The sequence below is a fragment of the Jaculus jaculus genome, chromosome 17 (assembly GCF_020740685.1).
Source record: "Jaculus jaculus isolate mJacJac1 chromosome 17, mJacJac1.mat.Y.cur, whole genome shotgun sequence".
In the NCBI taxonomy this organism is placed as follows: domain Eukaryota; kingdom Metazoa; phylum Chordata; class Mammalia; order Rodentia; family Dipodidae; genus Jaculus; species Jaculus jaculus.
This window is the reverse complement of record NC_059118.1, coordinates 26819871-27069741: the sequence shown is the minus strand read 5'-3', so window position 1 is coordinate 27069741 and position 249871 is coordinate 26819871. Positions and strand designations below refer to the sequence as shown.

Genomic DNA, 249871 nt, shown 5'->3' with positions numbered 1-249871 from the left:
ACACACACACACACCACATTTTATTATTCTCTTATCAAATGATGGACATCTAGGCTGGTTCTACTTCCCAGCTATTGTGACTAGAGCAGCAGTAAATATGGATGGGCAGGATATCAAGTCCTCTGGATATATACCCAAGAGTGGTATAGCTGGATCATACATTTGATCAATTTTTAGTTTTTTTGAGACACTCCCACACTTTTTTAAAAAATTTTGTTTTGTTTTTTTGAGGTAGGGTTTCACTCTTTCACTCTAGCTCAGGCTGACCTGGAATTTACTACCTAGTCTCAGGGTGGCCTCAAACTCATGGCAATCCTCCTACCTCTGCCTCCCAAGTGCCTGGATTCAAGGCGTGTGTCACCATGCCCGGCTTCCACCCTGATTTCTATAGTGTCTGCACTAGTTTACACTCTCAGCAGAAGTGAATAAGGGTTCCCTTTTCCTCACATCCCTGCCAATATCTGTTGTGAATTTGATGATTGCCATTCTGACTGGGGTAAAATAGAATCTCAAAGTAGTTTTAATTTCCATTTCCCCAATGGCTTAAGATGTTGAACACTTTGCAAAACATTTATTAACCACTTGCATTTCTTCTTTGAGATCTCTCTATTCAGTTCCATAGCTTTTGACTGAGCTGTTCATTTTATTTCCTTTAGTTTAAAAATATTTTTTTCTGCCGGGCATGGTGGCGCATGCCTTTAATCCCGGCACTCGGGAGGCAGATGTAGGAGGATCGTTGTGAGTGCAAGGCCACCCTCAGACTATTCCAGGTCAGCCTGGACTACAGTGAAACCCTACCTTGAAAAACAAAAACCAAAACAGTTTTTTTTCTTTGTGAGGAGAGAGAGAATGAATATGAATGGGTACACTATGGCCTCATGCCACTACAAATGTACTCTAGACACATGCACCAGTTTGTGCATCTGTTTACTTGGGTACTGGGGAATTAAACTCTGCTGGAAGGTTTTACAAGCAAGTGCCCTTAAATGCTGAGCCGTCTCCCTAGCTCATTTTTTTTAAAGCTTTTAAAGTTCTTTGTTCTAAATATTAATCTTCTAACAGATGCATATCTGAGAAAGGCTTTCTCCTATTCTGTAGGCTGACTCTTGACTTGGTTCACAATTTCCTTTGCTGTACAAGAGCTTTTTAGTTTCACGAGGTCCCATTTGTTGATTGCCTGATTTTCTAGGCAACAAGGGTACTATTCAGAAAGTCCTTTCCTGTGCCTACATCTTGATGTTCCTGTTCTTAACAGAATGCTTTTTCTATATTTAGTTTTTCTATATTTAGCATGATGAGGTATAGGTTTGTCATACAGAACCCTTATTGACATAGGAGGACCCAGCTCCTCATGCTTATGTGGCACGCACTTTACCCGCAGAGCAACAGTCCCCTGTCCTCTTAACAATTATTATTTTTTTTTAAATATTTTATTTATTTATTTGAGAGCAACAGAGACAGAGAGAAAGACAGATAGAGGGGGAGAGAGAGAGAGAATGGGCGCGCCAGGGCTTCCAGCCTCTGCAAACAAACTCCAGACGCGTGCGCCCCCTTGTGCATCTGGCTAACGTGGGACCTGGGGAACCGAGCCTCGAACCGGGGTCCTTAGGCTTCACAGGCGAGCGCTTAACCGCTAAGCCATCTCTCCAGCCCTTAACAATTATTTTTAATTTAATTAATTAATTTATTTTCTTTTTGGTTTCTCGAGGTAGGTTCTCACTCTAGCCCAGGCTGACCTGGAATTCACTATGGAGTCTCAGGGTGGTCTCGAACTCACAGCAATCCTCCTACCTCTGCCTCCTAAGTGCTGGGATTAAAGGAATGCACCACCATGCCCGGCTTAATAATTTTGATGTAACTATGTCTACATGTTGCATGGGATATTCCTATGCTAAAATATAATTGTTAGAGATGAATTTACTAGGATGTTGAGAAAATACTAAGGCAACTTCATGACAACTGAATTGACATGGTATCACAGAACAGGAAAAGGACCTTAGAAGAAGTAATCTGAATATGAAAGTATTATGTTTGAATCCAAAGTGTCTCCTCCAGGCTTACATTCTAAACACATGCTCCCCATCTGTGGGGCTATTTTGGGAAGCTACAGAACCTTTAGAAGGTGGGATCTAGCTGGTAGAAGTAGGGCACTAAGAATGGGCTTTCGAGGGTTATACCCTGGCCCCAGTTCCTAGGTATCTTTGCTTCCTGGTCTGCTGTGATGTGAACAGCCTCTGCCAGATGCTCTGGTGGCCATGAAGAGAGCTGCTCTGCCAAGCCTCCCCTGCTCTGATGAACTGAAATCCTCTGAGTCGGTGAGCCAAAATAAATCTTTTCTTCCTTGTTCCTTTCAGATATTGTGACCACAGTCATGTGAAAGTAACAAATACAAAAATATAGATTTTAGTTCATGATAACATATGATGTTATTAATAATGGGGAGTGGGCTGGAGAAATAGTTTAGTGGTTAAGATGTTTGCCTACAAAACCAAAGGACCCATGTTTGATTCCCCAGGACCCACGTAAACCAGATGCACAAAGGGGGCACAAGCATCTCCAGTTCATTTGCAATGGCTGAAGGCCCTGGTGTGCCCATTCTCTCTCTCCTTCCTGCCTATTTTTCTCTCAAATAAAGAAAAATTAAAAACTGGGCATGGTGGCACATGCCTTTAATCCCAGTACTTGGGAGGCAGAGGTAGAAAATCATCAGGAGTTCAAAGAAAAAAAAAAAAATATATATATATATATGAAGCTTAACATAAAAAAAGAAAAATAAAAAAATGGGGGAAATTGGTTATAGGGTATACAACCATCTGTGAAATAATTCTGTAAATCCAAAGCTCTTCTAAAATAAAAAAAGCTTACTAAAAGAATCAACACTGATTTACATCCAAGCAGCATACATTAGCAGTCATTCTAGGCAAGTGATTACTTGCAGGACATTAACCTGATGATTTTCCCTTAATCAGATTAAAAAAAAATCTGGCATCCTGTATTTTTGGTGGGTCTGGCAACACTTAGTTATTTCCAAACAATAATCAAGCATAAAATATGAAAAATTATCTCATTAGTTTTGATACATTTGAGTTATGTATTTTTCCTAAATATTTGACCTAAGCATTTTATTTCTATAAACAATTTGTTAGATTCCTTTTCAGACAAGGCTCAAATAAGTCAATAATTAATTAGAAGGCAATATGCTTCATGATAATTTGCCCTTAAGTACCATAATCTATTACCAGTTGAAACCAATTTCAGAAACTTAACAAAAAAGGACTGGTTTAACTCTCTCTCTCATACACACTCACATTAACCATAAATAGAATTAATCTTAATTTGGGGTGTGCACATCTCAAGAGACTTGAAAATCTAGTTAAGGAAAAGTCAGCAGGTTAATGCCCTGCAAGTAATCACTTGCCTAGAGTGACTGCTAATTTATGCTGCCTGGCTGTAAAACGGTACTGATTATTTTACCACCCATGTTTCTCCTTTGGGGGAGAATTTGTGTGTTGTGGGAGAAGACCACAGAAACTGCAATAAAAATAGAACTATATAACAGTTTTATTTGAAGGTGAGCTTAGAAAAAAGCTCTTATTAAAAAAAAAAAAAAAGGCAGATGGAGCTTTTAAAAATGAGTTAAAGCCGGGTGTGGTGGCGCACGTCTTTAATCCCATCACTTGGGAGGCAGAGGTAGGAGGGTCACTGTGTAGTCCCTAAGACTACAGAGTGAATTCCAGGTCAGCCTGAGCTGAGACCCTACCTCGAAAAACAAAACAAAACAAAACAAAACAAAAAAACAAAGAGTGAATTTTTAAAAAATATTTGAGAATAAGAGAGAGAGAGAGTGAGGAGGCAGATCGAGAGAATGGGCATGCCAGGGCCTGTAGCCACTGCAAATCAATTCCAGATGCATGCGGCACTTTATGCATCTGGCTTACATGGGCACTGGGGAATGGAACCTGGGTCCTTAGGCTCCGCAGGCAAACACATTATCTGCTAAGCCTTCCAGCCCTAATTTTTTGAATACTTAACCGTTTTCCATGTGACTATGAATTCTGTTTCTCACAAACTCACTCTGTTTTGCTGCTATATAATATTAAGAATTTAAGATTCTTACTAATTAATACCTATGGGCTGGGACTATACTAGTCTGTTAAGACAAGAAACAAGCCCTGTGTTCAAATAGTCAGCCAATTTACATTATTAGAGATTGTTTAGGTTCCTTTGATATCTTATTGGACAGCCTTGTAAAAGTAACAGGCACTGCATTTACAGTGTATACACACATACATTTTATATACACATCGTGCCACAAGACTTACACACATCATAAATTCCACTCTGCCAACGTGTACAGTATATATCATGTGCAAACATTTATGCTGAAGAGCCCTGGTGTGTCCAGACACAAGAAAGGATTCCTAGGGTCGGTTTCTATTTATGCTACCCAAAAAAGGATTTGTATTTTTAGAGGGGAGAATCGTGTTAAACGTTTATTTATATCTGTCTTTGGTGTTTTGAAAAAAAAGGCAAAAAAAATTTTTTTTTATACCACTACAACGTATTGGAGGTTTTTTTTTTTTTTTTTTACGTTTTCCGAGGTAGGGTCTCACTATAGCCCAGGCTGACGTGGAATTCACTCTGTAGCCTTAGGGTGGCCTCGAACTCACGGCGGTCCTCCTACCACTGCCTCCTGAGTGCTTAGATTAAAGGCGTGCACCACCACGCCCGGCTTTCCTAAAATATTGTTTAAAAAAGAAATATTCCACCAATTTGTAACTGCACTAGCTAGGCTGGGATTAAAGGCCCAGTTTTGGAGGATTCTTTCTAGAGCAAGAACACACATCCAAGAGCTGTGCACACAGAAGGGGGCTCCCCCAAAGGAGCGAAGGGAGTTTCTAAAACTCGGTTGGAAGACCCTCATAATAGGAGGAAAAGACGATGACATCAAAATGAGAGAGACTAATTGAGAGGGGGAGGGAATTATGGCTATTATCTATAATTATGGAAGTTGTCAATTAAAAAAAAAAAAAAAACTGGGTTAGGCCCAGGAAGCCGGAGGCCCGAGGGTTGCTCGGGGCAGGGGTAGCCGGGGCCTCCACGCCGCCCTCCCCGCCTGCCAGGCGGGGCGCAGCCACGTTGACCGCGTCCGCCGACGGCGCCCGAGCCAGCGCCCGGCCGTGCTAGGGGCGCGCGGTTCCGGGGGAAAGGCGCGGGGCGGGGCCTGGGGCCGCTTCCTCACTCCGCGGTCAGTCCCAGGCGAGGACAGGGCTGGCCGGTCGGCCGGCGGGAAGCCTGCGGGCCCCGCGGGGGGTGGCGGGGTGGGGGGGGGGGAGGGAAGGACGTGCCCAGCCCGCTAACCACTATATTTCAGCACGCGCCCACGAGACGGGATTGGCGAGCACGTGGGGGAGGGGCGGAGGAGGGAGAGCCGGCGGCTCGCAGAGAGCATGCTCCGTTCGCGAGAGCCGTAAGTGGAGGAGCCGGGCATGCGCAGTGAACACAGGAGTGGGTCAGTGAGCGGCGCTCATGTGTTTATCCGGTGCTCTGGGTGGGCGGCCAGAGCGCACGCGCACAGGGCGAGAGGCGGGTGGGGAGTGGCGCATGCGCCTCGCGAGCTGGTAGCTCCGGGAGGGCGTGGAGGGAGGGGGGCAGGCTTTTAGAGGAGAAGCAGGGGAAAAGGGAAGCGAAGGGAAAAGGAAAGGGCGGTGGGGGCAGGGCGGGGGGGCGAGAGCGCGCTGCGCGCATGCGTGTGGGAGCCAGCGACGACGGCGGCGGCGGGGGAAGTCTCGGGGATGACAGTGTCTTTGCCCGTTGGGGTAACGGTCGTCGTTACCCGCCGGCCTTGAGGCGCCGCAGGATCCATCAGGGTCGAGAGAGGCCCCCCCTCCCCCCGGTCCGTACCGAGCTAGTGCGGCGCGTGGAGTCGGGGGTGAGGGCGGCCCGGCGCGGGGGAGGGGCCCGCGGCCGGCCTTGTCGAGTGCGCTGGGCGGCGGCGGCCTGGCGGGGTGAGTGCCGGCGTCGGCTCCCCCCCTCCCCCGCCCAGGGCGGCTCGAGTTGTGAGCGTGCGGTGTGGAAAAGATGGCCGGGCAGTGAGAAGGGGGCGGCGCTTGCGCTGGTGACCCCGGAGTTGTGCGACTGAGGAGCGAGGGGCGCCGCCGCGGCCCTCGGGGCCTGCACCCCGCCCCCTCCCGCCGCCGCCGCCGCCGCCGCCGCCGCCGCCGCGGCCCGCGCGCACTTCCGCCCGGCCCTCCAGGAACAAGCGGACTGGACTGTGCGAGCCGCGCGGCCGGCGGACAGGGGCGCAGGGTGGGCCGCGCGTCGGCTATGGCGAGCACGGCGGTGGCGCCCGCCTGCCGAAGCTGCAGTCTCCTCCTCCCTCTTCTCCGCGGCAGCTTCGTGCACTAGATCCGGGAACCCGACGCCTGCGCCGTAGCCTCCCGCTTTCGCCGATGCCTCCGCGCGCCGGCGCTGCGATGGAGTAAGGGCTCTCCTCCCCCTCCACCCACCCCGCAGCCGGAGAGAAGCGTGCTGCCGTCGCCGCCGCCGCCGCTGCCGCTCCAGCTGCACCACCTCGGAGCCTTGCCGGGCCTGCTCCCGTGCACGCCAGCCTCCACCCCGAGGTGCCTCCGCCGCCCGACATGCTGCTGGAGCGCAGGCCGCCCGCCGAGCCGCGGGGCTAGACTGAGCGCCCACTCCCGCCCCGCCGTCGCCCCGGACGAACTCGAACGCTAGTTTCTAGCTCTTCTATTTTATTTTATTTTAACCCCTTCCCCCCCCCCCCGCCCGCCTGCCTGTGGTCTGCAAGTCTCGTCTCGGGGACGGAGGAGGGGCGCCGAAGGCCCCATGTGTGGGAGGATTGCTTCAGCTTCACAAACTTACACGGATTTCGGTTGCCTCTTTGGCCAGCGGTTCTGCCCGGGTTTCTTCCGAATTGTTGCAAATTCTCCATTGTTCCCCGGCTGCTTACAAAGTTGGATCTGGAATTTCTTTTCGACCGGGAGCCCTTGGTGTCGAAGTGTCTGCAATGAACCCCGTGAATGCTACTGCTCTCTACATTTCCGCGAGCCGCCTAGTGCTCAACTACGACCCCGGAGACCCCAAGGCGTTTACAGAGATTAACAGGCTCTTGCCTTACTTCCGACAGTCCCTCTCGTGCTGTGTCTGCGGTGAGACGCTTTTTATTGTTCCCTTTTCTATGCTTGCTTTCAGAAAGCCTCTGGCAGTGTCTAGCGCGGATGGCTTGACGGCGTGGTAGTTCGTATTCAGCTTTGTTATTGTGCAGTAGTAGATGGCCATTAGTTTTGAAACTCGTCGAGGGACTTTTGCCCGGCGCTTCGGGAAGGCCGAGAACCCTTTCAGACCGCTTTGTAGGGCGGCCTTCACGTCCAAAACCGTTTATCTCGCCTCGGTTCCTCTGGCGGTGGTGTTTTAAGTGGGTTTGAGATACAGCACAATGCTGCTTTTCTTTAATCTGCTGCAGGGGCCGATTTGAATTGCCTGTGTTAAACATTAAGAGCGGTACATGTGGCGTGGTTGTCTCCGCTAAACTGGGGTTCTGCGGAAGGAAGGTAGATGGGCCGGGAGCTGTATAATATGCACCCCCAGCCAGAGATAGACGAGAGACTCTCCCTGTCCCCAGATTGTTACAACGGTTAGTAGTGAGCCAGGAAAGACAGATAGAACTTCAAGTGCTTTATAGATGGTGAGATTTTTACAGATTACGTTTCTGACTTAATTTGTACTTTTAATGTACGGTGACCTGGTAGTCTTCTAACTTGAAATCCTCCTGTCTCAGTTTCCTGAATGCTAGGGTTTCAGGCATGCGCCTCCACATCCGGTCTTAGAGGGTTATTTTAGATGCTTTTGTTCAAAATAGTGTTGACTCTTGTCTAGGATATTTGTAAATTATTTGCGAGAGATGAGAGTAAAACAAAATCGTTCCTTGGAATGCTTTAAAAAGTATGCAATTTGTGTTGTGCACCTACAGTAACTAGTTACATGATACTTGATTTTTCAGGAAACCTAGAATGAAAAGTTAAATACAAAAGAAAGGGCAATGAGCAAGACACTAAGTAGATAAACTCCACCTAATGTGACTATTCTATCCCAAATTGGAGGTTTTGTTCATCCACTTTTCGTAACTTAATAATAAATAGAGACATTTTAAAATTAGAGAAGAGTAATTTTTGGTTTCTTTGCTATTCATCCAGCATTCTTTGATTAGCTTTGAGGCAAGACACTGAAGGGTGCAGCAGAAGTAAAGATTATTTCCTTTCTTTAAATATTTATTTGGGGGGTAGAGAATGAATGGGCACACCAGGACATCTAGCCATTGTAGATGAACTCCAGACAAGTGCCAACTTCTGTATCATCTGGCTTACGTAGGTACTGGGGAATCAAATCTGGGTCCTTAGGCTTCACAGGCAAAGTGTCTTGACCGCTAAGCCATCTATCCAGCCCTCTTTTTTTTTTTTTTTTTCCTTTCTTTTCCTGTTTCTTTCCTGGTCAGGTATTTAATCCCAAACATTTAACTTAATTTATCTGAGAGAGAGTTGGAGAGAGGGAGGCAGGCAGGCAGACAGCAGGCCGGCCAGCCCGCCAGGATCTCTACTGTAAATGAACTCCAGATGCATGTGCCACCTTGGTTTACATGGGTCATGGAGAATGGAACCTGGGTCCTTTGGCTTCACAGGCAAGCGCCTTAACTGCTAAACCATCTCCTTAGCCCTAAATCCCAAACGTTTAAGCAACAGTATAAGTGATTAAGTGCTGCTATGACTGATAGCAGACTTAATGCTTTTATGGGTAGCAGTTGCCCTGGACAAATCACTTATCTGTGCTTGGCCTCACTTTTTAAAAAAAGTATCTATTTATTGGCAAGCAGAGACACAGTTATATATATGGAATATGAATGAGTGTGCCAGGGCCTCTCCTGCAAACAAACTCCAGATGCAGGCTCCACTTTGTGCATCTAGCTTTACATGGGTACTTGAGAATCGAACTCAAATCGTTAGATTTTGCAGGCAAGCTCCTTAACTGATGATCCATCTCTCCCTCCAGCCCGTGCCTCAGTTTCTTAATGTGTAAAATGAGAGCTTTGGCCTAGACTGAGAATTTACTTTCAGTTTAAAATTTGTGAACGGAAGTGAACTGTGGAGAACTTGCTTGATTTCATGGCACCCCATTCTCGTTTTCTAGGTAGTACTCGTCCAACCCACGACCTACAGAAGAACTCTGCCCCTGAGCTACTTCTCTAGTCCCCCTCCCCCACTCTCACTTTTATGGGTTGCTTTGTATGTACATAGCTTTTGATGGTTTGGAGATTGATAAGATAGAGCTGCCCTGACTTCTTTGATACTGATCTCTTTCCCCATCCCCACTGTGTTTTTGAGTTGGGTCGATAGATGTGCTTTTGAGGTAATAAAGTAGGGGACCCAGAGGGCCGTAAGGCTTGCTGACTGACTATCCTGTTGAAATAGCTACTCTGAGTGATGCCATTAATTGGTAGCATTTGGTAGGCCCCCTTTTCCCTAGATGGTGGGACTTAGCTCTCCAGTAGGAAAGCAGTTTTGAATAGTGTGTAGGTACTTGGAATTTTAAAGATTTTTATGTTATTTTTGCGGTGCCAGGTATAGAACTCAGGGACTTGCACATGTTAAACAAGTATTCTGCTACTGAGCTACGTCTCCAGCTATTTCTGTGTTTGCCACCTTTTTTTTTGAATCTGTAAGTCAGTTTTAATTAATTTTTTTTGGTTGATTTTTATTTATTTGAGAGTGACATACAGAGAAAGAGGCAGAGAGAGAGAGAGAGAGAGAATGGGTGTGCCAGGGCTTCCAGACACTGCAGATGAATTCCATATGCGGGAGCCCCCTTGTGCATCTGGCTAACATGGGTCCTGGGGAACCGAGCCTTGAACTGGGGTCCTTAGGCTTCACAGGCAAGTGCTTAGCTGCTAAGCCATCTCTCCAGCTCTAACTTTATTTATTTATTTATTTATTTATTTATTTTTTTCGAGGTAGGGTCTCATTCTAGCCCAGGCTGACCTGGAATTCACTGTGGAGTCTCAAGGTGGCCTCAAACTCACGGCAATCCTCCTACCTCTGCCTCCTGAGTGCTGGGATTAAAGGTGTGCGCCACCACGCCCGGCTCAACTTTAATTTTTTTAAGAAAATACTTCATTTATTTGAGAGAGAATGGTTGCTCCAGGGCATCCAGCCACTGCAAACGAACTCCAGATGCATGTGTCCCACTTGGGCATCTGGCTTACATGGGCTCTGGAGAATCTAACCAGGGTCTTGGCTTTGTAGGCAAACAGTTTAACCATCAAGCCATCTTTCCAGCTCCAATTTTAATTTTTTTATTTGCAAGCTGGGGACGGTGTGTGTAGGGGGAGAATAGGTGTGCTAGAACACACTGCAGTCAAACTCCAGATGCATGTGCTACTTTGTGTATCTGGCTTTACATGAGTACTGTGGAATTGAACCTCTGGTCTTTAGGCCTTGCAGGCAAGTGAGCTAACTGCTAAGCCATCTCTGTATCCCTTTTTTTTTTTGGCTTTTCCAGGTAGGGTCTCACTCTGGTCCAGGCTGACCTGGAATTAACTCTGTAGTTTCAGGGTGGCCTCGAACTCATAATCCTTGTACCTCTGCCTCCCAAGTGCTGGGATTAAAGGCGTGCGCCAGGACGCCCGGCTACCATGGGATATTTTTTATAATCAAGGAAGTTGTTAATAAAACCTTCCAAAAAAAAATGTAAAATTAGGGATACAAAGCCGGGCATGGTGGCACACGCCTTTAATCCCAACACTCGGGAGGCAGAGGTAGGAGGATCGCCATGAGTTCGAGGCCACTCTGAGAATACAGTTAATTCCAGGTCAGCCAGAGCTAGAGTGAGACCCTAACTTGAAAAATGAAAAATAAAATAAAATAAATCCCATAAATAAATAAATGCCCTTCCTCCTCCCACCTTCCCTTTTGAAATTCCATTCTACATCATATCTCCTCTCAATCTCAATCAGTCCACTTTTTTATTTATTTACTTGAGAGCAACAGAGAAAGAGGAAGAGAGGGAGGGAGGGAGGGGTGCTCCAGGGCCTCCAGCCACCATACATGAGCTCCAGATGCGTAAGCCCCCTTGTGCATCTGGCTAATGTGGGTCCTGGGGAATTGAGCCTTAAACCGGGGTCCTTAGGCTTACACACAGGCAAGCGCTTAACCGCTAAGCCATCTCTCCAGCCCTGTTTTTTTTTTTTTTTTATTTATTTGAGAGCGACAGACACAGAAAGACAGATAGAGGGAGAGAGAGAGAATGGGCGCGCCAGGGCTTCCAGCCACTGCAAACGAACTCCAGCGTGCGCCCCTTTGTGCATCTGGCTAACGTGGGACCTGGGGAACCAAGCCTCGAACCGGGGTCCTTAGGCTTCACAGGCAAGCGCTTAACCGCTAAGCCATCTCTCCAGCCCAATCCAGCCCTGTTTTTATGCTTAAAAAAAACACATTTTTACTTATTTATTTGACAGAGAGAAGGAGGGAGGGAAAGAGAGAGAGAGAATGGGCACACCAAGGCCTCCAGCCACTGCAAATGGACTCCAGACACATGTGCCACCTTGTGCATCTGGATAACGTGGATCCTGGGGAATTGAACCTGGGTCCTTGGCTTTCCAGGCAAACGCCTTAGCCACTAATCCATTCCTTCAGCCCCTATTTTTACATTGTTTTGAGACAGGATCTCAAATTTGTACGTCAGCTTCTTAAGTACTAGGACTACTGGTAGGCTCCATTATGCCAGATGGGATTTTAAGTTCTTTACAGTAGTTTCTTATAATGGTGCTCTTATGGGCACATTTTCCAAAATTCGAACTTGGATTTGAGAAAATGGTATTACCCAGCTCAGCACTTGGGAGGCAGAGGTAAGAGGATAGCCATAAATTTAAGGCCTGCCTGGGTTAGAGCAAGACCCTACCTCGAAAAAACCAAAAAAAGAAGAAAAGACATTAAATATAAGGTTGCAGCTGGCCAGTTAGCTCAGTTGGTTAGAGCATGGTGCTGATGAAATCATATTTTAGGGAAAAAAAGGTCTTAATTGTAGGCATTTAAAAAAAAATCAAGTTTTGTAGGCTGGAGAGATGAGTTAACCATTAAAGACACTTTCAACTTCTAGAATTTGAGAGAACCAGAGATTGATTTTATCACATTCACATAACTTTAAATTTTTTTTTTTTCCCCCTGAGGAGGGTTTCACACTAGCTCAGGCCAACCTGGAATTCACTATGTAGTCTCAGAGTGACCTCGAACTCAAGGCGATCCTTCTACCTCTCCTACCTCTGCCTCCTGAGTGCTGTGATTAAAGGCATACACCACCATGCCAGGCCAGTTTTTTTATTTATATGAGAGAGTGGGGGAGAGGTAGGGAGGGAAAGAAAGAAAGAAGGTTGGGGGGGGATGGCCTATAGACAAGGCAAACGAACTCCAGACTCATGTGCCACCTTGCGCATCTGACTTACATGTGTCTTGGAGAATCGAACCCGGGTTTTCTGGCTTTGTAGGCAAATGCCTTAACTACTAGGCCCTTTCTCCATCCCACTTTTTGGTTTTTCAGGGTAGAGTCTCACTCTAGCCCAGGCTGACCTGGAATTCACTATGTAGTCTCAGGCTGGCCTTGAACTCATGGCGATCCTCCTACTTGTGCCTCCCTATTGCTGAGATTGAAACGTGTACCACCACACCTGGCTACATTTACATAACTTTTTAATATGTGTATTTTACATATGTGTATATGTATATATACATTCATGTATTTTATTTATTCTAGCCCACAGAAACATGCATAAGATGATGCTTGATCTAATGCATTTGGGAAGTACCTTATGTTTTCTGACAGTTACAATAAAGCATTGGAGGTCCAGTGTACAACCTAAAAAAGGCTTTTGATCTGGGAAATCTGTGTGTGGCCCCCTTGAAAGTGAAATGTGTGCCTCATGTGCTGAAATTTGGAATTCTGCCCACATATAATATGGGAATTTAAGGTTAGAAGAGGCCATTGAGTTTCTAGTGACTATCATAAGGTGTGAGTGCAGCACTGCCAGTGACTGTGTGAAGCCTCAAGAATTTCTTCATGGTGTCATTGCTCCTCCCAGCTCAGTTTTTACATAGGTTCTCAAGGAGGTATTATTAGATTGTTCTTCATACTGAGAATTTAGTCTTCTGAACAACTAACTCAGAAAGCCTTTGATAAAATGTTCAACCAAAAAAATGTTCAACTGTTGGAGGATGGCTTTTATATCTTCTTTTTTTAAGATTCATATTTATTTATTAAAGGCAGAGAGAGAGAGATAGAGACAGAGACAGGGAAAAAGAATGGGCATGCCAGGTCCTCTAGCCACTGCAGACAAACTCCAGATACATGTGCCTATGCATCTGGCTTAAATGGGACCTGGAGGATCAAACCTAGATCCTTAGGCTTCGCAGGCAAGCACCTTTAACCACTAAGCCATCTCTCCAGTCGTGTGTCTTATTTCTAATTGAACCCAGTTGTTAGGCTTTGCAGGCAAGCATCTTCACTGCTGAGCCATCTCTCCAACCCTGTTAATTACTATTAACAACATCCGTAAATACAGGCAACATACATGAGCATAATCCCCTCTCCATATCCCCCTTTTCTCCTAAATTCCCCCTCCACTGATTTTCTTCTTAGATATGCTGATCGAAATAGTTCTTAGATGATAAAACATCACAAAAAAAATCTGCAGGAGTTTTTGTTACTGTGAAAGATGACTTCAAGGTGAAAAACAAAACAAAAGGCTACAATGTTTTTTGTGGTTCCTAAACCTGTTTGTGCATCAGAGAAGCTTTGTAAAAAGATACATTCCTGTGTAGCATCCCCGCCCCCCAATACCGATGTGGACTCATTTCAGTACCTAGGAGATAGGATAGTAGTGTTGTCTTAGAATACTGATTGTGTGAGGTGGTATGTCAGTAAATTTAAGCAGTGGTGTGTTAAGCAAATTTCTTGACAGGCATAATCAGTTTTAAAGATGCTAATGAATTTTGTGATGACTTTCCAAGACAGTAGTACAGTAAATTTCCTGGTTTCATGGAAACTGGTTTGGGAAATTTGGTTCTAGATTTGTATTGATTTGTTAATTGATTGTTCAGCTATGGATCAGTTGTGCACAGTTAAACAGTCTGTATTGTCTTATTGGTAATAATTACGTGAACAATTATTAACTCTGCTAAAATGCAAAACTAATGAAATAAATGCACACAAAAGTGCTCTGTAACTTGGAAACACTATAAAAGTCATACTTAATTATAATGATAATGATGTCTGGCATTCTCTAATTCTTAACTATAATATGAAATGAGGCATGGCTGGTTTATGAATATGTTGAGGGCCTTACTAGTGATGCATCCTCACGTAATCATCTGTGGTGTGGGGAGTGTTTGGGTTTTGAGGTGTTTTTTTTTGTTTTTCAAGGTAGGGTCTCATTCTAGCTCAGGCTGACCTGGAATTCACTATGTAGTATCAAGGTGGCCTCAAACTGGTGACAATCCTGCTGGGAGTGCTGGGATTAAAGGCGTGTGCCACCACTCCTGGCTCGTGGGTTTTTAATTTTTAATATTAATTGCCTGAAGCTTACTTTCTATGTACTACTGATTTATCACCTTGAATACCAGAGGTTTCAATTTCAGATGTTAACAATTTGGTTTGAGTAGCATTCATACTTTTAAAATTTCAGTGTTCAGCTATTTTTCTCCATCCTCAATCCTTGTAAGATTGACACACATACAGTTTTTACTAATAGAATAGAGTAGCACTTATTTACTTAAAGTAACAGGTAGTGAGCTTTAAAATAATTACCTGGAGTTGGGTGTGTTGGCACCTGGGAGGCTGCAGCAGCAGGATTGCTGTAAGTTTGAGGCCAGCCTGTTCTACAAAAAATGTTCTGTGCTAGTCAGGGCTCGGTAGCAAGAACCATCTCAAAAAACAAAGCAAAACAGAAAACAAACAAAAAAACCCAACCAACAAACCAAACAAAGTTATTTGGAGCATTTTGAGGCAGTGTGGTGCTCACTTGTGGTCCCATCATTTTGGATGAGAAGGCTGGATGGATGGGGAGGTTGGAGGATCAAAAATTCAAAGCCAAGATTCCTCCCACTCCTCTTCCACCCTCCACTCAGTATTTTTGTTTTTAAGTGACTAATGCATGTCTGCCATTCTTTTTTTCTTGTTTTAAATTAAAATGTGTTCTTGCACACTACTATTAAGATACTTTAAAGAAAATAATTTGTAGGATTGTTAAAAGGTCTAATGTTATTCTGGGCATCACTGCTTGAATATTTGATTAGAGATCTAATAATTTCATTAAAACCTTAGAATTTTTTCCCCCCTTTAGGTAAGATCTCACTGTAGCCCAGGCTGACCTGGAATTCACCCTAGTCCAGGATGGCCTTGAACTCAGAGTGATTCTCCTACCTTTGCCTCCTGAGAGTGCTGGGATTAAAGTCGTGTACCACCATGCCCAGCCATCTCCTGGGTTTTTCGAAGTATGTGTTTGCCATTTGGTTTACTACTAGGATAAAATGGGTGGGTGTAAGTAGCAGATTTCAAGAACTGTTCAATCAACAATTAAAAGGAAAATAGTCTTGAGCCACCAGTAAAAGTATGATGCTGTCTTAGGATTCTCTGGTCTTGATTTCTCTTGACCTTAGTTTATTCTTTTTTTTGGGAGTGAAGGGGTGTGTGTGTGTGTGTGTGTGTGTTGTATGTATCTGTGTGTGTGCAGAAGTGCTTTCTGCTAGAGGAGAATGTTGGTGTCCTGTTGGTTCACCTTCTCTAGTGGTCATTTGATTTACCTTCTCTTGTGGTCATCTGCATACTTCCTTGAGACAGTCTTCCTCAGCCTGGACCTGCTCAACAAGACCCAGTGATTCTCCAGCCTCTCCCTTCTTCTCCCATGAACTGGAATTACAGATCTGTGTTGGCATGCTGAGCTTTTTACAGTGGATTCTTGGGTTCTCTGGCCTAAAAGGTCTCCTGCTTAAGAGGCAGGTGCTCTTAGCTACTGAGCCATCTCCCTAGCCTCTAAGTTCATTCTTTTGTTCATTTTTTCAAGGCAGGGTCTCACTTTAGCCAAGGCTGACATGGAACTCACTCTATAGTCCCAGGCTGGCTTCGAACTCAGAGGTCCTCCTACCTCTGCCTCCCGAGTGCTGGGATTAAAGGCATGTGCCACCATGCCCATCTGAGTTTATTTTTAATATTTATTTATTAATTTGAAGAGAGAAAGAGACAGATAGAGAATGAGTGCCAGGGCCTCTAGGAACTACAAACAAACTCCTGATGGATGCACCACCTTGTGCATCTGGCTTTGCCTGGGTACTGGCTCTTTAGGCTTTGCAGGCAAGTGCCTTAACTGCTGAGCCATTTCTCTAGCCCCTGAGTTTGTTTTTTTATAGTGGCTCCATAGTCATAAATTTTGCCTAATAAAAGATTTATTTTTAGAGGCTTAAATTTCAACGTATGCTTGTAAAAAGCCATATCAGATAATTTTGCTAGAATGAAAACATACTTAAAGATAGCCTACTTTAATTGTCCAGAATTGTTAATTCATTTGTTCCCATTTGCTACATGGTACACATGATCAATTTTATGGGGTAATCAGTTTTGTTCTTAGTTTGAATCCAAGCATGTATATGTTAAGGTGTCCTACCTATTAGTTGGAGAACATTCTGTGTCTTTAATTTTGGGGTGTTAAAAGTTGTTGTGCTACATAATACAGAGATATCCAAGCTTTTTAATTTTTTTTTTTTTTCCTTTTAAGGGTAGGGTCTCAGTCTAGCATAGGCTGACTTGGAAATTCACTCTGTAGTCCCGGGCTGGCCTTAAACTTTGTGATCCTCCTACCTTTGCTGGGATTAAAGATGTGTGCCACCACACCCAGTGTTTCCTTTCTTTCTTTCCTTCCTTCCTTCTTTCTTTCTTTCTTTCTTTCTTTCTTTCTTTCTTTCCTTCTTTCTTTCTTTCCTTCCTTCCTTCCTTCCTTCCTTCCTTCCTTCCTTCCTTCCTTCTTTCTTTCTTTCCTTCTTTCTTTCTTTCTTTCTTTCTTTCTTTCTTTCCTTCTTTCTTTCCTTCTTTCTTTCTTTCCTTCTTTCTTTCCTTCTTTCTTTCCTTCTTTCTTTCTTTCTTTCTTTCTTTCCTTCTTTCTTTCCTTCTTTCTTTCTTTCTTTCCTTCTTTCTTTCCTTCTTTCTTTCCTTCTTTCTTTCCTTCCTTCCTTCCTTCCTTCCTTCCTTCCTTCCTTCCTTCCTTCCTTTCTTTCTTTCTTTCTTTCTTTCTTTCTTTCCTTCCTTCCTTCCTTCCTTCCTTCCTTCCTTCCCTTCCTTCCTTCCTTCCTTCCTTCCTTCCTTCCTTCCTTCCTTCCTTCCTTCCTTCCTTCCTTCCTTCTTTCTTTCTTTCTTTCTTTCTTTCTTCTTTTCTTTAGACCCCTGCACCCAGCGGTTGTTTTTTTTTTTTTTTTTTTTTGATCTTTTGAGACCCATGCCTCTGCAGGCTGACCACACACATAGATAGCTATCCTCCTGTCTCACCTCCTAAGTGCTGTGATTTATAATCATGAACTGCTATACTCAGCTTAGCTTCTTTTCATTAAAAAAATTTATGCATTGCAAGCAGAGTGGAGGGAAAAAAGAGAAAACGTGAGAACTCACCAGGACCTCTTGCCACGGCTAATGAACTCCAGATGCTTGTACCACTTTGTACATGTGGCTTCATGTGGGTAGTAGGTATTGAACCCAGGCCCCAATCAGTTTTGTAGGCAAGCACCCTTCACCACTGTGCTATCTCCCCAGCCCTTCCTTCATTTAAAAAATATTTATTTATTAGAGAGAGAGAATATGGGCATGCTAGGGCCTCTAGCCCACTGCAAACAAACTCCGGCTGCATGCACCACTTTGTGCATCTGCCTTATATGGGTACTGGGGAATTGAACCTGGGTCCTTAGGCTTGGCAGGCAAGCACTTTAGCTGCTGGACCATCTCCTAACCCCCTTTTCCAATTTTTAAAAATATTTTTAGTTTTATTTATTTACTTTTATAAATAAATGTATTTTGTATTTATTTGCAATCTTAGAGTGAGAGAGACATAGAGAGAATGGGCACACCAGGGCCTCTAAGCCACTGCAAATGAACTCCAGATGCAGGTACTACCTTGTGCATTTGGCTTATGTGGGTCCTGGGGAATTGAACCTCTAGGGCCTTTGGCTTTGCAGACAAGCACCTAAGCCATCTCCCTAGCCCTTCTTTCACTTTTTAAATACATGACTTTATGGCACTAGAATCTGAATCTAGGTTGAATGAGTTAATTCAGATTCCGCATGTTGTTCTAACATAGAGGCATAGAATGTAGTAAGGAGTTTAAATTCTTCAACATTGATTCATTGCTCTAATAGCATTCTATAAATGAGTACATTTTATAATTCAGAATTATATATGAACAAGCAATGTTATTTGAAATGTGATTACTTCTGGTAACTAATTCAGTCTAGTCGTGAGTTTGATAATGCATTTTGTATACATGTCATACAATACACACATACACATACACACAGATCTAGCTAAGATTTTTTTTTCTTGAGGCAAGCCTAACAGACTGGCCTGCGTGCACATGCAAGAGAGAGGGTGTGGGAGGGAGAGAGAAGGGGTGGGGAGAGAATTGGTGTGCCAGGGCCTCCAGCATCTTTAATCAAAATACTGATGGGTGTGCCACCTTGTGTGCAACTTCGAGTCACCTCGTGCATCTGGCTTAGGGGAGACTTGGAGAGTTGAACATGGGTTCTTAGGCTTCATAGGCAAGTGCCGTAACTGCTAAGCCATCTCTCCAGCCCTTCTTTTATTTATTTGTTACTTTTAAATAGTGTATAATATTTTAATGGGGCTGTGACCCAGTAAAACTTCTTAAGGAATACTGGAATGGAGTAAGGACAGCAGATTGTATTTACAGATACATAGAAAATAATCAAATGAAGGGACACAGGAGAATGTAAAGGAGATAGAGGAGATGGTAGTGTTAGGGGAGAAGTGCAGACGAACTCCACACACATGTTTGTGCATCTAGCTAATGTGGGTTCTGGGGAATTGAGTCTCAAACCGGGGTCCTTAAGCTTCACAGGCAAATGCTTAAATTTAAGCTAAGCCATCTCTCCAGCCCTATGTTTAAAAATCTTTATTTTTATTTTTTGAGATAGGCTAACAGATTGGCCTTTACTCATTATTTATTTATTTATTTTTGTTTTGGTTTTTCGAGGTAGGGTCTCACTAGCTCAGGCTGACCTGGAATTCACTACGTAGTCTCAGGGTAGCCTCGAACTCACAGCGATCCTCCTACCTCTGCCTCCTGAGTGCTGGGATTAAAGGCATGCACCACCATGCCTAGCACTTATTATTTATTTGGGAAGAGAAAGAATTGGCACGCCAGGGCCTCTAGCCATTTGTAAATGAACTTGAGAAGCATGCACCACCTAGTGTGGTATGTGACCTTGTGCGCTCACCTTGAACGTCTGGCTTAGAGTTGAACATAAGTCCTTAGGCTTTATTACTTTATTAACCCCTAAGCCGTCTCTCTGCAGAATTTTTTTTTTTTTTTTCCTGAGGTAGAGTCTCAGTCTAGGCCAGGCTGACCTGGAATTCACTGTGAAGTCTCATGCTGTCCTCGAACTCATGGTGATCTGGGATTAAAGGTGTGCACCACCATGCCCAGTTCGGCCGCATGTTTTTAAAATAAAAATATTGCATATGTAGATTTTCCGCAGCAATTCTGCCCAGGATCTTTGGTGGTGTTATTGGTATTCATTGTGAGGAACAAAAGGACTCAAGTCAATCTCTGCAAGGATGGGGGAAATACGGTGTCTCAGGCTATTCCCACCACCCTGAGGCTCTTACAGTCTTTCTGCCCTCTCTTCTACAATAGTCCCTGATTTAGTGTTGCTTTCTTGTAGATTCTAGATCTTTTTTGTTTGTTTTGTTTTTGGGTGTTTTTTTCTTTCCGAGGTAGGGTCTCACTCTAGCTCAGGCTGACCTGAAATTCACTATGGAGTCTCATGGTGGCCTTGAACTCATGGCAATTCTCCTACCTCTGCCTCCGAAATGCTGGAATTAAAGGCATGCACCACCACACCTGGTTTTGGATCTTTTAAAATATTTTTATTTGAGAGATACAGACAGATAGGGAGAGAGAATTGGGAGGAGAATTGGGAGTGCTAGGGCTTCTAGCTGATGTTAACAAACCACCTTGTGCATTTGGTTTATGTGGGTTGTGGGGAATCGAACCAGGGTCCTTTGGCTTTGTAGACAAGCACCTTAACCCCTAAGCCATCTCTCCAGCCCTGGATATCTATATCTATCTATCTCCCTCTCCCCCCCCCCCCTCTCTTTTCTTGATTTTTCAAGGTAAGGTCTTATTCTAGCCCAGGCTGACCTGGAATTCACTCTGTTGTCTCAAGCTGGTCTCTCGAACTCATGGCAATCCTCTGCCTCCCAAGTGCTGGGATTAAAGGTATGCACCACCATGTCTGGCTTTGGATCTCTGTTTTAATGAGGTTTGAGTGACTAGTGTCTGTTGCCATTTCCCTGGAATAGGTTTTCAGGCTAGTTGTGAGAGTAGTCTTCATTTACTTCTTCCCTTATAATGACTTCTGGGTCTGGGCAGATGAGGTGGAGGTGGCCCATCTCCTGATAGACAGTCTGCTCTCTTCTTGATGTATTTATGTGTTCTTTTTAAAAATTAAATTAATTAATTTATTTTTATTTATTAGAGAGAGAGAGAGAGAGAGTGTGTGTGTGCGCACAAGCGAGCTAGCGAGAGCACATCAGGGCCTCCAGCCACTGCAAACAAACACCAGACACATGCGCCCTCTTGTGCATCTGGCTTACATGGATCCTGGAGAATTGAACTGGGATCCTTTGGTTTTGCAGGCAAGTGTCTTAACTGCTAAGTCATCTCTCCAGCCTGTATTTATAAGTATTCTTGTTTTCATCCTATTCTCCATTCTGCACACGAGCAGGGTCCCTACTGCCCTACCCCATAGCAATTTTTATCTTCCATAGGGGACTGATTCTGAGAGATTCCTGTATGTGGGGAGGAGGAATTGCTGTTAAGGAAAAAAGGCAGAAGTGAGAAAAGTTACGTGGACAGTTAAAGAAAGGAGTTGGGAGCTCAGTGCTTTCAGGGGAAAGAGGCATTATCTTGGAGGAAAATGAGGTATTGTTTGTATTGGAGTGATTAGTGGGATGGGATATCAGGAGTAGGAGAAATTTTGTATCATGTAAAGGTGCTGGTGAATTTAGATGCATGAAAAAAATTGAGATTAGTGGAATATTTCATGACTAAAGAAAAATTCAAATTATTTGCATGTGTTTGTGCCAGGGCTCTCTTGCTGCTGCAAATGAGCACTAGACAGTTGTGCCACTTTCTGTGTCCCCCTTACATGGATGTCTTGGGAATTGAACCCAGTCTGGCAGGCTTTGCTGGCAAGTGCCTTTGCTGGTAAGTGCCTTTAATTGCTGATCCATCTTCCCAGCCCCTACATTTCAAGGTTTAAATTTTTTTTTGTTTATTTTTATTTATTTATTTGAGAGTGATCAAGAGAGAATGAGGATGGGCGTATCAGGGCCTCCAGCCACTGCAAATGAACTCCAGATGCATGTGCCACCTTGTGCATCTGGCCTACGTGGGTCATTTAAAGATTCATTGGACCTTTGTAAAAAGTATGGAAAGTTTCAACATACAAAATAAGATGCAACTCATATGTATGACCTTAACAAGATATACATGTATAAGAATTTTGAAACATCCTTCTTAGAAGTATTTTATTTGAGAGAGAGAGGGAGGGAGAGGAAGAGGCAGATAAAATGGTTGTGCCAGAGCCTCCTGCCTCTGCAAAGAACTCCAGAGCATGTGCCAACTTGTGCACCTGGCTTCCTTGGGAATCCACTAAGCCATCTCTTCAGCCCTGATAACATCCTTTTATAGATCTTGTTGTAGAGTTTGGAATCATTACATTTTAGGGCTGTTAAGCATTTATATATGGGGCTGGAGAGATGACTTAGTGGTTAAGACGTTTGCCTGCAAAGCCAAAGGATCCCTGTTAGATTCTCCAGGACCCAGCTAAGCCACATGCACAAGGAGATGCATGCATCTGGCTGGAGGCCCTGGTGTACCCATTCTCTCTTTCTCAAATAAATAATAAAATTAAATTAAAAAAGTAAACAAAAACTATATATGTGTTTACTTTATAGCTGTAAGGAATAGATGGCTAACAGCCTGGGCTATATAGTAGTGAATTCTAAGTTATTCTGGACCTATGAGACTATCTCAAAAGCATACAAACCAGAGCCAATGCACTTCAAAAATACCATCATTAGCCTGGTGTGGTAGTACACACCTTTAATTCCAGCATGTGGGAGGCTGAGGTAGGAGGATCACTGTGAGTTCCAGGCCAACCTGAGACTACATAATAAATTCCAAGTCAGGGCTGGAGAAATGGCTCAGCAGTTAAGAAAATGAGTAACATCTTTGGGTCGTAAAGTAGGAGGAGTCTAAGTAGTGCATAATGACATCCACTACACTCAGGATCCTGTTAAGAGTTCAAGTATCATTTTGTTGTTGCTTTTTTGAGATAGGGTCTCACTCTAGCTAAGGCTGACCTAGACTTCACTATGTTGTTCCAGGCTGGCCTTGAACTCCCTATGATCCTCCTACCTCTGCCTCCAGAGTGCTGGGATTAAAGGTGTGAGCCACCACACCCAACAAATTTGATAAATTTTGAGTAAAATAATTTTTTTCAGATAAGATCTTGCTCTAGCCCAGGATGACCTAGAATTTTTTTAAGTGGCGCACACCTTTAATCCCAGCACTCAGGAGACAGAGTGAGGAGGATCACTGTTAGTTCAGGGCCATTTGAGATTACATAGTGAATTCCAGATCAGCCTAGCTAGACTAGAATGAAACCCTACCTTGGGGGTGGGGGACCAAGAATTGACAGGTGTGGTGGTGCCGCCACTTTTTTTCCCAAATTTTTATTAACAACTTCCATGATTTTTAAAAATATCCCATGTTAATACTCCCCCTAGAATTTTTTTTTAAATTGAGCTACTTTTTTTTTTTTTTTTTTTCAAGGTAAGGTTTCACTCTGGTCCAGGCTGACCTGGAATTAACTATGTAGTCTCAGGGTGGCCTCAAACTCAAGGCAATCTCCTCCTACCTCTCCCTCCTGAGTGCTGGGATTAAAGGTGTGCACTGCCACGCCCGGCTACTTTGTTTTTCTTTTTAATATTTTTTTAATATTTATTTATTTATTTTTATTTATTAGAGACAGACGGATGGGAGGAAGAGAGAGCTAGTGATAGGGTTAGGGTTAGAATGGGCATGCCAGGGCCTAGTCACTGCAAACAAACTCCAGATGCATGCATCACCATGTACATCTGGCTTACATGGGTTCTGGGGAATTGAACCTGGGTTCTAAGGTTTCACAGGCAAAAGCCTTAACTACTAACTCATCCCTCCAGCCCAGGATTGCATTCATGATAATTTTTCATAATTTGAGATATTTTAAAATATGGACAAGGTTTTCTTCTTTTGATCACACTACAGAAATTTGTAAGATATGAAATATGTTTGACCCTTTATAAGAAAACCTTGCTCTCATGGTCTGGGAAAAAAGATTTTCTTGGCTGAATCCAAGACTACATTCCTGGACAAAATATTTGAAAAATTTCTGTCTGTAGCATTTGAAAATGCTTTTCCAGGATTAAATGAGCCACTTATGCAGTCAACTATTTTGTCATGGCTTACGTTTGTGGTGTTTTAGGATCCAAGAACTTCATAGCATTGTGATCTGGCTGATAAGAAAATTTACTTGTTAAAGCTGTTATTTTTCCTCATATATTTTCTTTCTGTGTATATGACTCTAGATGTAATTGAGATAGATGGTCAGGAAAGTTACCTGGGACATTCGGGAAGGCATAGCTGATGAAAAGGATGAGCTACCTTATTCAGTAGCTGAAGAAATTAGCTTTAGAATCACTAACAGAAGTGAATCCAGAAAAATTCCTGTCTAGTCTCTTTTTTCTAGTAAGATCGCTAGCCCACACTGACCTGGAAGTCACTGTATAGTCTCAGGGTGGCTTCAAACTGTGATCCTCCTACCTTTGCCTCCTGCGTGCTGGGATTAAAGGCGTGCGCCACTACTTGCAGCTTTTTTGAATATTTTCAGAAACGTTAGTTTTCTTTTTTAAAACTTACTAAATTTAGGAGCATGGTAGCCTACCTAGCATGTGTAAATCCTGGGTTAAATCTCTGTTATCACATATAAATATTACTTTGATTTGATTTGAAGAAAATCTTGGGCTGGAGAGATGGCTAAAGGAGAGACTGTTATAAAGGTGCTTGCTTAGAAAGCCTGAAGGCCCTGGAGCAATTCCCCAGTGCTCATACAAAGCCAGATGGACAAAGTGGCAAGTGCATCTAGAGTTTGCAGCTCAGGTGGCCTTGATGTGCCCATTCTCTCATTCACTCTCCACCCCTAAATACAAATATAATATGTATGTATATATATATTCATGCATATATATGTATATATTTATATTATATATATTTATATATGTTTGTTTTGTTTTTTAAGGTAGAGTCTTGCTCTGCAGCCCAGGCTGTCCTGGAATTTACTATGTAGCGTCACAGTGGTCGTGAACTCACAGTGGTACACCTACCTCTGCCCCCCAAGTGCTGGGATTAAAGGTGTGTGCCACAATGCCCAGCTAATATTATTTTTGTAAATATTTAAAGTTGCAAAAAAATTTTTGTTTGTGATAGGGGGTTGAACTGATGTGCCAGGGCTTCTTGCCACTGCAAACAAACTCTATAAAGGTACACCATTTTGTGCATCTGGTTTTGTGTGGGTAGTAGGGAATCGAACCTAGGCCATCAGGCATTACAAGTAAGCACCTTTTTTTTTTGACAGCGTATTATAGAAGCTCATATTTTATTTTAATGAATTTCCAGGGAAAAATTCCAGGTGGGTACTTTTACCAGCAGCTGACTCCAAAAACATTTATTCTACAAAACATTGATAGTCTACTGTGTTCTACACACCTTAAGTGCTGAAAATACACTTTAAATAAATGGAATATAATTATAATCATCCCTCCATACTCAAAATTTCCAAAGATTCAACCCACCATGAATCCAAAATATTTGAAAAACATGTGTCTGTAGTTAATAAATACAGATATTTTTTCTTGTCATTAGTCCTTAAGCAATATTACATGGCTATATACATAGTATTCACATTGTTTCAGGTATTAGAAATAAGTTAACATGTACATGAAGATATATATATATATAAATTACATGCAAATACATCACAATTTTATGATGTGGAGTTGAACATCAAGGTTGTAGGTATCTGCAAGGATCTAGGGACTAATCCTCTGTGGATACCAAGGGAAGACTGTAATTGACAAAGTTTATTAAGCCATCACCAGTGCTTAGACTATTACCTGTTTTGAGCATTCTCTATGGCTTAATTTGGTAATCTGATGGACTGGGCACTGTTATTATCTTCACTTTGGAAGTGAAGAAAAAGGCACTGAGATCTTGCAAAGATCTCGAACAACATTGGTAGTGATGGGCTGGAGAGATGGCTTAGCGGTTAAGGCACCTGCCTATGAAGTCTAAGGACCTACATTCAACTCTCCAGATCCCATGTAAGCCAGATGCACAAAGGTGAGGCAAGTGCAAGGTTTCACATACACACTAGGTGGCACATGCATCTGGAGTTTAATTTCAGTTGCTGAAGCCCTGGCATGCCAATTCTCTCCTTTCTCTCTTATCATTTTTGGTAAGCACCTTTTTAAAATCACTCTTCCAACACCTATAAAAGAAAATTATGCACCATTCTGTCTTACCAAGCAGTGTTTTTGTCCTTTTTTTCCCCTCCAATCCTTTTGCCTTGGATTTAATCTTGTAGTTTAAAGGTTTTTTTTTTTTTCTCCTTGAGTCAGGGTCTTGCTCTAGACAAGCCTAACTTGGAATTCATTCTGTATGTACTCAGAGTGGCCTTGAACTCAAGTGCTGGGATTAAAGGTTTGTGCCACCACAGCCGACAAGGTTTTTCTTTCTTTTTTATTATTATTACTCTCTTCGTTGGGAAGCAATCTTAGGACATAATGAATAGCATATTTTATTGAGTTATATAGAAAGTCTTGTGATATCTTTTTTTCTCAATTTTTATTAACATTTTCCATGATTATAAAAAATATCCCATGGTAATACCCTCCCTCCCTCCACTTTCCCCTTTGAAACTCCATTCTCCATCATATCCCCTCCCCATCTTAATCAGTCTCTCTTTTATTTTGATGTCATGATCTTTTCCTCCTCTTATGATGGTCTTGTGTAGGTAGTGTCAGGCACTATGAGGTCATGGATATCCAGGCCATTTTATGTCTGGAGGGAGCACGTTGTAAGCAGTCCTACCCTTCTTTGGCTCTTAAATTCTTTCCACCGCCTCTTCCGCATTATACCCTTAGCCCTGGAAGGTGTGATCAGGATGCTACTCAGTACACCAGTCACTTCTTTGCAGCACTATGATACCTTCTGAGTCTTCCCAAGGTCACTGCCATCTAAAAAGAGAAGATCCTCTACCCAAAGTGAAAGTAGCCTTAATTAATATAAGAGTATAAATATTAAGAGAAGTGCTTACTGGGCAGTTTGATAAGCATAGTATATACATTTATCCAGATATCAGCAGATGTTACACCCCTAGGGCTCATGACTACTCCTGTTGTAGGTTTTCAGTATTAGGGATGTATTCCCTCCTATGGAGCGGGCCTCCAGTCCAATTGGAGGGCAGTTGATGTTCTTAATGGTTTTCCACATAAGTATTATAAAATTAGAGGCTTTGGATTTCTTGGCCAATTGAAAGTTCTAATACCCAAGAATGCTGTTTGAAGAAATGAAAAAAAAAAAAAAGAGGAAAAGAATGTTTTTAATCATTCATTACCTTCACCTAACTTTGTGAACTTTTGGCCTGCTTTTAGTGGCATTTCAGCTTGTTCTTTGAATATCAGTGAATTTTCACTGATCTGTATGTGACATAACAACAGTATATTAAAATACTTGTATTATTGGAGCATATTGATAAGGTGCTCCTTGCTTTAAGAGAAGCATGACCACAAGAAATATATAGAGTTGGCTGTGGTAGACACAGGATTATAATTCTGTAAAATCTTTTTATACTCATGAAGTAAATTCTCGGATACATTTTTTATGGGTAAGACTGAAGTTAAGCTATTGAAATCATTCATTAGTGAAATTTTGCCTCAGAACATTTAAACTTTTTTTTTTTTTTTTTGATTTTTTGAGGTAGGGTCTTACTCTAGCCCAGCTGACCTGGAATTCACTATGGAGTCTCAGGGTGGCTTTGAACTCATGGCAATCCTCCTATCTACCTCTGCCTCCTGAGTGCTGGGATTAAAGGTGTGTGCCACCATACCTGGCTTAAACAGTTTTTAAAAATCTTTTTTTTGTTTGTTTGTTTGTTTGCTTGCTTGTTTGTGTTTGCTTTTTTTTCTCAATTTTTATTAACATTTTCCATGATTATAAAAAATATCCCATGGTAATACCCCCCCCCCAAATCATTTTTTTAATGTGATTTTTTTCCTCTTTTTTTCTTTTTGGGGTTTTTTGAGGTAGGGTGTCTGGTCCAGGTTGACCTGGAGTTCACTATGTAGTCTCAAGGTGGCTTCAAACCCGACAGCAATCCTCCTACCTCTGCCTTCCTAGTACTCTGGGATTAAAGGCATCACCTCGCCCAGCTGTGATTATTTCTTTTTTGTTAAAATACTCTATAAATATTTCACTGATAGAATGGATAATAAAAAAGTTCTTGGGCCATGGAGGTGGCACGAAGACCTGTGAGACAGACTCTGAAACCCATGTAAAAAAGCCAGGAGTAGCCGGGTATGGTGGTAGGAGGATCACCATGCATTCGAGGCTACCCTCTACATAGTGAGACTACGTAGACTACATAGTGAATTCCCGATCAGCCTGGGCTAGAGTGAAGCCCTACCTCAAAAAACCAAAACAACAACAAAAAGCCAGGAGTATTGGCATGCTTAGAATCCCGTCACTGGGGAGGTGGAGATGAGTATGATTCCTTGGGGTTTTCTGGTTTACCTATCTACCCTACTTGGCAAGTTGGTTGGAAGCCAGTGAGAAACCCTGTCTCAAAAGGTGGATGAGGGCTGGTGAAATGGCTTAGCAGTTAAAAGCATTTGCCTGTGAAGCCTAAGGACCCTGGTTTGATTCCCCAGGACCCAAGTAAGCCAGATGCACAAGGGGGCATATGTGTCTGGAAATTTGTTTGCAGTGGCTAGAGGCCCTGGTGCACTCATTCTCCTTTTTCTGTCTGCCTCTTTCTCTCAAATAAGTATGTAAATAAATAAATAAAATATTTTTTAAGAAAAGGTGGATGACACCTGATGTCCTTTAGCCACCATATGATCATAAACTCATACAAACACACAAAAAGTTTGCTTTAGTAATCTCAGCACTTCTGTGCGTCTGGGGGGAGCACGTTGTAAGGAGTCCTACCCTTCTTTTGGCTCTTACATTCTTTCTGCTGGTGCTCATTTTTTTTTTTTTTTTTTTTTTTGAGGTAGGGTCTCTCTCTAGCTCAGGCTGACCTGGAATTCCCTGCGGAGTCTCAGGGTGGCCTCGAACTCACGGCAATCCTCCAACCTCTGCCTCCTTGGGATTAAAGGTGTGCACTACCACGCCCAGCTAGTGCACACATTTTTAAGTAAGGGGAATACCATGATGTCGCCTTAGCTCGGTTCCTGTAGACTCCACCGTGGGTGTTGTGGTTGGTAACTGTTAAGAGTTGGTAGTCCTGCACTGTAACAGTCTGTTGGTACGTTTGGGGATAACCATGATTTATCTTCTTTTAAAACAGATTCCTGTAAAACCAGGGAAGTCCTCAGTAACTCTTTGAGAACTCTATAAATGCATACTCTTTGGGATGGCCACTAAATTTATCAGAGTATGGTAATATAGTTGACTGAACCATGGCTGTGAACATGAGTTTCAAACTATTCTGGTATTGTACTGTAATCCACATTGCCAACATAGATAGAACTAGCATCACCTTCCATCTTGTCATCAATAGATGTCATCACTGGGCTAGCATTGCCTGGATGAGGACTCATATTCATCTCCTCCTCTACCTTGATTTGCAGCTCCTAGAGGTTTTTTTTAAATTTTTTTTAATTTATTTGAGAGCGACAGAGAGAGAGAGAGAGAAAGAGAGAGAGAGAGGATGGGCGCGCCAGGGACTCCAGCCACTGCAAACGAACTCCAGATGCGTGCACCCCCTTGTGCATCTGGCTAACGTGGGTCCTGGGGAATCAAGCCTCGAACCATAGTCCTTAGGCTTCACAGGCAAGCGCTTAACCGCTAAGCCATCTGTCCAGCCCACTCGTAGAGGTTTTTGTTTTCTTTCTCCATCTCCCTGACTCAAGCTTTAATGGCTTCCTTCACTGTGCCATTGTGCTGCTGCCTTTTTCCTCCTAGCTGCTGGGCATGTCAGGCCCACAGACAAGGAGTGGGAGACAAGGAGTGGGAGGGAGTCCAGAGCCGCTTCTCTTTGGGCTTTGGCCTCTGGCAGCAGATCCCCCAGGCTCCAGTTCCTCAGACTTCAGCCTGTTCCTATGGTTTCCTGCCCCCATCCCCTTCTCGGTTTCCCTTCCTGGCCTGTCCACCAGGGCCTGGGGACAAGATGACATCAGTGCCTTCGACCAGTGACCCAACTGCTCACAGACCTCCCCCTTTGCCCTTTTAGAAAAAATATTTTATTTATTGGTGTGAGTGAGTATGTGTATGTACACCACTGCAAAAGAACTCCTGACATATGCATCACTTTGTACATCTGGCTTTATGTATGTATTGGGCCATCAGGCATTGCAAGCAAGTGCCTTTGACTGCTGAGCCATCTTTCCAGCTCCATAGAATTGAATTTTCTTTAAGCTTGAATGCATGTATATATATATATTTTTGCTGTTGTTTTATTTTTATTTATTTATTTGAAAGTTACAGACAGTGAGAGAAAGAGGCAGATAGAGAGAGAGAATGGGCACGCCAGGGCCTCCAGCCACTGCAAACGAACTTCAGACGCGTGCACCCCTTTGGAATGCATGTATTTTTTGTGCAGGCCTTTTTTTTTTTTAAAGCTGTGGATCATGATTATATCAAATCTTCCCTCAGATACGCTCCCCGTTTTTTTTTTTTTTTTTTTTTAAGAGACTCTACCAATAAGTAACTTTTTCTTTTCTTTTCTTTTACATTTTTGAGGTAGGGCCTCAGTTTAGCTCAGGCTGACCTGGAATTCACTGTGTAGTCTCAGGGTGCCCTCGAATTCATGGTGATCCTCCTAACACTGCCTCCTGAGTGTTGGGATTAAAGGCATGCACCACCATGCCTGGTTTAACATTTAATTTCTATAATTTTTTTTTTTTTTTTTTTGGAGGGTCTCACTGTAGCTTAGGCTGACCCAGAATTCACTTTGTAGTCTGAGGGTGGCCTCAAACTCAACAATGATCCTCCTACCTTTGCCTCCCAGGTGCTGGGACTAAAGGTGTGTGCCAACACAGCAGGCTGTTGTTTTTTTTTTTCTTTTTTTATTTTTTACTTATTTATTTGAGAGAGGGAGAGAGAAAGAGGCAGATAGAATGAGAGAGAACAGCCTTGTCAGGGCCTTACACCTCTGCAAGCAAACTCCAGATGCATGCACCAACTTGTGTATCTGGCTTACGTGGGTCCTTGGGAAATTGAACCTGAGTCCTTTTGCTTTGCAGGTAGGCACCTTAACCACTAAGCCATCCCTCCAGCCCTATAACGGGTGTTCTTTTTAATGAATGAATGAATAACATTTTTACTTTGGTTTTTTGAGATAGGGTCTCTCTGTAGCCCAGGCTGATCTGAAATTCACCATGTAGTCTCAGAGAGGCCTCGAACTCACAGCAGTCTTCCTACCTCTGCTGGGATTAAAGGTGTGTGCCACCATACCCAGCGTTTTTTTCCCCCTTTCTTTTAAATAAGAGAGATATGGCACACCAGGACCTCCAGCCACAGCAAATGAACTTGAACCTGGCTGGTTCTGTTTAATTTTTCTTTTCTTTTTTATTTTGGAGAGTGACAAAGGGTGGGCATAAAGGAGGGATAGGGAAATGGCACACTAGGTTCTCAGCCACTGCAGCTGAACTCCAGAGGTTTGCGCCACCTACTGTGCATGTGCTACTTTGCCCTTCACATTTTGTGTGTCTGGCTTACATGGGATCTGGAGGGAGATCAAATGTAAGTCCTTAGGCTTTGCAGGCAAGCACCGTAACCACTAAGCCACCTCTCCAGCCTAGTTCTGTTTTCTTAATGAATTTTACTTGAATATTTTTATTTATTTATTTGAGAGTGGCAGAGAGAGAATGGGTATGCCAGGGCCTTCAGCCACTGCAAATGAACTCTAGATCCACGCACCACCTTGTGCATCTGGCTTATTGGGTCCTGGGGAGTCGAGCCTCGAACTGGGGTCCTTAGGCTTCACAGGCAAGTGTTTAACTGCTAAGCCATCTCTCCAGCCCCTACTTGAGTATTTCAGATGGCTTACTTCACTGCATTTATACATCCCCAGTATTTTTAAGCTTTGCTCTTCAGGTCTGAGTCTAATCCTTACAGTTTTCTTGTTTATAATAATAGTAAAATGATCAAGACTCTGGAGTAGTTTATGTCATAGACCTAAAACTAGCCATTTGTCTAAGAAATCTTTAAATTGCAGAAATGGAAGTTTATTTAAAAATAAAAGTATACTTTTAGACAGGACTACACAAGGAGGCAGCAAATCCCTTGGGGTAGGGATTTTTTTTGTTGTTGTTGTTCATTTTTATTTATTTATTTGAGAGTGACAGAAAGAGAAATAGGCAGATCGAGAGTGAGATTGAGAATGGGCAGTCCAGGGCTTCCAACCACTGCAAATGAACTCCAGACGTGTGCACCCCCTTGTGCATCTGGCTAACGTGGGTCCTGGAGAATCGAGCCTCGAACCAGGGTCCTTAGTCTTCACAGGCAAGCACTTAAACCGCTAAGCCATCTCTCCAGCCCCCGGGTAGGGATTTTTGTACCATCTTAAGTCCCCCACACCATTCTCCCACCAAGGTCTCCACAACCCTCCATTCCCAGGGTGGTTTTGAAGTTCGATTAACCTGTTGTTCACCATGCACGTGGTTGCCTAGAAGTTATTCAAAAGGGGCTCAAACAACAATGATAATGATATGGGGCTGGGGTCTATATGGTTGAATCCAATTTTTAACTGGGCTTACATGTAGATTTCTAAAATCACTTTGTGTTTCAGTTTTATACTTGCAAGGAGCTTGAGTAAGACCTGCGTTTTAATAGTTGCAGTCACCAGGCAGCTCCTCTGCAGACAGTTAACCGCCCTTATCCACAGTTGTAGAATGTTGTGCTCTCAGGGTCCAGGGTCAAGAATTTTAACCCCTTCTTGTAACACTGTTTATGTGTATATCTGGCTGACTACCCTCACTGTCACATCTAGTCAGTCTTTTATGCAGCTTTCTGAAGAAATAAGTATTTGATTATAGCCATCCTCACAGACTCCACCCCCAGGAGTGTTCCATCATCTTCATCATCTACAACATGGTTAACATTCTAATGTCTGAAGAATTCTAAAATACATCTGATCTCCAGGGTTTTGGAGGACTATGAACTTGTATTAACAGGTTTTGTAGTGATACACACGTTTTATGCTATTGGTAGAAACACAATTATCTAGCTGAGTGGACTCTGGGTGCAGGACAGGCCTGGCCCCCTAAAACATGAATGCCCAGGTGTAGGTCTTTGGGGTCTCCCTTAACCTTGTATACATCTACTCAAGATTCTCAACCTTTTCTTCCCTGGGTAGAAGGGATAGAGAATTAGTTAAGAATCAGACACGAGCTATCAGTGGGTCTGCTTACTGTCTATGGAGATACATAATGACTGCAAAGCACTGGGTTTGGGAGATGGCCCTCCATTTGAAGGTGCTTGCTTCCAAAACCTTGCTGGTAAGGGTTTGCTTTCCAGTACCCACATTAAGCCAGATGCACAAAGTGGTGCATGTGTCTGGAATTTGTTTGCAGTGGCAAGTAGCCTTGGCATGCCCATATTCTTATCTCTCATAAAGAAAAATACTCAAAAGACCTCAGAGTAGCTAAATAACTTTTGGGCTCACATCCCAGCTTTGTTACCTGATTGAGTGACTTTGAGCCCATCACCTAACCTATTTGTGCCTCAATTTCTACATTTATCATGTTGAGTATTGATAACTTTATAAAATTATGTGAGAGTAACATGCTTTTGATACCCAAAAGATATCTAAAGGGGCTGGAGAGATGGCTTAGCGGTTAAGCGCTTGCCTGTGAAGCCTAAGGACCCCGGTTCGAGGCTCGGTTCCCCAGGTCCCACGTTAGCCAGATGCACAAGGGGGCGCACGCGTCTGGAGTTTGTTTGCAGAGGCTGGAAGCCCTGGCGTGCCCATTCTCTCTCTCCCTCTCTCTGTCTTTCTCTCTGTGTCTGTCGCTCTCAAATAAATAAATTAAATAATTAAAAAAAAAAGCTATCTAAAGTTTTTTTTTTAATTTTTGAGTGTGTGTTCATGTGTGTGAATGTGGTCAAATACATGCCATAGCACACTTGGAAATCAAAACAACCTCAGCTGTCAGTTCTTACCTTCTACTTTGATTTAGTGAAAATCTTTTGTTGGCTAGTGTGTACACCAAGGTATGTGGCCTAGAACTGCAGGACTTTTTACTTAACCTTTTCTATTATCTTACAGCTGCTGCTTTTTTTAAAATTAGGTGAAAGAGCGAGGGGGAGGTGGAGAGGAGAGAGAGCTGTAGTCTGAGTGGCCTTGAACTCAATCTTCCTACCTCTGCCTCCCAAGTGCTGGGATTAAAGGTGTGCACCACCACACCCAGCTCTTATCAGAGCACTTTTTAAAAGAATATTTTTATTTGTTTGAGAGATGGGGAGGGGGAAGAGGGAGGGAGGAAGAGAAGAGGAGAGAATGAGCATGCCAGGACCTTCAGCTACTGGAAATGAACTCCAGACAGATGTGCCACTTTGTACATCTGGCTTCTAAGGGTCCCAGGTAATTGAGCCTAGGTCCTTTGGCTTTGCAGGCAAGTGCCTTAACTGCTAAGCGATCTTTCCAGTCCATATCCCAGCACTTTTATGATTATCATTAACATTATCACTACCATTGTAATGACTAAAAACCAAAAACCACAGGGACTCTAAAGGATTGAGTTACTTTTTTGTATTATAATGTTGCTTGATACAAATGATTACACCATCAAATTAGATATAAAATTACCTTTTACTGGGACCTTAAAGTGATTTAAAACTTAATTTTCTAACATTTTGTGTATGTGTGTGTTTATATGGATTATGTGCTCATGTGTGTGAATGCAGTTGTCTGCCTGCCATAGCGTGTGTGAGGAAGTTAGAGGGGAGCTTTGGGGTTGGTCTTCCTCACTCTACCTCACTTGAGACATGGTTTCTGTGGATCTCGCTCTGCTGCTTCCTTGTTGGTGTGCATGCTGAGATCTGGAAAATTTTCTTGTTTCTACTACCTCTCATTTCTCCATCAGCATGCTAGAATTACAACAGCTTCTGGCTTTTTACTTGGGGTCTGAGGCTCAAGCAAGCATGTACCTTTAACAAAGCGCTGAGCCATCTCTCCAGCCTCAGGGTCTGAGGATCAAACTCAGGTATTCAGGCTTGTGTGGCAAGTGTTTTATCCTGAGCAATCTCCCCAGTCTCTTTAAGGCAGTTTTTAAAGTATTTTATTTATCTGTTTGTTTGAGGCGGAGGGTGGGGGGTTGCAGAATATGGACACACTAGGTAGGGTCTTCAGCCACTGCAAACGAACTCCAGACACATGCTCCACCTTGTGTACCCAGCTTTACATGGATACTGGGTAATTGAACCTGGATCCTTAGGCTTTAGGGGCAAGCACCTTAACCAGTAAGACATCTCTCCAAGCCTCCCTTTAAGTGTTGTTTACCTATCACCACCACAATTAGATTTAGAATTTGCAATATTTTCATTCCTCCAATAGTTCCATTTGTTATTTATAGGTTAATCTTCACTCTCATTCTTAGCCTCAATCAAGCATTGTTTCTACTTTGTCATTTTAAATCATTTTTATATAAAAGGGATCGTGGAACAGTGTCGTCTTCTTGAACTCTTTGATTTCTTTCACTTAGCATATTTTTTCAGGGTTTGGTGATCTGTTAGGGTTTTAGTATAGCTTAGTCTGGCCTTAAACTTACAGAGATCCTACCTCAGCCTCTGGAGTGCTAGGATTTAAAGAACTAGTGTATTATTTTTGAAGTGTCTCTCTTTTTGTGCTATGACTAATAGCTTTTTTGTTGTTGTTGTTGTTTTTTGGTTTTGGTTTTTCATGTAGGGTTTCACTCTAGCCCAGGCTGACCTGGAATTCACTATGGAGTCTCAGGATGGCCTTGAACTCATGGCGATCCTCTTACCTCTGCCTACTGAGTGCTGGGATTAAAGGTGTGTACCACCATGCAGGCTAATTTTTTTTAAAGATTGCTGAAGTGTTCCATTGCTTGTCCAACCATCACTTGTTCCCAAATCCAAATGTTCATTAATTTACGGCTAATGTCTAGATTTGTGCTGCTGCGAGTAATGTTGCTATGGTACACTTGTTTGTGTAGATTAATTTGACTTCTTTTGTTGTTGTGTACCCATGTGGGGCACCATGCGCTTGCCTGCAGTGAGGTGCACTGACCTGTGTTGCTAGAGCTGAACCTCAGGTGTCTACTTTGTTGCTGCTCCGACCATTTTTACTGAGCTTGCCAGTTTTTCTCATGCTCCAGTGATTGCTGGGTCTGTGCTCCCCTGTGGTACTTGAGTTACAGGCGAGTGTGACCACATCCTACTGTCCATGTGGGTTCTGTAGATTCAAACTGTTCATCTCAGGCCCTCTCAGATCATGCTTGCACAGGATGTGCTCTTAATTGGCAGTTTCAAGTCCTTGTTTAACCTTTTTTCTTTTTAATTATCTGTTTGCAAGTAGAGGGGTTGATTCTACTGCACTGGCAGTGTTGGATCTAAAGAGACTGTTACACTTGCTGGTCTTGAGGTCCTGGGCTCAAGAAATCCTCCTGCTTCTGCTCTTTTGGGCCAGAAACCAGTTTGGGGCTGCAGAGTAAGTTCCAGTTAAGCCTTGGCCACTTCCCGCAAACCAATCAATCAGTAAGCTTGCCTTTAAGGGATGCCTTGGCTCTGTCAAGTTTGATATGTTGTCCTTTTCACTAAGTAAATGCTTTTTGGTTTATTTTCTGATGTCTTTGACTTTTATTGCTTAGGTATACACTTCCCAAATATTTGATAGTTTTCCTGTTTCATTTCCATTGATACAGCTTTGGGTAGACTGAATATGAATTGGGAGTAAGGAATTGAATTGTTCTTTTCCCTTGTTCATACTTACAGGTCATTTATAATTTGGGAGTTGTTCCAAGTTGGGAGACCACTTTTACTTTTAACACTATGTTGCTGCACTTAGGATGGATACTTGTGGTTTATGATACATAGTTATTTTAAATCCCAGCACCTTTCAGAGAGATTCCCCTCCCCCCATTTTTTAACCTTTTTTAGAATTTAGGTTGAATAGAACTTCCTTTTATTTAAATGAGGTTTTTTTTTTTTTGTTGTTGTTTTTTGGTTTTTCGAGACAGGGTCTCACTCTAGCCCAGGCTAATCTGGAATTCACTATGTAGTCTCAGGGTGGCTTCAAACTCACAGGGAGTCTCCTACCTCTGCCTTCCAAGTGCTGGGATTAAAGGCATGTGCCACCACGCCCGGTCTTTTAATGTTTTTTTTTTTTTTTTTTTTTTGTTTTTGGTTTTTCGCGGTAAGGTCTCACTCTAGCCCAGGCTGACCTGGAATTCACTATGGAGTCTCAGGGTGGCCTCAAACTCTCAAACTCATGGCTATCCTCCTACCTCTGCCTCCCAAGTGCTGGGATTAAAGGTGTGTGCCACCACGCCTGGCTTTTTAAAAAAAATGTGGTTTAATGAGTATTTTTTCCATTTGTAGCTACAGTTTAATTAAAGATTTATGATGTGTGTGTGTGTGTTAACTGGTTGAAATACCATTTGCTTCTGTGATAAGGCCTTTGTACTGTTTTTCTTCAATATGTTCTATCTTTGTGGTGTTGCATTAGGTTGAGATTTCAAGGGTTTTAAGCCTAGTTTATGCTTTCGCTAACTGTGTTTCATCTCTTACAGCCTTGGGAGGGGAAAGGATAAGAAGGTGGGAGGTAACCTTTTTTGGAAAAGACAGAATCAAAGAAGATTCTGGCTTCAGATAAAGGAATAAAGAATATGAAATGAACTAATAAGTATTTTTCTAATTGTTATCTAGTCTGCTGAGGTTAACTAATGTCAGTTTTGATAGATTAATGTTAATCATATCATTGTAACAGCATTATATGAGACTAACTTAATTTTTACTTCAGTTTTTTTTAGATTTTTTTTTATTTATTTGAGACAGAGAAAGAGAGAGAGATTGAGATTGGGCGCACCAGGGCCTATGCAAAGGAACTTAAGACACATGTACCATCATGTGCATCTGGCTTACATGGGACATGGAGAATCAAACCTGGCCCTTAGGCTTTGTAGACATGTGCCTTAGCTGCTAAGCAATCTCTGCAGCCCTAATTTAAAATTTTAAATATTTAATTTTAACATTTTTAGGAAAAGATAATCACAGAAGATTGTGGTTTGGGTTAAAGGATACAAAATGAATTATTTATTGTTACTGTTATCTGGTCTGCTGAGGTTAACCAATGTCAATTTTGATAGGTTATTGTTATCATAACAGCATTATGGGAGACTAACTTAATTTTATTAAAAATCTGTGTTTTCCTCCTTCCTTAGGACATTTGCTACAAGATCCTATTGCACCCACCAACTCCACCTGCCAACACTATGTCTGCAAAACTTGTAAAGGCAAGAAAATGATGATGAAACCTTCCTGTAGCTGGTGCAAAGACTATGAGCAGTTTGAAGAAAACAAGCAGTTAAGCATCCTAGTGAACTGCTACAAAAAACTGTGTGAATATATAACACAGACAACACTGGCACGGGATATCATAGAAGCAGTTGACTGTTCTTCTGATATTTTGGCTTTGCTTAATGATGGATCATTGTTCTGTGAGGAGACAGAAAAACCCTCAGATTCATCCTTTACTTTGTGTTTAACACATTCCCCTTTACCTTCAACCTCAGAACCCACAGCTGATCCTCAAGCTAGTTTATCTCCAATGTCTGAAAGCACCCTCAGCATTGCTATTGGCAGTTCTGTTATCAATGGTTTGCCTACTTATAATGGACTTTCAATAGATAGGTTTGGTTTAAATATTCCTTCACCTGAACATCCAAATACGATTGATGTGTGTAATACTGTTGATATAAAAACTGAGGATCTGTCGGACAGCTTGCCACCTGTCTGTGACACAGTAGCCACTGATTTATGTTCCACAGGCATTGATATCTGCAGTTTCAGTGAAGATATAAAACCTGGTGATTCTCTGTTACTGAGTGTTGAGGAAGTACTCCGCAGCTTAGAAACTGTTTCAAACACAGAGGTTTGTTGTCCCAGTTTGCAGCCGAACTTGGAAGCCACTGTATCTAATGGACCTTTTTTGCAGCTTTCTTCCCAGTCTCTCAGCCATAATGTTTTTATGTCTACCAGTCCTGCACTTCATGGATTATCATGTACAGCAGCAACTCCGAAGGTAGCAAAATTGAATAGAAAACGATCCAGGTCAGAAAGTGACAGTGAGAAAGTTCAGCCACTTCCAATTTCTACCATTATCCGAGGCCCCACGCTGGGGGCATCTGCTCCTGTGACAGTGAAGCGGGAGAGCAAAATTTCTCTTCAACCTATAGCAACTGTTCCGAATGGAGGCACGACACCCAAACTCAGCAAAACTGTACTTTTATCTGCTAAAAGCATGAAAAAGAGTCATGAACATGGATCTAAGAAGTCTCACTCTAAAACCAAGCCAGGTATTCTTAAAAAGGACAAAGCGGTAAAGGAAAAGATTCCTAGTCACCATTTTATGCCAGGAAGTCCTACCAAGACTGTGTACAAAAAACCCCAGGAAAAGAAAGGGTGTAAATGCGGGCGTGCTACTCAAAATCCAAGTGTTCTTACATGCCGCGGCCAACGCTGCCCTTGCTACTCTAACCGAAAAGCCTGCTTAGATTGTATATGTCGTGGCTGCCAAAACTCCTATATGGCCAATGGGGAGAAGAAGCTGGAGGCATTTGCCGTGCCAGAAAAGGCCTTGGAGCAGACCAGGCTCACTTTGGGCATTAATGTGACTAGCATTGCTGTGCGTAACGCAAGTACCAGCACCAGTGTAATTAATGTCACAGGGTCCCCAGTAACAACGTTTTTAGCTGCCAGTACACATGACGACAAAAGTTTGGATGAAGCTATAGACATGAGATTCGACTGTTAAATCAGTGGGTCTTTAAACCTACCTCTGGTAGGTAAATAGCTACAGTTCTACGGCAGCTATGGTTCTGTGGGTTTAACTTGCCGGAGCTCCTGCATATAGATCACTTGTATCAAGTGTTTTCATTGCTAAGTTATATGTGTTAGTGTCGGGGAAATAGTTTGCAGATAATGGAGGAGTAACCCTACAACTATATGTTCTTAGTTCTTACAGAACCTCATAGATGGAGAACAAATGCTGATGCAACTGATTTATACAGAATGAACTTTGGCAAGGAAAATAACATTAACCTCATTGTCTAAGGTCATGCTTTGTGCATAATCAAAGTTTATGATTTAAGTGTAAGGAAGTGGTATCTAGTCAGTCCATAAAGATTGTGCAATTTTTTTGTGGAATAAAGTAGCCATTAGTTTATTCAGGAGACAGTGCTGCTTTTAGATGCTGCATTGTTGTTTCTCCTGTAGAGAAGCTGATGTGTCCAGCTCAATCTTTGTGCTGACAATACCATTTCTGATCATGAAAATTGGCTACTGGTGTATGTAGCAGTTCTTAAATCAGCAGTATTATGAAAGAAAATTCCCCCATTAGAATGTTTTAAGAAATCTGTCTTTTTAAAAGGTAAACAAACTGAAATTCTGTCAGATTACAAGTGTTTAGCTGTTTATGCTTTAAATTTATGAATTCAGCCCCTTTTAGTTGTCTGACTCATTTTAAGGGGGAAAATCCTAAATTCTTCCTTCCCTGAGCAGTGTCTTAATTGGATTACTAAAGTGAAGAACAGCTTTATTCTGAATGTAATTGAGTTTAGATTATATAGCATATGACAGAACTTTTAAAAAATTATAAAAAGATTTTACTTAGAAATTGAGATTAATAATTTCTGGAATAATGCTCCCGAACTTACCTAGATTTATGCATTATATTTACTGTTATTGGTCACTTTGATTTTTATTTCCTCTATTTGACACAGACTTTTTCTTGAATATGCTCCTATTATTTTTAGGGTGCTATTCATTATGAAGGCTTCTTTATTGAAGTCTAATGAAGACGTCTTTTTATGAAGCCTGTGCGTTTAGGTAGGTTTACAGCTTGGAGGGTTTGCTTTAGAATGCTCTTTTGCATGTAAAGCACAAACTGTGTTTCAGTTTTAATGTACTTCTTCCTGTTAATTTTTATGGGGAAGACAAACATTCTGTTGAAGGGAAATCTAGTTGGTTGAAAGAGCACAGCCCAAGTCAAACAAGGACTGACTAGATGGAAAGAGATAATTTAAAAGAGTTGCTGCTTTGACAGTGCTTATTTTAAGGAAAATACTGCTGGAAAAGTTAAAATTTCTACTATGTTCACCATCTCTAGTGAGATCTGATATGTTGAAGTTATGTTTTGATTTGGCACACAGCATGTTCAATGATGGTTACTCGCCTCGTACAAGATGTGGAGAAGAATCCTTTGGACACAGAGCAGATGACACCTCCTGTTTTGTAGTGTATCCTGGTGTCATTTTCTGTGAATGTGGTCAGGTAGAGTTGTTTTTGTTGTTGTCATTGGGCTTTTAAAAAAAAATTTTTTTTTTTGGTCTCTTTTGGTGGGGTGGGGGTGGGCTAAAGCCATAGGAAGAAAAATGTGATGTGTGTGTCCAGTATGTACTATTTTGTTTTTGTTTTGCAAGAAGAGTTGAACTATTTTTGATAACAAGAGTAAATGGTGGAAAATGCTTCTTAGTTGTCTTGTCTTTATTTGCTTACCAAGTTTTGAAATCTTATTTAAATTCCTTTAAGTGTTAGCTGTGTCTTATGAAACATGTATTTACCTAAAGTTTGTAACAGTTTGTGTTGAACCCAGATGCCCTGCTATACAAACTTGTAAATCTGTTTTTTTATTCACTAATGATCACTGAAAAAATGACTAGAGATAAGATTGTACACAATGATTAGGATATATTTTGCAAATATCCCAAACTTTCCTAATATTATGACCTTAAGACTCATAGATTACTTCATTGCTTCCCAAATTTGATAATCTTACCTTTGTGTTTTTTGATGCATGGGAGGTTGGCAATACAGACAAAAGTGGAAATCAGTATGTGAGGACCTTGATTGTTATGTAATATTGCCAATGATGAATTCAGGTTGTTTTTAGCACAAGTTTCTCTTTTTTATGCTGGTATTCTCACTGCCACATTTTTGGAAACCTGTATTACACCTAAAATCTATCAATAAATGATAGTTTTCTAATTCTATGTTGTAGAATACTGAGGAGTTCGGGATAGCATGCTCTGAATGGTTTATTAATTTGGGGAAGAGTAATTACAGTGCCTTGGATTTTGTATTATTTTTCTTTATACAGTGAGTTATTTAGGAATGCTGATCAGTTACTACTTAGAGGATTACTGAACTGAATTTACTTCATTAGGATATGAAACTACCAAACAAGACAGCATTTAGTGGAGCACATCTTCAGTCTTCTGATTCCTTATTAAATAATCAAGTGGTTTTTTTTCTACTTTAGGTAATAGTTTTAGAGTTGACAGTTTTCCCTTTTTGCTTAGCTTCATGAAGTGTACATTTTTATCAATAGATCCTAAGGTTTAGAATTATTTATTTGCAAGGCAAGGTAGAATGGCTGTGCCAAGACCTCCTGCAACTACAAATGAACTCCAGATTCATGTGCCTCATGTGGATACTGGGGAATTGAATCCAGGCCGTCAGGCTTTGCAGGCAAGTGCCTTAGCTGCTGAGCCATCTCTCCAGTCCCTAGAATTATGTTTAATTTATTGCTTTCTTAAAGAATATTCTATGAGAATTTTATAACAGGAAATAAAAAAAATGACTTCCCACTTCATAGGTAATATAGAATGCTTTTAAGAAATACTAAATTCCAGTGTCTGGATCTAACAGATGGTAATTTATATTATTTTTTCATGCCCTTAAAATTATATCTTAGGTACCTTACAACATATAGTTACACATTCTTTAACATACTGCCACAACATGTTAGATGGAGCTAAAGTGAATCCCTCATCCCAGATGTTGGTCCTTTTCTTTATACCTGGAGTAAAACATTTCTTAGGTTGCCAGGTTATACTTGCAAAGATTTCTTTTTATAGTTTTCCCAGAGGTTCAGAGTTATTGCAAGTTGTACTTAACCTTGTTTACAGTGCTAATCTTTTAGACATCGAAACCAATTGTGACCAATGTATAGCGATCATCTTAGTGAACATCATTCATATGTGTTTGACAACTTTATTTTGGTTTGTCAAAAAGGGGAAAACAAGTCATGCAGTCATCTCCACTCAAATATACTTATTTCAACATTTTCAAAGTTGAGTAAATGACTTACTTCATTTTATCAACCAAAAGTTTTTTTTTTTTTTAACACTTTGAACAATACATTGACAGATAAGATACAGGGAAAATATGCAGAATTTTATTTATTTGATTGCCTTGGCAATTAATGTTTTGCTTTAAATCCTTGTTTTCATTAAATAGTGTTGAGATCATAACTTTATAAAGGGTCCAGGGATGCAATTTCCAGTTAGGTGGCAATGGTTATATTTAGTATGATCTTTTACCAAAAAATCAAATATACACTAACTAATTTTTCAGAATTTACATTCCTGCATTCAGCTCTAAAAAGAAATACATGCTTTTAATTCTTAAAAATGGATGATTTGGGTAACTCAAAATATTGATAGCTACACTTTTTTTATAATCTAGATGTTTAAAACCAAGTAATGACCAAAGTGAAAACAACAGAACTTCAGTAAGGAGAAACAGGGTAGAGAAGTAAAGTCAAATACTTTAAGGGGGGAAAAAGGCTAAAAGCTGTAGCTTGGTGGTTAGAGTGCTTTCCTAGCATGTGTAAGGCTCTGGGTTTGATCCCCAGCACCACAAGTAAGTATAACTTGGCATGTAATTTCAGTGTGTGGCTAGTGAGGCCCAACTAGCCCAGCTCATTTACCCCTCCCCCCAAAAATATAAATTGTAGATTCACTTTTTGTTGAGTCCCAAATACACCATTATAACTAAAAAATCTTTTAAGCTGTATTTGGTTTCTAAACGTATTACCTTTTGTATTTTATGTGAAATTAAAAATAGTTGCTTTCCTTCCCTGGTAGTCTAACGGATTGGTAGTGAATATGTATCACATAATCTTTTTGTTTTGACACAGTCTCACTATGTAGCCCAGGCTGGCCTTAAACTCTGAATCCTCCTCACTAAAACCTCCTAAATTGGGATTGTAGGTGTGTGCCACTCTGGCAACATCTGTTATTACTGTATATAGTAAATTACTCTGCCGTGCCTCCCCCCACCCCCGATTGTTTCACACCTTGTGTAACCACCACACTTGGCTGCATATCATATTTTCTAAAAATGTGGGCACTATTAGCCTTTTAATTCTCTCTGGGTTAACTATTATTTGTAATCATTATGTGGAGTATCAGTTCTCATCATGAAGGTAAAATAACGTGGGCTCTGGGAGGATAGGCAGGATCACTACTAGTTGGTAGGCATTTCTTACATTCTTAACACATTTTGTCTACCATATTCCATGGTTTGATTATTTCAGTGCTTGGCTTTGTACATATCATCAAAGGAACCAAAATGGAGTAGAAAGGCAGGCTATCCTGACACTTTAAAAAAGACTAAAACCCAAGGGAAGGCTGAATAAAAAGTGGGTTGGAGAGTACTCTTCGGGTTTTTACCTCAGGGATATTGTAGGATTTGGCTGCATAGTGGCATGCTGAACAAAGACAGGATTCAGAAAGCAATACATTTACCACTGTAGTAAAAACTTTCTATTATGGGCGACACCACTTGTCTATCAATTATGTTATAAATACTGAGGTGCATGAAACATCTAGTTTCATCCCATCATGAAGTAAGGAGTACTGGTTAGATTGAGCATTTTACTTGTGGCTCACATTCAGTGGAGGAGGGACCATGTCTTGGAAGGTCTTCACACACGGTATCATTCATTGATGTCTTCAAAAGTAGGACTTAGAAGGTGAGAGGAAGGCAGCTAATTTGGAGATTAATCAATAATTGTCTGCACATGTTAGGTAAACTATGACATCCCCCCACCCCACATTTTCAAGTATGAGTTGAATTCTGTATGTTCATTTTAAGAATTTTTTTTTCTTGAGAGTTTATGTAAGAGCCACAGTCAGGATGGGGAGGATGTCAGAGCTTGCCAGCAAAGTTGGAAGGACCAGTGGTTACAATACCTGAGGATGTAAAGTGACTAGCAGTTTGGCAGGTTGTGAAATTACATTAAACCAGGTACGCTCAAGATCTCTGAACTCCAGTACATATAGCTAAAAGTCTCTGAGATGTTTGGCAGTGCTTTTATTACTGGGACTACAAGTTAGTTCTGGAGGCCTTCACTATCAAGTTCCAGGTTTTCTGACTCAAGATCTTTCCAAGTGAAGGTTTCTTCCAGGCTCCATAGGAGCCCTGAGGGGCCTCAGGGAGGCTGGCCAATGCTGAGGCAACTTCTGCTTCTGTGCAGAGAATGGTATTTGGCATTGATTCCAACAGAGCCTTGGAACATTCGGGGTTGTAGAGTGCTGATTCACAGTCTTCGGAGGGTATGGCATGTTGTCATATTCACAGAGGAAAACCTCTGCAAGATGCCTGAGGCCAACTGGAAGTCGTCTTTTTACATTGTGTGTACATAGACCCATTACTTAAAACACTTCAAAGTTCTTAGTGGATACACACACTTGAGAGAAATCAAAGCCTTTAGGAAACAGTATGCAGACTAGAGTATCTCTTCACACAAGTATTTGAGATACACATTATTTTCCTTTCGTGTAGACGATGGCAGTTACTCTTCATCTACTGACTGAAGCTTTCCACATTTCTCTGGAAGGCTTGACGTTACTGTTTTGTTGCCCTTGTTTCCAAATTCAGAGGGGGAAGCAGGTTCGTCTGCTTCGTAGTCTTCAAAGGAGCTGAGAACCAAGCAAAAATAAGTTGATTTTGAAAAAAATAGTTTAACATTTGGATACAGGTCAGTTCATTAAGTCTGAGACTGAACCCAGCCTGCAGAATTATCCTGTTGCTAAGTGATAGCTTATAACCACAAGTTAGTGTTGGGTGTCCTCAGTTGCTCTCACTTGAGAGAGGATTTCTCACTTGAACCCAGGGATTCTGTCAGCTTCTCAATTGCTGAGATAACAAATTGGTTATCACACCCGTTTGGGATTTATGTGGGTACTGGGCTCCAGAACTCAGGCCTTATCAACTGAGCCTTCACCCCTCTGAATATTTTTGGGTGTGTCTGTGTAGTAGTGTGTAGGCATGTCTGTGCACATGCATGTACCCTGTGTGTACCAGTGCGGAAGCCAAAGGAAAACGTCTCTTACCCACTCTTAATTGCTTGAGACAAAGTCTCTGAACCTGAATTTTTCTTTTTCAGTAATATTGGCTGACCTGTGAGTCTGACGAGGCATGTGTCTGCCTCATTGCCCTGGAGTTAAAAACATGCACTTTTTTTTTTGAGAATTTACTTAAAATTTTTTTTTTTATTTGAGAGAATGGGTGCACCAGGGCCTCCAGCCACTGCAAACAAACTCCACACATGTGCCACCTTGTGCATCTGGCTTACATGGGTCCTGGGGAATTGAACCTAGATCCTTTGGCTTTACAGGTAGACACTTTAACCTCTAAGCCATCTCTCCAGCCCCACATCCAGCTTTTTAATATGGGTGCAGAACTCTGCTCATGCTTGTGCAGCAAATCCAAATCTCGCCCACTGAGCTATCTTTCTAGCCCCTGAAAAGAAACTAAAATGCTTGTCCAGTATTTGGAAAATTGTTCTCCAGTGAATTCCAACTTATAATACCTCCACAGGTTTTAACCAGTACTTAACAAAAATCTTTGATTCTATTCTTGTTTCCATACTCCTTATTCCCTTGAGGCATTAGTGGGTTGGACATGCTGGATAAGAAGTCAAGGAGAGCCTTAAAAAAAAAATAGAGGATGGGCGTGCCAGACCAACTCCAGACTCATGCGCTACCTCCTGCATTTGGCTTTCATGGATACTGGGGAATTGAACCTGGGTCCTTAAGCTTTGCAGTCGAGTGCCCTCCAATTAGCCATTCTCTCTCTCTCTTTTTTTTTTTTTTTTTTTTTTTTTGCTTTTTCTCCCCAAGGTAGGGTTTCACTCTAGCCCAGGCTGACCTGGAATGCACTAGGTAGCCTCAAGGGTGGCCTCGAACTCACAGCAATCCTCTCTCTGCCTCCCTAGTGCTGGAATCAAAGGCTTCCATTGCTGAGCATGGTGGCTCATGCCTTTAATCCCAATACTTGGGAGACAGAGAGAAAAAAAAAACCCCAAACAAACAAAAAAACCCCAAATAAACAAAAGTCAACAGGAAGTGGGTATGGTGGTTCATGCCTTTTATCCCAGCACTTAGGAGGCTGAGGTAGCAGGGTCACTGAGTTTGAGACCAGCCTGGGCTAGAGTGAGACCCTGCCTCCAAAAACATAAGGCAACTGGAGGGCAACTCTTATTTTTGGAGGTAGGGTCTCACTGTAGCCCAAGATAACCTGGAACTCTATCTGTAGTCTCAGGCTGGCCTCCAACTCACAGCGATCCTCCTACTTCTGCCTTCCAAATGCTGGGATCAAAGGTGTGCACCACTATGTTGGTTGGAAGGGTAACTTTATTAGGAATGAAGTAGAATATTCATTTTTGGGAGAACAATTGTTAAAAGATAATTCCAGCCTGGGGAGATCACTCAGTGGCTGAAGGCACTTACTTGTGAAGTCTCATGATCTGGGTTTGATTCTTCAGTACTCAGGCAAAGTCACATTCACAATGTGGCCCTGGCATGCTCATACTTTATCTCTGTTTTATTTGTGAACAGAATGAAAATGGGCACGCCAGAGCCTGCTACCACTGCAAACAAACTCCAGATGCATGTGCTACTTTGTGAATCTGGCTTTATGTAGGTACTAGGGTATAGAACTTGAACTGTTAGACTTTGCAGGTAAAGACATGAACTGTTGAACTACATCTCCAGCCCCTAAAACAATTTTAAAAAGCTAATTCCAGGGCTGGAGTGATGGCTTAGTGGTTTAGGTGCTTGCCTGTGAAGCCTAAGGACCCAGTTTCAATTGCCTAATACCCACATATGGCAGATGCACAGGGTGGCACATCCTCTGGAGTTTGTTTGCAGTGCTTAGAGGCCCTGGTGCACCCATTCTATCTCAAATAAATATTAAAAATATTCCAGCAGTAATGTATCAGACTCCTGTCAAAATGAAAGTCATTTTTCTTTCCCTTAGTGTTCTAATTTGATGTTTGTGAGCTGCCAGTGTCTTAAAAATACTTCACAGCAGGTCTAAAGATAAGGCATATTTTTGAAGAGTTCAGTCTGAAGGAGACTAATTCAGTAAGTGCTTGGGCTCTTGTTACTAAGCATGAGCCTGATGCTAGGAATACAAGGGTGAAACAGAACCAGCCCCTCCCTCTCATCTTCCCTCACCTAGTGGAGGCCCTCTGGAACAGTGGCTAAGTGATTTAGAGTATGAGATAGAGTCAAGACTTAGGTTCCAACCGCAACCAGGCTGATCAGTTAGTGTGACTGGACATTACTATACTCCTCTATATTGGTTTCCTCAACTAATGCCGTCCTTAACCCTTTCCCCCACCCCATGAAAGTAATTAGGACCATAAAACTCTTTGTGGGTATTTTTTTTGGTCTTTTGAGGTAGGGTCTTGCTGTAGCTCAGGTTGATGTGGAATTCACTATGTAGCTCCGGCTGGCCTTGAATTCACTGCAAACCTCTGCCTGGGAATCAAGATTTGTGTCACGTCCAGTGTGGTATTGTTTTTTTGTGAAATAAAAAATTACTGGGCTGGGGAAATGGCTTAGTGGTTAAGGCACTTGTCTGCAAAGCCAAATGGCCGGGGTTCAATTCCCAGGGACCCATGTAAGCCAGATGCAATGGTGGTGCACACATCTGGAGTTTGTTTGCAGTGGCCGAAGGCCCTGGTGCACCCATTCTCTTCTGTCTGCCTCTTTCTGAAGTAAATAATTAAAATTAAAAAAAAATTACAAAGGAGACTGGGAAAATGGCTCAACCTTTAAAGGTGCATGCTTGTAAAACTACAAGGGTAAGCTGGATGTCAAAGATGGAGCAAGTGTCTGACATTGTCTAGCAGCAGCAAGAGGCCCTGGCATATTTATTGCCCCTCACCCCTGAACAAATGTAAAAGAAACAAGGGAGTTTATTTAATAACTCATTTTGTTAGTGCTCTGGAGACACCTGCTGTGGGTACATTTGGCAATGTCAGGACAGATTGGGCACAGTAGTAGGTACAATCCAGAGATAATGCGAAACATGCTACAGTGTGCCAGGGAACACCTCACCATGAATTACACAGCTAAAACTCCAGTGTGAGGGCCAGGTTTGGGAGTTGACTCCTCATTTTGTACTTTGCTGGAACCTAGTCTTTGTGTTTGACCCACTACTAGTTCACCTGTGGCTTCAAAGCCAGAATCCTCGTTATCCCCAAGTTCTTTTCCCCTCACCTCTAAATTCAACCTACTTAAAACACTACACAGGCCCAACAGCCCTGTTTCTTCCCATTGCTGCTGGCTTCGTTCAGGACACCATGCTTTCTTGTTTAGATAATCGTAGTTTGTTTTTTTTTTTTAACAATAGTTGGAATTCTTGTTTTCATTCATACCACATACTCCTCCTGACATTGATGAGGCTGGAATGAGTTATACTCTTGGGGCTTAATCCCACAGTTTCAAGTGCCTGAAGTACCTTCCTCCCCTCTGGCGAATTGTGCTCATCCTTTCATCTGAAATGTCACTTAAGTTTCCAATGCACTCCTCAGGATGTTCATAGTGACTTCCTTATTGTATCTTCTGTGACTTTTGCACTTTTACTATCTAGCAGAATCTTCAAAAGCTCTCAGTGGGTGTTGGGTACCTTTCACTTTCTGGGACAAAGCCCCTGACCAAAAGCTGCTGATGGGAGGGGAGTTTTATTTTGGCCTACAGTCTCAAGGGGACACTTCATGATGGCAGGTAAGTATGACATGATCAGAAATTGGACATCACCTCTGCTACAGTAGTAGCAAGAGGGTGACCCTGTCTGGCAAGGGGGAGCGGACTGACACTCATAGCACACTGCCGACACGCCTCCTGCAGGGCTTCACCTCCCAAATTGCCACCAGCAGGTGAACAAGCATTCAGAACCCATGGCTTTATGGCGGACAACTGATTCAAGCCACCACAGTGGGATCATATCATTTTCTTGCTTAACCAATCTCTGCAGACCCATTATGTTTTATTGTTCACTACAGTTTAGATACATTAACTTTTTGTTTTAAATTTATTTTTATTTGGGGGGGGGTGGCACACCAGGCCTCTAGCCACTGCAAACAAACTCCAGATGCATGTATCACCTTGTGCATGTGGCTTATGTGGGCCCTAGAAAACGGAATCAGGGTCTTGGGCTTTGCAGGCAAACACCTTAACTGCTGAGCTGTCTCTTCAGCCCCTATATTAGCTTTTTGAAATTGCCTCAGCATGCTGTTTATTGCTTCATAGCTACTGCACACATTTTCGCCTCTAAATTTTTGCTCTTCGATGTTTGTACAGCTCTTCTCAACCTGTTTCATTATCACCTTATGAAATCCACCCACCCTTGCTCCATAATTGCTTCATTATTGGTTCAGCCTTCATATTATAGAGTCACTGGCTCTCAAGTGTCCGTTCTGTAACCACTAGTTCCTTGGGCTGTAGCACAGCGACTGGCACATGCCCCCGGCTCTTGTGGAGCCCTGCGGAGTTGGGGAAAGTGTGTCTTATGAATGGCGGAAGGTGAAGAAGTCCCTGAAGTTAGCAGTGCTGCACCCGGGAGTCTTAATCTTTACGCTGCTCTCCAGAAACTTGAGACCATGGAGGGAAGAGCAGATCACCCAGCTCTTAAATGACCACTTCTTGGCAGGTGTAGATCACAGACATTCTGCTGGGATCAAATGAAGATTGCTTTCATTTTTTCTTTTTGTTTTTTCGAGGTAGGAGGGCTGGAGAGATGGATCAATGGTTAAGGCATTTGCCTGCAAAGCCTAAAGACCCAGGTTTGACTCCCCAGTACCTATGTGAAGCCAGATGCACAAGGTGGCACATGCATGTGGAGTATGTTTGCAGTGACTAGTGGCCCTAGAGCTATTCTCTCTCAAATAAAAAAGAAATCATAACAAATTTTTAAAAAGTAAGTGGAAAAGCAAGAGGTCACCTGATGCCAACATTTGGCCTTCACACCCATACATACATGTATGCATGCACCACACACATATGCAAAATAAAAGTTCTTTGCCGTTATGATCTAGTGTTAATATATGCCAGACATGCTAGATACATTATGTTTACACTACAGATAGTTACTGTGTGTCATGTACTGTGCCCTGGTAATGAGAACACAGCTGACTCAACTCTGGAGTAGTTAGTGAGGCCATGGGCCCAGAAGTTGTAGAAATAAAGAGCCATGTTTTATTATTATACAGAACTATGCCTAAGGACCTTATGTTCTGTAGTACCTTGTTTAAAATTTCATGCTGTTAACCACTAAAGTTATAGGCTGCATCTCATAAAGGGCAGTGGCAGCCACTGTTACCAGCAGCTATGTGCCAGGTATTTATATATATTGATTCTCTCAAAGACTGAAGGTAGTTGCTGTTATCACCTGAAACTGAGCCACAGGAGTCAGGTAACCTGCTCTGCTGGTACTTGGGCCAGATATGTCTGTCTCCTAAGTCTCTGCTCTTTATATTTTCTTCTTCCCTTTTCTGAGTGTAGCAATTTCTGCATGATATCTGTTCACCCAGATTTGTACCTCCTCTCGAGAGGAAGCCCTAGGTAGTACAGACTTGGGATTCTGGGCCTAGCCTTGCTTTTGAATCAGCCAGTCAGATGTTACTCCCGTAACAGGCCTTTCCTTTTCTGCCTTTCTCGCATTTGCTGCACAGGCTGTGGCTGTTGCCCATATGTGTGCTTTGTAAGCCTTATCTCAGAGGGCATCCAGCAAAAGCTGCTCATCTACACTGGTTGAATTTCACCGCAGCTGGTAACTGCATCCTCGCTCTTGACCCCTCACCGGTACTGTCTGTGTCCCCGGTCCTCTCCCTTCCGTGCACACGAACACTTTCTCTTAATGTTACAACTTGAAAAAAAAGAAAAAAAGAAGCACCTTTTGTTTGAGCCAGTTATATTTTCTCCTTAGCTGATATTAGTTTTCTTGTTTTTATTCAAACATACTTCTAAGTGTTTATACCTATCTATTTTCTCTTTTAAAGCACTTTTTATATTTTGTAATGAAGGTATGAAACATTATTTGCATAGAAATGTCTTAAAGGATGTAATAAGGATGCAAAACAGGTTATTTGTATAGGAGTGTCCAGAGATACATTCAAAAGTGGTAATACAAAGTGTGTTCCTGAATGGGAGATTTTTAGGTGAAAAGTTTTGTTTATATACTAACTTCTGCAATGAACATACCCTACCTACACACACTGGTAAAATAAAAAAAGATTTCGTGTTCTAGAAAATTTACAGTGGCTCTTACAGTTACAGTGATCCATTTTGTGTTGTTTTTCTATCACATAGGCTATGAAAATTTTATTTTATTTATTTGGCAGAGAAAGAGGGGGGGAGGAGAGAGAGAGAGAATGGGTGCAGCCACTGCATACGAACTCTAGACGCATGTGCCACCTTATGCATCTGGCTTATGTGGGTCCTGGGGAATGGAACCTGGGTCCTTTGGCTTTGCAGGCAAGTGCCTCAACCATTAAACCATTCCTCCAGTCCAAGGCTATGAAATTTTATTTTACCCACGCAAATCCAATGTTTTCATTATTTCAGCATTTAAATTTCTTTAAAAGTTTTTTTTTGGTTGTTTGTTTGTTTAGAGCGAGGAAGAGAGAAAGAATGAGTATGGCATGCCAGTGTCCCTTGCCACTGCAAACACACTCCAGACTCCAGAACCTGGACTGGCAGGCCTTGCAAGCAAGGGCCTTTCTGAGCCACCTCCCCATCTACAGCACTGTTTTATAATACATTTTTAAAACTTATTTATTTGAGAGAGGGGGAGAATGAGGCAGAGAGAATGGACATACCAGGGCCTTTAGCCACTGCAAATGAAGTCCAGATATATGCACCCCCTTGTTTATCTGGCTGTATGTGGGTACTGGGGAATTGAACCTTGGTCCTTTGGCTTTGCTGGCAAGCACCTTAACCGCTAAGCCGTCTCTCCAGCCCAACATTATTATTCTGAAAAGCATCTTTTCCCTTTGATTGAAAATTAGTATGCCATATTTTTACTGGGGGGATATTTTTTTGAAGAAGGGTTTCTCTAGCACAGGCTGACCTGTAACTCACTTTGTAGCCCATGCTGACCTTGAACTAGTTCATGGTGATCCTCCTACTTCAGCTTCTTCAGCACTGTAATTAAAGGTGTTTACCACCATGCCCAGCCCATAGTAAGTTTTTTTTTTTTTTTTTTTTTCCCGAGGTAGGGTCTCACTTTAGCCCAGGCTGACCTGGAATTCACTACATAGTCTCAGGGTGGCCTTGAACTCACGGCAATTGTGCTGGGATTAAAGGCATGTGCCACCATGCCCTGCTTCATAGTAAGTTTTCAATAAAAATTTTTAAGCTTTAAAAAAGGTTTTATGAGAGGGAGAGAGAACTGGCGCACCAGGGCCTCCAGCCACTGAAATTGAACTCCAGATGCATACGCCATTTTGTTCGCATTTGTGACCTTGTGTGCTTGCATCCATCTTGTGTATCTGCCTTATGTGGGATCTGGAGAGTCAAACATGAGTCCTTAGGCTTCCCAGGAAAATACCTTAACTGTTAAGCCATCTTCCGCCCTATAGTAAGTTTGTTTTTTTAAGGAATATTTTATTTATTTATTTGAAAAGAGAGAGAAAGAAAACAAGAACACAGGTACCTAAGGCCTGTAGCCACTGGAAATGAGCTCCAGATACATGTACTACTTTGTGCATCTGGCTTTACGTGTACACTGGGGAACTGAATCTGAGTCATTGGGCTTTGCAGGCAAGTGCCTTAACTGCCATCTCTCCAGCCCCCATAGTAAGTGTTGACAATCAGGTAGCCCAAGTGTTTTATTAACTTTGTTCTTTTAAACTATTTTCATTATTTTTAGGTACTTATTTTTGTTGATGTTTGAGACAGGGTCTCACCATGTAGCCCAGACTAGCCTGGAATTCTTTAAATAATCCTAGGCTGAGTGCAGAACCTTGTGCATGTGTAGGCAAGCACTACACCACTGAGCTAACTTCCCGTCCGAGCCTTGAACTCTATCCTCTTGCTCCCGAATGTTAGGACTGTAGCTATAACCCACGACATCTGGATGTCCTAGATGCTTTTCATTTTTATTTCTACTTCAGAGTTAGTTTGTTAATTTCTACAATAAAAATCTCTGACTTTTGTTTTTCAGGCAAAGCCTCACTCTAGCCCAGCTTGGCCACAGCTTACTCTGTACCCCACTGGCCTTGAACGCATGGTGACTGATCCTCCTCCCTCACAGGCTTGAGCCACTATGTCTTGTTTTCTACTGAGATTTAAAAAAGCTTTATCCTTTTATAAAAATATGGAATGCTTCATGAATTTGTGTGTCATCCTTGTGCAAGGGGTATGCTAATCTCTGTATTGTTCTAATTTTAGTCTATGTGCTGCCAAAGTGAGTACATTCTACTAAGATTTTGATACAAATTGAGTTCTCTCTCTCTGTAGCTGCTGGCACTTTAAAAAAGTTAAGTATCCTACCCCATCTACAGTCTCCCTTCCAGATCACATAAATATTTCTCTAAGTTCAAAGCATCCTCAAATAACTTGTGAGATTAAGTGTAACTCTATGCCTCACACCTCCAATGTTCACTGTGGCTTCTGGGGCATCCATATGGATGGCGTGTGGTGTGACAGCCGCACTATCCACATCACTGTGATTCTCAGTGTGTTTGCACTCTTACTGTCATCTCACTCATTCTTTCATTCCTCTACGAAACCACGCCTCTGCATCTCTGGAAGTCTACCTAGGGAGCCAGAAACTCCTTCTGGTCCAACAAGCTTTCCTAAACATTCCCTTTTATAAAAAAAAAAAAATTAATTTATTTATTTGAGAGAGAAACAGGTCAATAGAGAGCAAGGGAGAGAGAGGATGGGCACGCCAGGGCCTCTAGTGATGCAAACAAATGCATCTGGTCTGTGTGGGTCTGCAGAATTGAACCTGGGTCCTTGGGCTTTTTAGACAAGTGCCTTAACTGCTAAGCCATCTCTCTAGCCCCAAACATTCCTTTTACTAAAAAGTAGATCATAGATGAAGAGCCTTCTATTCTACTAGTTCAAGCTATTTAAAATCTAATTTAATATTCTATAAAATAATGATAGGTGATATTGTGTACCTCTTATGACACAATGCTGTATACAGATTTATTTCATGAATAAGTTTCATGAATTCATCATCATAGCAATCCCATGAAATAATTATATCCATATTTCACAACTGCAAACTGTGACAGTGAGCAATAAAATTAATTTCTCAAGGCCACTGAAGTACTGAGAGAGAAGGCCAGCAAGGGCATCCAGGCAAGCAGAACCCAGAGATAGAGCCTTAGGTGACAGCTTCATCTTAGGTAGCTCATGGGCTAGAAGCTGGGCCCAAGTCCCTGTTGCTACTTTATTCCACAAAAGATATTCCAGTTTCTGTCCTTTTTTTTTTTTTTTTTTTTTTTTTGGTTTTTCGAGGTAGGGTCTTACTCTAGCCCAGGCTGACCTGGAATTCACTATGGAGTCTCAGGGTGGCCTCAAAGTCATGGCAATCCTCCTACCTCTGCCTCCTGAGTGCTGGGATTAAAGGCATGCGCCACCACGCCCAGCTCCAGTTTCTGTCCTTTCTTTTCCCCTTCTTTCTTTTTTCTTTCTCTCTCTTTCTTTCTGAGGCAGGGTCTCACTCTAGCCCAACCTGACCTTGCCTCAAACTCATAGTGATCCCTTTACCTCAGTTCACCAAATGCTGGTATTAACAGTGTGAGCCATCACACTCAGTTTCTTCCTGCTGCTACTGTTTTAAAATTTTTTGTTTATTTATTTGCAGGCAAAGAGATAGAGAGGAGAAAGACAGAGAAAGACTGGGTGCGTCAGGGGCCACTAACCACTGCAAACAAACTCCAGATGCATTGCGCCCCTTGTACATCTGGCTTATGTGGGTACTAAGCCATCCAGCCCCTGCTTCTTCTTCTTCTTCTTCTTCTTTTTCTTTTTCTTTTTTTTTTTTACTCTAGCCCAGGCTGACCAGGAACTCACTATGTAGTCTCGGGGTGGCCACGAACTCCTACCTCTGCCTCCCCAGTGCTTGGATTATGAAAGGCATGCTCCACCATGTCAGACTTTTTATTTATTTATTTGAGAAAGGGAGAGAGAAAGGCAGAAAGAAAAAGAGAATGGGCACTCCAGGGTCTCTAGCTGCTGTACCTCTTGTGCATCTGGCTTACATGGGATCTGGAGAATTGAATCTGGGTTCTTAGGCTTCACAGGCATACACCTTAACCACCAAGCCATCGCTCTAGCCCTGATTTGCTTACTTTTGAAGCAGGGTTTTGCTATGTAGCCCAAACTACCCTGAAACTAGCTATCTATGTATCTGGTCCTGGGATTACAAGTGCTCACTGCTGTGTTCAGCAGTCTCTTCATCAATCCTTGTCATCATTGCAGGAAAGTACATGCTGCCATATGGACAATGTGTCCATTATTAGTAATATACTCTGTAATGACAATCTCTGTAACAATCTCTAAACATCTCCCAAAGATTGTTTTCCTCTTTAAATTATAGACTACTCTTAGAAGTTCTTCTGGGTCAGGTGGTGGCATACTAGCCACACCAAAGCAGCCCAGGGAGGGAAATAAACAGAAACACAGCAAAATACACTCTTCTACTGAAAAGCGAAGGTGTATACGTTATTGTCAACCATAGCACAGAAACAGGAGAGACCAAGACCTTCCAGAAAGGAGGAAACCAGCCAGAATCCTACATAACCGCCATCAGCCATGATTTGCGAGCCCGCCTGGCCAGGGGCACAGGGCTGCAGGAGCAGAAACACAGTGAGGGGATTTTCCACTCACATCAACCTCCTCGCAAAGGCGAGAAACCTGAAAGGGAAGACAGTGGAGACCAGCTGAGCAGCTACCGAAGGAGAATACAAACAGGAACATCTGAGCAGCTCCAGTACAACTCCAGGCAACCTGCAAAGTCTCCCATACCCCGACTGTTAGTGCCATGAACGTCTGAAGAACTCATTCACCCCTGGCCACCAGGCACTGAGAGGGATCAAGGTGGGCACCAGCATTGGTGAGACTGGAAGCCATCCCCCAAAGGTAACAGGACCTACTTATACGAAGCCAGATCCAGAGGCTTGAACTGGAACTGGTTATCTTCCTTTCCATGTCAGGAAAGTTTATGTATTACACTTGAATGATATATTTGTGGTTGCACTTGTCAAATAAGCTGTATTTTAGTGTTGCCTATTGTTGCTTTAACATTTCCTGACTTTTAGGGCCTCTGTCTTTTTCTTCTGTCATTATTGGGGGCAGGGACTGACTGGCCCAAGGCTGACTTGGAACCTGTTTCAAACTAGAAATCTCAGCCTCCTAGTTGACAGGATTAAGGGTGTGGGGCAAACACATCCTTAGGGACTATGACTTTGTAAGAGAATTTGGTTGTCATAATATCTACTCTTGCATAAATACTCTGTGCTGTTTTTCATTGAATGTGTATATTGTTAAGTTAAAATTTAGAACTGCCCTGTATGTTGTTCCACTCAGCCTACTTGAATACTCTCATAGCAGGCACACCCAATACCTAGGGTCACTTTTGGAGTTTTGAGTCTTAAGAGCCACACCTAGCACCTTAAGCTCCTACCCTGAAGATAGATAACATCAGATTGATTGATACATCTAATGATACTGCAGATAATTAGAGTATCCAAGCATTAAATCGCTACATTATAATACAAGAAACACAAAAAATCAAGACAATATAAATCCACCAAAAAGTATTAATGCATCAGAAATGATCTCCAGTGACACTGATTTAGAAGAAATGCCTGAGAAAGATTTAAAAAGAATGATTATAAATATGTTCAAGGAAATCAAAGGAATCAAAGAAGACACAGGACACCACTTTAATGAAATGTGGAGGTAAATACAAGACATAAGTAAGGAAATAGGAATAATAAAGAAAAACCAGTCAGAAATACTAGCAATGAAGAACACAGTCAAGTGAAATAAAAACTGCAGAAAATTTCACCAGAGAATGGATGAAGGAGAGGACAAAATATCTAAACTAGAAGACCAGGTGGCAGATCTAATACAGTCCAACAAAGAGAAAGACAAACTCATAGGAAAGTATGAATGGGAATTTCAAGATATTTGGGAAACTATGAAAAGATCAAACAAGAATTCAGGGTATAGTAGGAGAAGAAGAATTTCACTCCAAAGGCATAGTAGGTATTTTCAACAAAATCATAGAAGAAAACATCCCCCAAATTGGGAAAGAGATGCCAGTGCAGATACAGGAATCCTTTAGAACACCAAACAGACAAAACCTGGAAAGAACCTGTCCTTGCCACATTCTAATTAAACTACCAAACATATAAACCAAAGAAAATATAGTGAAAGCAGTTAGAGAAAAAAATCAAGTCACATACAAAGGCAGGCCCATCAGGATCACAGCAGATGACTCAACACAAATTTTCAAAGCCAGAAGAACCTGGAGTGATGTATTCCAAGTTGTGAAAGATAACGGTCAACCAAGGTTACTTCATCCTGCAAAGCTATCCATTCAAATAGATGGAGAAATAAGGGCATTCCATAACAAAAGCAGGGTAAGGGAATACTTAAAGAAAAAAACAGCTCTAGAGAAAATACTTGACAGGATCCATGCCGAAGAGAAAGAAAAGCACACATATAAGAAACCTGGAAAAAATAAACCATATTCACATACTAGTTAATACAAGAGAGCAAAGGTAAAACCAAAAGAAATACAAAACAAGAATAGTGGTAAAAATAAATACAAACCTTTCAATAGTACTTTTTATTTTATTTTTTTTTGTGTGTGTGGTTTTTCGAGGTAGAGTCTTACTCTGGCTCAGGCTGACCTGGAATTCACTATGTAGTCTCAGGGTGGCCTCGAACTCAAGGTGATCCTCCTACCTTTGCCTCCCAAGTGCTGGGATTAAAGGCGTGCGCCACCACGCCCGGCCTTCAATAGTACTTTTTAAAAAAAATATTTGACAGAGAAAGAAAGAGGGGGAGAGAGAGAATGGGCACACCAGGGCCTCCAGCCACTGATTCTGGCTAATGTAGGTCCTGGGGAATCGAACCTGGGTCCTTTGGCTTTGCAGGCAAACTCATTAATCACTAAGCCATCCTTCCAGTCCTCAATAATAAGTCAGTATCAGCAGTCTCAATGCCACAACCAAAAGACATAAGTTTGCAGACTGGGTTAAAAAGCAGGATCCTTCAATTTGCTGCCTTTCTAGAAAGGCTGGACACTCTTAGGGCAAAATGTTGGAAAACAGTGTTTCAAGCAAATGGGTCTAGAAAACAAGCAGGGGTTACAATCCTAATATCTGACAAGATAGACTCCAGTCCAACATTAGTTAGGAAAGAAGGAACGTCACTTATATTGATTAAAGGCCCCTAACAGGAGGTCATTGCAATCTTTTTTTCTTTTGATTATATTACTGTTTTATTTTTATTTTTTCCCATTTGAAGAAGAAAATTAATGTTTTTTACATTAATAAGCCTTTCTTCATGCAAATACAAACAAGTTTAGTTGAAACAGAACTTTGAGATTACAGGACATAAGTCTCCCAAGAAGAAACAGTGTGATCCTGCTAGATAATATATGGCATTCTTTGCTTTGCTCTTTATTTCTCCATTTTAATGGGAAACAAGCTTCACCTTATTGATAAATTATTTGTTTCAGCTATAGAATTCATATGGTTAATTTAGGGTTCCATGCTTGCTAGAAATACAGGTGCATGGGGGTAATGTACTGATCTTTTTTTTTAATTTTTATTAGCATTTTCCATGATTATAAAAAAATATCCCATGGAAATTCCCTCCCTCCCCCCACTTTCCCCTTTGAAATTCCATTCTCCATCATATTACCTCCCTATCTGCAATCTTAAACATTTATGCACCTAACTAACATGAGGGTTCCCAACTTCATCAAACAAATGCTATTGGAACTAAGGTCACAGATAACACCAAACACAGTTATAGTGGGTGTTTTTAACACTCCACTCTCATCAATTGATAGGTTATCCTGGCTAAAAATAAACAGAGATGCACCTGGAGTAAATGAGGTCATAGAACAAATGGATGTAACAGATATCTAAAGGACATTTCATCCAAATGCTACAGAATACACATTCTTTTCAGCAGCATATGGAACATTCTCTAAGATAGACCATATATTAGGACACAAAGCAAATTTTAACAAATACAGGAAACCTGAAATAATTCCTTGCACTCTGTCTGATCACAATGGGATTAACCTACAAATCAATAGCAAGAAAAGCTCTAGAGCACACACAAAATCATGGAAACTAAACAATACACTACTAAATGATGAATGGGTCACTGATGAAATCATGAAGGAAATTTTAAAAAATCATAGAATCAAATGATAATGAGAACACAACATACCAAAACATCTGGAACACAATGAAGGCATTCCTAAGAGGGAAATTTATAGGCTTAAGTGCCTATATTAAAAAATTACAAAGGTCACAAGTAAACAACTTAATGCTTCACCTTAAGGCCTTGGAAAAAGTAAACAAGCCAATCCAAAAATCAGTAGATGGGAAGAAATAGTAAAGATTAGGGCAGAAATTAATGAATAGAAACAAACAAAAAAATCCAATGAATCAATGAAACAAAAAGTTGGTTCTTTGAAAGGATAAACAAGATTGATAAGCATTTAACATATCTGACTAAAAGAAAGAGACACAAATTAATAAAATTAGAGATGAAAAAGGTACCATCGCAACAGACACCAGAGAAATTTAAAAATCAGCTGGGCTTGGTGGTGCATACCTTTAATCTCAGCACTGGGAGGCAGAGGTAGGGGGATTGCCATGAGTTTGAGGCTGGCCACCCTGAGATTACATAGTGAATTCCAGCTCAGCTTGAGCTAGAGTGGGACCCTACCTTGGAAAACCAAAAGAAAAAAAAAAAAAATCATAGGGACATACTTTAAGAATATATATTCCACTATGTTTGAAAATTTGAAAGAAATGGGTTATTTCCTTGATTTATATAACCTACCTAAATTAAATCAAGATGAGATTAACCAGTTAAATAGACCTATAACAACTATGGAGGTCCAAGCAGTTATATATATAAAAAAATCTCACTGGGCGTAGTGGCACATACCTTTAATCCTAGCACTCGGGAGGCAGAGGTAGCAGGATCACCGTGAGTTCAGGCCACCCTGACAGTACAGAGTTAATTCCAGGTCAGCCTGGGCTAGAGTGAAACCCTACCTTGAAAAACCAAGGGGGGGGGGGGGAGAAAGGAAAATCTCCCAACCAAAAAAAGTCCAGGTTCAGATGGATTTACTGGTAAATTTTACCAGACTCATGGAAGAACCAAAGGGGAAAGTGTGGGTGGGGGGAGGGAGGGAATTACCATGGTTTTTTTAATAATCATGGAAATTGTTAATAAAAATTAAAAAATAAATAAAAATTTAAAAAATAAAAAAAATAAATTAAAAAAATAAAAGGAAGGAATTTTATCAAACTCCTTCTATGAAGCCGACATTAGCCTTATACCAAAACCAGACAAAGATCAAACAAAAAAAGTATAGACCAATCTCCCTCATGAACATAGATGCAAAAATTCTCAAAAAACATTGGCAAACAGAATACAAGAATATATCAGAATTATCATTCACCCTGACCAAGTAGGCTTTACCCAGAGATGCAGGAATGGTTCAAAATATGCAAATCAATTAATGTAATACATTATATAAATGTACTGAAGGACAAAAATCACATGATCATCTCATTAGATGCCAAAAAAGCATTTGACCAAATCCAACATGCCTTCATGATAAAAGTTGTACAGAAGGGCTGGAGAGATGGTTTAGCGGTTAAGGCATTTGCCTGCAAAGCTAAAGGACCTAGGTTCGATTCTCCAGAACCAATGTAAGCCAGATGCACAAGATGACACACACATCTGGAGTTTGTTTGAAGTTGCTAGATGCCCTTGTGCACCCATTCTCTCTCTCCTTCTGTTTGACTCTATCTCTCTCCAATCAATCAAACAAAATATTAAAACTACAATAATTACAACATTGTGCTGAAAGTGTAAGGGTAGCCAAGTCAAAAAAAAAAAAAGTTATACAGAAACTATGAATAGAAGGAACATATCTCAACATAATAAAAGCTGTTCATGACAAACCTACAGCCAACTTAATACTAAATGGGGAAAAACTTGAAGCTTTTCCACTTAAACTCAGGAACAGGACAAGGGTATCCACTGCCCCACTTATATTTAATATAGTACTGGAAGTCTTAGCCATAGCAATAAGGCAAGAGACACACATAAAAGGAATACAAATTGGAAAGGGAGAGATCAAGTTATATTATTCGCATATGACATGATTCCATACATAAAGGAGCCTAAATATTCTACCAGCAAACTGTTAGAGCTGATAAACCAATAAACACTTATAGCAATGTAGCAGGATGAAAAATAAACACACAGAAATTAGTAGCCTTCCTATATGCTAACAACAAACACACAGAAGCTGAAATTCGAGATTCACTCCTATTTGCAATTGCATCAAAATAAATAAATAAATAAAGTGCCTTGGAATAAACCTAACCAAGGAAGTGAAGGATCTCTGCCTTGAAAACTTTAAAACACTCAAGTGAGAAACTGCAGAAGACACCAGAAAATGGAAGGACAACCCTTGTTCTTAGATTGGAAGAATCAATATTGTGAAAATGGCAAGCTTAACGAAAAGCAATCTACACATTTAATGCAATCCCCATCAACCTTCCAGGGGCATTCTTCATGGAAATAGAAAGAAAAAATTCCAAAATTCATTTGGAAGCACAAAAAAAACTTCAAACATCTAAAATAATTTTGAGCAACAAAAATAAGGCTGGTGGGTAACACCATATCTGATGTTAACCTCTATTACATATTATATTATTGATTTAACCTGTATTATATTAACCTATATCACAGTAACAAAAACAGCATGGTACTGGCACAAAAACAGACACGTAAGTCAATGGAACAGAATAGAGGACCCAGATATAAGTCTGGGTAGCTATAGCCACTGATCTTCGACAAAAATGCCAAAAATACTCATTGGAGCAAAGACAGTCTCTTCAGCAAATGTTGCTGGGAAAACTGGATATGTATTTTTAGAAGGATGAAAATAGATCCTTATCTCTTTCCATGCACAAGAATTAAGTCCAAATGGATCAAAGACCTGAAACACTGAAAGTGCTAGAGGAAAAAGTAGGGGAAACCCTTCAACATATTGTTCTTGGCAAAGACTTTCTGAATATAACCCCAACTGCTCAGGAAATAAAATCATGGATCAATTTCTGGGATCTCATGAAATTACAACCCTTTTTCTTTCAAGGTAGGGTCTCACTCTAGCTCAGGCTGACGTGCAATATTCACTGTGTAGTTTCAAGGTGGCCTTGAACTCACAGTGATCCTCCTACCTCTGCTTCCCAAGTGCTAGGATTAAAGGCGTGTGCCAACATGCCTAGCTGAAATTACAAAGCTATTGTACAGTAAAGGACACTGTGAAAAAAAGCAAAGAGGCAACATTCAGTTTGACTGGGATGACAGTTTGAAAAGACTTCATACCCTTTAAAATGACCATATCCACTGGGGGGATTAGCCTGAGGCAATGTTCCCCACCCTACAGAGACTGAAGAAGGCCTTCCTTTGCTTCTGGTAATTTACAATGAATTCCTATAACCCTGCTGAGGAGGCCCTCAGTAGAATCAGGGTGGGGGAGAAGGGATATAAGAGTACAACCATGTTATAAAAAATAAATAGGGGGCTGGGCGTGGTGGCACACGTCTTTAATCCCAGCACTCGGGAGGCAGAGGTAGGAGGATTGTCATGAGTTCGAGGCCACCCTGATACTACATAGTGAATTCTAGGTCAGCCTGAGCTACAGTGAAACCTACCTTGAAAAAATAATAAGTAAATAGGAGGCTGGAGAGGTGGCTTAGTTGTTAAGGCACTTGCCTGCAAAGCCAAAGGATCTAGGCTCAACTCCCCAGGACCCACATAAACCAGATGCACAAGGTGGCACATGCATCTGGAGCCCCTGGCATGCTCAAATTATCTCTCTCAAATAAATATATATTAAAAAAATAAACAAAATTTAAGAAGATTATAAAAATTAAGACTGATTACTATTCCCCATATTCATCCATTTACAAAGTTTATCAGGTTTCCTAATATATTTCAAAAAATATTTTCATCTTTATTAAGACAACTTTATGAAAATAATTTTTTTCTTTTGGTTTTTCAAGGTAGGGATCTCACTCTGGCCCAGGCAGACCTGGAATTCACTGTGTAGTCTCAGGGTGGCCTCAAATTCACTGTGACTCCCCTACCTCTGCCTCCCAACTGCTGGGATTAAAGGCGTGTGCCACCACGCCCAATATGAAAATAATTTAATACAACCAGATTTCTTCATGAACTTTCCTCTTAAGACATTTTTCAATTGGAAGAATCAATATTGTGAAAATGGCAATCTTACCTAAAGCAATCTACACATTTAATGCAATCCCTATCAAAATTCCAAAGGCTTTCTTCATGGAAATAGAAAAAACAATCCAAAAATTCATTTGGAATCACAAAAAACCTCGAATATCTAAAATAATACTGAGCAACAAAAATGAGGCTGGTGGTATCACCATACCTGATTTTAACCTATACTACAGAGCCATAGAAACAAAAACAGCATGGTACTGGCACAAAAACAGACATGTAGATCAGTGGAACAGAATAGAGGACCCAGATGTAAGCCCAAGTAGCTATAGCCACCTGATATTCGATAAAAATGCCAAAAATACTCATTGGAGATGAGACAGCCTCTTCAGCAAATGGTGTTTTGAAAACTGGATATATATCTGCAGAAGGATGAAAATAGATTCTTCTCTCTCGCCATGCACAAGAATTAAGTCCAAATGGATTAAAGACCTTAACATCAGACCTGAAACTCTGAAACTGCTAGAGGAAAAAGTAGGGGAAACCCTCCAACATATTGGTCTTGGCAAAGACTTTCTGAATACAACCCCAATTGCTCAGGCAATAAAACCACAGATTAATCACTGGGACCTCATGAAATTACAAAGATTTTACACTGCCAAGGACACAGTGAAAAAAGCAAAGAGGCAACCTACAGAATGGGAAAAAATCTTCGCCAGCTATATACCTGATAGAGGATTAATATCTAGGATATACAAAGAACTCAAAAAGTTAAATAATAAGGAATCAAACAAGCCAATCAAAAAATGGGCTATAGGGCTGGAGAGATGGCTTAGCGGTTAAGCGCTTGCCTGTGAAGCCTAAGGACCCCGGTTCGAGGGTCGGTTCCCCAGGTCCCACGTTACCAGATGCACAAGGGGGCGCACACGTCTGGAGTTCGTTTGCAGAGGCCGGAAACCCTGGCGCGCCCATTCTCTCTCTCTCCCTCTATCTGTCTTTCTCTCTGTGTCTGTCGCGCTCAAATAAAAAAAAAAAAAAATTAAAAAAAAATGGGCTATGGAGCTAAATACAGCATTCTCAAAGGAAGAAATACGAATGGCATATAAGCATCTAAAAAGATGTTCTACGTCACTAGTCATCAGGGAAATGCAGATTAAAACTACATTGAGATTCCATCTCACTCTTGTCAGATTGGCCACCATCATGAAAACAAATGATCATAAATGTTGGCAGGGATGTGGAAAAAAAGGAACCCTTCTACACTGCTGGTGGGAATGAAATCTGGTCTAGCCATTGTGGAAAACAGTGTGGAGGTTCCTAAAACAGCTAAAGATTGATCTACCATATGACCCAGCTATAGCACTCCTAGGCATATATCCAAAGGACTCATCTCATTTCCTTAGAAGTACATGCTCAACCATGTTTATTGTTGCTCAATTTATAATAGCTGGGAAATGGAACCAGCCTAGATGGCCCTCAACTGATGAGTGGAAAATGAAAATGTGGCACATTTATACAATGAAGTTCTACTCAGCGGTAAAGAAAAATGAAGTTATGAAATTTGCAGAAAAATGGACGGACCTGGAAAGGATTATACTAAGTGAGGTAACCCAGGCCCAGAAAGCCAAGCGCCACATGTTCTCTCTCATATGTGGATCCTAGCTACAGATGACTGGGCTTCTGCGTGAGAATGAAAATACTTAGTAGCAGAGGCCAGTAAGTTAAAAAGGAGACATAAAGGGAAGAGAAAGGAAGGGAGGAGGATACTTAATAGGTTGATATTGTATATATGTAATTACAATGATTGTAATGGGGAGGTAATATGATGGAGAATGGAATTTCAAATGGGAAAGTGTGGGGGTGGGGAGGGAGGGAATTACCATGGGATATATTTTATAATCATGGAAAATGTTAATAAAAATTAAAAAAAATAAATAAAAGGCATTTTTCATATAAGAAACCCAAATTACTTATAAAAAGCCACTTCAATGCTAGAGTGGTTAACAGTGTTTGCTGCTAGCCAGGTGTGGTGGCACAAGACTTCAGTCCCAGCATTTGGGAGGCTGAGGTAGGAAGACTGCTGTGAATTCCAGGCTAGCCTGGGGCTATAGAGTGAGTTTCAGGTCAGCCCAGGCTAGAGTTAGACTCTACCTCAGAAAATAAAAAATAAAAAGCTGGGTTTGGCCACACAATCTATAACTGGGTCAGAAGGGATAGAGCAGGAAGTGGACTTACTGACAGAATGGCAGCATCGGGCTGAGGGAGAAACCCATCTCAAGAAAGTTTCTAGCTGCCAAATGCAGGTCAAGGCATATGTATCTCATACCCCACACATTAACACCCCACTGCATATACTCTATACATCCCTCAGCCCCCAAACTGCAAGCTGCTTTGACAACAGAAAACAGTAAGGAAGACATGTGGGAGCCTGTTTTCTTTTCAAAGGTTGCTCCTCCTCATCTCTGGTTCCATGTGCTATTCATCATCTTTAGAACTAAGTTTTGCTTAAAGGCTTCCAACCCCAATCATCAACCCAAGGCCAGCATTGAGGAAGTTCCCCTTTGTGACTTGCCAAATTATGGAATTTTTAGTTTTTTTTTGATCATTTTTTTCTTTTTTTCTTTTTTTTTTAAATTTTTTAAAATTATTTATTTATTTGAGAGCAACAGACACAGAGAGAAAGACAGAGGGAGAGAGAGAGAATGGGCGCGCCAGGGCTTCCAGCCTCTGCAAACGAACTCCAGATGCGTGCGCCCCCTTGTGCATCTGGCTAACGTGGGACCTGGGGAACCGAGCCTCGAACCGGGGTCCTTAGGCTTCACAGGCAAGCACTTAACCGCTAAGCCATCTCTCCAGCCCCGATCATTTTTTTCTTATTTGACTAAGCTATATTAGGAGTTTCATAGCGGTTTCAAAATTAACTTCTGCTGCCGCTGCTGCCTATAATTTAGCTAATATGCTCTCAGGATTTTTGTTTTCTTTTTCAAAGAAGGGTCTCACTGTAGATCATGCTGACCTGGAACTTGCTCTGTAGTCTCAGGCTGACACTGAATTTATGGCAATCCTCCTTACTCTGCCTTCCGGCCTCTTCTCTTTATTTATTTATTTATTTTTGAGGTAGGGATTTACTATAGCCCAGGCTGACCTAGATTTCACTATGTAGTTTCAGGCTGGCCTCGAACTCGTAACTCATGACGATCCTCTTACCTCTGCCTCCTGAGTACTGGGATTAAAGTCATGAGCCACTGCACATGGCTTTTTAATATACTCTTCGTCATAGCTGATAATATGTTAAAAATGAGTTTATGAATATAATTAGAGGTATTTGGAGTGATTTCTTTTATTTATTTATTTTTAATTTTTATTAACATTTTCCATTATTATAAAAAAATATCCCATGGTAATTCTCTCCCTCCCCCCCACACTTTCCCCTTTGAATGGAGTGATTTCTATCTAGAAAATCTCTATGAAGACATCTGGGAAATGCCATTTCCACCTGTCCTGCATTCAAATGAAACTGGACTCAAAGCAACTTTCGCCTTCATCAATACAGCCTAGTGCTTCTAGTTCCACTTTGAGAACTGTTCATCGAAAGGTGCATCCAGCCTTGGGTGACATCTCACCTCCTCCTGGTCTGTGTTGGCATTCAGTGCCCCAGGTGCTTTTCTACCATGCAGCTCTTAGATAATGAAGGGAGGGGGAACTGGCCTAGAAGCTGGGCATCCCCTTTCTATGCCTCTGCTGTGGGGTGGGGGTCACTTTTGTTGCAATTATAGATACCAGTTCAAATGTGCCCTGGCTCTTGGCAGTAAAATAAGGTTCCCAGTATGTCTCTCCTCCCATACTATGTAAATTTTTTTTTTTTTTTTTTTTTGAGGTAGGGTTTCACTCCAGTCCAGGCTGATCTGGAACTCACTATATAGTCTCAGGATGGCCTCAAACCCATGGCAATCCTCCTACTTCTGCCTCCCAAGTGCTGGGATTAAAGGTGTGGTCTTCTGTATGTTGGGATTACAGGTATGTGCCATAAAGCCCATCTCTTTCATGTTATGATCAGTATCAGTAACTAGTATTTTTCTAGCCCTAAGAAAACACAAAACGAAACAAAGCTGGAGAGATGGCTCAATGGTTAAGACACTTGTCTGCAAAGCCTAAGGGCCCATGTTCAACTCTCCAGATCCCACGTAAGCTAGATGCACAAAGGTGAGGCAAGCACAAGTTTGCAAATGCCCACTAGGTTTGCGACTGTAGTTCAATTGCAGTGGCTGAGGCCCCGGTGCACCAATTCACTCTCTATCTCCCTCTCTCTCTCTTAAAAAAATGTTAGAGGAGGGCTAGAGAAATGGCTTAGTGGTTAAGGCCCAAAGGACCCAGGTTCGATTCCTCAGAACCTACATAAGCCAGTTGTACAAGAGGCACATGCATCATTTGCAAGTGGCTGGAGGCCCTGGCACACCCATTCTCCCCACACCCACCTATTTCTCTCTCTTTCTCTCTCTCTCAAATAAATAAATAAAATATTTTTTTAAAGTTAGAGGAGAAACTTTTTTGTTGTTTATTTTTACTTTTCTTTATTTGAGAGCAACAGACAGAGAAAGAGGCAGAGAGAGAGAGGGAGGACAGGCAGGCATGGGCTCCAGCCACTGCAAACAAACTCCAGATGCATGCACCCCCTTGTGCATCTAGGTAACATGGGTCCTGGGGAACCAAGCCTCAAACCGAGGTCCTTAGGCTTCACGGACAAGCGCTTAACTGCTAAGCCATCTTTCCAGCCCCTAGAGGAGAAACTTTTAAGAAAAAAAGATGATAATGATGATGCCTCAAAAACACTGTTCTAAGACGTGTGTGGAGGCACACACCTTTAATCCTAGCACTTGAAAGCAGAGGTGAGGCTTGCTGTGAGATTGAGGCCAGGCTGGGACTCCATAGTGAATTCCAGGTCAGCCAGGTTTTAAATACTTTATATCTTGTGCATCTCTCCTGTGATCATTCGGCAGATGCAGATAAAATGTAAGCACATACATATTACTGCATTCCAGTAAAACTTTAAAAATACACACTGATAAACTAATGCTGTAACTTTTTCACATCAAAAATATTCTTGTGATATTTTTCAAATTTAAAAAGGTATTCTTAGCTCATGGATTATGAATATGCAGAGACAGATTTGGCTCCCAGAGTTATAGTCTATCAAACACTGCACAAGAGTGAAAATTCAGACCACACACACAAAAAGAAAGAAAGAAAGAAAGAACTAGGCTGGAGAGATGGCTTAATGGTTAAGGCACTTAACCTGTGAAGCCTAAGGACCCAGGTTCAATTTCCCACTACCCACGTAAGCCAGATACATGCATTTGGAGTTCATTTGCAGTGGCTAAAGGCCCTGGTGTTCCCATTCTCTTTCTCTCAAATAAATAAATGTACCAGAGAGAAAAATAGAAACTAAATTATCCAAAATGTGAACTCAAAAAAAATTGAGGGTCTTAGCTGTTAGCGTGTTTGCCTGCAAAGCCAAAGGACATAGGTTTAGTTCACCAGGACCCACATAAACCAGATGCACAAGGTGGTGCATGTGTCTGGAGTTTGTTTACAGCAGCTGGAGGCCCTGGCATGCCCAAAAAAAACAAAATAGGGCTGAAGAGATGGCTTAGCCATTAAGCGCTTGCCTGTGAAGCCTGAGGATCCCGGAACGAGGCTCGATTCCTCAGGACCCAAGTTAGGCAGACACACAAGGGGGCGCACACATCTGGAGTTCATTTGCAGTGGCTGGAGGCCCTGGCACACCCATTCTCTCTCTTTGCCTCTTTATCTGTTGCTCTCAAATAAATAAATTAAAATTAAAATAAAAAACAAAATAATATTTTTTGAATTTTTTTTTACTATTTCAAGTGTTTATTTTAGTTAACATATTATTCCCTCAATGCAGCATCTCACTGTAGCCCAGGATGACTTGGAACTCACTGCAATCCAAGCTGGCCTGGAATTCATGGTGATCCTCTTACGTCAGCCTCCTAAGTGCTGGGATTAAAGACATGTGCCACCACACTGGGCTTTGATTAAAATTCTAACCCCTCACTTTGATTTGGCAGCTTTTAAAAAATATTTTATTTATTTGAGACAGAGAATGAGGCAGGGAGAGAGAGTGGGTGTGCCAGGGCCTCCAGCCACTACAGTCGAACTCCGGACACAGGTGCCACCTTGTGCATCTGGCTTACATGGGTACTGGGAAATCAAACCTGGGTCCTTAGTCTTCGCTGGCAAGTGCATTAACTGCTAAGCCATCTCTCCATCCCTGATTTGGCAGCTCTGATGGTGTTCTGTATCTGGTGAAACTGGCTAATGAAACTCACACATGCATTGTCCCCACTTCACTTCCTTCTTTCAACTGTTATTTTCTAAAATAATATATACCTATTCCTCCTTTATCCTCATTTTCTCTATACGTTTCCCCCAGCATATTCTTTTATATTCTGTATTATTTATTTATTTTCAAGCAAAGAGAGAGAGAGAGAGAAACCAGACAGAATGGGTGTGCCAGGCCTTCAGCCACTGCAAACCAAATCCAGATGCATGTACAACTTTGTGCATCTGGCTTTATCTGGGCACTGGAGAACTGAACCCAGGTTGTTAAGACTTTGCAGGCAAGTTACCCAACTGCTGAGCCATCTCTCCAGCCGTAGTCTGTATTTTTTTTTATAGTCTATTTTTGATGCCTTTAGTTGGTTAGCCGTATTTTTACATTTAAATAGATTGAATGCTCACATTTTTTTTTTTAATACAGTGTCTCCATTTCTGAGTATTTTTAAATGTGTCTCTTGCTTTTGTGACGATGTTCTTTTTAAGAGCTCAAGGGCTCTAGGTAACCCTACATGAAAATATACATTTGTGTCTTCATGCTTGAATCTCATCTTGAATTAACATAAAATTCCTGGGTGTAGGATTCCTTTCTCATTGTTTCAAGGTCTTTCAGCATTCAGTTTTACTGTGGAGCTATCAAAGGCAATGCTGATATCTCCCTCTGGTATTGTGAATTGCAGTTATAAACATGGTGGGGAAAAAGGACCCCACAAAGAAAACAAAGTAAACTTTTGATCCCTGTTTCTTTTTAGTAAAGTCACAATATATATGTGGGGTCAATCATTATGGGTGTTTTCTGGACATACTATTACTTTTGACCTTTCATATTGATGTATTATTTTTTTCAAAAAGTTACAAGATGGGCATAGCAGCGCACACCTTTAATCCAAGCACTGGGGAGGCAGAGGTAGGCCACCCTGAGACTACGTAGTGAATCCCAGGTCAGCCTGGGCTAGAGGGAGACCCGACTTCCAAAAGTTTTTTTTTTTAATTTAAACTAATTAATTTATTTGAGAGAGACAGACAGAGAGAATGGGAGTGCCACGGCCTCCAGCCACTGCAAAGGACACCAGACACATGTGCCTCCATGTGCATCTGGCTAACATGGGTACTGGGTAATTGAACCTAGGTCCTTTGGCTTTGCAGGCAAGTGCCTAAACCATTCAGTCATCCAGCCCAAAATGTTTTTATTTTTTTATTTTTATGTTTTCTTGTTTTTGAGGTAGGATTTCACTCTAGCCCAGGCTGACCTGGAATTCACTATGTATTCTCAGGGTGGCCTTAAACTCAGTGATCCTCCTACCTCTGCCTCCAGAGTGCTGGGATTCAAGGCATGTGCCACCATGCCTAGCTAAAGTTTTTATTTTTGAAAATGTATTTTTATCTGTTATTTCTATAGGGTTAAATGCACAAAAATCATTCCTGATAAAATTTTGTTTGAAACATTCTCATCTTTATTATTTAAAGGAACTTAAGTTCCTCTAGCCTCCTCCTATTCTACAGGGTTTGCCATTATCATTAAATAGTGGTGCACAGTGATCCTGGGTTCATAATTCTGGGAAAGGTATGGCTTACTTGATGGAAATAGGACATGAGAAGACCATCAGGAACCCAGTGAGGAAGAGAAGAGAGGATTGCAAGAAGTGTATCCATTTATGTTGGTAATATTTTTATGCTATTTAAAAATGAAAAAAAAAAAGGGCCGTGGAGATGGCTCAGTGGTTAAAGGCACTTGCCTACAAAGCTTGCAACCTGGGTTTGATTCCTCAGCATCCACATAAAGTCAGACTAAAAAGTGAAGCAGGCATCTGTTGTTTGCTTGCATTTGGTATTCCTTTGCAGTAGCGAGAGATGCTGTAACCGGTGCCCCTCCCAAACATAAATAAATAAAAACATTAAAAAAATACACGAAGATTTTTGAAAGTAGTTTTAGTATTCATGACATGGGCACCTTTGCTACACAGTTCTGAGAGCCAAGGAGACTTACTCACCCTGCCTGGAGCTGGGCTTGGGCAGACTCCTCTGTGACGAGAGTCTCGTACTCCTCGGCAGCAAATCTGTCCCAGTCAGAGGGCTCAGGGCCATCATTCTCAACATCCTGATTGAGAAAGAGGAAGGGAAAACAAAGATGGGTAAGTCGTCACAAATGTATATTGCTGATAAAGTCTATCTGGAAAGTGTTTCAAAACGTAAAAGGTGATGCTAAGGCAACATTCTTACAGTGATCTTGTACACTTTGAATAATAAAAGTACATGTGTTTAGCAGCTAGATTTTCTTCAGAAAAGCTTCTCTGGTCCCTCTTCAGCACTTTGTATAAGAACTATGTGGAGCAAGTGGTTTACGGTTTGTATAAGCTCACCTCTTGTGCAATACCCACCGCCACCTAAAGACAGAGTCTCCTCGAACTTGCTAGACTAGGCTGGAATCAAACGTGCACTTTTCCTGTCTCAGCCCTCTGAGGCTTGGAACTAGAGGTGTGCGCTTCCATCTAGCTTTCCTCTGCAGTCATCATCACTGTTACTACTACTTAAAGTTCAGATACCATGTCACCTGTGATGTCTTCTTGAAAACAGCCCCTCTCCCTTCTCTGTATAGACTTGGGGCGCCACCTTTTCCACTTCTTTGTCATCTCCCTATACTCCGGGTCTCCTTAACATAGTGCCTGAAATTTACTGAGCATTTTCTAATTGATAATGCTCTTTGAAGGTCTAAACTAATACAGACAATTACTATCTCTCATAAAGACAGGTAAAATTTAAATCAGGAATGCTGTCACATGCCTATAAGCCCAGCACTATGGAGGCTGAGGCAGAAGGATCATGGTTTGAGATGCAAGACCATGTCTAAAATAACCAAACATAAGCACTAAATATCAAAGATAAAAATAACAAAACTAAAGAAAGTGAATAAAAATTATACATTTTCTTTCCTTTCTATGGGCAGTAGCTTGGATTATATATTTCAAGTATATATATGTGTGCGTGTGTGTGTGTATAAAATTTTGGTGTGGCATTGGGAACACTTTAAAAAATGTATTTTTTTTTTTGCTTATTTAATTTTTTATTAGTAACTTCCACGATTGTAAACAATATCCCCTGGTAATGCCCTCCCTCCCCCCCCTTTCCCCCTTGAAACACCACTCTCCATCATATCCCCTGCCCCTCTCAATCAGTCTTTCTTTTATTTTGATGTCATGATCTTGTCCTCCTATTATGATGGCCTTGTGTAGGTAGTGTCAAGCACGGTGAAGTCGTGGATATCCAGGCCATTTTGTGTCTGGAGGAGCAGGTTGTAAGGAGTTCTATCCTTCCTTTGGCTTCAAGTAAGATATATTTTCATGCTGAAAGTAATTACTGCCCTAGAACTTAAGGTGAGTTATGCCTATAAAAGTATAAGCATCTAAGTACTGATCATACAATGTGTTGCTACATTTATTTTGAAATCCCCCACTTTTTTTTTTGTTTTTTTTTTGTTTTCTGAGGTAGGGTCTCACTCTGGTCCAGGCTGACCTGGAATTCACTATGTAGTCTCAAGGTGGCCCCGAACTCATGGCGATCCTCCTACCTCTGCCTCCTGAGTGCTGGGATTATAGGTGTGCACCACCACGCCCGGCTTGAAATTCCCCCTTTATATATATATTATTTATGTGGTGGTTTGATTCAGGTGTCCCCCAAAATCTTGTATGTGCTGATTGCTTGATCTGCAGCTGAAAGCAATTTGGGAATTGGAGCCTCCTAGAGTATTGCTGGGGTGGACTTAAGGGTGTTATAGCAGCTTCCTTTGCCAGTGTTTGGACTACTCTTCTGCTGTTGTCCATCTGATGCTGGCCAGGAGCTGATGTCCACCCTCTGCTCATGCCACATTTCCCCCTGACATCATGGAGCTTCCCCTCAAGTCTGTAAGCTGAAATAAGCCTTTTCCTCCCACAAGCTGCTTTTGGTTGGGTGCTTTGTACTTGCAATAAGAAGGTAGTTGCATCAACTTATTTTTTGCTTTTGTGTGTGTATGGTAAGTGTTGTATGTATGTGGTGTATGTCTGTGTATGTATATATGTGGCATATACATGTGTGTATATGTGGTGCATGCACGTGTATGTATGTGTATGTACTGTATACGCACGTGTGTGTGTGTGTGTGTGTGTGTGTGTGCACGCATGCAGATGTGCATGCCCCATAGGCATGTGTATGTGTTGTGCAGGTCAGAGGAGAACATTGGGTATCTTTCTCTTACTGCTCATTTACATATCTCCTTCCTTGAGACAAAGACCCTCAACACTTGTTTTGTTTTGTTTAGCAAGGTAGAATTTTGTTCTAGCTCAGCCTAATTTGGAATTCACTACGTAGTCTCAGAGTGGTCTTGAACTCATGGCGATTCTCCTCCTTCTGCCTCCCAAGTGCTGGGATTAAAGGTGTGCACCACTATACCCAGCTCCCCTAACACTTAAAAAAAAAATTTTTATTTATTTGAGAGAGAGAGGAAGGGAGGGAGAAAAAGAAAGAAGGAAAGAGAAAGAGGCAGAGAGAATGGGTATTCCAGGTCCTAAAGATGCATGTGCCACCTTGTACATCTGGCTTATGTGAGTACTGGGGAAATGAACCTGGGTCCTTAGGCTTTGCAGGCAAGCACCTTAGCTGCCATCTCTCCAGTCCTCCAACAATTTTTTTTTCTTTTTTTAGTTCCCCCAATACTTACTGCCATGCTTTAGACTGAACATGGTGTTTTTTTTTTTTTTAATTTAGAAGGATATAAAATAGCCAAACTTACTAAGTTCAATGCAGTATAATATTGATCCTAGCCAATGATAATGCACCTTGATGTGTCCAAGGCAGCTGTTGAGTGTTCTTGGACAGCATCTTCATATTCTTACTATTATTTAAGCCAAAGAGGTATGTTCTATGTAGAAGAAAAAAAGACTACAAAAGCTTCCTGTAGCTGCGTGGTCACTCACCTGAAATAGTTCTTTCTCTATGACATAATTCTTAATTTTTTTATTTTACAGAAAGCGAGAGAGACGGGGGGGGGAGGGGAGGGAGGAAGGGAGAGAATATTGGTGCGTCAGGGCCTAAACCACTGCAATTGCACTCCAGACACTTGCACCACCTAGTGGACATGTGTGACCTTGTGCTTGCCTCACCTTTGTGCATCTGGCTAATGTGGGATCTGGAGAGTAGAACATGGGCCCTTAGGCTTTGCAGGCAAGCGCCTTAACCACTAAGCCATATCTCTAGCCCAATTCTTACTTCTTAAATAGAAAGAATGGTGGGAGCAAGTGGTGCTACTTTGTTTTGGACAAAATTGTATGTCCAAGCTTTACTGAAGGCCCAACAGACTTTTGTGGATGGGGAAAGGTGTTTGTTTCTATTCATATACAGAACATTTAAAATTAATAGATATGCACAGGAATCATTAATACTTAAAAAGTGTTACATTATCTGAAGGTGTCATGGAGAGCTTCTAGGTTTCACTTGGATGGGGAAAGGTACTTATTATGGAATCTTAGAAATGCATGTTGCAATTAAATCACGGTTAATGTAACTGCTAGTACATATGCGCTTTAGCTCAAGCTGAGCTGGAATTCACTATGGAGTCTTGGGTGGCTTGAACTCATGGCGATCCTCCTACCTCTGCCTCCTGGGTGCTGGGATTAAAGGCATGTGCCATCATGCCTGGCTTCAAAACTTTTGAAACGAATTTCCAATGTGTATGTAACTACAAACATGGTGATATGGAGTACTCAATATAAAGCACTTAGATGGAGATTCCTTAATATTTGACGATTGGCTGTGGGGAGAGATGTGCTCTCAGTCCTTTATATTCACTCATAGTCCCTGCTTCCCTTCTTCCTTCCCTCCCTGCGCCCCACTTTATTGTCTCTCCAGAATTTGATGAAATGCTTTAAATGTTATTTCTTCAAATATGGATACTCCTACATACAGAAACCATTTTAATAATCCAGCTCCTAACACTACAGCTCTCAAAGTTAACCTTGTACTGTTACCTTCTGGACTGCAAAGGGATCTCTCTGTTCATGGTCCAAGTATTTCTCCAGGTTAAAGAAAGTGTCATAGAAGATGTGAGCCATTCTACACCTCTTCAGATCTCGTAGAGTGATTCTGCCTATGTAAAAATAAACACACACTGTAAATTCCATTCTATTCTGGCCAGAGAAAAAAGAAAACTTCCATTGATGTTAAAAGTGTATTTACTGTATATCATGAAAACTCAGGGTAAAAATCTGTCATAAAAATTTGCCAGGCTAGAGAGATGGCTTAGTGGTTAAGGTGTTTGCCTGTAAAGCCAAAGGACCTTGGTTCGATTCCCCAGGACCCACGTAAGCCAGATGCACAAGGTGGCACATGTGTCTGGAGTTCTTTTCCAGTGGCTGGAGGCCCTGGTGTGTATATTCTCTCTCTCTCTCAAATAAATAAAAATTTTAAAAAATTGCCATTTTAACCTGTCCATTTCAGTGACTTTTAACTCCACTCACAATGTTGTACTACCATCAACACTATCTAGTTCCACAACATTATTACCCCAAAGAAAACTCTATTCATCAAGCAGTCTTCATCTCACTCCATTCCCCCAGCCCTGGCAACCACTAATCTATTTTCTTTTTGTATGGGAAAGCCTTATTTCTTAAATAGTGGATTTTGCATTACTCCTTGTTCTAATAGTCAAGAGAAATCTGAAACACTTCTGAACTTGGGAGGCCTGTAAAGCTGTCTTTGGAAAGCAAAGTCTTTTACACAGTATAAAGATTGTGTGCTCCATACTGTTAAGAAGGTGAACAGTGCAGACTGTTGTTCACTCAGTCTCACCATCTCTGGCTGGCTTCACCAAGTCAAGCATCTGGCATAACAAATCATGGAATGGCAAGGGCTCAATGCCCATGGCTTCCATTCGTTCACACTGCTCTTCATAGAAGTACTCCAGCTCATACATGGAAAGTATACCATCTCCATCCAAATCCATGCAGCGAAACCAATACTCAATGCTAGGAGATAAGGATGCTTGTTAGTGTAGACTTGGAAAAGGTCCTTTATTCATTGAAATTTATTATTTTCTATGTTTCAAACAAATTTACATATATGCTATACATTAAACTTAGTTTAAGTTTGTCCAAAAAAATGGAAGACCTCTTCTCCCCTTTAGTTTTTGCATCCAGAATCAACATTAACATTTTACATCTTTATATTTTCAGAATAACATCCTATTTTTCTTGTCTTTGTTTCTGTTTAAAGAACTGTGTGTTGATTTTATACTACAAAATATAAGTTTTATCACTTCCATGCACTTTACCTATAAGATCTTCTCTTTCATCCTCTGACTATAGTAAAACTGTTCAATATTCTGAGTTTATATACTTTTTATTGAATTTTATCTGGTTAGCTTTCTGTGTACTTGTTATTAAGTCAACCCACATCTCTGTTGTCTAAATCCATATTCAACCCCGCTGCGTATTGCAGTGATTGCATGCTTTATGTGCATGTATGTGTGGAGGTCAGAGGACAAATGCTGGGTGTTGGTCCTCATGTTCCACCTTCTTTCTGAGGCAGGGAGTTGATTACTGCTCTCTTTATCATGCTAGCTGGTCCTGGAACTTCTGGAAAACTTTTGTTTCCATCTCCCATATCACTGTTGGCATGGAATTATAGAAGTCCATCATAGCTTTTAGCCCCCCCCCCCCCCCGCCCCAGAGATAGAGTCTCACTCTAGCCCAGGCTGACTTGGAATTCAGTATGGTGTCTCAGTGTGGACTTGAACTCCTGGCAATACTCCTACCTCTGCCTCCCGAGTGCTGGGATTAAAGGCGTGTGCTAACATGTCCAGCCCTCTGTTTTTTAGCCAGATGCACAAGGGGGCACATGCGTCTGGAGTTCGTTTAGTGGCTGGAGGCCCTGGTGTGCCCATTATCTATCTGCCTCTCTCTTTCTCTCAAATAAACAAAGTTTGTTTTAAAATTATACACGTGGTTTGCATATTTTGATTTCCCATAATGTTTGACTCTTGTCTTTGCTTCCCAAGTGCTTAGGGACACAAGTGCAAACCACAACACATAGCATGTTATGTTGGTACTGGGAACCAAACTCAGGCCTTCATGCTCACAGAAGCCCTTCACGAAGTCCTTTACTTCCCTGCCTTTTAGTGCTCTCTCCAGTGCTGGGACCACAGCATGTACCACGCCCAGCCAGCACTTTAACGTTCTTTTTAATTCTGCAATTACAGCTCTGATTTCCAGAATTCTTTTATTGGCTCTATGTTCCTTTCATAAAAGAACCTTTCTGAATGTAATTTTTCCAGTAATCTCCATGAGGATAATAATCAGTGTCTTTGATTATGCTTATGTTTTCTTTTCTGTAAAAGCCTTTTTCATCCATGTTAACTCACCATTCCCCAATTTGTTTGGCCTCCATATTTTTTTTTTAATTTATTTTCTTTCTTTTATTTGAGAAAGAGAGAGAGGGGTGTGGTGGGGGAGGGAGAGAATGGGCATGCCAGGGCCTCCTGACACTGAAAATGAACTCCAGACACATGCACCACCTTGTGCACCTGGCTTATGTGGGTCCTGGGGAATTGAACCAAGGTCCTTTGGCTTTGCAGGAAGATGCCTACTGCTAAGCCATCTCTCTAGCTCCTCCATCTTTAAAAAAAATATTTGAAAGAGAAACATAGAATAGGCACACTAGGGCCTCAAACCACTGCAAATAAACTCCAGATGTATGCACTGCCTTGTGCATCTGGCTTACGTGGGTACTGGGGGAAGTCAAACCTGGGTCCTCAGGCTTTGCAAGCAAGTGCCTTAAGTGCTAAACCATTTCTCCAGCCTCGGCCTCTGTCTTTTATGTAATAGGTTCTACTAATGTATTCTAATGAGCCTTTGTTCTCTTTAGTAGGTACTAAAAAGATAATTCAAAATCTATATCAGGACCAGGCGTGGTGGTGCATGCCTTTAATCTCAGCACTCAGGAGGCAGAGATAGGAGGATTGCTGTGAGTTTGAGGCTAGCCTGAGTCTACAAATTCCAGGTCAGCCTGGGCTAGAGTGAGACCCTACCTCTAAAAGAACAGCAAAAATGTATATCAATGTTTTGTTTTTTTTTTTAACAAGACACCATCTATATTTTTAATAGTTGAATCACATAGATAATAATATAGATATAATTCTATATTCAGCTATTCCCAGCATTATACCATAAACATTTACCCTAGTTGCCATACAGACTTCATAATTACCATTTTAATAGATATGTGAAGCTTGGCACATGGTGGTTAGTGACTTTAATCCTTAGGCCACCCTGAGATTACATAGTGAATTCCAGGTCAGCCTGGGCTAGAGTGAGACACTACTTTGAAAAACCAAAATAAATAAATAGGGCTGGAGAGATGGTTTAGCAGTTAAATTGTGAACATACTGAAAACTGATTTTATTTCCAATGGGTTCTCCTCTTTTCTCCCCTATCTCCTGCCTCCATTTAACTAATCGTCCTTTTCAGTGGGGTAGTGGTAATCTCTTTGGGGTCATGAATGTACCAGCCAGTTCCTGTGGGGAAGACAATGCCTCACAGTATACTTTCCCAACCTGTGGCTCTTAGATTCTTTCCACCCTCTCTTCTGCAATGTCCCCAATGTTTCTGGGTCTTGGAGGGTGTGTCTGAAGTCTCTTTTAGTGTTGACCTGTTAGCAGCCTCTTATCTTGGCTTTGAATCTCCTCAGTGTCTACCACGATCTCCATGGAGAAGGGTCCCTGGCTAGCAGTGAGAACAGCACTCACATTTAATCCTCTACTTCCTCTGTAATGTTTCCTGAACCCTGGTGGGTGGGTGCAATAGAGATGACTTATCCAGTATTGGGCACTCAGCTTTCTCTTTTTGTCATTTTGGTCTTGGTTCTCTCTGGTATTCATTGCCATCTGAGACCTGAGCTGAGTGCCCCAGTCTTCCTTGCTCTGGGCCTGGCTGTCTATGCTTCAATAGTTTTTTTTTTTTTTTTTTTTTTAATGGGAGGAAAGGGTTTATTTCAGGCTTACAGATTCCAGGGGAAGTTTCATCATGGCAGAAGAAGCTGGCTCAGGGCTGAAGAGATGGCTTAGCAGTTAAGCACTTCCCTGTGAAGCCTAAGGACCCTGGTTCAAGGCTCGATTCCTCAGGACCCATGTTAGCCAGATGCACAAAGGGGCACATGCATCTAGAGTTTGTTTGCAGTGGCTTGAGCCCCTGGCATGCCCATTCTCTCTTCCCCCCTCTCTCTCTCCCTCCTTTCCTTCCTCCCTCCACTTGTTGCTCTCAAATAAATAAACAAAGCAGCAGCTGGCTCACTTCACCATACATCCACAGCAGAGGGACAGCCGCCAGCACCAGCAAGCCCTCAACAGGTTTTTGATTCAGGCACACTGTAAAATGGTCAGGCTGGGTTCTTTCCTTAGGACAACCCAGTGTTAAACCTTTAGATGTTTATTCTTGGTGAGAGAGAGGGATGTAGTCTCTTTCTTCTATGTGTGGATATCCAGTTTTCCTAGCATTATTATTATTATTATTTTTGAAAAGGTTATCTGTTCCTGTGGGGTTTTGGCATCTTTGTTTTAAAAACCAAAGAAAAAGGAAGGGAAGGTGGCTATAGCTACGTGGGCTTTTAGCTAGGTCTTCTATTTTGTGCTATTGAACATGTCTGGTTTTTGTGCCAGTGTCATGCTGTTTTGCTCCTGCCTGGTTAGTACAGCTTGGAATCATGTATGGTGATAACTCTAGAACTATAATATAGCTTAGAATTATGCATGGTGTTAATTCCAAAATTATTCTTTTGCTCAGGATTGCCTTGGCTTTTTGGGGTCTTTTGTGCTTCCTTATGAATTTTTTTTTTTTCTATCTGGTGAAGAATAGTGCTTGAATTTTTACCAGGACCACACTGAATCTATAGGCTGCTTTTGGTAGGATATCCATTGTTATAATATTAATTAATCCAATCTATGAACATAGAAGAACTCCCCCTCCCTTTTTTTTTTTTTTTTTTTTGAGGTAGGGCTTCACTCTAGTCCAGGCTGACTTGGAATTCACTATGTGATCTCAGGGTGGCCTCAAATTCATGGTGATCCTCCTACCTCTGCCTCCTGAGTGCTGGGATTAAAGGTGTGCACCACCACACCTGGCTTTTTTTCAGGTAGGGTCTTGGTGTCACCCAAGCTGACCTGGACCTCACTATGTAGTCTCAGGCTGGCCTTGGACTCATAGCAATCCTACCCTCAGAGTTCTGGGATCAAAGGTGTGTACCACCATGCCCCACCCAGGTACTTTATGCTACTGTAGATGTGATTATTTCCTTGATTTGTTATTGGTTTATAGAAAGACCACTGGTATTTGTATGCTAATTTTATGTCACTTTTGCTTTGAGTGCTCTAGGGCTGGAGAGATGGTTCAGTAGGTAAAGTGGTTGCTGTACAACTCTTGAGTACTTGAGTTCAGAACCCCAGGCCTTATATAAAAAAGCTACAAACTATGGTCAGCTTTTGGAAGCCCAGTGTGCCTATTCAGTGAGAAGGAATGTAGAAACATATTTCCTGGGAGCTACTGTGAGGTAGCCTGCCTCAAAATGAGGTGGAAGGCAAATACTGACCTGAAAGTTGTCCTATGACCTCCACATGCATGCTGTGACACATGTACCCCCACACTAAATAAAAACACTTTAAGGGGCTGGAGAGATGACTTGGCGGTTAAGCGCTTGCCTGTGAAGCCTAAGGACCCTGGTTTGAGGTTCGGTTCCCCAGGTCCCACGTTAGCCAGATGCACAAGGGGGCGCACAAATCTGGAGTTTGTTTGCAGTGGCTGGAAGCCCTGGCACGCCCATTCTCTCTCTCCCTCTATCTGTCTTTCTCTCTATGTCTGTCGCTCTCAAATAACTAAATAAAAAAATGAAAAAAAAAAAAAAAAAAAAGAAGATTTCCTCTCTGTCCAGGAGGGTTCTTTAAAGAAAAAAAAAAAAACACTTTAGGGTTACTTATGTGTAGAATCATACCTTCAAATAAAGATAATTTTTTTTTCAAGGTAGGGTTTCCCTGTAACCCAGACTGACCTGGAATTTACTATGTAGGCTCAGGGTAGCTTTGAACTCATGGTGATCCTCCTACCTCTGCCTCCCAATTGTTGGGATTAAGGGTGTACGCCAACATGCCCAGCTCAAATAAAGATACTTTTCTTTCCTTCTCTTTACAAAAAATTATTTGCACTGGTACATGTGTGTGGATAGGGTCCACCCAACTTTATGAGAGTGACTGGGGAATTAATCCCAAGATGGCAGACTTTGCAAGCAAGCACCTTTAACTGCTGAGCCTTCTCCCTTGCACAGTCCCTCTGTGTCTTATTGCTAAGACTTCAAGCACCATATTGAATAGAGTGGAGAAAGTGGACACCTCTGTCTTATTCTTCAACTTTTAAGTTCAGCCCAAAGGGTTTCTTCCAGTACCATCTATAGATAGAGATGGCTCAGTGGTAATGAACTCCTTTAGCTGGTTTTTATCATGTAAAGTTAATTATGGCAGACAGTTTTGCTAGGCACAGTAGTTTGGGTTGGCAATTGTCTTTCTGAACATTCCAAGTTCTCCTGGCTTTTAAAGTTTGTATTGAGACATCTGCTGTTAATCTGACAGGCCTTTATATGTGACTTGGTATTTCAATATACTTTCATTGTTTTGTATATATTTTATTTATTAATAATACCTTATTTTTATTTATTTATTAGAGACAGAGAGAGGGGGAGAGAAAGAGAATGAGTGCGCCATGGCCTCTAGCCACTACAAATGAACTCCAGATGCATGTGCTACCATGTGCATCTGGCTTACGTGGAACCTGGAGAATTGAACTGGGGTCCTTAGGCTTCATAGGCATGTGTCTTAACTGCTAAGCCATCTCTCCAGCCCTTGTTCTGTATATTCAGTGGTTTATCTATAATATGATGTGGGGAGCTTCTCTTCTGTTTTTTTTTTTTTATTTGATGCTTCAAGTGCCTCATGTATCTAGATGGGCATCTCTTTCCCTAGATTTGGGAAATTTCCTGCTATGATATTATTGAAAATATTTTATATGCTTTTGGCATAAAATTCTTTTTGTATGCCCGTGACTCAGATTTCATAGTGTCTCACAGATAATGTATGTATGTTCCTATAGCAGTTACCTTCTCACTGCTGAGACAAAAACCTTATAGAAATCAGCTTAAGGGAGGGTTTATTTAGCTTACAACTTCATGTTTCAGTCCATCATGATAGAGAAGGAGCATCACTGCAGGAGCTGGTCACATTCAGTCCAACCAGTGAAGAAGCAGAGGACAGTGATGTGTGATGAATGCTTAGCTCTCTCTCTCTCTCTCTCTTTCTTTAGTTTTTTTTGAGGTAGGGTCTCACTAGCTCAGGCTGACCTGGAATTCACTGTGTAGTCTCAGGGTGGCCTCAAACTCATGATGACTCACCTACCTCTGCCTTCCAAGTGCTGGAATTAACAGGGTGTTCCACCATATCCGGCTCTCTCTTTTTGGTACAGGATCCTAGCCCACAGAATGGTGCTACCCATAGCTAAGGTAAGTCTTTCACCTCAATTAATTCAATGAAGATTTACTCACAGGCATCCTCAGAAGCTAACCTAAGCAAGATAATCCCTCACAGGTGATTCTAGGTCCTGTCAAGTTGACAATCAACATAAACCTTCATAGTTCCATTCATACTTTAAAAAAATTATCATTCATTGACTGATCATTCCAACTCCTCTTCACACTCAGCTGTTTTCTTCCCTATGATCTATTCTACTAGTGAGGCTTTCCATGGAGCTTGTTTTTTTCCTCTCTCTCTCTCTCTCTTTTCTTTCTTTTTTTTTTTTTCCCCCGAAGTAGGGTCTCACTCTAGCCCAGGCTAACCTGGACTTCAACATGTAGTCTCAGGGTGTCCTTGAATTCACAGTGATCCTCCTACCTCGGCTTCCCAAGTGCTGGGACCAAAGGCATGTGCTATCATGCCCAGCTCCATGGAGCATTTATTTAAATTAACTTACCATTTCATTTGTTTGTCTTCAATATTCCTATCTCTTTCTAAGTTTTTTAACTTGTAACAGTTTTATTCATAACAGAAACAAAATTTATTTACATTCATATATTTTGTTTGGCACATAAAAATAGAGAAATAGGGCTGGAGAGATAGCTTAGCGGTTAAGTGCTTGCCTGTGAAGCCTAAGGACCCCGGTTCGAGGCTCGGTTCCCCAGGTCCCACGTTAGCCAGATGCACAAGGGGGTGCACGCGTCTGGAGTTCGTTTGCAGAGGCTGGAAGCCCTGGCGCGCCCATTCTCTCTCTCTCCCTCTACCTGTCTTTCTCTCTGTGTCTGCTGCTCTCAAATAAATAAATAATTTTTTTTTTTAAATAGAGAAATACTTACAGGTATAAAAATATTAAAACAGACTTCAGAAAATAAGGAAGATAGCAAGATCTTACAAAGGATAGTTGAAAAAAAAGGTTCAAGTAAGGTGATGGAAAAGACAAAATAATTATATTAACAGACTTAAGTTGATAGCAGATAAAATTTGTTAAAGGCTGTATCAAATGCTAAGATGATACATGGCACTTGTAAAATTACATGGTCTTCCTTCCCATAAAATTCAATTAATTTTATTTTACTGGCTTTTTTCTTATTGTCTCCCTAAGTAGTTAAGTATCTAGGTTTCCTTTACTCTTAAAGTATTTAAATTTTTGAATTTACACTGAGAAGTTTGAAGTTTTAAATATTAAAATGGAAATAATTTAAAGAGGTTATACTTTCTGGTTCACTTGGGGGGAAGAACTCCCAGATGCTATGTAAAATTGATAACCTCAGTAAAATTATTTTTAAGTTAAAACTCAACATTTCCTTACTAGCTTTCATGATCCTTCAAGAGTAATTTAATAAATGGTCACAATCTTTGTAAATTCTTTTTGCTTTTTCTAGTTTTAGGCAAAGGGCCCACTTTACAACTGATTTCAAGAGCTTGCCATTTGAACAGTCTTTGGTATTGTGATAAGCACAGAGACACTTTGTACAGTAATCAAACCCACAGTTTTCCCATTTTCATGTTGCACGATGTAAACAGCAATCATATTTTGCAGGTGAATTACAGTGAATATAGCATTTGAGGTTCTTATTTTAAAAAAATATTATTTATTTGAGAGAAGGGGCGGGGGGGAGAGAGAGGGAGGGCACATCAGTCCTCCAGCCACTGCAGACAAACTCCAGATGCATGCACCCCCCCCTGTACATCTGGTTTAAGTGGGTCCTAGGGAATCGAATGTGGGTCCTTAGGCTTCACAGGCAAATGCCTTAACTGCTAAGTCATTCCCCCAGCCCTCTCATTGTTTTTCAATGTCTTGGCAACCTCAAAGAATTCATTGTGCTGACTGTAAGTAGAACTTTTCTGCTTCCTCTGATTGGATGACTTGGTTGTAGTAGCATCTAATCTGGAAGAGGCCCAGGCTGTTGACTTCTGAACAAAAGCTATTGCACTTATGATCATAACACAGTTTCTAGTTGGCATGCAGTGAAATATTACTGCTTTCAAAGATTCTTTATTGCTTTATTGTACAGCTGGAATGTGCTCTTATCATCTTCTAGAATCTTCTTCCAAACTCTGCTCACTTTAGAGAAAATGCACCTTCTGAACTTGCCAGGGAATGGGAACCTTGCCTTCCACTGTCCTCAGATTTGGCCACTTTCAGTTCAGTACAAATAAGATCACAGTTAAAATCACACTTCATTTTACAGAAAGAATAGAACATTCGTCCCGGAGGCAAGGGTGCTTGGAGGCTGTCAGCGGGCTGGAGCCGCAGGAGCAGGATGGTGGCTGGGAGACGCAGCTGCAGGTGGGTCAGCTAATGCCCGGGGGAATAAGGTCCACTACAGCAAGGGCAGGTATGGTTTCAGAGGCCAAGGCTGACGACAGAAATTACTGCCACTCCTCACAGACCCTCCTTAATTTTTTTAAAAAATTTTAATTTTAGAGAGACAATTGGCATGCCAGGGCCTCAGCCACTGCAGTCGAACTTCAGATGTTTGCGCCACCTATTGGGCATGTGTGCTTGCCTCACCTTTGTGAATCTGGCTTATGTGGGGTCTGGAGAGTAGAACATGGGTCCTTAGGCTTCGCAGGCAAGCACCTTAATGGCTAAGCCATCTCTCCAGCCCTCTATCTCTTTATTGAATTTCATTTTCATGTTAAGTATTGATGCCGTTGTTTTTATCCAGCTGTTGTGTTCTCTTAGAATTCAGGAGCTTATTTCTGTCTTCTTTGATTTTTTTTTTTTTAACTATAAGGCTTTATTGTAATGAGGGAGAGGGGAAGCTTAAAAAGGGACATAGAGGAATAGGAGAAAGGTTGCATTCACAGAGAACAAAGAGTAAAGAGAGAAAAAAAGAGCTGGGAGGGAGGAAGAAGAAGACAAGAATTCTTTGAACATATTTATAATCATTCTTTTGAATTCTTTTGGGACTTCATCTAATTCATTCTCATTGGGGAAGATAACTGTAATATTAGTCATTTTTGGAGTAGTGATGTTGCCTTGGTTTTTCATGTTTCTTGTGTTTCTATGTTGGGACTTGAACATCTGGGTTTATGTTGTTGGTTGAATGCTTTTAAGTCACCTCCATTCTTTTAGTGGAAGTGTTTGCAATGTTCAAGAGTAGGTTGTAGTAGGATTGAGGTACTATCTTTCCCTGCTATAGTGGTGTTCAGGGCTTCAGGATAGATCCCCAGTATTCTCCTGAGAGTAGATTGTCTGCAACAATAATTACTATCAAAGGTACACTTACTATGAAAATAAAATACTGTAATTGTCAAATAAAAAACACTACTTCAGGGCTGGAGAGATGGCTCAGCAGTTAAGGTGCTTGCCTGCAAGGCCTAATGACCCGAGTTCAATTCCCCAGTACTCATGTAAAGCCAGATGCACAAAGTGATAGATACATCTGGAGTCCATCTGCAGCATCTGGAGGTCCTGGTGCACCCATTTTCTCTGTCTGTCTCTCTTCTATATCTCTCTGCTTACAAATAAGTAAGTAAAATACTTAAAAAAAAACACTAGGTGCCAATCATTTTAGGAAGTAAAGGAACAATGTTAGCATTCTAGTTTTAGTATATGAGCTGCCAAAGCAAGCGTAATGTTAATATTCTATTCATTAATATATTAGTTACTGAAGGTATAAATGAGAGAAAAAAAAGCAAACTAGGACTAGTGATTAATATTGGGTTGATATAAAAAAGAGGAGAACATAAATAGAAGGGGGAAAGTAGGGACAAGAGGGAGATGAAGCAGTTTTGGTTAACAGTAGACTGAAAAGAGATAAAGATTACAATCAGAAGTATACAAAAGTTCCAGTTCCCAGCACATTGACCTATAAAGCAAGCCATCCATTATTCTTTGGGAGAGGAAAATGAAAAAGGAAATAAGAGGGAGACAAAAAGAGAAGGAGATATAGGACAAGAACAGAACAGGATAGAGTTGGCATGCCAAGCTGACATTGTGTAATCAGTAAATGAATGAGTCTAAAAGGGAGAGATGGATATACAGCATATGAATGCTGTCTGGCTTGTTTGCCAGATTTAATCTCGAGTCTCTGGATCTTTCTTTGGGGGACTGGGTTACAGATACTGGCCCCTTCCCATGGGTTGAAGCGTCCCATGTGGACTCTCAGTTGCTGGTCTCTCCTGTGGGCAATCCTTCAGGAGTCTAGTTGTAAATGTTGGTCCTGCCCGTGATCTTTCCTGATGTACAGCATGCTGTTTGGAGTCCATGCCTAAATTTCTCTGCAGACTCTAGCTCCAATCAGGTTTCCTGCTTGCTGAACATTGCACATTTCTGATTCAATAATTCTTTGTTGCAGTCCTGCAGTATTCTGATGGTTTGGGCCTCAGGCTGCAGAGGTGCCAGTGTGGCAGAAGTCTTGAAATGTCTATTTTGTGGCTGTTCTAGTAGAGTACTAAGGGTTGGAAAGAATAGGTTTTCTAGCATTTCCTGCCAGTGCTATGGTCACACTGGGTCCTCTTCTTTTTTCTGCTCTTTAAAATGGCCATTTCTTTTTAATTTTAAATATTTTATTTATTTATTTGATAAAGGGAGATATGTTGGGGGGAGGGAGAAGAGAATGGGCACACCAGGGCCTCCAGCCACTGCAAACAAATTTCAGACGCATGTGTCCTTTCATGTATCTGGCTTTATGTGGGCATGAGGAACCAAATACAGGTTCCTTGAATGCCCATTTCTTAAAGTACAGTGCCTTTTGTCTTAAGCTATGACTCCCACAGTCTGTTGTTGGTATTCCCTCCCACTGGGAGTGGGGAGCTCTTCAAACCAAGTCAATCCCCCTGGTTCAGACCTTGGATTTTCTTGCTTTGTAAAGTTCCCTATCTTATTTTTCTGTTAAAGCTAAAAATATTCAGGCACCACCTACCTCTTCGGGCCACTATTACACAGCATTCCCCAGTTTATACTCTGGCAGACTGTGCTTGGGTGTTGTCTATTGTCTTCATTCATATGTATGTATGTATACATATATATTTAAAGCCACGAATTCATAGCACAGTGAAACCCAAGAAAAGGTTCTAGGACATACTGGGCTAAGTTCACATCTGTAAGTTTTAAAATACTAAGAACTACCATACATTTTATTTTTTTGTATGTCCATATGTGTATGCACATGTATGGGCTGAAGAGGTGCCTGTACACTCACCTGCAGAAACCCATGGGGATTGCCTGTGGTGGCTGGAGGAAAATGTTGGGTGTTTGCTTCTATCACTCACCCACCCTGTTTTTCCTTGAAGCAGTGTCTCTTACTGATTCCAAAGCTTGCTGTTTGTGAGTCCCAGCGATTCTCCAGTCTCCACAGGTCTGTGTGTTGCAGACGTGTGTCCATACCCAGCTATATATATGGGTTCTGCAGATTTGAATTTGAGCAGTCTCAGGTCCTCTTAGATATTAGTGCTTATGCAGGAAGTACACTTAATTGTAGAGACATTTTTTCTAGCCTCTAATATATTTAAAATTTAAAAAATTTCTTTTGGGGAAAGAAAATAAGCTGTGACTTAACTATAAGTCAAACTATGGTCTGTGCATACCAATTCAAAGAAAGATAATGCTTATGTTACTGTAACAAGTCGAACATGTTACAAGTTATGAAGTTCTTTTGAGAAAAGCATTCTAAAAATTGTTCCAGTTTTCTGTTTAATGTCATCATTAAGGAACAGAGGAGGCATTCATTGGATCTAATGAACATGAGGTAATAGCTGGGCCATGCATGGTGAGGTCCAGACTTATCATATCTATTCTCAGAGTTCTCACTTTGAAACAGTTTCTGACTGGGAAAAATACTGATAACATAGATCTCATAAGCAGGAGGTTGAAATAACTGGGTTAGTATCTAGCTGTTATATAATGGCATCTTTTTTTTTTTTGCTATTATTGTTCAGTTGAAGGTCTTTTTATTTTTATTTATTTATTTGAGGGAAAGAGGGAAGGAGAGAGGGAGGGGAGAGAGAGAGAGAGAGGGAGAGAATGGGCACACCAGGGCTTCCAGCCACTGCAAACAAACAACAGATGCATGTGCCATCTTGTTCATCTGGCTTACAAGGGTCCTGGGGAATCAAACCAAGGTCCTTTGGCTTTGCAGGTAGCACCTTAAACACTAAGCCATCTCTCCAGCCCATCTGAAGTTCTACTGTTTGGTTAAGAATCTCCTGGTGTCTTAAAATTCTTCATCACTTAGAAAACCCTTAAGGAGGAAAGCAAATATTGATTTTGCCAAATACTTAACAGAACTGTAGTGAGAGGCAACTTGTTTTACTAAACAGTACATTTGAAGCACTCTGTCAAGATGCATTGTCACTTAAGAACTAACAAAAGCCGTACTGTAAGTGAAGCCAAAGCACACCCTTTCATCCTAGGCAGTAGGTCACAAGGGAGAAAGAAAGCCAGAGCACAAAGTATTCTGCCTGAACATTTGTCAAAGAAAGCAGCTCGGGCTGCAGAGATGGCTTAGTGGTTAAGGTGCTTGCCTGCAAAGCATAAGGACCCAGGTTTGACTCTCCAGGTCCCACATAAGCCAGATGTACAAGGTGACGCAAGTGCACAAAGTTTCATATGTACACAAGGTGTCGCATGCATTTGGAGTTCTACTGCAGAGGCTTAAGGCCCTGGCATGCCAATTCTCTCTCTCTCACTCTCATTTTAAAAAAAGAAGTAGAAGAAGGAAACTCTAGAATATCTATAGGACATGGAAGGTGAATCACATGTAATTCTGTGAGAATTATCATTTAGATAAATGTATAAATAAAAAAAAATTTTTGAGGTAGGGTCTCACTCTAGGCCAGGCTGACCTGGAATTCACTACATAGTTAGTCTCAGGGTGGCTTTGAGCTCCTGGTGATCTTCTACCTATGCCTCCCGAGTGCTGGAATTAAAGGTGTGTGCCACTATGCCCAGCAGGAAAAAAATATTTTTAAATGTAGACCTAAAAAAATGAAACAGGATGCTTTGATGAATAGTTACTTATCTCTGAAAGTTTAGCAGCAGGTGTTGGCTAGATTGTTAAACACATGTAGGATGTATTTAGAGAGAGTTTTCTTATTATAAGTACTGAATATCTTCAAAAGATTCTTCTAATGAAGATTTTTTAATTTGATTAACATATTCTGGCCTGGAGAGATGGCTTAGCAGTTAAGGCACTTGCTTGCAAAGCCAAAGGACTCAGGTTCAATTCCCTAGGACCAACATATGACAATGTACAAAGGGGCACATGTGTCTGGAGTTCATTTGTAGCAGCTGAAGGCCCTGGTGCACCCATCTCTCTCTCTCCAAAACAAAATTAAAAAATAAAAAGAACACAGAACTACCCAGAGAATCAGTGTTCAACTTTTGCTCTATTTATCAACTTTTGGATGGTTAGTATATTGATGGTTAACTCTTATTTGTACAATTGAAGACATAAACGAGTTTACCTGTTGCCCTTAGGTGAGATGAAATTAAGTCTGGGTTGTGGTCGTTTACCTTTTGTATGAACTCTTTTTTAAAAAGAAAAATATTTATTTGTTCTTTGTGCACACACACGGGGGGCTGGGGTGGGAGAGAACCAGGGATTCTTGACACTGCAAACGAACTTCAGATGCATGTGTCACTCTGTGCATCTGGCTTTGTGCGGGGAATTGAACTTGGGCTGTCAGGCTTTGCATGTAAGCACCTTTAACCACTGGGATCTTTCTAGCCCCTATACTGATTTTTAGATGTTGAGCCTATCTTGGGTTTCTGTGATAAATCTTTTTATCATGGTGGATAATTTTTTTGTTTATGGTGCTAGATTCAGTTTCCTAATTTTCTTTCTTTTTTTTTTTTCAAGGTAGGGTCTCACTCTAGACAAGGCTGACCTGGAACTCTATGGTCCTAGGCTGGCCTTAAATTCACAGTGATCCTTCCACCTACAACATTATTTACAACTTCTATGTTCTTTCTGATCTTCACAGGATACTGAGGGCTCCAATAATCATTGTTGAATTATCATTGGAGTTCTGTTAGTTTTCCTTTCATAAATGGGCTGTGTTGTTAAGTACATATATATCTTTACAACTATAATGCCTTTCTGTTAGATTGACCTTCTTGTCATATAAATCACCACATCAACTTTTTACTGATTTTGTTTGCATGATCTATCTTTCCCCAGCCTTTTACTTTTTTCTTTTTGTATGTTTATGCCAAACATGTATCTTTGGTAGATTATAGCTTGTTTTTATAATTTTATCTAGTCTAGTAACTCTCAGTATCTCTCTCTCTCTCTCTCTCTCTCTGCTGTGTCTCATTCCAGCCAAGGCTGACTTGGAACTTACTCTGTAGTTCAGGCTGGCCTCAAACTCATGGTGATCCTTCTACCTCAGCCTCCTGAGTGCTGGGATTATAGACATGACCCACCATTCCTAGCTTCAAATCTTTGCTTTTTCATGGGTTAATTACCTTTAATGTTATTGATAAAATTGGATTTATGTGTGCCATTTATTTATTTGAGCGAGATAAAGAGGCAAGTAGAGAGAGGAGGTGAGAAGGGAGAGAATAGGCACACCAGGGTCTCTAGTCACTGAAAAGAACTCCAGATGCATGTGCCACCTGTGCTTCTGGCTTTACGTGGGTACTGGGAAAAAGAACCTGGGTCCTTAGGCTTTGCAGGCAAGCACCTTAACTGCTGAGCCATCTGTCTATCCCCATATGTACCATTTTACCTTCTGTATTTTTCTTTTTTTTAATTTAAAAATTTTATTTATTTGAGAGAGGAGAATCAGAGAGAGAGAGAGAGACAGACAGACAGACAGACAGACAGACAGACAGACAGAGAGAGAGTATATGAGCACATCAGGGCCTCTAGTCACTGCAAATAAACTCCATAATTGCACCACGTTGTACATCTAGCTTACACGGGTCTTAGGGAATCAAAACTGAGTCCTTTGGCTTTGCAGGCAAGTGCCTTAGCCAATAAACCATCCCTCTAGTACACCTTCTATATTTACTATGTCTCAAAGTTTCCCTTGTTCTTTTATTCCTTTCTTTTACCCCAATTTTCTAACATTTTATTTTATTTTATTTTATTTTATTTTATTTTATTTTATTTTATTTTATTTTATTTTTCCCCAAAGTAAGGTCCCACTCTAGCCCAAGCTAACCTGGATTTCACTGTGTAGTCTCAGGGTAGCCTTAAACTCACAGCAATCCTCCTACCTTAGCCTCCAGACTGCTGGGATTAAAGGAATGCGCCACCATGGCCAGCTAATTTTTTTTTTCTTTTTTTTTCATTTCTCTAATTTTTTTTTTTAAATGGAGTAGAAACCTTGTATGGACACACGTGTTGGTACCATCATTTCCTCTTCCCTGTCCCCATTCCACTGATATTCACCATGGGGTTGTGGGTTTTGAGTTATGAGAGCTGCAGTCAGTTATTTTTTTTGGGGGGGGGCAATGCCTCTGGATATTCTTTCCCACCCTGTGGCTCTTACATTCTTTCTGCCCCCTCTTTCACAAAATTCTCTGAGCTGTGTTTTTTTTTTTTTTTTTTTTTGAGGTAGGGTCTCACTAGTTCAGGCTGACCTGGAATTCACTATGTAGTCTCAGGGTGGCCTTGAACTCACTGAGATCCTCCTACCTTTGCCTCTTGAGTGCTGAGATTAAAGGCGTGTGCCATCACACCTGGATTTTTTTTTTTTTTTTTTTTTTTAACATCTACTTTAGTGTTGAGCTCTCAACAACTTCTGGATTTCTGCTTTGGTACATTTTGAGTATCCTCGATGTCTGCCTCTATCACCCTGGCACACACTGTCAGGCTTGCCATGGAACACTCTTGCTTGTCTCACTAATTCCCCTGTGGTCTCAGCTGGGCTCTATCTGATGTGCAAAGGGGTGGTTCATCTCCTGCCAGGGAGTCTTTATTCTGGTCTTGATAGATAGATTTTGGTTGTCTTTAGTTCTTTCTGTGGAACTCTAGCATGGTTATAAGACCGCTGTCTTGACCAGAAGTCCCATTTTACTGTTTTAATGATTTCTTTTTCCAGTATATATTTTCTAGTTAACCTCTATATTAGTCTGTCTGTTTGTCCATCCATACACCCATCATTTCAAGCCTCCTCCTCCTAAGATTTGATACTTATCTTTTAAAAAAATATTTTTATGGGCTGGAGAGATGGCCTAGCGGTTAAGCTCTTGCCTGTGAAGCCTAAGGACTCTGGTTCGAGGCTTGATTCCCCACGACCCATGTTAGCCAGATGCACAAGGGGGCACATGCATCTGGAGTTCATTTGCAGTGGCTGGAGGCCCTGGCACGCCCATTCTCAATCTCTCTCTCTCTGTCACTTTCAAATAAATAAATAGATAAAAATAAACCAAAAAAAATTAAAATTTTTTTTTTTTTTTTTTTTTTTTTTTTTTTTTTTTGGTTTTTCGAGGTAGGGTCTCACTCTGGTCCAGGCTGACCTGGAATTAACTCTGTAGTCTCAGGGTGGCCTTGAACTCACGGTGATCCTCCTACCTCTGCCTCCCGAGTGCTGGGATTAAAGGCGTGCGCCACCACGCCCGGCTCAAAAAAATATTTTTATTTATTTGACAGAGAAAGAGGGAGGGAGAGAGAGAGAGAAGGAGAGAGAGAGAGGGAGGGAGGGAGAGAATGGGTGCTCCAGGCCCTCCAGTCATTGCAAACAAACTCCAGATGCATGTGCCCCCTTGTGCATCTGGCTAACGTGTGTCCTGGGGAATCAAACCTATGTCCTTTGGCTCTGCAGGCAAATACCTTAACTGCTAAGCCATCCCTCCAGCCCCTGATCTATTTTTTTTTTTTTTTTTTTGGAGGTAGGGTCTCACTCTAGCCCAGGCTGACCTGGAGCTCACTCTGTAATCTCAGGCTGGCCTTGAACTCAATGATTCTTCTACCTCTGCCTCTTGAATACTGGGATTAAAGGTGTACAACCACCATGCCTGGCCAATACTGAGTTAAAAAAAAAATTTTATTTGTTTACTATTTGAGAAAGAGAGAGAGAAAGAAACGAGGGAGGGGGGAGGGAGGGAGAATAGGTGTATCAGGGCCTCCAGCCAATGCAAAAAAAACTCCATGTGCATGTGCCACTTGTGCTTCTGATTTACATTGGTCCTGGGGTATTGAACCTGGGTCCTTAGATTTCTCAGGCAACTGCCTTAATTGCAAAGCCATCTCTCCAGTCTATGATACTGATTTTTAAAAAAGTACGTTAATTTATTTATTTGATGAGAGATAGAGAGAATGGGCATGCCAGGGCCTTCAGACACTGTAAATGAACTCCAGACGCATGCACCACTTTGTGTATCTGGCTTATGTGGGTCCTGGGGAATTGAACCTGGGTCTTTTGGCTTTGCAGGCAAGTGACTTAACTACTAAGCCCTCTCTCCAGCTCTTGATACTCAATTTTTAAGTGATCAGACTGGAAAATAGTTTTCATAAAAAGTTTCCCAGTTTTAGTGAGGATTCAAGAAAATATGCTCAATACTTTGTTAATGAAGGTATAAACTGGTACCATTATAAAAAGGTACATCCTGAGCCAGGTGTGGTGGCACATGCCTTTAATCCCAGCACTTGGGAGGCAGATAGGAGGATTGTTGTGAGTTCAAGGATACCCTGAGACTACATAGTGTATTCCAGGTCAGCCTGGGCTAGAGTGAGACTCTACCTTTGAACTGCCCCCTCCCAAAAGGTACACCCTATTACCCTAGCAATTCTAAGTGAGGTCCCTTAGAAAAACAGTGAATGTCTCAACTAGTCAGCTATAGAGGGTATTTAGGTAAATATCCGTAAAAAGGAGTATATGGCATTAAGATGTAGCCCAGTTTTGTCACAGTGATGTATATCTGGTAGGGCCAGTTACTTTGAACCCAAGCATTCTAGGCCATCCTGGGTAGATAGCACAATCATGTTTCAGAAGAAAAAAAGATTTAGTTTAATGAAAATAGTCTCAAAGTACAAAATTTTTTTTATTTATTTGAGAGAGAAAGAAACACAGAGAGAAAGTCTGGGTGTGCCAGGGTCTCCTGTCACTGCAAACAAACTCCAGACCTAAGTGCCACTTTGTGCATCTGGCTTTACATGGGTCCTGGAGACTCGAACCTGGGCCATTAGACTTTCCAAGAAAGTGCCTTTAACCGCTGAACCGTCTCTCTAGTCCCTCAAGTGTTTTCTTTTATTAGAATTACTAATATAAAAATTTACTTTATTCTGTTTATCCATGTTTTCTAAGTTATCTGTAATAGATAAAAAATTATTGTACTTAAAATGGCAAAGTTATTAAAAATATACCTATCTAATCTAAAATGGTTTTTCTTTTTGGTTTTTCAAAGTAGGTCTCCCTCTAGCCAGGCTGACCTGAAATTCGCTATGTAGTCTCAGAGTAGCCTTGAACTCACAGTAATCCTCCTACTTTTGCCTCCTGAGTGCTGGGATTAAAGGCATGCACCACCACGCCCAGCTGGTTTATTTTTATTTCAATGGTTTATAAACAATCTATCAATCAAATACTTAGATAGTTTTTTTAAAAATTTGTTTGTTTTGTTTTTTGAGGCAGGGTTTCACTCTAGCTGTGGCTGACCTGGAATTCATTATGTAGTCTCAGGGTGTTATTGAACTCTCGGCAATCCTCCTACTTCTACCTCCCGAGTGTTGGGATTAAAGGTGTGGGCCACCATGCCCAGCTTAGCTATAGCATATATATAATTTATTTATTTGAGATAGAGAGAAAGAAGCAGAGAGGGAGAGAGAGAATGGGCACACTAAGGCATCCAGCCACTGAAAAAGAACTCCAGACGGATGTGCCTCCTTGTGTATCTGGCTTACGTGGGTCCTGGAGAATTTGACTGAGATCCTTTGGCTTTGCAGGCAAATGCCTTAACCACTAAGCGATCTCTCCATCCCCTTAGATAACTTTTGGAACCAATATGAAGACTGCTGAGTCTGCATGAAAGAGTACCTCCCCTGCCTTCCTTGGCACTGAGCACTACCTGTATGTAGGACATTGTGTTACATAAGCAAGGGATTTAAAAAAAAGAGAAAGGAACCTAGATGTGTGGCTTAACCAGGAGACAGTACTGGGGAGAAAGAAATAGGTAAATTCACACTACAGGTCAAGGCATGTTTGAGAGTGCTAAGGACAGGGAGGATTATAGCATGAGGATATGATCTTTACACTAATTAACCACAATTCACTTTTCTTTAATTTACCACTGAAGATCATAAAAGAACTAGACTTTATAGTATCTCTTCCACCTTCTGTAAATGCTTACCTATCCAGGCAAGCTTATGTGTAACTCTACCTTTGCTTCTGTGTGAGACAGCACTTCTTGTGAACATGGGCTCTTTGAGTTTACTTTCCTGAACTGACAAGTCTAAGAGGCAGACAGAGACTAAATCTAACCCCTATTAGGACCCCTAGGTGAGTTAGCTTCACTAAGCATGCATGGCGACTTTTTAAAGCTTTGTACATTTGTTTAGCATCTTGGCAATTAAAATTCAAAAATCCTACCTGGTGGGGTTCCTTTTGTCTTCCTCAGAAATCAAAAACCAGACAAAATCAGCATAACTCATTCTTCCCTCTTTCTGTACTGTTTGACCTCTGGAGAAAACACAGGGTTATAAAATTTCCTGAGTAATTATTACTAGCTTTTTTTTTTTGTTTTTCTTTATGAAATAGTGTTTCACTAAATTGCTTGACTGACTTTGGACTTACTCTGTAGCCTAGGCAGGACCTGAATTTATGACTCTATCAACCTAAGTAGCTGGTATTGTAGGTCTGGTTCTAGATTTTAATTTGATAATCAATGGGATCATATACTGTTATCTGTTATGTTTCTGTCTAAACATAAAACTACTACTTATATTTTTAATTACCATCTTGTATTAAGCCAAGGTCATACTTTATAGAATATAATCTGACTCAGTAGTACTGACAAGTTATATAGGAAAATGCTAAAATGAGATTGTTGCAACAGTATAGTTAATTTTGAAATTCCAATTTTATTTCATTTTTCTACTTTTTTAGCTATCTCACAATATAAAACTAAAAATTTAAACTTTTCTTACCTTGTTACTGCCCCAGAGAATATCCTTTCAATAATTCTATTTGATGAAGCTAAATGTAAAGAGAAATTACAAAGTTATTAACACTGTAAAACATGGGTTCTGAGGATTGAACTCTTGTCCTCAGGCTTGCAGATACTTTACTGACTGCACTATCTTCCTAGCTTCAGGAGCAATCTCATGAGAAAAATGAACCAATGTATCTTGGTGCTTAATTTAAAACATTACATATTAGTAGGCAATACAATAAAAAGTGCAGCAAAGTGATATAAAATTTTTTTGGGGGGGGGATTTTCAAGGCAGCATTTCACTCTAGCTCAGGTTGACCTGGAATTCACTATGTACTCTCAGGGTGGCCTTGAACTCCTGGTGATCCTCCTACCTTTGCCTCCTGAGTGCTGGGATTGATTAAAGGCATGCGCCACCATGCCTGACTTCAAAGTAAGTTTTTTCTTTTAAATTTTTGTTCATTTATTTATTTATTTTATTTCAGAGTGACAGAGAGGAGGAGGGGAGAGAGAGAGAGAGAGAGAGAGAGAGAGAGAGAATGGGCATGCCAGGGTTTCCAGCCACTTCAAACGAACTCCAGATGCGTATGCCGCCTTGTGCATCTGGCTAATGTGGGTCCTGGGGAATCGAGCCTCGAACCAGGGTCCTTAGGCTTCACAGGCAAGTGCTTAACTGCTAAGCCATATCTTCAGCCCTCAAAGTAAGTTTTTATAAGTACTTGAAAATAAAACCTAGCAAGATAGAAATACTTCCATTCTTTCCCCTGCCTCCCAAGGTAGGGTCTCACTCTAGCCCAGGCTGACCTGGAATTCTCTATGTAGTCTCAGGGTGGCCTTGAACTCAAGTGATCCTCCTACCTTTGTCTCCCAAGTGCTGGGATTAAAGGCGTGTGCCACCATGCTCAGCTTGTTTTACTTTTTTAATAGAAAATACTGTCCCATAACCTCACAGTGCCTGATACTACCTACACAAGACCATCATAAAAGGAGGAAAAGATCATGACATCAAAATAAAAGACAGGCTGATTGAGAGGGAGAGGGGATATGATGGAGAATGTTTCAAAGAGGAAAGTGGAGGAAGGGAGGGAATTACCATGGGATATTGTTTACAGTTACAGAAGTTGTCAATAAAAAAAAAAAACCTTAAAAAAGAGAAAATGCTGTCAAGTGAAACAGTTTAAAAAACGTGCAAGCACATTTTTTTCCAAATAGATCTTCACATGTGAATCTTACCATCATAAAAGCACACTGTGTACTACAAAGGCTTATTGCTTCTAATACTGTGGTTGCTTATTTACCTCTAAACTCATTCTCTGGTCTCTAAAAAAAAAAATGTCTTTATTCATTCCCACTTCAAATTACTGGCACTATAAAGAGACTTAATGAGATACTGAATTTAAAAAAAATGGGAATTTCTTATAACGAGTGGATATAATCTGCATCATTGTTTAAAATGTTTACAAAGTATCCCCCGAAATACTCACCCTGGTCATTGTATTGAGACAGATCAGTCTGGCTGATGTATAGGTCATGATCACTATCTAGTTCCCAGAATTTACAATAAATAACATAGAAATGTTCATAGGAGAAGTAATCTGTGATTTGGTTTATATCTTCCTCTTCTTCCAAAAGAGCTAGAGTCTGAAATAGTATGAATAAAAGATTAATCTTATATGAAAAAAACAGTGATGGTTATTTTACAGTATAAAAATTTGTATTCATTCATTAAAATTTTTGCTTTTGGTACCAACCAGGAACTTTAAAAATATTTTTAAAATTTTATTTATTTATTTGGAGCTACAGACACAGAGAGAAAGACAGATAGAGGGAGAGAGAGAGAATGGGCGCGCCAGGGCTTCCAGCCTCTGCAAACGAACTCCAGACGCGTGCGCCCCCTTGTGCATCTGGCTAACGTGGGACCTGGGGAACCGAGCCTTGAACCGGGGTCCTTAGGCTTCATAGGCAAGTGCTTAACTGCTAAGCCATCTCTCCAGCCCAACCAGGAACTTTTAAATAAGCATCCTTCTACTACTTTCAATTAACTGATTCATCTGTAGCATTTACTGAGCTCTATGTTTAGAAAAAGAGATATATGTTATAATATATCTATAATATGCTCAGCTGTAAAAACAGAAAGGCCCAAGCTGGGCATGGTGGTGCACGCCTTTAATCCCAGCACTTGGGAAACAGAGGCAGGATCATTGCTGTGAGTTCAAGGCTACCCTGAGACTACAGAGTGAATGACAATTCAGCCTGTGCTAGAGCGATACTCTACCTTGAAAAACAAAAACACAAACAACAATAACAACAACAAAACAAAAAACAGAAAAGCCCATCATCAAGGTGACTGCAGCCTGCAGAGATCCTTAGCCAGACTAATAAGTGCAAAGCCATTAGAGGACAGCTTAAATTCATGGTCATAAACAATACTATCCTTAAGTTTTCAAAGAGTGGGCATCCACATATAGTATGTGGTTTTGTAATGAAATCAAGTTTACCATAAGCATTATTTATATATACAATTGTGAGAACATATGGCAGCCTGGCACAGAAGATGTAGTGGGTGGAATTACAGGGTCTTGAGCTGAATATAAATCTGGGTCTCTCTTGACTCAGTTTATACTATTATACAGACATCAGAAATAATAACTGGTTTTTGAAAAATATTTATTTGTTTGTAAGCAGAGAGAGGCAGAGAGAATGGGTATGCCAGGGCCTCCAGTCACTGCAAATAAACTCAGACACAAGCACCACTTTGTGCATCTGGCTTTATGTAGGTACTGGGGAATTGAACTGTGGTCATTAGGCTTTGCAGGCAAGTGCCTTAACTGCTAAGCCATCTCCCCAGCCCAGAAACAATTTTTTTAAAACTTATTTGAGAGCAACAGACAGAGATAGAAAGAGGGAGATAGAGAGAATGGGCGCACCAGGGCTTCCAGCCACTGCAAACAAACTCCAGATGCGTGTGGCCCCTGTACATTTGGTTAACGTAGGTCCTGGGGAATTGAACCTTGAACTGGGGTCCTTGGGCTTCACAGGCAAGCGCTTAACTGCTAAGCCATCTCTTTAGCCCCAGAAACAATAATTTTTGAGTTCACAATTCTATAGTCAGTGAAATTATCATGTAAGTGGGTAGATAAATGTAGACATTTTCTGAACTGAAAGAATCAAAAAGTAAAAAAAAAACCTTAAGGCAACTTAATAGAAAAAAACAAGATGTCAGAAATTAGATCATATATATTTATATATAAATCAAACAGATCTGGGTATATGCTGTTTATAAAATATATGTTTAAAATAAAAGGGTTAAAAATAGTTTTCTTTTAAAAATGGGTTAGAGAGATGGCTCAGTGGTTCAGGCATTTGCCCACAAAACCTAATGACCCAGGATTGATTCCCCAGTACCCATGTAAAATCAAATGCACAAAGTGGCACATGCACCTGAAGTTTGTCTGCAGTGGCCCTGTTGCACCCATTTTCTTTTTCTCCCTCTGCTTGCAAATAAATAAATGAAAAATATAAAAAAAGTTTTAAAAAGATAAACATGTACTAGTCAAGTCTTAACAAAAGGAAAATGTATCTGGGCATGGTGGCGCATGCCTTTAATCCCAGTACTCGGGAGACAGAGATAGGAGGGTCACCATGAGTTCGAGGCCACCCTGAGACTACATAGTGAATTCCAGGTCAGCCTGGGCCAGAGTGAGACCCTACCTCAAAAACAAAACAAAACAAAACCCAAAAAAGGAAAATGTACATCAATATTAGTTAGCAATAAAGTGCTAAATAATCAAAGTGCAACTCAAGGTGGAAACATAAAGGGCAAGGAGGACTGTGTCATGGCATCAATGCATTACTCTGATAAACATACCTTTAAATGTGTATGTTGAAGCCGGGAATAGTGGTGCATGCCTTTAATCTCAGCATTCAGAAGGCAGAGGTGGGAGGACTGCTGTGAGTTTGAGGACAGCCTGATAGTACATCGTGAATTCCAGGTCAGGTCTGGGATAAAATGGAACCCTACCTCGAAAACTGACTCCCCAAAAATGTGTGTGTTGGGAAATCAAAATACTTTGGCAAATTAAAAACAACACAAATGATTAAATTATGGTAAATCTGCTCAGTGGAAGAATATAAAGTGAGCAAAAATTAGTCTTCATAGAAACAAAGGAAAATCATGATGTAGTAAGGACAAAATATAGGATGCAAGAAAGTACCCACAAGAGCTACATAAAAATCCCTAAATCCATATGTGCACATGAATGGGACTAGAAGCACACATACAAAAATGACAGGGCTGGAGAGATGGCTTAGCTTTTAAGCGCTTGCCTGTGAAGCCTAAGGACCCCTGTTTGAAGCTCGATTCCCCAGGGGCTGGAGGCCCTGGTGTGCCCATTCTCTCTCTCGCTATCTGCCTCTTTTTCTCTCTCTCTGTTGCTCTCAACAAATTAAATAAAAGTAATTAAAAAAAGAAAAAAATGTGTATTTAAAAAATGATAGTAGTTGCACTAGGGTGGTAACATACTGATTCTTTTGTTTTCCAAATTTGCTTTTAAGTAATTTTCAATAAAATTCCCTTTAATGTATATGAAGCTGAATATACTTTCAATAAAACAAATCACTGGGACCTATCTGTTTGAACTACAGATTGTTCTATTGTTGGTGAGTATATAAGTATGAATCAGACTTTTTGTTTTGTTTTTTTTTTTTCTGTTTTGTTTTGGTTTTTTGAGGTAGGGTCTCACTCTGGGCCAGGCTGACCTGGAATTAACTATGTAGTCTCAGGGTGGCCTTGAACTCACAGGCAATCCTCCTACCTCTGCCTCCCAAGTGCTGGGATTAAAGGCGTGCACTACCATGCCCGGCTTCTAGGGAAATTTTTATCCAAGTAAACATAACAAGAAGATGAAAGGATGTTCACTACATCATTGTAATAAAAGAAAATATGAAAATGACTTAAGCATCCATAGAGGAATATGCAATTAATTACAGTATAGCCATGCAATCAATTATGTTAAATACAGATTTATACGTAAGAACTTCCTAAGATGATGTTAAGAGGAAAAAAAAAACCAAAATGACAGAATAGTAGGTATGACCTCATGTATTTTTATGACCCCATATATTAAAAGCATCCTTTACATAGCACTCATATAAAACAAAACTGTATGTTAGTTATGTATATTGATTCATAAGAATGAAAGTACAGATAATACAGGTTCCCTCTCTGAAAAAGGGAGTGAAATGGCAAAGTGAAGAAATAAACAGTGACTTGTGCTTATTTATTACTCTACCTATGCTCATAGTACTGGAATGGTTTATGAGTATATATTCATGTACTCAGAGGAAGACTAAGGAGGTGGGTAAGAACAAAAGGGAGGGGAGCCGGGCGTGGCGGCGCATGCCTTTAATTCCAGCTCTGGGGAGACAGAGGCAGGAGGATCACCTGTGAGTTCAAGGCCACCCTGAGAATACAGAATGAATTCCAGGTCAGCCAGAGTGAGACCCTGGGTGGGGGGAGGGAAAATAGATAATGCTGTAGGAAGAGAACACCTGAGTTCTACTTTCAGTTCAGTCATCTATTTGCTGTATGTTTTCATACAAATTATTCAAGTATATTTAGGCCTCAAGTTTTATCATCACTAAGAATTTGATTAAAATAAGAGTATTTTAAAGAAGGTGGTTTATTTTTAAAAGGTTTTTATTTATTTGTAAACAAAGACGGGGGGGGGAGGAAGGGAGGGAAAGGGACTGTATATAGGTGTATCAGGTTTCATGTAGGTGCTGGGGAATCAATCCCAGGTTGGGAGGCTTTGCAAGCAAGTGCCTTTAACCACTGAACCATCTCCCCAGCTTCCTAAATCATCATCATTCTTGAGTGGTATGGAGTTGCTGCCATATTAACCCAGCCTATAATACCTACTGAGAGCCCAGACAGGCATCAGCCATTCAATAAATATCAACAATGACTGTGATGATAACTGTCCAGTTTAGAATAACAGACTATTTATATATCCATTATGGTCTGTTAATTGACAAGTCTTCATTACTTTGTCTGTCTCAGATGAAAATAGGATAAATAAAGAGTAATAAGGTTCTATTATTAGTGTAAGCTTCATTTAGTGTGATTTATTTAACATACTTACTTAAAAAAATTTATTATTATTTATTTATTTGAGAGAGAGAATGAATGAATATGGGCACATGCTAGGGCCTCCAGCCACTGCAAATGAACGCCAGATGCGTGTGCTACCTTGTGCATCTGGCAAACGTGGGTCCTGGGGAGTCAAGCCTTGAACCGGTGTCCTTAGGCTTCACAGGCAAGTGCTTAACCTCTAAGCCATCTCTCCAACCCTTTTTCTGTTTTTTTGAGGTAGGGTCTCACTCTGGCCCATGCTGACCTGTAATTTATTACGTAGTCTCAGGGTGGCCTTGAACTCACAGTGATCCTCTTACCTCTGCCTCCCAAGTGCTGGGGTTAAGGGTATGAGCCACCATGCCTGGCTATTTAAAATACTTTTAAGTGTGTTCTGTTCCATTTTATGTTTCTAGAAGCTTAAACAATCAGACATGAAGATTTTCTCAGTAAAAGGCTCCCACTAGTGGCCAATACTTTCTCGTTTGCTAAATAAAATAAATGAATGAAATGTCTTCTTTCCTAAAAGGAATTTTAAGTAACTTATCCAACAGTAGCTGAGTAAAGGGTCGTTATGGAAAGAATTGAGCCTGTATTCTTCCATTTCTTTTACAAGGTGCTTCCCAACAGGGTCCCAGTCCATTCTCCAAAATACTCACTTTCTAAAGAAACCTGGGCCACCTCACATTGTATGGCAGTGTCCTCCCCCCAAAAAGACCCCCCATGTCTTTAGATGGGAAGCGGTAAGGGGCTGAAGACATCCACGGAGTCCCATGTACTTTGGTGTGGATCTCCTCGTTCCCCTCGTCGCAGTTTTTGAACATGACACTTCATGTTTCTGGCTTTTGCTTACACTGCTTTCTTTCTGGAATCCCTTCTCTACCATTTTTTAAAATCTTGGTAAGATTCAATTGTCCCCAAGGTCAAGATCATAGGCCGTCCTTCTCTGAGGCCTCCTCTGAACCTTTATGCCATATGTGGGACTAAGTGCCGTGCGGGTGGCCCTGCACTCTTCTTCCGCAGGGTCTGCCTCCAGGCAGAGATCCCTCGTTATTCCATTTTCTTTCACATTACTCCTATGGGTAACCAATAAATGCTTACTGTATAGAGTAAGTAAATATTTGCTAAAATCATGTAAAATTATTAAATTCCTTATAAATCTTAGGAAGGCAGCTACTTCATCACTAAACCACCACTATTCTTTTTATCTTTATATAAAGCATACTTGCAAAAAGTTGCTTTTTCTTATCTCAGTCGAAGTAATTTTTCCACTCCAAGATCTGTTGACCGTGTAGAATATCCTCTGAATAACCTGGCTCCAAAAGGAAACAAAAACCAATTAAAAACTGTGCAGACCTCCCTTACTTTCCCAAAGGTCATGACTATATTTGAAACTAAGTATCACCAGTTAATTGTAATTCCTAGTTAAAAAATCCCTCATATTTTAATTCTATACCTATAGGAAAACAATTTATTTTTTTGAGGCAGGCTCTCACTGCTATAGCCCAGGCTGACCTCAAGCTCATGGCAATCCTCCTACCTTGGCCTCCTGAATACTGGGATAAGGCATGCACCACCATGCCCCACTAGGAAAACAAATTCATGTCCTCAAGTTTTTACTTCTCAGCTGTTTAAATACCATTTACTTTGCTTACCCTCCATCTACACATGGATGCCTACTTGAAGTAGTGTTTACTGGGCTGGATAGGTTTTTGCGAAAGGTAAATGAGGTGGAAAGCATCTACTGGGTTGGCTTAACGAACAATCTGAAGGATGACTGTCAGTGTGGCATGGTAACAAGAGGGCATTATTTTAGCTGGTCTCCCCCATCCTCCGAGGTAGGGTCTCACTCTAGCCCAGGCTGACCTGGAATTCACTATGTAGTCTCAGGGTGACCTCGGACTCATGGCGGTCCTCCTCCCTCTGTCTCCTGAGTGGTTGGATTAAAGACGTGTGCCACCATGCCTGGCCTTTTAATGATGTTTAGTGATTTGCTGCCTTTCAAATTCTTATGAATTTAAAACTTATGCAACCTGTGATAATTTATATCCTGACCTTTATTTTGGCAAGAACATTTCTGTTATTATCAACCGTTTTAGTGAACTTAGCAAAAAGTGAAACTGGAAAAGAGCAGAAATGATAGGATGTAAATGTGTACAGACTAAAGATGTGTGTGCTGTGGTGAAGGTGGGGAGTGGAAAAGGAAGGCAGAGTATAATCCTGGAGGTAAAAGGCCACATGCATTCGTAACAATTTTACACCTGTGTCATTCCTATGTGTTTGGTTTTCCTTTGCAACTAGATTTTTTTCTCCACAAGGAAGCAGGGATGAGGAGCAATTTATGTAGCTTTTGTGGTAGCATGGCTTTAAAAATATTACTTTGGGTATGAATATTGCTCAGTTGAATTTTAGAATTTGCCAGTAAATTGCTCCACCCAGTCAAACTAGAATACTTGAGTAGCAGGCAAACTCAACACCGAGGGTCGCTTCTGATGTTTTCTTGGAGTTTAAGAGCTACACTTAGCACCATAAACTCCTACCCTGAAGATATATAAAATTGGATTTACATGGCTAAGAACACTGCAGATAATTAGAACACCCAAGCATCAAATTAACCCAAGATGCAAAAATCTCTACATTATAATATAAGAAACACAAAAAAACAAGACAATATAATCTCACCAAAAAATTATAAATCCATCAGAAATGACCGCCCAGTGAGACTGTTTCTGGTGAAGTGCTTGACAGAGATTTCAAAAAAATGATTACATCTATACTCAAAGAAATCAAAGGAATCAAAGGAGAAAACAAACTCCTGAAGAAGAACACAGGAAACCAACTTAATGAAATAAGGAGGTCAATATAAGACATGAGTAAGGAAATAGAAATAATGAAAAAAATACTAATCAGAAATATCAGAAGTGAAAAACAGAGTTAAGTCAAATAGAAAACTCTGTAGAAAGTCTTACCAGTAGATCAAACATAAGAATTCAGGGTATAGGAGAAGGAGAAGAATTTCACACCAAATGCATAGTAGGCATTTTCAACAAAATCATAGGAGAAAACTTCCTCCAAATTGGGAAAAAGATGCCATTGCAGATACAGGAAGCCTTCAGAATGCCAAAAGGCAAAATCAGGAAAGAATCTTTCACCATCATATTATAATTAAACTTCAAAACACACAAACCAAAGAAACTATGCTGAAAGCAGCTACAGAGAAAAATCAAGTCACATACAAAGGCAAGCCCATCAGGATTACAGATTACTCAACACAAATTTTAAAAGCCAGAAGGGAATGGAATAATGTATTCCAAGTTCTGAAAGAAAAAAAACTATGAACCAACATTACTTTATCCTGTAAAGCCATCCATCCAAATAGACAGAGAAATAAGGACATTCAATAACTTTCAATAACAGGCTAAAGGAAGGTATGAACACTAAACTAACTCTACAGAAAATACTTGAAAAGATCCTCCACATGGAAAAGAAAGAAAAGCATACACATAAGGAAATAGGAAAATATATACCATATTCAAATAGTAGTTCATACAAGAGAGTAAAAGAACAACAGGAAGAACTACAAAACAGGAAGAATAGCAAGAATAAATACAAACCTTTCAATAATAACTCTTAATATCAATGGCCTCAATGCCCCAACCAAAAGATACACATTTGTACAGTGGGTTAAAAATCAGAATCCATCTATTTGTTGCCTCCAAGACATACACCTTTCATAAAAAGACAGGTACTATCTTAGGGTGAAAGGTTAGAAAATGGTATTTCAAGCAAATGGGCCTAAAAAACAAGCAGGGGTCACTATCCTAATATCTGACAGGGTAGACTTCAAATCTAGTTAGGAAAGATAAAGAAGGTCACTTTCTATTGATTAAAGGCACACTCCAACAAGAGGACATTACCTTTCTAAATACATATGCATCTAACATGGAGGGCTCCCAATTTCATCAAACACACACTACTAGAATTAAGGTCACAGATAACCTCAAACACAGTTATAGTGGGTGACTTCAATACCCCATTCTCATCAATTGACAGGTCATCCTGGCAAAAGATAAATAGAGGCATCTGGATTAAATGAAGTCCTAGAACAAATGGACCTAACATATACCTACAGGACATTTCACCCAGATGTGTAGAATACATATCATTTTTAGCAGCACATGGAACATTTTCTAAGATAGACCATATATATTAGACATAAAGTAAACCTTAACCAATATAGGAAAACTGAAATAATTCCTTGCACTCTATCTGATCACAATGGGATTAAACCACAGATAAACAGCAAGAAAAGCTAAAGAGCATACACAAAATCATGGAAACTAAACAATAACTACTAAATGATGAATGAGTCAATGAAGAAATCAAGAAGGAAATCAAAAAATTCACAGAATCAAATGATAATGAGAATGCAACATACCAAAACCTTTGGGACACAATGAAGGCAGTCCTAAGAGAGAAATTTATAGCTTTCAGTGCCTATATTAAAAAATTAGAGGGCTGGAAAGATGGCTTAGAGGTTAAGGTGCTTGCCTGCAAAGCCAAAGGACCCAGATTTGACTCCCCAGGACCTATGTAAGCTAGATGCACAAGGGGGTACATGCATTTGGAGTTCATTTGAAGTGGCTGGAGGCCCTGCCACACCCATTCTCTCTATTTGCCTATTTCTGTATCTCTCTCTCTCAAAAATTACACACACACACATAAAGAAACTAGAAAGGTTGCAAGTAAACAACTTAATGGCTCATCTTAAGGGCTTGGGAAAAAAAAGAACAAGGTAAGAAAAAAATAAGTAGACAGGAAAAAGTAATAAAGATCAGAGCAGAATAAAATAGAAAAAAAATTAAAAAGAATTAATGAGAAAAAAGAGAGTTGGTTTTTTGAAAGGACAAGCAAGATTGATCAGCCCTTACTAAATCTGACCAAAAGAAAGAGACACAAAGTAATAAAATTAGAGATGAAAAGGCACCATAACAACAGAAATCATAGAAATTCAGAAACTCATAAGAACATACTATAAGAACATATACTCACCAAGTTTGAAAAATCTGAAAGAAATGGATAATTTCCTTGATATCTATGATGTACCAAAATTAAATCAAGATGATTAGCCACTTAAATAGATCTATAGCAAGTACAGAGGTCAAAGCAGTTATATATAAAAAAATCTCCCAACTAAAATGTCCAGGTCCATATGGATTCACTGTTGAATTTTACCAGATCTTCATGGAAGAACTAACACTAATGCTTCTCAAACTTTTCCATAAAATAGAAAAAGAAGGAATTCTACCAAACTCCTTCTACGAAGCCAGCATCACCCTGATACCAAAACCAGACAAAGACGGAACAAAAAAAAAAAAAAAAGAAAGAAAGAAAGAAAGAAAGAAAGAAAACAATAGACCAATCTCCCTCATGAACATAGATGCAAAAATTCTCAATAAGATATTGGCCAACAGAATATAAGAATTTATCAAAAAGATCATTCACCTCAACCAAGAAGGCTTTATCCCACAGATTCAGGGATGGTTCAACATATGCAAATTGGTAAATGTAATACACTATAGAAATAGACTGAAGGACAAAAATTACATGATCAAAATCCAACATGCCTTCATGATAAAAGTCTAACTAGAAACTGGGAATGTAAGGAACATATCTCAACATAATAAAGGCTATTTATGACAAACCTACAGCTAACATAATACTAAATGGGGAAAAACTTGAAACTTTTCCACTAAAATCAGGAACAAGATAAAGGTGTCCATTGTCCCCACTTCTATTTAATATAGTACTGGAAGTCTTAGCTATAGCAATAAGGCAAGAGATGCACATAACAGGGATACAAATTGGAAAGGAAGAGATCAAACTATCACAATTTGCAGATGATATCATTCTACACATAAAGGAAGCTAGAGACTCTACCAGCAAACTGTTAGGGCTGAAAAACACTTTCAGCAATGTAGCAGGACACAGAAATCAGCAGCTTTTCTACATATAAACAACAAACATGTGGAGGGTAAAATCCAGGAATCACTCCCATTTACAATTACCTTTAAAAAAAAGTGCCTTGGAATAAACCTAATTAAGGAAGTGAAGGATCTCTACAATGAAAACTTTAAAACTCTCAAGCGAGAAGTTGCAGAAGACACTAGGAAATGGAAAGACATTCCTTGTTCTTGGATTGGAAGAATCAATATTGTGAAAATGGCAATCTTACCAAAAGCAAGCTACACATCTACTGCAATCCCTAGCAAAATCCCAATGGCATTCTTCATAGAATAGAAAAAGCAATACAAAAATTCATTTGGAAGTACAAATATCCTCAAATAGCTAAAACAATTCTGAGCAACAAAAATAAGGATGGTGGTATCACCATATCTGATTTTAACCTATATTACAGAGCTATAGTAACACAAATAGCATGGTACTGACACAATAACAGACATGTATATCAATGGAACAGAATAGAGGACCCAGATATCTGGGCAGCTACAGCACCTGATCTTTGACAAAAATGTCAAAATCTCTTTAGAAAAAAAGACAGCCTTTTCAACAAACGGTGCTTGGAAAACTGGATATCTCTATGTAGAAGGATGAAAATAGATCCTTATTTTTCTCTGTGCACAAGAATTAAGTCCAAATGGATCAAAGACCTTAGTATCAGACCTGAAACTTTGAAACTGCTATAGGAAAAAGTAGGGAAACCCTTTCAACATATTGGCATAGGCAACTACTTTATGAATATAACCCTAGTTGCTCAGGAAATAAAACCACTAATCTACCACTGGGACCTCATAAAATTACAAAGCTTTTGCACAGCCAAGGACACCATGAATAGAGTAAAAGAAGCAATCCACAGAATGGGAGAAAATCTTTGCCAGCTATACACCTGACAAAGGATTAATATCCAGGATATACAAAGAACTAAATAATAAGAAATCAAACAACCCAATAAAAATGGGCTAAGGAACTAAACAGAGTTTTCAAAAGAAGAAATACAGATGGCATATAAATATCTAAAGAATGTTGTACATCCTTAACCACCAGGGAAATGCAAATTAAAACTACTTTGAGATTCCATCTCACTCCTGTCAGAAGAGCTATTATCAAGAAATCAAATGATAATCAATGCTGTCAATATGGGGAAAAATATCAGTGTGGAGGTTCCTGAGACACCTAAAAATAAATTTACCATATGACCCAGATATACCATTCTTAGGCATATATCCTAAGGACTCATCGCGCTACCTTAGAGATACTTGCACATCCATGTTTACTGCTGCTCTATCCACAATAGCTAGGAAGTGGAACCAGCCTAGATGTCCCTCAATTGATGAACAGATAATGAAGATGTGGTTCATTTATACAATGGAATTCTATTCAGTGGTAAAGAAAAATGAAATTATGAAATTTTCAGGGAAATGGATAGACCTGGAAAGGATTATACTTAGTGAGGTAACCCAGGCCCAGAAAGCCAAGCACCGCATGTTCTCTCTCATATGTGGATCCTAACTACTACAAATGTTTGGACTTGTATGTAAGTTGGAATAAAACTTGGTAGCAGAGTCAGTATGACAGAAAGGAGTTATGAGGGAGGGAGGAGAGGGAGGACTTAAGGGGATGGTATTATATATATGTAAGTAAAGAACAGATTAATGGGAGTGGAAAGGCCTAAGTGAGATCAGTGGAAGAGACTGAGTAAAGGAAGGGTTGGGGAGGGTTAATCAAAATTGAAGAGGACATGAATAAGTCATATGGAAACCTACTTTTTTGGACAATGGTGCACCCAGAAGTCACAGATTGTTATTAGAAAACTTTCTGTGCCCAGGATGGGATACATTCCAGTGAGTTGTTGGCCAGGGAGGTCTATGATGTCCCAAAACATTGCAGACAATTGTGAGGCTCTTGGTTTCCCACCAAGAGTAGCTGCTAAGACCCTATTGCTGAAGATGCCACATGCTTGGGCTGCAAAGTCACTGAGAAATCCTGCTGGAGCTGAGCTGAAAACCTTCTCCATGTGGACCAGCTGACAGAAAGCTGGCAAAAGCTAAGCTGCAGGCACCTCCATGGGGGAGAGAGAAGTCATCAGTGGAGATAAACAACTGTGGACACTGCAAGCCTTAGGTTGGGCCAGCCAGTTCAAATGAGCTAACAAGTGCAATATGGCATGTCTGTTATGGGGGAAACCAACCACTCTCTAATTGGACTAGAGCCTATAAAGCTATCACGAGGGGAGAGGGGAGTCATGAGCCCTAGGGGTGTAACACCTGCTGGTGTCTGGCTAAAAGCATGTATTATACTCACTAAACTGCCTGGTAAGCATTTTTTTAAATGTTCATACCCATGTATTAACGCTACTCTCACTTTTGGTTAGAGAAACTTCTCTTTTTAGATGGTAGTGACCTCTGGGATGACTCAAAAGGCACCACAATGCTGAGAAGAAGTGACGGAGGACTGCTCAGCACTGAAACATCTCTATCACATCTTGCAAGGCTCAGGGTCCATTCTGGAAGAGGTGGCAGAAAGAATGTAAGAGTCAAAGGAAGAGTAGGACTCCTTACAATGCACAAAATGGCCTGGATATCCATGACCTCACAGTGCCTGGCACTACCTATACAAGACGGTTACAACAAGAGGAAAAGATGACGACATCCAAATAAAAGACTGAGAGCGGGAGGGGATATGATGAAGAGTAGATGTGAAGGGGAAAGTGGGGGGGGGATGAGAATTATGGTTTATTGATTATAATTATGGAAGTTGTCAATAATAAAAAATTAAAATTAAAAAATTATTATTTTGGGCTTGAGAGATGGCTTAGCAGTTAAGGCACTTGCCTCTGAAGCCTACAAACCCATGACTGACTCTCCAGAACCTATGTAAGCCAGACACACGAGGTGATGCATGTGCACAAGATTAAAGATGCTCACAAGGTCACATGTGCACAAGGTGGTGCACACACCTGGAGTCTGATTACAGTTGTTAGAGACCCTGGTGTACCAATTCTCTGTCATAAAAAGTTTAAAAATACTGTTTTATTTATTTGTGATACAGGCTGCCCTCTAACTTAGGATCCTTCAGAGTATTGGGATTACAAAGTTGTGTTACCCAGCTCACTGACTTAACAGTTCCTGGATTCCTGGTGATTCTATCACGGAAGTAGATCTCCTTTTTAAAGCTACTTTGGAACAAGAGTAACAACGAAAAGAAGATATTTTAGATACAGATAACTTTCCAAAGAGCAGGCTCAATGAGAGACTAAATCACCATTCTGCTTCTGGATTATTCCTCAGAGTAAATTATTAACAAAACAGGGAAGCTAACATCAGGATGAAGGTCTGATTTCTGCTGCCCAGCACTCCATTCACAACCTGCTCTCTCGGCTAACTCCTGAGCTTCTCCAAAGGAGCTCAAGCATCACTACTTCATGGGAAGTTTCTGAACACACATGGGGGTAGAGCTCTTTGTCTTCTGTCCCCTCCTGCTGCCGAGCCTATTGCAGGAATCACCATGGTTGCACCTCACCGTGGTGTACCTGATTATCAACAGCTCCAGACTCTGAGAGACCCATCTTTCTTCCTTCACTCCAGTGTGTGATCAGCTTCTCCCTATATAACATTAGTGAATAACTTCTTGACACAATAATGAGGTTTGAAAGCTGTACAGCATGGAATTTTGTGTTATCTTTGTGAGAGAGAAATATGGGTTCTTCCATAGCTACCTGAACAACTCAGTTCATAAGTTCTGAACAGCACATAGATGTCAACCCAAGAAAGGCCTCTAGCAAGTATTTCATGTAAACCACCATGTTTTGTCTGTGACTTACAGAAAACATGTACAGAAAACAGAAAACAGGGCTGGGGGCTGGGTAGATGGCTCAGTAATCAAAGATGCTCATTTGCAAAGCCTACTGGCCTGAGTTTGATTCCTTTACCCATGTAAAGCCAGACACAAAGTGGTGCATTGCCTGGTGTTGTTTGCAGTGGCTACAGGCCCTGGTGCTCCCATTCTCTATGCCTATTTCTCTCTGCTTGCAAACAAATAAATATTAAAAAAGCAGCAATGAGTAGCTATATTCAAAACAATCAGGTAAGATGCTACTAATGTAATAATGTTTAATCCTGAGGAAAACACAAGACTGGAGTGAAGATAGGACTATGATCTGAATGGCTGACTACTGGGAGGTTCAGTAGCTGACATCTGATTTACAACAGAGGACAGAATTAGAACTACTGGACAGAAGTGCCCTTAAACTCATCAAATACATCAATATAAGAAATAGTTTCCGGGCTGGAGAGATGGCTTAGCGGTTAAGCTCTTGCCTGTGAAGCCTAAGGACCCCAGTTCAAGGCTCGGTTCCCCAGATCCCATGTTAGCCAGATGCACAAGGGGGCGCACGCGTCTGGAGTTCGTTTGCAGAACGAAGCCCTGGCGCGCCCATTCTCTCTCTCTCCCTCTGTGTCTGTCGCTCTCAAATAAATAAATAAATAAATAAAATATTAAAAAAAAGAAATAGTTTCCTAAAATAAACCCAAAATTAATGCGTTGGTATGAAGTCATGAGGTTACTTTTTATCACAAGTTCTTAGGCTAATGTTGACAAGACTTACGTATTAGGAAGCCAGAAGTAGCTGGTGCTTATTTTTTCTACTGGCCCCATGACTCGGGCTTAGAAGATTTTACAGACAGAGGAGGTATCTTATTCAATGTGGCATTTTCAAGCAACAGCTTGACCACCTCCCCCATATTTTAATGGGGACTTGGGGCTGGGAATATAACAGTTGGTAGAATGCTTGCCCAGCATTCAGGAAGCACTGGGTTTGGTCCCCAGCACCACATAAATTGGGGTTGGTGGCACATACCTGTAATCCTAGCACTAGGGAAGTGAAGGCAGGAAGACAAGGAATTAAAAGACATCTTTGCTAGGCGTGGTTGTGCACACCTTTAATCCCAGCACTCGGGAGGCAGAAGTAGGACAAATGCCGTGAGCTCAAGACCACCCTGAGACTACATAGTGAATTCCAGGTCAGCCTGAGATAGAGTGAGACCCTACCTTGAACCCGCCCCCCCTCAAACACTGTTTAAAAATTAAAGAGGTAGAAAGTCCCTAAGGAACAACACCCAAGGCTGTCCTTGAAGTGGTCCTCTGGTCTCCACATGCATGTGTACACATGTATAATTCTTCATATGCATGTACACACACACACACGAATATTACTTAGCCAATCATGGTGACACACACCTGTAATCGCAGCAGGAGGATCAAGAGTTATAGTTTGTTTAGCCGGGCGTGGTGGCGCACACCTTTAATCCCAGCACTTGGGAGGCAGAGGTAGGAGGATCGCCATGAGTTCAAGGCCACCCTGAGACTACAGAGTGAATTCCAGGTCAGTCTGGACCAGAGTGAGACCCTACCTCAAAAAAACCAAAAAAAAAAAAAAAAAAAAAAAAGTTTGTTTGAGCTACACAGTAAGTTTAAGGCCAGCATTACATAGCGAGACTTTGTCTCAAATTAAACATAACAAAACAAAAAATCTCATTTATCAAAATTCCACAATGTTTCTCAATTTTAATACTTAAATCAAAAATTTTCATGTTGAGCATCAATGAAGTTTTGTGTATATTTATTCTTTAATTTTGAATATAAATTCAACTTAAGTTTTTTTTTTTTTTCGAGGTAGGGTCCTCTAGCTCAGGCTGACCTGGAATTCACTATGTAGTCTCAGGGTGGCCTTGAACTCACGGTAATCCTCCTACCTCTACCTCCCAAGTACTGGGATTAAAGACATGCAACACCACGTTCAGCAAAATGTGTTTTCTATATAAATTTAGTCTTATACTAAAATGTTTTATATTATTTGTGAAAGTAAATTTTAGGTGTGTTATACTTACAATTACAGAACTTTAATCTGTATTCATTCTTTTATTTTTCCCTCTTTAAAAAATTTTGTAAGAAGTTTATTAGTTGTTTTCTATTTAGCCTCTGCTAAGCTATTCACCTAATATTACAAAACAATGTATTTATCCGATTTTTCCATGGCCTAAATCATCTTATTCTGTGGTGTACTTCATCTCATTTTCTGGTTGGAACATTACTGATTCAGCAGTTTGTATCACTGAGGTGATGTCACCATCTAGTGGTGAAAGTACACAGCTGCTGCTTCTCCATTAGTTACAGCTTCTCAACTTTTCTAACTTTTGGTCTATTATTTTCAGATGAATATAAATTAATCATAATTTAGTAAATATAAAAATAATTAATAATTACCATAGTCATTTACTACCAGTGAAAGAAACTTCAAAATCTTTTACCAAGAGATTTCTAACCAACCAGATAGACCAGCTGAATCATGTTAATTTCCTTTCTTTATATAGCCACTGAAATGAAAACTTACAAATGTAGATCACCATGAAAGGAAGTATTTGGTGGCTCTATAATCTACAGTTTTTGAAGTAGATTAAATTCAGACATATTAACTGAAGGCTTAAAAAAACCATTTTATTTTATGTATTTACTTATTCCAGAGGGAGGGAGAGAATGGACATGGCAGGGCTTCCAGCTGCTGCAAAGAAACTCCAGATACACGTGCATGTGTATCTGGCTTATCTGGGGAATCGAACCTGGGTCCTTTGTCTTTGTAGGCAAGGGCCTTAACTGCTAAGCCATCTCTCCAGCCCTAACTGAATATTTTCTTAGTACAGGTGATGAATGCAGGTGAGCACACTCAAATGACAAGTCTTTCTTTTACTTGACAAACAATGGTGATTAGACTGCTAATCCATTTTTGGGGTAATATAGCTCTGAAATCTAATCTCCTGTGTAATTTGAAAAGTTAAATGCACATACAAAGTTATTTCTTGCCAGGCATGGTGGTCCATGCCTTTAATCCCAGCACTCTGAAGGCAGAGGTAAGAGGACTACCGTGAGTACAAGGCCACCCTGACACTATATAGTGAATTCCAGGTCAGCCTGGGCTAAAGTGAGACACTAGTTCAAAAAAACAAAACAAAACAAAATTATTTCTTTCTCTGTCAAAAGGAAAGGGGAATGGGTTAAAAAGCTCTCAGTGAGGGGGCTCAAGAGATGGCTTAGTAGTTAAGGTGCTTGCCTATAAAACCTAATGAGTTTGATTCCCCAGTACCCACTTAAAAAGCCAGATGCGGGCTGGAGAGATGGCTTAGCAGTTAAGCGCTTGCCTGTGAAGCCTAAGGACCCCGGTTCGAGGCTTGGTTCCCCAAGTCCCACGTTAGCCAGATGCACAAGGGGGCACACGCATCTGGAGTTCGTCTGCAGAGGCTGGAAGCCCTGGCGCGCCCATTCTCTCTCTCCCTCTGTCTTTCTCTCTGTGTCTGTCACTCTCAAAAAAAAAAAAAAAGAAAAAAAAAAAAAGAAAAAGCCAGATGCACAAAGTAGCCCATGGATCTGGAGTTCATAGGCAATGGCTAAGGGCCCTGGCATATACATTTTCTCTCTCTCCTCTCTCTCTCTCTCTGCGTGCAAATAAATAAAAATTAAAAAATAAAAATAGGGCTGGAGAGATGGCTTAGCGGTTAAGCGCTTGCCTGTGAAGCCTAAGGACCCCGGTTCGAGGCTCGGTTCCCCAGGTCCCACGTTAGCCAGATGCACAAGGGGGCGCACGCGTCTGGAGTTCGTTTGCAGAGGCTGGAAGCCCTGGCGTGCCCATTCTCTCTCTCCCTCTATCTGTCTTTCTATCTGTGTCTGTCACTCTCAAATAAATAAATAAATAAAATTTAAAAAAAAAGTTATAAAAAAAAATAAAAATAAAGAAAGCTCTTAGTGAGTGGTGAGCACTGTTCACCAAACAGCTTGATCACTTTAGGAAATATCAGTGTCTTGTCTTTGACAATCAGTCCTGGTATTTCAGTCTGAGATGATGGATTCAGGCCAAGGAAGATACTGAATCTATCACTAAGATGCCATCTGCACAAGCCACAAAAATATCTTACTCCTTACTCCTAGCATCAGTGTCATAAAGAAATATTGAAAATCTCCCTGCTTATTTTAAAAACGTATGTGAGCCACCTCCTCTCTCACAACTTGGCATGTGTCAATATGGATAAAAAGAATATTTATCCTCACTAACAACTGTTGGTCCACCATGTAAAACTGCCATTCAAGAACTACAGTTTGGGGCTGGATAGGTTGCTCAGTGGTTAAAGGTACTTGCTTGCAAAGCCTGAAGACCCAGGTTGAATTTCTCAGTATCCATGTAAATCCAGATGCACAAAGTGGCACACGTATCTGAAGTTCATTTTTTAAAGTTTTTTTAAATGTATTTAAGAGAGAGAGGAAGAGAGAGAGAGAGACAGAGAGAGAATGGGCACACTAGGGCCTCCAGCCACTGCAAAAGAACTCTAGACACATGCACCACCTTGTGCATCTGGCTTACGTGGTTCCTGGGGAATTGAACCTGGGTCCTTTGGCTTTGCAGGCAAACACCTTTAACCACTAAGCTATCCCTCCAGCCCTGAAGTTCATTTTTAATGGCAAGATGCCCTGGTGTGCCTATTCTCATTTTCTCTCTCTCTCTGCTTGCAAATAAATAAAAATATTTTAAAAAGACTATAGTTTGTTAATATTTTAAACTTTCATTTTATGCAATATCAAATAAGCTTATTTTAAATTGCTAACACTTCCAGAAAATAAAGGAGAATATGGACTTATTATTTTTGTTTTTTTGAGGTAGGGTCTTGCTATATATAGCTCAGGTTGACCCGGGATTACAGGTGTGCTCGGGAGGCAGAGGTAGAGGATCACTGTGAGTTTGAGGCCAACCTGAGACTACATAGTGGACTGATTCTTGATGCAATTTCTTATTTAGCTAGTGTTCTGTCTTTCTAGTCTAAAGCAAGTGACAAAATGATTACAAAAAAAAGTCTCTTCCTGTAGCATAGACTTTTATGACTTATGTAATGATTTTTATGAACTTATCTGTTTTTATTATGGCAGAATTTCACTAGTTTGGTCACTTTTATATCTTAGATCAATTAATCAATTTCATACAAGATGATGTTAATTTCATTTGTTTTAGAAAAATCCATTGTATTCTGGAATAATGCAAATGTTTCAATGGATTTATGTTATTTGACCACATTTTATAATAGAAAAGGCACTGGGAAGAACATATAACCAATGGGGGGAAATGCTGTTTTCAGATATTCCCTGTTACATTTTTTTTGACTTGTTCTGTACTGCTACTCCAAGTACTCCACTAAGCTACATCCTCAGTTATACTTTTTATTTCACTCTTCTCTTGAGAGTGGTAGTATGAAATTATCACAAGAGCAGTCATTCTCTTATCTCAGTACATGCAGATACACATTCCCAGCTGCATCTTGTTTATGCTACGATGTTGTTTGTGTGTGTGCATGTTTGTGCATGCACGTGCATGTGTGGAGACCAGAAGACACCTTCAGATGTTGTTTCTTAGGTACTGAACTACCCCACCCTAGCTCTTTTGTTTCTTTTTGACAAGGTGTCTCTCACTGGCCTGTAACTTGCTAAATTGGCTAGACTGGATTGCCAATGCACTTCAGGGATCTGCAGATCTCTGCTTTTTCAGCACTGGAATTATAAATGCATGCTATGATGTCAGGATTTTTTTTTGTTTTGTTTTTCTGAGGTAGGATCTCACTGTAGCTCAGGCTGACCTGGAATTCACTATGTAGTCTCAGGGTGGCCTTGAACTCATGGTGATCCTCCTACCTCTGCCTCCCGAGTGCTGGGATTAAAGGCGTGCACCATCACGCCTGGCTCAGGATTATTTTTAAAAACAACAACAACAAAAAACCAAACATGGCTCTGGGAATGGAATTCAGGTCCCTGTACTTGCAAGGTGAGCACTTTACCACCTGAGCTATTGTCTCCCCAGCCTTATCATGCTGTTTGGAGTTGTTATGTCATTATTTCTTCACAAATCTTCTGAGCAAATTTTCTTTTTTCTTTTGTAAACTGGAGATAAAACAGCATAATACTATCAGCAAAGTGTAAATTTACCAAGTATAAACAATAATATTAAAATATGATAGGTGAGATAATTATATAATTCTATTCATTGATTAGTATAGTTCTTTTTGTTCAATTAGGAATTTTTTTTAAAATGTGAATTATATTGGGACAAAATGTTTTCATGCCTTTTCTCTTTAAAATCATAAACTTCCTGAGGGCCACTTGCTGAATGACTATAGAGTATTATAGGGTCAGGTATTTCAGGTAATTCTAGTAATTCAAGAAATACCAAACTAGAAAGAATGAGGAAAATTTATCCAATTTCTTTATCTGTTCATTAACATCTTTTCTGATAATTCAAAAAGAAGTCCCCCCTTTTTCTGAAGAGAACATTTTGTGAATTGGTAGAAGACTGCACTTTATTATTTCTATTGTCTTTCCCAACTCTTTTATTTCTGAGACAGGGTATTCTATATAGCTTAGGATAGTCCCAAACTTAAGATCATTCTGCCTCAGCCTCTGGAATGCCTGTGACAGGCCACTGTGCCCAGCTTTCCCAACTCTTACAGCTCTAAATTATGCTGTGTATGAGCCCTGAGTTTACAGAAGAGCTAATAACTAGAATCCAATAATCTTGGATTGCAGGCAAAATTAGTGCAGAATTCTTAAGCAAGAATAATTGCATGAAGCCGGAGATGTAACTCAGAGGTAGAATAATTATCTAGTATACCAAGTCCTGGGTGTGATCCCCAGGGTACAGCAAAAGAAATTTTTTCTATGTAAAATTTATATTATTTACTTTTTTTAATTAAAAATATTTCATTTATTTTTAAATTTTTATTAGCATTTTCCATGATTATAAAAAAATATCCCATGTTAATTCCCTCCCCCTCACACTTTCCCCTTTGAAATTCCATTCTCCATCATATTATCTCTCCATCACAATCATTGTACTTACATATATACAATATCAACCTATTAAGTACCCTCCTCCCTTCCTTTCTCTTCCCTTTATGTCTCTTTTTTTAACGTACTGGCCTCTGCTACTAAGTATTTTCATTCTCACGCAGAAGCCCAGTCATCTGTAGCTAGGATCCACATATGAGAGAGAACATGTGACGCTTGGCTTTCTGGGCCTGGGTTACCTCACTTAGTATAATCCTTTCCAGGTCCGTCCATTCTTCTGCAAATTTCATAACTTCATTTTTCTTTACCACTGAGTAGAACTCCATTGTATAAATGTGCCACATCTTCATTATCCACTCATCAGTTGAGGGACATCTAGGTATTATTTACTTTTTGACAGCGTTTATTCTTTTAAAATGGATATATTATTTTTAAACATTAAAATAAAAACATTACAATACTTATTTTATTTTTATGTGTGTATTTGTAGATATGTGTGCCCTAAGTGCAAGCCTATGGAGGCCAGAGGAGAATGTCAGGTATATCCCTCTATTTCTCTTCTGTGGCATTCCTTGAATAAAGTCTCACTGAATTTGGAGCTTCTGTTTTTTTTTGGGGGGGGTAGGATCTGCATCTAGCCCAGGGTGACCTAAATTCACTACATAGTCTCAGGCTGGTTTCGAACTCACAACAATCCTCCTACTTATGTTTCCCGAGTGTTGGGATTAAAGGCATGTGCCGCCACACCCAGGTTTTGCTATTTTCAGTCAGACTGGCTGACCAGTAAGACCCAAAGAGAGCTACTTGTCTCTACTCTCCACAGGTGAGCATGGCCACACCTGGCCTAACGGCGCTGGTATCAAACTCAAGTCCTCACGGTTTCTCAGCAAGTGCTCTCACCCACAGCCATGTCCTCAGCCTCAAGAAAAAAAAAAAAAAAAAAAAAAAAAATTAAAGGAATAATTTCAGTATCCAATCAATAAATATTTAATGTGTTTCTATTATTTGTCAGGAACTATTTTAGGAACTAGGGAAAAACAGTGAAAACTACAGGCAAAGCTCTTGCCCTCATGCAGTTTATATTATAGAATAGGAAATGAACAATAATTTAAATATTAGGTGATAGTTAAGGAAAGAAAGTAAGGCATATGCTAAGTGTGGTGACACACGCTTGTCATCCTAGCACCGAGAAAGCTGAAGCAGGGGGATCAGGCATTCAAGCCAGCCTGGCTACATGGTGAGTCCCTGTCTCAACACCCCACTAGGAAAAAGTGAAACGAAGGGTAGTGGGGAGGGTCTGGACAGAGTCAAGAAGGCTGAAAGAGACCAGGTATCTGGCTGAAGCAACGAGCATTCATGTGGATGGCAATCTGTGTACAAGACCACTCTCGGCCAAGACAGAATGGGGCTGTGACTTTTATTCTGAGAAAGAAAACTACTAGAGGACTGAGCAGAAGAGTGAATGACCTGACTTACATTTTTAAAGAATAACCCCTCTGCTTTGAGGAGACTAGACTACAGGACAAAGAGGGAGGAAGCAGTGCAACCAATTAGAAGAGATATAAAAGAGAAATGAGGGACCAGTCTAGGATGACTGTGATAGAGCTGATAACTATAGTACAGAGTAGCTAATAAGCAAAAATTAACATCTGAAGTAGTCTTAGATGACAGTGACACCTTCTGGCTTAGATAAAACCTGGAAAAAATTTAAAATTGCAAAAAAGTGCCAAGAAAAGTAAAGAATGAAGTCCCTACAGGAGGCAAAACCTAAAACAAAATGCAGCAGTGTTATGTTTTATGGTAGAGCTGTATTCTCAGAACAACAGGTTTCCCTTCAAGTAAGACTGCCCTGTTTAGCTGAGGCTCTAAGCTGGAAAAAATTCTAAGACAGCAAAGGTATATTTATAAGACCAGACAGAATATTACTTTAATTCTGTACATCAGAGACCTTCTTAAGTATTGGGAACATATATGAAGGGAAATAAATACAGATTGAAAATTAAGTCAGCTTTACTGTACAATTTCTTTCCATTTAAAATAATCCTTGGGGACTGCAGAAGATGAATTAGCAGTGTTTGCCCACAAAGCCAAAGGACCCTGGTTTGATTCCCCAAAACCCACATAAGCCAGATGCATAAGGAGGCACATGCATCTGGAGTTCGTTTGCAATGGCTGGAGGCCCTGGTGCACCATCTCTTTCCCCCCACCCTCTCTCAAGTAAATAAATAAAAAAATATTTTAAAAAATAAATAAAATAATCCTTGGGCTGGAGAGATGGCTTTGTGATTAGGGCACTTGCCTGCAAAGCCTAAAGACCCATGTTTGACTTTCCAGATCCCACATTAGCCAGATGCACAAAGGTGAGGCAAGTGCAAGGTCTCATATGCCCACATGCCCACTAGGTGGCACAAGCATCTGGAGTTTGATTGCAGTGGCTGAGGCCCTGGTGCACCAATTCTCTGTCTCTCTTTCTCTAAAATAATTTAAAAAAAACAACAAAAAACTGAAATGATCCTTATAGCCCATATTGTTTTTTTTTTTTTTTTGGTTTAGAGGTAGGGTCTCACTCTATTCCCTCTAGCCCAAGGTGACCTGGAATTCACTATGGAGTCTCAGGGTGGCCTCGAACTCATAGTGATCCTTCTACCTATGCCTCTCAAGTGCTGGGATTAAAGGTATGTGCCACCACGGCTGGCCCATATGGCTTTTGTACAACAATCTGAAAATCTGGATACTGGGTAGTGAGAAGAAGATGACTTACAGAGCTCCATTAAGGTGGAATAGGACTCAACTTACCGTGGTGATGTAACGAGAGTGGAATTCTGGAGCATCTTTCAGGAAAGTAAGGCCAGGGTGTGTATCTACCACATCCTTAAAAAGAGTAAAATCAAAAGTGAAGTAGCAAACATTAAAAAAAAGCCTATAATATTTTTTCCTTCCTGGAGAATAACCTGCCAGGCGAATGAATCTGCTATTTTAGAATACTGAATAATGCCCTTAAAATTCAACTGATGCTTTATTATAAGCATACTCACAATACATATGATCTTATTTATTTGTTGACCTGAAATTCACTATGTGGGCTAAGGATGGCCTCAAACTCACAGAAATTCTTCTAGCTCTGCCTCCCAAGTGCTGGGATTAAATGTGTACTCTACTATGCCCAGTTACATATGATTTTTTCTAAGCACAGTATACTTCCATATAAAATTTTAATTTAGATGAAATCACCAATACATTTAGCAAATAGTCAGAGGAGTCAAACCTCTTAGAGTTATGTACTACAATCCTAACACATCAAGGCATTTTAGAGAAATTCATCTCACAGATAGTGTAGGATTGCTAGAGATGTTTACACAAAAAGGATGACGCACATAAGGCAATAAGAATGACTCTTTTTCTTAATCTACAGACAAAAGAATGTAAAATAAATATTCATGGGATCCAACTAACTCCCATTAGTTTTATTAAAACAGTTGTGGGCTGGAGAGATGGCTTAGTGGTTAAGGCACGTGCCTGCAAAGCCTAAGGATTCCTCAGAACCCACGTAAGCCAGATGAACAAGGTGACACATTCACACAAGGTGGTGCATGCATGTGGAGTGCATTTGCAATGGTTAGAGGTCCTTGCGCGCCAATTCTCTGTCTGTCTGTCTGTCTCTCTCTCTCTCTCATACAAACACAAACACACACACAGTTGTGTACATGCACACCTGTGGGAAAGAGATAAGACAGGAGGATTGTGAATTTGAGGCCAGCCCAAGCATTAATAGTGAGACCCGTTTTTATTTTTAAAATATTTTTATTTATTTATTTATTTATTTTTAAATTATTTATTTATTTATTTGAGAGCGACAGACACAGAGAGAAAGACAGATAGAGGGAGAGAGAGAGAATGGGCGTGCCAGGGCTTCCAGCCTCTGCAAACGAACTCCAGACGCGTGCGCCCCTTTGTGCATCTGGCTAACGTGGGACCTGGAGAACCGAGCCTCGAACCGGGGTCCTTAGGCTTCACAGGCAAGCACTTAACCGCTAAGCCATCTCTCCAGCCCTTTTTATTTATTTATTTATCAACCTATTTGACAGAGCGAGAAAGAGGTACAGAGAGATAACGAGAGAGAATGGCGTGCCAGGGCCTCTAGCACTGCAAACCAACTCCAAATACATGTGCTACCTTGTGCATCTGGCTTATGTGGGTACTGGTTAATTGAACCTGGGTCCTTTGGCTTTGCAGGCAAACATCTCAACTGTTAAGCCATATGGTGGCTTGTTTTTTTTTTTTCAAGAAAATATTTTGTAAAAATTGTAGATGGCTTAGTGGTTGAGATGTTTGCTTACGAAGCTTAAGGACCCAGGTTCAATTCCCCAGAACCCACATTAGCCAGATGTACATGGTGGCATATGTGTCTGGTGTTTGTTTGCAGTGGCTGGAGGCCCTGGCATGCCTATTCTCTCTCTTTGTAATAAATAAATAAAAATTAACAAAAAAGATTTTATGGATAAATTTGTCTTCAATTTAGGATTTTATTTGAAATCTATTATCTTGTTCTTAATGATGAATATTAGATTCAAATCTTGACTACTGTTTATACTTTCTCATTAGAATTTTAAAGCACAGAAACTCTATTAGAGATAATTACTATTAATTTAATAATGAGAGGCAACTGCAGTGCCAAAATAGAGAGTCTATTAATTAGCTAGCCATCAAAGAACAGATACCAGGTGTATTTGTTTCTTCAGGAGTTAGCTATGTATTCTCACTAATATAGTCTAAAGCCTGCAGACTTTACTATTTATGTGATTTATTTATTTATTATTACTTTATTTATTTTGGTCTTTCAAGGTAGGGTCTGACTCTGGTCCAGGCTGACCAGGAGTTAACTATGTAGTCTCAGGGTGCCCTCAAACTAATGGCGATCCTCCTACCTCTGTCTCCTGAGTGCTGGGATTAAAGGCGTGTACCACTATGCCTGGCTTTTATGATTTTTTTTTTTGTTTGTTTTTCGATTTTACTTTTTTATTGTTAGATTTTTGAAGTAGGGCCTCACTGTAGCCCAGGCTAACCTGGAACTCACTCTGTAGTCCCAAGCTGGCCTTGAATTCACAGTGATTCTCCTGCTTGTGCCTCCTCAGTCCTGGGATAAAAGGCATGTACCACCACACCCACCTTTGTTTAAAAATTTAAAAAGTATTTTATTTATGTATTTGAGAGACAGAGTGAGTATGGGCATGCCAGGTAAACAACTCTAGATGTATGCACTACTTTGTACACCTAGCTTTATGTGGTTACTGGGGAATCTAACCCAGGCTTTCTGGCTTTATAAAAAAGTTACTTTTTTTTAAAGGTTTTTTTTTTTAATTTGTTTTTATTTATTTATTAGAGACACAGAGAGCAAGAGAGACAGACAGAGAGGGAGAGAGAGAGAGAGAGAGAGACAGAGAGTGAGAATGGGCACACCAGGGCCTCTAGCCACAGCAAACGACTCCAGATGCATGCACCACTTATGTGCATCTGGCTTATGTGGGATCTGGAGAATTGAACCTGGGTCCTTAGGCTTCGCAGGCATGCACCTTAACTGCTGAGCTATCTCTCCAGTCCAAGAAAGTGCCTTTAAATACTGAGCAATCTTTCTGGCCCTGACTGTTTTAAATTTGGATATAGCCTGGCGTGGTGCCACACGCCTTTAATCCCAGCACTCGGGAGGCAGAGGTAAGAGGATCACCATGAGTTTGAGGCCACCCTGAGACTACTTAGTGAATTCCAGGTCAGCCTGGGCTAGAGTGAGACCCTACCTCAAAAAACCAAACAACAGGGCTGGAGAGATGGCTTAGCGGTTAAGTGCTTGCCTGTGAAGCCTAAGGACCCCGGTTCGAGGCTCGGTTCCCCAGGTCCCACGTTAGCCAGATGCACAAGGGGGCACACACGTCTGGAGTTCGTTTGCAGTGGCTGAAAGCCCTGGCGCGCCCATTCTCTCTCTCTCCCTCTATCTGTCTTTCTCCCTGTGTCTGTCACTCTCAAAAAAAAAAAAAAAAAAAAAAAAAAGACTGACAAAAAAACCCAAACAACAAAACAAAACAAAAAATTTGGATACAGGTTTAGATTTACAGATGGGTTGCAAAAATTACTACAGAGAAACTTCCTATGTCTTTAACTCCAGCTCTCTACCTCTCAAATTGTAGGGATAACAGGCACACACTGCCAGGCCAGACATTTTTACATGGGAACTGGGTATCAAACTCCAGTCCTCATATTTGCAAGACAAGTACTGAGCTATCCTGTACTTCATGAGTATATTTTTTGAGGGGAACAAGTCATGTGGCAGCTAAGTCTGAGGTTATTTAGGGCCACCATGTAAATTAAGATAACCTCAAAGGCTCTGGACATAAATTCAGAACAAAGTTTGGCCCCCCCCCCCACCTTTTTTTTGAGACAGGTCTCATTCTAGCCCAGGAAGACCAGGAACTCACTCTGTTGCCCAGTCTAGCTTTAAACTCATGTCAATCCTCCTACCTCAGCCTCCCAAATGCTAGAATCAAAGGCATGTGCCACCATATCTGGCTAAAGTTCACCTTAAAAAAATTATTTAGTTATTGGCAGGGTGGAGAACAGGTCCATCAGCCACTGCAAATGAACTTCAGATGCATGCGCCACCTTGTGCATCTGGCTTATATGGATCCTGGGGAATAAAATGGGGATCCTTTGGCTTTTCAGGCAAATGCCTTAACCACTAAGCCATCTCTCCAGCCCTAAAGCTTATCTTTTAAACAATGGGAAGCTGTTATTATAAGTACAAATACATGTCATATGCTATTAGAAATCTGGCTAATGATTCTCCTTGGATTACAATGACTAATTTGGAGCATAAAGGTTTTTGTTGATACACATAATTGTTTTTTTATTTGTGTAGTAGTTACACAGATCTCTCCACATTGTGAAAATTTACTGACTGGTTTACTTATGATCTAGGTGTTTTGTGAGAGCATATTTCAGTAACAGCATCCAAGAGAAATTAAAGGCAGATCTTGACTTAAAAACTTGAATGAAATGTCTCCCACAGCTCATGTGTTCTGAGTATTTGGTCTACAGATAATGGCATTTCTGGACAGTTGTGGAGCCTCTAAAACATGGAACTTTGTTGGGGGAGGTGTGTCACTGGGGATGCACCTTCAAGTCCAGTAATTAGACTACTTCCTGCTTGCTGCTATGGAGATGTGATGTCTGCCTGGCTGTTTACTCTTGTCATGCTTTCCCTGCCAATTTGAAATTCCCCCTCAAAATAAACCCTTTCCTTCCATTAGCTGCTTCTGGTTGGGCGTTTAGTCCCAGCAACAAAAAGGTACTTGCTACATGATTTACTAAGGAAGACCAAATATTTAGGTATGGAATGAACAATATTAGTAAGTAATATCTTAGGACACAAGGAATGCTATGGCAGAAACAGATCTAATACTGATATGGAACTGATTATCGTGAGAAGACCTAGACAAAAATACTTCTCTGGCGGATTCTTTCTGTTGGAGATTTCTTCTTCCCTCCTCCTCCCCTCTCCTTCTTCACTTCTCTTCTCCTTTCTCTCTTTATTCATGTGTGGGTGTGTGCATGTGCATGGATATGTGGGTGCACTTGCACACCTGTGCATGCATGCGGAGGTCAAAGGACAACCACCTTGGGTATCATTCTTTAGGTCCCATCCACTTTTTTTTTTTTTTCCCCGAGGTTGGGTCTCACTCTAGTCCAGGCTGACCTGTAATTCACTCTGTAGTCTCAGGGTGGTCTCGAACTCATGGCAATCCTCCTACCTCTGCCTACTGAGTGCTGGAATTAAAGGCGTGCACTACCATGCCTGGCTTGCATCCCCTTTTTAAGTGCTGGGATGAAAGGCATGAGCCACCATGCTTGGCTTTGGAGATTTCCCCGCCCCCCCTTTTATCCTTAACAGAGACTAAGGTTTATAGACCCTACATTTAAACTGATAATGAGCATAATACTACAAAAACCATCAAGGTTTCTAAACCACTTTTGTTTTCTGTCCTGCAATAGTTACTCACCACTACTGAGAAGGGAGTCAGTTAACACAGGAAGGAATACTTGAGGGCAGAGACTGGGAAATATAAAGGAATATGATGGGAGAAGGATTTCTTCAGATTAGAATAACTTTCTGTGTTGAAAATAAAAAAAGAGAAAAACAGGGCTTTGGATGCCAGGGCAAAGAGACTCTGTTGAAGCTAAAACCTCAACAGAAAACAGCTGAGTGGTACAAACAGAAAGATGAGTCCTAAATGATGTATGGCATGTGAAGCAATCTTCACAGGGATGAGTGATGTAACCTCAACACTAAAGCCTTGTACCATGGATAACCTAAGAAATGAGGCACAACTTCATGCTGAGAGAATCTCAGATATGTTAACAATATCTTCCAAACTGGTATATGAGGATTGACATCAGAAATTAAAAGGAGTGACAAAATAAATATTTATACTTTCTATAGATTTGAGATTTATTCTTTTTTTGTGGGAATCATCACTGATCAAGATTTATTCTTACTGAGGCTTACCCTTTCTTATCTCTTGCCCAGTTCCAAAGATCTGTTTTTTGTTTGTCTGTTTTTCGAGGTAGGGTTTCACTTTAGCTCAGGCTGACATTCACTATGTAGTCTCAGGGTGGCCTTGAACTCATGGCGATCCTCCTACCTACCTCTGCCTCCCAAGTGCTGAAATTAAATGCATGCACCACCATGCCTGGCTCGAGGCTTATCCTTTCTACATGTATAAAAAATATATCATTAAACAACACAGAGCTAAAGTTTCATAAATATAAGAAGAAAATAAGAAATATACTCTTATTTTACTTTTTTGGTTTCATCAGCAAAAAATGCTCATGTAAGTGAGTTTCCTGAATTATTCAATACAATCTAGGCCAATTATATAAATTACTAATCTCACTGAAATCTGATTAAAGGACTAGAAACTCCTGTCCTTCTCCTAAGTTTCTCCCAGGCTGAAGTGTTTTGAAAGGTTTTGTTGGTTTTATTTTTCTTATGTAGTTTTTCTTACTCTGTTCCAGACTTTTGTAGTCTGGTGGAGCTGGCCTTGCAGATCTCATTATGCATAATTATAGTTTCCTCTCTAATTCCTGCCTTCTCTTTTCTTTTCTTTCTTTTTTTCTCTCTTTTTTTTTCAAGTCAAGCCTTAATATATAGCTCAAGTTGGCTTTGAACTCATGGCTATCTTCCTCCTTCAGTCTCCTAAGTGCTAGGATTACATGCATGTGCTAACATGCCTGACCTTTCTTCTTATTACGATTTTCTGTTTCAAATAAATCTTGATGGGGGAAAAAATTAGAAAACCATTGTATACCTGTGCTTACATAAAGAGTCAAGATACCCCAAGTGAAGACTCCATGGTTCATGAGAGTTGCTCTGATTATCCCATAGTCCTATCAGGTTGTTAACTGTTTTCCAAATTGCCTTCTTGAATTTTAGAGTTTTAGGAGGTGCTTCAAACATTACTGTGGATAGGCAAGGGGTAGGATGAATGACACTTCTCTACTGCTATGGGAGCTGCCCTATTTTATACTATGGATTCTGTCCTAGATTTCATTTAACAAAAGGATTTTACTGCTATAAATTTTAATGAAAACCATTCATCAATTTGATCTTTCAATAAGTTTTTATAATTTATTTATTTTGGTTTTTCGAGGTAGGGTTTCACTTTAGCTCAAACTGACCTGGAATTCACTATGTAGCTGAGGGTGGCCTCGAACTCATGGCAATCCTCCTTCCTTTGCCTCCCAACTGCTGGGATTAAAGGCATGTGCCACCACACCCAGCTTAGTATGTTTTTTTGTTTGTTTTTGAGGTATGTTTTCACTCTAACCCAGGCTGACCTGGAATTCACTATGGAGTCTCAGGGTGACCTCGAACTCATGGTGCTCCTCCTACCTCTGCCTCCCGAGTGTTGGGATTAAAGGTGTGCGCCACCACGCCCGGCTTCAATATGTTTTTTAAAGTAAGTTTTATTTATTTATTTTCAAGCAGAAAGAGAGAGAGAGAGAGAGAGAGAGAGAGAGAGAGAGAGAGAGAAAAGGAGAGGAGAGGAGAGGAGAAAGTGGGGGGGGGGGGAGAGAACAGGCATGACAGGGCCTCTAGCCACTGCAAATGAACTCCAGATGCATGTGCCCCTTGTGCATCTGGCTTACATGGGTCCTGGGGAATTGAATCTGGGTCCTTTGGCTTCACAGGCAAGCACCTTAACCACTAAGCCATCTCTCCAGCCCTGATCTCTCAATATGTGTAGCTCAATGACAGAGATTATAATTGCATTAAAAAAACCCAACAAACTTCCTTCCCACCAGGCATGCTGGTACATGCCTGTAACCCCAGCATTCAGGAGACAAGAGGATCAAGAATTTGAGTCCATCCTGGGCTACCTAGTGAGACTATCTCAAAAATAAAAACAAAACAAAACTACAACAAATAAACAAAAAGCCCCACCTACAACCAACCAACCAAAACCCAACCCCCCAAACTCCCAAATCAGAACTTGTTTTCAAAAGGAAATAAACTTACCTGAAGTAGAGGGATGAAATCCTCCTGTTCTAGAGAGGTGCAGCTGGGCTTTGCTAGAAGCCAGATGAACTTAGAGGCATCATCATGATGGTTATTCAGCAACCTACAAAATAAACACTGGTTGCAAAGATCTGCTTCTCAGAATGTAGTGACCATAATATTGATAAACTGGCAAATTCAGTCTGACTTGAGGGCTATATATATTTTTAACTTTTTAAAATTGGCAATGTCCATAACTATAGACAATAAACCATAATTTTTTCTCCTCCTCCACTTTCTCCTTCACAAATCCATCCTCCATTGTGTCCCCTCCCCTTATCAGTCTTTCTTTTATTTTGATGTCATCATCTTTTCCTCCCATTATGAAGGTCTAGTGTAGGTCGTACTAGGCACTGCAAGATCATGGATATCCAGGCCATTTTGTGTCTGGAAGACTGCATTGTAAACAGTCCTACCCTTCCTTTGGCTCTTACATTCTTTCTACCATCTATTCCACAATGGACCCTGAGCCTTGGAGGCTGTGATAAGAGATGTCTCACTACTGAACACTCCTCTGGCCCTTTGCATTATGGTGCCTTTTGAGTAATCCCAGTGGTCATCATTGAAGGCTATTAAGAATCATGGGATGAGGTGATGGATCAGTTGTTAAAGGCACTTGCTTGCAATGCCTGCAGCCTGGGTTTGATTCCCTAGTACCCATGTAAAGCCAGAAACTCAGAGTAACACATGCGTCTGGAGTTTGTCTGCAGTGGCAAGAGGCTACTGCCAATTTTCTCTCTCACTCAAGTAAATAAATATTAAAAAAAGAATCAAGTACTCTCTGTTTGCTTTGTTCAATGCTGGAGATTAAAGGCAGTACTCTGAGCATGCTAGGCAAGTGCTCTAACATCCTTTTAAAATAAAAAAAAAATATTTTTGCAAGTGTGTGTGCATGGTAGGGCCTCTTGCTATTGCAAACACACCAGACACTTGTGCCACTGTATCTGCATACATGGATGGCTTGGGAATTGAACATGGGCTGGCAGGCTTTGCAATAAGGGCCTTCAACCATTAAGCCATACTCCCAGCTTCTCTGCCATGCTTTTGATTTTATCGAAGGGATATGTATTAGTAACCTTACTTGTTGCTGTGATCAAATGCCTGATAAGCAGCAGCTTAAGGAACAAAAGAGTTTAATTCAGATTACAGTTACAGAGGTACAGCCCATCACGGTAGGGAAGGCATGGTGGCAGGAACAGGAGGCCGACTGGTCCCACTGGAGCCAAAGTCAGGAAGCAGAGAGCAAACAGGAAGTGAGGCCAGGCTATAAAACACCAAGGCTCACCCCTAATCACTCACTTCCTCCAGCAAGGCTCTACCTCTTAAAAGGCTTCACAAACTTCCCAAACAATCCCACCAACTGGGCACCAAGTATTCAAACATGTGAGCCTATGGGGGACATTTCACATTCAAACTACAATATTCTGTCCCTGACTCCTATAGGCTCATGATGTAAAATGAATTTAGTCTACCTTCAAAAGTCCCTATAGTTGTTGGCAGCCCCAACACTGTTCAAAAGTGTCTTCTGAGACTCCAGCACACTCTGAATTCCTATGAAAATGAGTTATATACTTCCAACATGCATTGGCAGAGTAAGCACAACCATTCCAAAAAGAAAGAATTGGAGCATTTTAAGGAAAGATCAGACCAAAGCAAGACCAAATTCCAGCAGAGCAGTTGAATCTTGCAGATCCATGTTGGCATCTGGGACTTATGAGTAAATTATCTGGGGTCCAAAGGGCTTGGGTGGCCCCACTTTCCATTTCTGCTCCCTGTAATAATTATAGCCTCTCCTGGGGCAGCTTCACTCTGAACAAGCAGTTTTCCACAGCTGACATCCTATGGTTTGGGCATCTCCAAAATCTCCACTGTAACTTAGACTTACCTTTGTAGTTTCATGTAGTGGCCTCTCAGGGCCTCCTTGCAGGGACTCCGACCCTGCCATACATTGCCTGGCTTCAGTGACTCTCTGGAACTATATAACAAGACTCCATGACCCCTCAATTTTGCATATTTTAGGCCTCCAAAAGCATCACCACATAGCTGATTTTGCCAAGTTGTAGTGCCAGCTAGGAAGCAGCCTAGCCTCCTAGGACCACAGCTATAGAAGCCTCTGTTATGCCTTCCAGGCTGACATGAAACACTTGCCTAGGTGGGGGTGGCTGTGTTACAGCAGGGTACTCTTTCAATTCAGGCTTTCTTCTTTCAAATGAATTTGCTTTTTTTTTTTTTTTTTTTTTACAAAATAGTGCCTCCAATAGATGGGGTTTTTCACTCAGATCACCTTCCCTAACATCTCAGCGGAGCACAGCGCAGGAGTTTCCTCTTCAATAATGCTGATCTCTTTAATAATTATGGCTGCTTTCTCAGCACCAGCCTGAAGGTTATCTTGTATTGAGATTTCTTCCACCAAATTAGCCCATTACATTTGAGTTTGGTGTCAGTACCTGGGCAGAGCACAGTCAGTTTCTTTAATAGTATTTAACATGAACTGCCTCCAGCCCCATTTCTGATAGTCCTTTTCCCCTCTGAAACCTCACAAGCTGGGCCTCCATTGTCTACATTTTTCTTAGCATTCTTGCCTTCCAAGCTCCCACTAAAATTTTCCCATCAAACTCTACTTACAGTATTTAAGGGCTTTTTTTTTTTTTTTTTTTTTTTTACAGTTACAGAGGTACAGCCCAACATTTCAAACTCTTCTACAGTCCTCTCACAAAGCAGTTCCAAAGGCCTGTGAACCACACAGTCAGTTTATCACAATACCTCCATGTCTCAGTATATCATTTTTAAAAAATTAGTTTCTTATTCATTGTTGTAACCAATCCTGACAACAGCAGCTTAAGTAAGGAGAGAGCCTATTTTAGCTTATAGTTACAGAGGTACAGTTCATCATGGTGGGGAAGGCATGGTGGCAGGAACAGCTGGTCACACTGCAGCCACAGTCAGGAAAACAGGGTGAACAGGAAGTGGAGTCTGGCTATAAAACCTCAAGGCCTGCGCCCAAGTTACCTACTTCCTCCAGCAAGACTCTATTTCCTAAAGGTTCCAAAACCTTCACAAACAGCATCAACAGTTAGGGACCAAGTGTTCAAACATGTGAGCAGATGGGGGACATTTCATATTCCAATTATAACAGAAGTCTATTCTTATGTTTCTGAGGCTGAGACTAGAGTCAACTGAACTTATGTATGTAAAATATGTGTTACTAAAATAAACTTGGTAAACAGAATGTCCATTCAGTTTATACAAGACATCAAAAGCAAGAATTTCAGAGCTAGCCACAGCCAGGTGAAACATCTGAGAGGATTACTGCTCCCACAGGGATAACCTGGTGGGGACTTCTGAAATCTGACTTTGAAGGAATAGGTTTTAGAAAATGCATGCTCTATTAAGTCTAAATTTCCTGGACTTTTGTTTTTGTTTTTCACAGTAGGGTCTCACTCTAGCTCAGGGTAACCTTGAACTCATGGTGAACCTCCTACCTCTGCCTCCCAAGTACTGGGATTAAAGGTGTGTGCCACCAAGCCAGGCTCAGAATTTTTTTTTTTTTTTTGAGGTAGTTTCATTCTATCTCAGGCTGACCTGGAATTCACTATGTAGTCTCAGGGTGGCCTTGAACTCATGGCAACCCTCCTACCTCTGCCTCTGAGTACTGGGGATTAAAGGTGTGTGCCACCATGCTTGGCTTAGGCTCAGAATTTTTTACTTTCAACTATTGCTGGATATTTTCATTTGGGGATTGCACTCTGATAGCAAAATTGAAACATTGAAGGAAAACTTTAAAATCTTCCTCTCAAAGTTGGCCTTTTCTTGGAAGTCAAATTTTATGAAAATAATGGTAACATTCTTAGACTTTGGGTTGTAAGTTTGAAGTCACTTAAAATTCATTTATCTTCCTTATTCTCTACATCCAATTAGTCTCCAAATTTACTTAATTTCTTCATTAATCATTTATTACATGGCAACTATATTTCAGATATTGCAGCTGGCCTTGAAGCTATTTGGGGTAAAAGAAAATAAGATAGGGCTGGAGAGATGGCTTAGTGGTTAAGCGCTTGCCTGAAAAGCCTAAGGACCCCAGTTCTAGGCTCGATTCCCCAGGACCCATGTAAGCCAGATGCACAAGGGGGTGCTCGCATCTGGAGTTCATTTGCAGTGACTGGAGGCCATGGTGTGCCCCTTCTTTCTCTCTCTCTGCCTCTTTCTCTGTCCTTCTCAAATAAATAAAAATAAGCAAAAAATTAAAAAAATAATACATAGTATCCTGTAAGGAGTTTATATATATAGGGTTTATAGTCTAATGTTTAAAAGTAAAATTATTCTAATGTGGAGCAGCCATTTAATAGAAGTAATGAAGACAGGGTATCATGAAAGGTCACAGGAGCTCAGTGAGATTCCCTGCAAAGTAAAGTCGGAAAGAAGGGTGCTGTGGTAAGGAGAACAGTATGTACAAATGCCTGGTGTGAGAAGCATGGAACATTTGGGCAACAGTAAGTGCAGAGTTAGGAAGAGAAGGGGACATGTGCAAACAGTATCAAAAGAAGGCCCTCTTTGTGTCAAGTTAAGAAGCCTAAAGAATTTAACCCAATTGGTGACATGATCAGATATATTTCTCAGAAATATTAAGCAAGAGATGATAACAGCACTGGCAGTGGAGGTAGACATAAAGGGCACATTTTTTAGGTGCAGGCATGAGAGGAAAGGGAATTTCATGACAACTGCTCAGATTCTAGATGGGACCAGTAGGTATGTCGAATAAAATGAGAACACTGGAGTGCTGAGGTGTTTTTCCTTAAAGCATTCTCAACAACTACTTCTTTCTGTTCCACTGTATTCTCAAGTTCCAGGCCTTTTACACAGAGACTGAGGCATTTGAAAGAGGGTCCCAGCAATATAATTCTAGTGCAGTTTCTGCTCATTAAAAAAATGTACAATAGCTCTCTATCACTTGCATATGCAAATCCAAATGCCTTATACTGGGCACTGGGCTCTTTAGTATGCTGGTGCCTGCCAACCTGCCTTACCATATTGCTAAATGAAACTTCCATTCTAGGCAGCTGCTCTGAGGCACAGAAAGTTTGGCCTCTACCATTTTCATGCTGTTCTATTGCTCTAGGAAGCCTTACCCTGACTTTGTTTTTTTTTTTAAATATTTATTTATTTGAGAGCGACAGACACAGAGAAAGACAGATGGAGGGAGAGAGAGAGAATGGGCGCGCCAGGGCTTCCAGCCTCTGCAAACGAACTCCAGATGCGTGCGCCCCCTTGTGCATCTGCCTAACGTGGGACCTGGGGAACCGAGCCTCGAACCGGGGTCCTTAGGCTTCACAGGCAAGTGCTTAACCGCTAAGCCATCTCTCCAGCCCCTGACTTTGTTGTTTTAATGCTGCTTCTTTTTAAAATAATATTTTTATGTATTCGAGAGAGGGACAGAGTGAGTGAATTTGGGCATGCCATATGCTCCTACCACTGCGAATAAACTGCAGACACATGTGCCCACCACTTGGTATATCTGGGTTTACCTGGATACTGGGGAACTGAACCCAGGCCATTAAACTTTCCAAGCAAGCGCCTTTAACTGCTGAGCCATGACTCAAGTCCTGCTTATTCTTTAAGGCCTAGCTAAATAACCCACCTCTTGCAAAAGCCTTTTCTGAAAAGTAAATAACGTGTGTGTGTGTGTGTGTGTGTGTGTGTGTGTGTGTGTATGTGCATGAGATACTGTATTGCCTTTCTTTTATGCTTTTGGCAAGTAAAGGGAAGGTAAAGCTACAGCTCTTTTTTGTTTTTGTTTTTGTTTTTGTTTTTCGAGGTCTCACTCTAGCCCAGGCTGACCTGGAATTCACTATGGAGTCTCAGGGTGGCCTCGAACTCACGGTGATCCTCCTACCTCTGCCTCCCGAGTGCTGGGATTAAAGGCATGTGCCACCACACCTGGCTAAGTTACAGCTCTTTTAAAAATATTTTATTTTTTTTATGAGAGAGAGAGAGAATGGGCACACCAGGACCTCTAGCTACTGTAAACAAACTGTAGACACAAGTGCCACCTGGATTATGTGGGTACTGGAGAATCAAACCTTAGGCTTCGCAGGCAAGTGCCTTAAGCCATCTTTCCAGCTGAAGTCATAGATCTTTCTTATTTTTTTTTTTTTTTACATATTTTTGGTTCATTTTTATGGTTCATTTTTATTTATTTATTTGAGAGTGACAGACAAAGAGGCAGATAGAAAAAGAATGGGCGCGCCAGGGCTTCCAGCCACTGCAAACAAACTCCAGATGCATGTGCCTCCTTGTGCAATCGAGCCTTGACCTGGTACTGAAAACCTAATCAAAAGCCTATGGCAGGGGAGGTCATGTGTTTTAAGGGTATAAAGCCTGCTCTTGTCTGGACAAATGCATATATTACTCTTACCAAATTGCCCTGAATGCACTACACTTTTTCATATGTTAATGCTAATCTCACTTCTGGTTAGAGAAGCTTCTCTTTTCAGATGGCTATGACCACTGGGATGACTCAAAAGGCAACAAAATGCTGAGAAGAAGGGACAGAGGAGTGTCCAGCATTGAAACATCTCTATCACACCCTCCAAGGCTCACGGTCCATTACAGAAGAGGTGGTGTAAAGAATGTAAGAGCCAAAGGAAGGGCAACACTCCTTATATCCAACTGTCCAGACAGAAATTGGCCTCGATATCCAAGACATCACAGTGCCTAGAAATACCTACACAAGACCCTCATAATAGGAGAAAAAGATGAGGACATCAAATTAAAAGAGAGACTAATGGAAAGAGGGAGGGGATATGACGGAGATAGAGTTATAAAGGGGAAAGCGGGGGAGGGGAGGGAAAACCATGGTTTTTGTAAGTATAGAAGTTGTCAATAAACAAATATGTATGTATGTATATGTGTATATGTAGAAATATAAATAAATAAATAAATATATCATTTTAAGAGTTTAGAGAGGAGCTCCCACTAGAGGGCATCCAAACCACTTTGGTAACTGACCACAGTGCTATTAATGTAGATGCGTGCACATACAGTGTACAGAATGTTTTTTTTTAAATTTTTTTGTTCATTTTTATTTATTTATTTGAGAGTGAGACAGAGAAAGAAAGAGGCAGAGAGAGAGAGAGAGAGAGAGAGAGAGAGAGAGAGAGAGGGAATATGAATGGGTGCACCAGGGCCTCCAGCCACTGCAAACGAACTCCAGGGCATGCGCCCCCTTGTGCATCTGGCTAATGTGGGTCCTGGGGAAAGAGCCTTGAACTGGGGTCCTTAGGCTTCACAGGCAAGCACTTAACTGCTAAGCCATCTCTCCAGCTCCAGGATGTTTTTAATGAAGAAGAGGGATCGGGAGAATTGCTCATGCAATAACTTTTTAAGCAGTTTCCTGAAAACTTGTGCATTATGTATTTTTGCTTTTCTCTAAAGAGAAAGTGATTAATTTCAACAAGGAAATACAAATATTGTGGCTGCTACTGCTGTGTGGCTCCTATCCACTATGATGGTTAATCTCAACTGTCGACTTGATTGGATCTAGAGTCATCCAGGAGTCAAACCTCTGAGTATGTCTGAGGGGAGGTTTCTAGATTATGTAAATTGAGGTGGGAAGACCCACAATAACTATGGATGAGCTGGGGCCCCAGACACTCTGAATAAAAAGGAGAAAGCTGGGCTGGAGAGATGGCTTTGTTAAGGTGCCTGCCTGCAAAGCCTAACGACCCAGGTGGATTTCCCCAGTACCCATGTAAAGGCAGATACACAATGTGGTGCAAGAATCTGGTGTTCATTTGCAGTTGCGGGAGGCCCTGGTGTACCCATTCTCATTCTCTCTCTCTGCTTGCAAATAAATAAAAGTTTTCAAAAAGGAGAAAGCTAGCTGAGTGCCTGTATTCATCACTCACTGCTTCCTTACTATGGATGCAATATGACCAGCAGCTTCATGATGTTGCCACTATGACTTTCCTGCCATGATAGACTATCTGCTCAAACCGTGAGTCAAAATAAACCCTTTCCTCCTATGTTTTTATCAGCTACTGTCGCAGCAGTAAGAAGAGTAACCAATACAGTCCCCGGGTATAAAGGTTTGCCTTATCTCAGTGGCACTCAGCCTTAACTAAGAACTGCTGTAACTCCTTACATTAAGCATTCAGCTGCAGATAAATTAAACTGAATACCAAATTTTCTTTGCTACAGTCAGCCTCAGATATTCATACTGTCCTAGAATTATAAACAGAATGTAAGTAGCTGTATTTCTTGTGTCTGGCTGTAATGTGTCTTATAGTAGACCATTTTCTATTTATTTTCATCTCCCAGCTTGTTCACAGCTTTGTCTTAAACAAGCATCACTCATATCTTGCTGTTTTCCTAGATTTCTAGATGCTTCTGACAAGAGCAATCTTATCTACTTATTCTTTTTACTCCAAATGAAGCCTTTTCAGAACCTAACATCTACCTGGGTAAAAGAATATAGCTGAATACAAGCTTAAGCATCTATAAACTTTAAATTCTTACCACTGTTATATGCCAATTAAAAACATTATAACACTCAGCTGAGATCTTAGCTTTGTTGGTAGGGAAAGGAGAGGCCATGCTAACTTCACTATTATTTAGGCTGCAGGCTCTATTTTTTTTTTTTTTCCTCTCACATTCTAGGATGCTAGAAATACCAATGAAAAATACTCCCAAGGGTAAATGCTAATTCTTCTGTTATTTTACCTTTAATTACTAGTGCTTCTCCCCCCTATTTCTAGCTCCCAAGGAATTAATTATTTACCATTACCACTGCTTACCCACACATTTTCTTTTTCTTTTTTTGTTTTTTTGAGGTAGGTTCTTACTCTAGCTCAGGCTGACCTGGAATTCACTCTGTAGTGTCAGGGTAGCCTCGAACTCATGGTGATCTTTCTACCTCTGCTTCCTGAGTGCTGAGATTAAAGGTGTGCGCCACCATGCCCGGCTTCCCGCACATTTTCTTAAGGGACATTTCTTATATTTTTATCAGAGTGCTATAGAAAAGGCGGGTCAGTAACTTTTGACTGTCATCCAGGTGGTACCTGGGAAATGATTCTTCTGGTTTCCTTTTATTCCATGCATTTAGATAGGCCAGAATTACTACCCCAGGAACAAAAAGACTCAGCTCCACCTGGGTAAAACATGAGCTATTTATGATTTTTAGCATGGGTGTAGTTTGAAAAAGTACAATAGGTAGTAGCGTCTTATACACCCTGACCACTTTAGTCATAAGGTAATGAAGAATTTGATGAATTTGACTTGCTGCTACATTTTAAAAACCAGGAATGCATTTATGAATCACCTACCTTGTTTTCAAGCCTTATATAACTAAAGGTCTTTAAGGCAGTATTAAAAGATTAGGATTTCTACTTGAAAGTTGAAATTTGCTATTATATATTGTTTTAAATAATATGTGAAAACCACTTCCAAACAGTTTACTAAGAGAAAAGATACGCAGGTTAGAAACAGTGCCAAAAACATGTATAAAGAATGCTCCCAAGCTGGATGCAGAGGCACGCCTTGAACCCCAGCACTCGGGGGCAGAGGTGGGAGGATCACCGTGAGTTTGAGGCTACCCTGAGACTAGAGTAAATTCCAGGTTAGCCTGGGCTACAGTGAGACCCTATCTTGAAAAACCAAAACAACAACAGCAACAAAATGGAATGCTTCCATTCTCTACCTGCCTCTTTCTGAAATAAATATAAAAAAAACTTAAAAAGGGCTGGAGAGATGGCTTAGTGGTTAAGGCACTTGCCTGCAAAGCCAAAGGACCCAAGTTCAACTACCCAGGGCCCATGTAAGCCAGATGCACAAGGTGGCGCATGTGCCTGGAGTTTGTTTGCAGTGGCTGGATGCCCTGGTATGCCCATTCTCTCTCTTTATCTGCCCCTCTCTCTGGGCTAAGGGAGAAGGCTCAGCGGGTAAGAGCACCTGCTGCACAAGCATATGGAGCGAGTCTGATCCCCAGCATCCAAGTGAAAAGCCACGCAAGCCTGACGAGGAGTGGGGCAGAGACAAGAGACTCGACTCACTAGAGTTTGCTCTTTAGCCAATCTGACCAAAAAAGAGCAGCTCCAGATTCAGGGAGACTCTTGTTCCCAGGAAATGAACGGGAAGAGTGATAGAAGAGGACACTCGATACCCTCCTCTGTCTCTTCTACGTGTGTATATGAGGTGCGGACATCTGCACATGCACGTATGGTCAACACACACATCCCCGAAAGACAGCTGATCATTTAGAAGAGAAGATAAGCTTGATATTCTCCTAAAACATGTAAGTGTATGAAGAAACAACATCTAAAGAAGGGGTTAAAAAAAGCAAAGTTTGGGTTTGAATTTTAGAAAACTTATCAGGCTATTAAAATTTAAGAATATCTTGGCTAGCTGGGCGTGGTGGCGTACACCTTTAATCCCAGCATTTGGGAGGCAGAGGTAGGAGGATCACCATGAGTTCGAGGCCACCCTGAGACTCCATAGTGAATTCCAGGTCAGCCTGGGCTAGAGTAAGACCCTACCTCAAAAAACCAAAAAAAAAAAAAAAAAAAAAAAAAAAAAAAGAATATCTTGGCTAAATATACAAATTAGTCCTTTGTTCCTTAACTGGAGCTCTCAAAAGTAATGACCAAAATCTATTAGAATTAAGTGGCTACCTAGGTATGCTGGTGTACACCCTTAATTCCAGCACTCAGAGGCTGAATTAGAAAGATTCCTATGAATTTGAGTGCAGCCTGGGGCTACAGAATGAATTTCAGGTCAGCCTGGGCTAGAGTGAGACCCTACCTCAAAAATAACAGGAAGAAAAGAATTCAGCAGCTGATTTATTTATTTACATGGCATATGTGCATGTGTGTATACATGTATGGGTGTGAAGGTTAAAGGTTGATATTATTTTCCTTGATTGCACTCCACTTTTTTTCTTTCTTGCTTTCTTGAACTCTCGATGATCCTCCTACCTCTACCTCCCAAGTGCTGGGATTAAAGGCGGCGCCACCACGCCTGGCTTGCTTTCTTTTTTAACTAAGTCAGGGTGTCTCACTTAAAACCAGAGATCACTGATTCAGCTAGTCTAGCTAGCCAGTTTGCACTGGGAATCTCCTGTGTCTGCCTCTTAGACTCTGAGATTACAGGCAGGCTGCCACACCAGCCTGGCATGTACGTGGTACTGGGTATCTACACTCTGGTCCTCATACTTGGACGGCAAGTGCTTTGTCCACTGAGCCAATTCCCCAGTCCTCTAGAACTCAGTGATTTTGCCACATCAACTAGATACTCTGTTGAATCATATGAGAGTAGAATTGTGTCTTTCATGTGACACACATGGTTTGTGTCCCTTAATGAGTAATTTTTATTTACCTTTTTCACTATTAGATCAAATCCCAAGTCACCAGTTTAACAAGTAAAATTAAAAAATGATCAAAGCTGGGCATGGTGGCGCATGTCTTTATTCCCAGCACTCGGGAGGCAGAAGTAGGAGGACTGCTATGAGTTTGAGGCCAGCCTGAGACTAATTCCAGGTCAGCCTGGGCTAGCAAGACCATACCCTGAAAAACCAAACCAAGGGGGGAATAAAAACAGAAATCATCAAATAGAGACTTAAAAGGCATTTCTGCTTTACTGTTTAAAGACATAAAAGACAAAGGCTGTGGCAAAAACCTTGTGGGTATAAATGGTTGAGTTATTGAAATCTCATTATTGAACTGAATGATAAAAGAAAAATAATAAAGTAAATGACATCTTTACAGCCCACAACTCACTGGTAGTCCCACAGTGACTGCTCACATACTTACTTTCTCCACATGGGAATGAATGCCTGTGCTGTCACGAATCCAGTCTTCTCTCCCCCTGCAGCCCTGAACATGGGGGCTTTCCAATAGAGAGGACAGCCACAGACCTGTAAATAGAAATAACAGAGTAAACCAAGAAATAGTGAAGAGGTGACATGGTCAAAGTCTTTGGGGCTGTTACCCTTTTGGGTTCTTTGTTTTTTGGTGTTTCGAGGTAGGGTCTCACTCAAGCTAGGCTGACCTGAAATTCACTATGTAGTCTCAGGATGGCCTCAAACTCATGGCGATCCTCCTACCTCTGCCTCCCGAGTGCTGACTTGGGCTTTTGCCCTTAATGTCACAGTGTGTAAGAAGGCTACTGATGGAACACCACTGGGGCACAGGCAAATATATCACCTGGAATAGAGCCAGAGGGCAGAGGGCAATAAAACAGAGGACTATGTGCTTGGGAAAAAAAAAGTGGAAAGTCACTTATCTGTTTTTTTCCAAATTCATTTGTAGTGAATTTGTTCACTCTTTACAGTAACCAACCAGCCTCCTGTCCTATTGTTCTTACATCATATGTTTTCTACATTCTGGAAAGAAATTATTAAATAGCTTGGTTATATATATATCCTTCATTTCTTTCTTTTTAAAATTTGATTTATTATTATTTGTAAGCAGAGAGGAGAGAGATGAGACAAAGAGAAAGAGAAAGAGGGGAGGGAATATAAGAGTATGGGCACACCAGGGCTTCTTGCCACTGAAAATGAACTATAGATGCATGCCCCACCTTGAGTATCTGGCTTTATGTATATACTGGGGATTTGAACTTGGGCCATGAAGCTTTTAAGCAAGTGCCTTAACCACTAAGCCATCTCTCTAGCCTCTGTCTTTCATTTCTTTAATAGAAAGTGCAGCCATAGTAGCAGAGGCCAGTAAGCTAGAAAGGAGATATAAAGGGAATAGAAAGGGAGCGAGGGGGGACTTAATAGGATGGTATTTTTTATATGTAAGTAGAAAACAGATTAATGGGGGTGTAAAGCCCTAAGTGAGGTCAGGAGAAGAGACTGAGTAAAGAAAAGGTAGAGGGAGGACAAATCAAAATCTAAGAGGACATAAATAAGTCATATGGAAATCTACTTTTTTCGACAATGGTGTACCCAGTAGCTATAGACTGTTACTAGAAAATTTTCAGTGCCGGGGATGGGGTACCTTCCAGTGAGTTGTCAGCCAGAGAGGTCATTGATGCCCCCCAAAACATTACAGGTCATTGCCAAGGCTCTTAGTTTCCCACCAGGAATAGGTGTTAAGACCCTTTTGCTGAAGACTCCATATACGTGGGCTGCGAGGTCACTGAGAAATCCTGATGGAGCCGAGCTGAAAACCTCTTCCATGTAGACCAGCTGACAGAAAGCTTGAAAGAGCTATGTTGCATGCAATTCAATGGGAGAGAGAGAAAAATCAACAGTGGGCACTGCAAGCCTTAAACTTGGTCAGCCAGGCCAAATTAGCCATAAGGTGCAATAGTGGCATGTCTGTTATGGGGGAAACCAACTGCTCTCTAATTGGAGTGGAGGCCTGCTCCATAGGAGGGAATACATCCCTGATACTGAAAACCTGTAACAGGGGTATTCATGAACCCTAGAGGTATATAACATCTACTGGCGTCTGGCTAAATGTATGTACTATGCTCACCAAACTGCCTGGTAAGTACTTCTCTTAATGTTCATACCCATATATTAATGCTACTCTCATTGTTTAGTTAGAGAAGCTTCTCTTTGCAGATGGTGGTAACCTTGGGATGACTCAGAAGGCACCATGGTGCTGAAAAGTGACAGAGGAGTGCTCAGCATTGAAACATAACTATCACACCTTCCAAGGTTCAGGGTCCATTGTGGAAGAGGTTTTGGAAAGAATTTAAGAGCCAAAGGAAGGGTAGGGCTCCTTACAACGCACTCCTCCAGACAGAAATGGCCTGGATAGCCATTTCCTTGCAGTGCCTGATACTACCTACACAAGACCATCATAATAAGAGGAAAAGATGATGACATCAAAATAAAAGAGAGACTAATTGAGAGGGGTAAGGGGTATGATGCAGAGTGGAGTTGCAAAGGGGAAAGTGGGGTGGGGGGAGGAAGGGAATTATCGTGAGTTATTGTCTATAATTATGGAAGTTGTCATTAAAGCCATGTGTGGTGACACACGCCTTTAACCCAGCACTTGGGATGCAGAGGTAGGAGGATTGAGTTTGAGGCCACCCTGAGACTCCATAGTGAATTCTAGGTTAGCTTGGGATACAGTGAGATCCTACCTCAAAAAAACCAAAGAAAAAAAAATTTCAAAAATGAAACATGAAAAAATAAAATAGAAATGCTATAGGCAAACCAATACATAGTTACTTGGAAATATTTCCAAGGTAATGAATTGTAAAATAAAGATGAGAGACCAAGGGATTAAAAAAAAATGCATCCACCTCTATGACTGGGTCACTTGGTGGTAAAACACTCTACATCTCTCTCCTTTGCCTATTATGTTATTAAATCCTAGGTTCAAAAAAAAAAAAATAAAACTCTAGGCTGTTCAAGTAAACAGCTGATGAGTCTATTTAAGCGGCTATAACTCAAGTAAAGGATGAAAGGTAAGAATGAAAATGTTATAATTTATTTATTACAAGCTACCATAAGTTACTACATAGTTTGAAAATCTTATGAAAAATGATAATGCATAGAACTTCAATACCCTAAAAAGGTAGTTTTCTCTTCCTTAGTAAAAGATTATTCTTTTTTAAAAAATTATTCCTTCACTCTTTTAAATTAATTTTTATTTTTTGAGGTAGATTCTCACTCTAGTTCAGGCTGAACTGGAACTCACTGTGTAGTCCCAAGCTGGTCTCAAACTCACAGCAATCCTCCTCCTTTTGCCTCCTGAGTACTGGGATTAAAGGTGTATGCCACCATACCTTGCTTATCCTTTCACTTTTACAAGAAAGAGTATTTACTAAATGTTCTGCTTGTCCCCTATAAGGAATATTATTTGCTTTTTTTTTATAGTATTTAAATAGTAGAGAAAGACTTCAAGTTGTCCTAATATACAATGAAAACATATTCCTTCACCTAGAACTCTTCACAAAAAGAATCCCATCTTGTTAGGAGATAAAGATACTTTCCTTGTTCATATTAAATATGACCTGGTGAGCCACCATTGTTCTACAGAGGGAGGATTCTCCTTTAGAGAGAGAGGGCACGTGTATCTACCTTAGCCACCCTGGTGTGATGACTGCACAGAGGATTTTCACTGGAGACTGAAAAGTACCTAGTCTGACATCAGATATCCTGGGAGACTCCTGGGCTGCTCCTAGTTCATGCCAGAGATGAAGACATGGAAAGAAAGATTCAAGCTGCAGGAGACTACTGCTGCTGGGGCCACTGAAGCTTGTTCAAGAAGACTAGTTCTAGTAGGCACACGCGTGGCTAACTTGAACGGTCTCTCCTCACTGACTGAGCATGCAACTTCAGGAGGCATGTACGTGGAACAGTGATGAAGAATGAGGACGCATGCCCAGCCAGCCAATTCTGACTCAACCCTGACAATAAATGGGGTGACAGATTCTTCTAACCCAGAATTTAGTATTGCTTAATTCTAGCAACTGAATGCTTCTACTACGATCAAGAGTGAGAAAAAAGTATTGTCTGTCAACCATGTGATTAAGCTTATTGCCTGAATTGTGATTGCCAAGGTACAAAGCTTACAATTAAGATACTCTGGGAATGTAAACTGCCAAATCCACCTTCCTCAATCCCAATTCCTTTTTTCATGAACAATGGGTTACTAAGGAAATGCTCCTTGTAGCCTTGGTGGTAAACTAATGACTAGGAAAGATGAAAGAATCTTACATTATTATGAAGATGGAGGAGCCACAAATACAAAGTATAGAGAGATTGGTACTGGTTTGCCAAAAGGCTTAAAACTCTCACTAACTAGAGTCACGCATAAATTTTTCAGAATTAGAAGGGTCAGGAATTTTCTAGCTCCTTAGGAATATCACCAGCCAAGTCACCAGTCTCAGTTAAAAAAGGTTTCTAGTATCTGTATGCTTATGTCCTTTTGTAGGTAAACTTGTACTATAAAATAACTTTAATTCCCGTTAAGATCCCTTATCCGGATATTCTATAAAAGCACCTATTAAGTTGGCTCCTACATAGCATGTTACCAAGACATTAACACATTAGTATATTACAAATAAAGGTCAAACGCTAAGAGATAAAATAACCACAAAAAATGACTTGAAGTATACTAGAAAAGGTTAGCTTCTTCTTACAGTGGGGGCCCCCCAAGTGCCTAAGTATTAGGCAGAATGAGGTTATCAGACTCTTGGAGGGCTGGAGAGATGGCTTAGCACTTAAGGCACTTGCCTGCAAAACCAAAGGATCCAGATTCAATTCCCCAAGACCCATGTAAGCCAGAAGCACAAGGTAGCTCATGCATGTGGAGTTCTTTTGTAGCAGCTAGAGGCCCTGGTGAACCCATTCTCTCTCTGTCCTTCTCTCTCTCAAATAAATAAATAAAAATAAAATATTTTAAAAAAGACTCTTGGAGATAATGCCAAAGGTGGGGGGGGGGAGAAAGGCAATGGTGGTAAGGGTTGAATATATTATACTTTGTTTTAAAGAAACACTGGCTTGCTGAATCTACTTAAAAATCAAAGAATTCAGGAGATTAATAAGAACCTAGACAGTAAATGATATAAAACTGATGATAACAGAACAGAGCTTTTATTGTTTGGATTTTTTTTTTCAAGGTAGAGTCTCACTCTAGCTCAGGCCAACCTGGAATTCACTATGCAGTCTCAAGGTGGCCTGAAACTCACTGTGATCCTCCTACCTCTGTCTCCGGAGTGCTGGTATTAAAGGTGTGTGCCACCATGCCTGGCAGTGTGAGTTATTTTAATAAAATTTTTGTGTGAAAATTTGGTGAACCAATGTACTTACTGGGGCTATTTACAAGAGTATGGCTGACTCAAGGGCAAAAGCCCAAAACAACATTGGTAATGAGTCCCAAAAGCTACATTCCTGGAGCTCCCTGCCCAACTTGAAGGCAGCTCCGTCTGCTACAGAGTCTTCTTTTCTCAACAACTGTTCACTCAAGAGCTTTCATTAACACAGGCAAAAGCATATCACTTAATGACTTAAACACATACCACCACCAACAAAATAAAACAAAAAAGAAAATTTGACTGACACGTATAATTTCATCTAAGAATTCCCTAGCAACATAAAGAATTGAAAACAAGGTTGTCCTGATATACCTAAGCATGGGATTACCCAATATTTATAATATTCTTTTAATATTTTTTTTCTTTTTTGGTTTTGTAAGGTAGGATCTCATTCTAGCCCAGGCTAACTTGGAGTTCACTACGTAGTCTAAGGGTAGCATTGAACCCAGGGTGGTCCTTCTACCTTTGCTTCCCAAGTGCTGGGATTAGTGTACCACCATACCCAGCTTATATTCTTTTAAAGTACTTCACTTGGTTCTCATATGATCCCTGTGCGATGAGAGTGGGTATTTTTATTTTCATCCCATTTTGCAGAAGAATAAATTCAAGTATACAGAGTCTGCTATGCTGGCCACAAGGCACAATGAGTCAGGACAGTGCTCCGCCGGAAGAGGCCTTCACAAAGTTCAGTTAATGAGCTTTATTCCTTTGTTTTGGCTTTTCATACATGCCCACTCTGATGAGCGCTTTTCTTTCTGCTGCTCAGTTTCTGTTCTTACACTGTCTTCATCCTGCTGGGTTCATTTTCTACTTGTTTTTTCTCCATCATCATTTAAAGTTGTAGAAAAACTATAAACTGCACATTAAGAATTGAACCAGACATGGACATTAAGTTCTCCAGGGCTGCGTGAGGTCTAAGTAGAATGAGCTAAACTGTCCCAACAGATGCCGATTTCATAAACACAGCTTCTCTGTACTTAACAAACAGACCACAATCTTTAGAGCTATACTTAAGCACCACTAAGAGTAGGCCACAAACTGATGATGGCCTACCCAATAGCTTTATAAGCTTCAAGAGTCCTCAAATCCACTGCTCTGATGATTTCTTCCTTGCTTGTTCCTTAAAAGATGACCCTCTTTCCCTTTCCCATTCCAATCTGTTGTACGATGATGGGTAGTTAAGTGCTGTAGGCAGTTCAGTCCTCATGGCAAAAAGGATACATAGTAAAGAATGGTTGCGAATAAGCCCAACTTTCTAAATGCTAACAGACCATGATAGCCAAGTAAAAGCTGGGCTAAATGAAAATTGGGTAGTTGGAAGACAAAAATCAATTAAAAAATTTTTTATTCATTTTTATTTATTTATTTGAGAGAGAGAAAGAGGCATATAGAGAGAGATCAGGAATGGGCGCACCAGGGCTTCCAACCACTGCAAACGAACTCCAGAAGTGTGCAACCCCTAGTGCATCTGGCTAACGTGGGTCCTGGGGAATCAAGCCTCGAACCAGGGTCCTTAGGCTTCACAGGCAAGCGCTTAACCACTAAGCCACCTCTCCAGGCCCCAAAATCAATTTTTAAAATAAGTGATTTATATTAATAAAGAAACAAAATTATAATAAGCTGTACTAGCAGTCAAAAGCAAAACAACACAAGACCCGGCCCGGTCTCAAAAACAAAAAACAAGACAGACAAATGAACAAAAACCCTAAAAAAATACAAACCAACATAATACTAGATCCCCCATATTTTTTTTTGAGGTGGGGTCTCACTCTAACCCAGGCTCATCTATTCACTATGCAGTCTCAGCGTGTCCTTGAACTCACGGCGATCCTCCTACCTCTGCCTCCCAAGTGCTGGGATTAAAGGCATGCGCCACCACTATGCTTGGCTTAATACCAGCTTTTGAGACAGGGTCTTACTATGTAGTTTAGACTGGATTTGAATTAAGACCCTTCTGCCTCAATGTCTTGAATGGTATGATGACAGGTATGTACCATGTCTGGCTCAAGGTTACTTTTGAGGTCCTAATACACACATCCTCATTTTTTTTTTTTTTTTTTTTTTTTTGGTTTTTCGAGGTAGGGTCTCACTCTGGTCCAGGCTGACCTGGAATTAACTCTGTCATCTCAGGGTGGCCTTGAACTCATGGCAATCCTCCTACCTCTGCCTCCCAAGTGCTGGGATTAAAGGCGTGCGCCACCACGCCCGGCACACATCCTCATTTTTATCAGTGATGTTAGTTCACCTTTCTTTCTTTCTTTCTTTTTTTTTTTTGAGGCAGGGTCTCAGCCCAGACTGACCTGGAATTTACTCTGTAGCCTCACACTGGCCCCAAACTCACAGTGATTCTTCTACCCCAGCCTCCCAATGCTGGGTTAAAGGTGTGTGCTACCATGCCTGGGTCTGATTTTAATTTTTTTTTAATTTAAAAAAAGGTTTTTAAAGTTCATTTTATTTTGAGAGAGAGAGAGACAGAGAAAGAGGGAGGGAGGGAAAGAGGCAGGTAGACAGAAAGAGAGAGAATGGGCACACCAGGGCCTTCAGCTGCTATGGACAAACTTCAGATTCATGTGCCACTGTTGTGCATCTGGTGTACATGGCTCCTGGGGAACCTTTGGCTTCAAAGGCAAACACCTTAGATGCTAAGCCATCTCTCCAGCCCCTATTTTAATTTTTTTTTTTAATGGTATAAACAGTTTATTTTACTATCTAAGCTGACAATTAAGGTCTAAAAGCAATGACTATAAAGGTTAGGCCTTCAATAATGGAATTTACGGTTATCATTAAGTACAATTCAGACAAGTTAAGCAGTCATACATATGCAATATGGCAACTATGTCACATGATTATTGGGCAGAGCCAGTAATTGTTAACTAAATACCTGTTACTTGGCAAAAGAAAATTGTTTTCCATTTTGTTTTTAACTTCTCCAAGTTGTCAGTTTCAACAGAGGCTATTTTCCCTGAAGGCGCATATGCATGGATCCTCACTGTGCAGAACTGTGAAGTCTATCCTTGGTCTCCCTCCACCCGGCAATGCCTCTCTGCCCTAATGACACTCTTTCCTACACCTCCCTTGGATATCATGGAATCATTAGGTTGACTTTTCTCACTAAATCTATGGAGCACTGGCAAACCACTGAGCCTTGGAACAGGGCAGGGTACTAAATAGGTTAGGGTTGGGGTTGGGGAAAACCAGTAGAATGTGGAGGCCTAGGGTGAACAGGCTCCTTTGTCAGGGGGTAGGTACATGTACAGGAAGAAGGTCACTACAGCGGCTCTTTATCTAAGACAGGACAGGCTGCAGGACCACGAGAGTGAGGCACTCAGCACCTGATAGGCTATCTAGACACAGGAATCTCAGCTCCACACTACGGAACTGCTGTGCCTTACTATGAACATTCCTCCTTATCTGCCTCAAGTATTTGGTGAAACCCATTTCTTTCACAAATTGTTTCCAAGCCATTGGGCATATACGCAGCTAATACCTGATAGATCAAAAATTCCAAGATAGCCGGGCCTTTAATCCCAGCACTTGGGCTCATGCAGCAAACAGTGCTAGGCAGGTTTGGAAACGATCTCTGGGGACTGACTTGAGGCCCTGAAATGCTAAGAAAAGAAGTTTGGATTTTATTTTTAGGTAGGGTTTCAATTTAGTCCAGGCTGACCTAGAAGTCACTATGTAGTCTTAGGGTGGCCTCGAACTCACGGTAACCCTCCTACCGCTTCCTCCCAAGTGTTGGGATTTTATTTTGAATAATTTTCAAACTTAAAAAAAAAATTGTTCCTGGGATGAAGTGGCACTTCCTGTGCAAGCATGAGGGCCTGAAGGGGCTTAGACTGACCAAGTTGAAATTTCTAGATCCCAAATAAAATGGTTAGGTGTGGTCATGCAGTCCTATAACCCCAGTCCTGCAGGGAGCAGAGACCCAAGAATCATTAGGGAGTGTGGGCTCTGGAATCAATAAAGAGAGACCCTGGCTCAAAATAAGACAAGGCTGAAAAGCAATGGAGTGGAATTCCAGACATTGCAGTCCAGCTATCTCATGAGAATGACCCCTGTATGGCAAGCATATGGGGTGCCACAAGGGTACATCCATATGGATACACCACTCATACAACCCACCACCCCTCACACACAAATATACACACATACACACACAGCAAAAAAAAAAAAAAAAAAAAAAAAAATTCCTAAAAGCAGGGGAACTCTCCCAAGGGGAAGTATACATGGGGTATCGGCACTCCCCGTTGACCTCCTACTTGCTTCATGTGGCCCACAGTTCACTAAACCCCTCTGCCACTTGAAGCACGGCCTGAAATCTGTGCCATATATAGTCTGAGGTATGACATGACTTTTAAACAAACATGTAGGATAAACAAAAACCCAAACAAAACAAATTCTTGCTACAGAGGTAAGAATCCCTTAATACTGCTGCACCTAGGAGTGGCAGGGCTGGCAAGAATCTGATGTGAGTGTAGAATCTAGTTACAGCAATCCTGATATTAAGGAGACAAATCTTAAATTAAAAGCACTTGATATACTATAAAGTACCAAAGACTTACTTCATTTTGTCACATTTACTTATTTCTGGGTAAAACTACAATGTTGAGATTGTCTAATGGCTCTTTCTTTGTCTGGCTTCAAGGTAAATCATGATCAGTTGGTGAGAAAAAAAAAAAAAAAAGAGATTCCTATATTCAACTGAAGAACACATTTCTTACAAATAAGTTATTTAACATGGGATAGGATATATGGCAAGTTAGGGAGTTTTTAGTCACTGAAAGTATTCAAGAACAGAATGTAATAATAAGTTGGTGATCTCTTAGAAAGGATACTTATAATAAATGGGAAGTTGGACTAGAATGCTACAGAGGTAGTTTATGAATTAGGACCACTGTTGAGTTGCACAAGGATAAAGCAATGTTTTTCAACATGGATAAAAACTCCACTCTAACTGGGTGTGGTGGTGCGCACCTTTAATCTCAGCACTTGAGAGGCAGAGGTAGGAGGATCACCATGAGTTCAAGGCCACCCTGAGATTCCATAGTGAGTTCCTGGTCAGCCTGGGCTATAGTGAAACCCCACCTTGAAAAAAAAAACCACAACACCCCCCCCAAAAAAAAACCCAACCAACCTACCAAACAAACAAAAAATCCCATTCTATGCTTAAAGAACAGAACCAAAAAGCAATAAAGAGAAGGAATGTTGGGAATGCTAGGGAAAGAGGATCATTCATTCAGTAATTAATTATATTACCTTTGTAATCTTCCCCATTTCATAAATATCTGCCTTCTGATCTTCGAGATCCATGAAAGCAGTTTCAATCCTGCTTAGGGTCTGTTCGTGGTTACTGCAGGTATCTGGCAGTCCTTGGGGAAAGTAGAACCGTGGAATGTTTACAGATAATGGTACATTCACCACATTATTGACATGAGGAACAGGAGAGTCAGGTTGTGGACTACTTGGGAGGGTGGCTGGTGGTGGAAGTGGTGTTGCAGGCTTCTTTTCTGGTTTGTTTTGAATCTGGAAGAAAAATGTGATTTTAAGACACAGAACTTCTAAACAGTATATATTTCTCAAGAATCCTCAACAGTAATTAGAAGTTGCATATAAATATAGGAAACCTCAATTAAAAACAGGAGAGATTAAGGGTTCCACTTTAGAGGGTAAGTAAGCATGTTCTAGGAAACGCTTTCCAGATCACATAAATCAACACATTGTTTTCCTATTAGTACTTGTTTATATAGGTTTATGTTACAAAACTCCTGCAGTACCATTTTCTATCTATCAGTGGGCAGGCATTTCAGGGTAATCAAAGAGCAGCTGCAGCTGATACACTGCAGATCTTGAAGGTGTGTTCTTAGCCCAGCCTGTTAGTAAAACTAGACTATTAAATTCTGCTTGAAAACTATCTTTGGTCACTGTGTCAAGTGTTGCCTCTCATTCACTTGGCAAACATAGCAAGTTATTTTGAAATATATGCCCTAAAAATGTAGTTGTGGCAAGAGCTACTTTTAATATCTTTTCTAGTTTAATTTTGCCAAGATACAATCTCTAATTATCCCTCTGTGCCAAGAAAAGCTTTGTTATAAAAATTGAAACAGCTGGGCTGGAGAGATGGCTTAGTGGTTAAGCGCTTGCCTGTGAAGCCTAAGGACCCCGGTTCAAGGCTCGGTTCCCCAGGTCCCACGTTAGCCAGATGCACAAGGGGGCGCACACATCTGGAGTTCGTTTGCAGAGGCTGGAAGCCCTGGCGCGCCCATTCTCTCTCTCTTCCTCTATCTGTCTTTCTCTCTGTGTCTGTCGCTCTCAAATAAATAAATAAAAAAATTAAAAAAAAATTGAAACAGCTGGGCGTGGTGGCGCACGCTTTAATCCCAGCATTGAGGGGGCAGAGGTAGGAGGACTGCTGTGAGTTCAAGGCCACCCTGAGACTGCATAGTGAATTCCAGGTCAGCCTGGGCTAGAGTGAGACTCTACTTCAAAAAACCAAATCAAACCAAACCAAACCATGAAACATTTTAGAAATATTCTGGCTGGTTCACTTAGGGCAGGCCATTTTTTCCAAGACACATTTGGCTCACTTTTGGTATACTCTACTAGGCAAGGATCATGGTCATTAATTTCATCATATCAAAGCAATCTTTGTAGTTAATAAATAATTTATACTTTATGGGCTGGAGAGATGGCTTAGCGGTTAAGCGCTTGCCTGTGAAGCCTAAGGACCCCGGTTCGAGGCTCGGTTCCCCAGGTCCCACGTTAGCCAGATGCACAAGGGGGCGCATGCGTCTGGAGTTCGTTTGCAGAGGCTGGAAGCCCTGGCGCGCCCATTCTCTCTCTCTCCCTCTATCTGTCTTTCTCTCTGTCTGTCGCTCTCAAATAAATAAATAAAAAATTTAAAAAAAAATCTGGTCTATGACCAATTTTTAAATAATTTATACTTTATATCTTTCCTTATTTTAGACAGTGTAAAAGATTATAATTATTCATGCCCGAGATAATATGAAAAAGGTACACTATCACTCAGGGAGGAATTTTAAAAAAATATATATTTTATTGGGCTGGACGGATGTCTTAGTGGTTACAGCATTTGCCTGCAAAGCCAAAGGACTCAGGTTCAAGTCCCCAGGATCCACATTAGCCAGATGCACAAGGGGGCACACATGTCTGGAGTTTGCAGTGGCTGGAGGCTCTGGCATGCCCACTCCCTCTCCCTCTTACTCTGTCAAATAAATAAATAAATAAAAATTAAAAATAAAAAAATATTTTGTTTATTTATTTGAGAAAGAGAAAAAATGGCACACCAGTGCCTTTAGCCACTATAAATGATCTCCAGATACAAGCACCCCTTGTACATCTGCCTTATGTGGGTCCTGGAGAACTGAACCAGGATCCTTTGGCTTTGTAGGCAGACGCCTTAACCGCTAAGCCACCTCTCCAGCCCCAGGGAGGAATTTTTTAAAACATGCAGACAGACACACATGAGGCCCAGATTTGCCACAAATTCACTATGTAGCTGAGGGTGACCTTGAACTTGTGATCTTTCTGCCTCCACTTCCTAAGTGCTGGGATTACAGGAGTATATATTACTGTTCCCAGCATTTTTAGGAATTTGTTTGTTTATTTCACCACTGAAGACTAAACTTAGTTCTGAAGTAAAAAGGATTCCATGAAGATTTCTGGAGTTCTAAATTATCAGGAGTCATGAGCATGGTAGTGTACTAGATGCTACCTAAAAAATGGCTATTGACTAGCTAGCTTTGTCTATTTTTTGTCTGTCTTTTTTTGTAGTGCTAAAGATAGAACCCAGGGCTTATTCATGCTACACAGTTGTTCTATCACTAAGCTGTATTCCAGCCCTGTTGATTTTAAATTTTCTGACAGCACAAAGTATTATTAATGTTCTTCCCTCTTTAAGTTATCTTGCTATTCCTAAAGTTTCAACAATGATTTCATATAAAGCAACTGTCAATGAAGTAATAGCACAGAAGGAAATTAGGCCAATGAAACATGAAAAACCTAACAGTAAACAGTAATGACTTACTGGTCTGTGAACTCATGAAGTTACAAATCATTTTAAAATTTAAATAATCAATAGAAATCATAACCTTATTCTCTGAAAGTATAGAATGCAACACAGATAAAACGTTCCCAATGGTGGTGACCACAGATCTACCTTCCTGAAAGACAGTGAGTGAATAATAAAGCCACATGGTGGCGGTTTTCAGAAGACTTAAACTACATATAATTTGGCATAGTGACTATGCCACAGTTCTTTAGATTCAATAATAAACAATCACTTCAGTTTGTAAAGCAATTTAAAGTTTATAAGCCTCTCTTGACTTAGCATAGTGATATCAAGTCTAAGTAAACATTTCTCTTTGCCTTACTGCAAAGTCTACAAATATTACATCGTCCTATGAGTCAACACATCTTTCCCTATAAGCTTTACTTAGTTTAGTGTCATTTCTATTCCATTCATTTATGCAGAAAGAGGTTTGTGAAACTATAAGCATAGAACCATTAAAATCTTTGTTTTATCAAAATGTTTTCCATAATATGAATGCAGGACAGTTAAGGATAATTTCCGAGCAGTTATGGCCATGGAATTAAGATGAGTGGTGCCAGTGGGGGTGAGCACAACTGGTGAAGAGGGTTTGGACAAGACCTTCCATGGTAACTACGCTGTGGCCTTGACAGCAGTACATGTAGATGCCACTCAGACAAAAACTGGCTATTTGTCAAAGCTTTCATATGAATGGGCAAATGTTTGATTACATACAATTCTCTGCTTTTGTGTGTTTGTGTGTACTTAACACATAGCAATGTGCTAATAGGCAGGTATTAATTTGTTGGTTAATTCTATATTTAATTAAAAGGTAAAATTTTAAAGGAAAATAATGCAGAAAGAATGCATTAAAAAACTTTCAGCTCTATTAATTGACTTTCAATTGTGCTTAACAGGAGACACATATTTAAATATTAAAACAGTATAATAAAGTTGTGGACAAACATGACAGAAGAAAAATATAATTCTGCCTGATTTGCTGGCAAGTTTGACACCTGTTTTCTTTGACTAAATCTCTCTCAGCCCAATAGAGGAGCAGCATTAAAAAAAAAAGTTGGAAAAAGTATATGAATACCCTAATTCAGTTTCTCCCCAGAAATATACCATTATTTGGTCATTTCAAAAAGTATTCCTTTATTGTCATTGTAGCATTTCCAGTATTTGACTTTTCTGCCATGCAAAAAGAAAAACAACTACATGGATCTTCCAAATCACTTGAAGTAATGCTGGGTTAGATTAACTATGAAACTATGGTTTCTTGCTGAGATGTGGATGCACAGCACTTGCAGAGTCCTTCATTTGTACTGCACTCCATGGAAGGCAACTTGTATGGCTAAGACACACATTGGCCTAGTTATAAGCAAGGAAACAAGACTGCAATATATCATTGCAGGCAGAAATCATTCGGCCTCACAGCTTCTTGAGGAAAGATACTTGTTCATAATTTAGGAGAAACCGTTATCCTTTAATTGTATCTTTATGTTATATTACAGATGTATACAATTGTCTACATATAAAAAAATTGCTTTTAGCTGGGAGTGGTGGCATACGCCTTTAATCTCTGCACTCGAAAGGCAGAGATAGGAGAATCACCGTGAGTTCAAGGCCATCCCGAGACTACATAGTGAATTCCAGGTCAGCCTGAGCTGAGAGTAAGACTCTACCTCAAAAACCTCCTCCAAAAATTGCTTTAAAAATATTACTGTGATCCATATTCTTTAACAAACATTCATTACAGATGTATATTAAGAAAGTGTATTGATTCAAAGTGCAAATAAGGATTTTTACCACAGGAATTCTAGTTTCTCTAGTATTTTTATGTTTAAATTGTTAAAATATTTTAAAAGTTGTATTTATTGTCTATAAAACAAGATTCTTTCTCTACAGAAAAATGTGAGTACTGTACTCCAGGTCCACAGCTCTATTTTTAAACCTGTTGGAATCCCGCTACAAATAGCTTTCTGCAAATAGCTGAATAGAGGACACAGATTAATTCCTTAATCTAATACCAAGAGACAAGTGAGCTACAAAATTATTTGAGTGTTAGTTAACTGGGAAGTTTTATTAGTAATAAAAATATTTGAAAAAAACACCCATTTCAAACCTGTGTCTGCTGAAATGACTTTAGCCGCTTCTTAAACCGTGAAGGGAGAACAAAATCACAGCCCCTTGCTAGGAACGCTAATTCTCCCCTTAAATCCGGGTCCCTTCGTAAAGATGTTTCTTTGATCATCATCTTTGAAAAGTGAATGTTTACTTCACAACTGTTCAGCACACTTCCGAAGATAGTCAGATTTACAAGCCGTCAATCTTGTCAGGTAGAAAGGTAACTTTTTTTCTTCTTATTTCCCAAGAAAATGAAATTTAAGCATTATGTTCTCTCAGCCTTCAGGGACTATAATCCATGCTTGTTCTGACATGCAGCTGGTTCCCAAATTCAGCTTGTGACTCCCAATACCTGCTCATAATTTTCAAGTTGGAAACAGCCAGCAAAGGCTCTATTGCTCCTTGTAGGTAGTGCTATGTGAAACTGACCTGTACATGTTAAGAATGCAGAGCCTTCTGGGAAAGGAAGCACCCACTACTCCTAGTACCAAAGTTAGAAACATTACAGCTGGATCTAAAAATAGCTACCTCTCAGATAATGCAAACTTCTGAAACTCAGTATGTGAGATGTTGATTCCATAAAACTGTTTGTCCTCAAACTAGGAAAAAATACAACAATTTATAGTATGTTTCTATCTTTTGCTGCTTATTATTTTCTGGGGGGAAAAAGAATAAGATGACCTTCAAATGTGAAAGTACTGTTTCAAAAATAAGTTTTTATTTCTTATTTGAAGGGCAGCAAATATCCTAAACTTTCTTGATCTCCTTAGCCAAAATATGGAGAAAATAAAAAACTTTCATTCCCAAATGGTTAATATACAAAGATGTTTGTTGTTCTAAGATTTTAAAAAATAACTTGTTTACTTATTTTTTTTTAATTTTTTTGTCTATTTTTTATTTATTTATTTGAGAGCGACAGACACAGAGAGAAAGACAGATAGAGGGAGAGAGAGAGAATGGGCGCGCCAGGGCTTCCAGCCACTGCAAACGAACTCCAGACATGTGTGCCCCCTTGTGCATTTGGCTAACATGGGACCTGGGGAACTGAGCCTTGAACCGGGGTCCTTAGGCTTCACAGGCAAGCGCTTAACCACTAAGCCATCTCTCCAGCCCTGTTTACTTATTTTGACAGAGAAAGGCAGATAGAAAGAATGAGCATGCCAGAGCCTCCACCCACTGCAAACAAACTCCAGACAAATGTGCTACCTTGTGCATCTGGCTTCACCTGGGTACTGGGGAATTGAACCTGGGTCCTTGGGCTTTGCAGGCAAGCATCTTAACTGCTAAACCATCTCTCCAGCCCCAATGTTTTTTAAAGGCTGGCCTCCAACTTACTAAGTATTTGAGGATAGTCTTGAACTCCTGGCCCACCTGCCTCTATCTTCGAAGTGCTGGGATTACAGGGTGCACTGTTATGGTATAAAAATCTTTTAAAAGCAGATTATCTTAGTCACTAAGCATACTTTTTTGGAAGTGACAATCAATATACTTTGAGAATTAATTGTCCAAAGTGTTAAGAGAGGACAAGCTAGATGTGGTGGCGCATACCTTTAATTCCAGCACTCGGGAGGCAGAGGTAGGACTGCCGTGAATTTGAGGCCACCCTGAGACTAACTGCAGGTCAGCCTTAGCGAGAGAAAAACCAAAACCAAACCAAACAAAAAACCCCAAAAGAAAGAAAGGACAACAATGAATACTGTAAGAAAGAAATAGTAGATGTATACGCATAAATGAAGTTTGTTTAAAATAAACACAACAGATGATCAAATAATAATCAAGATGCCCTAAATGTATGAGACTTTTTCATTTGAGGGCTTTAAATAAATCAGCTCAGATTTGAAAAATATTCTATCATTTTATTGTGAATATTGGTTGAATTTTTTATTTGCAAGTGAATTTTCAAATTTATTTTTATTTTATTTTATTTTTTGGTTTTTCGAGGTAGGGTCTCACTCTGGCCCAGACTGACCTGGAATTCACTATGGACTCTCAGGGTGGCCTTCAACTCACGGCGATCCTCCTACCTCTGCCTCCCGAGTGCTGGGATTAAAGGCGTGCGCCACCACACCCGGCCGAATTTTCACATTGAATACTTAGTTTTAATATTTATTTTAAAAAATATTTTTACTTATTTTAATCAGAGAGAGAATGGGCACACCATGGCCTCCAGCCACTGCAAATGAACTCCAGATGTATGTGCCACTTTGTGTATCTGGCTTTATGTAGGTACTGGGTAATCAAAACTGAGTTGTTAGGCTTTGCCAACAAGTACCTTAACTGCTAAGCCATCTCTCCTACCCATCAATATTTATTGATTTATTTATTTTTGTTTTTTTAAGGTAGGGTCTCACTCTAGCCCAGGGTGACCTGGAATTCACTCTGTAGTCTCAGGGTGGCCTCGAACTCACGGCAATCCTCCTACCTCTGCCTCCTGAGTGCTGGGATTAAAGGCATGTGCCACCATGCCTGGCTAATATTTATTTTTAATAAACCTCACAATTCAAGATCTATTTTTCTCTTTCTACAAAATATAAAACATCATAAAGGACAAAACCAAAAATTAACTTACACTTTTCTTTTATTGTCTAACTTAACAGGCATTAAATTCTTTGGCTTTCTGTTTTTCCTTCTACAACTTAGCTTTTTTTTTTTTTTTTTCTCACTGACTTAAAGACACTTTGTAATTCTTTAGACTGTGTACATGGGATTTTTATGTCTATACCTGTGGTTAATTCTTTTTTAGGCCTTAGACTTTTTAGTTCATAAAAAAATCATACCAGAAAATGGTTAATATGTACTGTAGTTTAAAGAACATTACAACTGAGCCAAGCATGGTGGCATATGCTTTTAATCACAGCACTCAGGAGGCTGAGGCCTAGGAGGACCACTGTGAGTTCAAGGCCAGTCTGGGTTCGAGTAAGATCCTGCTTCAAAACAAAAACAAGAATAGGACATCATAACTGAAGACCACCAATTTTCTCTTTCATTGGCTTGTATGTTAACTTTGTAAGCTGCACAGCCTTCCTATACTCTTTCCTAGAACAGTCTTTTCTCATTAATCTCAAAACACAAAATTTGTTATGAGTGCAATTAGTTCTTTAGATTTATGATTTAATTGTTATTTAAGTCATATCTTAAGTTGAATTTCCTCTTCTTTCCAACACCATCCTGTTGGATTTAGTGGGTGTATTTTTATCCCCTTTTTGAGAATGTTCCCTTTCCTCATGTTATACACATTCTTATTATAGCTTTCAAAATCCATCTTAATGAATGAATGTTTTCCCTGATTATTTAGCTTTCCTTCTTCTAACTCTTAAATTTATATATGCACCATAAATGAAACACTGTATAATGCCCCATTTTAAAAATGTCCCAATCATTCTTTGGATTAGCTAAGGCATTCCTTTCCTCTGTATAACAGCAACTGACGGCTACAATACTCTGATGCATGACCAATAGTTCACCTGCTACTGTGTTCTCATATTTCTAATTTCAGTAGTTAAGTTGCATGCCTGCTAAGTGTCAGTTGTGCCTGCCCCCAGTTTGTTTATGCTGGTTGCCAGTAATAACTTATATAAATGAATTAAATAAATGCAGAAAAGAAACTATATTTTTAACCTATGTTTTATAAATATTAGTGGAAAGCAACAACTAAATTTTTTTGTTGTAAAATTTGGCATGGCTAGGATATAAGAGAAAAATAATTAAAATCTAGATAGTGTCTGCATTCAAACTGCTTTACTATTGATTTCAGCTTTTTTCTGAAGAAACTAAAACTGGAAATTAGTCACTATATGTATTGTGAGCATGATTTATTAAAGATATTGTAGAACTTCAATTATAAAACTTATTCTCAAATAAAATATTTTAGTTCTATATCAACCTACATCTGAATAAATTCATGCTTTAAGTTAAACACTTAAGACCCACATTTCCTATGCATAATGGGAGTTTATGATTTTTTTAATCAGATTTAATCATCTTCAGAAAAAAGAACTAATGTTTGCAAACTTTTATAAACTGCTATTTTTCAGTAGTGTCTAACCTTTTTTTTTTTTTTCCCCTTTTTCTTTGAGGCAGGGTCTTACTCTAGCTCAGGCTGACCTGGAATTCATTATGTAGTTTCAGGGTGGCTTTGAATTCACGGCCATCCTCCTACCTCTGCCTCCTGAGTGCCGGGATTAAAGGCGTGCACCACCACGCCTGACATGTTTAACCTTTTGAAGGTAAGTTCATTTTAAGTCACTCACTCACTGACATTCTCATAATTACTTATGTGCCAGACACCATACTGAGTGTGTGGATGGAGATGATGCAGGAGTGGTCTCTTTCTTTCCCAAATGCACTTTCCAAGTAAAGGACTCACTTTCTGCAGGTCTCTGAAGTTTCAATGTCAGAACCATGAAGAGCCCCACACAGTGGTTAAAGCCCCTCAAAGGAAAGAGTCAGCTCTGCTGTTAACACTTCTTAAGACATTTCTGCATGTCTTTTGATGAGGAAATAAACTGTAGGTTTTGATTTAGGAAAATGTTTTCCAAGAAAATTCAGTGTACAAGTCAAGACTTCTTAAGGACTTACGATCTGGTCTGTGCTACAAGATGCTGACAGCCTGAGGTTAGCTTATTTGCTGTTTACTTCCTTACTTGTGTTTGCATGGAATTGCAGAATCCGAGTTTTTAGGAGTACACAACTACTGAACATATCATCTAGTGAAATGGCTTTTATAGGGATCTCTTCTTTACTGGAAAAGATCAGTTATAAGTTAGTTGTACTTTAAGTGAAAATATATTCTATGATGGGTTTATTCTCATTCATAAACGTATCATGTCTGAAGATACAGGTGGTCCCATGTGGATTGTTTCTCACTCTGGGTCTCTAGGACAACAATCCTAAGCAAGTTTCATATATCTTTGTAGTTTCAAGTTTTTCTTTATAATCAGCATCATCCTTTTAGAAGAAATAAAAATAATAGAAGTACTTTTCCAAAGAGACCCAAAAAAGTACTACTAATACAGCCAGGCTTGAACCCTTGAAAGTAGGGTTTTCCTATTATGATCTTCAGAATTGTATAAAATTAGAAAATTGTATAAATTTATAAGCTGATCACAAGCTTAATTATACTATAACTTGCAGTCACCATACTTTATAAAAACAGAGAGTCAGATACAGACCTTTGAATCATCTTGCCATCTTACCAACAAAAATAATGGTTCTTGACTAGACCTGGGGTGTATCTCCTCCTCATACACGTACTTTGGGAGATCACAGCTGAGGTGCTGATCTCGGGAGGAGCTTTGTCATATTCAGGCATAAACTATCAGCTCTTGTATTCACAACATAATGCCCATTATTACTAGTATGTTCTTGCCCATCAATCCCAGCCTTCTGTTTCAACATCTGTGAATTTAACTCTCATAGTTACAAAGAATCATATTTTCTCTTCTGCCTTCCCCCACCCCCACATATATTTAACATGTCAAGAAAATGGAAATCCTCCATGCCCTTTGACTTTACATATGTATAGACCAGAATTTAAGGGTGGGGAAGGAGGCCAGACAGTGCGGGCTATCTATAGTCAGCTACCCTATCCCCTAGCTTTGCTTCTCCTGGATGACCCCCCCCCCCACCCCAAGAAAAATGAAGTCATGCATGTTACAGAGATCTAGTAAACTTTTTTTTTTTTTTTTTTTTTTTTTGGTGGTGGTGGGTCGAGGTAGGGGCTTGCTCTAGCCCATGTTGACCTGCCTGGAATTCACTATATACCTCCAACCTTTGGCCTCCCAAGTGCTGGGATTAAAGGCATACACCACTATGCCCAGCCCAACTGCCTCTAAATGACAGGCTTTTCTTTTCTTCTTTATTTTTTAAAATTATTTAGAGAAAGAGAGAAGAGAGGTGGTGGGGGGAAGGAGGGAGGAAGGGAAGGAATGGGTACACCAGGGTCTCCAGCCATTGCAAATAAACTCCAGATGCCTGCTCTACCATGTGCTTACGTGGGTTCTGTGGAATTGAATCTGAGTCCTTAGGCTTTGAAGGCAAGCACCTTAATTGCTAAGCCATCTCTCCAGTTCCAATAGGAGATTCTTCTTGAAGAGTAATACAGCATTAACAACATAGAGTGGAAAATGGAATGTAAAGGGACATAACAGACCCAGTTAAACATCCTCCTGGGCAGCCCTTGCCTTTAGGCACACATAATGGAGGCCGCCACCCAAGATGATCTTCCTGACAGATAAAGGAGAAGTTCCAGAAATCACCACTGGCCTTATTGTAAAATGCAGGTGTTTTCTGTTATCTAAGGAATAGGATGACCCTTTTTGCAATGTATCATGACCTTCCTGTTCCTGTTTCTAAATTCCTTTGTGACTACCTAGCATAGAATGTTTCTTGCATCAGCTCTGCCTACCTGACTATGTAATGAACACCTTGTGACTTTTTTGTAATGACCCTCTTGTTTAACAGCAACTTATGTAACTTTGTGGTTAACTTCCATTTTGTTTTTGCAATGAACATCTTGTGGTTTTCTCCAATAAAAGCTGACACTCCCGGCAGTTCTGGGCTGCAACCTGAGACTCTGACCTCTGGGGTGTAGCCCTGGTGCACCGGTTTCTTTCTTTTTTCTTTTCTTTCTTTCTTACCCAATAAAACTTTACCTCACATTCTGTGAGTTGATGTTCTTACTTAGGTAACACCAGACTCCATAATATCTTGGTGGCTCATCCTAGATCCCCATTTCAAGACCTACCTCCCCAACTCTGGGTCAACCAAACCAGGGAAGGACCCCTAATCTTGCCAGAGAACCAGATCTCCATCCGTCTGCATGTTCCTGGTTTTGGAGTTGGTAGCAAGCCACTGATGGGAAACTCTTGCCTAGGATTGCCGGCCCCCTACTTTATTGGGTAAGAAGCCTCCAGGCGTGCTTTTTCCACTCTTCTGTTTGTGTCTCCCCGCCCCTCCCCCCCCCCCCCCCCGGGTTTCTGCCCTTTTCTGGGTTCAAGAGGGAAGCTGGATGCATCATTAATTCCCCTAGACAGGGGATCGAGGGGCTGCCCTCAACCCTCTCTGGCTCCATTTGGAAAGTTTGAATGGAGGTCTGTTTCTGGTTGTTTCAGTTTGGCAGCCAAGGGCAGTGTCAGGAGAGCTGTCATTGCTAGCATGTTTGTGTTTGGTGTTGTGTTCATCTGTCTTGTCCTCATCTTTGAAGATATGGGTCAAAAAATTCTGTTGAAAAATCTCCTTTAAAACTGGTTAAAATGCACTTTAAGGGCTGGAGAGATGGCTTAGCAGTTAAGCACTTGCCTGTGAAGCCTAAGGACCCCGGTTCGAGGCTCTATTCCCCAGGACCCACATTAGCCATATGCACAAGGGGGAACATGCATCTGGAGTTAGTTTGCAGTGGCTGGAGGCCCTGGTGCACCCATTCTCTCTCTCTCCCTCCTTCTCTCTGTCTGTTGCTCTCAAATAACTAAATAAAAATAAAAAATTTTTTTTAAATGCACTTTAAAGATCTTTAAAAAAGACAAACAATAAAATAAATGAGGCCTATTATCCTAGGTACTTGGGAAGCTGAGATAGGAGGCTCTTCAATTCAAGGTTCCAATGTGATAGCCTGACTCCACATTTTAAAACCATGTGACTTTTAAAATTTCTTGATAAAAATAAGTACATAATTTTAATTTGAACTGTGCCTGATATTTCCTCTTTTGTTTGGGCTTTAAACAATTAAGGCATTGTTTAGAGACACCTTTTGATTTCTTTATTAATCCAAAGAGTCCAACAGCTCTGTCCTAAAGTTTTTGTTGGCATTTGATTTATTTCAATGTTTTTTGGTTTTTGTCTTTAAACATCAGATTTAACTAAAGCCTATGGCGAGCTAAAATTTTATGCAAAGCCATATTTTGTTACATGACATCATAAATATAATTACTGAGTTTATGTTCTAGGTCAACTTACATAGAGGATTAATAAAAACAATAAAATTCTCCCTAAGGTGGAGACTCATAATTTGCCAGGTATTTTAAAATATTGCAATGTCCTGTTACTTAAAAGGATGAGGCAACTGGCCTGAGTTTTAGGGCAGCCTGCCCCAAGATAGAAACAAAAACTTGCCTTAGTTACTCCTAATAAAAGCATTTCCAAATTTGTTAGAGGTATTGATACAGAGTATCCCCCAAATGGTTGTCATGTTTTGCCTGTATTCATAGGAAGTGTATTTCATGGAGTTTATTAGTAGGAGCTATCTCAAATCAATGGGTTATGTAAAATCTGAAGGCATTATACTAGTATTATAAAGCCTAGTTTTGTTGTCAGGCAGAGATTTTTTGGTGACCTAAATACTAAGGAAGGCTTTTTTTCCTACAAATTTCTAACAGTAAAATGGTTAACTCTTTGAAGCCAGACTACTTGCTTCTTTGTCAGTGGGTAATATGATTAATTAATTTGGTGTAGTTTCTCTTAATAGTCTTAAAAGAAAGATGGTTAATTATGGGTTGAGATGAGATGACTGAAGGAACTGCATTTTTCAATGTTGGACATAGAATGCTTGTTAAAAATGCCTTTTGGGTGGAACTTAGATCAGAATGTTAAAGTATGTGGACGGAGATGTGCATACATAGAGAGGATATAAGAGATCTAAAAATACTAAATTTTTCCTAAAATTAATTTCCTTTTAAAGGATCAGAAAGCTAATTTTCAGGCTAAACCTAAACACCATGCCTAAAGTTAAGTATTTTTCAACTGTTTACAAACTTTTAAGAATGCTCTAAAAGTTTTCTATAGGGACATAGATTTAATGTAAATTCAGCTTACATTAGACTCTGGTGATGTCCTATGCTAGGTGGGTCCCAAAGTCATAAGCACAGATATAATTCATATTCTTTGGATGTCTAACCAGACAAGACCCCGTATCACCTTATGTATTAAAAATGGGTAAAATAAATTTCTTAGGTAAAAACAAATGACCTCACAGTAAGAACTTTCCTTTGGTGTCTTCTTCGCAAAATCCTTTGATGTCACTCTACTACCTGGGCCTGCTTCTAAACCCTCAACACAGGTCTTCACACAGCTGAGCCGATTTCCCAGGCTCGCTGCGTTGTGTGCTTCAGTCACTGAGTTTCAGTTTTGTTGCCTGGATTATCCATCTGGCCTTTCTAACTAGAAGGTCATGTTTGATGCTATCATCTCAAGTCTCCATAACCACATTCAGGTGAAGCTGGTTAGTGACTTTACATGGTGTTGTGTAGAATAACAGGCTAAAAAAAGACTTATTTTGGCAGAACACATTACATATGCAATACCAAGTGTCTAGCACTAATACATAAATCAAAAGAAATGATTTAGAGCCAGATGTGGTAGCACAGCCTTTAATCCCAGCACTTGGAAGGCAGAAGTAGGAGGATCACCATGAGTTCAAGGCCACCCTGAGGCTACATAGTAAATTCCAGGTCTGTGTGGGCTAGAGTGAGATCTTACCTTGACCCCCCCAAAAAAAAAGATTTAGTTTTTTTTTTTAGGCAAATATTCAATAGTCGTCCTCCTGTATGACCAACCCACTTTTTTTAAAAAACTCATTTTTCTTAAACATTCCATAGAACTGACTCTTTGCAGAGAGAACTAATATACATCACCATTGTCTTCATATCCAAAAGGGAAAAGTCAAAGAAATATAAGAATATTGGGAACTTACTTTCTTTGTCTTAACTGGACTGGAGAGATGGCTCAGTAGCTTATGTATTTGCCTGCAAAGCCTAAGGACCTGGGTTAGATTTCTCAGTGGCTCATGCATCTGGAGTTCATTTGCAGTAGCTAGAGGCTCTGGTGCACCCATTCTCTCTCCCTCTGTGTGTGTGTGTGTGTGTGTGTGTGTGTGCGCGCGCGTGTGTCTTTCTCTCTGTCAAATAAATTATATATATAATCTTATCCTGTTTCACATTAAACCTTACAAGATAAGATTCTATTCTATTTCAAGGGAATGTGTTGGGTCTCCCACACAGTTTTATTCCCTCTATCTCCTTCCTAGTCTCACTTTCCTTCAGAATATAAGCTTGTTCTAAACTTACCACTCATTAAGTTCCACAGGTCCTTTAAAGATATATAGTAAGGAAGTCTTCTCTCTTGCTTGAGACTGTATAAAGAAATGCTTCATTTTTAGGGTCATAGAAGAAAGGCCATCTCTCTCATATGACCCTGACAGGGAACCTATCTTCCATATATCATCCTCCAGAAATAAGCATTCTTGGGCAAGGGAGATAATTTTTCTCAGTATACTATCATCTCCTTTGATACACATAAATTTCACTGTCACCTTATTCATAGTAGCCATAAAAAACCCAGGTAATGATGAACAAATTAAAGGATGAATAAAGTGGGGCTTTCCAAACAATGGAATATTTAAACCATGAAAAGGACCAAAGTATTGATACGTGTGATAGCATAGTAAATCTTGAAATACATATAAAGTGAAAGATTCTCTCTCTTGTCCAAGTATGCTTGTTCTGGAGGAAGATATATGGAAGGGAGCCTAGTCCTGACAGCTGGATCTCAAGGAAACAACTGATAAACCCTAGTTGCTCCCACAACAGAAAGTATCTCGGGTATCTTTTGACCACTCACTCACTAAGTGTCAGCTAGTGGTCGAGGTCTGGAGATATAGTAGACAGCTAACTAAACAAAATTAGATGATCTTTATCCATTACTTAAATGGGCCTACTGAAGTCTTTACTTGGCAATATGTTGAAAAAAGTTTCATTTAAAAATATTTATTTGCAAGCAGAGGAAGACAGAGAGGAGGGAAAGGAGAGAGCGACCATGCATGCAGGTGTACCAGGTCCTCTAACTGTTGCAAACAAACTCCAGATGCACATGACACGTTGTCCATCTGGCTTTACATGGGTACTGGGCAATCAAACCTGGGTCATTAGGCTTTGTAGGCCAGCACCTAAGCCACCGCGCCATCTCTCCAGTCCAAAAGTTTCACTTTTTAATTTTAAAATTATGAAACTATTCTTTAAGACTTTTAATTAGTACTTCTCCCCTTTAGTGCTAGTGATGGAACCCAGGGCCTCACACATGCTGGGAAAGCTCTGCACCACTGAGTACCGCCCCAGTCCAATCTATACCTTTGTAGTTTGGGCATGCTTCTTCTTCAATTAGTTACAAGAACTCAGGTTTCACTAGACTTAAAGACGTTTTTATTTGTTGTTGTTTTTTAGAGGTAGGCTCTTGCTCTAGCCCAGGCTGACTTAGAATTCACTGTGTAGTCTCAGGGTGGCTTCAAACTTACAGTGATCCTCCCAAATGCTGGGATTAAAGGTGTGTACTAAACCTTTTTTTTTTTAACATTTGCTTTTATTTAAAGTTTTTAAAATGTTTTATTTATTTATTAGAGAGAGGGAGAGAGAATGGACATGCCAGAGCCTCTAAACATTGCAAACAAACTCCAGGTGCATGTGCATCTGGCTTACATGGGTCCTGGAGAATCAAACCTGGGTCCTTAGGTTTCTCAGGCAAGTGCCTTAACTGCTAAGCCATCTCTCCAGCCAAATATTTGCTGTCAATTTTTATTTATTTGAAAGCAGAGAGAGAGAGAGGAGAGACAGAGAATGGGTTCGCTAAGGCTTCCTATTGCTGCGAACGAACTCCAGACACATGCACCATTCTGTGCATCTGGCTTTATGTGGGTGCTGGCAGATTGGACTCAGATGGTTAGGCTCTGCAGGCAAGTTCCTTAATTGCTGATCCATCTCTCCAGCCCAAGATTTTTTAATTAAGGATTTTTTATATTTTATTTATTTGACAGAGGGAAAGAGGCAGAGCAAGAGGCAGAGAGAGAGAGAGAGAGAGAGAGAGAGAGAGAGAGAGAGAGAGAGAGAGAGAGAGAGAGAGAATGGCACGCCAGGTTTCCATCCAATACAAACGAACTCCAGATGCATATGCCACCTTCTGGATCTGGCTTACATGGGTCCTGGGGAATCATACCGAGGTCCTTTAGATTTGCAGGCAAGCACCTTAATTGCTAAGCCATCTCTCCAGCCCCAGCCCAAGACTTTTTAAAAATAAAAAGCAATTTTCGGGCTGGAGAGGTGGCTTAGTGGTTAAGCACTTGCCTGTGAAGCCATGGGACCCCAGGACCCATGTTAGCCAGATGCACAAGGGGGTGCATGCATCTGGAGTTCATTTGCAGTGGCTGGAGGCCCTGGTGCACCCGCTTTCTCTCTTTGTCTCTTTCTCTCTGTCTGTTGCTCTCAAATAAGTAAAAATAAACAAAAGATTAAAAAAAATAAAAAGCAATTTTCTTTTTTACTTCCTCCTTCATTAATGACTCCCTCCAACTTCTGTTACATCAACTGTAGAAGTGGTAATATTTTTACTTGATTATGCACCAAAATTAAATAAGTGTTTTTTGAAAATTTATTATTTTGAGGCAAGGTCTCACTCTAGCCCAGACTAACCTTGAACACATGGTGATCCTCCTACTTCAGTCTCCTGGGTGTTAGGGTTAAAAGCATGTATTATCATGTCTGGCTTGAATAAATCATTGGTTGTTTTTTTTTTTTTTTTTTTGAGGTAGGGTTTTCCTCTAGCGCAGGCTAATCTGGAATTCACTATGTAATCTCAGGCTGGCCTTGAACTCACAGAGATCCTCCCTCAGCCTCCCAAGTGCTGGGATTAAGGGAGTGGGTAACCATGCTCCTCTAAACAAGTAATTTTTAAATAGGTTAGGTTTTGTTTTTTTGTTTTTTCAAGGTAGGGTCTCACTCTAGCCCAGGCTGACCTGGAATTCATTATGTAGTCTCAGGGTGGCCTTGAACTCACGGTGATCCTCCTACCTCTGCCTCCTAAATGGTAGGATTAAAAGCATGTGCCACCACGCCCGGCTAAGTTTACCTTTTTTAACTTGACCAACCAATAACATACTATTGCTCCACAAGACTAAAGAACCAATATGACTATATTGCCATCTGCTGGTGGTAAGGAAACAGTGTTAAGATATCCTATATTATGTGAATGACCCAAGTGAATATAATTTATTGGTGCTTTGGCTTTATAAAATTATTCCATTATCCTTCCTATTGAAATAAGGCCACAGTAACTCACCCATTTGTAATTGCGAAACCTGCTGGGACCTCACCTGTGTCACCAACTCCCTCCTCTACAGGCTGTTGCCCTAGTCCTGTTCAACTCATTTACTGGCCCATCTGCATAGTTCGGCTATTATAGAACCTACAGGGCTACCTCCTGTTATGCAGGAGCTTGGTGAAAAAGTCCTATTTTTAAAAATATTTTTTATTTTTATTTATTTGAGAGCAACAGAGAGAGAAAGAGGGGGAGAGAGAGAAAAAGAGAAAGAGAGAGGGAGAATGGGCGTGCCAAGGGCCTCCAGCCACTGCAAACGAACTCCAGATGTGTGTGCCCCCTTGTGCATCTGGCTAACGTGGGTCCTGGGGAATCGAGCCTTGAACCGGGGTCCTTAGGCTTCACAGGCAAGTGCTTAACAGCTAAGCCATCTCTCCAGCCCCAAAAGTCCTATCTTGAAGACTCATTTATTAGCCAATGACTGTGAGAAATTAATGACACAGCTAGAAGGTTCTCCAACAAAGAAAGAAAAAAAAAAAAAGGAGGGCCTGGAGGGATAGCTTAGTGGTTAAGATACTTGCCTAGAAAGTCTAAGGACCCAGGCTCGATTCACCAGGACCCACATAAGCCAAATGTACAAGGTGGTATATGTGCCTGGAGTTCATTTGCAGGGGTTGGAGGCCCTGCGTGCCCATTCTCTCTCTCTCAAATAAAAATTTTTAAAAAATTAAAAAAGAATTTGAACACATGGAATAAAAAAGAACCTAGTTTAGTGTAAGTAGAAAAGTCAGGCATAAATTGTGATGAAATAGGACTGAGGAAAACAGCTATGGCCAGAATCCTTCATGAAGGCTTTACTCTGGGTGGATATGGATGGAGATATAGACACTTTTTTTTTTTTTTGTTTTTAAGAAGTAGGGTCTCACTCTAGACCAGGCTTGGATTAAAGGCCTCTGTCACCATATCTGGTAAGCATATATTTTTTAAAAAATGATTTTTCTGGGCTGGAAGGATGGCTTAGCAGTTAAGGCACTTGCCTACAAAGCCTATGAACACATGTTCAAACCTCCAGGTCCTGTGTAAGCCAGACACACAGTGATGCAAGTGTGCATTGGTGCACATGTGCACAAGGGGGCACATACATTTGGAGTTCATTTGCAGTGGCTGAAAGCCCTCACATGCCTATTTTCTCTCTCTCAAATAAAAAAAAAATCTAAACAAAAAAAGATTTTCTTGCTTCAGCCACCAGAGTTGCTAAAACTCCATACAAGTGTACACTATCTTACCCAGCTTTACTTTTTTTTATTTTTTGGTTTTTCGAGGTAGGGTCTCACTCTAGCCCAGGCTGACCTGGAGTTCACTATGTAGTCTCAGGGTGGCCTTGAACTCACGGCGCTACTACTACCTCTGCCTCCTGAGTGCTGGGATTAAAGACCACCATACCCAGAAAATTAAAAAAAAAATTAACCTTTATTTTTATTTTTTTATTTGAGACAGAGAGAGGGAGAGCGAGAGGGAGAGTAAGAATGAGAACAGGTGAACCAGGGCCTCCAGCCACTGCAAATGAAATCCAGATGCATGTGCCCCCTTGTGCAGCCAGCTTATGTGGGTCCTGGGGAATTGAACCTGGGTCCTTTGGCTTTGTAGGCAAACACTTTAACCATTAAGCCATCTCTCCAGCTCCTCCCCCCCCCCCCCATTTTTTAAATCACAGGCCAAGTGTGAGGGCAAAAACCTATAATCCTAGCACTCAGGAGACTAAGACAGGAAAATGGTGAGTTTCAGGCAGCCTGAGGTATACTATGTAGCAAGACCCTGTCTCAAGAAAGTAAGGGTTAAGGATGTAGTTTATAGAGTGTTTGCCTAGCATGTGGAAGAAAAACACCAAACCAAAAACCACACCATGAGGAACAGGAGATAAACATCAATTCAGAACAGTAGCTACCTCTACAAGGAGAGACTAGGGGAGCTGTGTTCTAGAGCCCGATGATTTCTTAAAAACTATGGTGATGCTAATGAAAACACTAAAGCAGCTGGGCCTGATGGCAACTACTTCAGACACTGAAGCAAGAGGACTGCAAATTAAAGGCCTGCTTGTGCAACAGAATGAATTTAAGGCCAGATCCTGTCTCAGTTAAAAAAAAAAAAAAGAAAGCAAAAGCTCTGAAGCAAATACAGCAAAATACTGAGTTAAGATGTGACAAAGCTAAGTGGTAGGTGATAAGAGTACTTTTTATATACTTCACCATATTTATCTCTTTGCTTAAAACAAGAGCTGACAAATTACAGTCCATAGCTAACGCTAGTCCACTTCCTTTTTGATAAGTCTTGAGCTTAAGACTAGTGCAGTAGTTTGATTGTAAAATGTCCTCCCTAGCTCATGTGTCTGTGATTAAGTTTCATACTTAACCCCCAGCTGGTGGAGCCTCGCTGGAGGAGATGTGCTGCTGGGAAGAAGCCTTCTTGAAGGTATCATAGCTTAGTCCTGCTTGCTGCACTCAGCTGTTTCTCCTTTCTTCCTGCAGATGTTGGAGAAGTGACGTTAGCTGTCTGATCATGCCATGCTTTCCCCTTCATGATATAAACTTTCCCTTGAAACTATAAGGCAAAATAAACCCTTGTATTCCATAGGCTGCCTCTGGTTGGGTATTTTGTCCCAGCAATGAGAAGGTTAACTGCTACAGAAAATTGGTGACAAGAAGTGGGGCTATTGCTGTAATAAATTTTACTACAGAGTTCTTACATGCAGCTTTGGAACTGGTTTGTAGGAGGAATATGGAAGGATTTGGAACTTCACACTAGAGAAAGTTTACAATGTTAAGAGTTGAGTATAAGAGGCATTATAGTGAGAGTTGGAAAAACTAACATGTGGAGAGAAATGTGGAATGTGGAGGACTGGTTTATGAGGTTTCAGAGAGGAAAAAGAAACTTTACTGGGAACTGGGCAAGAGGAAATTTGTGTGATATTCTGGCAAACAGCCTTTCTGAGTTCTGCCTGTGTCCTGAAAACTTGTGCAAAGTTGAATTTAATTAACTGTTGTATTTGGTAGAGAAAAATATGGAGCAGAAGGATATGAAAAGTATTGCTTGGCACAGGAAAAAATGTAACAAGTTCAGGTCCCAGGCCCAGAGACTACAGTTACTTCAGTTGCAACTATTTAAGAGATTACCACCAGTGAGGATGGGCCAGCTGTTCTGTATTTGGACAATAGAAAGGATGCCCTGAGGGTGAGAACCAACCCACTGAATTTCAAGCTAGTAGGAGTGCTGAATCTCTTGAAGGGAGAATGAGGGAGTCCCTTGTTCTTCAGGTTCAGTGAACCACGAGGCTGCAATAGCTGTGGTCCGAAGTCAGCTTCATTCCACCTGGCAGAGGAGCACATTGCCCAAATGGTGCTGGTTTTGGAGGAGCAGGAGGAGGGCTGGGTATTTGGAGGACCTGGTGGCTGCTTGGACTGCAGGGACAGATGCAAGGAACACAGCTGGAGGGGTGAAACTACTCAAGGCTTTTGAATACCATAGGATTTAATCTTGAATCCTAGATGCCAGACCTAGATTTGAAGGATCTGATGTTTGTCCTGCTGGTTGTTGATTTTGCATTGGTCTAGTCTTTCCTTGCTATGTCCCATTCTTCCTTTTTGGAATGGGAATACTTATTCTGTGCTATTATGTGTTAGAAGTATGTAACTGGGATTTTGATTCTAAAGGGCTCACAGTTAAGAGACTGTCTTGTGTCTTAGATGAGACTTTAGATTTCTGAACAGTATTGTAACTAATAAAGACTATGGGGACTTTTAAAGTTGGGCTGCATATATTTTGCATCATGAGTCTATAGGGATCAGGATGGACTGTGGTGGTTTAAAGGTCAAATGTACTTCACAGCCTCATGACTGTGATTAAGCCTCTTACTTAGTCCTCAGCTGGTAGAACTTTTGGGAGGTGGAGCCTTGCTGGAAGAGGTGTGTTGCTAGAAGCAGGCCATGGGATTATACAGTCCAGGCCCCCTTGTCTGAGCTAGCTAGCTTACTCTTGCTTCTTCTTCCAAGCTGAAGAGACAAGATATGACACCCAGCTATCTGTTTTTAGAATGTTTTCACTACCATGACAAAACTGCCCTTCAAGACTGTAAGCTAGAAATAAACTCTTTCCTTCTATAAGCGGCTTCTGGTCTAGTGTTTTGTCCTAGCAATGAGAAAACAGACTATATGACACTGAGTTTGTGACACACAAAGGCTAAAATATTTACTGTATGGATTTTCACAGAAATGCCAGCCAACTCATGCTTAAACATTTCATAGGAGAAAAGATACTAAGAGAGACAACAGAGGCAAGGAAGCACAGTGTTTTCTTTCATAAAGTAGCTTCTTTAAAACATCTCATATCACTTGGTCTTTAAAGTAGGTTTTCAGTGGGCTGGAGAGATGGCTTAACAGTTAAGGTAACTGCCTGTGAAGCTTAAGCACCCAGGTTTGATTCCCCAGAACTCATATAAGCCAGATGCACAAGGTGGCACATGTTTCTGAAGTTTGTTTGCAGTGGCTAGAGGCCCTGGTGCACCCATTTTCTATATGCCTCTTTCTCTCACTCTAAATAAATTTATATTTATATATATATTCCCCGCCTCCCCCCCCCAGGTAGGTTTTCACTCTAGTCCAGGCTGACCTGGAATTCAGTATGTACTCTCAGAGTGGCCTCGAATTCACATGATCCTCCTACCTCTGCCTCCCAAGTGTTGGGATTAAAGGTAAGCTCCACCATGCCCAGCAAATAAAAATTTTTTTAAAAATATGCTTTTAAAATTTCATTTGTTTGAGAGAGAAAGAGAGGGAAAGAGGCAGACATAAACACACACACACAGTCGGGGGGGGGGGGAGAGAATATGAATATGGGTGCACCAGGTCCTCCAGCCACTGCAAATGAACTCCAGATGCATGTGCCACCTTGTGCATCTGGCTTAAAATTAGGTTTTCATTAATTATTTTCAACTTTTATCAAACAAATCTCATCAAATTTTACTTTTATGATACTGAAACTTATTTAAAAGAATGGTGGTAAGCAGTCTTTTCTAAAAGGTTCTGATTTTTGTCTACATTTATAAAAACCTTGGAAATTCAATTATGGCCCCATACAGCATTTTTAGCAGCCACAGTTATTAGATTGAGGGTGTTACTGGGAACTTGCTGTCAAGACTGAGGTGTCACCAGGGACTCACTCCCTAACTTTCTCCTTCTCCCACCCCCACAGGAAATAGTGGAGGAAGGGGATTTATTAACATTTTTATTGTTTCACAGTAAGTTTTGGGTAATAATGATTAACTAGGTCACCAGAAAAGGTAGACAGTTTTCATTCAATGGGCAGACAGATTGTGGGGAAAATAGTGAGATAATACACCCAAAGGTCTTAGCAAGCTTATCTTACACTAATAGTAGCTTTTAGGATATCATTATCATTCTGAGGTTGCTAAATACTCTTTCTTTCTTTTTTTTTTTTTTTTTTTGTAAAATGTTAAGCATATCAACATTGCCTGTGAAATGAAAAAGACTGTTTCTTACTTTTGTAATTTATCCAGTTTCTCCCCCAGTGACCACCCAAGTAACTAAACATATTATGATAGGGATTTAGTGGTTGTGTTTGCTAAAAGCCCTCTTCATTTCGATGTACCAGATGTGGAAAGCAGGATAAAAGCTTGGTGTGTCTTTACTTTGCCTGTTTCCTTTGCTACCATAAAATCTGAGTCAGATTCTTACTCAACTCTACAAATAGATATGTTAATCATAAAGAATGTTTATCCAAAGCTGGTAATCCTTATCCTCTTAACAAGGTACCAAATATGAAGAACTAAAACTAGTCCACTGAAGTAGTATCTGTCTTGCCTTTCTGACTTGCTCTTTTCTGAGTCATTGTCTCCTGCAGTCATTTTGGATTCCAAAAACCATAGGTATGATGGATAAATACCCTGTGAAAGAGTTCATACTACTCTTTAGACAACAGCAATTTACACTGTGCCTACAAAGTAGAACCTGATTATTAAGAGATTATGATTAACCAGATCATGGCCTGACCAAGACTACTTGCTTTGCCAAGCTATGAAAACCCCTCAACTAAGCAACCCCCCAAACTCTTGTCTCTCTTTCTCTTTCCATAATACCTCAAAGTTCTGTCAGCTCTCAGAAGCTAGATGTCATCTCATTAGACCTCTGTTCTTCCTGGTATGGCCACAGTGTGTAAAACTCCCCTTCTTGCCTTCACCATGTTCATCTCCTGGAATGGCACTGGGGGCAGTGGCTGAACCTGATCCCTAGTGACCCTCAGACCTGGGGCTTTTGCTCTAAAACACTAACATTATTAACATTTGTGAATCAAAAACTGTGACAATGCCTGGCATGGTGGTGCATGCCTTTAATCAGCACTCAGGAGGCAGAGGTAGGAGGATCGCTGAGCATGTGAGGCCACTTTGGGTCTACATAGTGAATTCCAGGTCAACCTGAGCTAGAGTGAGACCCAACCTCAAAAAACCAACAAACGATGCGGGTATTACCATGGGATACTTTTTATAATCATGGAAAATGTTAATAAAAATTGAGAAAAAAATAAATAAGAAGAAAAACTAACAAATAAAACAAAACAAAAAAAACCCCAAGACAAGCAAATTTTAAAGAAATGCTCAGTGATCATCACAGTGGAATCATCACAATCACCTCCAGTCTGTACTACTACATTGCTTTAATTTTTAATGTTACTGGTATCTAAAAATACACACTGAACAGTAGCTACAAAACACATACCAGATAGAAATTACTTATCAGATCAGAATTTGCCTTTTGTCCTGCTCAAATGAATCTTTCCCTAAGTGCTGGGCACCAAACCCAGGACTTTGCCTACATTCTACCACCAATGAGCTATATTGCTAGCCTTTTTTTAATGCAGTTTTTTGAGACTGGTCTATGTAGTCCAGGCTAACCCTCAATTCATGATTCTCTTGCCCCTACTTCATGAATGCTGGAATTAGTGATTTATACCATCATGCCTGGCTCAAATTAAGTTTTTTTTTCTTTTTTTAAAGTTTATTTTTAAAAAAATTATTTGTAAGGAGAGAAAGGGAAAGAGAAAGAAAAAGAGAATTGACATTCTAGGGCCTCTAGCCTCTGTAAACAAACTTCAGATGCATACGCTACTATGTGTGTCTTGGCTTTACATGGGAACTGAGGAATTGAACCTGGATCCTTAGGCTTTGCAGGAAAGCACCTTAACCACCAAATCACCTCACCATACCTCAAATTAAATTAAAAAAAATATTTTATTTTTATTTATTTGACAGAGAGAGAGAGAGAGAGAGAGAGGGAGGGAGGGAGGGAGAGGGGAGAGAGGAGAGAGAGAGAATGGGCACGCCAGGGCTTCCAGCCACTGCAAATGAACTCCAGACATGTGCGCCCCCTTGTGCATTTGGCTAACGTGGGTCCTGGGGAACGGAACCTCAGTCCTTTGGCTTTGCAGGCAAATGCCTTAACCACTAAGCCATCCCTCCAGCTCTCAAATTAAATTTATTTATTTTTTTTTTGGTTTTTCGAGGTAGGGTCTCACTCTAGCCCAGGCTAACTTGGAATTCACTGTGGAGTCTCAGGGTGGCCTCGAACTCACGGTGATCCTCCTACCTCTGCCTCCCGAGTGCTGGGATAAAAGGTGTGAGCCACCACGCCTGGCTCAAATTAATTTTTTTTTTTTTCAAGGTAGGGTCTTACTCCAGCCCAGGCTGACTTGGAATTCACTATGGAGTCTCAGGGTGGCCTCGAACTCACGGCAATCCTCCTACCTCTGCTTCCCGAGTGCTGGGATTAAAGGCGTGCGCCACCACGCCCGGCTACAAATAAATTTTTAATAAGGAGGCTAACCTAATATTGTGGAAGTTTGACTCAGATGTCACCCATAAGCTCATGTGTTCTGAATGCTTGGTCCCTAATTGGTCGATCTGAAAGGCGGAGCCTTGCTGAAGGAGATGTCCTTCTTTGTGGGGGACTGTGCGGTATTACAGCTAGTTCCCTTTTGCTGGATCCCAGCTCATTCCTTCTGCTGTTTTTCACCTTCTGAGGCACAGGTAATGTTCAACCTCTGCTCATGCCAGGCTTTCCCTGCCACCATGAAGCCTCCTCTTGAGACTGTAAGACAGAATAAACTCTTTCCTCCCACCAGTTGCTTTTCATTGGATATTTTGTCCCAACAACATGAAAGTAACTACAACAGTTTTGCAACTTGATTTTTAACTTGGTCACATAAATGTTATCTTCATATTCAACTTTTAAAAGTCACTCTAAGATTTAAGAATATACAAAAAGATATACATAACACCGTAAGATACTTAGCAGGTATCTATCACTCAGACTTAGGTGATTATTAACCCTATTGAGGGCCTCTGCATCTCTTTCTGGATTGCATACTTTTTCCTTCTTCAATGCTGGCTAGCCATTGTTGCCAATATTGTATGTACACCTGTAGTTCCTCATACTTCTTGTGTGAATGCATGAATTTAAAAATAACTCATACTGTCTTATAGCTTGTTTTGTGATTTGTATTTCTGTCTATGAATTCATACATGCTGACGTTTATGAACATTCATATGGCAGAGGCTGTGACAACCACATTGCCCTGATGCTTCTATATGCTGCATGGACTTTAGGCTGGGAGTAATAGATTAGGAGCAAAAGTGAAGTGTGTCACATCTAGGAAGAAAACAGTTAAAAGCACGTCCCTTCTTTTCTTCTTCAGTGAACTCACAGGCTACATATTCCATATATTCCAGGTGGGATGATAAGGTAACAGTAAGAACACGGAGAATCCATTATCCTAGGTCTTTGAATGAGATGGCAAAGCGCAAAGAGCCCCTTGCTAACTCATAGACTTTCTGAGCAAGATTTTTAAGCTTGAGCTGGAGAGATGGCTTAGCAGTTAAGGTACTTGCCTGCAAAGCCTAAGGACCCAGGTTCAATTTCCCAGTACCTACATAAACCAGACGCACAAGGTGGCACATGTGTCTGGGAGTTTGTTTATAGGGCTAGAGGCCCTGGTACGCTCATTGTCTATCTATCTCTTCCAGTCTCTCTCGAATAAATAAATAATTAATTTTTAAAATAGGAATTTAAACTCTTTAAGAATAATGTCCTCTCAAATTCCCAACCTTCCTGCCTCAGTCTTTCAGGTGCTGGAATTACAGGTATGTGCCACCTCAAAGACATGAAGTAAAACTACATTATTTCAAATTTTAAGTTGCAAATATGTATTTAAAAACCTAGTTTTACCATCAAATATAACAAATCTTACTAAATGTAATCCTCATAACAAAAGTTCTTTTTAGGGGCTGGAGAGATGGTTCAGTAGTTATAGGCACTTGCTTGTAAAGCCTGAAGGCCTGGGTTTGGATCTTTAGTACCCACGTAAAGCCAGATGCACAAAGGGGCACATATGTCTGGAGTTCATTTGCAGAGCCAAGAGGCTCTAGCATACCCATGTTCTCTCTCTCCCACCCTCTCTCCTTGAAAATAAATAAGTTAAAAATCAAAGTTCTGGGCTGGAGAGATGGCTTAGTGGTTAAGCACTTGCCTGTGAAGCCTAAGGATCCCGGTTTGAGGCTCAACTCCCCAGGACCCATGTTAGCCAGATGCATAAGGGGGGCACATGCATCTGGAGTTCGTCTGCAGTGGCTGGAGGCCCTGGCGCACCCATTCTCTCTCTCTCTCTACCTGCCTCTTTCTCTGTCTGTCACTCTCAAATAAATGAATAAAAATAATAAACAAAAAAATTTTATAAAAAAATCAAAGTTCTTTGGAATCTTAATTTTCAATGGTTTAAAGGAATCCCAAGAACAAAAAAGTCTGAGAATTTCTGCTTTCAAGCATCTCTTCAAAGAATATACATTTGTAAACTTATTACCAAGAGCAACTATCATTTATTGAGATTTTCAATCAGTTACTTTATTTATATTATTAAATTGTCTCCCACACTATTAGCCATATATTGTTTTTCTCTCTACTGCCATATTTCCTCTTCCCTCCTCTCTTCCCCTTCCCACTCCCCTTCTCTTCCCTTCCTTTCTTTTTGAGACAGTCTTACTATATAGTACTGGTCTGGTATTTGCTATGTAGCCTCTCCTGCCTCCAACCTATAGCAGTCTTCCTGCCTCAGCCTTCTGAGGGTTGAGGTTACAGTTAAGTTCCACCATACTCGGCCTTATTCTGTTCTTAAAGGAAGAGTTCTCTGGCTCAGAATGGTCAGGATGCTCACCCAGAGGTGGTAAGAAGCACTCATCTTCAAACCAGGGATTAGGAATCTACACTTCAGATTCTCATTCCTTTTTAAAAAATTTTTTTGTTTATTTTTATTTATTGATTTAAGAGTGACAGACAGAAAGAGGCAGCGAGAGAGAAAGAATGAATGCACCAAGGCTTCCAGCCACTGCAGATGCATTCACCACCTTGTGCATCTGGCTAATGTGGGTCCTGGGGAATCGAGCCTTGAACCGGGGTCCTTAGGCTTCACAGGCAAGCAATTAACCACTAAGCCATCTCTCCAGCCCCAGATTCTTATTCTACACCATGATTCAAAAAGACTTATTACATGAGTGCATGCAACGATGATCAACATAAAAAAAGAATCCCATCCTCTCTCTTGTACCCTATTCTGTATCTTATAGAAAGAAACAAACACAGGCATGAAGTAAGACTTGTTTCACAACTAATTTGGAAGGATGAGGATTAATAATCCTTACCTTGTGTAAGCACCATGCTTCACTGCTTATGTTTTACAGAAGTATCTTGACCCTTACTATTTTGACTACAGATGAGGTTATTAAGGTTAAGCGACTTTGCTTTTAACCACAGAATGCAAAGGAAAATGAAATGCATGGACAGCACAGTTGAAACTAAATCAGTTTTCTCTAAACCCTTTACTTCTTACTGAGATCTTTCTTAGCATAGAATTTAAAATGGTTAACATAAATAGTTCCTGCTAATCATTTTTCCCACTACTGAAACATGTCTTTGGAGCCTTTTCGGGACTCAAGGTTGTTTGGCCTTACCTTTACCACCTCTGGTGTCTGCTGAATCAAAACAACTGAAGTGGCATCTTTGGCTCTATCACCAGCAGAGCTTCTGCTGACTGGTACGCTGGCTTGGGAGGAGGCTGTTAAAGTGTCCTGTAGAATCTGCATCATTTCCTTTTCTTGAGACAGGCTCCCTTTACCTGATTTACATTCAACTAGTTCCTGAGCAAAGTCCTCAATGCTTTCCAGAATTCTCAGTAAGAGGGCTCGGTCCTCTTCTTCTATTTTATGTCCATTGGTTTCAATAATTCTTGTTAGACAGGAAGGTGAGACTTTTTCTGCAGGTGAAGAGACTTTAGGCTTGGGTTCAAGATCTGCAAGGTTCTGACCAGTCAAATGACTGCAACTGTTTAAAGAACAGGGGCTTTTCCCCTTGGCAAGCGGCTCCCTAAGAGAAGTCTCCATCCTCTGTGAAAATGATTCCAAATCCATTAGTAATTTATCTATCTCTTCCTGACTACTAGGGTTCATAAGATAGCTCTGATCGCCTATGTTTACTTTGGGAACTTCTGATTTAGACTTTTCCTCAGGTAGATGGACAACTGGCTTCTCAAATATCTTACCAATTTCGTTCTGTACTGAGGAAGAACATCTCTTAAGATGAGTATCATGGTCTGCAAATTCTGCTCTATGTTCAGTTATTTTTAACAGCTCCTGACTGGGTCCATTTTCTGTTTTTTGTCCTTTATCTAATAATGCTTTCTTTCCATCTGGCTCTTCTTCAATATAAAGAGTTTCCATTAAGTCATCTGAAGAAATATTCTCTAATGTATTCATGGTTTTTGATGGTGACTGATGCTGGACACCTTTTAGAGTCCTGGGATCATTTACTTCCAAGTGATACAAGGCATTTGTGGAGTTGTTTGGAATGGTTTTTACAGTGCCTGTTTGTTCAGAATCATGCACCTCATCTTGAAAATCAATAGTTTGAAACTGTTTAGAATCAGGGGATGAGAGCTGGACAACATCTTCATATTTTGGGGGCTGGTCAGTGCCATATATTGGTGAGAAGGGAGTCAGCTGTAAGGTAGGCATATCACTGACTAGCTCTGTTAAATCGATGGCTTCATTATTCCCAGACTGCATAAATTCAAATGGCAACTTTCTCAGATAGGACGCTAACCTGGTCATTACATTCATATAGACAGTTTCAGAGTTAGAAATTGTATCATTCCCACTTCCTTCATTGACACTACTTCCTGACTTTTTTTTAATGCACTGTTTTATGATATCTGTGCATTTTTTCAAATCCTCTGAACATTTCAGTAAGATATCCAAGCACATTTTTATGTCTGTTCCAGAAGAAAAATTATCTATTTTATGTTTTTCTAAAATCTGTGTAACCAGGTCTTGTTCAGAGAAGTTTTGAAGAATCATGGATGTCAGGTTTGTGTCAAGTGAATTTCTGTGAGATAAAGATTTTTCTTCCACTGAGGAACTCCGAAGTAAGCCAAAGGATGGAGAGGTTCCATCACTGTTATAATGGCCACAGAGCAAGTCAAAATCAACTGATCTCCTGTTAAATGAGTCAGATTTAACTTTTCTTCCCTTTTTGTAAACTGCATGGTTAGAGTTTTTGAGTTTTTCAAGAGAAAATTCTTTTATTTTCCCACTGGCAAAGCTGATTGCTTCTCCTGCAATGTCCTTTACATTACTGGTATTCTGAAATGTAGATATTCTCTTGCCCCTAGATATGCCTGTGAGGGCCTGATGGGCATAGTCACCTTCAGCTGAGGAAAGTCCATTTCCATGGGGTAGAAACACAGAGTTCAGATCCACATCTTTGAAGTGAGACAAAGGGATGTGTAAGAGATCTGCACAAACACTATGATGTACCACAATGCAGTCTACTCCATGCGTGACGGTATGGCAGGTTCCAGTGCAATAATGTATAGCTTGCTCAAAACGTCGGTCTATCACCACACTGCTGTAGTGGTTCACAGTACTAACCACAAGTCTGTATGTTGCTGCCATGATACAAAATCCACTCAGTGGTGGGACTTGGAAGTTTCTTGTGCTTGTTTCAAAACAATTTCCTGACACTTAGCTGAAAAAATATTTAATGACAATGTTCAATGGCTCCTTGCAAAATATAAATTCTCATGAAAAAAATTTAAATTTGAGGCTTGGTAACTATGAGTATACAGTAGCTATTGCACATGTGTGCTTGTATAGCAAGTCCAATAATTTAATAGTTAAGCTTTTTAATTTTTTTTAGTAATATGACACTGCAAGATTTTTATGTGAAAGAGTATTTTCTTTCAGGTCTTCAGTGGTTTTATAATATAGAAACTTTTGTCACAGATTAACTGTCATAAATCTTAGTTGATGCTATAGGAGTATGATAACTGAGTCCTCCAAAGTCCTAAATGATCCATTTTTTTCTGTGAATGACAGAGAACCCTATAATAAAATAAGAAAATAATTATTAGAAAAATATGCTTTCTTAATACTGTAACTTTTATTTTATCTCCCCCTCCTTTTCTTTTCTTTTTTTTTTTCAAGGTAGGGTCTCACCTGGAATTAACTTTGTAGTCTCATGGTGGTCTTGAACACACAGTGATCCTCCTCCTTCTGCCTCCCAAGAGCTGGGATTAAAGGCGTGCACCACCACGCCTGGATTTTATCTTTCTTTACATCCCTTATGCAGCTAATCACCAAGCTCTATTCTGTCATATCACGGATTTTTGATCCTTAGTAGGCTTTGTTTTACCATATTCTGTACTCATTACCTCAACTGGTACTGCCTAACTCTGCCTCACTGCACTTACCTTCCAATCAGTATTTCTTCTCCTACTCTCCTTGCCTTCTTATACGACACTAACAAGCTTAGCTCCAGACAGCTTTTTCATCCCTCAGAGTTCATGAATTCACATTATTGCTCTCCATCATGGACTCAAGAAAGTCTGTATCTTTTATTGTTTTGCTTTGTCTCTGAAGTAGGATCTCGCTCTAGGCCAGGATGACCTGGAATTCACTTTTAAGCTCTTTGATGTTTCTTCCCAGCCACCTATATTTTCCACTATTTGCACAAGCACCTTTTGCGTCCATCCACCTATACCACACATGATGCCTGTTCATGATTTTGAAATGTCCTCTATGCCTGGAAATTATTTTCCCATCATTTTCTTTTTCCTTATATAGAGAAAAATGAACTTAATCACTGGTCTTGGTCCCATCCCCTGGGCTCTCTGCTTCATGTACTCTTCTCTTCTCTTTTATCATATGGGTAGAATTCACTTAATCATCTTCCTTAAGTAAATGGCTTTTAGCCAGGCATGGTGGTGCATCTGCTAGGCTTCAATCCCAGCAGAGGAGGAGGATCTCCATGAGTTTGAGGCCAACCTGAGACTACATAGTGAATTCCAGGCCAGCTTGGGCTGGAGTGAGACCCTACCTTGAAAAACAACCACAAAAATCTTATCTGATTGTTTGGGCTGGAGAGATGGCTTAGAGGTTAAGGTACTTACCTGTGAAGCCTAAGGACTCAGGGTCTATTCTCTAGTACATGGGTAAGCCAGATGCACAAGGTGGCACATGTGTCTGGAGTTTATTTGCAGAGGCTAGAGGCCCTGGTGCACCCATTCATTCTCATTCTCTCACCCCTAATAAATAAATAATAAATAATAAAGGAGGCAAATCTATTGTTTTATGTAGTCTTAAAACACAGGACAGGTAAAAATATTAAAAATATATTTTTGAAAAAAGAATTTATTTATTTGCAGAGAGATATAGAAAAGCGACAGAGAGACTGGGCATGCCAGAGCTTCTAGCCTCTGCAAACAGACTCCAGGTGCATGTGCCACTTTGTGCATCTGGCTTTCCATGGGTCCTGGGAAACTGAACCTAGGTCCTTAGGTTCTTCAGGAAAGCACTTTAACTGCTGAATCAGTTCTCCAGCCAAATTCTATTTTTGTTTTAATTTATTTGTACACGTATGTATGAGAGAGAAAAAGAGAGAAGGGGGGAGGGAGGTAGAGACAGAGAGTAAGTAAGTAAGAATATGGGCATACCAGGGCATCTTTCCACTATAAACAAACTCCAAATGCATGTGCCACTTTGTGCACCTGGCTTTATGTGGATACTGGGGAATCAAACCAGGGTCTGCAGGCTTTGCAAACAAGTATCTTTAACCTTTGAGCCATCTTCCCAACCCCCAAATAAGTTCTTAAAACTGACATAACAAATTCTTCTTCTCTGAAATGGAGAAAATAAAAAGATGAAAGTATTTCCCTAGGCCTGAATAAACCAAAACAACTGGTTAATAAAATAGCATGACAGAAGGTACAAAGGAGAATTCATGTTAAACTAGGACTTGAAAAAGTTAAAGATGAAAGAACATATGCTATACAATAAAACTGCTTGAGTTATTGTAATAGTCTTCATCTACACTCTGGTATGTCTGCAACTTGCAACATGGGGCTACTTTAAATGTGGCTAGGGTAACTAAAGTACTAAATTAAAATTCAGTTTTTAAAAATTGTGAAGTCACTTTAGACTCACACAGAGTTGGAAAAAAAGCATAGGGAGCTCCTGTGAACCCTTTCCCTGTTTTCAGCATAACTAGCTTTTTTAAAAAAATAAAATTATTTATTTGCTTGTGAGAGAGAGAGAGGGGGGTGAAGAGGGGGGAGGGAGGGGAAATGAATGAATATGAACGAGAATGGGCACACCAGGTCCTCTCCAGCTCAGTTGCTGCCTCCTCCTCCTCTTCTTCGCCCTCCTCCTCCCCCCTTCCTTTTTTTTTCTTTTTCTTTTTTGTTTTTCAAGGTAGGGTCTCACTGTATCCCAGGCTGACCTGGAATTCACTACAGAGTCTCAGGGTGGCCTTGAACTCACAGTGATCCTTCTACTTCTGCCTCCCAAATGCTGGGATTAAAGGCATGCACCACCACGTCTGGCTACCTTCCTCTTTTTTTTAAAAAAATGTTCTTTTGGGCTGGAGAGATGGCTTAGTGGTTAAGCGCTTGCCTGTGAAGCCTAAGGACCCTGGTTGAAGGCTACATTCCCCAGGACCCACGTTAGCCAGATGCACAAGGGAGCACACGCATCTGGAGTTTGTTTGCAGTGGCTGGAGGCCCTGGTGTGCTCATTCTCTCTCTCTCTCTCTGTCTCTCTCTCTCTCTCTCTTTCTCTCTGCCTCTTTCTCTCTCTGTCTGTCACTCTCAAATAAATAATAAAAATAAAAACTTAAGAAAAATGTTCTTTCTTTCTTTCTTTCTTTCTAAAGAGAGAAAGAGAGAAATGAGAATGGGCACACTAGTGCCTCTAGCCACTGCAAATGAACTCCAGACGCATGTGTCACCTTGTGCATCTGGCTTTACATGTGTACTGGGGAAGTGAATCTGGGTCATTAGGCTTTGTAGGCAAATGCCTTAACCATTTAGCAATCTCTCCAGCTCTCCATTTCTTTTTTATTTTTATATATTTTCAAATTTTTATTTAGTTCAGAGATAGAAAGAGGCAGAGAGGGGGTAGAAAGAGAATGGGCATGTCAGGGCATCCAGCCACTGCCAACCAACTCCAGATGTGATGTGACACACGTGCATCTGGCTTACATGGGTCCTTTGGCTTTGCAGGCAAGTGACTTAACTACTAAGCTATGTCTCCAGCCAAACTTAAAACAAAAAATATTTATCTGAGAGAGACAGAGAAAGAGGCAGAGAGTGAGAGAATGGGCACACCAGGACCTCTAGCCACTGCAAACAAACTCCAGATGTAAGTGCCATCTTGTGCATGTGTCTTACATGGGTACTGGGGAATAGAACCTGGGTCCTTAGGCTTCACAGGCAAGTGCCTTAACCTCTAAGCCATTTCTCCAGCTCTCAACTTCTTTATTTATATATATATTTTTTATTAGTTATGGACATACTCAGTATGTAAACAGCACGTATTGGTACCATCCTTACCCTCATCCTTCCAAAGGGACTCACCTCCTTGGGGATGCCAGTTATCTCCATGGGGACTGTGGGTCGTGCATTGTGGGGGTACCCATCAGTTATGAGGAAGGGCAATGTCTCTGTGTGTAATGTTCCAACTTCTGGCTCTAACAATCTTTCCACCCCTCTTCTGTGAAATTCCCTAAGCCATGCCTCAACTTCTTTTTTTAATGACAAACAAAACAGTGAATGGTCGACAATGACATATGTTAGAATTCTCAGACTAAACATCTGTTAGATTCTGCTTTCTATTCCTGATTTTTTTTTTTTTGAAATTTTAGTTGCTCTGAATATTTGTAAGGTCTGCCTGTGTGCAGCTATCAGTCCCCCGGCTTTTCATCTCTCCTGGTTCTCTCTCATCTCTGCAAGGCATCAGATTCATATGTATCTTCACAGTACAGTCAATAAGTGTTTATGGAGCACTGACTATTATTTTCATTTTAGTACATTACAACTATTCTCCAAGGCATTTTCCAGTAATTCCTGAAAAACTCCTCCATACTCTGCTACATGGTGACTCCTAAAGAAGTGGATCTTGTGCAATGAAACCATAGAACCAATGGACAAGAAGAATCAGGAAGGCGAGAAACTAGTTTTGGGCTTTGTTGTTTTGCTTAGAGACAGGGTATCATGACCCTTGAACTTGCTATGTATCCTACGCTGAGCCTGAATCCTGGATCCTACCACCTCCAACTCACATATGCTGGCATTGTAGGAGCGTGCCACCATACCCAGCTTTGAGTTTTGAACGATGAGAACCTTATGAGGTAAAGAAGAGACGAAACTGGGCTTTCTATGTGAAAAAGAACTATACAAAGGTACAAATACACTAAAAGGCCTTGTGTATTTGATTAATTATAGGGAGTTTGGTATTGTGGAAACTGGAAATGTATGTTAAGTTTTCTTTTGAATATATTTTATCTCTGAATTTGTTTGAGAGGGAGAGGAGGCGGCAAGTAGGGAGGGAGAGAGAAGGAGAATGGGCACGCCAGAGCCGCCAGCCACTGCAAGCAAACTCCAGGCGCACGTGCCACCTTGTGCATCTGTCTTATGTGGGTACTGGGGAATTGAACCTGGGTCCTTAGACTTCACAGGACAGGAAAGTGCCTTAACCACTCAACCCTCTCTCCAGCCCCTGTGAAGAGGATTTTGTAATTTTATGACTTCTTCCAAATAACAAGAAAAAACAGGAATGCAAAGTGGATCTTCAAAAACCTAGGAACCACCTGAAACCCAAAATTAATGTATCTGAAGACAGACAACAGAAGTAGAAATGCTAAATGACTCTCAGAGTGGGACATTGATGGCATGTAAACCAATTCAGCCTGTATAACCCTAAAAAGCCTGAGGTGTGGCAGTACAGGTTCAGCGGGAAATGGAGGAGGTAAGGGACTGATCAGTAGGGGATTGCCTGAACTCCCACATCTACTCCACAAACTCAGAAAAGCATCTTTCTTTTGTGCTGCTAAAGACCATAAGTTTATGTTCTGGAGGACAAAAAAAAGTGAATCAGAAAGGCCATCAACATCAAGGTCATCACACATGGAAAACAAGTAAAGGACTGAAATGAAACAAAACTCGAGTAAAATTCTACATTCAGCAACGAGCCCACTGTCCTGCTTTCCTTTGCTTGTAAGTGAGACATCTTCTTATTACCTGCAGCTCCTATTCTCTATTAGAGAAAAGACTGCTTTCCTGGACAATCTCATGATCACCTTAAATGAAGTCCACTCATTGACAAATGATACACACATAGTTTCTTTTCAGCTTTCTAGAGCCTCACTTTTATTAATTTATTTTTTATATGCAAGGATTTATCATTTTGACTTATTTATTTGGTTTTTCAAGGTATGGTCTTGCTCTAGCCAGGCTGACCTGGAATTCACTCTGTAGTCTCAGGCTGGCCTTGAACTCATGGCGATCCTCCTACTTCTGCCTCCCAAGTGCTGGGATTAAAAGTGTGCGCCACCACATCTGGCTCTCATTTTTATTTTAAATAAGTGTTATTGACATGTACTTTGCATACAATAAAATTAGATCTTAAATGTACAATTCAATGAGATTTGTCAAAAAACATATAATCACTGCCCTATAAAACTCATTTCTATCACTTTACATGTTTTACTGAACAAAATTGTGTTTGTGTGTGTGTGAAATGTACATGTTCCTATGTGTATGGGCACATGTGTATGGAGGCCAGAAGCTGACATCAGGCATCTTCCGCAGCTGCTCTCACCTTTTTCTTTTATTCATATTTATTTGAGACAGTCTCTCTCACTGAATCCAGAGCTCACTGATTCAGCCAGACTAAATAGGCAGCAAGCCCTAGGGATCTGCCTGTTTGTACTTCCTCAGAGCTGGGATTTTAAGTGCATACTACCATGCCAGCTTTTATGTGGGTGCTGGGGATCCCAACTCAGGTCCTTACGCTTTAATGGCAAGTACTTTACCCACTGAGTCATTTTCTTTCCTTTTCTCCTCTACTCCTCCTTTTCCTTTTCCTCTTCCTTCTCCCTCTCCTTCTTTTCTTTTCCAACATGGTATGTTGTATACCAGGTTGGTTTTGAACTCACTATGTAGCTGAGAATAACTTTGAACTCCTGATCCTTCTGCCTTTACCTCCCAAATGCCAGGATTACAGGAGTGTGCCATCATGCCTAGCAGTTTTTCTGCCCAGCTTCTCTCACTTAGCACAATGTATTTGAGAGTCATTCATGTTACTGTATAGATCACTTACGCATTCCTTTTGACTGTTGAGTAAGATTAAACCAGTTTCTTAAATATTTATTTCTAGTTTGGGGTATTGTGAAATAAAGCTGTTATGAACATTCATATAAAATTTTTTTTGTGAATAAATGCTCATTTCTTTTAGGTACTTAGCAGAATTATTGTATTTTAAGTGTACATTTATTTTTATAGGAACATGCAGAACTGTTTTCTTAACCATTCTCCTCTCACTAGAAATACCTGAGAGGTCTAGTGGCTCTGGATCCTTTGGACTACCTATCTGTTTCTTGAATTTCAACCACTACAGTTAGTGTGAAATGGTATCCCACTATAGTTTTAATTTGCATGTTCCTGAGAACTAATGATGTTGAGCTTTGTTTATATGCTTGATAGAAATTCACGTGTATCTCCTTTGGTATAATGGCCAGTCTTTTCTTTCAGGGCTCAACTTAAAAAAAAAATTATCAGGGAGGGAGGGGAGAGAGAGAGATAGAGTGTGTATCATGGGTGTGCCAAGGCCTCTTTCTACTGTCAACCAACTCCAGATGCATGTGCCACTTTGTGCGTCTGACTTGACATGGATATTGGGGAACTGAACCCAGGCTAGCAAGCCTTGCCAAGAGTGCCTTAACCATTGTACCATCTTCCCAGCTCAGGATCAGGGCTCCTTACTGGTATCTGAAAAGGAGGAGCTCTGCCTTCAAAGTCAAGGAAGGCAGAACTCCCTAGCCTCAACACAAATATTTTCTTTCATGTTTGGGTCTCCTGAATCCTCACTATCTCTACCACTTCTTCCTCCACTGTCTTTAACTGAGGCATATAGGCTCTTTCTAGAGCATCTATCTTCCACTGATGTATCCTTGGCAAGGTCCATCAAACCATGTTTTAAGGATAATGCCAGAGGCTCTGGGAAATTCAGGTTTAGGAATAATTCTTCCTGGTCTTGTGGAGACTAGAACCTGCTCTTCATCCTCAGTAAATCTCCACCTGACCTCAGAAAGTTTCCTGTCCACAGAGTCCACTAGCCTGACCTGGTGATGGAACAATGGGGCTTCACCAGGAATCTTGGTCCCCTAGTGATACTTGATCCTATGAGTATAGCACTAACCTGTATTCAGCCTTTCCAAGATAACCCATTTTCGCTGCTGGATAACTTGAACCACTCTGCCCTCTTAGCATGTTTGCCTTCTAAGATTTCTGCCTTTCCAGAGGTACCACTGAGCATCAGGGTCTAACATCTTGGGATTGTCTTTGGTTACTGTATTCTAACTACAGGCAGGCCTCAAACTTACTACATAGTTGAAGCTGGTTTTGAACTCCTGATCCTTCTCCCAAGTGCTTGCATTACAGTATGAGGCACCAAGTTTGGCTCTGTTATATATATTTAGGTTCAAAACTTACCTATGGCTTCTCATTACATCTTCTTAGTTATGGCTTTTGAAAAGTAGTAAAATTTTGCATTATTTTTAGACAAGGTCTCAATATGTTCACCATGTCAACCAGGCTTGTCTTAAACTACTGAGCTTCACTGATTGACCCACCTCAGCCTACAAAGTAGCTGGGATTACAGGCATGTGACACCATGAAAACTAGGAAGTTTGTGATATATTTTTTTGTTCATTTTTATTTATTTATTTGAGAGTGACAGAGAGAGAAAGAGGCAGAGAGAGAGAGAGAGAGAGAGAATGGGTGCACCAGGACCTCCAGCCACTGCACTCGAACTCCAGATGTGTGCGCCCCTTGTGCATCTGGCTAACGTGGGTCCTGTGGAGTTGAGCCTTGAACCGGGGTCCTTAGGCTTCACAGGCAAGGGCTTAACCGCTAAGCCATCTCTCCAGCCCAGTTTGTGATATTTTTAATTAATTTTAAAAATATTATTTATTTGAGAGAGAGAAAGAGAAAGAGTCATACGAGAGAGAATGAGTATGGGCATGCCAGGGCCTCATGCCATTGCAAACAAACTCCAGACACATGCTACACTTTGTGTGTCTGGTGTTACATGGGTACTGGGGAGTTGAACTTGGACCACCAGGCTTTATAAGCAAGTACCTTTAATGTCTGAGCCATCTCTCCAGCCCTGAGTTTATTTTCCTGTATGCTATAAGATTGAGGATTGATTGTGCAGCAGCACCATTTGTTCAAAAGACTGACTTCTAGGGCTGTCTGTGTAGCTAGGTAGTAGGATGTTTAATTTAATCAAGTATGCTCTCTGCATCTATCAAGATGATCACATAACGTTTATCTTGGTTTGGTTAATGTGGTAAGGTGTTGAGAGGACTGAAATTCCTATTTAGTGTTGAAAATTAATCAAGATGAACAGGAAGGATGAAGTTGGAAATGTGAAGATAAATAAGAAATAGTGTAGAAAAGTTGACAGTGGTTGACTAAGAAATAGGACTAGTTATATTTCTTAAAAGCATTTGGAATTGATACTTTAAATATGGAAATATTCAAGAAACATTTGTAACAAAGTCCAAGATTTAAAAATGAGTCCCAGGGAAATGTGGAGATGAGACTAGGTCTGGTTGTGTATTAGGCTAGCTGAAGTGTCCAGGCTTACAGGGACAATGAATCAGTTTTAGGCATGGATTATTTCAGTGACACATTCAGAAGATACACAGATGTAGCTGGACATACTTGGTAGTAATGAAATAGGTGTTGAAGACAAAGATTTGGGAGTACTATCACATAAATGATTTAATGTCAAAAGAATATACGAAATTAAGAATACATGGAATGAGAAAAAAAATAAGGACAAAAAGTCTAAGGGGGGGGGCTGACACATTTAAAGAAAGGAAAAAGATTTTAAGGAGGAAGACAGAAAATGAATTTTCAAGGATCAGGTAGAAAAATCAGACCAATAATGTCACATAATACTGTTTCATTCTTTCACTATAGTGAATTTACAGATTTTTGTATATCAACAAACAGAACCTTACTTTATTGTTTTGAATGTTTCTACCTTATTTCACTGAGAAATCTGGGTAGTTAACAAAACATAAATTAATGATAGAGACTAAAGAGATGGCCTAGTGGTTAAGGAGTTTGCCTGTGAAGCCTAAGGACCCAGGTTTGATTCCCTGGTACCCACATAAGCCAGATGCACAAGGTGGCACACATGTCTGGAGTTAGTTTGCAGTTGCTAGAGGCCCTGGTGCACACATTCTTTCTCTCTCTCTGTGGCCCTCTTGCTTTCAAATAAACAAATAAAATATTTTAAAAAATTAATGATGGAAAATAGAGAAAAGTGATATATATATATATATATATATATATATATATATATATAGTTTCACTTCAGGAAACATCTGGAGCAGAAAGTATGAAGTAAAGAAATTGTAATGTTTGTCTCAAACAGTGAAAAGTTTCAGAAAGAAACAGCCATAAATTATAGAGACAAGGAGGAACTGGGTGAATATCCATGTCACTCAGATGGGTCAGTTGAAGGCTCTAACCAGAATAAATTATATAAAAAGTTTTAAAGATATTTTTCTACAAGAGTAGAGAAGGTGCGATGATTCAGAAGTAATGAGTCATTTGAAAATAAAAAGACTATTTATTACTTTGCTGGAAAACATAGGTAATCTTTGGTTGATGACTCAGAATGGAAACTGCTTCCAAGAGAATAGTTTAGAGGAATACAAAATAGGCATTATGGAACTATTAGAGAGGAGAGAAAGAAAAGGGGACTTGCAATATTTTATTAATTGTGATCAGTTCAAAACTAGTGGAGGGACTGGAGAGATGGCTTAGCAGTTAAGGCACTTGCTTGCAAAACCAAAGTACCCAGGTTCAATTCCCCAGGACCCACATAAGCCAGATGCACAAGGTGGTACATGCATCTGGAGTTCATTTGCAGTAGCTTGAGGCCCTGGCATGCCCATTCTCTCTCTCTTTCAATCTGCCTCTCTCTCTCACTCTCTCTGAAATAAATAAAAATTTTTAAAAATTAAAAAACTAGTCAAGAAAATCAATCAAGAAAGAGAACTCTCATAAAAGAAGATTTTCTTATGCTCCAAAAAAATGTATATTTAAGTATAAAAGAACAATTAATGCTTTGGGTTTAAAAATGTCTCAATTAGAGAAATAAAAAAGTTCTATATGAATATTTTAGCAGCAGACCTAGTAGAGTATACAGGAATTAGGCAGTGCTTAAAACTTACTTGTATCTTTACTCCAGTAGAGAAACAGGAAATATAACTGAATGAACAACACCAGGTCAGTGTGAGGTACTGGTTCAACTTCTGCTTTTGTACTGACCAGTTTGGAAACCTGGTCAAATCACTTTCTTCACTGAGATTTCACTTTCTTTTCTGGAAAATAAAACAGGATCAAAGATGGCTATGGGGGCTTGAAAACATAAGAAAAGCAAAGTTGTTTGTTGTTTAGTTTGAACAGGAAAAGCCTGTATTTTATCAGGGAAATATTTTGTATTTTTTCATGTAAGAAACATAATGATCCTGGATATTTATTTTAAATAGATGACATTTGTAAAGCTGATTTCCCTGAAAACTAGCTTCAAAAGGAAAATTTGGGGTTAACCTTTTACTATTTTATAACATAGCTAGCATATGTGAGACCCTGGATAAAAATTCCCAGCACACAAATAAATGTCTCTATTATATGTCGAAACATAAAAAAAATAGTTGTCTTTGTCTGTCTGACAGTATTTTAATTGATTCTTCCCTTTCTTAGTACTTATATAAGAAAGAACTTATATAAAAATGACAGGAAACTCATCTGAACAGTTAGAATAATATGTAGCTTAAATACAGTTTAACATCTGAATGCTGAAGTCTATGGGGAGGCTTTAGGAGGGGTTCTGTGGACACACTAATCAAACAGCATATCAAACTACCTTCTAAATATCAATGTTTGCTCCTACACATGGGTACTGCTTGCAGCCACAAACTCCAAAGTTTATGCAAAAGATAGAGGTGAATACAGAAATGCATAGATGCCCAAGTTACCAAGAACAAGTGACTAGCCTGGATGTTGTCTAAATCAAAAAATACACAACTCAGGGAACTTTGTAGAAGAGGTAGAGCAGAAAGTGGGAAGTGAGGCTGAGGAATGCTGTCTTCTGGATTCAAGTCTGCTACACTCATGGACTCACACAAATTAGTTTTCCTGTGCGTGATCAAACCTGTCAATGTTTCATCACAGATGAGGGAGGGGTCCATGAGAACCCACACCTCCCAAAGTAAATAGTGGAAACAGATGACTGCTCAGAGAGGGGACCCTAATTTAAAACATGGGTCAAAAGAAATAGACAAGGCATGGAAATAAAGTGGAAATCTAAGGTGAGAAAGGGTCTTGGTGGGAGGGGAAGAAGAAAGAGGGTAAGATGGCAGGATGGGAGCAATATGCACTGTACAGATGCCTGAAGTGTCAAAAATTAAAAAAAAAATCCAAATGCTACTATAGATCAGTTACTTTTACAGATGGACAGCCATGAATTCTTTTTTTTTTTTTTTTTTTTTTTGCCTCATGCTTCTCACAGGAAAAGGAAAAGAGAATACCCAACCTTTAGGTCAAGGAAGGCATCCTGAAGACTGAGATTGCCATGCCCACTCCTAGAATAGAGTAGAAGCAGTTGGCTGCTTCCTGAAGTTTGTAAAAGCAAGCAAAAGAGAAGGTGGTATGTTATTCATGCACCAAGTTAGTTTATCTTTAAACCCTGTGACTTCTACATTACTGTGCAAACAAATTCTCATCAAGTTAAAAAGAGATGTTTCTATTAAAAATGGTGCTAGGGATAAAACCAGGAAGAGCCCTGTACATGCTAGACAATTGTTTAACAACTAAGTTATATCCTATCCACTGCAGACCTTAAACTCATTTTATTAATTATGGATATATATCTTAAAATGTTGGGCTGGAGAGATGGCTTAGCGGGTAAGTGCTTGCCTGTGAAGCCTAAGGACCCTGGTTCGAGGCTCGATTCCCCAGGACCCACATTAGCCAGATGCACAAGGGGGCGCATGCATCTGGAATTCGTTTACAGTGGCTGGAAGCCCTGGCGCACCCATTTTTTTTTCTCTCTCTCTCTGCCTCTTTCTCTGTTGCTCTCAAATAAATAAATAAAAATAAACCAAAAAAAGTTAATTTATATTAATATGTAAAATGTTGAGAGCTTCTGCATTGTAGGAATTTGTACGTTGGAAGGCATGAGACAAAGAATAGAATAGGTCAATTTATTTAGTAGATATCTATACACTAAGTGCTTCCTGGGCCCTGATGGAGAAAGATCACATTCTAATGATGGTTCCTTTTAGGATATAATTTTTATACACTTTTTTCTTTTCTTCCCTAACAAGTTCATTTGGTACAGGTGAGCAGAATGAGTTTTCAGGACCAAATGGACAAGTCTAAAACAAAAGAAATAGAAGCATAAGGTCATGGGAAATTTTGCTTGCAAAGGGTGGTAAGGGAAGAATCCTGAAGAATGTGGTTGGTGGCAGGAACTTGGAGAGGAGATCTGTACTACCTTCAATACAGTTTAGAGGCACTGAGAGGATGGCTCAGTGGATAAAAGCACTTGCTGTGCAACTGAGTATTTGAATTCAGATCCTCAGACCCCACATAAAAGTTGGAAAGTGTGGCCAGCTTCTGTAATCCTAGTGTGCCCATGGCAAGAAGGGAAGTGGAGATGGGAGAATTTCCCACAGCTCGCTAATGGAATGGTGAACAATTATGAGAGACTGTGCCTCAAGCAAGGTGGAAGACAAAAACTGACCAAAAAGTTGTCCTACAACTCACATACACAGACACACACACACAAATAATTTGAAAATATAGTTTTGATATAAAACACCAAAGTTCTGCTTCTTGGTTTTGTTTTAAACAGCAGTTTACATTTTGTCAAAGTAATAACTGTAGAAAAAGACACTCTGAAACATGGACAATTAAAAAAAAATCACACCGAGACATTATCAATCTGAGCATTTTTAGTCTTTCTCTTGCCATCTTCCTATCCCTTCTCCTCCCCTCCCTTACCTCTCCTTTTCTAGAGTCAAGGTCTCATCATGTAGTCCCATAGAGCCCTGAAAATATGATTCTTCTGCCCTGAGTACTGGGATTATGGGAATGTGCAATCACAAATGGCTTGGAGATACCCTTGTTTGCTTTAAATATACATTGCTGTAGATTGAATATAAAATGCTCCCCACAGGCTCTTGTGCTTGAGCACTTGGTCCCCAGCTTGGTAGCACTGCTTGGGGAGGATAGAACCTGTAAGAAGTGGAGCCTGTGCAGGAGAGATGGCTCAGCAGTTAAAGCACTTGCCTACAAAGCCAAAGAACCCCAGTTTAAATTTGTAGGACCCATGTAAGCCAGATACATAAGGCAGCACATTCAACTGGAGTACATTTGCAAAAGCTGGAGGCCCTGGCATGCCCATTCTTTCTTTCTATCTGCCTATTTCTCTCACTCTCTTTGTCTCTAATAAGTAAATAAATAAAAATGTTTAAAAAAAGGAAGTGGAGGGCTGGAGGGATGGCTTAGGGGTTAAGGCATTTGCCTGCAAAGCCAAAGGACCCAGGTTCAATTCCCCAGGACCCACGTTAGCCAGATGCACAAGGGGGAGCACACATCTGGAGTTCATTTGCAGTGGCTAGAGGCCCTGGCATGCCCATTCTCTCTCTTTCTCTCCCTCTCTCCTTCCTTCTCTGTGAAATAAATATATTTATTTTTAAAAAGGAAGTAGAGCCTTACAGAGGGAGGTTAGACCTGCCAAAAATTATTCTAAGTGTCTGTTTATCCTCTTTGACCCATACTGTTCTTACTCGTGGTTAGAGAACCCGATTCTTACAAATGGTAGCAAATGTCTGGGAGAGTCAAGACTCATAAGGATGACAAGAAGAGAAAGCCAAATGCCTTATACTGGATGTTACATCTACCACTCCTGGCAGAGTACAGGAAATATTACAGAGGACGTGGTTAAATGACTGATTCTCTCATAGCTCATCTGAGAACCTCCTAAAGGGAGATGGTGGTAGTCAATATGGAAGGAGACTCAACACTCATCAAGCAGAAAACTAGAGGCTGCTGAGAACTGAACACTAAAGAAGACTGCTAACATACTTTCCAAGGCTTAGGGAACATTGTGGAAGAGGGGCAGAAAGAATGTTAAAAGCCACAGGGTGGGAAGGTGTACTGTGAGGTGCTGTGCTCCCACATGACCCCACAGACACTACAGATTCCCTGCATGAAGAGGATCCTCCGTGGAATGGGGGTGGGGAGTCAAAATAGATTAACTCAATGGGAATACAATCAATTTAAAGTATGCTTATATATTAAAGTTCTTAATAAAAATTACTGAAAATAAAGGAGGTGGTGCCTTGCTGGAAGAAGTGCATCACTGGAACTCAGCCTCTCTTCCTGCCTACCCTTGCTTCTCAGTTGTGTTCCCATGTGACTAGTTGTTCCATGCTCCTGCTGCCATGCCTTTCCTGCCATGAAATGTCCCCTTAAAACTGTAAGCTAAAATAAGCCTTCCTCAAGTTGCTTCTGACGAGGTATTTGCTTACTGCAATGAGATATAGCTAATACAGAAAACTGGTACCAAGAAGTGGGGCTGCTGCTTTAATAAACCTAACCATGTGGTTCCCAGGCCTTTGGAACTGGTTTACTTCAGGAATGTGGAAGAGTTTGGAACTTGGGTCAGAAAAGCTTTACGATGCTGTAAGAAAAGCTTAATAGGCCATTTTGATGAGTGTTTGGAAGATTAGAATGTTTAGAGAAACGTGGGCAATGGAAGTCTAGTTCATGAGGTTTCAGAAGGAAGTAAAGATTCATCAGGAACTAGAATAGAGGCAGTACATGTGAGGTTCTGACAAAAAGAAAACAACAAAAACCAAAACAACAACAATAACAACAAAAACTGGCTGAATTCTGCCAGTGTCCTATGAACTTGAGTAAAGTTGAATTTAAGGCAATGAATTAATTTGTTTGGCTAAGGAAATTTCAAGACAGTTCAGCATTTCAGCTATGGTGTAGCTTCTAGCGAGTGCTCTTATCCAGATACACAATGAAAGAGAGCAACAAGGAGACCAAAATGATATGAAAAATGTGCCATTTAGTAAGGAAAGGAGCAAATCTGAAATCTGAAATCTGTTGGTGCTGAGAAAGCTGTAATTGTTAATGAGATTAACACCATTAAAGAGAAGTCTACTGCTGTGGTCAATACCCCACCACTGAAGGTTATAGATTGTAAGAATTAAAGAAGAAGACTGTAGAAGAGCTTCCCTCCTCCTGAAAAGGAACTGGGAGGAAGTATTTCACCAAGGTCAACCACAAGGCATACAAAAGCCGCTACAACTGTGGTCCAAGGGGGCTAGCTCCTATATCCTGAGCTGGCAACAGAACCTGGCAGTATTGTTCACATGGTACTGATTTAGCAGGCATGCAAACATACAAGACTGAGGGAGGACATGGCATACTGTGTTACAGTTCTAGAGAGCTGCTGAGGCCAGCTGAAGAATATGATAGGGTTAAAATCCCTACAAGGAGGTCCTCAAAGGTCACTGCATGACAGTGAAGCCTAAGTTTAATGTCAACTCCAGGATGTCGGAGATGCCAAAATCATGGAATACCTACCAACAAAAGCTATACTTTTAATGTGAAGCTGGCCCAAGAGAAAGGCTCTATATGCCAATGGCAGCACAGCTGGAGAGACAAGACTGACCCAAGCCTTCTGGAGTCCAGGTGACTTCATGAGTATAGCTACTGGACATGGAGTGGCAGGATTTGCTTGCAAGTTTGGTCTTGCATTGGTCCAATATTTCCTTGCTATTTCTTTGTTCCTTTTGGAATGGACATGTTTAGGACATAATGTTGGAAGTATGTAATTTGTTTTTTGATTTGACAGGGGGTCACAGTGAAGAGGTTGCATTACATATCAAGAATTTACTTTTGAAAAATGATAGGATTGTTAAAGACTATGGGAACTTTTAAAGTCAGACTGAATGCCTTTTGCATCATGAGATGACCATGAGCCCGTGGGAGGTAGGGACAGAATGTTGTGGTTTGAATATGGCCCTGATAGGCTCATATGTCTGAATACTTGATCCGCAGTTGATAGCACTGTTTGGGAAAGCTGTGGAACCTTTAAGAGGTGGAGCCATGCTGGAGGAAGTGGGTTACTGGGGGAGCTGTCCTTGAGGTTTTATAGCCTGGCTCCACTCCCTGTTTACTTTCTGATTTTCTACTGTGCTGCAGTGTGATCAACTGTTCATGTTCCTGCAACTATGCCTTCTTTGTCATGAAGTATCCTCTGAAACTATAGGCTACTTAAGTTGCTTCCAGTCAAGTATTTTTTTTTTTTTTTGATTTTTCGAGGTAGGGTCTCAATGTAGCCCAGACTGACCTGGAATTCACTATGGAGTCTCAGGGTGGCCTCGAACTCATGGCAATCCTCCTACCTCTGCCTCCCAAGTGCTGGGATTAAAGGCGTGTGCCAACACGCCCGGCCTAGTCAAGTATTTGTTAACAGCAATCAGAAAGTACCTAATACATATACATTCATACACATACAGACACATATACTACACACCAATATAAACTACATGAGAATTTTGTGTATTTATTTACGAGAGACAGACACACGCACACATACACACAGAAAGAGAGAGAGAGAGAGAGAGAGAGAGAGAGAGAGAGAGAGGCGCAGAGAATTGAAACTGAGTCCTTTAGCTTTGCAGGCAAGTGCCTTAATTGCTACACCATCTCTCCATTCCACTGTGTCTATTTTTAAAATAAAAGTGAGATTATGCTACTTATTTTCTCACTTAGTGTTATAATAACTTGTATATGTTGTATAGATAGACTGTCCTAAATTTATTTAATTCTCTACTAAGGCACAATGGGCTGTAGGTAAGATTTAGAAAGGAAGCATGTTGCAAGCAAATGATAAAACTAACTTCCAGTGTGATGGCATTCTCAATATTCTAAAGGTACAAAGAAGCAAAGCTCATGAGATTTTATTCTTCCAGACATAGATAAACAATGTCTAATCTAGAATTCTCTGTGGATGATGAAGAACTTCCAAAAGGGAAACAACCAACAATAACAAATACTGTACTAAAAATGAAGTAATTTCAAATCTTCACATCTGCCGAACAGACAGAATGTCAGAGAAATTGAATTCAGACAACTGAAAACGGTGGGTGGACTGCTGGGGAAAGACCAAGTTCTGTTCTAATGATCAACTCACAACTACAGCTTTCCAAGTGTCAGAGAGCCCAAACTACAATCTAATAGAAGTTGCACTGAGTCTTAGAAGTCGCCGACTAGAAGATCTTGTCTTCTCTGGACCTCTATTTCCTTATGAGTCTGGGTAGGCTCTGTGTGTCACAAACTGCATAATAGTGTTTCCTTAAGAAGCTGTATTTCCCACTGAAACTATAATAGTTCAGCTTTGATATGTTTTAAAAACATTTTTATTTATTTCTCTGTTTATTTGCAAGCAGAAGAGATAGAAGACAGACAGAGAGAATGGGTGTGCCAGGAACTCCAGCCTCTGCAGACTCCAGATGCATGTGCCACCTTGTGCATCTGATTCTATGTGGGTACTGGGGAATCAAACTCAGGTTCTTAGGCTATGCAGACAAGTTCTCCAGCCAATGAACCCTCTCTCCAGCCCCAGACTTGATATTTTCACATGTGAGATCTTTATTTATTTTTTTTTATTTTTTTTGTTCATTTTTAATTTATTTATTTGAGAGCGACAGACATAGAGAGAAAGACAGATGGAGAGAGAGAGAATGAGTGCGCCAGGGCCTCCAGCCACTGCAAACGAACTCCAGACACATGCGCCCCCTTGTGCATCTGGCTAACGTGGGACCTGGGGAACCGAGCCTCAAACCGGGGTCCTTAGGCTTCACAGGCAAGCGCTTAACCGCTAAGCCATCTCTCCAGCCCAAGATCTTTAAAAGAGGTTTTACTTGAAAAAATAGTTCAGTTCAATTCTTAAAATTATAGTAAAAAAAAAAAAATGACATTTACCCTTTAGCTCATTTATTAACCAGAAAGGAGAAACACATTTATAATGAAGGATTCTGAAAGTTGCTACCTTAACACATTCATCTATCTTAAAATCACTAACGGTGTGACAGTCAGGCAACATGTACCTTCCCATATGGTATAAGATGCAAGAGTAGAAGGACACCAGGAAGATGATGATTGGAACAATCTATGTAGTTCTCTTACTACCAATATATGGAGTTTTCTTATCAAAATACTTAACCTCAGTTGGTCTTCTAGAACTTTTAAAATCTAAGGACAATGACAGGAAATATAGGCAAAAAGAAATACTAGTAACATAAGGAAGCAGATATAAACAGCATAGATTGATGTTACATGACAACCAGCCTGGTCTCTTTAGCAAGTACAGTATCATGAGAGAATATGTTAATTGTGTGTGTGTGGGAGGAAAGGCTCTGAGATGGGGGCATGTTTTAGCAAGAGTGACAACAGTGCATTCAGATTATGATTCTTACCTGAGATGGGAAGTTATTAAAGAATTTTGGAGCATAGAAATGCCATGATTAGACTTTTTTTGTTAACATGATCTTCAGCCCAGACTGGTCTTGAACTCACGATATAGTCAATAATGGTCTTAGTCATCTGATTCTCCTACCTGTACATCCCTGAGTGCTGGGCTAACAGGTGTGTGTCACCATGTTTAGTTTATGTGGTACTAGGGATCTAACTCAGGACTCTAAGAATTGAACTACATCAATAGCTCCATGATTTTAAAAAATATATTTTATTTTAAAAAATGTTTTATTTTTATTTATTTATTTTAGAGGGAAAGATAGATACAGAAATAGGAAGGTAAGGAGAGCAGGAGAATGGGTGTACCAGGCCTCTAGCCCTGTAAATCAACTCCAGATGCATGTGCCCCCTTGTACTTCTGGCTTATGTGGGTTCTAGGGAATCGAACTGAGGTCCTTTGGCTTTGGAGGCAAGCACCTTAACTGCTAAGCCATCTCTCCAGACCCCCCCCCCCCTTTTCTTGAGGGAGAGTCTTGCTCTAGCTCAGGCTGACCTGGAATTCACTATGTAGTTTCAGGCTGACTTCAAACTCACAGTGATCTTCCTATCTCTACCTCCTGAGTGCTGGGATTAAGGTTGTGTGCCACCATGCCTGGCCATGACTGAATTTTGATAATACCATTCTGGTTATTAGGATGAAGCAAACCATAAGAGTAGAAGGACACCAGAAAGGTTATTGGAACAATCTAGGAAAAAGATGAATCTGGCTTGGATCACATGGTAGAAGGGAAAGGGTGAAAGGGCAAATTCTGGATATAGTTTGAAGGTAGAGGCAATGAGACAGATGTGTGAGTTTTGGAGTCAAGAATGAATCTAAGAGTTTCAAAATCCTTTTTTTTTTTTTTCCTTGAACAACTAGAAGACAAGAACTGATGTTAAACTGAAGTGGGAAGAATGGATGAACAGATTTTTTTGGTGGGAAATGGAGTGGTGGTTGTAATGGTTCCATTTTGAACATTTTGGTTTTGGAATGCCTATTAGTCATTCATGTAAATATGTCCAGAGTCTGTTGGAAAATTGATGTTAGAGTTTAGGGGAGGAATGTTGGGTGGAAATCGAGGATTCACATCTCAAGTAATTAGACTAGAGAACACCAACGGAATGATTATGGAAATAAAGAGGAGGTACCCCAAGGCTTGACCCTGAGCCACTCAAACATATAGAGCAATGTTGTCTAAAAAACACTATGATGAAGTATTTTCATATCTGTGCCATCCAGTAGTGGGTAACTAGTATCCACATTTGCTGTTTGGCTAATGCAACTGAGTAACTAAAATACCTAACTATAACCAGTGCCTATGGTTCTACATAGCATGTATCTAGTTTAGGGAAGTGGCCACAGAAAGGACCTTAATTGTCTTCAACTTCTGATTCAGGAGTCTCACATCTTCTAGCATTCATAAACCAATAGCAAATTAAACTCAATGTTTAGCAGAAGAACACTAGAGCCCAAATCAGGTAAAGGCTCACATCCTAATTCTTGACAAGTATCTTAGCAACCAAATGAAGGAATTGTTTCCAGGAGAAAGTGATCAACTTATTTCCTGAAGGTCAGATAAATATTAAGAAACAGCAGTTGTGGCCATCACTGATAACTGATAAATCAGACTTCTGCCCCTGTTGATCAAAGGTGAGGGCAGAAGTCTGACTAGTTTGAGTTAAAAAAAAAAAAAAAAGAGAAGGGCTGGAGAGAGAGCTCACTGGTTGAAAGTACTTTGCTGCAAGGCCTGACAGCTTCGGTTCAATTTCCCAGTGCCCACATAAAGCTATATGCAAAAGTGGTGCATACATCTGGAGTACCTTTGCAATATCAAGAGGCTCTAATATGCCCATTCTCATTCTCTCAATTCTTGCAAGTAAAAAAAAAAAAAAGAAAAGAAAAATTAAACTATATAAAATAGCTTCAAGAAGGTTTGTTATGAACTTTAGGTGAAATAATGCAATAATTAGAGGGGAAAGCTAATTTTAAAAGTACCACTATTTCTTTTTTTCTCCTCCCCCCACCCTTTTTTTTTTTTTGAGGTAGGGTTTCACTGTAGCTCAGGCTGACCTGGAAATGGAATTCGCATAGTCTCAGGGTGGCCTTGAACTCATGGTGATCCTCCTACCTCTGCCTTCTGAGTGCTGGAATTAAAGGTGTATGCCACTATGCCTGGCTTAGTATCATTTCTTACGTGTGTTTGGGGCACGTGTGCATGCATGTATGTGTGCAAGCCTGTGAAGGCTGGAGGCTGATGTGAGGCTTCTTATTCAGTCTCTCTCCATCTCCTTTTTAGGGGCAGGCATTCTCACTGAATCCAGAGCTCACTGACTGGGAAACTCCTTAGTGTCCTCTGTCTCTGCCTCCCCAGTGCTGGGCTGCACTGCCACACTTGGCTTTTCTGTGTATTTGTACAGCAAGTGCTTAACAGACAAAGCCATCCACACATAGCTGCAAGAAGTAATTTTTTTTTTTTTTTGAGGTAGGGTTTTGCTCTAGCCTCGGTTGACCTGGAACTTACTCTGTAGTCTCAGGGTAGCCTTGAACTCACAGTGATCCTTCCTTTGCCACCCAAGTGCTGGGATTAAAGGAGTGTGCCACTACGCCTGGCTCTAGGAAGTAATTTTTTTGAAGCAAGCCCAATGGACTTCATTTTATTTTTATTTATTTGACAGAGAGGGGGGGAGAGAGAGGGAGGGGGTGAGGGGAGATGAGAGAGAGAGAGAGAGAGAGAGGGAGGGAGGGAGGGAGGGAGGGAGGGAGGGAGGGGATATGAATATGGGTGTGCCAGGGCTTCCAGCCACTGCAAATGAACTACAGATACTTGTGCCCCCTTGTGCATCTGGTTAATGTGGGTCCTAGGGAATCAAACCTGGGTCTTTTGGCTTTGCAGGCAAGTGCCTTAACTGCTAAGCCATTCCTCCAGCCCAGACTTCTTTTTTTAATGAGTGAGTGGGAGAAAGAGAATATGAATTTTGGTGTGCTAGGGCTCTAGTCACTGCGATGTCACTCCAGATGTCTGCGCCCCCTTATGTGCATGTCAGACCTTGTGCACTTGCACCACTGTGCGTCTGGCTTACATGGAACCTGGAGAGTTGAACACAAGTCCTTAGGCTTTGCAGGCAAGCTCCTTAACTGCTAAGCAATCCCTCTAGCCCAAGAAGTAATATTTTTAAGATGAAACAAATAAAGGGCTATTTTCACACAAAAGAGAATTATTCAGGAGAGGGAAAAACTGATGACACAAGAGAATGACCAAATGCTAGTTCTCTCACGGCAGGAGAAAAAGCAGTGCACACGGTTACTGCCTGCAAGTAGTGCAAGGGGGAGCTCTAACGGCGAAGGTTCTCTTCTGTTTTCTCAATGACTGACGATATCGTGGAGGACATGAATCTAGTGTGATTTCCAGGCAACAGTAAAGGCTAGCTCCAAGTTATAATCATAAATTGAGTTCAAGATAAAGAAGATGGTTTTACAGGTATGGAAGAGGCAAAGAATTAGACTTAGCTGGCACCATGGTTTAAGACAAGCAAGGATGCTCATGTGACAGAGAGGTAAATGAATTGAGGATGTATACAAAGGAAAGATGACAATGAGCAGAGATGGAATCTATATCTCTATCCTTATCTCCTAAAACCTTAATCCTTCATCTTAGCCAAGTGGGACTCAAAGTACTTATCAGCAAAATCCTGATATCTCTGAGATCTTGGAAACTTTCTTCACCTCCCTTTGTTTTGTTCTTTAAAGTGGAACTGGGTTTCCCCCAATGAGAATGCTGTTTGCACTATAACCCTTTTAGATGAAGACTCTTCCTTCCACACTTCCAATGTATGGGAATGTATGTATCATTTTACATTGGTACTTCCAGGCCACTCTTTCTTTGTCCTTACAAAAAGGCCCTGCTATAAATCACATTATCATCATACTCCACCACCCACTACCATTCCTATTGCAGCCATTTATGGCCTTCCAAGGTCACTCCTTTTCATTCCTTGATAATTTTAGCTTCTGGCTCACTGTCACTGCAACACTATTTCTGTCACAATTCTTATTGATTTCCATCCAAACAAATAATCCATCTGTTATCCTGGCCTCTTAGTTTCTTGACATTTTCTCAACATTTATCTTGCTCTCTATCATGTATGAACCATACTTCTCTCACACCCTAAGCCTTTAGAGCAGTTTAATAGTACGTCTAGGAGACCATCTACTAAAAATAAAAAATCTGGGCTGGAGAGATGGCTTAGTGGTTAAGTGCTTGCCTGTGAAGCCTAAGGACCCCGGTTTGAGGCTCAATTCCCCAGGACCCACGTTAGCCAGATGCACAAGGGGGCGCACGCGTCTGGAGTTTGTTTGCAGTGGCTGGAAGCCCTGGTGTGCCCATTATCTCTCTTTCTCTTTTTGCCTCCTTCTCACTGTCTGTTGCTCTCAAATAAGTAAATAAATAATTTAGAAAAAAAATAAAAACTCTCTGGTGAGTCTGTAGTAAGGCAATTCTTCCATAAACTTCTATTGGCAGAGTTGAGAAAATACTAATACAAGTGGCATAAGAACATCCTTTGCAGGAATCAATGTTATACTCCTGTTTTTATGCCAGCACCATGCTGTTTTTATTACTATGGCTTTATAATATAGCTTTAGATCAGGTATGGTGATGCCTCCAGAGGTATTTCTTTTGCTGAGGATATGTTTGGATATGCAAGGCTTTCTGCCTTTCCATATGAAATTTGAGATCATTTTTTCTATCTGAACAGGCAGTTCACAGAGGAAGAAATACAAATGACAAATACACACTTAAGAAAATGTTCATCATCCCTAATCATCACAGAAATACAAATTAAAACAACCTATGAGATTCTACCTTACCCCAATAAGGATAGCAAACATCAAAAAAATCAAATGAAAATAAATGCTAGGAAGGATGTGGAGAAGTAGGAAAATTCATCCACTGTTGGTGGGAATGTAAGATGGTACAACCACTTTGGAAAGCAATATGGAGACTCCTGAAAAAGCTGACTATAGAGATACCAAAAGACCCAGTTATTCCCTTACTGGGCATCTACCCTAAAACCTTCGAACTACAGGCCAGAGAGATTTGCTCAACCATGTTTGTAGTGGCTCAATTCATAATAGCTAAGAGCTGGAATCAACCCAGATGTCCATCACTAGAAGAATGGATAACTAAGATGTGATATATCTACACAATGGAATTCTACATAGTAGTAAGAAAAAAATGACACAATGAAATTTGAGGAAAAATGGTTGAATGTGGAACAGATCATTCTCAGTGAACTTACCCAATCACAGAAAAAAAATCGCCAGATAGGCTCACTCATCTACAGCACCTAACCTGAATCTACCCAAGATGCCTTACATACCCAGCAAGCATCTCGTGGACTAGACAACAGGATGGGTAGGGAGGGAGGGGAAGACAACAGAGGGGTGGGAAACACAAATCTAGACCTAAAAGGCAATGGTACCATAAAATTCTACTTCCTAAAAGGCAGACCAAATGGCTGAACCTTCATCAGGCCCTTACAGGGAACACCTGAACCACAAGACACTGGAGAAGGTATGATGAAGACTGACCTTAATCTTCTACAGCTTCCCTCCCTCCCTCTCTCTTTTCTCTCTAACTCTTGTATATTAGTTTTTCCTTTTCTTAGTGGGCACTGACCTGTAACTCCCAGTACCAGCATGTGGCTATCATCCACAATGACCTTTTGACTAGAGAGACCTACAAGATTTCCTAAAAGAAAGACAGATTTCTGTCAGAGTACTTGATGACCCACCAAAGATTAGTGGTAAGACCCTACTGCTGAAGACACCTTATGTGGCCAACACATAAAATGGAATGGCATGGCTGGAAGCTGGAAGAGAGTCAGTCCCCAGACAGTCAGCACATCTAGTGCCAAAAGGTGATACATGGGTGACTGGGGGAAAATGACCAATATTTGTCTAAGCAACTCATGGTCTAACCTACTTAGCAGCAAATAACCTGCTGTGATGCCCACACAAGTGCAATAGTGGCACACAGCTATGGTGGGGAACCAACTGCTCTTGATTTGGCTAACTGATCCCTCAGTGGTACGGGACCCATAGCTGGAGCTGGGAAACAAGTCAGAACCGGATCCAAACATAAGCCTGCTCTCCATTATCAGGCTACAAGAGGGCCTATACCTATTAAATTCTCTATAAAAAAAGTAAGGGTTATCTCATTTTTCCTGGTGCTAACTTACTCTCCATTGGAGAATTTGCTTTTCTTTTTCAGATAGATGTAGATCCTAAGGAGAGAGCCACCTCATCATACCTCAAAAGGGCCCCAGATGAAACTAAGAAAAGTTGGTGAAACAAGCAAGCATGCTGTTCTCCTGGTGAACTTGGTACCAGCACAAGGGTGAAGGAGATCAACACAGAGAAAAATCAACTCCTACCAAATCAGAGAGCCAGAGACCCAGAGGCCCCCCAACACCTCATCACTGAAGCAGACCAAAAATGAACCCAACATGGCTAAGGAAATTTTGCGGAAGAGGGGGCGGAAAGAATGTCAGAGCCACATGTTGGGTCATGATATGCAGAGACATTTATCCTACCCATAACTGTGAGCTAACTCCAGAATGCATGACCCATATACCTCAATAAGGAGGGGCCAAGGGGAGGGGGTAGGTCATGGATGAGCCTAATAATTGTACCAAAGTGACTGTATTTGCTGAATACAAAACTCATTAATAAATACATAAATAAAAAGAAATTACTGCTGCTCTAACAACACATAACCACAATCCCATAGGGAATACCTGCAACCCTACTGAGGAGATTACCCAATGGAATGGGGGAAGGGATGAGGGAAAATAGGATACCAACATATGATACATCCATAAAAATATGCTGTTAATAATAACAATAATAGTAAGATTTAATATTAGAAAGTATTTCTCATTACAAATGGTGAAGGAAAACTTGGCATGATGTATTTTAAATTGTATTTTTTCATTACCAATTTATACATGTATTGTCTGATCTTAGTAATTTTTTTTTCATTTGGTATTATGCATTTTGTTTGTTCATGATTTTGCAAAGACTTCAGATGCATTATTCAGTTATTTGTTTGAGATTTCTCTATACTTCTAATGTAGTCATTTATTTTTATAAACCTCCCTCTTAAGACTGCCAAAAAAAAAGAATCAATGTTACAGCTGGGCGTGGTGGCACACACCTTTAATCCCAGCACTCAGGAGGCAGAGGTAGGAGGATCACCGTGAGATCGAGGCCACCCTGAGACTACATAGTGAATTCCAGGTCCGTCAGTCTGGACCAGAGTAAGGCCCTACCTTGAAAAAAAAGAAAAAAAGAAGAAGAAGAATCAATGTTACCAGACTAGAGATGTAACTCATTGAAAGAACACTTGCTTAGTATGCACAGAGCCCTAAATTCAGTCCCAGTATTGCCAAAAATAAATAATAAAATTTAAACAAAAGAGTTCATGGGACCAACATCAATATATAACAGAAAAACAAGTCAGCAATAGTAGCACATGCCTGTAACTCTAGCACTCAAGAGTCTGAGGTAGTAAGTACAAGGTCAGTCTAGGCACATAATGAGACACTGTCTCTTTCTCACAATAATTAAAATAATAACTAGACATAAAGCAAAAAGGAGCATAAGATATTCTACAGTAAACCTTCTTTTATCAGGTTCTCAAAGGAAAGTTAGTATTATTATGCCATCATTTATATAATTGTAAACTTCTTAGCAATAGAATTATGTTCTGAGAAGTCTATCATTGTATAGTTTCAGTTCTTTGTGTACATCATTGGGCATATATATGTAAACCTGCATGGTAGAGCTTATATGGTATAGCCTATAACTTTGAAGCTACAAGCCTATATAGCATATACTGAATATAGTGGGGAGTTATAATTTGTGATAGTTAATTTTGGTTGACAACTTGATGAGGTTAGGATCACTATGGAACACATCTTTGGGTGTATCTATGAGGGTGTTTCCAGAAAGGAAAGGAAAGGAAAGTTTTTTTTTTTTCCTTTTCTTTTCTTTTCTCTTCTCTTTTTCTTTTTTTTTTTTTTTTTGGAGGCAGGCCAGCCGGTTTTGAACGTACCACGAAGCTGAGGATGACCTTGAATTCCTGATCCTCCAGCCTCTCTCTATTTCCCAAGTACTTGCTTGGATTACAGGCCTATATCACTAAATCTAGTTTATGTAGTGCTAGGATCAAACCTAGGGCTTCGGGCATGCTACGTAAGGACTCTTTCAACTCTATAACTACCCCTAACTCATCCTTTACCCTAACTTATTCCAGAAAGGAAAGATTTAAGTAAAAATTAATGGTCCACCCTGAATGTGGTTGGCACCATCCCATGGTTTGGGGTCACAGACTGAATAAACAAAACACCCAGCTGAGCACCAACACTCATCTTGTTTCCACGGTTGTAGAGTTAGAGCTGAGATGCTGACAGCACTAATACACTAGGCGTGGCCACTCACCTCCACAGACCAATTAAACACACAAGTAATAGTAAAAACAATACAAGGAGATTTATTCAATGCGGTCCTCTAACAGAAAATAGCTGTATTAGAGGAACTTGTATCAGGTTGTAAAGTCCCCAGCAGGCCAGGAGTTACCCACAGGGAACAGACATAAGTTCCCATTCGCCCACTCGCCACCCACAGGAAGAGACCAGGAACATACAGATAACCCCGCCCTTGCCCACAAGTTACCCACAGGGAGAAACCAGAGAACAGAGATAAGCCCCCAGCCGCCTGCAAGTTACTGATAGACTTGAGCTAACTAGAACAGGAGTTACAAGAAACTTCAACTGTACAGCTGCTTCCTTATGCTGCGTACGCTTCTGTAACTCTGCTCACTTTCACCTGCTATACATGAAAATATAAAAGGCTTGCATGCCTAAGCCTGAGGCTGGCACCTTACAGACATATCTGGGTATCAGCCCACTAGCATGAATAAATCTTCCTTCTCCTCTGTCAAATGGCTCTGAGTCTCAATCTGTCCTGGAATTCCTGCCACAGCCCCACTGAGAAAAGGAACTAAGAGATTCAGTGACATTCCCAACTAAGTCCATCTCTACAGGCCCTCACATTAAGTTTAGATTTTGAAGGAATTGGCAAACAGACCCTGGGAAGATGCCAGGGGATGTGCTAAAACTTGAAGACTTGCAAACAAACTTAGGCTACTATCTTCCTAGAGATAACCAGATGCTCCCTGACCCCCAGATGCCATTTAGGCCACAAGGAGCCACTTACTAACTTGCCACCCTGGGGAAACTAAAGTCACTGTTCAGATAGCTTGCAGCTCCCATATCCTCACTTCCCCCTTCCTCATTCTGCAGCCAGAATGTCCCTATCCCCTATTACGAGGCTAATAAAACCACACCGCCAAGTGTACACCCTTGTTTTCCGGGACATAATACCTTTGGAACCTGAAGCTTCAACCTCTCGGGCCCTTCATTTGGAATAAAGCTGTTCAGATTCCTAGCAATTTCCAAACTCATCTCAAAACTTTTGCCTTGGGGACTTCTGGTTAAGATGGTAGCGTAGGAGCCATGCCAAAGCAGTCTAGGGGAGAAAAAGCCAAAAAAAAAAACAAAACAAACAAACAAAAAAAACAGCCAGCAAAATACACTCTTCTACTAAAAAGTGAGGTGTATATGAAATTATTAACTGCAGCAGAGAAGTAGGAGAGATTCAGAGCATCTAGAGACCACAGAAGCAGGCAGAAGGTGCTCCAGCAGCGGTGGCACCAGGTCCACGTGGCCACAGCCACAAGGCTCACTCTGAGCCACAGGAAGAGCCAGGTGAGGGAATTTTCCATTCACACCGGCCTCCTTGCAAACTCAAGAAACATGAAGGGAGGATGGAAGGGACCAACAGAGTGGCTTTTTTGTGTGTTTTTTTTTTTTTTGAGGTAGGGTCTCACTCTAGCTCAGGCTGACCTGGAATTCACTCTGTAGCCTCAGGGTAGCCTTGAACTCACGGCCATCCTCCTACTTCTGCCTCCTGAATGCTAGGATTAACGGTATGCACTACCATGCCCGGCTCAGAGTGGCTCTTGAGGAAGAGGATCGTTGAGGACCAGTGGGAGAACTTCAGCCACCATCCATAGGCTCCCCTCCTCCAACACCATCGCAAGTGCCAGCAAGCACCAGAGACCTGGGGAAGGGAGCTCACCTACACAGCACCCGGCATAGGCAATCACAGCAGCAACTCACTGACCCAGCCAGCCTACCTGAGCTCACAGTGCAGCAAAGAGGGACTCAAGCAGGTGCACAGCATAACTGAGACCAAAGCCATCCCAAAAGGTAACTGGCATTACACCAGGTCAGTACCTGCCAAATAAGCCTGGTATGTAAGCTTGAAACAGAAGTGCCAATTGCACATTCCATATGAGGATAAATTATATGTTAAATCTGATGGATGGCAGGATTTACCATTCTTAAATAAGCTATCTTTTGGGCTTGTTATTTGTTGCTTTCTGATTTATAGGGTCTTTTTTCCTCTTCTTTTGTTCATTGGGGAAGGGTCTCATTCAGTCACAAGCTGACTTGGAACTCTCTATAGACCAGAAATCTTAGCCTCTCGGTTGACAGGATTAAGGGTGTGGAGCAACACACATCCTTAGGGACTGTGACTTTGTAAGAGGATCTGGTTGTCATAATACCTACTCTTGCATAAATACTCTGTGCTGTTTTTCACTGAATGTGTACATTGTTTAGTTAAATTTTAGAATTTTTGTTCCACTCAGCCTACTTGAATACTCTCATAGCAGGCAAACCCAACACTTAGGGTCATTTTGTGGTTATTCTGAGTCTTAAGAGCTATACCTAGGAACTTAAGCTCCAACCCTAAAGATATATAACATCAGATTGATTGATACATCTAATAATACTGCAGATAATTAGAAAATCCAAGCATTAAATTAATCGAAGATGCAAAAATCTCTACATTTTAACACAAGAAACACAAAAAATCAAGACAATATAAATCCACCAAAAAGTATTAATACATCAGAAATGACCTCCAGTGTGACTGATGTAGAGAAAATGACTGAGAAAGATTTCAAAAGAATTATAAATATGTTCAAAGAAATCAAAGAGGAAATCAAAGGAGTCAAAGAAGACACAGGAAACCAATTTAATGAAATACAGAGGTCAATACAAGACATAAATAAGGAAACAGAAATAATAAAGAAAAACCAGTCAGAAATACTAGCAATGAACAACATAGTCAGTGAAATGAAAATCTCACCAGTCGAATGGATGGAGGAGAAGACAGAATATCTAAACTAGAAGACCAGGGAGCAGATCTAATGCAGTCCAACAAAGAGGAAAACAAACTAATAGGAAAGTATAAATGGGAATTTCAAGATGTTCGGGACACTATGAAAAGATCAAACATAAGAATCCAGGGTATAGTAGAAGGAGAAGAATTTCACTCCAAAGAAATAGTAGGCATTTTCAACAAAATTACAGAAGAAAATTTGCCCCAAATTGGGAAAGAGATGCCAGTGCAGATACAGGAACCCTTTAGAACACCAAACAGACAAAACCTGGAAAGAACCACTCCTTGCCATATTATAATCAAACTATCAAACATACAAACCAAAGAAAATATATTGAAAGCAGTTAGAGAGAAAAATCAAATCACATACAAAGGCAAGCCCATCGGGTTAACAGCAGATTACTCAACACAAACTTTAAAAGTCAGAAGGGCATAGAGTGATGTATTCCAAGTTCTGAAAGATAACAACTGTCAACCAAGGTTACTTTATCCTGCAAAGCTATCCATTCCAACAGAGAGAAATAAGGACATTCAACAACAAAAGCAGGTTAAAGGAATATTTGAAGACAAAACCAGCTTTATAGAAAATACTTGAAAGAATCCTCCATGCTGAAGAGAAAGAAAAGCACACATATAAGGAACTGGAAAAAACAAACCATACTCACATATTAGTAATACAAGAGAGCAAAGTAAAACTGGAAGAACTACAAAACAAGAAAAATGGTAAAAATAGACAGCTTTCAATAATAACTCTAAAAATCAATGGTCTCAATGCCCCAACCAAAAGACAGGTTTTCAGACTGGGTTAAAAAGCAGGAACCTTCAATTTGTTGCCTTCAAGAAACTCACCTTTCAACAAAGGATGGACACTATCTTAGGGTGAAAGGTTGGAAAACAGTGTTTCAAGCAAATGGGTCTAGAAAACAAGCAGGGTTGCTATCCTAACATCTGACATGGTAGAATTCAGACCAACCTTAGTTAGGAAAGATAAGGAAAGTCACTTTATATTGATTAAAGGCACACTCCAACAGGAGGACATTACAATCCTGAACATATATGCACCTAACACAGGGGTTCCCAACTTCACCAAACACACACTATTAGAACTAAGGTCACAGATAACACCAAATACAGTTGTAGTGGGTGTTTTCTACACTCTACTCTCATCAATTGACAGGTCATCCTGGCCAAAAATAAACAGAGATGCATCTGGATTAAATGCGGTCATAGAACAAATGGACCTAACAGATATCTATAGGACATTTCATCCAAATGCTGCAGACTACACATTCTTTTCAGCAGCCCATGGACCTTTCTCTAAGATAGACCATATATTAGGACACAAAGCAAATCTTAACAAATACAGGAAGCCTGAAATAATTCCTAGTACTCTATATGATCACAATAGTATCAAGCTATAAATCAACAGTAAAAAAAGCTACAGAACATACATAAAATCATGGAAACTAAAAAATACACTACTAAATGATGAGTAAGTCAATGAAGAAATCAAGAAGGAAATCAAAAAATTCATAGAGTCAAATGATAACAAGAACACAACATGCCAAAACCTTTGGGACACAATGAAGGCAGTCCTAAGAGGTAAATTTATAGCTTTAAGTGCCTATATTAAGAAATTAAAAGGTCTCAAGTAAACAACCTAATACTTTACCTTAAAGCCTCGGAAAAAGAAGAACAAGGCAAACTGAAAATAGTAGACAGGAAGAAATAATAAAGATTAGGGCAGAGCTGGAGAGATGGCTTAGCGGTTAAGCACTTGCCTGTGAAGCCTAAGGACCCAGGTTCGAGGCTCGATTCCTCAGAACCCACATTAGCCAGATGCACAAGGGGGCGCACGCATCTGGAGTTTGTTAGCAGTAGCTGGAAGCCCTGACGGGCCCATTCTCTCTCTCTCTCTCTCTCTCTCTCCCCCTGTCACTCTCAAATAAATAAATAAAAATGAACAAGAAATAAAAAAAAAAAGATTAGGGCAGAAATTAATGAAACTGAAACCAAAAAATCAATGCAAAGAATCAATTCAACAAAGAGTTGGTTCTTTGAAAGGATAAACAAAATTGACAAACCCATAGCAAATCTGACCAAAAGAGAGAGGAGACACAAATTAATAAAATTAGAGATGACAAAGGCAACCTCACAACAGATACCAGAGAAATTCAAAATGATCATGAGGATATGCTATAAGAACATATACTCCACTAATCTTGGAAATCTGAAAGAAATAGATGATTTCCTTGATTTATATGACCTACCTAAATTAAATCAAAATGAGAGTAACCACTTTAATAAACCTATAACAAGTATGGAGATTCAAGCACTTATCAAAAAATTTCCCAACTAAAAAAAAGTTCAGGCCCAGATGGATTCACCAGTGAATTTTACCAGACCTTCAAGGAATAACCAGCATCATTGCTTTTTAAACTTTTCCATAAATTAGGAAAAGAAGGAATCCTACTAAACTCCTTCTACGAAGCCAGCATCACGCTGATACCAAAACCAGGCAAAGATAGAAGAAATAAGTTACAGACCAATTTCCCTCATGAACATGGATGCAAATATTCTCAACAAAATATTGGCAAACAAAATACAAGAATATATCAGAAAGATCATTCACCCCGACCAAGAAGGCTTTATTCCAGAGATGCAGAGATAGCTGAACATATGCCAATTAATAATGTAATGTATTATATAAATGGGCTGAAGGACAAAGATCACATGATCATCTCATTAGATGCAGAAAAAGCATTTGACCAAATCCAACAACCCTTCATGATAAAAGTCCTACAGAGACTGGGAAGAGAAGGAACATATCTCAACATAATAAAGGCTATTCATGACAAACCTACAGCCAACATAATACTAAATGGGGAAAAACTTGAAGCTTTTCCACTAAAATCAGGAACAAGACAAAGGGGGTCCACTGTCCCCACTTTTATTTAATATGCTACTGGAAGTCTTTGCCATAGCAATAAGGCAATAGATATACATAAAAGGGATACAAATTGGAAAGGAAGAGATCAGGTTATCATTATTTGTAGATGACATGATTCTATACATAAAGGACCCTAAAGACTCTACCAGCAAACGGTTAGAGCTGATAAACCCCTATAGCCACGTAGCAGGATACAAAATACACAGAAATCAGTAGCCTTCCTATATGCTAACAACAAACGCACAGAGGATGCAATCAGTGAATCATTCCCATTCCCAATTGCATTCAAAAAAATAAAGTACTTTAGAGTAAACCTAGCCAAGGAAGTGAAGGATCTCTACAAGGAAAACTTTAAAACACTCAGGCAAGAAATTGCAGAAGACACTAGGAAATGGAAAGATATCTCATGTTCTTGGATTGGAAGAATCAATATTGTGAAAATGGCAATCATCAAAAACAATCTATACAATTTAATGCAATCCCCATCAAAATTCCAATGGCATTCTTTATGGAAATAGAAAAACAATCCAAAAATTCATTTGGAAGCACAAAAACCCTCAAATATCTAAAACAATTCTGAGAAAAAAAAAAAAAAAGGCTAGTGGTATCACCATACCTGATTTTTAACCTGTATGACAGAGCCATAGTAACAAAAACAGCATGGTACTGGCACAAAAATGACATGTAGACCAATGGAACCAAATAGAGGACCCAGATGTAAGTCTGGATAACTATATCCACCTGAATTTCGACAAAAATGCCAAAAATACTCATTAGAGAAAAGACAGCCTCTTCAACAAATGATGCTGGGAAAACTGGATATGTATCTGTAGAAGGATGAAAATAGATCCTTATCTCTCTCCATGCACAAGAATTAAGACCAAACGTATCAAAGACGTTAACTTCAGACCTGAAACTTTTTCCTAAAGGAAAAAGTAGGGGAACCTTTCAACATATTGGTATTGGCAAAGACTTTCTGAATATAATCCCAATTGCTCAGGAAATAAAACCACAGATCAACAGCTGGGACCTCATGAAATTACAAAGCTTTTTGTATAGCAAAGGACACTGGATATAGAGCAAAGAGGCAACCTACAGAATGGGAGAAAATCTTTGCCAGCTACACATCTGATAGAGGATTAACATCTAGGGTATACAAAGAACTCAAAAAATTAAATAATAAAAAAATCAAACAACCTAATTAAAAAATGGGCTATGGAACTAAACAGAGTTCTCAAAAGAAGAAATACAGATGGCAATAAACATCTAAAAAATGTTGTACATCTCTAGTCATCAGAGAAATGCAGATTAAAACTACATTGAAATTCTATCTCACTCTTATCAGATTGGCTACAATCATGAAAACAAATGACCATAAATGCTGGCTAGGATGCAGAAAAAGAGGAACCCTTCTACACTGTTGGTGGGAATGCAATCTGTTCCAGCCATTGTGGAAATCAGTGTGGAGGTTCCTGAGACAGCTAAAAATAGATCTACCATATGACCCAGTATGCCACTCCTAGGCATATACCCAAAGACTCGTCTCACTACCTTACAGATACTTGCTCAACCACGTTCACTGCTGCTCTATTCACAATAGCTAGGATATGGAACCAGCCTAGATGTCCCTCAACTGATGAGTGGATAATGAAGATGTGGCTCATTTATACAACTGAGTTCTACTCACTGGTAAAGAAAAATGAAATTATGAAATTTGCAGGAAAACAGATGGATCTGGAAAGTATTATACTTAGTGAGGTAACCCAGGCCCAGAAAGCCAAAGGTTACATCTTCTCTCTTATATGTGGAGCCTAGCTACAAATGATTGGACTTCTATGTGAGTAGAAATAAAACTCAGTAGCAGAGGCCAGTAAGATAGAAAGGAGATATAAAGGGAATAGAAAGGAAGGGAGGGAGGTAGTTAATAGGATAGTATTGTATATATGTAAGTAGAAGAATAGATTAATGGGGGTGAAAAAGCCTAAGTGAGGTCAGAGGAAGAGACTGAGTAAAGGAAAAGTGGAGGGAAGGCTAATCAAAATCTAAGAGGATATAAATAAGTCATATGGGAACCTACTTTTTTGGACAATGGAACACTGTAAATTGTAAGTTGTTAGTAGAAAATTTTCAGTGTCAGGGATGGGATACCTTCCAGTGAGTTGTTGGCCAGTGAGATCCCTGATTCTCCCAAAACATTATAGGCCATTGCCAAGGCCCTTGGTTTCCCACCAGGAATAGATGGCAAGACCCTATTACTGAAGACTCCACATGCTTGGGCTGCAAGATCACTGAGAAATCCTGATGGAGCTGAGCTGAAAACCTCCTCCGTGTAAACCAGCTGACAGAAATCTGGGAAAAGCTATCCTGCCTGCAGTTCAATGGGAGAGAGAGAAATCACCAGTGAAGATATAATCAACACTGGACACTGAAAGCCTTATATATGGCCAGCCAGGCCAAATGAGCCAGTGGGTGCAATAGTGGCATACCTGTTATGGGGGAAACCAATTGCCCTCTAATTTGACTGGAGGCTTGCTCCATGGGATGGAATACATCCATGATACTGAAAACAACTGGGGTAGTCATGAGCCCTAGGGGTGTAACTTCTGCTGCTGTCTGGCTAAATATATACACTATGCTTACCAAATTGTCCAGTAAGCACTTCTCTTAATGTTCATACCCATATATTAATACTACTCTCACTTTTGGTTAGAGAAGCTTCTCCTTTCAGATGGCAGTGACCTTGGGATGACTCACAAGGCACCATGGTGCTGAGAAGAAGTGACAGGAGTGCTCAGCACTGAAATACCTGTATCACACCTTCCAATGCTCAGGGCCCATTGTGGAATAGGTGGCAGAAAGAATGTAAGAGCCAAAGGAAGGGGAGGACTCCTTACAATGTGCTCCTCCAGACACAAAATTGCCTGGATATCCATGATCTCACAGTGCCTGACACTATCTACACAAGATCTTCATAATAGGAGGAAAAGATTCTGACATCAAAATAAAAAAGAGACTTATTGAGAGGGGAAGGGGATATGATGGAGAGTGGAGTTTCAAAGAGGAAAATGGGGGGGGGGGGGAATTACCATGGGATATTGTGTTTACAATTATGGAAGTTGTCAGTAAAGAAAAAATAAAAATTAAAAAAAAAAAAGCTTTTTGCTTTTGTTGTGGTGGTTTGAGTCAGGTGTCCCCCATAAACTTAGGTGTTCTGAATGCTAGGTTCCCAGCTGATGGAGATTTGGGAATTAGTGCCTCCTGGAGGGAGTGTATTGTTGGGGGCGGGCTTATGGGTGTTATAGCCAGTTTCTCCATGCCAGTATTTGGCACACCCTCCTGTTGCTGTGGTCCACCTTCTGCTCATGCCATCGTTTTTCCCTGCCATCGTGGAGCTTCCCCTTGAGCCTGTAAGCCAAAGTAAACCTCTTTTTCCCAGAAGCTGCTGTTGGTTGGGTGATTTCTACCAGCAATGTGAACCGGACTGCAACACATTTAATCAGAAAGCAAGAATTAAGCACAACTAAGCAGTTTCAGTCAAGTGGTCCTGTCCCGTCATTGTTACAGCTCTAGTTAATAGATTATTTTCCTCCCTTCCAGGATGGTTACAATGTTTCTTTGCTTCCTGATAACAGATGCAATGTGACCAGGTGCCTCACGTTCCTGCTGCCATAATCAACAATATCTTTAAACTGTAAGCCAAAATAAACTCCTGGGCTGGAGATACTGTTTAGCAGTGAATGTGCTTGACTGCAAACCTAAGGACCAATGTTTGACTCTCCAGATCCCATGTAAGCAAGATGCATAAGGAGAGGCCAGCACGTAAGGTCGTACATGCACACAAGATGATGCATGTGTTTGGAGTTCAATTGTAGTGGTTGGAGATTCTGGCGCATCAAATTCCCTCTCTCTCTCTCTCTCTTGCTTTCTCTCATAAAAAAAAAAAAATACAACAACAACAAAAAAACTTCTCTCTTCTTATTTGTTCACAGCAATGAAAGAGTAACTAATATGAGATTTGGTCTGGAAGAGTGGCTGTTTCTGTGATAACCCTGATCATGTTTTCTTTGGTTTTTTTGAGGTAGGGTCGCACTCTAGCCCAGGCTGATCTGGAATTCACTATGTAGTCTCAGGGTAGCCTCCAACTCATGGTGATCCTCCTATCTCTGCCTCCTGAGTGCTGGGATTAAAGGTGTGTGTCACCATGCTCGGTACTCATGTTTTTTTCTTAATAAGGCTTTAGAACTGTTTTGTGGGAGGAATGTGGTAGAGTGTGGAACTTTGAGCTAAGACAGCCCTAGAAAGCTACAAGCAGTGCCTGATGGGCTATCCTAGTGGTAGTTCAGATGCCCACAATGCTGACAAAAATATGAACAGTGAAGGACTGGCTCACAAGGTTTCAAGGGGAACATAGCTCTTTTGGGAATTAGGACTCCACTGAGTTATATTCTGAAAGAATCCAGCTGTATTCTGTTTGTGTCCTAAAAACTTGAGGAAAGCTGAATTAAAAAGTCATGGACTACGGGCTGGAGAGATGGTTTAGCGGTTAAGCGCTTGCCTGTGAAGCCTAAGGACCCTGGTTTGAGGCTCAATTTCCCAGGACCCGTGTTAGCCAGATGCACAAGGGGGCGCACGCGTCTGGAGTTCGTTTGCAGTGGCTGGAAGCCCTGGCACGCCCATTCTCTCTCTCTCTCTCTCTCTCTCTGTTGCTCTCAAATAAATAAATAAAAATAAAGAAAAAAATTTTAAAAATAAATTAAAAAAAAGTCATGGACGAAATAGTTTAGTTTGGCAAAAGGAATCTCAAGACAGGACATGACAGAACAGCATTCAGACTGCCACTGTTACTGCTCTCTACTCTTACAAAGGTTTACAGTGACAGAAAGCAACAAGTGGAGCAGAAATACATGAAAGAATGTGCAATTTGGTAGGGAAAGGAGTGAGTTCCCTGCTAAAAAGTAACTGCCTAGGGAAGTATTTTCTCGGGGTGAGTACACAGCAGCTGATGCACCTGTGGTCCAAGAGATCCAGGTTACATCTGAAGCTGGCAGCAGAACTTGGTAGCATCAATTACACAGTAGTAGTTTAGCAGGCATGAAAGATGCAATAAAGGGGTCATGGAGGTTTGCACCAAGGTTCCTGAAAGCTGCTGAGGCCAAAACACGTGTGACAGTGTTAAAACCCCTCAAGAAGGTCCAAGAGGTCACTGTGGTGAAGCTGTGAGGTGAAGTCTACGTTGCAGTGGATGACCTTGGAAGTTGTGCATGCTAAGACCATGAGGCGTCTGCTGAAGAAAGCTGCAGGCACAGTGCAATTCCAACAGAGAAAGGCTACCTGTGCCGCAGGCGGGGTGGGCTTTTCAAGCCTCTGGAGTCCACATGAGTCTACCACAGGTTCCAGGTGAGGCTCATGAGTGTAGAATTTGGTATTTTCCCTGCTGGATTTCTGTCTTGCTTTTGTCCAATCTTTCCTTGGTACACCCTACTCCTCCATTTTAGAATGGAAACGTTTGCTCTGCGACATTGTATATTAGAAGCATGTAACTTGTCTGATTTTACAGGGGACTCACAGCTAAGGAACTGTTTTGGGTCTCAGAGAAGACTGAACCTTTGAACAGTGTTGGAACTGTCAAAGACCATGGGAATGTTTACAAATGAGCTAAATGCATTTTGCATGATAAACATGACACTTAAGTATAAGAAAGTCGAGTGAAGTGTTATGATTTAAACGTGGTATTTTTGGGTTACAAGTTGACAAAATGGCTTTATTCCAGGATGGTCTAGCATATGCAAAATAATAAACAGAATCAAGTATACAAATCACATGGTCATCATCTTCATCCCAGAAAAAGCCCCTGGATGAAATTCAACATCCCTTAATGATAAAATTCTTAAAGAACCTCAACATAATAATGGCTATATACAACAAACCCATAACATCATACTGAATGGAAAAAAAGTATAAACTTTACAATTTTCTAAAATCAGGAATGAGATGATTGTGTCTGCTTTTACCACTCTTTTCCAATGTAGTGTTTGAAATTTTATCTACATCATATTTAGAAATAAAATTATCCCTTTTTGCAGATGATGTGATTCTATAGCTAGCAGACCTTAAACATTACATAAAATGACAACATTTATCTCAGAAATGATAAATTCAGCAAGGTAGTGAGATACAAAGATCAATGTAAAATTAATTGCTTTTTCTGTACACTAATACTGCATATGCTGACAAAGAAATCAAGAAATCAACCCTATTCTAAGTAACTACGCCCAGTGAGATACTTAGGAATAAACCTAACCAAAGAAACAAATGACACCTACAATGAAACTGTAGACCACCAGAAAAAGAAATTGAATATGGGATGAGAAGGTGGAAGGACTGCCCTCATTCATACATTTGGAGAAGTAATGTTATTAAGCTGGCCATATTACTAACAGTGACCACCAGAGTCAATGAAATTCTTACTACATAGAAATGACATTATTCACAGACTAAGAAAACACAATCCTAAAATTTATATGGAAGCATCAAAAAACCCCCACAAAGCCAAAGCAGTTCTAAGAGCAGTGGTGAAGGCATCGTGATTTGAGACTTTGAAGTACACTTCAGAGCCATAGTAGAAAAAATAGCACAGCAGGGCCATAAAAATGTGAACCAGTGAGACAGAATAGAAGGTACAGAAATAAGCCCACACATTTATAGATGTTGTAGACAGCTTCACTCTGCTGGGATGAGCATCCAACCAAACACAGTTTTATGGGAAGAAGGGACTAATTTCAAGCTTACAGGGGCAGGGAAGTTCCATCAATGATGGGAGAAGCTGGATCCCTTTCATAGATCCAAGCAGAGAGAAAAACCACCAGCAGCAGCAAACACCAAAAAAGCAGCAAGCAGGACCCCCAGAGTTCAGACCTCTCTGTATACCTTTGATCTGGAATCAGATCTACCCTCACTTTTGGGCTGGATCCCAGGATCCATCCCAGTGACACCTCCTCCAGCCAGGCTGCTGGAGACCCAAGTTACAAGTTTAATTCTAACACCTGAGTCAATGGGGGACATACATTCAAACTACCACAACAGCCATTTAAGTCTAGAAAAAAGGGCCAAAAATACAGACTGGATGAAGGACAGCCTCTTCAATAAACGCTGCTGGGAATAAAACTGGATATCCACATGTAGAAGAGTAAAACTAGATTCTTACCTCTCATCAAGTACAAAAGTCAACTCTAAGTGGACCAAAGATTTCAATGTAATACCTGAAACTAAACATATTAGAGGAAAACAGAGAGGGAACAATTTAACATCCTGGAAGAGACAAAGATGTCCTGAGTAAGACTCTTTAACAGCTCAGGAAGTAATAGTGAGAAATGACAAAAGGGATTGTATCAAATTAAAAAGCACAGTGAAGGAAACAGCTGATTGAACAGACAGCTACAGAGTGGGAGAAAATCTCTGCTGGCTCTGCATCTAACAAAGCATTCTTGTCCAGGACACATAAAGAACTGAAAAATGTAATTCCAAAAAATATGCAACCCAGAAAATAGGCACACAAACTGAGTACATACTTCTCAAAAGAAGTGCAAATGGCCAGTAATTACATGAAGAAAGGCTCAACATCTTTAGCACTCAGAGAAATGCAAATCAAAACCACAGTGATATTTGCTCCCCAGTCTGAATAACAATCATGAAGAAAATAAAAGATAACAAATGTTGGCAATGATCCCAGGAATGGGGAGGCCTGGAGGGAACCCTTATACACTGGTGGGAATATAAATTAGTGTAGTCACCAGGAAAATCAGTATTAAGGCTCTACCTACACACTTCACACCCTACTATCCAAATATGCCAATCCCATGTGTATCCCAAAAGGAATCAAAACAAGCATAATTTAAGGGATATCTTCATATTTATGCTTATTTTGGCACTATTTTATAATAACCAAGATATGGAATCTAAGTATCTCTGAATAGATGAATAAACACTGAGAATTACACACGCATACAAATGGATTATCCAGCCATAAAGGTAAACAGCCACACCACCTGCAGGAAGATGAATGGAACTAGACATCAACCCGAGAAGTAAAATAAGGTGGACTGAGGAAAAAGAGTATCTCATGTGTTCTCTCATGTGTGAAATCTGGAGAAAAAAAAATAAGACAACATAAAAGTATTAGAGGATCTATTACAGCAGAGGAAGACCAGGAGGAGGAGAACGAGGCATATGAGATGGTAATGGAGGAGTATAAGATGATCAAGGTATATTACAAGCATGTATAAAATTGTCATAAAAAACAATTATTTTATATAACATCCACTAATAAAAAACTCAAATTTAAAAAAATAGTCCCTTGCCGGGTGTGCTGGCACACGCCTTTAACCCCAGCACTCCGGAGGCAGAGGTAGGAAGATTGCCATGAGTTCGAATTCACCCTGAGACTCCATAGTGAATTCCAGGTCAAGGCCTCCCTGAGACTACAGGGTGCATTCCAGGTCAGCCTGGGATAGAATGAGACCCTACGGGGTGGGGGGGGGGGGGGAGAAAAACAAAGCATATAAAATAAAATCATAAGAGTTAAAATTTAAGAGTTGGACTTTGTAAAATGATGTATGTTAAATATTACCTTTCTAAACTACATCCTATATGCATATTATAAACTTTTCAAAGTATAATTAAAACAAAGAGCTTGTTTAACAATAAATTGACTAGGACATAATTACAAGCATTTTGTACAAATGCCATCATATCCAGAAATAGAATTACATGCAAAACACGCCATAAGGCCAAGCATAAAGTTTAATTTAAAAGAATAAAAACAAGTGACCTGTGAGATTAAATCGACAGGAGGGAAATGGAAAATGCAAAAGGTTCTAAGTGTGGAAGAATACAAATGTCAGGGTAAAAAAATACAATTTAAAGAAACTTAATGAGAGTAAAATATGAAATTCAATTTGGAGAAAGAATATGTAAGAATGAAGATTCAGTGTCAGAAGTCACTGAACAGAAAAAAAAAACAAACAGAAAATAATTTCCATTTATTCACAAAGTATTTGTTGAGCATTTGTAACACTGGTATAGTTTCCTCAGGGAGAGTCTGATGTAATTCAGGTGGCAAAGTGATGGGTCAGAGTTAGGAACAGATGTGTCAGGAAACCACAATTTATTCATTCTTATATCTTCACCATGGAGCAAGAGCACAGGACGACACAAAAATCCAATAATATCTTCTTAACGTATGGACTGTCAAATCCTCAATTTGGGTAGAGGAAATGGAAAATACCTCCAGGTAGGAAGAAAATGCAAATCCTTTGAGTCAGCTCTTTATGTTCTTACTTGTGAGCTTAAAAAGAACTCACAAGACTCAGAAATTATCTTTCAGAATCTATGCAATATAAACACCTATACATTTGTATAAATACAAGGATGTTCATTGTTGTAATATTTTAAAATAGCGAAAAATTGGACCGGGAAGATGGTTCACAGTTAATTAAAGGTGCTTACTTGGAAAAATTGCCAGCCTCGGTTTAATTCTCCAATATCCATGTAAAGTCAGATGCATGAAGTGCTACATGTGTCTGGAGTTTGTAGCAGTAAGAGGCCCCAGCATGCCCCCAACCAATTCTCAAATAAATTAAAAAAATTACAAAATAAAATGGGGAAAAGTTAATCTAAGTGTTCATTATTCCAGGAACAGTGCTACGTTAATTTCTTCACAACACTATTATTGCTATCTGAAATTAATTTATTTACTCCTTTATCATTTAGGAATTAGTATTAGGTCATATAGGAAAAAAAACAGGTGAGAAAATTTTATTTATATGATAGTTGTTTGACTAAAAATTCAATAGAAAGATGGCTCAGCAGGTCATGTGCTTGCTTGCACAAGCCTGAGGACGTGAGTTCAGATCTCCACATAAAATCCTGGGTGTGGTGGTGTGCCTGTAGTCCCAGCATTGGGGAGGCAGAGACAGCGAAGCCCTGAGCTCAGTGGCTAGCTAATCCAGCTGAGTCTAAATTCAGTGAGAAACTCTGCCTCAAAGAATTAGGGGGGAAATGACTCAAGAAGACTCTCCCCCAAAGCTGATTTTTGGCCTTCAAATGTGCTTGCACACCCCACACATTCAAATATGCACACACACAAATACACATACCATACACACATATCCAGGGCAAAAAATTCAAAAGGGCAATGCATGCAGCTCAGTGGGCACAGTGCTTACCTAGCATGCACGAGGACCTGGGTGAGAGCCTCAGCAGCGCATAACCTGGGTATGGAGGTACATGTCTATATTCCCAGGATGTAGGAGGTAGAGCCAGACAGGTCAGAAGTTCAGGGTCATCGTTGGCTATGAGGCAGCTGGGGAGTACATGGACCCTGTCTCAAAAGAAAAAAATACAGAAATAATGCATTGTTGAAAGTAGGAGGAAGAACTACTAGGGAAGGGAAAAGGAATAGGGAGAAGGGGTTAAAAGAGGGTAGGGTGAGCCGGGTGTGGTGGCGCATGCCTTTAATCCCAGCATTTGGGAAGCAGAGGTAGGAGGATCACCATGGGTTTGAGGCCACAGTGAGACCCTACCTTGAAAAAAACAAAAACAAAAACAAAACAAAACAAAAAGGGTAGGGTGGTAAATATGATCAAAGTGCATTATATACATGTTATTAAAAAAAGTCACAATGAAACTATGGTAGTTTGTGATAATGTAAATGTATGGCCCCACAGACTCAGGTGTTTTATTAAAACTAAACTTGTAACGTAGGTTTCTAGCCGTCTGGCTGGAGGAGATGTCACTGGGCAGATCCTGGAGTCCAGTCCTAAAGTATGGAGAGCAGTTTGAGCTCTGGGGTTCCTGTCTGCTGGCTGCCTGTTGGTGTCTGCCTGCCGCAGTCGTTTCTCCGCTTAGATGTATGGAAGGAGGCAGCTTCTGCCACTGATGGACCTTCCCCTGGATCTGTACACCTGAAATAAACCCATTCCTTCCCTAAACTGTGTCTGTTTGGAAGTTTGTATCAGCAATGTGTAGCTGTTTATAACAGAAACCTATATTACTTTGTACAATTAATACATACTAATACAAAGAGAAGTTATAAAAAATAAAAATAATGCCTTATCTTTTTAATTTAAATTTTTATTTTAGAGAGGGAGGGAGACAAAGAGACACACAGAGAGAGAGAATTGGTGTGCCAGGGCCTCAGACACTGCACTCAAGCTACAGTCACTTGTGCCACCTAGTGGGCATGTGGGACCTTGTGCTTGCCTCACCTTTGTGTGTCTGGCTAACGTGGGATCTGGAGAGTAGAACACGGGTCCTTAGGCCTTTCAGGCAAGTGCATTAACTGCTAAGTCATCTCTGCAGCCCTGCACTGTCTCTTAAGACCACAAATTAAATGAGACAGCATTCCATCTTTTTTTTTTTTTCCTTTTTGTATTTTTTCAAGGTAGGGTCTCACTCTAGCCCAGGCTGAAGCTGACCATGAATTCACTATGTAGTCTCAGGGTGGCCTCAAACTCACAGCGATCCTCCTACCTCTGCCTCCTGAGTGCTGGAATTAAAGGTGTACACCACCACATCTAGAGAGACTTGGCCTTTTTTAATACGAGAGAGTGAGAGGGGGAGAGAGAGAGAGAGAACTGGAATGCCAGGGCCTCTAGCCACTGCATTCCAACTCTAGATGCGTGCAACCCTTTGTGTGCATGTATGACCCTATGCTCTTGCGTGGCTGTGCATCTGGCTTATGTGGGACCTGAAGAGTCAAACATGAGTCCTTAGGTTTCAGAAGCAAGCTCGTTAACTGCTAAGCCATCTCTTCAGCTCACATTCCATCTTTAATAATGCCATCCACTACAAAGTCCATATGAAGGCCTGAAGGTTTGCTGACAGGCTCAGAAATGCAGGTACCCAGGTGATGCCTCTGAACTTTTATCTGGAGAGACTGTCACCGGATGTTGTCTGTTTGCCCTTTCCTTTAGGAACTAGAACATTTCATAGTAGAATCAACACATTCTTCTCTCATTACATGAGACCTTGAACTGCCTTTAATGCTTACATACCAATTCTACCAGCATCATTGGACCTCTATTTACTGAGGGGAATCCCTTATGGGAAAGGAGTCTCAACCAGATCTGGCAGAAAAATACCGAGGTTTGGCTGGTTAAGGCGCTTGCCTGAGAAGTCTAAGAATTCACGTTTGAATCTCCAGGTCCCACCTAAGCCAGAGGCACAGTGACACAAGCATGCAATGTCACACCTGTGCACAAGGGGGCGCATGTGTCTGGAGTTTGTTCACAACAGAAGGCCCTAGCACATCTATTCTCTCTCTGCCTCTTTCTCTTTCAAAATAATAATAATAAAAACCCCACAAGGTTATTAATATTGACCAAATTCAGGGCAACAACATGCTAACACCTGAGCCATAGTCCTTGCAAAAGGACTTACCACAGGAGGAGTACTGTTCAATAGCATTCACAACAGCATTCTTGGGCTCACTCCCTACAACTGTAAGACAAGCACTATGCCTATGAGTTATAAAACAAAAGTAGTAACTGTCAGTTATGGTTTCTAGGGCTTTACTTCTCCATTCACAACCACCAATCTCAGCTGTTAAATTCTGATTTCATAGGCAAGTTAGTTTTCAAACCCCCTGCCCCCTTTTTTTTTAACTGAAGGGACTCTATTCAAATGGGTATGGTGATCAACACCTGCAATCTCAGTGGAGTAGCATAAGAGAAATCAGAGGCAAAGTGTGAGGAAAGATAAGAGTTCTGGGGAAAATGAACTTTAGCAAAATCCAGTTGGAAATGAAGAATTTTTTTTTTATGTTCAAAATAAAATTTAACTTTATTCAAAGATTTTAGTTATCTCCTCAGGACCATGATGAACATTATTAGTCTGCTTTCTTGGACACTCGTTGTCCACATCACTGTCTTTAAAGTGAGAAATAGACTTCAAAACTGTTTTTCGTTTTTGAGATGGGAATGGGGTCTCATTAAGTAATTGAGCTGACCCAACCTTCTACCTTACCCTCCACCTCAGCCTCCTGAGTCAGGGAATTACAAGCATGTGGCACCATGCCTGGTTCATTATATGATGCTTGAATTCACATTTATCTCAACGTATTTTTCAATTGCCCTCATCATTTCTTTTTTGACCAATTAGTTGCTTAAGTGTATGATTTATGAATTTTCCAATATGTTGTGTATTTTTAATTTCATTTCATCATCATAAAGATATGTCATATGACTTCAATTTTTAAAAATAGGAAATGAAGAATCTTTTTTTTTAACATTTTATTTATTTATTTGAGAGTGACAGAGACAGAGAGAAAGACAGATAGAGGGAGAGAGAGAGAATGGGCGCGCCAGGGCTTCCAGCCTCTGCAAATGAACTCCAGATGCGTGCGCCCCCTTGTGCATCTGGCTAACGTGGGACCTGGGGAACCGAGCCTTGAACCGAGGTCCTTAGGCTTCACAGGCGAGCGCTTAACCGCCAAGCCATCTCTCCAGCCCAGAAATGAAGAATCTTATAAAGAAGGATACAAAGCTCCTAAGGTAGAACACTGCTGGTTTCGTGGAACAAGAAAAAGGTTCTTTTTATGTCTGTGCCAAAAGCAAACACAAAGGAGTCGAAGATGAGGGAACAGAACCAAAGGAGGATAGATTCGTGGCCTTATAGGTAAGTGTGAAGCATCTTAGTGGAGAATTTAACTTTTAATGGTATTAAAAGCTCCTGCCGCAGTGTTGGGAGTGGGCCATAAAACAGGAAGAACACAGCAAGGGAAAGAGGTGATTCTAATAATCAGGAAAAATACATGGCTTAAACAAGGTAGAAGCAGTGGAAAAAATGGGAAAGTGATTTGATCACGATAGCATTTTTATTTATTTTTTATAAAAAGGTTGTACTCTGAGATCCCCTCACCCCCACCCCAAATCTGCTGAGGGTCTTCTTTGGTGGCATTATCAATATACATTGTGGGGATTAAGAGCCTCGGTCAGTCTGTGGGAGGCAATGAATGTGGTGCCTCATGCTATTCCCACCCACCTTGAGTCTCTTTCTTTCCAACCCAACTTCTGCTACCTTGTCCAGTAAAGAAGGGATCTGATTTAGTGTTACTTTCTCTGTAGCTTCTGGATCTGTTTTGACAAAATTTTAGTGACCACCATGTCTGTGGATATCGCACTGAAATTGGTTTTCAGACTAGCCATGAGAGCCCCTAGGTAACTTTTTTTGGGGGGTGAGGTAGGGTCTTACTCTAATCTAGGCTGGCCTGGAATTCACTATGTAGTCTTAGTCTTGAACTCACAGCAATCTTCTTATCTCTACTTCCCAAGTGCTGGCATTAAAGGTGCGCAACACCATACCTGGCTGCATTTAGGTAACTTTAGAAAAACATTTTTATTTGTTTATTTGCAAGGAGAGAGAGGAGAGAGGGAGAGAGAGAAAGAAGGAGAAGAGAGAAAGAAGGAGAAGAGAGAAAGAGAATGCACACAGCAAGGCCTCTTTCCACTACAAATGAACTCCAGATGCATGTGCCACCTTGTACATCTGACTTTATGTGGGTACTAGGGAATCAAACCCAGGCTATCAGACTTACAAGCAAATATCTTAATGGCTGAGCCATTTCTCCAGCCCCTACACAACATCTACACAACATTGTGAAGGTAGACTCAACAAGATTGGCTGACAGAATTGAATATTGGTTAAAAAAGAATCAAAGGTGTCTTTAAGGATTCTGGCCTTGGCAGTCTAGAAGAAAAAACACCACACCTGCTTTGGACTGAGATGGGACAGGGTACATGGAGTGTGGGTTTTAGACAGGAAGGTTCTTCTCGGTGTGTTTTCACATACCCTAGTAGAGATGTCGGAAGCACTTTGACATCAGAACATGAGATTCAGAGACAGAATGAATTTGGAGATAGAAATTTGGTAGTCAGCGGCATACAGTTATTGATATTGATTGAAATACCAAGGAGACAGTGTCAATAACAAAGAATAGCACTTCAACTTTAGAGGTCAGGAAGATGATGAGGAATGAGCAAAAGGACTAAGGAAACCTCCAATAAGGTGAGAAAATCCAAAGGATGTGGTGTTCTAGAAGCTAAGTGAAGGAAGTATCCCAGAGAATGAGGATTAACAGTGTTAATTAAATGCTGTTGAAGGAAGGCAGCATTTTCTGATTAGCAATCTGATGGTCAGTAATGAGTTTGACAAGAAAGTGTCAATGGAGAAAAGGCCTAATTAGTGGACTCTAGGCCTAATTAGTATGAAAAGAAAAATAAGTGAGTTTAATAATCATAGGGAAGAACTTATTTAAAAGGATCTAGCAGGCTGGAGAGAGAGCTTAGCGGTTAAGGCACTTGCTTGCAAAGGCTAAGGATCCATGTTCAACTCCCCAGAACACAGGTAAGCCAGCTACACATGTGTACAAGGTGGCACATGCATCTGAAGTTCAACTGCAATGGCTGGAGGCCCTGGCCTGCCAATTCTCTCCCTCTTCCCCCCCCCCCCATAAAAAATAAAAAAGGATCTAGATGTAGGGCCAGTCACAAGATAGTGGAGATACAATGCCTTGTGATACAAGTTCACTCTAATATAGTGGCTGACATATACTACTAAGTCAATAAATACCTACTGATTGATGGTCATCAGCAATATAATCAGAAGGCAGTCTTGCTTTAAAAATTTAAAAGCTAGGCTGCAGAGATGGCTTAGCAGTTCAAGGCACTTGCCTGAGAAGCCTAAGGACCCATGTTTGACTCACCAGATCCCACGTAAGCCAGATGCACAAGTGACGCAGGCGTAAGGTGACACACGCACACGCATAGACACGGCAGCACACATGTCTAGAGTTTGATTACAATGGCTGGAGGAGGCCCTAGGGTGCCAATTCTCTGTCTCGTCAAAAAATTAAAAAGGCCAATCTGTGGGCTTGCCTCAAAGAAAAAATTTAAAAGCTAATTCAGTAAAATTTAAGGATTTTTGGCTTAATAAGAAAGATGGCTCTTTGCTTTCCAGCAAAGACTCTTTAGGGCTCTCGATATCTAAATTTTAGAGGAGCATCAACAAAATTTGATAAACATATCCTTCAGTTCTGCATAGATACAGTCTGTCCAACTAACTTTTATGTCTGAAAACCCTGGTTAATCGTGTAAGCCGTGAAACACATATGAGACTTCCATAAAATAACACAGCTTTTTTCAGTAAATAGTGCTGGGTACCAGGATATCCACTTATAAAAGAAGATGGGTCTGACCTTACAACCAAAAACTAACTCAAAATGGATCAAAGATAAACATAAAGACTAAAGTTACATACTCTTATGTGATAAAGGTCTAATATCCAGAATATATAATCAGCTCTTTCAATTCAACAACAAAAATGCAGCCCAACTTAAAAAATGGACAAAGAATTTATACCAAATGGCCCAAAACACATAAAAAGATGTTTCGTACCATTAAGTCATTACAGAAATGGAAATTAAAACCACAATGGGATACTACTTCATACCCAGTGGTACGTATGTCTACAATTAGAAAACCAGAAAATAACAAGTGAAGATGTAAAGAATTCTCAGATTTTGCTAGAAGAAAAATGCTGCTGCTGTGGAAACAGTTTGGTGGTTCCCTAAAAGCCTAAGGGCTGAGAACATAACTCACTGGTAGAGTGCTTGCCCAGCATGAATTAGGCCCTTGATATAAGCCCCAATAATGCAAAACAAGCTCCTTAAACATAGAATGGTCACATAACCCAGTGATTCCACTTCTAGACTTATACATGAAAGAGCTGAAGATAGACATGTATTTAAGGAAAAAAAAAAAAACCTAAATAAATGCTTCTAACAGCATGATTTAGAATAGTCAAAAGATACAACCAACCCAAATATTCATCAGCTGATGATTAAACAAAATGTGACAGACTAGTAAAGAAAGAAATGAAGTACTGGCACATAGTACCACATGGATAAGTCTTCTAAACATGCTGACTCAAAGAAGCCCTACACACAAAGAAATCACATATTTTATGTTTCTGTTTAGATCAACTGTTTAGGACAGGCAAACCCAAGATAGAATACTGGTTGCTGCCAGGGGCTCAGAGAGAGAGGAGTAGGAATGACTGCTTAACTGGTACAGGGTTTCTTTTTGAGGTGATGAAATATCTGCGGTTCAGATACTGGTAATTGTTTTACAACATTTTAAATGTACTGACAGCCACTAATTAAAATGGCTAATCTTACCTCAATTTAAAAAAACTAAGATTTTTTTCTTTTCTGTGAAAAATGGTACTGGAATTTTGATTGGGATTGTGTTGAATCTGTATAATGCTTTTGGCAGGATGGCCATTTTCACAATATTAATTCTTCCAATCTATAAACATGGAGGTCTTTCCATATTCTGATATCTTCCTCAATTTCTTTTCTTTTCTTTTTTTTTTTTTTAAAGGTTTTCCTTGCAGAGGTTTTTTAGATCCTTGGTTAGGTATATTCTGAGATATTTAATTTTTTGTGCGTGGGAATTGTGCATGGGATGGTTTCCTTAATTTCTTTCTCAGTATGCATGTCGTTAGTATTAAGAAAGATACCGGTTTTGAGTGTTAATTTTGGAGCCTGCCATTTTGCTAAAAGTGTTCATCAGCTCTAGCTTTCTAATGGAGTCTTACATATACAATCATATCATCTGCAAATAAGAATAGTTTGACTTCTTGCTTTCCAATCTTATTTTTTGTTTCTCTTGTTTTATTTTACTAGCTAAGACTTTTAGGACACCCTTATTTTGTTCCAGATTTCAGTGAGAATGTTTCAGGTTTTTCTCCATTTAGAATGATGTTGGCTATATGTTTGTTATATATAGTCTTTAGTATGTTGAGATATGTTCATTCTATCTCTAGTCTCACCAATGTATTTATCATGAAGGGATATTGGATTTTGTCAATGACCTTTTCTGCATCAATTTAGATATCATGTGATTTCTGTTCTGGAGTCTGCTTATGTGATATATTACATTTATTGATATTTGTGTGTTGAATCATCCCTGCATTTCAAGAATAAAGCTTACTTAAAATAAGAGGCTGTTGAGAGCTTTACACTAAAGGAGAGTTCTAATACCATGCTCTCCAAGGCTCATTAAACACTGTGAAAGAAGGGGCAGAAAGAATGGAAGACCACAGGGTACACAGGCAAACTGTCAGACACTGCCTCCTGCACAAACTGTTAGTGCATACATGACCCCAAAGTGGTTATCAATACTCTTTTAAGACCAGCATGGTTATGAGCCCATCAATATTCTGACATGGAGGACAAACCGATGAGACAGTCAAACAGAGAAAAGACTACATTGAAAGAGGAGGTTCCTTAGGGGACAATAAAAGGATAAGGGGACAGGAACATGATCAAGTTACTGTATGTTCATACATTAAAGTTCTCAATAAAACAAGAATAAAACCTACTTGATTGAGGTGGATGATCTTTTTGATATGTACTTGAACTTGGTCTGCACTGTTGGTAGGAGTATAAATTGGTACAGCTACTATGAATATCAGAGTTGAGATTTCCTCAAAACATTAAAAAATAGATCTATCGTATGACCCAGCTATACTACTACTGAGCATATGCTAAGTTATGAAGATTATGAGATAGAAATTGGCTAGGCAGCACACAGTTTGTTTTTTTAAAGTAGAAAATGTCCTTGAATCTGTAAGGGATCAGATTTTTTCTTTTTCCTAAAGGAGCTCCCCTTCCTAGAAACCTGACATAAATATATAAATAAGATTACTCTCTCCCTAAAACATGACTAATCTGGTTTCTTCTCATCTATTTTTCTCTAAAGACATTCTCCTTTCTTAGAAACCTGACTCCTTCCACTGATTAATCTGTTTGTTTTTTTCTTTATTTCTTTTTTCCTAAAGGAGTTCCCCTTCCCCAGTCAATTACCACATGGGGGCTTTTCAATTTGGAAGGACCCCTTTCTGCTTTACAGGAGCTCTGCTTTTTGTCTTTCTCTTAAGTGCTATAATAAATTTTTTCTCAAAAATTTTTTTCTCAACTTTACCCTCTATGGTCGGTGGATTTCATTTTTCAAATGCATAAGGTAAGAACCTGCAGGCAACTGACTCAGTGGAAACTTTGTGTGGCCATGACACCTGGTACCTTATCTTCTGGGTTAAAGCCCAGCCAGGAGCTGAGAAAGGCTCTATCATTCCAAAGACACTGCAAATCAACTCCTGCATCATAAAGACTGTAGGCTAATTCAGAAAGACTTGCTCATCCATGTTTATTACTACCCTATTTACAATTGCTAGGAAATGGAATCAAGCTAGATGTCTATCAACTGATAAACTGAAAATGAAGGTGGGGGACATATATACAACAGAATTCTATTCAGCTGCAAAAGAAAATGAAATTATGAAATTTGCAAAAAAATGGACCGACCTGGAAAATGCTGATGTAGCCCAGGTACAAAAAGATAAATGTCATCTATTTTGTCTCTTATGCAGATCCTAGCACCAAAATTTTACATTAGTATGAAAGATGGAGTAAGTCAGTATTAAAGGCCAAAAAGCTAGAAAAATGTCATAAAGGGGGTAGGGAAGGAAAGGGCTTGGAGGGATAGCAGATATTTAAGTAGAGGGACAGAATATTTGGGGTGGAAAGATCTAAGAGGGGTTAGAGGAGGGGAACAGAAGAGAGAAGAGCTGTGAGGGGAGGTTTAAAACCAAAGACAACATGAATAAACTATATGAAAATCTACTTTGTTAGATAACTAAAAGTAAGACTGAAGTTATAGGTTGTTATAGGAAAATCCCAGTGTCAGAGTTGAGAAACCTCCAAAAGAGTTATTGGTCAGACAGGCCCATAATGTCCCATATACACACACAAACATCAACACAGGTTATTGGCAATGCTCTTGGTTTCCCACCACAGCTAGATGGTAAGACTCTAGTATTGAAGGGCTGGAGGGATGGCTTAGCGGTTAAGGCATTTGCCTGCAAAGCCAAAGGACCCAGGTTCAATTGCCCAGGACCCACGTTAGCCAGATGCACAAGGGGGTGCACACATCTGGAGTTCATTTACGTGCCTATTCTTTCACTCTCTCCCTCTTTCTCTGTCAAATAAATAAAAGTAAAATATTTAAAAAAATTTTAAAAAGACTCTAGTATTGAAGACAACACATGAGCAGGCTGCTAGACATTGAGAAAACAAGCTGGTACTCCTGCTGGCCAGCTGCCATTGAGCTGGAAAATGCTATGCACGTAGTTGGGGGAGAAGACTTATCAACAGTCATAACCAGCAGAGAACCCTGTGAACTATGTAACTAGCCAGCCAGGCAAGGTGAGCCACTGGTGCAATTGTGCCATGACTATTACGGGGGAGTCAATTGCTCTCTGATTGGATTTGACGCCTTCTCCATGGGAGGGAATCCAAGCCTAGTACTAAAAGCCTAGTCTAGAAGCCTGTGAACTAGAAGGTCATAAGTGCCGGGGGGAAGCTACTACAGTTGTTTGGCTAAATGAGAATGTTGTGCCCACCAAATTGCCCTCTAAATACTCATGTAGTAGTGCTGCTCTCACTTTTGATCCAAGAAGCTTCTTTCACAGATGGTGGTGGTTATTGGGGACACTCACTCATCCAAGTACTGAAAAGAAGTGACAATTAAGTACTCAGCATTAAACGAGACATAACTGGCATGCCTGTCAAGGCTCAGGGAACACTGCAAAAATGGTGGTGGAAAGAATGTAAGAGGGCAGGCAGGAGTGCCTTGACACCTTTACTCTAGACGTGGTGGCCACTGCTTTCATGACCTCACAACAGTTTCATTACTTTCACAATGTTGGGGCCGTCAACTTGTTGTCATGGATGATAAAGGAGGGAGGGAGGAGTACCGTGGAAGAGGTATGGGGAAAAAAGGATCAAAAACAGGGACAAGAGAAAACCATGATCAAAATGTATTTTGTACATATATAAAAATTGTCAATAAAAAAGTTAGAAATTTTAGAGTCTTTTCTGTTCACTCGGTCACCCATGTTCCTTCCACAAGCCAAAGAAGCCCTGCACTGCACTGGCAATGGACTTTTCACTCCATCTATCATCATTCAGGCACAGCACCTAACCATACTTGTGACAGAATTCCCATAGCTAACCAAGCTCATGCAAGTTTCTAAATAAAATTATTTTCTGATAATGACTTGAGTCCAAATCATCTTGGAGCTAGGTCTTGCTATTCATGTCACAAAATGCCGTCATTTATCTAGAAGTTAACCACTACCGACCTGATAAATCAATGAGAACTATGAATTCTAGTTCCTCACAACATGATGCTCCTGTATGCAAGAGTATATAGCACTAAGGTTTAAATTTTCAATTAAAAAGCACAGGTCTTCATTTGGCATTTTCCAATCCCTGTATTTTCTGTTTTGCAGGGAAACAGCAACTCTTATACACAGTGAACACAACACTGACCTTGAAAACCCCCTCTTCCCTATTAGTAGTTAGCAGTGAGGAAGAAATGAATAAGAGACAAACTAATTGTAGCCATTTGCATGAGAACCCACCCCAGATAGTGACACTGAGTCTTCTTCAGGTAACAACATTTATACAATCATTCTGATATTAAGTGTGTTCTCTATGAAGTCAGTAAGGGCCCGTATCTCCAATTTATAACCATACAATCAATGACAAAGATTTCAAAGTATGAGGAATTTTAAATGCATTCAACTGGAAAAAATCAAGATATAATATCAAACTGACTGGAAAAAATACTTCAAAAACTACTCCTAGGACTCTGACCAATACATATTTTCTAGTACAGCCAAATACTCCATTTTCAATATGCTGACAATTTGGTATCTGTTCACGAGTTCAATGGAAGGATGACGTCAGGGTCAGTGGAGTCCAGATCACTGCTGGTCTTTAGAAGCTCTGTGGCTTTACAGATAAGCAAAAAGACATGGGCCAAATCACCAACTTCTGAGTCACGTGCTTTAGGAATCCTTAAAGGTCCTGGCAAAATATCACCCTAGTGAAAAGCAGTCTCTGAAACAAATACAAGCAAACCCCATCTAAGATGGGGCAGGTAAGTCAGCAGGCACCATCGTACTACCTCCTTAAAGTCAGTCAAAAGTACTTGGGTGGCCAATGGACTGAGCATTTACTGTACCAACACATTAAGATGTACCTGGTCTTCCCTCATTACCCTATCTCACTTTTTACTTTGTTTTATTTTATTTAAGAGAAAGGGAGAAAGGCAGATAGAGAGATAGAGAATGGACATGCCAGGGCCTTCAGCCGCTGCAAACAAACTCTAGACACATGCACCACCTTTGTGCATCTGGATTATGTGGGTGCTGGGGCATTGAATCTAGGTCCTCTGGTTTTGTAGGCAAGTGCCATCTCTCTAGCCCCACCCTTCCTTGTCATACTTCCTTGCTCCCTTTTCAGACAGACTTCTCCAGAGCCTTGTCAAATGTGCTCAAAATATAACAGTGGTAGAGCATTTACCTAGTATGTTCAGGGTCCTGGGTTCAAGCTGCAGCACATGGACATATGATGGACAGACAAACACGCTCACACATACATAGTATTCTGAACATTCATTATTTCCTTACTTCCTATTCACTTCAATCTAGGTTTTGCCTCTTTCCAATCTAGGATGGTTCTTGCACAGGTCAAACACCCCATCTTTATAAGCTCAACCAATTTTCAGCCCACATCTTTCCTGGATAATTTTTTTTTTAATTTGCTGCTTTTTAAATCTTTTTAAATTTTCATTTTACTTGAGAGAAGAGGAAGGGAGGGAGGGAGGAAGTCAGACTCAGAGAGAGAATGGATGCATCAGGTCCTTCAGCCACTGTAAATCAACTCCAGACGCATATACCACCTTATGCATTTGGCTTACGTGGGTCCTGGGGAATCAAATCTGGGTCCTTTGGCTTTGCAGGCAAATGCCTTAACTGCTAAGCCATCTCTCCAGCCTGATAATTTCTCTTTGTGTTTATTTTTTATTTTTGTTTATTTGAGAGTGACAGACACAGAGAGAAAAACGGGGGGGGGGGGGGGAGGAGAGAGAGAGAGACAGAGATTGAGAGAATTGGCGTGCCAGGGCTTCTAGCCACTGTAAACGAACTCCAGACATGTGTGCCCCCTTGTGCATCTGGCTGACGTAGGTCCTGGGGAATTGAGCCTCAAACCAGGGTCCTTAGGCTTCACAGGCAAGCGCTTAACTGCTAAGCCATCTCTCCAGCCCTGTGGTTTTTTGAGGTAGTCCAGGCTGATCTGGAATTCACCATGTAGTGTCAGGGTGACCTCGAATTCATGATGATCCTCCTACCTCTGCCTACCAAGTGCTGGGATTAAAGGTGTGCGCCACCATGCCTGGCTTCTGATAATTCTCTTTTTGAAGCACTTTCTTCTCTTGACTTTTATGGTTTATCTTAATCTAAAATTTGATTCTAAATACAGCATCTAAGCCAAAAATCAAGTATGCTGTTTTTTTAAGGCAAGCCCAACAGACTGGCATTTTTTGGGCATTTTTATGGGGGGAAGAATTGGCATGCCAGGGCCTCCAGCCACTGAAATCAAGCTCCAGATGCATGTTCCCCCTGTGTATGTGTGCGACATTGTGTACTTGTATCACTGCATCTGTCTTACGTTGGACCTGGAGAGTAGAGCATGCGTCCATAGGCTTTGCAGGTGCCTTAACTGCTAAGCCAGCTCTCCAGCCCATTTTATTTTTCAAAAACATGTATTGATAATTTTCACACATACCATAATTTGATCATAGTCCTGACATTACCTTATTTCATCCCCCATCGAACTCCTTAGAATATTTTACTCTTGAAAATCCTTTCAATGCCTCATTAGGTACAGAATGCCTGAAAAATACGTAAATTAAACTGTTTTCTCTCATCTAAAACATTGAAAACATGGTAGAATACATCTAGTTAAGTCACACACTTGATTCAAGCAAAATGCCAATTCATGGCACCTCTCTATTAACTTCTCATTCCCCTCCAGGGTTATCTTTATGTTGTATTGCTAATTCCCAAATTAAAATATTCCTTCCTCAAGAGACTTGAGCGGCTCAGGAGATTCAGGAAATCAAGTCTGAGAAAGCTGAAACTTTAAGGTCACGGACCACTCCTGAAAGTGATAGCAGCTTTAAACAACTGTTGAGAGGTTGACTCTGACAGTTTCGTAGCAATTTTCTCTGAAATATTTTCTTCTGGTGGGAGGAGGGAGGCTCAAGAGACTTAGGTCCATGAGTCTGGTAAAAAGGTTACAAGACCCCTCCCCGAGGCTACATAAAGGTTAAACATCAGCTTGAGGGAGACTGACACTCCCAGCTGACTACAAGTGGAACAGTGTGCTCTAGAGATGCAGCATCCATGAGTCCTCACCTATGCTGAGGTGCTCTTTTCATGATGCAGCTCCCTTTGGGTCACCCAGGTCCCATTAAGTAACCCCAATACACTCACTGGTTCACCAAAACTGGTTCTGGTGCTTTGGTCTGTCAGCTGTGCCTAATCTGGGGTGAATAGATACCTGTCCATGTCTCCCCAGAGAAAGTTTAACACAGGACCTTCTCTACAAAACTGTACCTGAGCTCTCTTATGGGCTTGGTTCTCAACTTCCATTATCAGTGGAATCACCTGAAAAGTGTTTGAAAACTCAAGGTTGCCAGCACGAGGGAGGTCCAGGCAGAGCTGCCGTGACGTCAGATCGGCCTGTGCTTTATAGTGAGTATGAGGCCAACCACAGCTACGGAGCAGGACCCTGTCTCAAAAAAGCCAACAAAACATGCACGCACGCACGCATGCACGCACACATGCTGCTATTTGGACAAAGCTGAATGAAAACAGAAATTTCTTATGTGGATCTCCAGCATTATTATTTTTCAATCCATTCAGTGATTCCAATGTACAATCAAGGTGAAAGGTCCCTTCACCAGGGACTGCACACGCAAAAGCACATGGAGTCAGAGAAGTAAATGGGGAAAACAGGTCAAGCATAATCTCTAGGGAGTAGCTGGCTGGGATCGGTTGTGACTTGGCTCCTATCATCACTGCCGTATGTGAACGCCAACTTGGTAGTGCATTATTCCTATTCCTATTTTCTTTCTTTCTTCTCCTTACTCTCTTTTCCTCTCTTGGTTTGTTGGCACAAGATCTCACTATGTACCAGAGGTTGTCCACAAACATATGATCAAGCCTTGGCTTCCTGACTGTTAGAATTACAGGCATACACTACCATCCCTGAGATGCATTTTCTCATTTTTAAAGAAAAGTCTTACATTAGGTTTCCATGGAAAATCTTCAGATTCAAAAATACCGGCAACTACCAACCCAGAATTAATTAACAACAAAATCACCAAATGTGCACACCAAAACATCTGTGAGCTAGATTTTGTGTTTACAACCTCTGCCCTGGGTAATTTCACCCATATACTTCAACTTGTACCTAAAAATTTGTTCTGCCCTTTTCTTGGCACTTTGGATATGAACTGTCAAGTGATTACATGACAACTAATTTGAAAGTCTCAGAATTCAGCGTGAGCTATGATTTAAATTTATTTCAAAACTAACCTTATTATGCTCTCCACTTCGGGTAACACCACCATTCACCCTGTTAAGCAAGCTAGCCCTGGATTCATCCCAGACACTACTTCCTGCTCTCAACTCTGGTACCATATTAACCACCACATCCTATCAACTATGCCTCCTAATTGTATCTCATGCATACATGTACTTCTCTCCAGCTCTACTGCTATTTTTTAGCCCCAGCTACCATCTTTTCTGATCTAGTTACCCACAGTAACCTTAACTGGGGTCAGGTGACTTGGTTTCCTTTGAAAGCATTATTTTCCACATGAACCTATTTTTTTTTTTTTTCTTTGAGGTAGGGTCTCACTCTAGCCTAGGCTGGTCATGAATTCATACTGATCCTACCTCTGCCTCCCAAGTGCTGGCATTAAAGAGGTGTGCCACCATGCCTCATAAACCTATGACATTTTACAAACATATTTGGCCCAGCAATTCCTCATCTAGCATTTTATCTTACAAACATATTCATACACAGATAAACTGGCATATCCGAAGAACTATTTGTAATGTGTTGGAAACCTCTAAATGTTCCTCAATAGGCAAGTGCTTAACTCTGCAGTACACAGTGAAATACTACAGAGTCATAAATAAGGGAGGGGTACTCGTCTCTCTCTGCCTCTTCTGCTGCCTGCTTTCCCTGCCACGATGAGCTGTAGCTCCTCCAAAGGTAAGCCTTCATCTTTCTTCCTTAAAAGAAAGACAGGGAGGCACACACCCAAATGGAAAGATTCTCAAGACACTTAAGAGAACAGGGTACAATGTGATATACCATTTGTATAAACAGGATGCACACAAAAAGTCTGTAAGGCTAAACAAAACTTAGTACCAGCAGTGGAAGATGGGGGCTGGTACAGTTAGTAGGACCCACAGAAGGTATTTGGATTTGATGGGCCTGGAAAAGGGCACAGACACTTGTACTGTCTTTTCAAAAAATGTTTTTATTTATTTACAAGGACAGCGAGACAGACAGATAACGGGTACATTAGAGCCTCTTGCTGCTACAAACGAACTCCAGGCACATGTGCCACTTTGTGCATCAGGCTTTACATAAGTACTGGTGAATAGAACCCAGGCCATCACACTTTCCCAGCAAGCACCTTTAACCACTGAGCCATCTCCCTAGACTTTCTTGTATTGTTTTACGGTCCTTCAGCCTGACGAGAAGGCTGGTTGCGCAATCAACTAGTCGCAGATACCTCCCCGCTCACCTACTTTCCCAGCTTATTTTGCATTCACCATTATGTTTCAGACACACTGACTTCTGCATTTCAAGGAAATAATAGTCCTTTCTATCTTGGGGTTCAGAGCTTTTCTGTTTGAAACATTGTCACCCTAAGCATCACGTCATAAGTCCATGTTTATTCTTCAGAGTCCATCCCAAATATTACTCCCCTTAGGAAGCTTTCCCTAGGTCAAAATCCTCATTTGAAGGGTCAGGGGCATGGCTCAAGATTCTCATTTTAGGTTTTCAGGACAACCTGTGCTTCTCCTTTCATAGTTTAACACAACTGTAATAAGGCAACTGTATAATTCAGTCACACACATATACACTGGTCATCTCTTCTTTAGACTACAAGGTTCATGAGTGCAGAGACCACATTAGTTGCTTTTACCATGGTATTCTTAGCCCTAACTTCTACTCATGCCCTCAAGTATAGTACAACAGAGAAAAGTAAATGATAAGGCAGTATCCTGGTGTCGAAGCATCCATTGGTACGCAGCAGTGGTTCTCAATTAGGGATCACTGGCCCCTTCTCAGGTGTCATCTGGCAATGTCTTACCTGTGGATGAAGTGCTACTCACACTTGGTAAGTAGTAGTCAGGGGCAAGGCTAAGCATCCTATGCTGCACAGTATAGCCCTCTACAACAAAATACAGGGGCAGGGCGAGCTGGCGCATGCCTTTCATCCCAGCACTCAGGAGGCAGAAGTAGGAGGATTGTGGTGAGTTCAAGGCCACCCCAAGACTACATAATGAATTCCAGGTCAGCCTGGGCAAGAGCAAAATCCTACCTCAGAAAAAAAAAAAAAAAAAAGAATTATATGGTATAAATGTCATACTACCATAGTTGAGACTCAAAAGTGTTGTCAAGTTGAATATTCCTTGCTCTTAGGGTTTTTTATTGTTGCTTTTGTCTTCTGGGGAGTGAAAACAAAATTGGTAGCTATTAAGAAAAGCTTCAGTGGGGCATGGTGGTGCACGTCTTTAATCCTAGCATTCAGGAGGCAGAGGTAGGAGGTTGAGGCCAGCCTGAGACTACTTAGTTCATTCCAGATCAACTTGAGCTGGAGCAAGAACCTACCCTGAAAAACAAAAAATAAATAAAAAAAAAAGAAAGAAAGAAAGAAGAAAAAGACTTCTGAAAGGAATAAACCTTGAGTTGCTTTTAAAAGGTGACAGGGCTCATATCGGTGGGGACTATACCTGTCAGAAGTAATAAGGAGTCTCTGGAGAATTTAAAGGAAAAGTTATAAAGAGTTACCCTATTCAAGTATCCCATAATCCAAAGATCCATCCCCTTTCTTTCTTTCTTGTTCAAACAAAACTTACATTCTCTCTTGGGATAACTGGTTTCAGCTAAACATTAAAGTCAACTTAATTCAGACCAAGATATAGTCTGATAACCTCTTCCTTGTTAGTGTGTTAAATTGCACTTTAAAATATGCAAATCTTAGGAGTACAAGTAAATCATTAACTGCTTAATATTCAAGCTGTTAATGAATAGAGCTATTTTTTTTAATCCAACAGCCAGATTGGGCCTGATAAGAGTTCTCCAAAGCTATTTTTAAAAAATACCTTTATTTGAAAGAGAAAGCAGCAGACAGAGGGAGAGTTTGGGCACCCAGGGCCCAAATGAATTCCAGACACCTGGGACACTTTTGTGTATCTGATTTTACATGGGTACTGGGGAACTGAACCTCAGCTTCAGACTTTAACCATTGAGCCATCTCTCCAACCCTCCAAAGCTATTTTTAAAACACTTTCTGTATTTCTGAGCTCCTAGGTTGTGTAAAAGATCCAGGTTCCTTCCACAAATATCTCATGGTATAAGTTCTGCCAGAGATGACAGCAGAGCCTTTTGGATGCAATAAATGAGAATAAATTCTGCAAATTAGGAGCAGTCTATAGATTTCTAAAGATGCTTTCAGTAAAAGTCATGGAGACTACCGAAAAGAAACTGAGATGATTTTTGACGACAGCGCCAAGGAAAAAGCCTTGTTTTATTACAACACAAGCCTGCCGCCTGCTTAGCTGGACGCCGGTGCTGTGACCTAGTATGGCAATTCTTAGGGTCTCTGCGCTGGGTGTTCTGTTTACAAGAAACTGAGACCTGAGACTGTGCAAGAACAAAGAAAAATGCCTGGCACCAAAGGTGCGGGGTGTGTGTGTGTGTGGGGGGGGTTGTTCTGTGAAGCATACATGAAGATTTGAGGAGGAACACTTTCCTCAGGGTTTGAAAGACAAGCCACTCACTTCTTTTGACTGCTTCGGTGTTAAAGAGCATTTATTTCGTGTTAAATGCCTCGTAATTTACCAACGAGCCTGATTCTCCTTCCCCTAACACTCGCAGACCTCACGAAATGGGATAACATTTCCTCTAGACTTTAGCAGAGTGGGAGGAATGGAAATAATGTGAGCGCCACAGAGTTTTCGGATGCAACATCAATTGCGAGCCCGGGCCAGCTGGTTTCCATCGAGAGATTCCCCGAGGAGAACGCCCCCCTCCGCGGCGGCGGCGGCGGCGGCCGGGGCCCGGGCCGATCGACCCAGCGAGAAGACCCGGGGCGCGGCCGGGGGGCGTGGGCTGGGCTGCTGGGCCGCCCGTTTACCTTTGTTCCAGGTACCCTGACTCTCACGCAGGCCGGGATCCCGGCCGCAGTCCCGAACTGGTGACACATCCTTCTTTGGCCAAGTCAGGCGGAGAGAAGGGGAGGAGGCGGGAGGGGGGCGGGGAAGGAAGGAAAAGAAGCCTCGGTGCCTAACGACGCTCAGTCCTTCCAGAACGTTGGCATTTGCTCGTCTGCCAAGCTTTCCGGTTAACAAGTTCCCGAGGACTGCACGGGGTGGGGGTGGCATGGGGGCGGGTGCGGAGGGAACCGGCCTGGGAGTCCCCGTAAAGCGTTAGGAGGCGCCCGGCCGTCCGGCTTTCCCGCACCCCCCTCGCCCAGCGCGGGCACCCCGTCCTCCCCGCGCGGCGGGGCTCTGCCCACCGACTCCCCGGCCGCCGCAGACGCCAGTGCCCACCCCACCCCCCCAACCCCCGCCGTCCCGAGTCGCCCGCTTTCCAGCGCCCGCCCGGGGCCCCGCCGGACAGGCCAGTCCCCGCCCCCGACTCCGCCCGCCCCGGCCGCCGCGCGCCGCCCCGGCCTCGCCACCCCACCGGTAGGGCCCCGGGGGCGCTGGAGGGGACTGGCAAGCCGAGCGCCCCCGAGTCCTCCTCCGCGCTCACCTTCAGCGCCGGCCGCTCCTCCTCGGCGCACCACCTCCGCTGCCAGGAGACACGCCGCACGCACACGGCACACACACCCCGCCAGGGCTTCCCGCGGCGCCGGCTTCGGGCTGCGAACGCCGCGCGTGAAGAGCCGAGGCCCTGAGCGCGCCCCGCCCGCTACCACCTCCGCCGGGGACCCGCCCGCCCTGCAGGCCACGCCCCTCCCCACGTTAGACCACGCCCCTCTCACGCCAGGCTCCGCCCCCAGGCAGCCCTAGTAGGTGAAGGAAAGGGGGCCCGTGAGGGTCGCCGCGAGAACCGCAGACTCGTGCCCTGCCCTTGACAACTGCTACGCGATCTGTGTACTGTGTGGCGGGCGGGAGGGGTGGTTTCTTTTCTTTTTTTTTTTTTTTGCTCAGTGTTATTTTGCGATTGTTATTGTCATTTTGGTTACTTTTCTTATTGTCTCTTCGATAGCTGTCTTGTCCTCCTGGGTGGCTAGAGGATCCCTCTAAGGACAGCCGTAGCCCTTGACAGGTTCCTTGACATCTCCTCCGTGTGCACCCCACTTTGTACTCAACCCGAGTTGTGTGAATTTTCAGTCTTGCGTCCTCTCTCTTGTTTTAAGCGAGTTGTTAAATATAACCCGAAAACAGAAAGCTTTATAAAACCAGTGCAAGCTTAATGGGTTATTCTGACACTCTCTCAGATTTAACACCACGTAAAAAGGGCTGGCTTAACGTTGCATTTTGATGTCTGGATTTTAAAAATATTTTATTTATTTATTTGAGAGGGAGAGAGAGAGGGTGTGCCAGGGCCTCTTGCCACTGCAAACTCCAGATGCAAGTGTCCCTTTGTTCATGGGGCTGTACGTGGGTACAGGAGAGTAGAACTGGGCTCCTTAGAGTTTTCAAGCAAGTGCCTTAGCCACTGACCCTCCTCTACAGCTCTGATATCTGAAAATTTGACATTAACTAAAATAAAATAAACAAGATTTGCTTTCAGCTCTGTTACAAGATACAAAGGACTATCTTCAGTAGTCAGAAGGGTTACAAAATTGCCCTCCTTGTAAAGCCCACACATCCACGGTAGGACCCTTTCCAAAAAGCATCTTTGTAAAACTGGATATTTCCCCAGAATTAGGAATCCTTAATTAACAATGTATGTAAATCAGGCTAGGGATATAGTTCAGT

The 249871-nt window shown here is 40.7% G+C and overlaps 2 protein-coding genes and 1 non-coding gene across 5 annotated transcripts; 1 reads left to right on the top strand and 2 right to left on the bottom strand.

The window, feature by feature from the left end:
- Positions 1–6781: 6781 nt before the first annotated feature.
- Positions 6782–41895, top strand: Msl2 (MSL complex subunit 2). Its single transcript, XM_004664347.2, has 2 exons — positions 6782–7169; positions 38068–41895. Exons 1-2 carry the CDS (start codon positions 7028–7030, stop codon positions 39657–39659), a joined length of 1734 nt encoding a protein of 577 aa, XP_004664404.1. The 5' UTR covers positions 6782–7027; the 3' UTR covers positions 39660–41895.
- A 989-nt stretch (positions 41896–42884) lies between these two features.
- Ppp2r3a (protein phosphatase 2 regulatory subunit B''alpha) lies at positions 42885–248830 on the bottom strand. Of its 3 annotated transcripts, none has more exons than XM_045136758.1 (16): positions 248697–248830; positions 228880–229034; positions 196019–196168; positions 183166–185592; positions 154109–154375; positions 143878–143981; positions 132038–132140; positions 124267–124341; positions 105806–105892; positions 99932–100088; positions 98443–98491; positions 97886–97975; positions 77650–77825; positions 76830–76948; positions 72822–72928; positions 42885–45612 (listed from the first exon to the last, which is right to left on the bottom strand). In XM_045136758.1, the coding sequence occupies exons 4-16, from the start codon at positions 185161–185163 to the stop codon at positions 45486–45488; spliced, it is 3459 nt and encodes a 1152-aa protein (XP_044992693.1). In that variant the 5' UTR covers positions 185164–185592; positions 196019–196168; positions 228880–229034; positions 248697–248830; the 3' UTR covers positions 42885–45485. The 3 variants fall into 3 exon arrangements, with proteins under 3 accessions (XP_044992693.1, XP_044992694.1, XP_004664402.2); XM_045136759.1 differs by having other exon boundaries at positions 228880–229038; positions 248697–248769; XM_004664345.2 differs by lacking the exon at positions 248697–248830 and adding an exon at positions 248077–248201.
- LOC123455641 lies at positions 54296–54399 on the bottom strand. Its single transcript, XR_006634030.1, has one exon. It is a non-coding gene; the product is annotated as a U6 spliceosomal RNA (small nuclear RNA).
- Positions 248831–249871: the final 1041 nt, after the last annotated feature.

Excerpts from the sequence above, each read along its gene's own strand:
- Msl2 (XM_004664347.2), top strand. The coding sequence starts at position 7,028 with ATGAACCCCGTGAATGCTACTGCTCTCTACATTTCCGCGAGCCGCCTA. Across the intron at positions 7,170-38,067 it reads CCTCTCGTGCTGTGTCTGCG|GACATTTGCTACAAGATCCT; the intron begins GTGAGACGCTTT and ends CTCCTTCCTTAG.
- Ppp2r3a (XM_045136758.1), bottom strand. The coding sequence starts at position 185,163 with ATGGCAGCAACATACAGACTTGTGGTTAGTACTGTGAACCACTACAGC. Across the intron at positions 154,376-183,165 it reads AGACACCAGAGGTGGTAAAG|ATTCAAAACAAACCAGAAAA; the intron begins GTAAGGCCAAAC and ends TTTTTCTTCCAG. Across the intron at positions 72,929-76,829 it reads ATCCCTTTGCAGTCCAGAAG|GATGTTGAGAATGATGGCCC; the intron begins GTAACAGTACAA and ends TTTCTCAATCAG.